The sequence below is a fragment of the Mytilus trossulus genome, chromosome 14 (genome assembly GCF_036588685.1).
Source record: "Mytilus trossulus isolate FHL-02 chromosome 14, PNRI_Mtr1.1.1.hap1, whole genome shotgun sequence".
NCBI lineage: Eukaryota > Metazoa > Mollusca > Bivalvia > Mytilida > Mytilidae > Mytilus > Mytilus trossulus.
Window position 1 is genome coordinate 39869811 of NC_086386.1, and position 260366 is coordinate 40130176.

A 260366-nucleotide genomic window follows, 5' to 3' on the forward strand; every position below is an offset into this window, starting at 1 on the left:
GGTCTATGTATGCAATATAAAAAAAGAAGATGTGGTATGAATGTCAATGAGACAACTGTCCACAACAGAACAAAATGGCACAGACATTAACAACTATAGGTCATAGTACAGCCTTCAACAATGTACACAGCCCATACCACATAGTCAGCTATAAAAGGGCCAGATAAAACAATTAAACTAGAGGCTCCAAAGAGCCTGTGTCGTTCACCTTGGTCTATGTGAATATTAAACAAAGGACACAGATGGATTTATGACAAAATTGTGTTTAGGTGATGGGGGATGTGTTTGTAGATCTTACTTTCTAAACATTCTTGCTGCTTACAATTATCTCTATCTATAATGAACTTGGCCCCATAGATTCAGTGGAAAATGATAGTGAGACTATTTTGGTATTGTTGACTTATTTGTAGATCTTACTTTGCTGAACATTTTTGTTGTATACAGTTTATCTCTATCTATAATAATATTCAAGATAATAACCAAAAACAGCAAAATTTCCTCAAAATTACCAATTCAGGAGCAGCAACCTAACAACGGGTTGTCCGATTCATCTGAAAATTTCAGGGCAGATAGATCTTGACCTGATATACACTTTTATCCCACGTCAGAGTTGCTCTAAATGCTTTGGTTTTTGAGTTATAAACCAAAAACTGCATTTTACCTCTATTTTCTATTTTTAGCCGTGGCGGCCATCTTGGTTGGTATGCCGGGTCACCGGACACAATTACAAACTAGATACCCTTTTGATAATAGTGGCTAAGTTTGGTTAAATTTTGCCCAGTAGTTTCAGAGGAGGAGATTTTTGTAAAAATTTTCAGACGACGGACGACGGACGCCAAGTGATGAGAAAAGCTCACTTGGACCTTTGGGCCAGGTGAGCTAAAAATGAACGAAAAACAAATACTTCATTTCTCTAGATGTCTTTTTTGATATGTTTGTCTTTGGTTTGTTGAATCAAATATTTCTTCAGTAAGTCTTTTAAATTCAAAGAAACAAAAATGCCAAAAATAGTACCGGCGTGACCCTGAAAGAAAATGAAAATCAAAGGATTCATTCTTGAATAATTTGATTTGTTTTTTGTTTGTGTTTAACAAGACTCCAATACTAACAAACTGACAATCCGAGTCCTTTAAGATTTGAGTCGAACGCATCATCCTTAGTGTTGATTATAGATACAGTAGCTTAACCTCATAGACCGTTCGGCCACAAAAGCACAGAAGGACACACGAAGAAACATAATGTTAAAAAAACCTACACAGTCTTGGGGATTATTTTGAGGTAATAATCGACTCCTCAGGGTCAGAATATAGTGTCCTGGCATGTCTTGCTGTGTAGTGTTAACTTGAGAGATTGATTCAATGTATAGGTTGTCTACAACATGTTAATATTCTGTATATGCAAGTAATGTTGCAAGTTGAGACGTTTTAAATCAACAAATCAATCAATCAATCAATCAATCTAAACTGTCTTTTACACTAACCAGTGACCATGGGAGAATTATGAATGACTACAAAGATAACTTATGATGGGAAGGTCAGGAAGGAAAAGCATTATAAGTTACGTACATAACATGCGTCATCTACTTATCAAAGCCAATATTTAAGGAATAAATAAAATTTCAATTGCCCATTTTACAAAAAAGAAGAAACTTTAAGATGTCATAAGAATAAATTTGAAAAAAAGATTCTGTTATTTACAAAAAAAATATGTACAGAAAGAAACACAATTAAATATGACTATTATGACTATGAAAAATGTAAAAATAAATGACTAGTTAGAGTAGGAATGATCACACCAAAATTCTGCAACTAAATGTATGTACTAAGCAATGTTCTAACACGGCGAGTTTTACAGCAATAATGGGTTAGTTTGATTCCTTATTTACAATAGGTGCAGTGTCATCTTCAATTTTGGAAGACTCGTATATGAAGTTATCATTTTCACCAACTAAAATTGTCTCATCTTTTTCAAATTTCGCTTTTTTTATTTTTTCACCTGCTACGTTAGGTATCTTTCCATTTTGTTTTGCATCATCTTTGATTACTTTCTCTTTATCTTTGTCAAAGTTCGAATTTAGAATCGGTTCAGTGTCATTTTCTATTTTTGTAGACTCGTCATTGAAGTGGTGTTCATCTTCAGCCATTAAAGTTGTCCCGTCTTTTTCAAGTTTCATTTCATTTATATGTTCTTTGGGGTGGTCATCTCCATTAGGAATGGTCCCATTTTGTTTTGAATGATCTTTAGTTACCTCCCCTTTATCCGGATTAAAACTGCCGTCTTGTGGCATAGTATCAGGTTCATCTTCATTTGTAGTGTTTCCCAGTTGGTCAAATATATCACGAATTCTTGTTGGTTCCGGTGTGTTCATACCATTTTCGCTGTACATTGGCAAACTTATGTTGTCTGGATCCCCTTGATTAACAGGCCGTGTATGACCAGATGTTTCCGTTTCTGATTCTAAATCCATTTCATATTGGAATCTTTGCCGAATAGCATGTGCAATATCTTCTTCCGGTAATCCAGGAGCAATAGTACCACCAAGAGTCGTCCCTCCGTCGCAATCGGGTATCGGCGAAGGACCAAATCGAAAGACGGCGATTTCGCTTAACGTAGGATATGGCGAATACGGCGAAACGGCTCCGCAACGACTCATTGAAGAACCCACTCTATCGAAATGGTCTATAGGTGGTGCTTTTACTGTCAGTGAATCTGGTCTGACCTTTTTCAACTGTTTCTTCTTTTTCCAACAATAAAACACAATGGAAAAAACTCCAATCATTAGTAAAATGACAACACAAATAGAAACTACTGTTGCAGCACTGAATATGTTTTCTGGAGTTATAACAGCTGAAATACAATAAGTTAAAACATTAAAGAGAGGCAAAAGATACCAAACGGATATTTAAACTTTTTAGTCCAGGTACTCCAACTAAGGAAATTACATAACATAACATAGTCTAGTATTTATATAAATAACAAATAGTATACAAGCAGAATTTAAAACAGGGACAGGTTGACGATTTCAAACTCTATACATAATCGTATGGCGCCTAGAACCTCAATTAAAATTAGGAAGCTACCATTTGATTTTTATGGGGTGCTAGGAAGAAAAATGTTGTTCTGACTCATTTTTGTTGTAGTCTCTGTCCTGCCTTTTTATTTTTCACTCCATTCGGTCCTGCTTTTTTTTTCATTAGTTTATATTTTCAGTCTTATATATAAAAGTATCCGAATGGTCACCTGGTGTGTAGTTTTACCAATTATATACTTAGGCCAAAAACAAGACATTTTATTTGCGCCAGGATTCAAGTTATTCATATGACACATTCGGTCTTGTTTCTTTCGGCTTTCCCTAGTTTAAGTACTAGTTATTAATATCTAATAAGCAAATAAGAGGTGTTAATTGTCAAAGTAATGAATAAGACAACAAATATTTGAATGATAAAATAAATAAATATTGGTATCATTTTACATCAAAACAAAATGAGCACACCTTGGTAACTTAACAAGTTATATTGATAAAACTTGATAATTTATAAATAAAATTTATGTTTGAACGTTCTATAATTGATTGTAACGATGTTGTCTTGTGTATAAAAAGCTTATCGATTCAAAAGGACAACATCTACCCTGATCATGCAGGTTCTAACTATTTCAAGAAATCTATGTTTTGTTTGTTTCTATAACTTTTTTGAATAGCAAGTTTAAAAATATTGAGACTAAGCTTCAATATCCACCCGGAAGACTGTAATAGCTATAAGCCTTATACGGGTTTTGTTGAAGTCTCAATACAATTATCATGCCTCCCACACTATTGGTTTTGAATTTGGCTTATTACGTCGGTGTATTTCGGAAACACATATGTCGCGACCATTGAAATTGGCTTACAATTATATTTCAGTACAGAAAACATTAAGTTTAATTACAATTCAATTAGCCTGATTTATTTCATAAACACGAAACTCTGAAATCAGTATTCAATTTGATTTTGATTGGATTTTTATAACATAATCCAAAATTTAGAGAAACATTGTGAATTTAAGTATACTTACGACACGTTGCTGAAAAAGATAAAAAAGAAATCCTGTTTATTTTATTGTCAATTGTAAGTAGTTACAAATACTTCCATGCACACACTGCAAACTGAAAACAAGATTTTGGTAACAAATGACCTTTAGTTGCGTATATTTTCTAATAATTTAATTTTGGATGAAACGCATTCCCTGATTGGCTGACGCTATTTTGTTATCAGCCCATAGACATATCTGCCAAATTTCAGTCTGCAGCACAAATCGAATGAAATAGAGAATGGAAATGAGTAATGAGTAAAAGAGACAACAACCCGACCAAAGATCAGAAAACAGCCAGAGACCACCAATGAGTCTTCCACACAGGGAAAAACAAAACCCGCATCCAGAGGCAGGCTTCATCTAACCTCTTATCAAAAATGAGTACTATTTCAGTGGAAATGGACGTCACACTAAACTTCAAAACATATAAATGAACAAAAATTAAAACAAACATACAAGATTAACATAGGCCACAGGCTACAATTCTAAAAAAAAAATAGGTATCTTCTCTTATTTCTCTTCTACTACTATGTACACATAGTATCTCAGTAACATTCAAAACTTTCAGAGGTTAAGGCATTACTGTATGTGGGGTTTGACTGCCGTTCTTACAATGTATTTGTAACACACAACTGATTCTTTTATTCTAATGCAGCAAATGAAGGTAGACCTTTCCAAACAACGTTAACATTGTTACAATTGATAGTCGTTAACATCTTTTTGTTAATATTATTTGTTCTACTACAGACCAGAACTGTTTCATTTTTAAAAAACATTAAAAAATCATGATATTATTTATATGTTATTACAATTGATACAATTGTTTTTAATTTTTATCACGTAGTCGAAGCTTAAATTAAATTTGCTCTTTTTTGTTATGATACTCGAATAAGCGCAATGCGCGATGAAGGTAGCGTCAAGTAAAACGTATCAATAATTATTTTCAAATTTATTTTTTAACACTTACATGTCTGAGTAAGAGTTAATAAGCCTCCATGAGTGGCGTAAGCAGTCGAGACTTGGTTCTTCATACACGCCTGTGGATACTGTGTCGCAGTGGCTGTTGCATTACTTATGGAAGATATCGACTGAAAAGGGATTTCGATATTCTTATCATGGCGTACATGAAATTTTTTATGTACATTGGAAACGACACCTTTCTACTAATATATTATTAATATATTTGATGACATTTGTGGTTTTCTTTGCATTGCATTCCAATGTCTATCATAATCATATGCATGTTCCATGTACAATATTTAATTATTTAACCATGAAAAGATATTAGTTTTTTTTTTCAAAATCTTTGAAAAGATTGACTCCAGTCTAGTATACAGTGTTTGATTATATGAAAGGGGTGTATTTAGGAACAGAAAACACAAACAATTCGAATTTACTTACGTAACATGAAAATCTGAATGTTGTTAACTCATCAGGTACGGAACTGTCTGAATTGTAAACAGTTACATACGTGCTGTTTTCAGTTGCGACGTAGTACACACAATTAAGAGTGCCCTCCGCTAAAAGAAAGATGGATACATCAGTTTCGAAAAACAAATTTGCAATATCGATGCAATATAGCAAAACATTCCATAATCAAAATTCAAACGAAACTTCATAAAAATAGAATATCAATCAGTCGGACAACGATGATATAGAGCTATCAATATATATATTTCCCCTGATGTTCTTTGATATTCTGTGAAGGAATGTGCCGGTCCTCACTACTAATTATATTGCAAAATACCAAAATTGTATCGGTCCTTTGAAAAATGTTGGTGGTCAGGATCGTTTACCAATGATTGTGGCAAAGTTTTGTTAATTTGAACCAGTTGTTTCAGAGGAGAAGATTTTTGTACAAGATTACAAAAATTTACGAAAAATTGGTAAAAAATGACTATAAAGGGCGATAACTCCTCAAGGGTTCAACTTACCCTTTTGGTCATGTTGATATATTTGTAGAACCTACTTTGCTGAATATTATTGCTGTGTACAGTTTATCTCTATCTATAATATTATTCAAGATAATAACCAAATAGGGCAAAATTTCTATAAAATTACTTATTCAGGGGCAGCAACCTACGATTCATCTTAAAATTTCAGAGCAGATTGATATTGACCTGATTACCAATTTTATCTCAGGTCAGGTTTGCTCTTAATGCTTTGGTTTCAGAGTTATAAGTAAAAATCTACATTTTACCCCTATGTACTATTTTTAGCCACGGCGGTCGTCTTGGTTGGTTGGCCGAGTCACCGGACACTTTTTTTATAAACTAGATATCAAAATGATGATTGTGAACACGTTTGGTTAAATTTGGCCAAGTAGTTTATAGAGGAGAAGAATTTTGAAAAAGTTAACGACGACAGACGACGACGTTCTCAGGCCGGTATGAGTGTCTTCCTCCATCTTAGATTGTAAAAAACAGAGAACCAAAGGTCTAATTTTTCTATCGAGTTAGCAAAATTTGATGCAGGAATGCAGATATTTAATGTGAATTTTCATAAGAACAAATTTATAAGAATATAACTTATCAATATTAATATTTTTGCAAATGTTGATTATTTTTGGTTGCTTTTTAAAAAATAAATAATTTGGCATTTTAAGGGGAGGTAACTCTAAAACTGCATTTTCTGAAGGATTCTACATGGAATTTTCCCATTTTGTATTTTAGCTGGAAAAAACGTACGGTGACCCTATCTTTTCTTTTGATATTCTCAAAGCAGTGTCTGAAAGCTATCTTTTCCTGAAGTATTTAACAATTATATCATTTTGTTTAGTTTCTAATCACAAAATGGTGTTTTTTCCTGTATAATCCATACAAAATGTGTCATTTTGTCACGCCCTGTAGCTTGAGAAAATGCGCGGTGACCTATCATTTTTAGTATATTTTTCAACATATATCAATGGATACTACATTTTGGCAAAGTATGAACAAATTCTATCATTTTTTTTTAGACTCCCATACCACCTTAATCAACATCATGAAACTAACTAATGCTTAGACGTTAATGATTTGCAGAGTTGTCTCTCTTTATAACGCCTTCCCCTCTGGTAAAGGTATTGAGAAAACCAAATCACAACGCTTTTACTGCTTGCTTACATGAATATGCTTGAACAGCTGAACATAATGTATAATTATAGACAATCTGGCTTTCTTCTGTACATGATTCCATATAACTGTTACCGGTGCACTGGGTCGCACTACCGGCATCAAACTCGTAAGTAAATTTGCCGAGGAAATCCGAAGGACATGATATTGATGCCGAAGACACACTTCCTGTAAAACATTAAGATTCGTTATTAAAAACTAGTTAGGGGTATACGACAAAAGCATAGCTATACCCCTTTTGAAAAACCAAAAGCAAACAAACTCAAACTTAAACTTGCATAAAACCACTTGCAAATTAAACCTCGAAGAGACCAATGGGCAAACTACAAAAAGTTTCTCTTTACGATTTTTCAAACTTAGTCTAAGAAATAGAACACTAAATTATATAGTAAGAAATGAGCGTAGGCTATATATAATTATTTATAATGCGAATTGTGCCCAAGAAGCCCTTGGTGACACGCAACGCTATACACATATATAATGCGTAAGGGATTGTATTTATCTTTTTCACTTCCAAAACTTCAACTTGTCCGGAATCATAATGAATCCCGAAAATGTTAATACTTTCAATATAAAAAAAATCCTATGAAAACGCATAATTCAATTACTGTCTCCAATGTAAATATTTAATCTTTAAATTCTATTTAAATGAAACATTCTATATGGGAGACAAGTCATTCATGTTTACAACATTTACAATTGGAAAATTCTGATTCCCTCCCTTAGCATAGGCTAACTATATTTATTCAGGTTTATATGAGAGACTGATTTCATGATAGTAAAAACAGTTGATAAAGGTTAGAAGAAACAATCCGTTGTTCTATACAAATAATACGGCGACCATTCAGTATAGTTTCGGTCCTTTTTTCATTGCATAATAAATATATAATAATATAAAATTTGCCCAAACTACTAGATCATATTTAAACGAGGAGTACTGAATGTGGATCAGGTTCTGCTTAACTTTCATGAGCTCCTGAGATCACGACTATTTTAGTGGGCTCCGTGTTTCTTAGTCATTTGGATATTTATGTAGCTTTTGGTGGATATAGCTGTATTTTATGTTTTCTTTTCGATTCTTCATACACTAATACAAATTGTAAAAGTCCCTTCGGTGTCTGCCTTTTTCCCAAACTCTGAATATCAGAGAATAGCACGCTTGAAGTTAGGAGTCATCCATAATTATCAACCATTTGCCTAAGTGTACAAAAAACTACACTTGGAGGGTGGGGTTAAACATTCAAAATTTTAACAATACGCTTTTTTTATTTGTCAAATAAAACAGTCATACATGTTTCAGTTTATTTTCAATTCAAATTTCTATATTAAACTAATTTAAAACTATAATAGACTTGATCTTCTTTTAATAAAGAACGATTGATTCTTGTCTTGAAATCTGAAAATGGTTAATGTAAACTTTTTGAGTGAGGGTTGTGGTCTGAAAAAGTGTATGTTTTGTATACTTTGGAAAATGGTTGACAATTATGGATGACCACTTAGTTCTACGCTTACCGTCTTTTACGAGGACTCGTATGGCAGAGGCATCATATGGACCGTTGAGTACACAGTCTGTTGCTATAGAAAAGGTTGCTGTGGCTGACTTGAGTTTAAATCTGGCATTTGTTGTGTTGAGCATCACAGCTGTTGTGAGATAAATATGGATTTTCCATTAGAGATGAATATTAAACAAATAAAAAAACATGTTTTTTCAGAAAAAAAACTACAGCAATCTGGATCCGTCTTCTAAAAACTTTTAGTCTGTTTCTTTTTATATGAAATTTCGAATAATGATAGTTTGCAAGAAAAGTATTTATATAATATTTCAAAAGAAACAAATACAACAAAAATGTTTCCTTACTTTGAAATTATTTCGTCAAATAAACTAAAAGAAAAGCGCAGAAAAAAACTTTAAAAAGTAGAAAATGAAGAAAAAGCGTTTAAAACTATGATTTCTCTTGTCACTTGAAGATAAAGTGGCATTGTATTGACTCGGGCCTTTGTCGTCTCCAGTGGAAATGCAGATGATAGGTCACCGTTCATTTTATGCAATATTCATAAGCGTGCAATACAACTTACATTGAGCGCTATTATACACAATTTTTGTTGATTCTGAAGACTCTATATTCCAACACATGGTGATACGGAATTGAGCAAAGTATTGGGTGAATTCATCTGATCTGAAATAGAAAGATTTTTTTTGACAGTATTAAAACTCATTCTTATAGATCTGAGCTCAAAATATGTTAATTGTATTTATTGTTTAAAGTTTTCAGTTGATTTTCACTCCTCTGTTAGAGGTGCAAGTAATCATGAAATCAATCACACTTTTGTTGTGGTATTCAGATAATGTAAATTAAAGTTTTGCTTACATGAATCTTGGTGAAGAAATGATTATACAAAACTATGTGATTCTAAAACTACCTTTTATATGTAATAAGATATTCGCTACATTTTGTATCTGATATGGCATTGTTTACCAAGAGAATCATTAAAAATGCATAAAAATATGCATAAAAAAATTGCACGATTTCTCATTGATTGCTTGCTTATTGTTTGATTAACATCCAATGGCAAATATTAGAAGTATATTCAGCTAGGCTATGCACAAATTAGGTAATTGGAAACCAGTGGACAATGATGGTCAACTGTATAGATAAAGTCATCTATCTTTGTGAGAGTTGTTGCCCTGTCTCTAACAAGAGGCAACAGATGTATAACGTCACCATTCTTGGAGTACATGGAGTCGTGGGTGCGATATATATATATATATATATCCAGGGCAGCCGAACTGATACCCAAAGTAAACATAGGTATAACAACCGTCCAGGGATGGCCCTGTGATGACCATATTTCTATACCACATGCTGAAATATTTAGGTATACTTAGCTTTAAACTGGAACTACTATCAAACCTTATCAAAACAAAATTATATGAACTTACTTGATATATAGTATGTTTCCTAGAGTATCTTCACAGTTGAAGATCACGGCATTAAATTGTGACATTATTTGAGTATTCGAGTCAATTTTCATAAGTTTATTGGACAGTGTGAACTGTGAACTGGTGAAAACTGCTTGACCAATATCACTTCCATGCCATATACCGGTCAGCTGGGAAGGAAATGTACATGCCGCCTCTGTAATAATCAGATGTTTAAATAAATAAAAACAAATCAATAGAATAATATATTTGAACGTAAAACATAGAACGACACCAGAAACTTTTAATTGTTTCATTTATTTCGCCTCCAATAATTTTATGTAGAAAATAATTTTCTCAAGCCATAATTTTTTTAAATTATTGATCATTTAGTCGAGATATACAAGTTTTACAATTTGTAGTTGTTCGATTGGATTTGACGGAATACTATTTAGTCCTCTATCACAACATAATCATCAAGACCCATGAACATAAAACAAATAATATGTGTGTTTATGTGTTTGTTAGTAATGTTAGTCCTATTCAGCGAAATTGGGGAAATCGGCCAGGTTTTATGGATCGAAGAAATCACAGTTCTTAGAGTACTAAACGATATTCCTAATCATTCCAGACTAAACATTACGTTCCCCCTAATAACCTCTCCCCAAAAAAATGTTTCTCGATTTCTAACCTTCTGCATCCTATGACATTTAGTTTCATAGGAACGCGAATGTTATGATAAGAAAATTGTTTTATTTTGTACGGTTCCTGTTTTTTCAGATTCCGGTCATTTATTCAAAGCCGAATAATGACTGAATCTACCTTTTATTCGTGGTTTTGAATGACAATTCAGCTGTACAGTCCTTCTTACCTGCACAATAGATCTTTAAAATGCAGAGGACAGCAACCCAAATCATCCACATCGCTAGAAAGCGCGCTTCTTCATCACATTCTATAAACAATCTTTCTTTTCTCCAGTGTTATTAGGAAGCCATTTTGTTTTGAATTTTCATTTTGAAACAGTTAAACGGATAACAACATTGATGCAATTTCTATTGTTTAAGCATGCTATGGTGATTTGGATTAAGGGGATTAAAATCTTTAAAACGATATATGCCTGTAACGTACTATTCAGGCCGGTAGCAAAAGGTCTTATATTTAAATATCTAAATATTTAAATGTTTGTTAAAATTAAATATCATATTCTTGCACAATTTAAAGTAGGTTTAATTGAAATAATTTTTAAAACTGAAAACTATAATGTTACATTCACAAAATAATGTTAATATTCAATTATTTCTGATTCACATTCTGTTCTTAGGTTTTTAAAATGTTCATATCAGATAGTTTTAGGTCATAAAGATATAATCCTGGGGCCGGTTTCACGAAGCTATTCTAAGACGTGTCATAATATATATCTTCGGACATGACTTAAATACTCTTATGACTATCCTAGGACATATCTCAGACTTTTCTCGAAGCTGTCTTAGGATGATCTTAGCTAAGACATTCTAAACCTGTCGCAAGTTCTTTAAATTTTCAAATATAAATATGATGTACGGAAAAAAATCATTTAAATGTGGTGTGTCATACCATAACTTTATGACCAACTTTAAGAGATGTCCTAATTTAGGAACACTTTGTGAAACCCATATAGGACTAAGATGTGTCGTAAGACGATCAAAAGACATGTCTTAGTCCTAAGACAGTTTCATGAAACTATATAGTTTCAGAAACTAGTCTGATATTAGTCACAGAAACTTTGAATTTAAGAATAAGTAAGGAGAATATGTGGGATGATTGCCAACGAGGCAATTAAGTTGTCAGAACATACATGTATGTTGAACTATCCACCAACGTTCAAATAAAGTGGATGCAAGAAATTATAAGCAACCTTATTGGATATTGTTCTGTATGGTTATTTCATTTTGTTATGTTGTGTCACATACTATAAATATGTAGTTTTATGGCAATAGAGATTTGAATTGGATTGAATCGATTTTTTTTTAATATAATGCAGTAATATGTACCGGTTATATGTGTAAGTAATTTTAAATATCAAGATAAAGAACTTGGTAAACCTAATATTTTTTATCAAACCACTAATCGTAAACACCTAAGCAAAAAATGAAAACAGATTAGAACACAGATCCTAATCATTTTATATAGATTATCTTCAAACAAATAACAAAATTATGAACGATAGTTAAAACTGCAGTTTTGACTGATTTTGCTAAATTTTAAGTATATTAAGACGATTATCATTAAACAAAACTAAATTGAAAATGATATGTAAACTGTCTTTCGTGAAACCAATTTTATTTATTTGGTTATGGCTGTCCATATGCATTTCAGTTATAAACCACTTGAATAAAAAAACTAAGGCCTTATTACATAAATAAGGATGTGAGTTTCTCGTCTTAATTGTTTTACACTCTCATCTCGTGGCTTTGTATAGCTGATTATGCTGCTTTGAGCTTTGATCATTGTTGAGGGCCATACGGTGATCAATAGTTGTTAATTTCTGTGTCATTTTTTGTCTCTTGTGGAGAGTTGTCTCATTGGCAATCATACCATGTCTTCTTTTTTATATGTAAAATTTTCAAATACAATTTCATCCTCAAGAATATAATGTAACCTGTTGTGCTGAATTAAACTAGAATTTAAGGAAATATATACTAGTAAATTGTTTTAAAACTGTTTTTTTATATGAACACTTCAAATTCCCATAAGATTTGACCCATTTTAGATTTTGCTCCTGTTGCTGAAAAAATACTAAGAAAATTCGTCGCTATCAGAAATGCTTTCGGAATGGTCAGATGACTATTTCGTGGAAAAAAAAAGTAAACTTGATCGATAGATATAATGGTTTACCTGTATGAATTGATATTTGACTGGAGAGTTCAACTTGTCTCATTGGCACTCATACCACATCTTTTTATATCTACAATAGGTAAAAAATAAAAATAAATGGGGTACAGCATTAACATATGCTATAATCTCGATCACCATAAAGAAAAAAAAAAAAAAATATGTACCAAAGAAGCACAAAAAGGCATGTATATACAAAACACATTAGTAACTATTATAGACAAGAATACAAAAAATTACCATAGCCCAAAAACACAATGACGGGATGTAGAAGTACAGAGGCACGTCACATGTATAAAGCAACACAAAAAGGCAATAATGTATAAGCAAAGCACAATTTAGCAAAAATGAAAAAAAAGAATAAAAAAATTATCGCAAAACAATAAGACAAAGACGGGATGTATAATTGCAGAGTCACGTCAAATGGATATCACCAAAAAACATGAGGTTTTCATTTAATTTTTTTGAGAATTGTTTTCATAAGTTTTTTCGTTGTTGTTGTCTCTCTCACTAACAACTATACGATATACCTTTCCTCTCTGACTCTCGCTCGCGCTCTCTCTCTCTCTCTCACACACACGTACAAACACATGCACGCACGTACAATATTATTGTAATGTAGGCCACTGGACATAATACAGCCGAGAATCAATTGAAGACCTTTACCAGAAATGAATCACTTTATAAATCAGTATAATTAAACCTATTTGAATACATTAAATTCAGAAAGAGAGACGTAATAAAATAGTTATAAATAAACAAACAATATCATGCATAAAAATGATGTTATAATAATTAAGTCAAATCGAGGTAAAACATTGAACTGAAGTTTGTAAAAGAATCGGCTTAAAACATTACTCAATTTTTTTCTGACAAAATTCCAAAATATTTACTAGCCCTTTTAACATATTGTACAAAGCAATGAACGATATACTAAATTTTATCAAATTGGTCATGCTTTAAAAATTATAATATTAAGATAATCCTAAAAAGATTAGTTCAATACACTAATCTCTTAGAAACCATTTGAATACAGATCGGGAAGTTTTTACCCTCGACTTGGACTGAAATGCTAAATTAATTGTTATTTTATAGTTGTGATTAATTTTTTGAAAATGTGAATTTGTCAGAAAAAAATGGGATTAATTTTCCGCACCATAACATTCTTCTAAAATGGAGATTAAAATAAGGTTTTCAATATAAAAAAAATAAAAATGGAATGTCAACATATCAAAAATGGAGGATTGTATTTTGTAATTATTCTTTTGGTAGCTGTTGTTTGTAGTGGTAAGTTTTTCATTATGAACTTTTCAATTAAAAAGGACACAATTCAAAGCTTCATGCATGTGCATTGGAAAATTGTGCCGTAACAATATTTTTTGAGACTCTTATGGAGCCTTATTTTGTTATATAGGCATTGTACTTTTTTTTTATACTAAAAAGGTATGTACCTTTTGCTTATCGACTTATTTTCTCGAAATTGAAATTGCCGATGAAATCGCGTGTATTAAATTTCGCAGTTGCGCAGAAAACATTCAAACATTAATAACGAATTTCCTGTATTCAGTGAACAAGATTTTCGATTTATATAATATATGCAATCGTAGTTTTTTTGCAGGCTAATTTCGAGCTATACTTGCTAGCTTTGTTCAATTGATACACGTAGTCTAACGCAAGACTGTGAACATTTCTTTTACTGCATACAAGATATTGCATGTCCCTCAATGCTCTAGGTAAGACCGTTAGCAGACGTACCAGCTACTTTATATCAAGCATGGAGGTAAGGATGGGAGGTCCTTCATTTATGTATTTCAGTTTTGTCCGCTTACTTTTCTTTATCTGTTTATAAATAATGGCTATACTGTATTTTGAACATTGTTCTTTCTTTATGTTAAATGCACTTGGTAAATACAGCTGTTTCTCAAACTACACCTGTTATGGAGATACATATTCATAGATAGTTTGATTTGTAAACATACTGTTTCCCAGATATGATCTTTATGTTCCATCTCATAGAGACATAATTTGGGACTGTTTACAATATAAAAACATACTATTGCGGTGAAAAAATTATTCTGAAGCAGGCAAACAGTAAAGTATGGGGTAGTACAAAATTTTAGTTTAAGTTTTAAGTTAACTAGTATTAGTAGAACAAGTTCGGGACATACAAGTGTTGAAAATATGCAGCACAGCCCTATATTTTGACCTTTGAATAAAATAGCAGTGCATATCAACTTTCTATTCTAAGATATGATTTTTCACGAAACCTCTTAGTGTCAACGTTTAAGCCGCAAAGGGAGTTCCTGTCAAAAATTGCATTGTCTATATTTACAGAAATGCAACCTATAAGCAGTATATTTTTAACCAATTCTTTAACTGTAGCATTTATTCTTTATATTTCAGAACTCAATTATTTTCTATGCTTTATTTTTTGTCCATTTTTCTCTATCCATTTGTTTTTGCTTTATCATAGAATCATATTCAAAACAGTGTGGTCCTGGCCATTGATAGACGACCTAAATTATCCCATTGACTGGGACAGATTAGGTGAACGTTTGGCGGTAACAATCACTGCTCACTAGGTACTTGTTAAAGACACTGAATCTGAGGGGTCACCAAAGATTCTCAACACCTAAATAAAGCAATTCGAAAAACTAATCCGGAATAATACGATGTGTTGATTTATATCAATAATATAAATCAAAACATAAAGGTTATTCCTGAATAATTTTTCGAATTATTTTATCATTAAAGGCGTTAAGAACCTTTGGTGACCCCACAGTTTAAATTCTATAATAAGTAAGGAGTGAGCAAGGGTCGTTACCGACAAACGTTCACCTAATCTGTCCCAGTCAATGGGATAATTTAGGTCGCCAATCAATGGCCAGGACCACACTGTTTTGAATATGATTCTATTTTACCCATGCTCATCATCTAGTACAGCACGGCTTATTTTGTTTAAGCTATAAGTGAAGTTTTTGTAGGGTTAATTTGTATTTGCCTTCCAAACGTTCAACATGAAAAATGGGTGGATGAATGCTTAATGCCAGTGATAAATAGTTTATAGGCAGATAAGATGATATAACATAAGAAAATATAGTTTGTACTTGCAAGCTGTAACGTATTTTAAAAGTGGTAGCTCACAAAGTACGCCATGCCGTCTTCGAGCTAAACAGGATTTTGCTCTAACGTCTACACCAAGTTCTTGATATCGTTTGCAGGATATAGAATGATGGGAAAACAACAACATAGAATGGAGAAAAGAGGTTAAAAGTAAAAAGAATAAAAGCTGCTTCAATATAAAAAATCGTGAAAAACAAAATCCAATTAAATTTGATAATGAAAATGTCAAAAGGAGTAGGTCCGGTAAGGGCCGATTTTGGTCTCAAAATTTAGGTTCATCTAACGTGAGTTTATTTCAATTGATTGGATTAGTTAATATGAAAGATTTTAACTTATTTACCAATTAAAAACGCTCTGATTCAAGCTTAGATATGAAAAATCTATCAAATATGCCAAAAAACGTCACTTTTCAGATGGTTTTTTGTCAAAATTGAAAGTGGTCGCATACGTATTCATCCTCAACCTTTATTTAGTTTTGTATTATCATCAAATACAACTTACATTTCAATATAAAGGATGAATACGAATGTGGCCACTTTCATTTTAGAATTTTAAAGATTCAGTAATTTAGCATGACTTAATGATGCTAAAACATGAGATTTGTGCAAAACCGCTCATATTTATGTAGCAGAAGCATTTTGCTCTCCAAAATATACCTTAAATCCAAAATATACCTTAAATCCAAAATATACCTTAAATCCAAAATATACCTTAAATCCAAAATATACCTTAAATCCAAAATATAAGATTAGACCGTTGGTTTTCCCGTTTGAATGGTTTTACAGTAGTAATTTTGGGGCCCTTTATAGCTTGTTGTTCGGTGTGAGCCAAGGCTCCGTGTTGAAGGCCGTACGTTAACCTATAACGGTTTACTTTTTAAATTGTTACTTGGATGGAGAGTTGTCTCATTGGCACTCACACCACATCTTCCTATATCTACTTAAAGATAACATTTTCACAATTTTCTAAAACTGCTATATTTTGGGGCCAATAAGTGGTCTAACTAAACCTACTCCTTCAACATAAAATAATGATAATTCTGAAACTGAGAACACCATGCAAATTCTTACCCTTGTTAAAGGGCTGTGCATATAGATAAAAGCGGATCGGAGACAAAGCAAATACATGTAATCCCTCTCCAGATCGAACGCAATCATACAGTGTAACCAACTGTATGAATGCGTTATGTTTTATTTTTTTATTTTTTAGATATCCAATGATTTTTTAAACCATTATAAATCCAATATTACGTCAATAAAGCGCAAATGTCCTAAACATTAAGCCCACAGGTCTATTTAAAAAGCGCAAATGTTCTATCAAAATGTACAAAACGTCACGTGCCGTTGAAGATATGTCAATGATAATCAATCTAATTTTAATTTGTTTCATTACGAAACTCATATTTGGAATGCCTCACTTGATTACAGATCCAGGTACGTTTACAGAATTTTCATTGAACAATTACGGACATCGGAAACTCGTTCGGGATAGCTTTAGAACTTCACAAAAAAACCCACAAAAAAACAACGTCAACAATTCCCATCCTATTGTTATTTTTGACTTTTAGCTCAGTTGCAAATACTTGAGGACAATTTTTATATTTCAGATGGCGCCTGTACATTTCCGTCCGCCCTGAATGGTGATTGGTATAGTAGTAATGGGGGAGAGTTGACATTCACATCAAATACATTTTCTAATTTCAAAGTTGCATCATTCGGTACTTTTACTTTTACTTGTGAAATGAGCAGTGGCACGCAATATGTAAGCAGGTAAGCATGCTTGACCAGATTACTGATGAATGTAACATAAGAGAGCATACAGCAACATTCAATTGCTCAAACCTAATATCGGTTTGTGTGGAACTTATTTGTCAATCACGCGTTATTATCGAGTCGATATTAAGAATTGAACGATGCACAGTAAGGCCGTGAATTCTTCTTGCTACCAGCTAATTGGAAGATATTACGAGCACTTTCCATTTTCATCAGCTAAGAAAGCCCTTTTTGAAAGGCTAACGCTTGTGTATATATGCATTGAAAAATATAGCTTTGAGGTTGTATCGATAAACTAGATATGAACGAGTGAAACCGTCAATAAACAACGAATGAATAATGGGATTTGACATGAAGGGGAATTCACTCTTTTGTCGACTTTTGATCCACATAATGAACTACAAAAGATATCGCAGAAATCACTTACATAAGTAACTAATATTGCAGTTAAGGACAACAAATACAAACCTATAAGTCAAAAAGTATATATAATAGTTGTGTTAACCGATCATATGTTTGAGTAGTTGAACTTATTGCTGTCAATACTATTGAAATACTATCGAAATCAATTGTACATGTAATATGTCATATGACTGAAGTAAGAAGTGCAAAGAAAACATTTTGAAAGAGAAAAGTTATTTTGTTGGTTATTCATTTTGAAATGGGTGACATGCATTGCATGTGAAATAAGTAGCCGAAAAGTAATATTAAAAACATACAGCTGTATCCTATCCGTAGTTTATTTTAGTGTGTATGTTGAGGTTATTTGTAGATATGACAACTAGCTTACTTTATGCTTTTTGTTTTTTGTTTTCAGTTCAGAAGTATTTTACGTGTTTGCCCTCCCATTTGTTGCCTACATTTGTATGGATTTAACCGCCCTTTCAGGATACAAGTATCGCTACTACCAGGCAACAAGTAAGTGGTATAACTATAAGTCACTGGATACGTTAATGATTTACTTACGGAAAAAAGGGACATGTAAAAATGACAAGCAAAGAAATATTTAGAGACCATCGTTTGAAATTATTATATACATATACCATTTTTTTTTTAAGACAGCCATTGTCTTGTCGTGTATGCTAATATAAGTTATATGGTTCGCTACTGACCCCCTACGGATCCATAGAGGGTTAGTAAAATCCATAGGGGGTGAGGCCGGAGGCCGAGTCCCCTATGAATTTTATTCACCCTCTATGGATCCGTAGGGGGTCAGTAGTTAACCGTATAACGAATTTATCGGACGCTGGACTTTTCTGCGGCGTTTTGTTGAAAAATAAACAACGAAACGCAACACCATTAATAGATGACGTCGCCATTAACGCGTCATAAACCCCCTATGAAACCTACTAACCCCCTACGGTCTCATAGGGGGTCACCACGTGACGGCGTTTAACCAATCACAACGTGATAATTCATCTATGGTCCGATAACGCCTTAAAGATGCCTTAATATACATTTTGCGATACGATGTCTTATTTAAAAATTTAAATGAAGACAGTGGTAAAAAAACCAGGAATTTTTTGATCAATTATTTCAATTTCGACATGTTCATCGATATTTTAATGTGTTTTTTTTTTTGCGCTAGCCTATAATTTTTTTAACATAAAATTTGCATTACCCATTTAGACTTTCTTAAGAACTATATTTGATTTTTCTCTGACGAGCTCACTTATTAGGTCATGGTTCATATCTCTTTTTATTTATACCATAGACAACTTCTCTTACATATTACTGCTAGTAAATCTTAATCTTTATTTATACAATTGCAGCACAACTGAAAGACGCGGAATACGCCAGATTAAAGATCTACCTAAATAACACAGTGACGGTCTCCGACATCAATACAATATGCGAGCTGACAGACTATTCAACTTTAAGTTATCACATGCTTCTAAAAAATAGTGAGTTCATCTTTCCATATTCCCACTATGTCAAAAATCCATTAGAAAAACGGTAAGCAGACAGAAAGTCACGTGACAAGTAGTTGAAGTACAGAAATTAAATTTAGAATAAGTAAACGCGAAAAAAGTTGCAGGACAGAAAGTTACACATGTGATATTACAAAAAGTCACACATGATCGTTTAATTATGATAATTGTTTGCATATTTTAGAGAAAATTCTTGGAATACTTACCTTTATTATATATACTCATTTTACAGTTAAGGAATTTGTTCATAAGACTTTAAACATGTCTTTATCAAATGTTGATCTCGCAAAGGATATTTCGAGGTACCATGAAACCATTAAGTACCGAGCAAATTTTACAAATTGTATTGAATTTCATGACAACATTTTAACGATTGTTGATTTCTTTAGAATATTTTCTGTCTATAAAGTTGCTTTATCGTTTGAATTGTTTTACATTGTCTTATCTGGGCCTTTTATAGCTGACTATGCGGTATGGACTTTGCTCAGTGTCGAAGGCCATACGGTGGCATATAGTTGTTAATTTCTGTGTCATTTTCATCTTTTGTGGATAGTTGTCTCATTGGCAATCATACCACATCTTCTTTTTTATATTATAGTTCAAGAAAAATACAAAATATATAATGTCGATATAAAAAAAAGTCAAGAACGTCGATTTTAGGGTGACACAGTATATTTGATGTCTGTTTGAATTATTTTAAAACTATTTTGTTTCAATTTTTCAGACACTATATCTAGTCAGAAAATTCAATGTCCAGATTCATTTCTGGGAACGTTTAATTATACCTACGATACCGGAAGCGGAAATCTGTGTGCTGCTAGCAGTGGATTAGACGTTTGTACAGACAAATCCACAATGACCTTTGATTACTCACTATGCTCCGAGACCCAAGCTTATTCTGGTGAGTTATTAACTCTCTTTTAAAAATAACAGGTTTGTGTTAGACCTTATATGTGTGAATTTTAGATTCATATATTTCTTTTCGCAAGGCAAAGGTATGTGTGTGCGTGTATGTGTGTGTGGATGGAGGAAAAAGGGGTGGTTCTTATCAATCTTTGAATAGAAACTGTAATATACCCTTTACATACACTTTAAATGTGTGTGTCGTTATATTGCTGTTTCATTGACGTATTTCACATATTTCCGTTTACCTTACTTTGTTAAATCATGTAGTGGTCGTATTACATTCACTGGTATTGATAAACGAATTTTATATATCGTATATTTACATTAAATATAAGAGCTATTGTACCTACACTAATGTAACAACTAACTTTTTTGTTCAGACTTTGCCGTTTTTATTAGTCTGTAAAAATGATGTTTACTACACTGAAAAATATTATTTCATCCAACAATTTAGAGAATAAAATGCGACTTTATGTTGGAACCATGATTAATACATTAGTCCCAACTACAAGTATTCTTTTCTCGTTTTAGCTGGCGGTATAGTAAATTGTTTGTACTCCTCTACGTCAGGATCTGCGACATTGCTTCACGTCTTTAACTTAGATTCTACAACAGATGAAACCACATATTATAGATTCACGTGTTATGTAAGTACAATACTTCACGTTTTTGACTACGAGAAATCACAATGCTTCACATTTTTGACTTAGCCTTCGGAGAAAGCACAAAGTTTCACGTTTTAACTTATACTGTACAGCAGATGGAAGCACATACTACACACGTTACAGATTCACGTGTTATGTAAGTACATTGACTTAGGTCTTAAGGCTATAGTAAGTACAATGCCTGACGTTTTTAACTTAGACTGCAGAGAAAGCACAAAAGTAAATAAATAAATTTGTTGTTTTAACTGTCTTCTGATTGATTGAATTATTAGTTTTATTTTCAATGTTATCAATTTTGATGGCGACACGCCCACTCTGACGTTGTGTATTCATACGCCAATATGTGTGTGTACGTTGTTATTGTTAATATAGATAATATAAAAAGGTCTTTGAGCCTTATTTTTGATAGAAATTTATTTATAATGAATGGCAATAATTAATTTTGATTTTATTGAACCATAAAACTAATTTTTGACTCTTCACATTTTACATAATCAGCTTCGCGGATTATTCAATGTGAAGAGTCAAAAATTAGTTTTATGGTTCAATAAAATCAAAATAAATAATAGCCATTCATTAAGTACAATGATTCACGTTTAATTTTGACCTGCTATAGATAAAGCACAAGTTATACACTCACGCGTTACATAAGTACGATACGTTATTTGTGTCTTATGAATTTTACGAGAGCTCTACGGAAGACTTCTTTTAGTGGTCTCCTACAAATGTGGTTATTAACGCATGCATATATATATATATATAATTTACCAACACTGTAACTTGAATTTGCAATTGTTTTCATAACTCTCCTATCATTGGGATTTGTTCATTAACAACCTTATTTATTTCAAAAATAATAATGAGGATGTCACGGCAGAGCATTTGGGCGCTTCCAACATTCGATATGTTTTGTTTAAAAAAAAAAGAAGAGTTTTATCAATTATACTTTCAATTATACTTTTTAAATTTTAACTTTCCTGAACACTTTGATATTCGCTCTCTTTTAAACGTTTTTCAATATACCTTTTCCGCCAAAACTTTAATTGAGTTAAAACTTAAATGTATCGTAGGTTTCACCATAGTTTTTGTTCTTCATAAAATATGCAAATATCAATAAGCCTTTATCCCCAGTACGAATTATTAAAATAGCATAGCATGTTGATTTTCTAACTTTTGAAAATAAAACAAAAAGCAAAATTTCCACTTTAAACAGTAATTAAATGCTTGGCATGTTTTAATGAATTTTACTAAACTGATAGTAAATATTGATAGTTATATCTCTTTCTATCAATTTAAATATAACTGGGTTCAAAGGTTTTGCATGTACTTGTTTTTTAGAGTTTAATTGCTGCTGAAATCGACTAACCAAATAATACTTACTATACAAATTATCAATAGGTTTCAGTTAGTCACTTGAACGTCAACTTGATACAAGTAGTGTAAAGATACCATTGAAAATTAATCAGATCAAATATCCGAAACACAACAGTAAAATGATTATTTCATGGAATGGATTATCAGTTGCATGTTCGTTCTATCGATCCATGGGATTTGCTTTAACGCACCTGGAATAACTACATGTATCAAACCACTTGAATTACTATCAAGCTACGGGAATCATTATCGACACACAGGAATCATTTTACGACACTCGTCATCGAGCCACGGAAATCATTATACGGCAATCATCATCGAGCCACAGGAATCATTATACGGCAATCATCATCGAGCCACGGGAATCATTATACGGCAATCATCATCGAACCACGAGAATCATTATACGGCAATTTCCATCGAGCCACAGAAATCATTATACGGCAATCACTATCGAGTCACGGGAATCCCATTGGTCCACTAAAGTCAAAACTGAGTCACGGGCAATCTACAGGAATTTCCATAGTACAGAACTAAAGTGTTTATTAAAAACTCATGCATGTATTTTGATTAATTCATTAATTTGTACCAAATGAGAATGTTTTCATTCGTTACATGTATATTTGATCAAACTTTTTTAATATAAATTTTCAATTGCATATGCATGCTATTTATGATTTCGTTCGATGTATTCTGCTTTTTTAGTCGTTATATTTTATACGAGTATGAATTTTCAATGGCATATTTATACTGTTTATATTTTCGTTCGATATATTAATTTCAGGTAATTGAAACAATTAATAGCGTTGTGTATGCTACACAATATCCACAGGATTGTCATTATGGACAGAATGCCACAAATGTTAATGCCACTGGTGGAAACTTGGTTCTAACAGCAGAATCTATTTGTGGTAGGATTTCCATCATATTTATTTACTCTGACTGGCAAAAGTATCATTTCTTCATATTTTTTAGGTTAAAATTTGTTTACGTTGTAAACCTATATGAAAAGATTTGCTGTGGTCAAAATGCAAAATCCTCTATTATTTTACATCTTATTTCAATGTAAATCATATGGCTTTGCGTGATTTCTTTCGTAAAGATCAAAACAGAAAAGGGCACAAGATGTTTATACCCTTATATCTCAAAGTAGACCGAGACTAAACAAAAGTTTTCTGTTTCGAGTCCATAAATTTAAGAATTCAACATAACAAAAAACAACCTCGTGGAATTTAAGATTTTGTTTGAAAATGAAATGAAAGTCTGCCGTGAAAACGAATCGCAGTAATATAATCAGTGCAAAAGAAACACAAAAGAAGCTACTTTATAAATGCTAAAATTTATGCTAATAGTATTTATTAGCTCAAACATTAAACCCTTGTCTATTTTTTCACAACTAGTGCCCGAGACAGTAGCTGCAGCTAGTATAGGAATCTACATTGCCATCGTTATTCTGCTTCTAATTATCATCATCGCCATTATATTTGCAATATATATGTGGAAGAAGAAAAAAGAAGAAGAAAAAAGAAAGAAAATGGAAGAAGAAGAGAGACGGCTTCGACAGAATACAATTAGGGAAAAGAGAGAAAACCCCGATTTGAGACCGGAAATGGATCTTGGACTTCCGGACGATTCTAAATATAACATCGATCGTCTAATATACAGCGATGACAAAATGGTTACACCTTCAAATATAGAAATTGAAAGATTGAGATCCCAAGGATTTGAGGTAAAATAAATTTCGTATGAGTTGGCTTAAGATTAACAGATATACACGAACTGTACCAAAGATCTGTGTTTGCATGCATTGACCAACTGACTGATTGATTGTTAGTTACATTGCGTCCAGTGGCAAATGTTTCAAGGATGCTCAAAATAAATTCATTCTGTGCATTTGTGCTTTTGCATGTTCCTAATCCAATTCATTTTATTTTGAATGAAATATAAACTTATTAAGAATATAAATGTATTCATAAGATTTGTTAATTTTTTCGTTCATTGATTTGTATCCCACATTTCCCCATATTAATGCTCGTTTGTCGAGTAAACATATGTTCTTTGGTAGTAGACGGATTATTGTTTCAATGGTAATCCTACCACGTCTCCTTATTGTTTTGAAATCCTGTTGTTTTGTCGCTGTCCCTTTGACCTCTAAATTGAATCTCCATTTATTGATTCACTAAAGAAATGGAAGAAAATAAGTTAGCTCATCTTTTGACACTTGTAAAATTCAATTTCCAAGACGTCCATATGCAGTCATATATCTTTCTATTGATACCAATAAAAGGAAGAAAATCAGTAATGGCATCTTTGGACAATTGTTCAAAAGTTGATTTCCATGACTTCCACATGCAGACGTATATAATTTTTTAATTGATATCAATAAATGGAAGAACATCAGTTATCCCATCTTTGGACACTAAATCTTGTTTAAATCTAGTTTCGAGGACGTCCACACGCAGCCAAATTATATCCTTTTATGATACCAATAAAAGGAAGAAAATCGGTAATTCCATCTCTGGACAATTGTTCAAAAGGGATTTCATGCACGTATTTCTTTTATTGATATCATTTATACATAGAAGAAAATCTGTAATGACATCGCTGGCCGATTGTTTGACATACACATTTATACGTTAACGAAAGGTGACGTTTAAAAGTCTTTGTTTACAAATGCGATAATAGACTTAACCATTATTTAAATAATTTATTTATTTACATTTAAATAATTTGTTTATTTACAGGGATTTGATGGATTCGATGATGATTACATGGACGATTTTACTCGACAAAATATGGTATGTACAAATGGTTTTTTTTTAGGAATTTTTGTCATTTTAATGTTTCAACAGGATTTGTAAATCGAAGTTTTATTGATACTTCTTTGATATAAGTCATAGCTTTTTAGAGTATTTAACTAGAAATTAAAAAAAATCTGGGGAAATTGTCCCTAAATGGCTGCATTCATTGTGTACTTGTGTACTTGTTGACTTGTAAACAAGGGCACAATCTAACCAATTGCTGAAATACAAAGGTTTGACCCTCCGGAATAATAGAATGAACTGCGTATGAAAAATAACGGAATTTTATTCCTAACGAAGTAAGCATTCAATGTTAGAACTTCCCTCATATTTCAAAGTATGACCAATTTATTTGGTTGATATCATGTGAGTCTGTAAAGGTTAACATGTCAGTGTCAAGATTTCAAGTACTTTTGAAATAAGAGAAAATTTGCATTCCACAAACGAAATATACATGTAGTGAGTAGTAATGTGGTTTATTATTTTTTTTATTATTTTTGTATTTGTATAAGAGACAAAATATTATATTTTATTTATTTTCAATCACCATCTAGTAGTGAGTATAGTTATCTAATCATCTATATCTAATATAATATATTCTTATGATTATTGTATAATTAATATTATATATATGTGTATGCTATAGGAAACGGGCCCTTTAATTGCATTCAATAATTTCTTCTTTTTCTTATGCATGAATCTATAAATCATATTCTTCTATGAAATATCGTTCACTGGACATTAATTAAAAAGAAAGGCTTGACTTTGGATTTACTTCATTATCCTTTTGATAGCATCTACGTTTGTAATAAGGTTTTAGGCTTTCAATTTAATTTGGCTCCCATAATTTCTGAATTATCAATTTTTTGTCGAAATGCGCATCTGAGGCAGTAAAATTGGTTTCGTGTATATTTTTCTTACTTTCCAACAAATAATTCTCGATCTGCATTTAATTTTGGATTTTTTCTTCTGTTTTAATATCTCTGCGACAGTTTAAAATGTCACTGACGTAAATGAGTAATCTTAATACATTTGTACTTAAATAAAATTCATAATCTTGATTTATATAACATCAGTACTGTCTGTTAGCCCTCAGTTTGTTTAGGGATGTATACAAACAGTAATAACCAAATAAAAGGGGTAATATAAGTGTCATGATTACTCTTAAAGTTATGGTAAAATGTTTATGAAGTATCGTTTATGTAAATACATGTACAAGTTATTACAAACTGACGAAGTACTTACTATAAATGTTTCTTTCATCGTAATGTCATGTACATTGCTATTAATCTTGAACTTTCATTTTTATCATATAACGAGTAGGATGTAAAAATAGCACCTTTTGTTTTACATTGAAAAGGAAACCATATAACCCAAAAGCTCAAATGTTATGTAGAAAAATCGCAATTGCCCATTTTGTTATTGAGCAAATGTTTTAAAAGCTAAGGCGCGAATGCCCTATTACACAATAAAATACTCTTCTAAACATCACACTCAGAATTAGAGATTGAGGTCTGAGGTCGTAACTAGACAATCACTGAAGAGGCATTGATGGCCAAAATGCGCATCTGGTGCAGTTAATGTGGTACCGTTAGTGTAACTAGAACACAATTAATATTGATATAAAAAAAGTATGTGAAGGTGTTTACTATCCTTGTTGAGTTGATGTTTTACTGACGGAGACATCATATGTTCATTTTTAATAAGTATTAAAAGAGACTTTAAAAAGTGATCAATCTTGAAATACACGTATTATATTTATGCAAAAAAAAAGATAAAAAGACTAACCTCAAACGACTTTTTAAAGATTTTTACACCAGAAGAAGATTACACAAGATAAAAAGCTTACATTTGTGTATTTAATTTACGTTACATAACAAGGCTAAGTTTTTAATCATTGAAATACAATTTATCCTTAGTCTGTTCGTTTTACGTACGAAAAATGTTGTTCATGAATTTTGTACATGTATTAGGTGTAATATAACAAAACATGTTTTATTTGCAGATTGATGCTTCCTTGTTCATGGACAAGCGTCAGCGCCTTGATCCTATCGATGAGATGGAAGGCAGTGAAAGAGGAAGCGCGTCTTTTATGAAAAGATTCAAGGAACTCGCACGAAGCAGAATAAAAAGAAAGAAAAGAAAAGGTGGAAAATCGAAAGGTAAAGGAAAGAAAAAGAGTAAAAAGGACGCTGATGGCAATGTTGTGAAAAAGAAGAAAAGGTTAGTCCTTGACCTTGGAACTATCGATGCCGAAGATTGGGAATCTGACGAAGATTTTGATGGAGACGAAAATGGGGATGACGATGTAAACCTACCAGGACAAGTTGAACATTTGGAAGGAGAAATGCCTTCTGCGAATGGAGGAATTGGACCAGTGTTGTCACAGAGGAATGTTTTAGCAAACAGAAAAGTTGACCAGGAACCACAAGGCAAAAAGAAAAAGAAGAAAAAGAAGAAAAAGGTAAGAATACATGTAATTCATCGACGATTAGGTCGTTCAAAGTTTGAAAACAAGTTAGAACTTTCACAAACATAATGATTTTGAATATTATATGTTTTTTTAAATTCAATAGAAATAATTCAAATTTAATAAAATTTAAGGTTCAAGAACATTTTGACAAACATTGTATTGACGTTATTTGCATTGGATATCTAACTTTCATGCTTAATATCTTTAGACTAATAGACAATCAATCAGTTTTATACACAAGCAAATGTTTCTTCTCTTCAAACAGATCACTATTAAAATAGATTCTTTTAATCATTTACGAAGAAGGAAAAGTAGTCGAGTTGAGGTAGCCAACTATGGTCTTATTTTACTGAAACAATATATCCTGATATTCATATTAGAACAAAAAAGTCCAATGGCATTAGATAATAGTCTATTTTCATTACCGATCGGTTTCCATTTCTTTAGACAAAGGGAGATAACAATCTTTTATGACAAATTGCGTCCTCTGAAGTGGAACATATTTAATACATATTGTCCAAAGTTTCAGTAAAAAAAGTTTTGACTTCGTAAGTGCATTACATATGCACATGAAATTGTGAAAAAGTGATTTTGCAATGAGATGCACACCTGTTTATGACAGCTAACGTGCACCTAAACATGCATTAGTCATTTTGAAAGACCCCAACAGTTATAAAATGGAAACATAGTCGAATAGATGAGAATGGTAATTGTCCTTGCCAAATTGAAACAAACGTGTTACTCGAATTCTTGGATATATTGTTTTATGATGTATTCTCAATATATAGATAACATTTCAAATCTAACTTTTATGTCTAACACCACATTAATTTTCACTTCGTTAAAGCTAATGTAAATATTTGTCAATACTCATTTCACTTCTACTACTGGACACTTTTAATACACAATGTCACAGAATTTGGATGTTAGTGTAATATTAATTTAAAACAAGATTTAAAAAAAAAATAAACAAAAAGGTGAGAAAAAAGTTTTTTGTAAGAGTCATTACGTGACACGGAAGCAGTTTATCACGTGACTTTGTTGTCCAATAGGAATGTGATACTGACGATGAAGATGTGGAAATGGATTTGGAAATAGCTACGCCAAGACTTATTCTTCCAAACTTACGCCCTGAAAATACAGAAACAGATCAGGATAATGTAAGTTTAGCTTCTATGTATAGATACATTAATTTTGTATATTTCATATCAAATAAATTCACAACAGACATTTCAGATTACACTGGCATCCAATATGTATTGGTTACCACTTGTTAATTCACATATTGTTATATTAAAGCACGCGATATCTAACAAATATATATTTATGTTTGCACGCGTCATCAACTTAACCTTACTCATCAAGGAGATTGAAAGAATATTCCTTTTTAGAAAAAGAAAAAGGGTCTATCTACATTGGCGCCACCTGTTACAAAGAGAAAGTCGTTATCGTCCCTCAGGAGTTTCCCCTCAATGAGAAGTGCAAAGGTGAATAATTGGACACAAGAGCAGGACTTGGATTTACCGCTTTTCTTTGAAGATCCGAAATTAAAAGACCTACCTCCGCTCCAAAGAGTAAATAGAAAGAAAAATCCGAAACTATGGTCCGACATCCTTGCCAAATTTGGTGGGGATTTAAAACTTGGCAATGACCCAAATAGGCTTAGATGGTCGGAAAGTAAATGGCGTAATTTATTGGAGGAGCTTTACACTGACAAAAAATACTTTGACTATATGACAAGTAAGTACTTTTATTATTTATTTCTACATGTTCACTTGCCATATATAAACAAGTGTAGTGAAGTGTATAACATGGTCAACAGACAATAACGTAACGACTATTTCAAATGCAAACAAAAAACACTAAAGGAAAAAAATATCAAGACAAATGGGCGAACATCAAAAAGGTTTATCCAAAGTTGAAAAGTTTTCAAACTAATAGGGCAATTACAATTCTAAGAAGCATGAAACCGTTTAAAAACAAGCGAGAATTAGCAAGAGAATTTTTGATCACGAAGGAAATTTTAGAAAGTGTATATAATTTTCTTATTTAAAAAAAGGGACACGAAGCATCCATCCAGGACATAAAATCAGTTCAAATAGATAAAAATCAAAAGCATAGCGCTTTTATAGCTGTTCTTCATCTCAAAGTCAATATTAGACCCACAAAACGGAATGAACAAACTCAGGGTCATTTGATTCATTAGTCAAATAGAAATACCGACCATTCCATAGCAACTGCATTTTAACTACGGATTTTAATGTGATGTGAACCGAGCAATTTGTATTTGAGTAAATATTAAGAGACGTTGTCTTCTCGTCTATTTTCTACAGACAATTGTTTTATATGTTTTTCTAATTTTAGTCTTTGATTGTCCGTTTTTTTTCTACAAATTAACAAATTAATGGTAACAATAGAAACTTTTGCATTGAATATAAATGATAAAGAGTTGTCAAAATGAACAATTTCTTTAATTAAAACAAAAAGAAGTCAGTTATACTTATAAATATTTATTATATTTTATAAAATTTCAAATAAATATTTTCAGAATCAGCGAAACACAACCCCGCAGAAAGAGACGTTGTTGGAGAAGCCAACGAAGGACTTGGTTATCTGTTGGATAGAGCTAATTTCTGGAAAGAGCAAGAACCCATATCAGTTCGCCCACCTTCATGGAGATCACATTCTTTTGCACATTCCGCAAGTTCTCCACGGGGGAAAACCCCAAAGAAATCGAAATCTTTCGTAAATTCTACATCTGTTAAAACTACAAATGACACAGTATCAGAAGAAAGCTCTGGAGGTGATTCGAAAGAAAATTCATCACTTCAAAAAGAGGAATTGTCACCGAATGATATTTCTACACTCCACAGGGAAAAATCAAGGCTTTCAAGAGAGAAATCAATGATTAAAAAAGAGAAGTCAAACATTTCTAAAGAGAAATCTTCTCTCCAAAGAGAAGTGTCGAATGTTTCTAAACCAACACATTCAGTAAGAAGAGAAAGATCGTTTATGGATTCGCCAAAGTCGTCGCCATCTAATAACAATTCTCCGTTCGACAACTCTAAAAGTAACACACCACGAGCGAAAAAAGTTCATTTGCCAAACATAGATGATGCAAATAAGGTGTACAAAATGGACTTAATGCCGAAAACTCCTTTGACACAAGTTAGAATAGATATTGACAGAGAAGAATCCATTCTATAGTGATGTTCATTGTGAATTGTTCTGGTTCAACTGTGATATTTACTGATATGTTTTGTAGCGTGAATTATCAATTCCTTGTGGCTGAAGTCGTCATCAGCATTTCCATATTTGTGACTCAAATTAATTGAAAAAACTGTTTTTGAATCAAATGATATTGTACAGTATATTAAACTTGAAAATATATCAATGAGGTAAAAAATCACGAAACAAATATATCACCACAATAAGATGGTTTACAAAAATCCTTGACCCCCACTTATATAAAATCTAGCAATGAAAGACGAAACATAATCGAAAGATACAAAAAATGCCTGATATATGGAGAAATATTCACTTAAACTTATCCCAATACATTCTTAATATGTATGCCTAGATTTTTGCCTATTGTTTGTAGATTTTAATGAGTGCTCTGATATATGTTTTCTTTTGTATATATATACATTTGACCTACAGATTAAAGGTACTTTCTGTTGTAAACGGATATCAAATAGGTCTAAATAATGATACTGGAATTACAGCTTATACTTTCAAAATTATTTATTGTTTGATCTATTGGTTTTGTTGTTTGACAAAAAGCGAGTCAAATTTTTCATGAATATTCAGGACGAGATCAAATTTAATTATAAAGCAAATTTGATGTATTCATCAAAAGCGACAGATAAAGAAAAAATATAACTCCTGAGTACTGATTAAAGATACGACACATTACAAAATGTCAGAAAAAGTTTCTTGCAACATGGCACTTAAAAGAACCCCTGAAAAAGAAGTTGCATTTGTTCTTTTATATGCCAATAAAGTAGGATTTTGCAAGCACAGGGTAACGAAATCAATGACCTAAGTTCGAATTCAGGCCCGTTAATATAAGCACAAAATGGCAAGATTCACTGCAATCAGCAGAAGTCCTGGTAGCTATATATTCCAAAGTAAACGTTTGGGCGTCACATTCGATATACCTATACTAAACGAGTTTGTGATGTTTTCAAAATATAAACAAAAGGTTTACTAACTAATGGTGATTTGTCAATATATTTCAAAACTATCAACCTTCTCATTCTCAATAAATGCAATACCAAAACACTACTACATTATGTAAAATATAATCCTATGTATAGTTTATCTACGTTTCATGAAGCCAAATAATAAAAATTAAAAAAAAATATATGGTTTGTGATACTGTGTGTTAGTTTCGGTAATTTCGAGCGTTCTTATTACATGCTGTTTTTATATTAATTGTGATAATTAATCGAAGACTATTTTACCTCGTCATGTGTGGCTTTGCCTTTTCAAACATTTGAATATCTCCATTAGTTACACATTTCTTTCGTACCTTCCTGATATATGCTCATCATGAAATTATGCCCTTATATTTTACCGTCAGTAGTATTTGTCAAATATATTAATAACTTGTTCTGTTTTCTAAGGGTTCATATTGGGTTTTTTTCACAATAGCTCGTTAGAAATATTATGTACAGTAGTTGTCGTTTGTTTATGTAATGACATGCGTTCAGATTGAAATGAAACATTCGATTCGTACATCAACATGTTTATAGGATTATGGAGTATCAATTAATTTGGTTTACATTTGTACGTGATCTACTTCAAAAATAAACGCGAACGATTTTGATTGATGTATACTACGCGCGGCTAGAATAACGATGTAGATAGTCTAAACATCATTGCTGTTAAAAGTGTAAGTTTTTCCTAATTACACATTTTCATTGAATTCTGTGGCATATGCTTGTAACACTGTCGAAATAAAATTACCCTTTTTGGGTGGAAATCAAGATTGGCACTAGTGTATTTTTGATTATTTTACAGTTAGTTTTGTAAGTTGCAGCACGTTCTAAACATTGTATTGTCTGTTTTCGTAATTCAAGTTATTTCTTAAAGGTATTTTTATTTTTTATTTTGCTTAAATGTCTAGAATTAAAAAAATAATCAAAATAGTTATTAATATCGGAAACAAACTTTTTAGATCTGGGCAATTTAAAATTAAGAAATTTTATTGCATTTTGTTTTAGCTATTGTACCCGGCACATTTGTTATGTTACAGTTTGTCTGATAAAAATATTCATGCACACACAAGATAAATATGATATAATGTGATAAAATGCAGTGCACCATTTTAAGAATTAAAACCTACCTGTAAATCATCCAGCAGTAAACGTGAGTATATTTATTATTATATGGCATTTGAGTTATTCGAAAATAAGGCTTTCTGTTTAGACTGTTCGAATATATTTGTGAAAGACATGAAAGAAAAAACTAAAATTGTTTCAATTTCAACTAAGAGTATTTTTCAATATCTGTAAATATATGACAAGTAGTTGGCTGATTTTGATAATATGACAGCCAGATATGAAATTTTAATAGATTTAATGACTCTATGTTACTCATGGATAATCTATTTTTGCATAATCTCTCTTAATAATTTGTACATTGTTATTACGTTTGATATATTAGGAGCAACCAATAGAACTTCACAAGCGTTAACTTTATAATACAATTGTTTAGGTACAGATGTGGAAAGACTCATGTCTAATCTCTTACAGTATACACATTATAAAGTTTTTTTTATGCATCTGCTTCTAGTAAAAAATCGACAATGAAGTCAAACGTTCAAATTTTTATGTCAGAAAAAAGTGTTTTTATTGATATCAATAAGTACTGAGAACCGTAAATGTTCTGGTGTAACCAATCCCTATGTTTCCCAAAATGCATTGTTCCTTATGTGATCCAGTTCAAATATTAACAAAAACTAAACAAAATGAATAATTAGATTTTTGGTAATAAATCTCAGTTCTTATTGACTGATTTATAACAATTAACAACAATGAACAAACAGAACATTTACGGTGATATTTTTGAATTATTAAATAGAGCACGTTTTGTACGTCTATTATTTCCTGACCTTTTGTGTATTGCCATTATCCTGTTATTAATACAATCATTGTGTACATATGTGCGCAATATGAATTTACTAATAAATAAAAAAAAAGAATGGATACGTCCCCTCGGTAGACTAACATCCCAAAAGCAAAACGTGCTCTGTTTACGTCTCGCTGTGTATATGCATATAAATGTATATGTAAAATTTTTCATAGAACGGTGCAAGGAAGAATCTCGACGTGATATCATATGCTACTCAATTTCTCGTATTGCATTCGAAGAAGAATTCCAAAAAACCTAAGGTAAATTTATTGTTCGGGCAAGAAACTTGAAAATTGACTTGTTCAAGGTATTTCCGTTCTTTTTGAAGGTATTTCTTGCAATTTCTAATGTATATCCGACCATGAGATCGAAATATATTTTCTATTCTGAGGCTATTTTTGTTTTATTGAAACTCTTTCTCAAACAATCTGTCATAAAGGTCTGATTGGAATTGGCTAAATACGCCGATTAAGTGTGAATAATCAAATTCAATGTTGTTTAAAAAAAATATACTTCTATTATACAGTATACGCTATGAAGCATAACGTTTTATTTCGAAAGTAATCGGCTTAAAATGTGGACAGTATTTGTCATTCACTTGTATTATACTTTGACTTGTTTTTTTATTCGTTTTGATATTAATTTGCTTTGATTTCGGACTCTCGATTCTAATTGATATAAAAATATATGCATCGCTCTCAGCAAATAATGTGTTTTTAAAATAGGACATGAGCAAGCCATCTGCACAAAAAATTGGTGGATGGTATATCATGTCGTCTGCTAAAAAACGACAAAAGACCCCAGAGAATTTAGATGAAGAAGCACCATCCTGGAAAGAAATACTAGACGCCAATCAGACAAATCACGATGTTTATTCTCAATTTGCCAGGTTTCCAAGAAATACAATATTGCCTAGTCTAAAGCACAGAAAGGCACATGAACTAGAGGTAATATTGATGAAATGAGATATGCATAAACATTGAGAATGCAATGGGGAATATGTCAAATAAACAACCCGACGAAAGAGAGCAGATAACAGCCAAAAACCACCAATGGGTCTTCAATGAAGCGAGAAAATCCCACACCCGGAGGCATGTTTAAGCTGGCCCCTAAACAAAAATGTATACTAGTTCAGTGATTATGGACGTCATACTAAACTCCGAAATATATAAAAAAACTAAAATTAAATATCATACAAGACTAACAAAGCCCAGAGGCTTCTTTCTTGTGACAGGCTAGGAAATGCGGAGGATTGAAACATGTTTTTTTAGATCTCAACCCTCCCCCTTTACCTCTATCCAATATAAAAATACAAACACACAACAATACGCACAGTAAAACTCAGTTTAAAAGAAGTCCAAGTCTGCTCTGTGTATTATTTTAACAAAAAAAATAGTAGAACAATTATTCTTTGATTGAACATGTATAACCCATTTTTGTTTCGCATATATCAATGAACGCAATAAACAAAAGCATAATGCAAATTATATGTAATAGGCATTCACATGGCCAAAATCAAAATAGAGGGAAATAATTATAATTACAGAACCATTCAGAGCTTTGATTGGATTTTGTTACCCGTAATGACCGTCAACGATTATCGAAAACTTTGCTTTTCAAATGAAGGTTGTTTGAATGTTTTTTTTAATGTAATTTGAATATCTGATTATTAATTAAAAATACAGAAAATAAAATTGAAAAGGAATAAGTTAGCATATTTCAACACAATAGAAATCGCACAACAAAACACACTAGATTCACTGTACAATTTTTCACAATTGATAGAGTTAAGAAGGGTTAGTTCATTCCTGCACAAACATTGTCTTTATGCGTAGTACATCATGTTTTGTTTTCTTCAAAAAGCTCAAACATAAATAATTTGAAACTACAGAAGTCAGAAACTGGAAACAAGCCGTGAAACCATCGACTCGTCGACTGAAGTTTACTTGATATCTACATTTTGACAAGAGAACAGAAAGAAGGACATTCAAAGTATCCATGTTCATCGAATAAACTTTTTTATTTCAGCTACAGCGAAATTCACCACGACCCGACTTATATCAACTGAACAATAACTGGGCTGTGTGATATGCGTAGAGCTTAGTACGTTTAACCATTTATACCAGATCACTTCAATTCGTATGGATATATATATACATGTATATATATTATATATGTTAACCCGTATTACTAATGTAACAGTGTATTTTGAAAGTGCTTGAATGGAACACATTCTTTGGGGAATGTTTTCCCTTTTGTTATTGTGTACAAGTTTTTAGCTTTTACCACTTAGGGACATTTAAGATATTGTAATTTGATATACCTGTTGTGGGTAAACCATACTGAGATGATCTCTTATCAGTTTTTAGAATGCACAAAACATATCAATTCTTATAACATGATCATTTTATTATTGTTTGCTACATGCGTTTTTTGTATTCCTAAAACGTTTTCGAGATGTTAATGTTTTTTTTATTATGTTTTATCATTAGAATAAAAATTATCATTTCTCATTAGCATTGCTCACTATTCCATAGAGAAAATTAAGAAAGATAATCCAAATGTTAATTTTAACCATTCGAAAAGTGAAAGCTGAAATTATATTAATATGGATACCAGGTTATTGGGGTAACCTATATGGCATTGATATAAGAGGCGGTGGTGGTAATGATATCAACGGTACCAATTGCACTGCATCAGAGGTGCATTTCTACAATTTTATTTCTCATCAGTGTTGCTCGATAACAGTTTATTTGACAATAAAAAACCGAATACAAATATAGAAGAAATTATGAAACCAAAAATAACTAGGCGTGTAGCCAAACCCATTAGTTTTATTCAAGAGGAAAGTTTAAGCTCTTAATGAATGAATACCATAAAGATCAATAACTGTTATTTAATCAATAAAAGAATTTCCTTTGCCAAAACAAAATGCAAAAATAAAGAAATCAGCACAACACAAAAACAAAACACCAAAATAAAAAGTAAATAGACCGAAAAACCCAAAGTTATTTTGTCGAACACTTGTCATTTTTGTTGAGATAATAGATTGCAATAGATGGTCTCGATCTATATATTAATAGAAAAGTTTTGTTTTGCTATTAATATGTATGATTTTAATGAATAAAAAGACAATGAAAATACCAGAATAAACTATGTTTTCCAAAAAACTGATATTTGATACCGAGGTTGATATGATGTATAAAAAATAATCATATTGAAAACAGTACAATAGTATTAAATATAGTAGATATATTTGCTTTCGTGTTCGGTTTTCATTTCTAGGCTTTTTATAATGGGCAACCAAATAATGTTATGTCGTCTGCAAAAACAAAAGTCTCCAACAAACACCTTAAATGAAGAAGCATCGTACTAAAATGATAAACTAGAAACCAATTAGACAAATCATGATAATTATCCACAACGTACAAGTTTCCATAGGAATACAATCTTAAAATCATCACATAGAACGCATCTATGATTATTCTGTCCATCTTCAAGATTTTTGAAGGTAAGTTATGTTGATCGGTTTTTTGATTGCTCTCCCCTCTTTTGGTATCTTAGAATTAACGATCAAAACCGATAGGACATAACTATATTATATATGATTAAGTAGAATTAATTTTGGTTACTCATTTTTGCCCCACCTACGATAGTAGATGGGCATTCTGTTTTCTGGTCTGTGGGTTCGTTTGTTTGTCCGGTTGTTCGTCCTTCCGTCCGTCCGTCTTTCACGCTTCAGGTAAAAGTTTTTTGTCAAGGTAGTTTTTGATGAAGTTAAATTCCAATCCAAATTAGAGTTTCTATCCCAATTTCATGATCCACTTAACAAAGAAAATGATAGTGCGAGTGGGCATTCATGTACTATGGACACATTCTTGTTCTTAGATATTTCAGCGGAAGATGCTTACACCTTTTCGCCCCACCTACGATAGTAGAGGGGCATTATGTTTTCTGGTCTGTGTTTCGTTCGTTTGTCCGGTTTTCCGTCCTTTCGTCCGTCTTTCACGCTTCAGGTTAAAGTTTCTTGTCAAGGTAGTTTTTGATGAAGTTAAATTTCAATCCAAATTAGAGTTTCTATCCCAATTTCACGGTCCACTTAACAAAGAAAATGATAGTGTGAGTGGGCATCCGTGTACTATGGACACATTCTTGTTCTAAGATATTTCAGCGGAAGATGCTTACACCTTGTTGATAAATTTTCCGTATCGATTTCATAAACATTGCATGATGGTCTTTATGTTTATATTCTAGGTAATGTCGTTGTTAATCACATAAATACATGTTAATGTGATATTTTTATTTGTCTTTGTACAATTGAAACCTTTTGAATTTTCCTCGTAGTTTTTTTTAGTTTTTTTTACTTTCTCTTATTTCTACTTGTTGATTATTTAAATGTTAGGCTATTTTTAATAGAACGAACACCGCATATTCTTTATCCTACTAATTTCTTTATTAATAGTATATATTTGAGGTGGGGTCAATGACCTGTTATTTGATTATCAGAAATATTGGATACCTAATCGTTTGATATAACAAAACAGGTACTTTATATCTATATATCTATGAAAATAGGCAATATGTACCATCATTTTCAGATTTCATTTGACAATGTTTTATTTAATTCGAAATCATTAAACAGAAGGTGTTCAACAAGGATCATCAGTCATGCACTTATCATTTTAAACCTGAAATAAACTTCTTCTATTAATAATCATCAGATTGCAAAGAATCTCGCTCAAACCGATACTAGTAAAACTTTTTAGAACTTTGTCATTAAAATTAGAAAGATTATATCATAAGAAGTATGTGTACTAAGTTTCAAGTTGATTGAACTTCAACTTCATCAAAAACTACCTCGACCAAAACTTTAACCTGAAGCGGGACAGATGGACGGACGAACAGACGAGCAGACGAGAAGAAGAACAGACGGACGGACTCACAGACCAGAAAACTTATGCATATGTATGGGACATAAAAAGAGGGGCAAAAGATACAAGAGGGACATTCAAACTCATAATTTAAAAACAAACTGAGAACGCCATGGAAAACAGACATATAATATAACACAAGACACAACATAGAAAACTCAGACTAAGCAGCAAGTACCCCACCTTCAAACCGGAGGATGACCTCAGGTGCTTCACTATAAAAAGCAGATCCTGTTCCACATGTGGCATCCGTTATTAATTTTACATGCGACAACAGAGTAAATATGCCCTTAGTTTCACATACGTATTATGCCAAACCAATTTTATCGGTTTCTAACAAATCCACTATCTTCAATACCAAAATACAAAATGCTTGGACTTAAGTTATTACAAGTTAACTGATACTTTGGACTGTATGCATCATGACTATTTATTTTAATATTTTATAAGCATCTTTGTAAAACAAAAATCAATTTTACTTCTTTTTTTTAATTTCTTGAAACAATTAAAGGGGAAACTTTTTATTTACACATTCCATGTTAAAGGGCTTTCGTATATATTTCCGGCCTTTACCAGATAGTATGTACTATATAAATACCTTTTTTAGTTAATTTTATTTCTTAAGTTTGAATTGAACTTCCTTATGATCCTCATTGTTCTTCAACTTCGTACTTTATCTGAACTTTTTAACTTTTTGTATTTAAGGTGGTACCTAACACTACAGGGAGATAACTCTGTAATATCAGCTAAACGTTTTAATTGCATTGCATTGTGAAGGCAATGTAAAGCTTCTCAATGATCAAAATTAGTGTTTGTCAAACTGCTATATAACCAGTGTAATTTTTCTGATGAAACGGTTGGTTCAAATTTTTTGAATTTTTTATATTTTTGTAAAAGGGTCAAAGTAAATACGTTGTTAAAATTTTATGAATATTAAACGAGCTAAATTAATTTTAGGGAAAGTGTTGGGTACCACCTTAAGCGTCACAGATGAGTCTTTAGTTTTTTAAATTTGCGTATAGTGCATTTTTTTTTCAATCCTGGTATCTATGATGAGTTTATTTGCACACACACATATATCATGTATATATTACAGTCATATCAACAAGATCAATTAAATGGACAGTAAACCTTATTTTATTTTAATATATTTATCATTTTGTCTCTTATAATTTGACAAACATAATTATTCAAATAAACGCATTGAAATCCTTCATCGTCTATATTTTTTTCTTCTGCTCCTAGTGGTTTTACTTCTTCTGTAACTGGTGGTTTTACGTCCCCTGTAACTAGCGGTTTTACTTCTATACGATGCTGTCGTCTTTTTTCGATATCCGGATTCCTCCGGTTTCGATTCGCGATACCTACTATACCCCTGGCTTGATCTTTTTCTGTCGTAGCCAGTTGTTTTGGAAGCTGTCTTATGTTTGGTTCTGTAACCGGATTGCTTCTTTGTTGATCTACGATAGCTGTTATACCCTTGCCGAGATGCTTTACTAACGTAGCCAGTTCCTACTTTTGTTTGTTTATTTTTGATGACATTATTTTCTTTAAATTGTTTCTTTACATCGTGTTTGTTAGTATCAGGTTGGTCCGATGTTTGTAGGTTAGGGTCGACTTTGTTTTCTTGTGGCTCATTTTTGTTGTCGTTTTCAGTTTCTTTTACGATGAAATCTTTAACAGCATTCTGTATTTGGTACCTTTCTGGGTAAAATAAGAAAAAGAATGTTTACAAAATGAAAAAAATTAAATCGTCATGAGTCATTTCAAACGGAAGAAACATCAGTAATTAAAGAGCGAATGGTTAATGAAAGTGAAAGCCAAAATTAGACATGTGATTTTACAATAAATGAAGTCCTTCCTCATTGTAATCCTCATAAAATATAATCAACAAGTGAAATTACGATTTAAACCTTTTAAATCTTTCCTTCAAACAAACAATTTATTTTCAAGGACAATGTTTTCCTTACTTTAACCATCTAAATCAAAGATGTAATAATTACTTACTTCATCGAGGTGTCCGAACTATGTTTGCACCGTTTAATGATAATCAGTTATATTTTGTTAGTGAAAGAAGTGTGAGAAGATTTAACCGCGATGGCAAAAACATATCCGCAACTGGAAAACTAAAGACTAAGCAACACAAACCCTACCACAAAATGGGGGTGATCTCAGATGCTCCAGAAGGACAAGCTACGCACTCGGTATGAGTTGCATATTTGATGAAATTACCGATATATAAGGATAATTCATTTGAAAATGATTGTTTAGAAGGAGGCAAATGCTCTTTTGATTACATTCCTGCTAGTTGGACTGGAATTTGCATGATCAGGAATATGCTTTAATGATAATTACACGATGACTACATTTTTTTGTATTGTGTCATACAAATGTTATCTGTTAGTTCATTTTACTTAATATTTACCAATTTTGCCAATTCTTAGTTTTCCTTTCTCTACATACAGATGGACCCGTATATCAAATTTCCCTGAAATTAAATGACAAAACTAGCATACATATGCACATAACACTACATTCTCCCTTTTACTGGTTCACATTTCTGAATATTTTATAACAGCTATTTTAAATGTTTTGTGAAATTTCAATTCTTTTTTACAAGAAAAGAACGTGTCATCGCCAGTAAACTTTGTATTACCTTGACAAAAAATCAATTACACCAATAACCAAACATCTAACATGTAGATTTTCTTCATCTCAAAACTTGTTTTTTAAATTTCAATACAAAATAAATCAGAGCACACATTTTTGAAGAATAGTTCTATAAACAGAAAAAAATAATGAAGCTGTTTTCAATCGTGTAACAATTGTAGAAAGTATTCTTATTTAACTGTGCATACTGTGTCCATGTTATACAATATTTAAAGAGATGTAACCGATCTCAATACATATTTTTTCTATTTCTTCCTTACTTACATGCTATGCTATATGATATTAATTTAAAAAGACGAAGGAACACATAAAGTTCCGTTTTCTTAATCCCATTTCCCCCAATATATTTGTTTTTGAAAATGCAAACAATCTTCTCAAATGTTTTTTCAACTTACCATCTTTTCCTATAAAACAAGACAAAAGTCATTAAATAAATTTGGTGCATATATGTTATAGTAAATACAGAAAAAAATGGTTTAATTTAAGAATTGAATAAACAATGATTAAATAGAAGTAAATTATGATCAGGTTTAGTGACATCACTGTTTAAAACACAAGTACGTTTGTAACAACCGTTTTCAAAAGAGGACTCTGAAACAAGAATTTAAAAACTTATTATTATAAAAGGTGACATAAAAAATCATCTCTATTAAACACCTATACCCTTTAAGTAGAAACCATGATGTTCAAATTCAAAGTCACTCTTCTTTGATTATTTGTAGTGAATAATTTCATTCAATAAGGGTCTCAAAAACAAAATGTACTGTAAGTTTTTGGAATAAAACCCTCGCTTTAATTATTCATTAAACAAGATATTGACAGGCTATTTACATGATATATTCAAACAATTATACCTGAAATGTGATGCAAATAACACTTAAAGTTGAAGGTTTTTTTGTGTTGTACGCTTCAGGCTTTGTATGATTGTAAAATACTTATTTTTATACAATCAATATATTAAAAATTTCGAGTGTTGCCGTTATTTTATCTTTACCCTAATTAAAATCAAATCTTTTCAAGATCTCAAAGCTGGACAGTTTGTCGTATTCATAGAATATTATTCGAATACATAATAGCAAAGCCACAAGCTTTATGAAAAACAATGCTAATTAATAGTATACCCATAACTATAAAATACGAAATCGATAAAGTGCATAGGATATTAACAAGTATTTGGTAAAATGCAAAATGTTACCAATTTATATGTAGGAACTGAGCTAAATGGTTGAAAACAATACCTGGGGTTCCTTGTAGTCCTTGTGGTCCGGTAATTCCTGCGAATGGAAAATGAACTACATGTGTTGAGCAGTTACAGAAATATAGATAACATACATTCATCATGATATCTTTGTCATTTTCTACATTTTTTTTGAAATTGTGATGATTTAATTGTAACATTACTTTCAACTTCTACCTTTACTTGACTTTTACCTTTATTGAAAACCATTCTACCCATGCTCTGAAAGGCAGACATTTTGTGTGTTGAAACATGTTTATATGATGTCAGTCGAACTTCCGTTTTAAAATGTCCGATTTTCAAAATAAGGTTTCTAATCATCAGCTCAGTTTATCAGGGTAACAATCTGTCTTATCATCTTTGCAGCTATGTGTTATTCATTTTACTATACTCAATACCCCGTTATTACAGTCTATTGAACATTAAATTCGAAGTAATACTATACATTACCATCCGTATTAAAGAAAGTGCATAACTGATATAATGATATAGTCTTCCCGCGAAGAATAATATGTTTTACATAGGATTACAGACTCAAAATCTGGCATTAAAGTATAATTTTATTTTTTGTCTGTAATGGGGTACATAACAGCATCTCATTTATGTCCTTTTTCTCCATTATTACCAATAGAATAATATTTTACTTTGAATGTATTGATGTTATATTTATATTACTTCATGTAAAAATGAAAGCAAATGTTAAAAAAATGAGCCATCTAAAAATAAATATTATATAGGATGACGAAAGTTGTCTGTATTTTGTTCAAATAGTGTATTATTATTATTTTTTTAGATACAGATAACTTTAAAGTCATGACTCATAAGCAGCGGGTTTCAAAATACAATGACAAATTAATTTAAAGTCAAACTAAAAACTGATTATGAAAAAAAAGTATTTTTTTCTTATCAATACATCTCTCCCAAATAACTGACAATTGAAAAACAATGTTAGAACAATTTGAATATGTAAAGGTAATTGAAGCAAAGCTATTACTACACTTGTTTTTGATATTTTAATACATAAAAAGACATAATGTATAAAACGTTAACAATCATATGTCAAAGTACGGCCCTTTACACGGAGAATTAAATAGAACTGTAAGCTCGACTTCACCGAACGACAAGCTCTAGTTAGGCCAAACATTACATAAATTATGTAAAATTATTCAAACGAGGGCTTTCTGTTTCGTCTGATTTTTTATGATAAAAAAGAACACTTTAACACGAAAATAGGGTCACGACAACAACACGAACACAGTCAGTACACAGAATATGACTTCAATACCATTATGTTTTGTTTGTGAGGTTGTTACGAAATACTTATGAACTTTCTTAAGAAAAACGACGAGACGTTTATTGACATAAACTTCGTTCGTAAACGTGTTTGTCAAACAATGCTGACGTTTGATAACGTCAGAGTAGCAGCTGTAAAATGAGACGTTCAAATTAATTTGAAAATGCATATCCTATATGATGTATGCAGGAGAAGTGGGTATATTGCTACTGAGGTGGGTGAAATTTATTTTTTAAAATCAAAATCGTATCGTTTGTCATATATTCTTGTTCTGAGATCAACGGTTTGTCGAGTTCGAGGTATAAGTCTAAAAATGAGATTATTGATACGATACCTAATGATATTTAGATATTAGCCAAACACACAGTGTAAAAAGTAAAATAATAAAATTACTGAACTCCATGAAAAATTCGGAAAGTCCCTTAAAAATGTCAAAATCAAAAGCTTGAACACATCAAACGAACGGAAAACTACTGCAAAACCAATCACCTGTCGTTTGGGTGTTCTGCCTTTTCCGGTTTCAGATTTTTGTTTATTAAATTAAACAATTTTCTCAAAACTTACCATCTTTTCCTAAAAAGCAAGACAATTACATTATTGCGTTCAAAATGCAATTCTCGATAGCAGTAGAACAAATTAAAAAGAAAAAGATAAATCCATTTCAAAAAGAATGTAGTTAAGAAAACAACATTGTTAGCTTTTTCAAATGTCTACATAAACGCAGAAATCTTTTCCAGTATCCTTTTTCCCCAAATCATTTTTCTCGAGTTTTTGCCATTAAATAAAGATAAAACATTAAATGATCTCCATCTTATTTACAGAAGAATAAAGCAAATTAAACAAGGAAACTGAATTGCAATTATTTAAAAATGAGGCTGGTTCTTTTCATTATACGTTTTTAAAAACAAACAGAATGAGTTCTACTCTTGGAAAAGATTTGTAATGAGCAAATGATTTTCAGTTTTAATGTTAGGTTTGAATTTTAAATAATATATTCATACATATACCAACTTATATTGCTGAGATTGTTTGATGTCATATATGATACAAAACAAAAGACTTAACACATATAAACCTCACCATTTTTGCCATCTATACCGTTCTTCCCATTCATTCCTGTAAGCATTTTTAAATATTGATCAATGATCAAACAACTTTGAGAAGACAATAATATCGTTATACAGTTTATTTGATGTATAAATATTTCCAAAATATACGTTTTTAACAAGTTTGAATATATTTAGATTTTTCAAGAAATAATACATTATAAGTAACATTTCTAGAGGTTCTTTTTGGAAATAAGTAGAACACAAACCAAATGATATTGAAAGTGTGAACCTTACAATAATATTCTTTATTGTGAATCATAATACAAAACAAGAAGCTATAATCTGAAGATCTAATAAAAAAGCAACATAAATTTATTAAGACGGACAGATGCAAAGTAGTAAATCAATGTCTCAACTAGCTGATAGATGGAAGAATAAACATTGGTTCTATACATGATATGTGCAAACATTATCTTAAAAATTAGATTCAATTTGATAATTTGAAGTTTTTCCACGAGACAAACGAAAATTTGCATTATTAAATAATATTTTGTCTATACTAGGGTACATACCAGCATCTCCTTTTTCTCCTTTCTCTCCTTTACCTACCCATGCAAGAATCAATATTAGGCATGGCATACAATAACATTTCTTTAATTTGATAAACAAACAAAACCCAAAATACACAGTTTGAAATCAAATAAAAATGTACATATTGTTGATACTTGATAGAAATATTGAAACCATCTTATGTTGGCGCTAGTTTTCGTTGAACTTCAGTGTTGTTTCGTTGTTTTCCTCTTATGGTTCCTTTGGGTTAATTTTGTATCCGGATTTATTTTTCTAAAACGATTTATAACTTTTGAACACCGTCATACTACTGTTGCCTTTATTCATGACAAATATACGAGGTAACATATTAAGCAAAGTGTATAAACGCATTACTATTTGTACAGGCTTTTTAGTAATTAGATTTAAGACACACATACAGTGTAAACAGTAAAATAAAAAAAATACCGAATATTCAATACTATAATAATGTCTAATACATTACAATTATCCGTATTCAATAAAGCGCACAATTAGAAAAAGGTCTCCGTGAAAGGTAATATAGTGTTTCCCAGGGAATGTTTTGACATGAAGTACAATAATATATTCTGTCTGTAATAGGGTACATACCTGTATCTCCTTTTTCTCCTCTGTCTCCTTTATCTCCTTTGTCTCCTTTTACTGCATTATGTTCTATAGCTTCTATATAATGTAATAAAATTTAGAATACATTTTGTGTAAAAACGAAAACTTTTGAGTAGATTTGTGAAATACGATGCAGCATCTGACCATAGGAACTGTGTTCACTTTCTACTTTTATGCGTTATTGCATTTTCTAATGTATATAATAATCTTAAAGAAATATCTTAATATTGTATAGAAATTCATAATTTTTTAATAACGTAAACTTACTCAAAGCAAGGCTTCTGATACAGGTACAATTATTTACGAAAAAGGGAGAAAGGAACACAAACAGGGTAACCGTTCATTGTTACGTTCCTCTTTTAAAGGTTTGGATTTTATTTCAAATAAATGAAAATAATCTTTTAAAATTATCTTACAACTCACCCTCAGTTTCTACAAACAAAGTGTTGATACATGATTTAGTTTTAAGCGATATAAGTGATAGATACAACACCCCAATGCCTTTATTTATTTTTTACAATATGAAGGATGTTGGCAGTATTTACCATTCTTGAGCACATGAGTTTATACCTTTGGCGCTCGGTTATGAAAGTTTATTCATTATTCGGAACAAAGATCGTGCTCGAAACACCTAACAAAGCATTTTGAATGGTTTAATGTGTGCTCAAAATTGTATGATCCCCATAATGGGTAATGATTGGATATGTTTATATAGAGATTAATAATGGCCTTTTCCATATCAGCCTGGGTATCATCCCGAGACCCCCATATCAGTCCAAGACGGAATCGAGGCGCTGATATGGGTCGAGGGATGATACCCAGGCTGATATGGAAAAGGTCAATTATTAATCGCTTTATCATATACTTCCGACAATAGTTTTATGTAAGGTAAATAAACAAATGCAACAACTAAAACAGTCAAAAACTTTAAAAAGAAGTTACTCATAAGTCATTGATCAAATAAACTATAATTGTCCAACAACAACATCACTACCTCCATATATATGTATGGTCACATTTCCTATAGAGGCATTTTGAAACATTGAAAATTTAGAAGAGTTTTATGATCATTATTTTAACAGCTTTGATGTAAGCAAGTACTTAACTATTCTTCCAAAAGTTCACGTAAATTTTGACGTCGTCATAAAAAATATCTGACGTCACAATGGAAAAGTAAACAACCGATACCGGAAACACCGGAAGTAACTTGCACGAGAAGCACTGTTATGGGTTTTTGCACGAGACGGCCCTGATATGGGTTATCAGACCGGGCTGATATGGGTTATCAGCCTAGGCGGGAAATTAAGGCTTGTGTACTTCTGCTCGTTACACATATGCAAAAGCTATCATACCAATGCTAAGTATATGATAAATAGAGAATAATACATGGCAAAATCCGTATCATATGTCGTATCATCCCGAGACAGCAATATCAGCCCGAGGACCTTTAGGCCCGAGGGATGATATTGGTCGAGGGTGATACGGCATGTGATACGGATTTTGCCATGTATTATACGCTTTATCATATATTTCAACAGAAGAGTATTATAGTATATGAACTGTTTTCTGATCCATAGCACTGGGTTACCTTCAGTTCTGCTTTTGTCTTGTTTCAAAGCTTTAAAATAACTGCTCAATTATTTACGAAGCACCTAGGTTACCTTACAATCTGTTGTTTTGAACATATTTTGTTTATTATTGTATATATTTAAGTGTTTTGTATTTTTTATAGTTGCATTGAGTGTGGCAAAAAATATGTTGTAAAAACTTGATGTTCGTGACGTCACATACAATATGAAAACTTGATGTACGTGACGTTACATACCAAACAATGACGTCATTCCAAAAAATATCCTATTTTTTGAAAAAAAATCTTAAGCAAAAAAAAACTAAATAGTGACTTCAGTTAAAAAAAAAAAAAAAAAATATGCGATACGGGTTTTACCATGCGATACGGGGTATGCAATACGGGTTTAGCCATGCGATACGGGGTATGCGATACAGGGTAGGTGATACAGACTGGAAAAAAGAACCTTTATTAGATATACAAAATAGCTGTATTTTGTACTAAATTTATGATAAATAATCTTATTTTTTATTGTAGTGTTTTGTGGACCCTTTTTTCGTCGGTTTTCCTTTTGCCATGAAGTTAGTAATTATGCTTAGGGATATCAATTCATAATATTCTCATAGACATCTTCGGCCCCTCATAAGTCCAAACCGTATACATGAAATTAGAAAGAAGTTTTTCGGTTATCATATTTGTTTTAAAGACAGTCATTATAAACTTTATAATAAGAAATAACACATAAATGAAACCGTCGTTTAAAAGTGTTCCGTAAAGTGACATTAAAAAGGCAGTTGAAAGAAAAATACAGCACTTTTAGAACAAAATGCTTACTTTGTATTATTTTGTCATTAGGATTTGAATTAAGAATGAATAAACAAAATGATAACAAAAAAAGGTAACATTATTTAAATTTGTTTTAAAGAGAACATGTAATTAGCATTGACAAAACAGACTAGTCTAGCAGAATAAACAATTGAGTGATCTAAAGAATCATCCCAATTTAACCACTATTCCTGTTAAGAGGAAAACTTTTAAATGACATTTTAAATAAAAAATGAATAATACTTGATTATTTCATTTGTAGTTAATGATTCTTATCAAATAAAGTTCCTGAAGGGGGCACATACCACTTCAGGGAAGTAACTCTAAAAATGGTTGAATACAAATTCACGACGTTCTGTTGCTAAAGAAAACATGCAATTTTTCGCAAACCTAAATAAGTGTATAATATGTCAAACTTGTTTATATCCAATAAAATTTTCCGTTAAAGTGTGTAGATCAATAGTGTAAGTCGAATACGACAGCTTTGTTACTAACACAATGTTCATATACATATTACCTGATGATATAAAATCTTACCATTCACATTGGCAATTTATATAAACAAAGTTATTTGATACAATACTAAATGGAGCACACATATATGTACGAAATAATCAAAATATATATTTAAATACCTGGTGGGAGTTGTATTTGTCGTGGTTCTTGTTGTCTAGCAGGTGCAATACCTGTCAACAAAAAATAAACCCTCCGTTTTAAACAGTAACGGAATTATATACATTCACCAGGCTGTTATTTACTTTTTTGTCATTTACTACTATTTATTCAACAGGTTATGATTTCCTTGCAATGTTGTAGTTGTCATCAAGATTTTTTTGAAATAAAAATATTTTAGCATTCGAGAAAGAAACGTAACACCGCCAATGCACTTTATAATACATCAACACTCATTCAATTTATCAAACATATATAATGCTGGATTGTGTTTATCTTTAATCTTTTGTTTAAAATTTTGATAAAAAATGAAATCAAAGCACATTTAACAAAAAGGAAAAATAGGACTATGAGTTTAAAGTCATTGATATGAACTGTTAACTGACAACATAGCTGTTTGTCTTCATACAACTTTTTCAGAATTTTCTAACTAAGTAAATTGTGTATAAAAAGGCAACTGTTGCTATGCAGAACTGTTTTGCGATGAAAGGCTGTATAGGATGCTTCATTTCGCGTCAATCAGTTGTTCCAATTTGAAAGTCTTAAACATAAAACTTGTTTATATTTTCTGAACATTTCATACCTTAAAGTTGTTTGGACAAAGTTAAAAATAGGAATACTAATCTTTGGCTCTGTTTCACAAAGCAAAATTACTAAAAATATTGATAACCATACTTGGTGGTCCTGGTGGTCCTGGTGGTCCCGGTGGGCCTTGTAGTCCTTGTGGACCTTCTGGTCCAGTAAGTCCAATACCTGCAAACAAACCAAAAATACTTCATGTGTTTATCGGTTACAGAATAATACACATTAGTTATGATATTATTCAAATCATTGCTTTTTTTCATTATTTATGCTGTGGTCCTGAAAGTGAGAAAAAAAATCATTATGATAATGCTTTTACAACAAATTTAATAGATAAAATCAAACATTGGTAAAAGTTAAAATTTTTACCATTTCCTTTGTTTCTTTTGATATAGTGGAGAGCTTCTACATGCGGCTTACAATTTGAACAGCTATCCTAAAATATCATCTCAAGAATTAAAAAGATGAGTCGTAAACAGTTCAATCACAACTATTCGTAATCAATAGGTCAAATGTTTTGCTCAGGTGCTACATGTGGTGCAGCATCTGCTACCCTTCCAAGGCAACTGAAATCAACAACAGTTTTGTCGTGGGTTGATGTTGCTCAGTTTTTTGATTTCTATATTGTTTCTTGTGTACTATTATTTGTCTTTTTAATTTTGAACAATGGCGCTGTCAGTTTATTTTTGATTTATGAGTTTGAATGTTCCTCTGGTATATTTCGCCCCTCTTGTGCAACGAATTGTAGAATATACTACCTTCAACTCCTTGAGGTCCTTGAGGTCCTTGTGGTCCTGAAAATTAAACGAAGATTAAATATCATAAGAACAGAGGTATAAAACATAGTAACGGTCAAATGATTTATTTACTATAAGCAGGTGTGTATATATATAGGAAGATGTGGTGTGAGTGCCAATGAGACAACTCTGTGTTTGTTTACATCAATCACGTGTGTGGTTCTTTAAATCAAGTACATGTTGCGTGTTTATGTTCAATTTGATAGGATTGTATATACACACAATGCCGATTTTACTGTTATATGCATTCATGATATTCGCAAAAAGCATGATTTATGTATTACTTAAGGGGTTAAGTGCAATTGCACAACACATATCTTTTTACTTGTTATTGTGCTTTGAAAGGTATCATATAGTTCTTTTCTCTCAACATTTCAAATAACTATCTTCTGTTGATTCACTTGTATTCGTAACGATGTTATGCTTGATTGCGTGGGAAAGCGTGGACAACGGATTTTATTGCTCAAAGAAATTTACATTTATTTATCAAGGCTTGTATACAAATGTTGCTAAACACAAGCAATTAAATATTCACTTAAATACAATAATACTTCAATTATCGAAAGAGTGTACCCTTGAAAATACGACGAATCCGCAGTGAGCAAATACGATAAATTGTAACTAAAACATGTAGAATACAGTTTATTTACACGTTGAAACATACCCGCGTCTCCTTTGTGTCCTTGAGGTCCTGGTGTTCCTGAAAGTCAGAGATGATATAAGTCCATCATTATGATACTTTCAAAAGATATTCTATTTTCAAGAACCTGACATTGGTATGAGCTAAAGGGTCTTATGTGTACCATGTTTGTCGTTTACCTATATTTCTTTAACACATTTATATGCGATATCCAAGAACGTAAACAGCTCTTCAAATATGTTATCTAAGGAACTAAACGGATGATTTGTAAGCAAAGTTTCAAAAGGTTTGTAATAATAAGAATGTTGACATATAATTGCAAGCAGTTTGTTCAATTAAATTAAACTTAAATGTGTATTTTGAAGCATAACAGATACTGTGCAAACAGAGTGCAATTAATCATATTGTTCTTTTCTCTCAATATTTTAAATAACTATCTTCTTTTTATTCCTTTGTATTCGTAGGAATGGTATTGCTGATTGCGTGGGAAGGTGTGGACAACGGATTTTTTCGGTCAAAGAAATTCACATTTTTCAACCTGGTATACAAAAGTTGGCAAACTCAAGAAATTAAAAATCCACAAAAATAAAATAAGACTTCAATTTACAAAAGTTTGTATGTGGCTTGAAAATTGAACAAAAAGTCCAAAACGTTATCAAAGAAATCAAAAAAATGATTTGTAAGCAACGTTAAAAAATGTTTGTAATAAAAACAATGTTAAAATATAATTGCAAGTGATTTGTTTAACCACATGAAAGTTATATGTGTATTTTTAAGAATGCATACCATTTGCTCCGTTTTGTCCGTCTGCGCCTGAAAGTAAGATAAGATATGCTAGTATAAGTACAATACATCAACGTTATCTGTTTTAAAAATACATGACTTTTAGTTGTTAGTGTGCTTTGACAGGTATTATATTTTTCTTTAATCTCAACATTTCAGATAAATATCTTCTGTTGATTCATTTGTATTTGTAAGGATGCATGGCTGATTTTGTGGGAAAACGTGAACAACGAATTTTATAGTTCAAAGGAATACTCATTGTTAAAGGTTGCATAAGAACGTTGGTAAAACCACGAAATTAAATATCCACTAACATACAATAAGACTTCTATTATCAAAAGAGTGTACCCTTTAAAATCAGACGAATACGCAGTGTGCGTTGTTTGCAAATTCAACAGACAAACTACAGTGCTATAAGGAGATTTGTTCAAACTATCACTTTTAATGGATAAATTCTTTTTTTTTTAAAAGTAAATGAATAGTTTGCTTAAAATTTTGATGAAACGTATTTCTTTTGATATTTATTATTTGTGTCTTGTGAGCAAATACGATAAATTGTAACCAGAATGCATTTTATTTACACGTTGATACATACCAGTTTCTCCTTTGGGTCCTTGAGGTCCTGGTGTTCCTGAAAGTCAGAGATAATTAAAGGTCATCATTATTGTACTTTTAAAAGAAATTTTATTTTCAAGAACCCGACATTGGTATGAGTTAAAGTGTTTTAATGTGTACCAAGTTCGTCGTTTACTTTATATTTCTATAAAAACATTTATATGCGATATGCAAATACGTAAACAGCTATCCAAATATGGAATTAAACGGATGATTTGTCAGCAATTATTCAAGGGTTTGTAATGATTAGAATGTTTACATATAATTGCAAGTATTTTGTTTAATCTCATTTAACTTAAATGTGTATTTGCAAGCATAACGGATACTGTGCAAACAGGGTGCAGTTGGCATAAACACGAAAGTTGATACATACCATCGGCTCCGTTTGATCCTAAAAGTTAGAGAAAATAGGATAGCATAAGTTCAATAATATAAAAAAAATATCTTTTTATTTGTTATTATGGTTAGACTGGTATCATATTGTTCTTTTCTCTCAAAATTTCAGATAACTATCTTCTTTTTATTCCTTTGTATTCGTAGGAATGGTATTGCTGATTGCGTGCGAAGGTGTTGACAACGGATTTTATTGGTCAAAGAAATTCACATTTTTCAACCTGGTATACAAAAGTTGGCAAACTCAAGAAATTAAAAATCCACAAAAATAAAATAAGACTTCAATTTACAAAAGTTTGTATGTGGCTTGAAAATTGAACAAAAAGTCCAAAACGTTATCAAAGAAATAAAAAAAAATGATTTGTAAGCAACGTTAAAAAATGTTTGTAATAAAAACAATGTTAAAATATAATTGCAAGTGATTTGTTTAACCACATGAAAGTTATATGTGTATTTTTAAGAATGCATACCATTGGCTCCGTTTTGTCCGTCTGCGCCTGAAAGTAAGATAAGATATGCTAGTATAAGTACAATACATCAACGTTATCTGTTTTAAAAATACATGACTTTTAGTTGTTAGTGTGCTTTGACAGGTATTATATTTTTCTTTAATCTCAACATTTCAGATAAATATCTTCTGTTGATTCATTTGTATTTGTAAGGATGCATGGCTGATTTTGTGGGAAAACGTGAACAACGAATTTTATAGTTCAAAGGAATACTCATTGTTAAAGGTTGCATAAGAACGTTGGTAAAACCACGAAATTAAATATCCACTAACATACAATAAGACTTCTATTATCAAAAGAGTGTACCCTTTAAAATCAGACGAATACGCAGTGTGCGTTGTTTGCAAATTCAACAGACAAACTACAGTGCTATTAGGGGATTTGTTCAAACTATCACTTTTAATGGATAAATTCTTTTTTTTTTTTTTTAAAGTAAATGAATAGTTTGATTACAATTTTGATGAAACGTATTTCTTTTGATATTTATTATTTGTGTCTTGTGAGCAAATACGATAAATTGTAACAAGAATGCATTTTATTTACACGTTGATACATACCAGTTTCTCCTTTGGGTCCTTGAGGTCCTGGTGTTCCTGAAAGTCAGAGATAATTAAAGGTCATCATTATTGTACTTTTAAAAGAAATTTTATTTTCAAGAACCCGACATTGGTATGAGTTAAAGTGTTTTAATGTGTACCAAGTTCGTCGTTTACTTTATATTTCTATAAAAACATTTATATGCGATATTCAAATACGTAAACAGCTATCCAAATATGGAATTAAACGGATGATTTGTCAGCAATTATTCAAGGGTTTGTAATGATTAGAATGTTTACATATAATTGCAAGTATTTTGTTTAATCTCATTAAACTTAAATGTGTATTTGCAAGCATAACGGATACTGTGCAAACAGGGTGCAGTTGGCATAAACACGAAAGTTGATACATACCATCGGCTCCGTTTGATCCTAAAAGTTAGAGAAAATAGGATAGCATGAGTTCAATAATATAAAAAAAATATCTTTTTATTTGTTATTATGGTTAGACTGGTATCATATTGTTCTTTTCTCTCAAAATTTCAGATAACTATCTTCTTTTTATTCCTTTGTATTCGTAGGAATGGTATTGCTGATTGCGTGGGAAGGTGTGGACAACGGATTTTATTGGTCAAAGAAATTCACATTTTTCAACCTGGTATACAAAAGTTGGCAAACTCAAGAAATTAAAAATCCACAAAAATAAAATAAGACTTCAATTTACAAAAGTTTGTATGTGGCTTGAAAATTGAACAAAAAGTCCAAAACGTTATCAAAGAAATAAAAAAAAATGATTTGTAAGCAACGTTAAAAAATGTTTGTAATAAAAACAATGTTAAAATATAATTGCAAGTGATTTGTTTAACCACATGAAAGTTATATGTGTATTTTTAAGAATGCATACCATTGGCTCCGTTTTGTCCGTCTGCGCCTGAAAGTAAGATAAGATATGCTAGTATAAGTACAATACATCAACGTTATCTGTTTTAAAAATACATGACTTTTAGTTGTTAGTGTGCTTTGACAGGTATTATATTTTTCTTTAATCTCAACATTTCAGATAAATATCTTCTGTTGATTCATTTGTATTTGTAAGGATGCATGGCTGATTTTGTGGGAAAACGTGAACAACGAATTTTATAGTTCAAAGGAATACTCATTGTTAAAGGTTGCATAAGAACGTTGGTAAAACCACGAAATTAAATATCCACTAACATACAATAAGACTTCTATTATCAAAAGAGTGTACCCTTTAAAATCAGACGAATACGCAGTGTGCGTTGTTTGCAAATTCAACAGACAAACTACAGTGCTATTAGGGGATTTGTTCAAACTATCACTTTTAATGGATAAATTCTTTTTTTTTTTTTTAAAGTAAATGAATAGTTTGATTACAATTTTGATGAAACGTATTTCTTTTGATATTTATTATTTGTGTCTTGTGAGCAAATACGATAAATTGTAACCAGAATGCATTTTATTTACACGTTGATACATACCAGTTTCTCCTTTGGGTCCTTGAGGTCCTGGTGTTCCTGAAAGTCAGAGATAATTAAAGGTCATCATTATTGTACTTTTAAAAGAAATTTTATTTTCAAGAACCCGACATTGGTATGAGTTAAAGTGTTTTAATGTGTACCAAGTTCGTCGTTTACTTTATATTTCTATAAAAACATTTATATGCGATATGCAAATACGTAAACAGCTATCCAAATATGGAATTAAACGGATGATTTGTCAGCAATTATTCAAGGGTTTGTAATGATTAGAATGTTTACATATAATTGCAAGTATTTTGTTTAATCTCATTAAACTTAAATGTGTATTTGCAAGCATAACGGATACTGTGCAAACAGGGTGCAGTTGGCATAAACACGAAAGTTGATACATACCATCGGCTCCGTTTGATCCTAAAAGTTAGAGAAAATAGGATAGCATAAGTTCAATAATATAAAAAAAATATCTTTTTATTTGTTATTATGGTTAGACTGGTATCATATTGTTCTTTTCTCTCAAAATTTCAGATAACTATCTTCTTTTTATTCCTTTGTATTCGTAGGAATGGTATTGCTGATTGCGTGGGAAGGTGTGGACAACAGATTTTATTGGTCAAAGAAATTCACATTTTTCAACCTGGTATACAAAAGTTGGCAAACTCAAGAAATTAAAAATCCACAAAAATAAAATAAGACTTCAATTTACAAAAGTTTGTATGTGGCTTGAAAATTGAACAAAAAGTCCAAAACGTTATCAAAGAAATAAAAAAAAATGATTTGTAAGGAACGTTAAAAAATGTTTGTAATAAAAACAATGTTAAAATATAATTGCAAGTGATTTGTTTAACCACATGAAAGTTATATGTGTATTTTTAAGAATGCATACCATTGGCTCCGTTTTGTCCGTCTGCGCCTGAAAGTAAGATAAGATATGCTAGTATAAGTACAATACATCAACGTTATCTGTTTTAAAAATACATGACTTTTAGTTGTTAGTGTGCTTTGACAGGTATTATATTTTTCTTTAATCTCAACATTTCAGATAAATATCTTCTGTTGATTCATTTGTATTTGTAAGGATGCATGGCTGATTTTGTGGGAAAACGTGAACAACGAATTTTATAGTTCAAAGGAATACTCATTGTTAAAGGTTGCATAAGAACGTTGGTAAAACCACGAAATTAAATATCCACTAACATACAATAAGACTTCTATTATCAAAAGAGTGTACCCTTTAAAATCAGACGAATACGCAGTGTGCGTTGTTTGCAAATTCAACAGACAAACTACAGTGCTATAAGGAGATTTGTTCAAACTATCACTTTTAATGGATAAATTCTTTTTTTTTTAAAAGTAAATGAATAGTTTGCTTAAAATTTTGATGAAACGTATTTCTTTTGATATTTATTATTTGTGTCTTGTGAGCAAATACGATAAATTGTAACCAGAATGCATTTTATTTACACGTTGATACATACCAGTTTCTCCTTTGGGTCCTTGAGGTCCTGGTGTTCCTGAAAGTCAGAGATAATTAAAGGTCATCATTATTGTACTTTTAAAAGAAATTTTATTTTCAAGAACCCGACATTGGTATGAGTTAAAGTGTTTTAATATGTACCAAGTTCGTCGTTTACTTTATATTTCTATAAAAACATTTATATGCGATATGCAAATACGTAAACAGCTATCCAAATATGGAATTAAACGGATGATTTGTCAGCAATTATTCAAGGGTTTGTAATGATTAGAATGTTTACATATAATTGCAAGTATTTTGTTTAATCTCATTTAACTTAAATGTGTATTTGCAAGCATAACGGATACTGTGCAAACAGGGTGCAGTTGGCATAAACACGAAAGTTGATACATACCATCGGCTCCGTTTGATCCTAAAAGTTAGAGAAAATAGGATAGCATAAGTTCAATAATATAAAAAAAATATCTTTTTATTTGTTATTATGGTTAGACTGGTATCATATTGTTCTTTTCTCTCAAAATTTCAGATAACTATCTTCTTTTTATTCCTTTGTATTCGTAGGAATGGTATTGCTGATTGCGTGCGAAGGTGTGGACAACGGATTTTATTGGTCAAAGAAATTCACATTTTTCAACCTGGTATACAAAAGTTGGCAAACTCAAGAAATTAAAAATCCACAAAAATAAAATAATGAACTCAATTTACAAAAGTTTGTATGTGGCTTGAAAATTGAAAAAAAGGCCAAAAAGTTATCAAAGAAATAAAAAAAATGATTTGTAAGCAACGTTAAAAAATGTTTGTAATAAAAACAATGTTAAAATATAATTGCAAGTGATTTGTTTAACCACATGAAAGTTATATGTGTATTTTTAAGAATGCATACCATTGGGTCCGTTTTGTCCGTCTGCGCCTGAAAGTAAGATAAGATATGCTAGTATAAGTACAATACATCAACGTTATCTGTTTTAAAAATACATGACTTTTAGTTGTTAGTGTGCTTTGACAGGTATTATATTTTTCTTTAATCTCAACATTTCAGATAAATATCTTCTGTTGATTCATTTGTATTTGTAAGGATGCATGGCTGATTTTGTGGGAAAACGTGAACAACGAATTTTATAGTTCAAAGGAATACTCATTGTTAAAGGTTGCATAAGAACGTTGGTAAAACCACGAAATTAAATATCCACTAACATACAATAAGACTTCTATTATCAAAAGAGTGTACCCTTTAAAATCAGACGAATACGCAGTGTGCGTTGTTTGCAAATTCAACAGACAAACTACAGTGCTATTAGGGGATTTGTTCAAACTATCACTTTTAATGGATAAATTCTTTTTTTTTTTTTTTTTAAAGTAAATGAATAGTTTGATTACAATTTTGATGAAACGTATTTCTTTTGATATTTATTATTTGTGTCTTGTGAGCAAATACGATAAATTGTAACCAGAATGCATTTTATTTACACGTTGATACATACCAGTTTCTCCTTTGGGTCCTTGAGGTCCTGGTGTTCCTGAAAGTCAGAGATAATTAAAGGTCATCATTATTGTACTTTTAAAAGAAATTTTATTTTCAAGAACCCGACATTGGTATGAGTTAAAGTGTTTTAATGTGTACCAAGTTCGTCGTTTACTTTATATTTCTATAAAAACATTTATATGCGATATTCAAATACGTAAACAGCTATCCAAATATGGAATTAAACGGATGATTTGTCAGCAATTATTCAAGGGTTTGTAATGATTAGAATGTTTACATATAATTGCAAGTATTTTGTTTAATCTCATTAAACTTAAATGTGTATTTGCAAGCATAACGGATACTGTGCAAACAGGGTGCAGTTGGCATAAAGACGAAAGTTGATACATACCATCGGCTCCGTTTGATCCTAAAAGTTAGAGAAAATAGGATAGCATAAGTTCAATAATATAAAAAAAATATCTTTTTATTTGTTATTATGGTTAGACTGGTATCATATTGTTCTTTTCTCTCAAAATTTCAGATAACTATCTTCTTTTTATTCCTTTGTATTCGTAGGAATGGTATTGCTGATTGCGTGGGAAGGTGTGGACAACGGATTTTATTGGTCAAAGAAATTCACATTTTTCAACCTGGTATACAAAAGTTGGCAAACTCAAGAAATTAAAAATCCACAAAAATAAAATAAGACTTCAGTTTACAAAAGTTTGTATGTGGCTTGAAAATTGAACAAAAAGTCCAAAACGTTATCAAAGAAATAAAAAAAAATGATTTGTAAGCAACGTTAAAAAATGTTTGTAATAAAAACAATGTTAAAATATAATTGCAAGTGATTTGTTTAACCACATGAAAGTTATATGTGTATTTTTAAGAATGCATACCATTGGCTCCGTTTTGTCCGTCTGCGCCTGAAAGTAAGATAAGATATGCTAGTATAAGTACAATACATCAACGTTATCTGTTTTAAAAATACATGACTTTTAGTTGTTAGTGTGCTTTGACAGGTATTATATTTTTCTTTAATCTCAACATTTCAGATAAATATCTTCTGTTGATTCATTTGTATTTGTAAGGATGCATGGCTGATTTTGTGGGAAAACGTGAACAACGAATTTTATAGTTCAAAGGAATACTCATTGTTAAAGGTTGCATAAGAACGTTGGTAAAACCACGAAATTAAATATCCACTAACATACAATAAGACTTCTATTATCAAAAGAGTGTACCCTTTAAAATCAGACGAATACGCAGTGTGCGTTGTTTGCAAATTCAACAGACAAACTACAGTGCTATTAGGGGATTTGTTCAAACTATCACTTTTAATGGATAAATTCTTTTTTTTTTTTTTTAAAGTAAATGAATAGTTTGATTACAATTTTGATGAAACGTATTTCTTTTGATATTTATTATTTGTGTCTTGTGAGCAAATACGATAAATTGTAACCAGAATGCATTTTATTTACACGTTGATACATACCAGTTTCTCCTTTGGGTCCTTGAGGTCCTGGTGTTCCTGAAAGTCAGAGATAATTAAAGGTCATCATTATTGTACTTTTAAAAGAAATTTTATTTTCAAGAACCCGACATTGGTATGAGTTAAAGTGTTTTAATGTGTACCAAGTTCGTCGTTTACTTTATATTTCTATAAAAACATTTATATGCGATATGCAAATACGTAAACAGCTATCCAAATATGGAATTAAACGGATGATTTGTCAGCAATTATTCAAGGGTTTGTAATGATTAGAATGTTTACATATAATTGCAAGTATTTTGTTTAATCTCATTAAACTTAAATGTGTATTTGAAAGCATAACGGATACTGTGCAAACAGGGTGCAGTTGGCAAAAACACGAAAGTTGATACATACCATCGGCTCCGTTTGATCCTAAAAGTTAGAGAAAATAGGATAGCATAAGTTCAATAATATAAAAAAAATATCTTTTTATTTGTTATTATGGTTAGACTGGTATCATATTGTTCTTTTCTCTCAAAATTTCAGATAACTATCTTCTTTTTATTCCTTTGTATTCGTAGGAATGGTATTGCTGATTGCGTGGGAAGGTGTGGACAACAGATTTTATTGGTCAAAGAAATTCACATTTTTCAACCTGGTATACAAAAGTTGGCAAACTCAAGAAATTAAAAATCCACAAAAATAAAATAAGACTTCAATTTACAAAAGTTTGTATGTGGCTTGAAAATTGAACAAAAAGTCCAAAACGTTATCAAAGAAATAAAAAAAAATGATTTGTAAGCAACGTTAAAAAATGTTTGTAATAAAAACAATGTTAAAATATAATTGCAAGTGATTTGTTTAACCACATGAAAGTTATATGTGTATTTTTAAGAATGCATACCATTGGCTCCGTTTTGTCCGTCTGCGCCTGAAAGTAAGATAAGATATGCTAGTATAAGTACAATACATCAACGTTATCTGTTTTAAAAATACATGACTTTTAGTTGTTAGTGTGCTTTGACAGGTATTATATTTTTCTTTAATCTCAACATTTCAGATAAATATCTTCTGTTGATTCATTTGTATTTGTAAGGATGCATGGCTGATTTTGTGGGAAAACGTGAACAACGAATTTTATAGTTCAAAGGAATACTCATTGTTAAAGGTTGCATAAGAACGTTGGTAAAACCACGAAATTAAATATCCACTAACATACAATAAGACTTCTATTATCAAAAGAGTGTACCCTTTAAAATCAGACGAATACGCAGTGTGCGTTGTTTGCAAATTCAACAGACAAACTACAGTGCTATTAGGGGATTTGTTCAAACTATCACTTTTAATGGATAAATTCTTTTTTTTTTTTTTAAAGTAAATGAATAGTTTGATTACAATTTTGATGAAACGTATTTCTTTTGATATTTATTATTTGTGTCTTGTGAGCAAATACGATAAATTGTAACCAGAATGCATTTTATTTACACGTTGATACATACCAGTTTCTCCTTTGGGTCCTTGAGGTCCTGGTGTTCCTGAAAGTCAGAGATAATTAAAGGTCATCATTATTGTACTTTTAAAAGAAATTTTATTTTCAAGAACCCGACATTGGTATGAGTTAAAGTGTTTTAATGTGTACCAAGTTCGTCGTTTACTTTATATTTCTATAAAAACATTTATATGCGATATGCAAATACGTAAACAGCTATCCAAATATGGAATTAAACGGATGATTTGTCAGCAATTATTCAAGGGTTTGTAATGATTAGAATGTTTACATATAATTGCAAGTATTTTGTTTAATCTCATTAAACTTAAATGTGTATTTGCAAGCATAACGGATACTGTGCAAACAGGGTGCAGTTGGCATAAACACGAAAGTTGATACATACCATCGGCTCCGTTTGATCCTAAAAGTTAGAGAAAATAGGATAGCATAAGTTCAATAATATAAAAAAAATATCTTTTTATTTGTTATTATGGTTAGACTGGTATCATATTGTTCTTTTCTCTCAAAATTTCAGATAACTATCTTCTTTTTATTCCTTTGTATTCGTAGGAATGGTATTGCTGATTGCGTGGGAAGGTGTGGACAACGGATTTTATTGGTCAAAGAAATTCACATTTGTCAACCTGGTATACAAAAGTTGGCAAACTCAAGAAATTAAAAATCCACAAAAATAAAATAAGACTTCAATTTACAAAAGTTTGTATGTGGCTTGAAAATTGAACAAAAAGTCCAAAACGTTATCAAAGAAATAAAAAAAAATGATTTGTAAGCAACGTTAAAAAATGTTTGTAATAAAAACAATGTTAAAATATAATTGCAAGTGATTTGTTTAACCACATGAAAGTTATATGTGTATTTTTAAGAATGCATACCATTGGCTCCGTTTTGTCCGTCTGCGCCTGAAAGTAAGATAAGATATGCTAGTATAAGTACAATACATCAACGTTATCTGTTTTAAAAATACATGACTTTTAGTTGTTAGTGTGCTTTGACAGGTATTATATTTTTCTTTAATCTCAACATTTCAGATAAATATCTTCTGTTGATTCATTTGTATTTGTAAGGATGCATGGCTGATTTTGTGGGAAAACGTGAACAACGAATTTTATAGTTCAAAGGAATACTCATTGTTAAAGGTTGCATAAGAACGTTGGTAAAACCACGAAATTAAATATCCACTAACATACAATAAGACTTCTATTATCAAAAGAGTGTACCCTTTAAAATCAGACGAATACGCAGTGTGCGTTGTTTGCAAATTCAACAGACAAACTACAGTGCTATTAGGGGATTTGTTCAAACTATCACTTTTAATGGATAAATTCTTTTTTTTTTTTTTAAAGTAAATGAATAGTTTGATTACAATTTTGATGAAACGTATTTCTTTTGATATTTATTATTTGTGTCTTGTGAGCAAATACGATAAATTGTAACCAGAATGCATTTTATTTACACGTTGATACATACCAGTTTCTCCTTTGGGTCCTTGAGGTCCTGGTGTTCCTGAAAGTCAGAGATAATTAAAGGTCATCATTATTGTACTTTTAAAAGAAATTTTATTTTCAAGAACCCGACATTGGTATGAGTTAAAGTGTTTTAATGTGTACCAAGTTCGTCGTTTACTTTATATTTCTATAAAAACATTTATATGCGATATTCAAATACGTAAACAGCTATCCAAATATGGAATTAAACGGATGATTTGTCAGCAATTATTCAAGGGTTTGTAATGATTAGAATGTTTACATATAATTGCAAGTATTTTGTTTAATCTCATTAAACTTAAATGTGTATTTGCAAGCATAACGGATACTGTGCAAACAGGGTGCAGTTGGCATAAACACGAAAGTTGATACATACCATCGGCTCCGTTTGATCCTAAAAGTTAGAGAAAATAGGATAGCATAAGTTCAATAATATAAAAAAAATATCTTTTTATTTGTTATTATGGTTAGACTGGTATCATATTGTTCTTTTCTCTCAAAATTTCAGATAACTATCTTCTTTTTATTCCTTTGTATTCGTAGGAATGGTATTGCTGATTGCGTGGGAAGGTGTGGACAACGGATTTTATTGGTCAAAGAAATTCACATTTTGCAACCTGGTATACAAAAGTTGGCAAACTCAAGAAATTAAAAATCCACAAAAATAAAATAAGACTTCAATTTACAAAAGTTTGTATGTGGCTTGAAAATTGAACAAAAAGTCCAAAACGTTATCAAAGAAATAAAAAAAAATGATTTGTAAGCAACGTTAAAAAATGTTTGTAATAAAAACAATGTTAAAATATAATTGCAAGTGATTTGTTTAACCACATGAAAGTTATATGTGTATTTTTAAGAATGCATACCATTGGCTCCGTTTTGTCCGTCTGCGCCTGAAAGTAAGATAAGATATGCTAGTATAAGTACAATACATCAACGTTATCTGTTTTAAAAATACATGACTTTTAGTTGTTAGTGTGCTTTGACAGGTATTATATTTTTCTTTAATCTCAACATTTCAGATAAATATCTTCTGTTGATTCATTTGTATTTGTAAGGATGCATGGCTGATTTTGTGGGAAAACGTGAACAACGAATTTTATAGTTCAAAGGAATACTCATTGTTAAAGGTTGCATAAGAACGTTGGTGAAACCACGAAATTAAATATCCACTAACATACAATAAGACTTCTATTATCAAAAGAGTGTACCCTTTAAAATCAGACGAATACGCCGTGTGCGTTGTTTGCAAATTCAACAGACAAACTACAGTGCTATTAGGGGATTTGTTCAAACTATCACTTTTAATGGATAAATTCTTTTTTTTTTTTTTAAAGTAAATGAATAGTTTGATTACAATTTTGATGAAACGTATTTCTTTTGATATTTATTATTTGTGTCTTGTGAGCAAATACGATAAATTGTAACCAGAATGCATTTTATTTACACGTTGATACATACCAGTTTCTCCTTTGGGTCCTTGAGGTCCTGGTGTTCCTGAAAGTCAGAGATAATTAAAGGTCATCATTATTGTACTTTTAAAAGAAATTTTATTTTCAAGAACCCGACATTGGTATGAGTTAAAGTGTTTTAATGTGTACCAAGTTCGTCGTTTACTTTATATTTCTATAAAAACATTTATATGCGATATTCAAATACGTAAACAGCTATCCAAATATGGAATTAAACGGATGATTTGTCAGCAATTATTCAAGGGTTTGTAATGATTAGAATGTTTACATATAATTGCAAGTATTTTGTTTAATCTCATTAAACTTAAATGTGTATTTGCAAGCATAACGGATACTGTGCAAACAGGGTGCAGTTGGCATAAACACGAAAGTTGATACATACCATCGGCTCCGTTTGATCCTAAAAGTTAGAGAAAATAGGATAGCATAAGTTCAATAATATAAAAAAAATATCTTTTTATTTGTTATTATGGTTAGACTGGTATCATATTGTTCTTTTCTCTCAAAATTTCAGATAACTATCTTCTTTTTATTCCTTTGTATTCGTAGGAATGGTATTGCTGATTGCGTGGGAAGGTGTGGACAACGGATTTTATTGGTCAAAGAAATTCACATTTTGCAACCTGGTATACAAAAGTTGGCAAACTCAAGAAATTAAAAATCCACAAAAATAAAATAAGACTTCAATTTACAAAAGTTTGTATGTGGCTTGAAAATTGAACAAAAAGTCCAAAACGTTATCAAAGAAATAAAAAAAAATGATTTGTAAGCAACGTTAAAAAATGTTTGTAATAAAAACAATGTTAAAATATAATTGCAAGTGATTTGTTTAACCACATGAAAGTTATATGTGTATTTTTAAGAATGCATACCATTGGCTCCGTTTTGTCCGTCTGCGCCTGAAAGTAAGATAAGATATGCTAGTATAAGTACAATACATCAACGTTATCTGTTTTAAAAATACATGACTTTTAGTTGTTAGTGTGCTTTGACAGGTATTATATTTTTCTTTAATCTCAACATTTCAGATAAATATCTTCTGTTGATTCATTTGTATTTGTAAGGATGCATGGCTGATTTTGTGGGAAAACGTGAACAACGAATTTTATAGTTCAAAGGAATACTCATTGTTAAAGGTTGCATAAGAACGTTGGTGAAACCACGAAATTAAATATCCACTAACATACAATAAGACTTCTATTATCAAAAGAGTGTACCCTTTAAAATCAGACGAATACGCCGTGTGCGTTGTTTGCAAATTCAACAGACAAACTACAGTGCTATTAGGGGATTTGTTCAAACTATCACTTTTAATGGATAAATTCTTTTTTTTTTTTTTAAAGTAAATGAATAGTTTGATTACAATTTTGATGAAACGTATTTCTTTTGATATTTATTATTTGTGTCTTGTGAGCAAATACGATAAATTGTAACCAGAATGCATTTTATTTACACGTTGATACATACCAGTTTCTCCTTTGGGTCCTTGAGGTCCTGGTGTTCCTGAAAGTCAGAGATAATTAAAGGTCATCATTATTGTACTTTTAAAAGAAATTTTATTTTCAAGAACCCGACATTGGTATGAGTTAAAGTGTTTTAATGTGTACCAAGTTCGTCGTTTACTTTATATTTCTATAAAAACATTTATATGCGATATTCAAATACGTAAACAGCTATCCAAATATGGAATTAAACGGATGATTTGTCAGCAATTATTCAAGGGTTTGTAATGATTAGAATGTTTACATATAATTGCAAGTATTTTGTTTAATCTCATTAAACTTAAATGTGTATTTGCAAGCATAACGGATACTGTGCAAACAGGGTGCAGTTGGCATAAACACGAAAGTTGATACATACCATCGGCTCCGTTTGATCCTAAAAGTTAGAGAAAATAGGATAGCATAAGTTCAATAATATAAAAAAAATATCTTTTTATTTGTTATTATGGTTAGACTGGTATCATATTGTTCTTTTCTCTCAAAATTTCAGATAACTATCTTCTTTTTATTCCTTTGTATTCGTAGGAATGGTATTGCTGATTGCGTGGGAAGGTGTGGACAACGGATTTTATTGGTCAAAGAAATTCACATTTTTCAACCTGGTATACAAAAGTTGGCAAACTCAAGAAATTAAAAATCCACAAAAATAAAATAAGACTTCAATTTACAAAAGTTTGTATGTGGCTTGAAAATTGAACAAAAAGTCCAAAACGTTATCAAAGACATAAAAAAAAATGATTTGTAAGCAACGTTAAAAAATGTTTGTAATAAAAACAATGTTAAAATATAATTGCAAGTGATTTGTTTAACCACATGAAAGTTATATGTGTATTTTTAAGAATGCATACCATTGGCTCCGTTTTGTCCGTCTGCGCCTGAAAGTAAGATAAGATATGCTAGTATAAGTACAATACATCAACGTTATCTGTTTTAAAAATACATGACTTTTAGTTGTTAGTGTGCTTTGACAGGTATTATATTTTTCTTTAATCTCAACATTTCAGATAAATATCTTCTGTTGATTCATTTGTATTTGTAAGGATGCATGGCTGATTTTGTGGGAAAACGTGAACAACGAATTTTATAGTTCAAAGGAATACTCATTGTTAAAGGTTGCATAAGAACGTTGGTAAAACCACGAAATTAAATATCCACTAACATACAATAAGACTTCTATTATCAAAAGAGTGTACCCTTTAAAATCAGACGAATACGCAGTGTGCGTTGTTTGCAAATTCAACAGACAAACTACAGTGCTATTAGGGGATTTGTTCAAACTATCACTTTTAATGGATAAATTCTTTTTTTTTTTTTTTTTTAAAGTAAATGAATAGTTTGATTACAATTTTGATGAAACGTATTTCTTTTGATATTTATTATTTGTGTCTTGTGAGCAAATACGATAAATTGTAACCAGAATGCATTTTATTTACACGTTGATACATACCAGTTTCTCCTTTGGGTCCTTGAGGTCCTGGTGTTCCTGAAAGTCAGAGATAATTAAAGGTCATCATTATTGTACTTTTAAAAGAAATTTTATTTTCAAGAACCCGACATTGGTATGAGTTAAAGTGTTTTAATGTGTACCAAGTTCGTCGTTTACTTTATATTTCTATAAAAACATTTATATGCGATATGCAAATACGTAAACAGCTATCCAAATATGGAATTAAACGGATGATGTGTCAGCAATTATTCAAGGGTTTGTAATGATTAGAATGTTTACATATAATTGCAAGTATTTTGTTTAATCTCATTAAACTTAAATGTGTATTTGCAAGCATAACGGATACTGTGCAAACAGGGTGCAGTTGGCATAAACACGAAAGTTGATACATACCATCGGCTCCGTTTGATCCTAAAAGTTAGAGAAAATAGGATAGCATAAGTTCAATAATATAAAAAAAATATCTTTTTATTTGTTATTATGGTTAGACTGGTATCATATTGTTCTTTTCTCTCAAAATTTCAGATAACTATCTTCTTTTTATTCCTTTGTATTCGTAGGAATGGTATTGCTGATTGCGTGGGAAGGTGTGGACAACGGATTTTATTGGTCAAAGAAATTCACATTTTTCAACCTGGTATACAAAAGTTGGCAAACTCAAGAAATTAAAAATCCACAAAAATAAAATAAGACTTCAATTTACAAAAGTTTGTATGTGGCTTGAAAATTGAACAAAAAGTCCAAAACGTTATCAAAGACATAAAAAAAAATGATTTGTAAGCAACGTTAAAAAATGTTTGTAATAAAAACAATGTTAAAATATAATTGCAAGTGATTTGTTTAACCACATGAAAGTTATATGTGTATTTTTAAGAATGCATACCATTGGCTCCGTTTTGTCCGTCTGCGCCTGAAAGTAAGATAAGATATGCTAGTATAAGTACAATACATCAACGTTATCTGTTTTAAAAATACATGACTTTTAGTTGTTAGTGTGCTTTGACAGGTATTATATTTTTCTTTAATCTCAACATTTCAGATAAATATCTTCTGTTGATTCATTTGTATTTGTAAGGATGCATGGCTGATTTTGTGGGAAAACGTGAACAACGAATTTTATAGTTCAAAGGAATACTCATTGTTAAAGGTTGCATAAGAACGTTGGTAAAACCACGAAATTAAATATCCACTAACATACAATAAGACTTCTATTATCAAAAGAGTGTACCCTTTAAAATCAGACGAATACGCAGTGTGCGTTGTTTGCAAATTCAACAGACAAACTACAGTGCTATTAGGGGATTTGTTCAAACTATCACTTTTAATGGATAAATTCTTTTTTTTTTTTTTTTTAAAGTAAATGAATAGTTTGATTACAATTTTGATGAAACGTATTTCTTTTGATATTTATTATTTGTGTCTTGTGAGCAAATACGATAAATTGTAACCAGAATGCATTTTATTTACACGTTGATACATACCAGTTTCTCCTTTGGGTCCTTGAGGTCCTGGTGTTCCTGAAAGTCAGAGATAATTAAAGGTCATCATTATTGTACTTTTAAAAGAAATTTTATTTTCAAGAACCCGACATTGGTATGAGTTAAAGTGTTTTAATGTGTACCAAGTTCGTCGTTTACTTTATATTTCTATAAAAACATTTATATGCGATATGCAAATACGTAAACAGCTATCCAAATATGGAATTAAACGGATGATGTGTCAGCAATTATTCAAGGGTTTGTAATGATTAGAATGTTTACATATAATTGCAAGTATTTTGTTTAATCTCATTAAACTTAAATGTGTATTTGCAAGCATAACGGATACTGTGCAAACAGGGTGCAGTTGGCATAAACACGAAAGTTGATACATACCATCGGCTCCGTTTGATCCTAAAAGTTAGAGAAAATAGGATAGCATAAGTTCAATAATATAAAAAAAATATCTTTTTATTTGTTATTATGGTTAGACTGGTATCATATTGTTCTTTTCTCTCAAAATTTCAGATAACTATCTTCTTTTTATTCCTTTGTATTCGTAGGAATGGTATTGCTGATTGCGTGGGAAGGTGTGGACAACGGATTTTATTGGTCAAAGAAATTCACATTTTTCAACCTGGTATACAAAAGTTGGCAAACTCAAGAAATTAAAAATCCACAAAAATAAAATAAGACTTCAATTTACAAAAGTTTGTATGTGGCTTGAAAATTGAACAAAAAGTCCAAAACGTTATCAAAGAAATAAAAAAAAATGATTTGTAAGCAACGTTAAAAAATGTTTGTAATAAAAACAATGTTAAAATATAATTGCAAGTGATTTGTTTAACCACATGAAAGTTATATGTGTATTTTTAAGAATGCATACCATTGGCTCCGTTTTGTCCGTCTGCGCCTGAAAGTAAGATAAGATATGCTAGTATAAGTACAATACATCAACGTTATCTGTTTTAAAAATACATGACTTTTAGTTGTTAGTGTGCTTTGACAGGTATTATATTTTTCTTTAATCTCAACATTTCAGATAAATATCTTCTGTTGATTCATTTGTATTTGTAAGGATGCATGGCTGATTTTGTGGGAAAACGTGAACAACGAATTTTATAGTTCAAAGGAATACTCATTGTTAAAGGTTGCATAAGAACGTTGGTAAAACCACGAAATTAAATATCCACTAACATACAATAAGACTTCTATTATCAAAAGAGTGTACCCTTTAAAATCAGACGAATACGCAGTGTGCGTTGTTTGCAAATTCAACAGACAAACTACAGTGCTATTAGGGGATTTGTTCAAACTATCACTTTTAATGGATAATTTTTTTTTTTTTTTTTTTTTAAAGTAAATGAATAGTTTGATTACAATTTTGATGAAACGTATTTCTTTTGATATTTATTATTTGTGTCTTGTGAGCAAATACGATAAATTGTAACCAGAATGCATTTTATTTACACGTTGATACATACCAGTTTCTCCTTTGGGTCCTTGAGGTCCTGGTGTTCCTGAAAGTCAGAGATAATTAAAGGTCATCATTATTGTACTTTTAAAAGAAATTTTATTTTCAAGAACCCGACATTGGTATGAGTTAAAGTGTTTTAATGTGTACCAAGTTCGTCGTTTACTTTATATTTCTATAAAAACATTTATATGCGATATGCAAATACGTAAACAGCTATCCAAATATGGAATTAAACGGATGATTTGTCAGCAATTATTCAAGGGTTTGTAATGATTAGAATGTTTACATATAATTGCAAGTATTTTGTTTAATCTCATTAAACTTAAATGTGTATTTGCAAGCATAACGGATACTGTGCAAACAGGGTGCAGTTGGCATAAACACGAAAGTTGATACATACCATCGGCTCCGTTTGATCCTAAAAGTTAGAGAAAATAGGATAGCATAAGTTCAATAATATAAAAAAAATATCTTTTTATTTGTTATTATGGTTAGACTGGTATCATATTGTTCTTTTCTCTCAAAATTTCAGATAACTATCTTCTTTTTATTCCTTTGTATTCGTAGGAATGGTATTGCTGATTGCGTGGGAAGGTGTGGACAACGGATTTTATTGGTCAAAGAAATTCACATTTTTCAACCTGGTATACAAAAGTTGGCAAACTCAAGAAATTAAAAATCCACAAAAATAAAATAATGAACTCAATTTACAAAAGTTTGTATGTGGCTTGAAAATTGAACAAAAAGTCCAAAACGTTATCAAAGAAATAAAAAAAATGATTTGTAAGCAACGTTAAAAAATGTTTGTAATAAAAACAATGTTAAAATATAATTGCAAGTGATTTGTTTAACCACATGAAAGTTATATGTGTATTTTTAAGAATGCATACCATTGGCTCCGTTTTGTCCGTCTGCGCCTGAAAGTAAGATAAGATATGCTAGTATAAGTACAATACATCAACGTTATCTGTTTTAAAAATACATGACTTTTAGTTGTTAGTGTGCTTTGACAGGTATTATATTTTTCTTTAATCTCAACATTTCAGATAAATATCTTCTGTTGATTCATTTGTATTTGTAAGGATGCATGGCTGATTTTGTGGGAAAACGTGAACAACGAATTTTATAGTTCAAAGGAATACTCATTGTTAAAGGTTGCATAAGAACGTTGGTAAAACCACGAAATTAAATATCCACTAACATACAATAAGACTTCTATTATCAAAAGAGTGTACCCTTTAAAATCAGACGAATACGCAGTGTGCGTTGTTTGCAAATTCAACAGACAAACTACAGTGCTATTAGGGGATTTGTTCAAACTATCACTTTTAATGGATAATTTTTTTTTTTTTTTTTTAAAGTAAATGAATAGTTTGATTACAATTTTGATGAAACGTATTTCTTTTGATATTTATTATTTGTGTCTTGTGAGCAAATACGATAAATTGTAACCAGAATGCATTTTATTTACACGTGGATACATACCAGTTTCTCCTTTGGGTCCTTGAGGTCCAGGTGTTCCTGAAAGTCAGAGATAATTAAAGGTCATCATTATTGTACTTTTAAAAGAAATTTTATTTTCAAGAACCCGACATTGGTATGAGTTAAAGTGTTTTAATGTGTACCAAGTTCGTCGTTTACTTTATATTTCTATAAAAACATTTATATGCGATATGCAAATACGTAAACAGCTATCCAAATATGGAATTAAACGGATGATTTGTCAGCAATTATTCAAGGGTTTGTAATGATTAGAATGTTTACATATAATTGCAAGTATTTTGTTTAATCTCATTAAACTTAAATGTGTATTTGCAAGCATAACGGATACTGTGCAAACAGGGTGCAGTTGGCATAAACACGAAAGTTGATACATACCATCGGCTCCGTTTGATCCTAAAAGTTAGAGAAAATAGGATAGCATAAGTTCAATAATATAAAAAAAATATCTTTTTATTTGTTATTATGGTTAGACTGGTATCATATTGTTCTTTTCTCTCAAAATTTCAGATAACTATCTTCTTTTTATTCCTTTGTATTCGTAGGAATGGTATTGCTGATTGCGTGGGAAGGTGTGGACAACGGATTTTATTGGTCAAAGAAATTCACATTTTTCAACCTGGTATACAAAAGTTGGCAAACTCAAGAAATTAAAAATCCACAAAAATAAAATAATGAACTCAATTTACAAAAGTTTGTATGTGGCTTGAAAATTGAACAAAAAGTCCAAAACGTTATCAAAGAAATAAAAAAAATGATTTGTAAGCAACGTTAAAAAATGTTTGTAATAAAAACAATGTTAAAATATAATTGCAAGTGATTTGTTTAACCACATGAAAGTTATATGTGTATTTTTAAGAATGCATACCATTGGCTCCGTTTTGTCCGTCTGCGCCTGAAAGTAAGATAAGATATGCTAGTATAAGTACAATACATCAACGTTATCTGTTTTAAAAATACATGACTTTTAGTTGTTAGTGTGCTTTGACAGGTATTATATTTTTCTTTAATCTCAACATTTCAGATAAATATCTTCTGTTGATTCATTTGTATTTGTAAGGATGCATGGCTGATTTTGTGGGAAAACGTGAACAACGAATTTTATAGTTCAAAGGAATACTCATTGTTAAAGGTTGCATAAGAACGTTGGTAAAACCACGAAATTAAATATCCACTAACATACAATAAGACTTCTATTATCAAAAGAGTGTACCCTTTAAAATCAGACGAATACGCAGTGTGCGTTGTTTGCAAATTCAACAGACAAACTACAGTGCTATTAGGGGATTTGTTCAAACTATCACTTTTAATGGATAATTTTTTTTTTTTTTTTTTAAAGTAAATGAATAGTTTGATTACAATTTTGATGAAACGTATTTCTTTTGATATTTATTATTTGTGTCTTGTGAGCAAATACGATAAATTGTAACCAGAATGCATTTTATTTACACGTGGATACATACCAGTTTCTCCTTTGGGTCCTTGAGGTCCAGGTGTTCCTGAAAGTCAGAGATAATTAAAGGTCATCATTATTGTACTTTTAAAAGAAATTTTATTTTCAAGAACCCGACATTGGTATGAGTTAAAGTGTTTTAATGTGTACCAAGTTCGTCGTTTACTTTATATTTCTATAAAAACATTTATATGCGATATGCAAATACGTAAACAGCTATCCAAATATGGAATTAAACGGATGATTTGTCAGCAATTATTCAAGGGTTTGTAATGATTAGAATGTTTACATATAATTGCAAGTATTTTGTTTAATCTCATTAAACTTAAATGTGTATTTGCAAGCATAACGGATACTGTGCAAACAGGGTGCAGTTGGCATAAACACGAAAGTTGATACATACCATCGGCTCCGTTTGATCCTAAAAGTTAGAGAAAATAGGATAGCATAAGTTCAATAATATAAAAAAAATATCTTTTTATTTGTTATTATGGTTAGACTGGTATCATATTGTTCTTTTCTCTCAAAATTTCAGATAACTATCTTCTTTTTATTCCTTTGTATTCGTAGGAATGGTATTGCTGATTGCGTGGGAAGGTGTGGACAACGGATTTTATTGGTCAAAGAAATTCACATTTTTCAACCTGGTATACAAAAGTTGGCAAACTCAAGAAATTAAAAATCCACAAAAATAAAATAATGAACTCAATTTACAAAGGTTTGTATGTGGCTTGAAAATTGAACAAAAAGTCCAAAACGTTATCAAAGAAATAAAAAAAATGATTTGTAAGCAACGTTAAAAAATGTTTGTAATAAAAACAATGTTAAAATATAATTGCAAGTGATTTGTTTAACCACATGAAAGTTATATGTGTATTTTTAAGAATGCATACCATTGGCTCCGTTTTGTCCGTCTGCGCCTGAAAGTAAGATAAGATATGCTAGTATAAGTACAATACATCAACGTTATCTGTTTTAAAAATACATGACTTTTAGTTGTTAGTGTGCTTTGACAGGTATTATATTTTTCTTTAATCTCAACATTTCAGATAAATATCTTCTGTTGATTCATTTGTATTTGTAAGGATGCATGGCTGATTTTGTGGGAAAACGTGAACAACGAATTTTATAGTTCAAAGGAATACTCATTGTTAAAGGTTGCATAAGAACGTTGGTAAAACCACGAAATTAAATATCCACTAACATACAATAAGACTTCTATTATCAAAAGAGTGTACCCTTTAAAATCAGACGAATACGCAGTGTGCGTTGTTTGCAAATTCAACAGACAAACTACAGTGCTATTAGGGGATTTGTTCAAACTATCACTTTTAATGGATAATTTTTTTTTTTTTTTTTTTAAAGTAAATGAATAGTTTGATTACAATTTTGATGAAACGTATTTCTTTTGATATTTATTATTTGTGTCTTGTGAGCAAATACGATAAATTGTAACCAGAATGCATTTTATTTACACGTGGATACATACCAGTTTCTCCTTTGGGTCCTTGAGGTCCAGGTGTTCCTGAAAGTCAGAGATAATTAAAGGTCATCATTATTGTACTTTTAAAAGAAATTTTATTTTCAAGAACCCGACATTGGTATGAGTTAAAGTGTTTTAATGTGTACCAAGTTCGTCGTTTACTTTATATTTCTATAAAAACATTTATATGCGATATGCAAATACGTAAACAGCTATCCAAATATGGAATTAAACGGATGATTTGTCAGCAATTATTCAAGGGTTTGTAATGATTAGAATGTTTACATATAATTGCAAGTATTTTGTTTAATCTCATTAAACTTAAATGTGTATTTGCAAGCATAACGGATACTGTGCAAACAGGGTGCAGTTGGCATAAAGACGAAAGTTGATACATACCATCGGCTCCGTTTGATCCTAAAAGTTAGAGAAAATAGGAAAGCATAAGTTCAATAATATAAAAAAAATATCTTTTTATTTGTTATTATGGTTAGACTGGTATCATATTGTTCTTTTCTCTCAAAATTTCAGATAACTATCTTCTTTTTATTCCTTTGTATTCGTAGGAATGGTATTGCTGATTGCGTGGGAAGGTGTGGACAACGGATTTTATTGGTCAAAGAAATTCACATTTGTCAACCTGGTATACAAAAGTTGGCAAACTCAAGAAATTAAAAATCCACAAAAATAAAATAAGACTTCAATTTACAAAAGTTTGTATGTGGCTTGAAAATTGAACAAAAAGGCCAAAACGTTATCAAAGAAATCAAAAAAATGATTTGTAAGCAACGTTAAAAAATGTTTGTAATAAAAACAATGTTAAAATATAATTGCAAGTGATTTGTTTAACCACATGAAAGTTATATGTGTATTTTTAGGAATGCATACCATTGGCTCCGTTTTGTCCGTCTGCGCCTGAAAGTAAGATAAGATATGCTAGTATAAGTACAATACATCAACATTATCTGTTTTTAAAATACATGACTTTTAGTTGTTAGTGTGCTTTGACAGGTATTATATTTTTCTTTAATCTCAACATTTCAGATAACTATCTTCTGTTGATTCATTTGTATTTGTAAGGATGCATGGCTGATTTTGTGGGAAAACGTGAACAACGAATTTTATAGTTCAAAGGAATACTCATTGTTAAAGGTTGCATAAGAACGTTGGTAAAACCACGAAATTAAATATCCACTAACATACAATAAGACTTCTATTATCAAAAGAGTGTACCCTTTAAAATCAGACGAATACGCAGTGTGCGTTGTTTGCAAATTCAACAGACAAACTACAGTGCTATTAGGGGATTTGTTCAAACTATCACTTTTAATGGATAAATTCTTTTTTTTTTTTTTTAAAGTAAATGAATAGTTTGATTTCAATTTTGATGAAACGTATTTCTTTTGATATTTATTATTTGTGTCTTGTGAGCAAATACGATAAATTGTAACCAGAATGCATTTTATTTACACGTTGATACATACCAGTTTCTCCTTTGGGTCCTTGAGGTCCTGGTGTTCCTGAAAGTCAGAGATAATTAAAGGTCATTATTATTGTACTTTTAAAAGAAATTTTATTTTCAAGAACCCGACATTGGTATGAGTTAAAGTGTTTTAATGTGTACCAAGTTCGTCGTTTACTTTATATTTCTATAAAAACATTTATATGCGATATGCAAATACGTAAACAGCTACCCAAATATGGAATTAAACGGATGATTTGTCAGCAATTATTCAAAGGGTTTGTAATGATTAGAATGTTTACATATAATTGCAAGTATTTTGTTTAATCTCATTAAACTTAAATGTGTATTTGCAAGCATAACGGATACTGTGCAAACAGGGTGCAGTTGGCATAAAGACGAAAGTTGATACATACCATCGGCTCCGTTTGATCCTAAAAGTTAGAGAAAATAGGATAGCATAAGTTCAATAATATAAAAAAAATATCTTTTTATTTGTTATTATGGTTAGACTGGTATCATATTGTTCTTTTCTCTCAAAATTTCAGATAACTATCTTCTTTTTTTTCCTTTGTATTCGTAGGAATGGTATTGCTGATTGCGTGGGAAGGTGTGGACAACGGATTTTATTGGTCAAAGAAATTCACATTTGTCAACCTGGTATACAAAAGTTGGCAAACTCAAGAAATTAAAAATCCACAAAAATAAAATAAGACTTCAATTTACAAAAGTTTGTATGTGGCTTGAAAATTGAACAAAAAGGCCAAAACGTTATCAAAGAAATCAAAAAAATGATTTGTAAGCAACGTTAAAAAATGTTTGTAATAAAAACAATGTTAAAATATAATTGCAAGTGATTTGTTTAACCACATGAAAGTTATATGTGTATTTTTAAGAATGCATACCATTGGCTCCGTTTTGTCCGTCTGCGCCTGAAAGTAAGATAAGATATGCTAGTATAAGTACAATACATCAACATTATCTGTTTTAAAAATACATGACTTTTAGTTGTTAGTGTGCTTTGACAGGTATTATATTTTTCTTTAATCTCAACATTTCAGATAACTATCTTCTGTTGATTCATTTGTATTTGTAAGGATGCATGGCTGATTTTGTGGGAAAACGTGAACAACGAATTTTATAGTTCAAAGGAATACTCATTGTTAAAGGTTGCATAAGAACGTTGGTAAAACCACGAAATTAAATATCCACTAACATACAATAAGACTTCTATTATCAAAAGAGTGTACCCTTTAAAATCAGACGAATACGCAGTGTGCGTTGTTTGCAAATTCAACAGACAAACTACAGTGCTATTAGGGGATTTGTTCAAACTATCACTTTTAATGGATAAATTCTTTTTTTTTTTTTTTTAAAGTAAATGAATAGTTTGATTACAATTTTGATGAAACGTATTTCTTTTGATATTTATTATTTGTGTCTTGTGAGCAAATACGATAAATTGTAACCAGAATGCATTTTATTTACACGTTGATACATACCAGTTTCTCCTTTGGGTCCTTGAGGTCCTGGTGTTCCTGAAAGTCAGAGATAATTAAAGGTCATTATTATTGTACTTTTAAAAGAAATTTTATTTTCAAGAACCCGACATTGGTATGAGTTAAAGTGTTTTAATGTGTACCAAGTTCGTCGTTTACTTTATATTTCTATAAAAACATTTATATGCGATATGCAAATACGTAAACAGCTATCCAAATATGGAATTAAACGGATGATTTGTCAGCAATTATTCAAAGGGTTTGTAATGATTAGAATGTTTACATATAATTGCAAGTATTTTGTTTAATCTCATTAAACTTAAATGTGTATTTGCAAGCATAACGGATACTGTGCAAACAGGGTGCAGTTGGCATAAAGACGAAAGTTGATACATACCATCGGCTCCGTTTGATCCTAAAAGTTAGAGAAAATAGGATAGCATAAGTTCAATAATATAAAAAAAATATCTTTTTATTTGTTATTATGGTTAGACTGGTATCATATTGTTCTTTTCTCTCAAAATTTCAGATAACTATCTTCTTTTTATTCCTTTGTATTTGTAGGAATGGTATTGCTGATTGCGTGGGAAGGTGTGGACAACGGATTTTATTGGTCAAAGAAATTCACATTTGTCAACCTGGTATACAAAAGTTGGCAAACTCAAGAAATTAAAAATCCACAAAAATAAAATAAGACTTCAATTTACAAAAGTTTGTATGTGGCTTGAAAATTGAACAAAAAGGCCAAAACGTTATCAAAGAAATAAAAAAAATGATTTGTTAGCAACGTTAAAAAATGTTTGTAATAAAAACAATGTTAAAATATAATTGCAAGTGATTTGTTTAACCACATGAAAGTTATATGTGTATTTTTAAGAATGCATACCATTGGCTCCGTTTTGTCCGTCTGCGCCTGAAAGTAAGATAAGATATGCTAGTATAAGTACAATACATCAACATTATCTGTTTTAAAAATACATGACTTTTAGTTGTTAGTGTGCTTTGACAGGTATTATATTTTTCTTTAATCTCAACATTTCAGATAACTATCTTCTGTTGATTCATTTGTATTTGTAAGGATGCATGGCTGATTTTGTGGGAAAACGTGAACAACGAATTTTATAGTTCAAAGGAATACTCATTGTTAAAGGTTGCATAAGAACGTTGGTAAAACCACGAAATTAAATATCCACTAACATACAATAAGACTTCTATTATCAAAAGAGTGTACCCTTTAAAATCAGACGAATACGCAGTGTGCGTTGTTTGCAAATTCAACAGACAAACTACAGTGCTATTAGGGGATTTGTTCAAACTATCACTTTTAATGGATAAATTCTTTTTTTTTTTTTTTTAAAGTAAATGAATAGTTTGATTACAATTTTGATGAAACGTATTTCTTTTGATATTTATTATTTGTGTCTTGTGAGCAAATACGATAAATTGTAACCAGAATGCATTTTATTTACACGTTGATACATACCAGTTTCTCCTTTGGGTCCTTGAGGTCCTGGTGTTCCTGAAAGTCAGAGATAATTAAAGGTCATTATTATTGTACTTTTAAAAGAAATTTTATTTTCAAGAACCCGACATTGGTATGAGTTAAAGTGTTTTAATGTGTACCAAGTTCGTCGTTTACTTTATATTTCTATAAAAACATTTATATGCGATATGCAAATACGTAAACAGCTATCCAAATATGGAATTAAACGGATGATTTGTCAGCAATTATTCAAAGGGTTTGTAATGATTAGAATGTTTACATATAATTGCAAGTATTTTGTTTAATCTCATTAAACTTAAATGTGTATTTGCAAGCATAACGGATACTGTGCAAACAGGGTGCAGTTGGCATAAAGACGAAAGTTGATACATACCATCGGCTCCGTTTGATCCTAAAAGTTAGAGAAAATAGGATAGCATAAGTTCAATAATATAAAAAAAATATCTTTTTATTTGTTTTTATGGTTAGACTGGTATCATATTGTTCTTTTCTCTCAAAATTTCAGATAACTATCTTCTTTTTATTCCTTTGTATTCGTAGGAATGGTATTGCTGATTGCGTGGGAAGGTGTGGACAACGGATTTTATTGGTCAAAGAAATTCACATTTGTCAACCTGGTATACAAAAGTTGGCAAACTCAAGAAATTAAAAATCCACAAAAATAAAATAAGACTTCAATTTACAAAAGTTTGTATGTGGCTTGAAAATTGAACAAAAAGGCCAAAACGTTATCAAAGAAATCAAAAAAATGATTTGTAAGCAACGTTAAAAAATGTTTGTAATAAAAACAATGTTAAAATATAATTGCAAGTGATTTGTTTAACCACATGAAAGTTATATGTGTATTTTTAAGAATGCATACCATTGGCTCCGTTTTGTCCGTCTGCGCCTGAAAGTAAGATAAGATATGCTAGTATAAGTACAATACATCAACATTATCTGTTTTAAAAATACATGACTTTTAGTTGTTAGTGTGCTTTGACAGGTATTATATTTTTCTTTAATCTCAACATTTCAGATAACTATCTTCTGTTGATTCATTTGTATTTGTAAGGATGCATGGCTGATTTTGTGGGAAAACGTGAACAACGAATTTTATAGTTCAAAGGAATACTCATTGTTAAAGGTTGCATAAGAACGTTGGTAAAACCACGAAATTAAATATCCACTAACATACAATAAGACTTCTATTATCAAAAGAGTGTACCCTTTAAAATCAGACGAATACGCAGTGTGCGTTGTTTGCAAATTCAACAGACAAACTACAGTGCTATTAGGGGATTTGTTCAAACTATCACTTTTAAGGGATAAATTCTTTTTTTTTTAAAAGTAAATGAATAGTTTGATTAAAATTTTGATGAAACGTATTTCATTTGATATTTATTATTTGTGTCTTGTGAGCAAATACGATAAATTGTAACCAGAATGCATTTTATTTACACGTTGATACATACCAGTTTCTCCTTTGGGTCCTTGAGGTCCTGGTGTTCCTGAAAGTCAGAGATAATTAAAGGTCATCATTATTGTACTTTTAAAAGAAATTTTATTTTCAAGAACCCGACATTGGTATGAGTTAAAGTGTTTTAATGTGTACCAAGTTCGTCGTTTACTTTATATTTCTATAAAAACATTTATATGCGATATGCAAATACGTAAACAGCTATCCAAATATGGAATTAAACGGATGATTTGTCAGCAATTATTCAAAGGGTTTGTAATGATTAGAATGTTTACATATAATTGCAAGTATTTTGTTTAATCTCATTAAACTTAAATGTGTATTTGCAAGCATAACGGATACTGTGCAAACAGGGTGCAGTTGGCATAAACACGAAAGTTGATACATACCATCGGCTCCGTTTGATCCTAAAAGTTAGAGAAAATAGGATAGCATAAGTTCAATAATATAAAAAAATATCTTTTTTTTTTGTTATTATGGTTAGACTGGTATCATATTGTTCTTTTCTCTCAAAATTTCAGATAACTATCTTCTTTTTATTCCTTTGTATTCGTAGGAATGGTATTGCTGATTGCGTGGGAAGGTGTGGACAACGGATTTTATTGGTCAAAGAAATTCACATTTGTCAACCTGGTATACAAAAGTTGGCAAACTCAAGAAATTAAAAATCCACAAAAATAAAATAAGACTTCAATTTACAAAAGTTTGTATGTGGCTTGAAAATTGAACAAAAAGTCCAAAACGTTATCAAAGAAATCAAAAAAATGATTTGTAAGCAACGTTAAAAAATGTTTGTAATAAAAACAATGTTAAAATATAATTGCAAGTGATTTGTTTAACCACATAAAAGTTATATGTGTATTTTTAAGAATGCATACCATTGGCTCCGTTTTGTCCGTCTGCGCCTGAAAGTAAGATAAGATATGCTAGTATAAGTACAATACATCAACATTAGCTGTTTTAAAAATACATGACTTTTAGTTGTTAGTGTGCTTTGACAGGTATTATATTTTTCTTTAATCTCAACATTTCAGATAACTATCTTCTGTTGATTCATTTGTATTTGTAAGGATGCATGGCTGATTTTGTGGGAAAACGTGAACAACGAATTTTATAGTTCAAAGGAATACTCATTGTTAAAGGTTGCATAAGAACGTTGGTAAAACCACGAAATTAAATATCCACTAACATACAATAAGACTTCTATTATCAAAAGAGTGTACCCTTTAAAATCAGACGAATACGCAGTGTGCGTTGTTTGCAAATTCAACAGACAAACTACAGTGCTATTAGGGGATTTGTTCAAACTATCACTTTTAATGGATAAATTCCTTTTTTTTTTTAAAGTAAATGAATAGTTTGATTAAAATTTTGATGAAACGTATTTCTTTTGATATTTATTATTTGTGTCTTGTGAGCAAATACGATAAATTGTAACCAGAATGCATTTTATTTACACGTTGATACATACCAGTTTCTCCTTTGGGTCCTTGAGGTCCTGGTGTTCCTGAAAGTCAGAGATAATTAAAGGTCATCATTATTGTACTTTTAAAAGAAATTTTATTTTCAAGAACCCGACATTGGTATGAGTTAAAGTGTTTTAATGTGTACCAAGTTCGTCGTTTACTTTATATTTCTATAAAAACATTTATATGCGATATGCAAATACGTAAACAGCTATCCAAATATGGAATTAAACGGATGATTTGTCAGCAATTATTCAAGGGTTTGTAATGATTAGAATGTTTACATATAATTGCAAGTATTTTGTTTAATCTCATTAAACTTAAATGTGTATTTGCAAGCATAACGGATACTGTGCAAACAGGGTGCAGTTGGCATAAACACGAAAGTTGATACATATCATCGGCTCCGTTTGATCCTAAAAGTTAGAGAAAATAGGATAGCATAAGTTCAATAATATAAAAAAAATATCTTTTTATTTGTTATTATGGTTAGACTGGTATCATATTGTTCTTTTCTCTCAAAATTTCAGATAACTATCTTCTTTTTATTCCTTTGTATTCGTAGGAATGGTATTGCTGATTGCGTGGGAAGGTGTGGACAACGGATTTTATTGGTCAAAGAAATTCACATTTTTCAACCTGGTATACAAAAGTTGGCAAACTCAAGAAATTAAAAATCCACAAAAATAAAATAAGACTTCAATTTACAAAAGTTTGTATGTGGCTTGAAAATTGAACAAAAAGTCCAAAACGTTATCAAAGAAATCAAAAAAATGATTTGTAAGCAACGTTAAAAAATGTTTGTAATAAAAACAATGTTAAAATATAATTGCAAGTGATTTGTTTAACCACATGAAAGTTATATGTGTATTTTTAAGAATGCATACCATTGGCTCCGTTTTGTCCGTCTGCGCCTGAAAGTAAGATAAGATATGCTAGTATAAGTACAATACATCAACGTTATCTGTTTTAAAAATACATGACTTTTAGTTGTTAGTGTGCTTTGACAGGTATTATATTTTTCTTTAATCTCAACATTTCAGATAAATATCTTCTGTTGATTCATTTGTATTTGTAAGGATGCATGGCTGATTTTGTGGGAAAACGTGAACAACGAATTTTATAGTTCAAAGGAATACTCATTGTTAAAGGTTGCATAAGAACGTTGGTAAAACCACGAAATTAAATATCCACTAACATACAATAAGACTTCTATTATCAAAAGAGTGTACCCTTTAAATCAGACGAATACGCAGTGTGCGTTGTTTGCAAATTCAACAGACAAACTACAGTGCTATTAGGGGATTTGTTCAAACTATCACTTTTAATGGATACATTTTTTTTTTTTTTTTTTAAAGTAAATGAATAGTTTGATTACAATTTTGATGAAACGTATTTCTTTTGATATTTATTATTTGTGTCTTGTGAGCAAATACGATAAATTGTAACCAGAATGCATTTTATTTACACGTTGATACATACCAGTTTCTCCTTTGGGTCCTTGAGGTCCTGGTGTTCCTGAAAGTCAGAGACAATTAAAGGTCATCATTATTGTACTTTTAAAAGAAATTTTATTTTCAAGAACCCGACATTGGTATGAGTTAAAGTGTTTTAATGTGTACCAAGTTCGTCGTTTACTTTATATTTCTATAAAAACATTTATATGCGATATGCAAATACGTAAACAGCTATCCAAATATGGAATTAAACGGATGATTTGTCAGCAATTATTCAAAGGGTTTGTAATGATTAGAATGTTTACATATAATTGCAAGTATTTTGTTTAATCTCATTAAACTTAAATGTGTATTTGCAAGCATAACGGATACTGTGCAAACAGGGTGCAGTTGGCATAAACACGAAAGTTGATACATACCATCGGCTCCGTTTGATCCTAAAAGTTAGAGAAAATAGGATAGCATAAGTTCAATAATATAAAAAAAATATCTTTTTATTTGTTATTATGGTTAGACTGGTATCATATTGTTCTTTTCTCTCAAAATTTCAGATAACTATCTTCTTTTTATTCCTTTGTATTCGTAGGAATGGTATTGCTGATTGCGTGGGAAGGTGTGGACAACGGATTTTATTGGTCAAAGAAATTCACATTTGTCAACCTGGTATACAAAAGTTGGCAAACTCAAGAAATTAAAAATCCACAAAAATAAAATAAGACTTCAATTTACAAAAGTTTGTATGTGGCTTGAAAATTGAACAAAAAGGCCAAAACGTTATCAAAGAAATCAAAAAAATGATTTGTAAGCAACGTTAAAAAATGTTTGTAATAAAAACAATGTTAAAATATAATTGCAAGTGATTTGTTTAACCACATGAAAGTTATATGTGTATTTTTAAGAATGCATACCATTGGCTCCGTTTTGTCCGTCTGCGCCTGAAAGTAAGATAAGATATGCTAGTATAAGTACAATACATCAACATTATCTGTTTTAAAAATACATGACTTTTAGTTGTTAGTGTGCTTTGACAGGTATTATATTTTTCTTTAATCTCAACATTTCAGATAACTATCTTCTGTTGATTCATTTGTATTTGTAAGGATGCATGGCTGATTTTGTGGGAAAACGTGAACAACGAATTTTATAGTTCAAAGGAATACTCATTGTTAAAGGTTGCATAAGAACGTTGGTAAAACCACGAAATTAAATATCCACTAACATACAATAAGACTTCTATTATCAAAAGAGTGTACCCTTTAAAATCAGACGAATACGCAGTGTGCGTTGTTTGCAAATTCAACAGACAAACTACAGTGCTATTAGGGGATTTGTTCAAACTATCACTTTTAAGGGATAAATTCTTTTTTTTTTAAAAGTAAATGAATAGTTTGATTAAAATTTTGATGAAACGTATTTCATTTGATATTTATTATTTGTGTCTTGTGAGCAAATACGATAAATTGTAACCAGAATGCATTTTATTTACACGTTGATACATACCAGTTTCTCCTTTGGGTCCTTGAGGTCCTGGTGTTCCTGAAAGTCAGAGATAATTAAAGGTCATCATTATTGTACTTTTAAAAGAAATTTTATTTTCAAGAACCCGACATTGGTATGAGTTAAAGTGTTTTAATGTGTACCAAGTTCGTCGTTTACTTTATATTTCTATAAAAACATTTATATGCGATATGCAAATACGTAAACAGCTATCCAAATATGGAATTAAACGGATGATTTGTCAGCAATTATTCAAGGGTTTGTAATGATTAGAATGTTTACATATAATTGCAAGTATTTTGTTTAATCTCATTAAACTTAAATGTGTATTTGCAAGCATAACGGATACTGTGCAAACAGGGTGCAGTTGGCATAAACACGAAAGTTGATACATATCATCGGCTCCGTTTGATCCTAAAAGTTAGAGAAAATAGGATAGCATAAGTTCAATAATATAAAAAAAATATCTTTTTATTTGTTATTATGGTTAGACTGGTATCATATTGTTCTTTTCTCTCAAAATTTCAGATAACTATCTTCTTTTTATTCCTTTGTATTCGTAGGAATGGTATTGCTGATTGCGTGGGAAGGTGTGGACAACGGATTTTATTGGTCAAAGAAATTCACATTTTTCAACCTGGTATACAAAAGTTGGCAAACTCAAGAAATTAAAAATCCACAAAAATAAAATAAGACTTCAATTTACAAAAGTTTGTATGTGGCTTGAAAATTGAACAAAAAGTCCAAAACGTTATCAAAGAAATCAAAAAAATGATTTGTAAGCAACGTTAAAAAATGTTTGTAATAAAAACAATGTTAAAATATAATTGCAAGTGATTTGTTTAACCACATGAAAGTTATATGTGTATTTTTAAGAATGCATACCATTGGCTCCGTTTTGTCCGTCTGCGCCTGAAAGTAAGATAAGATATGCTAGTATAAGTACAATACATCAACGTTATCTGTTTTAAAAATACATGACTTTTAGTTGTTAGTGTGCTTTGACAGGTATTATATTTTTCTTTAATCTCAACATTTCAGATAAATATCTTCTGTTGATTCATTTGTATTTGTAAGGATGCATGGCTGATTTTGTGGGAAAACGTGAACAACGAATTTTATAGTTCAAAGGAATACTCATTGTTAAAGGTTGCATAAGAACGTTGGTAAAACCACGAAATTAAATATCCACTAACATACAATAAGACTTCTATTATCAAAAGAGTGTACCCTTTAAATCAGACGAATACGCAGTGTGCGTTGTTTGCAAATTCAACAGACAAACTACAGTGCTATTAGGGGATTTGTTCAAACTATCACTTTTAATGGATACATTTTTTTTTTTTTTTTTTAAAGTAAATGAATAGTTTGATTACAATTTTGATGAAACGTATTTCTTTTGATATTTATTATTTGTGTCTTGTGAGCAAATACGATAAATTGTAACCAGAATGCATTTTATTTACACGTTGATACATACCAGTTTCTCCTTTGGGTCCTTGAGGTCCTGGTGTTCCTGAAAGTCAGAGACAATTAAAGGTCATCATTATTGTACTTTTAAAAGAAATTTTATTTTCAAGAACCCGACATTGGTATGAGTTAAAGTGTTTTAATGTGTACCAAGTTCGTCGTTTACTTTATATTTCTATAAAAACATTTATATGCGATATGCAAATACGTAAACAGCTATCCAAATATGGAATTAAACGGATGATTTGTCAGCAATTATTCAAAGGGTTTGTAATGATTAGAATGTTTACATATAATTGCAAGTATTTTGTTTAATCTCATTAAACTTAAATGTGTATTTGCAAGCATAACGGATACTGTGCAAACAGGGTGCAGTTGGCATAAACACGAAAGTTGATACATACCATCGGCTCCGTTTGATCCTAAAAGTTAGAGAAAATAGGATAGCATAAGTTCAATAATATAAAAAAAATATCTTTTTATTTGTTATTATGGTTAGACTGGTATCATATTGTTCTTTTCTCTCAAAATTTCAGATAACTATCTTCTTTTTATTCCTTTGTATTCGTAGGAATGGTATTGCTGATTGCGTGGGAAGGTGTGGACAACGGATTTTATTGGTCAAAGAAATTCACATTTGTCAACCTGGTATACAAAAGTTGGCAAACTCAAGAAATTAAAAATCCACAAAAATAAAATAAGACTTCAATTTACAAAAGTTTGTATGTGGCTTGAAAATTGAACAAAAAGGCCAAAACGTTATCAAAGAAATCAAAAAAATGATTTGTAAGCAACGTTAAAAAATGTTTGTAATAAAAACAATGTTAAAATATAATTGCAAGTGATTTGTTTAACCACATGAAAGTTATATGTGTATTTTTAAGAATGCATACCATTGGCTCCGTTTTGTCCGTCTGCGCCTGAAAGTAAGATAAGATATGCTAGTATAAGTACAATACATCAACATTATCTGTTTTAAAAATACATGACTTTTAGTTGTTAGTGTGCTTTGACAGGTATTATATTTTTCTTTAATCTCAACATTTCAGATAACTATCTTCTGTTGATTCATTTGTATTTGTAAGGATGCATGGCTGATTTTGTGGGAAAACGTGAACAACGAATTTTATAGTTCAAAGGAATACTCATTGTTAAAGGTTGCATAAGAACGTTGGTAAAACCACGAAATTAAATATCCACTAACATACAATAAGACTTCTATTATCAAAAGAGTGTACCCTTTAAAATCAGACGAATACGCAGTGTGCGTTGTTTGCAAATTCAACAGACAAACTACAGTGCTATTAGGGGATTTGTTCAAACTATCACTTTTAAGGGATAAATTCTTTTTTTTTTAAAAGTAAATGAATAGTTTGATTAAAATTTTGATGAAACGTATTTCATTTGATATTTATTATTTGTGTCTTGTGAGCAAATACGATAAATTGTAACCAGAATGCATTTTATTTACACGTTGATACATACCAGTTTCTCCTTTGGGTCCTTGAGGTCCTGGTGTTCCTGAAAGTCAGAGATAATTAAAGGTCATCATTATTGTACTTTTAAAAGAAATTTTATTTTCAAGAACCCGACATTGGTATGAGTTAAAGTGTTTTAATGTGTACCAAGTTCGTCGTTTACTTTATATTTCTATAAAAACATTTATATGCGATATGCAAATACGTAAACAGCTATCCAAATATGGAATTAAACGGATGATTTGTCAGCAATTATTCAAAGGGTTTGTAATGATTAGAATGTTTACATATAATTGCAAGTATTTTGTTTAATCTCATTAAACTTAAATGTGTATTTGCAAGCATAACGGATACTGTGCAAACAGGGTGCAGTTGGCATAAACACGAAAGTTGATACATACCATCGGCTCCGTTTGATCCTAAAAGTTAGAGAAAATAGGATAGCATAAGTTCAATAATATAAAAAAATATCTTTTTTTTTTGTTATTATGGTTAGACTGGTATCATATTGTTCTTTTCTCTCAAAATTTCAGATAACTATCTTCTTTTTATTCCTTTGTATTCGTAGGAATGGTATTGCTGATTGCGTGGGAAGGTGTGGACAACGGATTTTATTGGTCAAAGAAATTCACATTTGTCAACCTGGTATACAAAAGTTGGCAAACTCAAGAAATTAAAAATCCACAAAAATAAAATAAGACTTCAATTTACAAAAGTTTGTATGTGGCTTGAAAATTGAACAAAAAGTCCAAAACGTTATCAAAGAAATCAAAAAAATGATTTGTAAGCAACGTTAAAAAATGTTTGTAATAAAAACAATGTTAAAATATAATTGCAAGTGATTTGTTTAACCACATAAAAGTTATATGTGTATTTTTAAGAATGCATACCATTGGCTCCGTTTTGTCCGTCTGCGCCTGAAAGTAAGATAAGATATGCTAGTATAAGTACAATACATCAACATTATCTGTTTTAAAAATACATGACTTTTAGTTGTTAGTGTGCTTTGACAGGTATTATATTTTTCTTTAATCTCAACATTTCAGATAACTATCTTCTGTTGATTCATTTGTATTTGTAAGGATGCATGGCTGATTTTGTGGGAAAACGTGAACAACGAATTTTATAGTTCAAAGGAATACTCATTGTTAAAGGTTGCATAAGAACGTTGGTAAAACCACGAAATTAAATATCCACTAACATACAATAAGACTTCTATTATCAAAAGAGTGTACCCTTTAAAATCAGACGAATACGCAGTGTGCGTTGTTTGCAAATTCAACAGACAAACTACAGTGCTATTAGGGGATTTGTTCAAACTATCACTTTTAATGGATAAATTCCTTTTTTTTTTTAAAGTAAATGAATAGTTTGATTAAAATTTTGATGAAACGTATTTCTTTTGATATTTATTATTTGTGTCTTGTGAGCAAATACGATAAATTGTAACCAGAATGCATTTTATTTACACGTTGATACATACCAGTTTCTCCTTTGGGTCCTTGAGGTCCTGGTGTTCCTGAAAGTCAGAGATAATTAAAGGTCATCATTATTGTACTTTTAAAAGAAATTTTATTTTCAAGAACCCGACATTGGTATGAGTTAAAGTGTTTTAATGTGTACCAAGTTCGTCGTTTACTTTATATTTCTATAAAAACATTTATATGCGATATGCAAATACGTAAACAGCTATCCAAATATGGAATTAAACGGATGATTTGTCAGCAATTATTCAAGGGTTTGTAATGATTAGAATGTTTACATATAATTGCAAGTATTTTGTTTAATCTCATTAAACTTAAATGTGTATTTGCAAGCATAACGGATACTGTGCAAACAGGGTGCAGTTGGCATAAACACGAAAGTTGATACATATCATCGGCTCCGTTTGATCCTAAAAGTTAGAGAAAATAGGATAGCATAAGTTCAATAATATAAAAAAAATATCTTTTTATTTGTTATTATGGTTAGACTGGTATCATATTGTTCTTTTCTCTCAAAATTTCAGATAACTATCTTCTTTTTATTCCTTTGTATTCGTAGGAATGGTATTGCTGATTGCGTGGGAAGGTGTGGACAACGGATTTTATTGGTCAAAGAAATTCACATTTTTCAACCTGGTATACAAAAGTTGGCAAACTCAAGAAATTAAAAATCCACAAAAATAAAATAAGACTTCAATTTACAAAAGTTTGTATGTGGCTTGAAAATTGAACAAAAAGTCCAAAACGTTATCAAAGAAATCAAAAAAATGATTTGTAAGCAACGTTAAAAAATGTTTGTAATAAAAACAATGTTAAAATATAATTGCAAGTGATTTGTTTAACCACATGAAAGTTATATGTGTATTTTTAAGAATGCATACCATTGGCTCCGTTTTGTCCGTCTGCGCCTGAAAGTAAGATAAGATATGCTAGTATAAGTACAATACATCAACGTTATCTGTTTTAAAAATACATGACTTTTAGTTGTTAGTGTGCTTTGACAGGTATTATATTTTTCTTTAATCTCAACATTTCAGATAAATATCTTCTGTTGATTCATTTGTATTTGTAAGGATGCATGGCTGATTTTGTGGGAAAACGTGAACAACGAATTTTATAGTTCAAAGGAATACTCATTGTTAAAGGTTGCATAAGAACGTTGGTAAAACCACGAAATTAAATATCCACTAACATACAATAAGACTTCTATTATCAAAAGAGTGTACCCTTTAAATCAGACGAATACGCAGTGTGCGTTGTTTGCAAATTCAACAGACAAACTACAGTGCTATTAGGGGATTTGTTCAAACTATCACTTTTAATGGATACATTTTTTTTTTTTTTTTTTAAAGTAAATGAATAGTTTGATTACAATTTTGATGAAACGTATTTCTTTTGATATTTATTATTTGTGTCTTGTGAGCAAATACGATAAATTGTAACCAGAATGCATTTTATTTACACGTTGATACATACCAGTTTCTCCTTTGGGTCCTTGAGGTCCTGGTGTTCCTGAAAGTCAGAGACAATTAAAGGTCATCATTATTGTACTTTTAAAAGAAATTTTATTTTCAAGAACCCGACATTGGTATGAGTTAAAGTGTTTTAATGTGTACCAAGTTCGTCGTTTACTTTATATTTCTATAAAAACATTTATATGCGATATGCAAATACGTAAACAGCTATCCAAATATGGAATTAAACGGATGATTTGTCAGCAATTATTCAAAGGGTTTGTAATGATTAGAATGTTTACATATAATTGCAAGTATTTTGTTTAATCTCATTAAACTTAAATGTGTATTTGCAAGCATAACGGATACTGTGCAAACAGGGTGCAGTTGGCATAAACACGAAAGTTGATACATACCATCGGCTCCGTTTGATCCTAAAAGTTAGAGAAAATAGGATAGCATAAGTTCAATAATATAAAAAAAATATCTTTTTATTTGTTATTATGGTTAGACTGGTATCATATTGTTCTTTTCTCTCAAAATTTCAGATAACTATCTTCTTTTTATTCCTTTGTATTCGTAGGAATGGTATTGCTGATTGCGTGGGAAGGTGTGGACAACGGATTTTATTGGTCAAAGAAATTCACATTTGTCAACCTGGTATACAAAAGTTGGCAAACTCAAGAAATTAAAAATCCACAAAAATAAAATAAGACTTCAATTTACAAAAGTTTGTATGTGGCTTGAAAATTGAACAAAAAGGCCAAAACGTTATCAAAGAAATCAAAAAAATGATTTGTAAGCAACGTTAAAAAATGTTTGTAATAAAAACAATGTTAAAATATAATTGCAAGTGATTTGTTTAACCACATGAAAGTTATATGTGTATTTTTAAGAATGCATACCATTGGCTCCGTTTTGTCCGTCTGCGCCTGAAAGTAAGATAAGATATGCTAGTATAAGTACAATACATCAACATTATCTGTTTTAAAAATACATGACTTTTAGTTGTTAGTGTGCTTTGACAGGTATTATATTTTTCTTTAATCTCAACATTTCAGATAACTATCTTCTGTTGATTCATTTGTATTTGTAAGGATGCATGGCTGATTTTGTGGGAAAACGTGAACAACGAATTTTATAGTTCAAAGGAATACTCATTGTTAAAGGTTGCATAAGAACGTTGGTAAAACCACGAAATTAAATATCCACTAACATACAATAAGACTTCTATTATCAAAAGAGTGTACCCTTTAAAATCAGACGAATACGCAGTGTGCGTTGTTTGCAAATTCAACAGACAAACTACAGTGCTATTAGGGGATTTGTTCAAACTATCACTTTTAAGGGATAAATTCTTTTTTTTTTAAAAGTAAATGAATAGTTTGATTAAAATTTTGATGAAACGTATTTCATTTGATATTTATTATTTGTGTCTTGTGAGCAAATACGATAAATTGTAACCAGAATGCATTTTATTTACACGTTGATACATACCAGTTTCTCCTTTGGGTCCTTGAGGTCCTGGTGTTCCTGAAAGTCAGAGATAATTAAAGGTCATCATTATTGTACTTTTAAAAGAAATTTTATTTTCAAGAACCCGACATTGGTATGAGTTAAAGTGTTTTAATGTGTACCAAGTTCGTCGTTTACTTTATATTTCTATAAAAACATTTATATGCGATATGCAAATACGTAAACAGCTATCCAAATATGGAATTAAACGGATGATTTGTCAGCAATTATTCAAAGGGTTTGTAATGATTAGAATGTTTACATATAATTGCAAGTATTTTGTTTAATCTCATTAAACTTAAATGTGTATTTGCAAGCATAACGGATACTGTGCAAACAGGGTGCAGTTGGCATAAACACGAAAGTTGATACATACCATCGGCTCCGTTTGATCCTAAAAGTTAGAGAAAATAGGATAGCATAAGTTCAATAATATAAAAAAATATCTTTTTTTTTTGTTATTATGGTTAGACTGGTATCATATTGTTCTTTTCTCTCAAAATTTCAGATAACTATCTTCTTTTTATTCCTTTGTATTCGTAGGAATGGTATTGCTGATTGCGTGGGAAGGTGTGGACAACGGATTTTATTGGTCAAAGAAATTCACATTTGTCAACCTGGTATACAAAAGTTGGCAAACTCAAGAAATTAAAAATCCACAAAAATAAAATAAGACTTCAATTTACAAAAGTTTGTATGTGGCTTGAAAATTGAACAAAAAGTCCAAAACGTTATCAAAGAAATCAAAAAAATGATTTGTAAGCAACGTTAAAAAATGTTTGTAATAAAAACAATGTTAAAATATAATTGCAAGTGATTTGTTTAACCACATAAAAGTTATATGTGTATTTTTAAGAATGCATACCATTGGCTCCGTTTTGTCCGTCTGCGCCTGAAAGTAAGATAAGATATGCTAGTATAAGTACAATACATCAACATTATCTGTTTTAAAAATACATGACTTTTAGTTGTTAGTGTGCTTTGACAGGTATTATATTTTTCTTTAATCTCAACATTTCAGATAACTATCTTCTGTTGATTCATTTGTATTTGTAAGGATGCATGGCTGATTTTGTGGGAAAACGTGAACAACGAATTTTATAGTTCAAAGGAATACTCATTGTTAAAGGTTGCATAAGAACGTTGGTAAAACCACGAAATTAAATATCCACTAACATACAATAAGACTTCTATTATCAAAAGAGTGTACCCTTTAAAATCAGACGAATACGCAGTGTGCGTTGTTTGCAAATTCAACAGACAAACTACAGTGCTATTAGGGGATTTGTTCAAACTATCACTTTTAATGGATAAATTCCTTTTTTTTTTTAAAGTAAATGAATAGTTTGATTAAAATTTTGATGAAACGTATTTCTTTTGATATTTATTATTTGTGTCTTGTGAGCAAATACGATAAATTGTAACCAGAATGCATTTTATTTACACGTTGATACATACCAGTTTCTCCTTTGGGTCCTTGAGGTCCTGGTGTTCCTGAAAGTCAGAGATAATTAAAGGTCATCATTATTGTACTTTTAAAAGAAATTTTATTTTCAAGAACCCGACATTGGTATGAGTTAAAGTGTTTTAATGTGTACCAAGTTCGTCGTTTACTTTATATTTCTATAAAAACATTTATATGCGATATGCAAATACGTAAACAGCTATCCAAATATGGAATTAAACGGATGATTTGTCAGCAATTATTCAAGGGTTTGTAATGATTAGAATGTTTACATATAATTGCAAGTATTTTGTTTAATCTCATTAAACTTAAATGTGTATTTGCAAGCATAACGGATACTGTGCAAACAGGGTGCAGTTGGCATAAACACGAAAGTTGATACATATCATCGGCTCCGTTTGATCCTAAAAGTTAGAGAAAATAGGATAGCATAAGTTCAATAATATAAAAAAAATATCTTTTTATTTGTTATTATGGTTAGACTGGTATCATATTGTTCTTTTCTCTCAAAATTTCAGATAACTATCTTCTTTTTATTCCTTTGTATTCGTAGGAATGGTATTGCTGATTGCGTGGGAAGGTGTGGACAACGGATTTTATTGGTCAAAGAAATTCACATTTTTCAACCTGGTATACAAAAGTTGGCAAACTCAAGAAATTAAAAATCCACAAAAATAAAATAAGACTTCAATTTACAAAAGTTTGTATGTGGCTTGAAAATTGAACAAAAAGTCCAAAACGTTATCAAAGAAATCAAAAAAATGATTTGTAAGCAACGTTAAAAAATGTTTGTAATAAAAACAATGTTAAAATATAATTGCAAGTGATTTGTTTAACCACATGAAAGTTATATGTGTATTTTTAAGAATGCATACCATTGGCTCCGTTTTGTCCGTCTGCGCCTGAAAGTAAGATAAGATATGCTAGTATAAGTACAATACATCAACGTTATCTGTTTTAAAAATACATGACTTTTAGTTGTTAGTGTGCTTTGACAGGTATTATATTTTTCTTTAATCTCAACATTTCAGATAAATATCTTCTGTTGATTCATTTGTATTTGTAAGGATGCATGGCTGATTTTGTGGGAAAACGTGAACAACGAATTTTATAGTTCAAAGGAATACTCATTGTTAAAGGTTGCATAAGAACGTTGGTAAAACCACGAAATTAAATATCCACTAACATACAATAAGACTTCTATTATCAAAAGAGTGTACCCTTTAAAATCAGACGAATACGCAGTGTGCGTTGTTTGCAAATTCAACAGACAAACTACAGTGCTATTAGGGGATTTGTTCAAACTATCACTTTTAATGGATACATTTTTTTTTTTTTTTTTAAAGTAAATGAATAGTTTGATTACAATTTTGATGAAACGTATTTCTTTTGATATTTATTATTTGTGTCTTGTGAGCAAATACGATAAATTGTAACCAGAATGCATTTTATTTACACGTTGATACATACCAGTTTCTCCTTTGGGTCCTTGAGGTCCTGGTGTTCCTGAAAGTCAGAGATAATTAAAGGTCATCATTATTGTACTTTTAAAAGAAATTTTATTTTCAAGAACCCGACATTGGTATGAGTTAAAGTGTTTTAATGTGTACCAAGTTCGTCGTTTACTTTATATTTCTATAAAAACATTTATATGCGATATGCAAATACGTAAACAGCTATCCAAATATGGAATTAAACGGATGATTTGTCAGCAATTATTCAAAGGGTTTGTAATGATTAGAATGTTTACATATAATTGCAAGTATTTTGTTTAATCTCATTAAACTTAAATGTGTATTTGCAAGCATAACGGATACTGTGCAAACAGGGTGCAGTTGGCATAAACACGAAAGTTGATACATACCATCGGCTCCGTTTGATCCTAAAAGTTAGAGAAAATAGGATAGCATAAGTTCAATAATATAAAAAAAAATATCTTTTTATTTGTTATTATGGTTAGACTGGTATCATATTGTTCTTTTCTCTCAAAATTTCAGATAACTATCTTCTTTTTATTCCTTTGTATTCGTAGGAATGGTATTGCTGATTGCGTGGGAAGGTGTGGACAACGGATTTTATTGGTCAAAGAAATTCACATTTGTCAACCTGGTATACAAAAGTTGGCAAACTCAAGAAATTAAAAATCCACAAAAATAAAATAAGACTTCAATTTACAAAAGTTTGTATGTGGCTTGAAAATTGAACAAAAAGGCCAAAACGTTATCAAAGAAATCAAAAAAATGATTTGTAAGCAACGTTAAAAAATGTTTGTAATAAAAACAATGTTAAAATATAATTGCAAGTGATTTGTTTAACCACATGAAAGTTATATGTGTATTTTTAAGAATGCATACCATTGGCTCCGTTTTGTCCGTCTGCGCCTGAAAGTAAGATAAGATATGCTAGTATAAGTACAATACATCAACATTATCTGTTTTAAAAATACATGACTTTTAGTTGTTAGTGTGCTTTGACAGGTATTATATTTTTCTTTAATCTCAACATTTCAGATAACTATCTTCTGTTGATTCATTTGTATTTGTAAGGATGCATGGCTGATTTTGTGGGAAAACGTGAACAACGAATTTTATAGTTCAAAGGAATACTCATTGTTAAAGGTTGCATAAGAACGTTGGTAAAACCACGAAATTAAATATCCACTAACATACAATAAGACTTCTATTATCAAAAGAGTGTACCCTTTAAAATCAGACGAATACGCAGTGTGCGTTGTTTGCAAATTCAACAGACAAACTACAGTGCTATTAGGGGATTTGTTCAAACTATCACTTTTAAGGGATAAATTCTTTTTTTTTTAAAAGTAAATGAATAGTTTGATTAAAATTTTGATGAAACGTATTTCATTTGATATTTATTATTTGTGTCTTGTGAGCAAATACGATAAATTGTAACCAGAATGCATTTTATTTACACGTTGATACATACCAGTTTCTCCTTTGGGTCCTTGAGGTCCTGGTGTTCCTGAAAGTCAGAGATAATTAAAGGTCATCATTATTGTACTTTTAAAAGAAATTTTATTTTCAAGAACCCGACATTGGTATGAGTTAAAGTGTTTTAATGTGTACCAAGTTCGTCGTTTACTTTATATTTCTATAAAAACATTTATATGCGATATGCAAATACGTAAACAGCTATCCAAATATGGAATTAAACGGATGATTTGTCAGCAATTATTCAAAGGGTTTGTAATGATTAGAATGTTTACATATAATTGCAAGTATTTTGTTTAATCTCATTAAACTTAAATGTGTATTTGCAAGCATAACGGATACTGTGCAAACAGGGTGCAGTTGGCATAAACACGAAAGTTGATACATACCATCGGCTCCGTTTGATCCTAAAAGTTAGAGAAAATAGGATAGCATAAGTTCAATAATATAAAAAAATATCTTTTTTGTTTGTTATTATGGTTAGACTGGTATCATATTGTTCTTTTCTCTCAAAATTTCAGATAACTATCTTCTTTTTATTCCTTTGTATTCGTAGGAATGGTATTGCTGATTGCGTGGGAAGGTGTGGACAACGGATTTTATTGGTCAAAGAAATTCACATTTGTCAACCTGGTATACAAAAGTTGGCAAACTCAAGAAATTAAAAATCCACAAAAATAAAATAAGACTTCAATTTACAAAAGTTTGTATGTGGCTTGAAAATTGAACAAAAAGTCCAAAACGTTATCAAAGAAATCAAAAAAATGATTTGTAAGCAACGTTAAAAAATGTTTGTAATAAAAACAATGTTAAAATATAATTGCAAGTGATTTGTTTAACCACATAAAAGTTATATGTGTATTTTTAAGAATGCATACCATTGGCTCCGTTTTGTCCGTCTGCGCCTGAAAGTAAGATAAGATATGCTAGTATAAGTACAATACATCAACATTATCTGTTTTAAAAATACATGACTTTTAGTTGTTAGTGTGCTTTGACAGGTATTATATTTTTCTTTAATCTCAACATTTCAGATAACTATCTTCTGTTGATTCATTTGTATTTGTAAGGATGCATGGCTGATTTTGTGGGAAAACGTGAACAACGAATTTTATAGTTCAAAGAAATACTCATTGTTAAAGGTTGCATAAGAACGTTGGTAAAACCACGAAATTAAATATCCACTAACATACAATAAGACTTCTATTATCAAAAGAGTGTACCCTTTAAAATCAGACGAATACGCAGTGTGCGTTGTTTGCAAATTCAACAGACAAACTACAGTGCTATTAGGGGATTTGTTCAAACTATCACTTTTAATGGATAAATTCCTTTTTTTTTTTTAAAGTAAATGAATAGTTTGATTAAAATTTTGATGAAACGTATTTCTTTTGATATTTATTATTTGTGTCTTGTGAGCAAATACGATAAATTGTAACCAGAATGCATTTTATTTACACGTTGATACATACCAGTTTCTCCTTTGGGTCCTTGAGGTCCTGGTGTTCCTGAAAGTCAGAGATAATTAAAGGTCATCATTATTGTACTTTTAAAAGAAATTTTATTTTCAAGAACCCGACATTGGTATGAGTTAAAGTGTTTTAATGTGTACCAAGTTCGTCGTTTACTTTATATTTCTATAAAAACATTTATATGCGATATGCAAATACGTAAACAGCTATCCAAATATGGAATTAAACGGATGATTTGTCAGCAATTATTCAAGGGTTTGTAATGATTAGAATGTTTACATATAATTGCAAGTATTTTGTTTAATCTCATTAAACTTAAATGTGTATTTGCAAGCATAACGGATACTGTGCAAACAGGGTGCAGTTGGCATAAACACGAAAGTTGATACATATCATCGGCTCCGTTTGATCCTAAAAGTTAGAGAAAATAGGATAGCATAAGTTCAATAATATAAAAAAAATATCTTTTTATTTGTTATTATGGTTAGACTGGTATCATATTGTTCTTTTCTCTCAAAATTTCAGATAACTATCTTCTTTTTATTCCTTTGTATTCGTAGGAATGGTATTGCTGATTGCGTGGGAAGGTGTGGACAACGGATTTTATTGGTCAAAGAAATTCACATTTTTCAACCTGGTATACAAAAGTTGGCAAACTCAAGAAATTAAAAATCCACAAAAATAAAATAAGACTTCAATTTACAAAAGTTTGTATGTGGCTTGAAAATTGAACAAAAAGTCCAAAACGTTATCAAAGAAATCAAAAAAATGATTTGTAAGCAACGTTAAAAAATGTTTGTAATAAAAACAATGTTAAAATATAATTGCAAGTGATTTGTTTAACCACATGAAAGTTATATGTGTATTTTTAAGAATGCATACCATTGGCTCCGTTTTGTCCGTCTGCGCCTGAAAGTAAGATAAGATATGCTAGTATAAGTACAATACATCAACGTTATCTGTTTTAAAAATACATGACTTTTAGTTGTTAGTGTGCTTTGACAGGTATTATATTTTTCTTTAATCTCAACATTTCAGATAAATATCTTCTGTTGATTCATTTGTATTTGTAAGGATGCATGGCTGATTTTGTGGGAAAACGTGAACAACGAATTTTATAGTTCAAAGGAATACTCATTGTTAAAGGTTGCATAAGAACGTTGGTAAAACCACGAAATTAAATATCCACTAACATACAATAAGACTTCTATTATCAAAAGAGTGTACCCTTTAAAATCAGACGAATACGCAGTGTGCGTTGTTTGCAAATTCAACAGACAAACTACAGTGCTATTAGGGGATTTGTTCAAACTATCACTTTTAATGGATACATTTTTTTTTTTTTTTTTAAAGTAAATGAATAGTTTGATTACAATTTTGATGAAACGTATTTCTTTTGATATTTATTATTTGTGTCTTGTGAGCAAATACGATAAATTGTAACCAGAATGCATTTTATTTACACGTTGATACATACCAGTTTCTCCTTTGGGTCCTTGAGGTCCTGGTGTTCCTGAAAGTCAGAGATAATTAAAGGTCATCATTATTGTACTTTTAAAAGAAATTTTATTTTCAAGAACCCGACATTGGTATGAGTTAAAGTGTTTTAATGTGTACCAAGTTCGTCGTTTACTTTATATTTCTATAAAAACATTTATATGCGATATGCAAATACGTAAACAGCTATCCAAATATGGAATTAAACGGATGATTTGTCAGCAATTATTCAAGGGTTTGTAATGATTAGAATGTTTACATATAATTGCAAGTATTTTGTTTAATCTCATTAAACTTAAATGTGTATTTGCAAGCATAACGGATACTGTGCAAACAGGGTGCAGTTGGCATAAACACGAAAGTTGATACATACCATCGGCTCCGTTTGATCCTAAAAGTTAGAGAAAATAGGATAGCATAAGTTCAATAATATAAAAAAAATATCTTTTTATTTGTTATTATGGTTAGACTGGTATCATATTGTTCTTTTCTCTCAAAATTTCAGATAACTATCTTCTTTTTATTCCTTTGTATTCGTAGGAATGGTATTGCTGATTGCGTGGGAAGGTGTGGACAACGGATTTTATTGGTCAAAGAAATTCACATTTTTCAACCTGGTATACAAAAGTTGGCAAACTCAAGAAATTAAAAATCCACAAAAATAAAATAAGACTTCAATTTACAAAAGTTTGTATGTGGCTTGAAAATTGAACAAAAAGTCCAAAACGTTATCAAAGAAATAAAAAAAAATGATTTGTAAGCAACGTTAAAAAATGTTTGTAATAAAAACAATGTTAAAATATAATTGCAAGTGATTTGTTTAACCACATGAAAGTTATATGTGTATTTTTAAGAATGCATACCATTGGCTCCGTTTTGTCCGTCTGCGCCTGAAAGTAAGATAAGATATGCTAGTATAAGTACAATACATCAACGTTATCTGTTTTAAAAATACATGACTTTTAGTTGTTAGTGTGCTTTGACAGGTATTATATTTTTCTTTAATCTCAACATTTCAGATAAATATCTTCTGTTGATTCATTTGTATTTGTAAGGATGCATGGCTGATTTTGTGGGAAAACGTGAACAACGAATTTTATAGTTCAAAGGAATACTCATTGTTAAAGGTTGCATAAGAACGTTGGTAAAACCACGAAATTAAATATCCACTAACATACAATAAGACTTCTATTATCAAAAGAGTGTACCCTTTAAAATCAGACGAATACGCAGTGTGCGTTGTTTGCAAATTCAACAGACAAACTACAGTGCTATTAGGGGATTTGTTCAAACTATCACTTTTAATGGATAAATTTTTTTTTTTTTTTTGAAAGTAAATGAATAGTTTGATTACAATTTTGATGAAACGTATTTCTTTTGATATTTATTATTTGTGTCTTGTGAGCAAATACGATAAATTGTAACCAGAATGCATTTTATTTACACGTTGATACATACCAGTTTCTCCTTTGGGTCCTTGAGGTCCTGGTGTTCCTGAAAGTCAGAGATAATTAAAGGTCATCATTATTGTACTTTTAAAAGAAATTTTATTTTCAAGAACCCGACATTGGTATGAGTTAAAGTGTTTTAATGTGTACCAAGTTCGTCGTTTACTTTATATTTCTATAAAAACATTTATATGCGATATGCAAATACGTAAACAGCTATCCAAATATGGAATTAAACGGATGATTTGTCAGCAATTATTCAAGGGTTTGTAATGATTAGAATGTTTACATATAATTGCAAGTATTTTGTTTAATCTCATTAAACTTAAATGTGTATTTGCAAGCATAACGGATACTGTGCAAACAGGGTGCAGTTGGCATAAACACGAAAGTTGATACATACCATCGGCTCCGTTTGATCCTAAAAGTTAGAGAAAATAGGATAGCATAAGTTCAATAATATAAAAAAAATATCTTTTTATTTGTTATTATGGTTAGACTGGTATCATATTGTTCTTTTCTCTCAAAATTTCAGATAACTATCTTCTTTTTATTCCTTTGTATTCGTAGGAATGGTATTGCTGATTGCGTGGGAAGGTGTGGACAACGGATTTTATTGGTCAAAGAAATTCACATTTTTCAACCTGGTATACAAAAGTTGGCAAACTCAAGAAATTAAAAATCCACAAAAATAAAATAAGACTTCAATTTACAAAAGTTTGTATGTGGCTTGAAAATTGAACAAAAAGTCCAAAACGTTATCAAAGAAATAAAAAAAAATGATTTGTAAGCAACGTTAAAAAATGTTTGTAATAAAAACAATGTTAAAATATAATTGCAAGTGATTTGTTTAACCACATGAAAGTTATATGTGTATTTTTAAGAATGCATACCATTGGCTCCGTTTTGTCCGTCTGCGCCTGAAAGTAAGATAAGATATGCTAGTATAAGTACAATACATCAACGTTATCTGTTTTAAAAATACATGACTTTTAGTTGTTAGTGTGCTTTGACAGGTATTATATTTTTCTTTAATCTCAACATTTCAGATAAATATCTTCTGTTGATTCATTTGTATTTGTAAGGATGCATGGCTGATTTTGTGGGAAAACGTGAACAACGAATTTTATAGTTCAAAGGAATACTCATTGTTAAAGGTTGCATAAGAACGTTGGTAAAACCACGAAATTAAATATCCACTAACATACAATAAGACTTCTATTATCAAAAGAGTGTACCCTTTAAAATCAGACGAATACGCAGTGTGCGTTGTTTGCAAATTCAACAGACAAACTACAGTGCTATTAGGGGATTTGTTCAAACTATCACTTTTAATGGATAATTTTTTTTTTATTTTTTTTTTAAAGTAAATGAATAGTTTGATTACAATTTTGATGAAACGTATTTCTTTTGATATTTATTATTTGTGTCTTGTGAGCAAATACGATAAATTGTAACCAGAATGCATTTTATTTACACGTTGATACATACCAGTTTCTCCTTTGGGTCCTTGAGGTCCTGGTGTTCCTGAAAGTCAGAGATAATTAAAGGTCATCATTATTGTACTTTTAAAAGAAATTTTATTTTCAAGAACCCGACATTGGTATGAGTTAAAGTGTTTTAATGTGTACCAAGTTCGTCGTTTACTTTATATTTCTATAAAAACATTTATATGCGATATGCAAATACGTAAACAGCTATCCAAATATGGAATTAAACGGATGATGTGTCAGCAATTATTCAAGGGTTTGTAATGATTAGAATGTTTACATATAATTGCAAGTATTTTGTTTAATCTCATTAAACTTAAATGTGTATTTGCAAGCATAACGGATACTGTGCAAACAGGGTGCAGTTGGCATAAACACGAAAGTTGATACATACCATCGGCTCCGTTTGATCCTAAAAGTTAGAGAAAATAGGATAGCATAAGTTCAATAATATAAAAAAAATATCTTTTTATTTGTTATTATGGTTAGACTGGTATCATATTGTTCTTTTCTCTCAAAATTTCAGATAACTATCTTCTTTTTATTCCTTTGTATTCGTAGGAATGGTATTGCTGATTGCGTGGGAAGGTGTGGACAACGGATTTTATTGGTCAAAGAAATTCACATTTTTCAACCTGGTATACAAAAGTTGGCAAACTCAAGAAATTAAAAATCCACAAAAATAAAATAAGACTTCAATTTACAAAAGTTTGTATGTGGCTTGAAAATTGAACAAAAAGTCCAAAACGTTATCAAAGAAATAAAAAAAAATGATTTGTAAGCAACGTTAAAAAATGTTTGTAATAAAAACAATGTTAAAATATAATTGCAAGTGATTTGTTTAACCACATGAAAGTTATATGTGTATTTTTAAGAATGCATACCATTGGCTCCGTTTTGTCCGTCTGCGCCTGAAAGTAAGATAAGATATGCTAGTATAAGTACAATACATCAACGTTATCTGTTTTAAAAATACATGACTTTTAGTTGTTAGTGTGCTTTGACAGGTATTATATTTTTCTTTAATCTCAACATTTCAGATAAATATCTTCTGTTGATTCATTTGTATTTGTAAGGATGCATGGCTGATTTTGTGGGAAAACGTGAACAACGAATTTTATAGTTCAAAGGAATACTCATTGTTAAAGGTTGCATAAGAACGTTGGTAAAACCACGAAATTAAATATCCACTAACATACAATAAGACTTCTATTATCAAAAGAGTGTACCCTTTAAAATCAGACGAATACGCAGTGTGCGTTGTTTGCAAATTCAACAGACAAACTACAGTGCTATTAGGGGATTTGTTCAAACTATCACTTTTAATGGATAATTTTTTTTTTTTTTTTTTTTAAAGTAAATGAATAGTTTGATTACAATTTTGATGAAACGTATTTCTTTTGATATTTATTATTTGTGTCTTGTGAGCAAATACGATAAATTGTAACCAGAATGCATTTTATTTACACGTTGATACATACCAGTTTCTCCTTTGGGTCCTTGAGGTCCTGGTGTTCCTGAAAGTCAGAGATAATTAAAGGTCATCATTATTGTACTTTTAAAAGAAATTTTATTTTCAAGAACCCGACATTGGTATGAGTTAAAGTGTTTTAATGTGTACCAAGTTCGTCGTTTACTTTATATTTCTATAAAAACATTTATATGCGATATGCAAATACGTAAACAGCTATCAAAATATGGAATTAAACGGATGATTTGTCAGCAATTATTCAAAGGGTTTGTAATGATTAGAATGTTTACATATAATTGCAAGTATTTTGTTTAATCTCATTAAACTTAAATGTGTATTTGCAAGCATAACGGATACTGTGCAAACAGGGTGCAGTTGGCATAAAGACGAAAGTTGATACATACCATCGGCTCCGTTTGATCCTAAAAGTTAGAGAAAATAGGATAGCATAAGTTCAATAATATAAAAAAAATATCTTTTTATTTGTTATTATGGTTAGACTGGTATCATATTGTTCTTTTCTCTCAAAATTTCAGATAACTATCTTCTTTTTATTCCTTTGTATTCGTAGGAATGGTATTGCTGATTGCGTGGGAAGGTGTGGACAACGGATTTTATTGGTCAAAGAAATTCACATTTGTCAACCTGGTATACAAAAGTTGGCAAACTCAAGAAATTAAAAATCCACAAAAATAAAATAAGACTTCAATTTACAAAAGTTTGTATGTGGCTTGAAAATTGAACAAAAAGTCCAAAACGTTATCAAAGAAATCAAAAAAATGATTTGTAAGCAACGTTAAAAAATGTTTGTAATAAAAACAATGTTAAATATAATTGCAAGTGATTTGTTTAACCACATGAAAGTTATATGTGTATTTTTAAGAATGCATACCATTGGCTCCGTTTTGTCCGTCTGCGCCTGAAAGTAAGATAAGATATGCTAGTATAAGTACAATACATCAACATTATCTGTTTTAAAAATACATGACTTTTAGTTGTTAGTGTGCTTTGACAGGTATTATATTTTTCTTTAATCTCAACATTTCAGATAACTATCTTCTGTTGATTCATTTGTATTTGTAAGGATGCATGGCTGATTTTGTGGGAAAACGTGAACAACGAATTTTATAGTTCAAAGGAATACTCATTGTTAAAGGTTGCATAAGAACGTTGGTAAAACCACGAAATTAAATATCCACTAACATACAATAAGACTTCTATTATCAAAAGAGTGTACCCTTTAAAATCAGACGAATACGCAGTGTGCGTTGTTTGCAAATTCAACAGACAAACTACAGTGCTATTAGGGGATTTGTTCAAACTATCACTTTTAATGGATAAATTCTTTTTTTTTAAAAAGTAAATGAATAGTTTGATTAAAATTTTGATGAAACGTATTTCTTTTGATATTTATTATTTGTGTCTTGTGAGCAAATACGATAAATTGTAACCAGAATGCATTTTATTTACACGTTGATACATACCAGTTTCTCCTTTGGGTCCTTGAGGTCCTGGTGTTCCTGAAAGTCAGAGATAATTAAAGGTCATCATTATTGTACTTTTAAAAGAAATTTTATTTTCAAGAACCCGACATTGGTATGAGTTAAAGTGTTTTAATGTGTACCAAGTTCGTCGTCTACTTTATATTTCTATAAAAACATTTATATGCGATATGCAAATACGTAAACAGCTATCAAAATATGGAATTAAACGGATGATTTGTCAGCAATTATTCAAAGGGTTTGTAATGATTAGAATGTTTACATATAATTGCAAGTATTTTGTTTAATCTCATTAAACTTAAATGTGTATTTGCAAGCATAACGGATACTGTGCAAACAGGGTGCAGTTGGCATAAAGACGAAAGTTGATACATACCATCGGCTCCGTTTGATCCTAAAAGTTAGAGAAAATAGGATAGCATAAGTTCAATAATATAAAAAAAATATCTTTTTATTTGTTATTATGGTTAGACTGGTATCATATTGTTCTTTTCTCTCAAAATTTCAGATAACTATCTTCTTTTTATTCCTTTGTATTCGTAGGAATGGTATTGCTGATTGCGTGGGAAGGTGTGGACAACGGATTTTATTGGTCAAAGAAATTCACATTTGTCAACCTGGTATACAAAAGTTGGCAAACTCAAGAAATTAAAAATCCACAAAAATAAAACAAGACTTCAATTTACAAAAGTTTGTATGTGGCTTGAAAATTGAACAAAAAGTCCAAAACGTTATCAAAGAAATCAAAAAAATGATTTGTAAGCAACGTTAAAAAATGTTTGTAATAAAAACAATGTTAAAATATAATTGCAAGTGATTTGTTTAACCACATGAAAGTTATATGTGTATTTTTAAGAATGCATACCATTGGCTCCGTTTTGTCCGTCTGCGCCTGAAAGTAAGATAAGATATGCTAGTATAAGTACAATACATCAACATTATCTGTTTTAAAAATACATGACTTTTAGTTGTTAGTGTGCTTTGACAGGTATTATATTTTTCTTTAATCTCAACATTTCAGATAACTATCTTCTGTTGATTCATTTGTATTTGTAAGGATGCATGGCTGATTTTGTGGGAAAACGTGAACAACGAATTTTATAGTTCAAAGGAATACTCATTGTTAAAGGTTGCATAAGAACGTTGGTAAAACCACGAAATTAAATATCCACTAACATACAATAAGACTTCTATTATCAAAAGAGTGTACCCTTTAAAATCAGACGAATACGCAGTGTGCGTTGTTTGCAAATTCAACAGACAAACTACAGTGCTATTAGGGGATTTGTTCAAACTATCACTTTTAATGGATAAATTCTTTTTTTTTTAAAAGTAAATGAATAGTTTGATTAAAATTTTGATGAAACGTATTTCTTTTGATATTTATTATTTGTGTCTTGTGAGCAAATACGATAAATTGTAACCAGAATGCATTTTATTTACACGATGATACATACCAGTTTCTCCTTTGGGTCCTTGAGGTCCTGGTGTTCCTGAAAGTCAGAGATAATTAAAGGTCATCATTATTGTACTTTTAAAAGAAATTTTATTTTCAAGAACCCGACATTGGTATGAGTTAAAGTGTTTTAATGTGTACCAAGTTCGTCGTTTACTTTATATTTCTATAAAAACATTTATATGCGATATGCAAATACGTAAACAGCTATCCAAATATGGAATTAAACGGATGATTTGTCAGCAATTATTCAAAGGGTTTGTAATGATTAGAATGTTTACATATAATTGCAAGTATTTTGTTCAATCTCATTAAACTTAAATGTGTATTTGCAAGCATAACGGATACTGTGCAAACAGGGTGCAGTTGGCATAAACACGAAAGTTGATACATACCATCGGCTCCGTTTGATCCTAAAAGTTAGAGAAAATAGGATAGCATAAGTTCAATAATATAAAAAAAATATCTTTTTATTTGTTATTATGGTTAGACTGGTATCATATTGTTCTTTTCTCTCAAAATTTCAGATAACTATCTTCTTTTTATTCCTTTGTATTCGTAGGAATGGTATTGCTGATTGCGTGGGAAGGTGTGGACAACGGATTGTATTGGTCAAAGAAATTCACATTTGTCAACCTGGTATACAAAAGTTGGCAAACTCAAGAAATTAAATCCACAAAAATAAAATAAGACTTCAATTTACAAAAGTTTGTATGTGGCTTGAAAATTGAACAAAAAGTCCAAAACGTTATCAAAGAAATCAAAAAAATGATTTGTGAGCAACGTTAAAAAATGTTTGTAATAAAAACAATGTTAAAATATAATTGCAAGTGATTTGTTTAACCACATGAAAGTTATATGTGTATTTTTAAGAATGCATACCATTGGCTCCGTTTTGTCCGTCTGCGCCTGAAAGTAAGATAAGATATGCTAGTATAAGTACAATACATCAACGTTATCTGTTTTAAAAATACATGACTTTTAGTTGTTAGTGTGCTTTGACAGGTATTATATTTTTCTTTGATCTCAACATTTCAGATAAATATCTTCTGTTGATTCATTTGTATTTGTAAGGATGCATGGCTGATTTTGTGGGAAAACGTGAACAACGAATTTTATAGTTCAAAGGAATACTCATTGTTAAAGGTTGCACAAGAACGTTGGTAAAACCACGAAATTAAATATCCACTAACATACAATAAGACTTCTATTATCAAAAGAGTGTACCCTTTAAAATCAGACGAATACGCAGTGTGCGTTGTTTGCAAATTCAACAGACAAACTACAGTGCTATTAGGGGATTTGTTCAAACTATCACTTTTAATGGATAAATTCTTTTTTTTTTAAAAGTAAATGAATAGTTTGATTAAAATTTTGATGAAACGTATTTCTTTTGATATTTATTATTTGTGTCTTGTGAGCAAATACGATAAATTGTAACCAGAATGCATTTTATTTACACGTTGATACATACCAGTTTCTCCTTTGGGTCCTTGAGGTCCTGGTGTTCCTGAAAGTCAGAGATAATTAAAGGTCATCATTATTGTACTTTTAAAAGAAATTTTATTTTTAAGAACCCGACATTGGTATGAGTTAAAGTGTTTTAATGTGTACCAAGTTCGTCGTTTACTTTATATTTCTATAAAAACATTTATATGCGATATGCAAATACGTAAACAGCTATCCAAATATGGAATTAAACGGATGATTTGTCAGCAATTATTCAAAGGGTTTGTAATGATTAGAATGTTTACATATAATTGCAAGTATTTTGTTTAATCTCATTAAACTTAAATGTGTAATTGCAAGCATAACGGATACTGTGCAAACAGGGTGCAGTTGGCATAAACACGAAAGTTGATACATACCATCGGCTCCGTTTGATCCTAAAAGTTAGAGAAAATAGGATAGCATAAGTTCAATAATATAAAAAAAATATCTTTTTATTTGTTATTATGGTTAGACTGGTATCATATTGTTCTTTTCTCTCAAAATTTCAGATAACTATCTTCTTTTTATTCCTTTGTATTCGTAGGAATGGTATTGCTGATTGCGTGGGAAGGTGTGGACAACGGATTGTATTGGTCAAAGAAATTCACATTTGTCAACCTGGTATACAAAAGTTGGCAAACTCAAGAAATTAAATCCACAAAAATAAAATAAGACTTCAATTTACAAAAGTTTGTATGTGGCTTGAAAATTGAACAAAAAGTCCAAAACGTTATCAAAGAAATCAAAAAAATGATTTGTAAGCAACGTTAAAAAATGTTTGTAATAAAAACAATGTTAAAATATAATTGCAAGTGATTTGTTTAACCACATGAAAGTTATATGTGTATTTTTAAGAATGCATACCATTGGCTCCGTTTTGTCCGTCTGCGCCTGAAAGTAAGATAAGATATGCTAGTATAAGTACAATACATCAACGTTATCTGTTTTAAAAATACATGACTTTTAGTTGTTAGTGTGCTTTGACAGGTATTATATTTTTCTTTGATCTCAACATTTCAGATAACTATCTTCTGTTGATTCATTTGTATTTGTAAGGATGCATGGCTGATTTTGTGGGAAAACGTGTACAACGAATTTTATAGTTCAAAGGAATACTCATTGTTAAAGGTTGCATAAGAACGTTGGTAAAACCACGAAATTAAATATCCACTAACATACAATAAGACTTCTATTATCAAAAGAGTGTACCCTTTAAAATCAGACGAATACGCAGTGTGCGTTGTTTGCAAATTCAACAGACAAACTACAGTGCTATTAGGGGATTTGTTCAAACTATCACTTTTAATGGATAAATTCTTTTTTTTTTAAAAGTAAATGAATAGTTTGATTAAAATTTTGATGAAACGTATTTCTTTTGATATTTATTATTTGTGTCTTGTGAGCAAATACGATAAATTGTAACCAGAATGCATTTTATTTACACGATGATACATACCAGTTTCTCCTTTGGGTCCTTGAGGTCCTGGTGTTCCTGAAAGTCAGAGATAATTAAAGGTCATCATTATTGTACTTTTAAAAGAAATTTTATTTTCAAGAACCCGACATTGGTATGAGTTAAAGTGTTTTAATGTGTACCAAGTTCGTCGTTTACTTTATATTTCTATAAAAACATTTATATGCGATATGCAAATACGTAAACAGCTATCCAAATATGGAATTAAACGGATGATTTGTCAGCAATTATTCAAAGGGTTTGTAATGATTAGAATGTTTACATATAATTGCAAGTATTTTGTTCAATCTCATTAAACTTAAATGTGTATTTGCAAGCATAACGGATACTGTGCAAACAGGGTGCAGTTGGCATAAACACGAAAGTTGATACATACCATCGGCTCCGTTTGATCCTAAAAGTTAGAGAAAATAGGATAGCATAAGTTCAATAATATAAAAAAAATATCTTTTTATTTGTTATTATGGTTAGACTGGTATCATATTGTTCTTTTCTCTCAAAATTTCAGATAACTATCTTCTTTTTATTCCTTTGTATTCGTAGGAATGGTATTGCTGATTGCGTGGGAAGGTGTGGACAACGGATTGTATTGGTCAAAGAAATTCACATTTGTCAACCTGGTATACAAAAGTTGGCAAACTCAAGAAATTAAATCCACAAAAATAAAATAAGACTTCAATTTACAAAAGTTTGTATGTGGCTTGAAAATTGAACAAAAAGTCCAAAACGTTATCAAAGAAATCAAAAAAATGATTTGTGAGCAACGTTAAAAAATGTTTGTAATAAAAACAATGTTAAAATATAATTGCAAGTGATTTGTTTAACCACATGAAAGTTATATGTGTATTTTTAAGAATGCATACCATTGGCTCCGTTTTGTCCGTCTGCGCCTGAAAGTAAGATAAGATATGCTAGTATAAGTACAATACATCAACGTTATCTGTTTTAAAAATACATGACTTTTAGTTGTTAGTGTGCTTTGACAGGTATTATATTTTTCTTTGATCTCAACATTTCAGATAAATATCTTCTGTTGATTCATTTGTATTTGTAAGGATGCATGGCTGATTTTGTGGGAAAACGTGAACAACGAATTTTATAGTTCAAAGGAATACTCATTGTTAAAGGTTGCACAAGAACGTTGGTAAAACCACGAAATTAAATATCCACTAACATACAATAAGACTTCTATTATCAAAAGAGTGTACCCTTTAAAATCAGACGAATACGCAGTGTGCGTTGTTTGCAAATTCAACAGACAAACTACAGTGCTATTAGGGGATTTGTTCAAACTATCACTTTTAATGGATAAATTCTTTTTTTTTTAAAAGTAAATGAATAGTTTGATTAAAATTTTGATGAAACGTATTTCTTTTGATATTTATTATTTGTGTCTTGTGAGCAAATACGATAAATTGTAACCAGAATGCATTTTATTTACACGTTGATACATACCAGTTTCTCCTTTGGGTCCTTGAGGTCCTGGTGTTCCTGAAAGTCAGAGATAATTAAAGGTCATCATTATTGTACTTTTAAAAGAAATTTTATTTTTAAGAACCCGACATTGGTATGAGTTAAAGTGTTTTAATGTGTACCAAGTTCGTCGTTTACTTTATATTTCTATAAAAACATTTATATGCGATATGCAAATACGTAAACAGCTATCCAAATATGGAATTAAACGGATGATTTGTCAGCAATTATTCAAAGGGTTTGTAATGATTAGAATGTTTACATATAATTGCAAGTATTTTGTTTAATCTCATTAAACTTAAATGTGTAATTGCAAGCATAACGGATACTGTGCAAACAGGGTGCAGTTGGCATAAACACGAAAGTTGATACATACCATCGGCTCCGTTTGATCCTAAAAGTTAGAGAAAATAGGATAGCATAAGTTCAATAATATAAAAAAAATATCTTTTTATTTGTTATTATGGTTAGACTGGTATCATATTGTTCTTTTCTCTCAAAATTTCAGATAACTATCTTCTTTTTATTCCTTTGTATTCGTAGGAATGGTATTGCTGATTGCGTGGGAAGGTGTGGACAACGGATTGTATTGGTCAAAGAAATTCACATTTGTCAACCTGGTATACAAAAGTTGGCAAACTCAAGAAATTAAATCCACAAAAATAAAATAAGACTTCAATTTACAAAAGTTTGTATGTGGCTTGAAAATTGAACAAAAAGTCCAAAACGTTATCAAAGAAATCAAAAAAATGATTTGTAAGCAACGTTAAAAAATGTTTGTAATAAAAACAATGTTAAAATATAATTGCAAGTGATTTGTTTAACCACATGAAAGTTATATGTGTATTTTTAAGAATGCATACCATTGGCTCCGTTTTGTCCGTCTGCGCCTGAAAGTAAGATAAGATATGCTAGTATAAGTACAATACATCAACGTTATCTGTTTTAAAAATACATGACTTTTAGTTGTTAGTGTGCTTTGACAGGTATTATATTTTTCTTTGATCTCAACATTTCAGATAACTATCTTCTGTTGATTCATTTGTATTTGTAAGGATGCATGGCTGATTTTGTGGGAAAACGTGTACAACGAATTTTATAGTTCAAAGGAATACTCATTGTTAAAGGTTGCATAAGAACGTTGGTAAAACCACGAAATTAAATATCCACTAACATACAATAAGACTTCTATTATCAAAAGAGTGTACCCTTTAAAATCAGACGAATACGCAGTGTGCGTTGTTTGCAAATTCAACAGACAAACTACAGTGCTATTAGGGGATTTGTTCAAACTATCACTTTTAATGGATAAATTCTTTTTTTTTTAAAAGTAAATGAATAGTTTGATTAAAATTTTGATGAAACGTATTTCTTTTGATATTTATTATTTGTGTCTTGTGAGCAAATACGATAAATTGTAACCAGAATGCATTTTATTTACACGTTGATACATACCAGTTTCTCCTTTGGGTCCTTGAGGTCCTGGTGTTCCTGAAAGTCAGAGATAATTAAAGGTCATCATTATTGTACTTTTAAAAGAAATTTTATTTTCAAGAACCCGACATTGGTATGAGTTAAAGTGTTTTAATGTGTACCAAGTTCGTCGTTTACTTTATATTTCTATAAAAACATTTATATGCGATATGCAAATACGTAAACAGCTATCCAAATATGGAATTAAACGGATGATTTGTCAGCAATTATTCAAAGGGTTTGTAATGATTAGAATGTTTACATATAATTGCAAGTATTTTGTTTAATCTCATTAAACTTAAATGTGTATTTGCAAGCATAACGGATACTGTGCAAACAGGGTGCAGTTGGCATAAACACGAAAGTTGATACATACCATCGGCTCCGTTTGATCCTAAAAGTTAGAGAAAATAGGATAGCATAAGTTCAATAATATAAAAAAAATATCTTTTTATTTGTTATTATGGTTAGACTGGTATCATATTGTTCTTTTCTCTCAAAATTTCAGATAACTATCTTCTTTTTATTCCTTTGTATTCGTAGGAATGGTATTGCTGATTGCGTGGGAAGGTGTGGACAACGGATTGTATTGGTCAAAGAAATTCACATTTGTCAACCTGGTATACAAAAGTTGGCAAACTCAAGAAATTAAATCCACAAAAATAAAATAAGACTTCAATTTACAAAAGTTTGTATGTGGCTTGAAAATTGAACAAAAAGTCCAAAACGTTATCAAAGAAATCAAAAAAATGATTTGTAAGCAACGTTAAAAAATGTTTGTAATAAAAACAATGTTAAAATATAATTGCAAGTGATTTGTTTAACCACATGAAAGTTATATGTGTATTTTTAAGAATGCATACCATTGGCTCCGTTTTGTCCGTCTGCGCCTGGAAGTAAGATAAGATATGCTAGTATAAGTACAATACATCAACGTTATCTGTTTTAAAAATACATGACTTTTAGTTGTTAGTGTGCTTTGACAGGTATTATATTTTTCTTTGATCTCAACATTTCAGATAACTATCTTCTGTTGATTCATTTGTATTTGTAAGGATGCATGGCTGATTTTGTGGGAAAACGTGAACAACGAATTTTATAGTTCAAAGGAATACTCATTGTTAAAGGTTGCATAAGAACGTTGGTAAAACCACGAAATTAAATATCCACTAACATACAATAAGACTTCTATTATCAAAAGAGTGTACCCTTTAAAATCAGACGAATACGCAGTGTGCGTTGTTTGCAAATTCAACAGACAAACTACAGTGCTATTAGGGGATTTGTTCAAACTATCACTTTTAATGGATAAATTCTTTTTTTTTTTTTTTTTTTAAAGTAAATGAATAGTTTGATTAAAATTTTGATGAAACGTATTTCTTTTGATATTTATTATTTGTGTCTTGTGAGCAAATACGATAAATTGTAACCAGAATGCATTTTATTTACACGTTGATACATACCAGTTTCTCCTTTGGGTCCTTGAGGTCCTGGTGTTCCTGAAAGTCAGAGATAATTAAAGGTCATCATTATTGTACTTTTAAAAGAAATTTTATTTTCAAGAACCCGACATTGGTATGAGTTAAAGTGTTTTAATGTGTACCAAGTTCGTCGTCTACTTTATATTTCTATAAAAACATTTATATGCGATATGCAAATACGTAAACAGCTATCAAAATATGGAATTAAACGGATGATTTGTCAGCAATTATTCAAAGGGTTTGTAATGATTAGAATGTTTACATATAATTGCAAGTATTTTGTTTAATCTCATTAAACTTAAATGTGTATTTGCAAGCATAACGGATACTGTGCAAACAGGGTGCAGTTGGCATAAACACGAAAGTTGATACATACCATCGGCTCCGTTTGATCCTAAAAGTTAGAGAAAATAGGATAGCATAAGTTCAATAATATAAAAAAAATATCTTTTTATTTGTTATTATGGTTAGACTGGTATCATATTGTTCTTTTCTCTCAAAATTTCAGATAACTATCTTCTTTTTATTCCTTTGTATTCGTAGGAATGGTATTGCTGATTGCATGGGAAGGTGTGGACAACGGATTGTATTGGTCAAAGAAATTCACATTTGTCAACCTGGTATACAAAAGTTGGCAAACTCAAGAAATTAAATCCACAAAAATAAAATAAGACTTCAATTTACAAAAGTTTGTATGTGGCTTGAAAATTGAACAAAAAGTCAAAAACGTTATCAAAGAAATCAAAAAAATGATTTGTAAGCAACGTTAAAAAATGTTTGTAATAAAAACAATGTTAAAATATAATTGCAAGTGATTTGTTTAACCACATGAAAGTTATATGTGTATTTTTAAGAATGCATACCACTGGCTCCGTTTTGTCCGTCTGCGCCTGAAAGTAAGATAAGATATGCTAGTATAAGTACAATACATCAACATTATCTGTTTTAAAAATACATGACTTTTAGTTGTTAGTGTGCTTTGACAGGTATTATATTTTTCTTTAATCTCAACATTTCAGATAACTATCTTCTGTTGATTCATTTGTATTTGTAAGGATGCATGGCTGATTTTGTGGGAAAACGTGAACAACGAATTTTATAGTTCAAAGGAATACTCATTGTTAAAGGTTGCATAAGAACGTTGGTAAAACCACGAAATTAAATATCCACTAACATACAATAAGACTTCTATTATCAAAAGAGTGTACCCTTTAAAATCAGACGAATACGCAGTGTGCGTTGTTTGCAAATTCAACAAACTACAGTGCTATTAGGGGATTTGTTCAAACTATCACTTTTAATGGATAAATTCTTTTTTTTTTTTAAAGTAAATGAATAGTTTGATTATAATTTTGATGAAACGTATTTCTTTTGATATTTATTATTTGTGTCTTGTGAGCAAATACGATAAATTGTAACCAGAATGCATTTTATTTACACGTTGATACATACCAGTTTCTCCTTTGGGTCCTTGAGGTCCTGGTGTTCCTGAAGAAAGTCAGAGATAATTAAAGGTCATCATTATTGTACTTTTAAAAGAAATTTTATTTTCAAGAACCCGACATTGGTATGAGTTAAAGTGTTTTAATGTGTACCAAGTTCGTCGTCTACTTTATATTTCTATAAAAACATTTATATGCGATATGCAAATACGTAAACAGCTATCAAAATATGGAATTAAACGGATGATTTGTCAGCAATTATTCAAAGGGTTTGTAATGATTAGAATGTTTACATATAATTGCAAGTATTTTGTTTAATCTCATTAAACTTAAATGTGTATTTGCAAGCATAACGGATACTGTGCAAACAGGGTGCAGTTGGCATAAACACGAAAGTTGATACATACCATCGGCTCCGTTTGATCCTAAAAGTTAGAGAAAATAGGATAGCATAAGTTCAATAATATTAAAAAAATATCTTTTTATTTGTTATTATGGTTAGACTGGTATCATATTGTTCTTTTCTCTCAAAATTTCAGATAACTATCTTCTTTTTATTCCTTTGTATTCGTAGGAATGGTATTGCTGATTGCGTGGGAAGGTGTGGACAACGGATTTTATTGGTCAAAGAAATTCACATTTGTCAACCTGGTATACAAAAGTTGGCAAACTCAAGAAATTAAAAATCCACAAAAATAAAATAAGACTTCAATTTACAAAAGTTTGTATGTGGCTTGAAAATTGAACAAAAAGTCCAAAACGTTATCAAAGAAATCAAAAAAATGATTTGTAAGCAACGTTAAAAAATGTTTGTAATAAAAACAATGTTAAAATATAATTGCAAGTGATTTGTTTAACCACATGAAAGTTATATGTGTATTTTTAAGAATGCATACCATTGGCTCCGTTTTGTCCGTCTGCGCCTGAAAGTAAGATAAGATATGCTAGTATAAGTACAATACATCAACATTATCTGTTTTAAAAATACATGACTTTTAGTTGTTAGTGTGCTTTGACAGGTATTATATTTTTCTTTAATCTCAACATTTCAGATAACTATCTTCTGTTGATTCATTTGTATTTGTAAGGATGCATGGCTGATTTTGTGGGAAAACGTGAACAACGAATTTTATAGTTCAAAGGAATACTCATTGTTAAAGGTTGCATAAGAACGTTGGTAAAACCACGAAATTAAATATCCACTAACATACAATAAGACTTCTATTATCAAAAGAGTGTACCCTTTAAAATCAGACGAATACGCAGTGTGCGTTGTTTGCAAATTCAACAAACTACAGTGCTATTAGAGGATTTGTTCAAACTATCACTTTTAATGGATAAATTCTTTTTTTTTTTAAAAGTAAATGAATAGTTTGATTATAATTTTGATGAAACGTATTTCTTTTGATATTTATTATTTGTGTCTTGTGAGCAAATACGATAAATTGTAACCAGAATGCATTTTATTTACACGTTGATACATACCAGTTTCTCCTTTGGGTCCTTGAGGTCCTGGTGTTCCTGAAAGTCAGAGATAATTAAAGGTCATAATTATTGTACTTTTAAAAGAAATTTTATTTTCAAGAACCCGACATTGGTATGAGTTAAAGTGTTTTAATGTGTACCAAGTTCGTCGTCTACTTTATATTTCTATAAAAACATTTATATGCGATATGCAAATACGTAAACAGCTATCAAAATATGGAATTAAACGGATGATTTGTCAGCAATTATTCAAAGGGTGTGTAATGATTAGAATGTTTACATATAATTGCAAGTATTTTGTTTAATCTCATTAAACTTAAATGTGTATTTGCAAGCATAACGGATACTGTGCAAACAGGGTGCAGTTGGCATAAACACGAAAGTTGATACATACCATCGGCTCCGTTTGATCCTAAAAGTTAGAGAAAATAGGATAGCATAAGTTCAATAATATAAAAAAATATCTTTTTTTTTGTTATTATGGTTAGACTGGTATCATATTGTTCTTTTCTCTCAAAATTTCAGATAACTGTCTTCTTTTTATTCCTTTGTATTCGTAGGAATGGTATTGCTGATTGCGTGGGAAGGTGTGGACAACGGATTTTATTGGTCAAAGAAATTCACATTTGTCAACCTGGTATACAAAAGTTGGCAAACTCAAGAAATTAAAAATCCACAAAAATAAAATAAGACTTCAATTTACAAAAGTTTGTATGTGGCTTGAAAATTGAACAAAAAGTCCAAAACGTTATCAAAGAAATCAAAAAAATGATTTGTAAGCAACGTTAAAAAATGTTTGTAATAAAAACAATGTTAAAATATAATTGCAAGTGATTTGTTTAACCACATGAAAGTTATATGTGTATTTTTAAGAATGCATACCATTGGCTCCGTTTTGTCCGTCTGCGCCTGAAAGTAAGATAAGATATGCTAGTATAAGTACAATACATCAACATTATCTGTTTTAAAAATACATGACTTTTAGTTGTTAGTGTGCTTTGACAGGTATTATATTTTTCTTTAATCTCAGCATTTCAGATAACTATCTTCTGTTGATTCATTTGTATTTGTAAGGATGCATGGCTGATTTTGTGGGAAAACGTGAACAACGAATTTTATAGTTCAAAGGAATACTCATTGTTAAAGGTTGCATAAGAACGTTGGTAAAACCACGAAATTAAATATCCACTAACATACAATAAGACTTCTATTATCAAAAGAGTGTACCCTTTAAAATCAGACGAATACGCAGTGTGCGTTGTTTGCAAATTCAACAAACTACAGTGCTATTAGGGGATTTGTTCAAACTATCACTTTTAATGGATAAATTCTTTTTTTTTTAAAAGTAAATGAATAGTTTGATTATAATTTTGATGAAACGTATTTCTTTTGATATTTATTATTTGTGTCTTGTGAGCAAATACGATAAATTGTAACCAGAATGCATTTTATTTACACGTTGATACATACCAGTTTCTCCTTTGGGTCCTTGAGGTCCTGGTGTTCCTGAAGAAAGTCAGAGATAATTAAAGGTCATCATTATTGTACTTTTAAAAGAAATTTTATTTTCAAGAACCCGACATTGGTATGAGTTAAAGTGTTTTAATGTGTACCAAGTTCGTCGTCTACTTTATATTTCTATAAAAACATTTATATGCGATATGCAAATACGTAAACAGCTATCAAAATATGGAATTAAACGGATGATTTGTCAGCAATTATTCAAAGGGTTTGTAATGATTAGAATGTTTACATATAATTGCAAGTATTTTGTTTAATCTCATTAAACTTAAATGTGTATTTGCAAGCATAACGGATACTGTGCAAACAGGGTGCAGTTGGCATAAACACGAAAGTTGATACATACCATCGGCTCCGTTTGATCCTAAAAGTTAGAGAAAATAGGATAGCATAAGTTCAATAATATTAAAAAAATATCTTTTTATTTGTTATTATGGTTAGACTGGTATCATATTGTTCTTTTCTCTCAAAATTTCAGATAACTATCTTCTTTTTATTCCTTTGTATTCGTAGGAATGGTATTGCTGATTGCGTGGGAAGGTGTGGACAACGGATTTTATTGGTCAAAGAAATTCACATTTGTCAACCTGGTATACAAAAGTTGGCAAACTCAAGAAATTAAAATCCACAAAAATAAAATAAGACTTCAATTTACAAAAGTTTGTATGTGGCTTGAAAATTGAACAAAAAGTCCAAAACGTTATCAAAGAAATCAAAAAAATGATTTGTAAGCAACGTTAAAAAATGTTTGTAATAAAAACAATGTTAAAATATAATTGCAAGTGATTTGTTTAACCACATGAAAGTTATATGTGTATTTTTAAGAATGCATACCATTGGCTCCGTTTTGTCCGTCTGCGCCTGAAAGTAAGATAAGATATGCTAGTATAAGTACAATACATCAACATTATCTGTTTTAAAAATACATGACTTTTAGTTGTTAGTGTGCTTTGACAGGTATTATATTTTTCTTTAATCTCAACATTTCAGATAACTATCTTCTGTTGATTCATTTGTATTTGTAAGGATGCATGGCTGATTTTGTGGGAAAACGTGAACAACGAATTTTATAGTTCAAAGGAATACTCATTGTTAAAGGTTGCATAAGAACGTTGGTAAAACCACGAAATTAAATATCCACTAACATACAATAAGACTTCTATTATCAAAAGAGTGTACCCTTTAAAATCAGACGAATACGCAGTGTGCGTTGTTTGCAAATTCAACAAACTACAGTGCTATTAGGGGATTTGTTCAAACTATCACTTTTAATGGATAAATTCTTTTTTTTTTAAAAAGTAAATGAATAGTTTGATTATAATTTTGATGAAACGTATTTCTTTTGATATTTATTATTTGTGTCTTGTGAGCAAATACGATAAATTGTAACCAGAATGCATTTTATTTACACGTTGATACATACCAGTTTCTCCTTTGGGTCCTTGAGGTCCTGGTGTTCCTGAAAGTCAGAGATAATTAAAGGTCATCATTATTGTACTTTTAAAAGAAATTTTATTTTCAAGAACCCGACATTGGTATGAGTTAAAGTGTTTTAATGTGTACCAAGTTCGTCGTCTACTTTATATTTCTATAAAAACATTTATATGCGATATGCAAATACGTAAACAGCTATCAAAATATGGAATTAAACGGATGATTTGTCAGCAATTATTCAAAGGGTGTGTAATGATTAGAATGTTTACATATAATTGCAAGTATTTTGTTTAATCTCATTAAACTTAAATGTGTATTTGCAAGCATAACGGATACTGTGCAAACAGGGTGCAGTTGGCATAAACACGAAAGTTGATACATACCATCGGCTCCGTTTGATCCTAAAAGTTAGAGAAAATAGGATAGCATAAGTTCAATAATATAAAAAAATATCTTTTTTTTTGTTATTATGGTTAGACTGGTATCATATTGTTCTTTTCTCTCAAAATTTCAGATAACTGTCTTCTTTTTATTCCTTTGTATTCGTAGGAATGGTATTGCTGATTGCGTGGGAAGGTGTGGACAACGGATTTTATTGGTCAAAGAAATTCACATTTGTCAACCTGGTATACAAAAGTTGGCAAACTCAAGAAATTAAAAATCCACAAAAATAAAATAAGACTTCAATTTACAAAAGTTTGTATGTGGCTTGAAAATTGAACAAAAAGTCCAAAACGTTATCAAAGAAATCAAAAAAATGATTTGTAAGCAACGTTAAAAAATGTTTGTAATAAAAACAATGTTAAAATATAATTGCAAGTGATTTGTTTAACCACATGAAATTTATATGTGTATTTTTAAGAATGCATACCATTGGCTCCGTTTTGTCCGTCTGCGCCTGAAAGTAAGATAAGATATGCTAGTATAAGTACAATACATCAACATTATCTGTTTTAAAAATACATGACTTTTAGTTGTTAGTGTGCTTTGACAGGTATTATATTTTTCTTTAATCTCAACATTTCAGATAACTATCTTCTGTTGATTCATTTGTATTTGTAAGGATGCATGGCTGATTTTGTGGGAAAACGTGAACAACGAATTTTATAGTTCAAAGGAATACTCATTGTTAAAGGTTGCATAAGAACGTTGGTAAAACCACGAAATTAAATATCCACTAACATACAATAAGACTTCTATTATCAAAAGAGTGTACCCTTTAAAATCAGACGAATACGCAGTGTGCGTTGTTTGCAAATTCAACAGACAAACTACAGTGCTATTAGGGGATTTGTTCAAACTATCACTTTTAATGGATAAATTCTTTTTTTTTTAAAAAGTAAATGAATAGTTTGATTAAAATTTTGATGAAACGTATTTCTTTTGATATTTATTATTTGTGTCTTGTGAGCAAATACGATAAATTGTAACCAGAATGCATTTTATTTACACGTTGATACATACCAGTTTCTCCTTTGGGTCCTTGAGGTCCTGGTGTTCCTGAAAGTCAGAGATAATTAAAGGTCATCATTATTGTACTTTTAAAAGAAATTTTATTTTCAAGAACCCGACATTGGTATGAGTTAAAGTGTTTTAATGTGTACCAAGTTCGTCGTCTACTTTATATTTCTATAAAAACATTTATATGCGATATGCAAATACGTAAACAGCTATCAAAATATGGAATTAAACGGATGATTTGTCAGCAATTATTCAAAGGGTTTGTAATGATTAGAATGTTTACATATAATTGCAAGTATTTTGTTTAATCTCATTAAACTTAAATGTGTATTTGCAAGCATAACGGATACTGTGCAAACAGGGTGCAGTTGGCATAAACACGAAAGTTGATACATACCATCGGCTCCGTTTGATCCTAAAAGTTAGAGAAAATAGGATAGCATAAGTTCAATAATATAAAAAAAATATCTTTTTATTTGTTATTATGGTTAGACTGGTATCATATTGTTCTTTTCTCTCAAAATTTCAGATAACTATCTTCTTTTTATTCCTTTGTATTCGTAGGAATGGTATTGCTGATTGCGTGGGAAGGTGTGGACAACGGATTTTATTGGTCAAAGAAATTCACATTTGTCAACCTGGTATACAAAAGTTGGCAAACTCAAGAAATTAAAAATCCACAAAAATAAAATAAGACTTCAATTTACAAAAGTTTGTATGTGGCTTGAAAATTGAACAAAAAGTCCAAAACGTTATCAAAGAAATCAAAAAAATGATTTGTAAGCAACGTTAAAAAATGTTTGTAATAAAAACAATGTTAAAATATAATTGCAAGTGATTTGTTTAACCACATGAAAGTTATATGTGTATTTTTAAGAATGTATACCATTGGCTCCGTTTTGTCCGTCTGCACCTGAAAGAAAATAAGATAAGATATGCTAGTATAAGTACAATACATCAACATTATCTGTTTTAAAAATACATGACTTTTAGTTGTTAGTGTGCTTTGACAGGTATTATATTTTTCTTTAATCTCAACATTTCAGATAACTATCTTCTGTTGATTCATTTGTATTTGTAAGGATGCATGGCTGATTTTGTGGGAAAACGTGAACAACGAATTTTATAGTTCAAAGGAATACTCATTGTTAAAGGTTGCATAAGAACGTTGGTAAAACCACGAAATTAAATATCCACTAACATACAATAAGACTTCTATTATCAAAAGAGTGTACCCTTTAAAATCAGACGAATACGCAGTGTGCGTTGTTTGCAAATTCAACAAACTACAGTGCTATTAGGGGATTTGTTCAAACTATCACTTTTAATGGATAAATTCTTTTTTTTTTTAAAAGTAAATGAATAGTTTGATTATAATTTTGATGAAACGTATTTCTTTTGATATTTATTATTTGTGTCTTGTGAGCAAATACGATAAATTGTAACCAGAATGCATTTTATTTACACGTTGATACATACCAGTTTCTCCTTTGGGTCCTTGAGGTCCTGGTGTTCCTGAAAGTCAGAGATAATTAAAGGTCATCATTATTGTACTTTTAAAAGAAATTTTATTTTCAAGAACCCGACATTGGTATGAGTTAAAGTGTTTTAATGTGTACCAAGTTCGTCGTCTACTTTATATTTCTATAAAAACATTTATATGCGATATGCAAATACGTAAACAGCTATCAAAATATGGAATTAAACGGATGATTTGTCAGCAATTATTCAAAGGGTTTGTAATGATTAGAATGTTTACATATAATTGCAAGTATTTTGTTTAATCTCATTAAACTTAAATGTGTATTTGCAAGCATAACGGATACTGTGCAAACAGGGTGCAGTTGGCATAAACACGAAAGTTAATACATACCATCGGCTCCGTTTGATCCTAAAAGTTAGAGAAAATAGGATAGCATAAGTTCAATAATATAAAAAAATATCTTTTTTTTTGTTATTATGGTTAGACTGGTATCATATTGTTCTTTTCTCTCAAAATTTCAGATAACTGTCTTCTTTTTATTCCTTTGTATTCGTAGGAATGGTATTGCTGATTGCGTGGGAAGGTGTGGACAACGGATTTTATTGGTCAAAGAAATTCACATTTGTCAACCTGGTATACAAAAGTTGGCAAACTCAAGAAATTAAAAATCCACAAAAATAAAATAAGACTTCAATTTACAAAAGTTTGTATGTGGCTTGAAAATTGAACAAAAAGTCCAAAACGTTATCAAAGAAATCAAAAAAATGATTTGTAAGCAACGTTAAAAAATGTTTGTAATAAAAACAATGTTAAAATATAATTGCAAGTGATTTGTTTAACCACATGAAAGTTATATGTGTATTTTTAAGAATGCATACCATTGGCTCCGTTTTGTCCGTCTGCGCCTGAAAGTAAGATAAGATATGCTAGTATAAGTACAATACATCAACATTATCTGTTTTAAAAATACATGACTTTTAGTTGTTAGTGTGCTTTGACAGGTATTATATTTTTCTTTAATCTCAGCATTTCAGATAACTATCTTCTGTTGATTCATTTGTATTTGTAAGGATGCATGGCTGATTTTGTGGGAAAACGTGAACAACGAATTTTATAGTTCAAAGGAATACTCATTGTTAAAGGTTGCATAAGAACGTTGGTAAAACCACGAAATTAAATATCCACTAACATACAATAAGACTTCTATTATCAAAAGAGTGTACCCTTTAAAATCAGACGAATACGCAGTGTGCGTTGTTTGCAAATTCAACAAACTACAGTGCTATTAGGGGATTTGTTCAAACTATCACTTTTAATGGATAAATTCTTTTTTTTTTAAAAAGTAAATGAATAGTTTGATTATAATTTTGATGAAACGTATTTCTTTTGATATTTATTATTTGTGTCTTGTGAGCAAATACGATAAATTGTAACCAGAATGCATTTTATTTACACGTTGATACATACCAGTTTCTCCTTTGGGTCCTTGAGGTCCTGGTGTTCCTGAAGAAAGTCAGAGATAATTAAAGGTCATCATTATTGTACTTTTAAAAGAAATTTTATTTTCAAGAACCCGACATTGGTATGAGTTAAAGTGTTTTAATGTGTACCAAGTTCGTCGTCTACTTTATATTTCTATAAAAACATTTATATGCGATATGCAAATACGTAAACAGCTATCAAAATATGGAATTAAACGGATGATTTGTCAGCAATTATTCAAAGGGTTTGTAATGATTAGAATGTTTACATATAATTGCAAGTATTTTGTTTAATCTCATTAAACTTAAATGTGTATTTGCAAGCATAACGGATACTGTGCAAACAGGGTGCAGTTGGCATAAACACGAAAGTTAATACATACCATCGGCTCCGTTTGATCCTAAAAGTTAGAGAAAATAGGATAGCATAAGTTCAATAATATAAAAAAAATATCTTTTTATTTGTTATTATGGTTAGACTGGTATCATATTGTTCTTTTCTCTCAAAATTTCAGATAACTATCTTCTTTTTATTCCTTTGTATTCGTAGGAATGGTATTGCTGATTGCGTGGGAAGGTGTGGACAACGGATTTTATTGGTCAAAGAAATTCACATTTGTCAACCTGGTATACAAAAGTTGGCAAACTCAAGAAATTAAAAATCCACAAAAATAAAATAAGACTTCAATTTACAAAAGTTTGTATGTGGCTTGAAAATTGAACAAAAAGTCCAAAACGTTATCAAAGAAATCAAAAAAAGGATTTGTAAGCAACGTTAAAAAATGTTTGTAATAAAAACAATGTTAAAATATAATTGCAAGTGATTTGTTTAACCACATGAAAGTTATATGTGTATTTTTAAGAATGCATACCATTGGCTCCGTTTTGTCCGTCTGCGCCTGAAAGTAAGATAAGATATGCTAGTATAAGTACAATACATCAACATTATCTGTTTTAAAAATACATGACTTTTAGTTGTTAGTGTGCTTTGACAGGTATTATATTTTTCTTTAATCTCAACATTTCAGATAACTATCTTCTGTTGATTCATTTGTATTTGTAAGGATGCATGGCTGATTTTGTGGGAAAACGTGAACAACGAATTTTATAGTTCAAAGGAATACTCATTGTTAAAGGTTGCATAAGAACGTTGGTAAAACCACGAAATTAAATATCCACTAACATACAATAAGACTTCTATTATCAAAAGAGTGTACCCTTTAAAATCAGACGAATACGCAGTGTGCGTTGTTTGCAAATTCAACAAACTACAGTGCTATTAGGGGATTTGTTCAAACTATCACTTTTAATGGATAAATTCGTTTTTTTTTAAAAAGTAAATGAATAGTTTGATTAAAATTTTGATGAAACGTATTTCTTTTGATATTTATTATTTGTGTCTTGTGAGCAAATACGATAAATTGTAACCAGAATGCATTTTATTTACACGTTGATACATACCAGTTTCTCCTTTGGGTCCTTGAGGTCCTGGTGTTCCTGAAAGTCAGAGATAATTAAAGGTCATCATTATTGTACTTTTAAAAGAAATTTTATTTTCAAGAACCCGACATTGGTATGAGTTAAAGTGTTTTAATGTGTACCAAGTTCGTCGTTTACTTTATATTTCTATAAAAACATTTATATGCGATATGCAAATACGTAAACAGCTATCCAAATATGGAATTAAACGGATGATTTGTCAGCAATTATTCAAAGGGTTTGTAATGATTAGAATGTTTACATATAATTGCAAGTATTTTGTTTAATCTCATTAAACTTAAATGTGTATTTGCAAGCATAACGGATACTGTGCAAACAGGGTGCAGTTGGCATAAACACGAAAGTTGATACATACCATCGGCTCCGTTTGATCCTAAAAGTTAGAGAAAATAGGATAGCATAAGTTCAATAATATAAAAAAATATCTTTTTTTTTTGTTATTATGGTTAGACTGGTATCATATTGTTCTTTTCTCTCAAAATTTCAGATAACTGTCTTCTTTTTATTCCTTTGTATTCGTAGGAATGGTATTGCTGATTGCGTGGGAAGGTGTGGACAACGGATTTTATTGGTCAAAGAAATTCACATTTGTCAACCTGGTATACAAAAGTTGGCAAACTCAAGAAATTAAAAATCCACAAAAATAAAATAAGACTTCAATTTACAAAAGTTTGTATGTGGCTTGAAAATTGAACAAAAAGTCCAAAACGTTATCAAAGAAATCAAAAAAATGATTTGTAAGCAACGTTAAAAAATGTTTGTAATAAAAACAATGTTAAAATATAATTGCAAGTGATTTGTTTAACCACATGAAAGTTATATGTGTATTTTTAAGAATGCATACCATTGGCTCCGTTTTGTCCGTCTGCGCCTGAAAGTAAGATAAGATATGCTAGTATAAGTACAATAAATCAACATTATCTGTTTTAAAAATACATGACTTTTAGTTGTTAGTGTGCTTTGACAGGTATTATATTTTTCTTTAATCTCAACATTTCAGATAACTATCTTCTGTTGATTCATTTGTATTTGTAAGGATGCATGGCTGATTTTGTGGGAAAACGTGAACAACGAATTTTATAGTTCAAAGGAATACTCATTGTTAAAGGTTGCATAAGAACGTTGGTAAAACCACGAAATTAAATATCCACTAACATACAATAAGACTTCTATTATCAAAAGAGTGTACCCTTTAAAATCAGACGAATACGCAGTGTGCGTTGTTTGCAAATTCAACAAACTACAGTGCTATTAGGGGATTTGTTTAAACTATCACTTTTAATGGATAAATTCTTTTTTTTTTAAAAAGTAAATGAATAGTTTGATTATAATTTTGATGAAACGTATTTCTTTTGATATTTATTATTTGTGTCTTGTGAGCAAATACGATAAATTGTAACCAGAATGCATTTTATTTACACGTTGATACATACCAGTTTCTCCTTTGGGTCCTTGAGGTCCTGGTGTTCCTGAAAGTCAGAGATAATTAAAGGTCATCATTATTGTACTTTTAAAAGAAATTTTATTTTCAAGAACCCGACATTGGTATGAGTTAAAGTGTTTTAATGTGTACCAAGTTCGTCGTCTACTTTATATTTCTATAAAAACATTTATATGCGATATGCAAATACGTAAACAGCTATCAAAATATGGAATTAAACGGATGATTTGTCAGCAATTATTCAAAGGGTTTGTAATGATTAGAATGTTTACATATAATTGCAAGTATTTTGTTTAATCTCATTAAACTTAAATGTGTATTTGCAAGCATAACGGATACTGTGCAAACAGGGTGCAGTTGGCATAAACACGAAAGTTGATACATACCATCGGCTCCGTTTGATCCTAAAAGTTAGAGAAAATAGGATAGCATAAGTTCAATAATATAAAAAAATATCTTTTTTTTTTGTTATTATGGTTAGACTGGTATCATATTGTTCTTTTCTCTCAAAATTTCAGATAACTGTCTTCTTTTTATTCCTTTGTATTCGTAGGAATGGTATTGCTGATTGCGTGGGAAGGTGTGGACAACGGATTTTATTGGTCAAAGAAATTCACATTTGTCAACCTGGTATACAAAAGTTGGCAAACTCAAGAAATTAAAAATCCACAAAAATAAAATAAGACTTCAATTTACAAAAGTTTGTATGTGGCTTGAAAATTGAACAAAAAGTCCAAAACGTTATCAAAGAAATCAAAAAAATGATTTGTAAGCAACGTTAAAAAATGTTTGTAATAAAAACAATGTTAAAATATAATTGCAAGTGATTTGTTTAACCACATGAAAGTTATATGTGTATTTTTAAGAATGCATACCATTGGCTCCGTTTTGTCCGTCTGCGCCTGAAAGTAAGATAAGATATGCTAGTATAAGTACAATACATCAACATTATCTGTTTTAAAAATACATGACTTTTAGTTGTTAGTGTGCTTTGACAGGTATTATATTTTTCTTTAATCTCAACATTTCAGATAACTATCTTCTGTTGATTCATTTGTATTTGTAAGGATGCATGGCTGATTTTGTGGGAAAACGTGAACAACGAATTTTATAGTTCAAAGGAATACTCATTGTTAAAGGTTGCATAAGAACGTTGGTAAAACCACGAAATTAAATATCCACTAACATACAATAAGACTTCTATTATCAAAAGAGTGTACCCTTTAAAATCAGACGAATACGCAGTGTGCGTTGTTTGCAAATTCAACAAACTACAGTGCTATTAGGGGATTTGTTCAAACTATCACTTTTAATGGATAAATTCTTTTTTTTTTAAAAAGTAAATGAATAGTTTGATTATAATTTTGATGAAACGTATTTCTTTTGATATTTATTATTTGTGTCTTGTGAGCAAATACGATAAATTGTAACCAGAATGCATTTTATTTACACGTTGATACATACCAGTTTCTCCTTTGGGTCCTTGAGGTCCTGGTGTTCCTGAAAGTCAGAGATAATTAAAGGTCATCATTATTGTACTTTTAAAAGAAATTTTATTTTCAAGAACCCGACATTGGTATGAGTTAAAGTGTTTTAATGTGTACCAAGTTCGTCGTCTACTTTATATTTCTATAAAAACATTTATATGCGATATGCAAATACGTAAACAGCTATCAAAATATGGAATTAAACGGATGATTTGTCAGCAATTATTCAAAGGGTTTGTAATGATTAGAATGTTTACATATAATTGCAAGTATTTTGTTTAATCTCATTAAACTTAAATGTGTATTTGCAAGCATAACGGATACTGTGCAAACAGGGTGCAGTTGGCATAAACACGAAAGTTGATACATACCATCGGCTCCGTTTGATCCTAAAAGTTAGAGAAAATAGGATAGCATAAGTTCAATAATATAAAAAAAATATCTTTTTATTTGTTATTATGGTTAGACTGGTATCATATTGTTCTTTTCTCTCAAAATTTCAGATAACTATCTTCTTTTTATTCCTTTGTATTCGTAGGAATGGTATTGCTGATTGCGTGGGAAGGTGTGGACAACGGATTTTATTGGTCAAAGAAATTCACATTTGTCAACCTGGTATACAAAAGTTGGCAAACTCAAGAAATTAAAAATCCACAAAAATAAAATAAGACTTCAATTTACAAAAGTTTGTATGTGGCTTGAAAATTGAACAAAAAGTCCAAAACGTTATAAAAGAAATCAAAAAAAATGATTTGTAAGCAACGTTAAAAAATGTTTATAATAAAAACAATGTTAAAATATAATTGCAAGTGATTTGTTTAACCACATGAAAGTTATATGTGTATTTTTAAGAATGTATACCATTGGCTCCGTTTTGTCCGTCTGCACCTGAAAGTAAGATAAGATATGCTAGTATAAGTACAATACATCAACATTATCTGTTTTAAAAATACATGACTTTTAGTTGTTAGTGTGCTTTGACATGTATTATATTTTTCTTTAATCTCAACATTTCAGATAACTATCTTCTGTTGATTCATTTGTATTTGTAAGGATGCATGGCTGATTTTGTGGGAAAACGTGAACAACGAATTTTATAGTTCAAAGGAATACTCATTGTTAAAGGTTGCATAAGAACGTTGGTAAAACCACGAAATTAAATATCCACTAACATACAATAAGACTTCTATTATCAAAAGAGTGTACCCTTTAAAATCAGACGAATACGCAGTGTGCGTTGTTTGCAAATTCAACAAACTACAGTGCTATTAGGGGATTTGTTCAAACTATCACTTTTAATGGATAAATTCTTTTTTTTTTAAAAAGTAAATGAATAGTTTGATTATAATTTTGATGAAACGTATTTCTTTTGATATTTATTATTTGTGTCTTGTGAGCAAATACGATAAATTGTAACCAGAATGCATTTTATTTACACGTTGATACATACCAGTTTCTCCTTTGGGTCCTTGAGGTCCTGGTGTTCCTGAAAGTCAGAGATAATTAAAGGTCATCATTATTGTACTTTTAAAAGAAATTTTATTTTCAAGAACCCGACATTGGTATGAGTTAAAGTGTTTTAATGTGTACCAAGTTCGTCGTCTACTTTATATTTCTATAAAAACATTTATATGCGATATGCAAATACGTAAACAGCTATCAAAATATGGAATTAAACGGATGATTTGTCAGCAATTATTCAAAGGGTTTGTAATGATTAGAATGTTTACATATAATTGCAAGTATTTTGTTTAATCTCATTAAACTTAAATGTGTATTTGCAAGCATAACGGATACTGTGCAAACAGGGTGCAGTTGGCATAAACACGAAAGTTGATACATACCATCGGCTCCGTTTGATCCTAAAAGTTAGAGAAAATAGGATAGCATAAGTTCAATAATATAAAAAAAATATCTTTTTATTTGTTATTATGGTTAGACTGGTATCATATTGTTCTTTTCTCTCAAAATTTCAGATAACTATCTTCTTTTTATTCCTTTGTATTCGTAGGAATGGTATTGCTGATTGCGTGGGAAGGTGTGGACAACGGATTTTATTGGTCAAAGAAATTCACATTTGTCAACCTGGTATACAAAAGTTGGCAAACTCAAGAAATTAAAAATCCACAAAAATAAAATAAGACTTCAATTTACAAAAGTTTGTATGTGGCTTGAAAATTGAACAAAAAGTCCAAAACGTTATAAAAGAAATCAAAAAAATGATTTGTAAGCAACGTTAAAAAATGTTTATAATAAAAACAATGTTAAAATATAATTGCAAGTGATTTGTTTAACCACATGAAAGTTATATGTGTATTTTTAAGAATGTATACCATTGGCTCCGTTTTGTCCGTCTGCACCTGAAAGTAAGATAAGATATGCTAGTATAAGTACAATACATCAACATTATCTGTTTTAAAAATACATGACTTTTAGTTGTTAGTGTGCTTTGACATGTATTATATTTTTCTTTAATCTCAACATTTCAGATAACTATCTTCTGTTGATTCATTTGTATTTGTAAGGATGCATGGCTGATTTTGTGGGAAAACGTGAACAACGAATTTTATAGTTCAAAGGAATACTCATTGTTAAAGGTTGCATAAGAACGTTGGTAAAACCACGAAATTAAATATCCACTAACATACAATAAGACTTCTATTATCAAAAGAGTGTACCCTTTAAAATCAGACGAATACGCAGTGTGCGTTGTTTGCAAATTCAACAAACTACAGTGCTATTAGGGGATTTGTTCAAACTATCACTTTTAATGGATAAATTCTTTTTTTTTTAAAAAGTAAATGAATAGTTTGATTATAATTTTGATGAAACGTATTTCTTTTGATATTTATTATTTGTGTCTTGTGAGCAAATACGATAAATTGTAACCAGAATGCATTTTATTTACACGTTGATACATACCAGTTTCTCCTTTGGGTCCTTGAGGTCCTGGTGTTCCTGAAAGTCAGAGATAATTAAAGGTCATCATTATTGTACTTTTAAAAGAAATTTTATTTTCAAGAACCCGACATTGGTATGAGTTAAAGTGTTTTAATGTGTACCAAGTTCGTCGTCTACTTTATATTTCTATAAAAACATTTATATGCGATATGCAAATACGTAAACAGCTATCAAAATATGGAATTAAACGGATGATTTGTCAGCAATTATTCAAAGGGTTTGTAATGATTAGAATGTTTACATATAATTGCAAGTATTTTGTTTAATCTCATTAAACTTAAATGTGTATTTGCAAGCATAACGGATACTGTGCAAACAGGGTGCAGTTGGCATAAACACGAAAGTTGATACATACCATCGGCTCCGTTTGATCCTAAAAGTTAGAGAAAATAGGATAGCATAAGTTCAATAATATAAAAAAATATCTTTTTTTTTTGTTATTATGGTTAGACTGGTATCATATTGTTCTTTTCTCTCAAAATTTCAGATAACTGTCTTCTTTTTATTCCTTTGTATTCGTAGGAATGGTATTGCTGATTGCGTGGGAAGGTGTGGACAACGGATTTTATTGGTCAAAGAAATTCACATTTGTCAACCTGGTATACAAAAGTTGGCAAACTCAAGAAATTAAAAATCCACAAAAATAAAATAAGACTTCAATTTACAAAAGTTTGTATGTGGCTTGAAAATTGAACAAAAAGTCCAAAACGTTATCAAAGAAATCAAAAAAATGATTTGTAAGCAACGTTAAAAAATGTTTGTAATAAAAACAATGTTAAAATATAATTGCAAGTGATTTGTTTAACCACATGAAAGTTATATGTGTATTTTTAAGAATGCATACCATTGGCTCCGTTTTGTCCGTCTGCGCCTGAAAGTAAGATAAGATATGCTAGTATAAGTACAATACATCAACATTATCTGTTTTAAAAATACATGACTTTTAGTTGTTAGTGTGCTTTGACAGGTATTATATTTTTCTTTAATCTCAACATTTCAGATAACTATCTTCTGTTGATTCATTTGTATTTGTAAGGATGCATGGCTGATTTTGTGGGAAAACGTGAACAACGAATTTTATAGTTCAAAGGAATACTCATTGTTAAAGGTTGCATAAGAACGTTGGTAAAACCACGAAATTAAATATCCACTAACATACAATAAGACTTCTATTATCAAAAGAGTGTACCCTTTAAAATCAGACGAATACGCAGTGTGCGTTGTTTGCAAATTCAACAAACTACAGTGCTATTAGGGGATTTGTTCAAACTATCACTTTTAATGGATAAATTCTTTTTTTTTTAAAAAGTAAATGAATAGTTTGATTATAATTTTGATGAAACGTATTTCTTTTGATATTTATTATTTGTGTCTTGTGAGCAAATACGATAAATTGTAACCAGAATGCATTTTATTTACACGTTGATACATACCAGTTTCTCCTTTGGGTCCTTGAGGTCCTGGTGTTCCTGAAAGTCAGAGATAATTAAAGGTCATCATTATTGTACTTTTAAAAGAAATTTTATTTTCAAGAACCCGACATTGGTATGAGTTAAAGTGTTTTAATGTGTACCAAGTTCGTCGTCTACTTTATATTTCTATAAAAACATTTATATGCGATATGCAAATACGTAAACAGCTATCAAAATATGGAATTAAACGGATGATTTGTCAGCAATTATTCAAAGGGTTTGTAATGATTAGAATGTTTACATATAATTGCAAGTATTTTGTTTAATCTCATTAAACTTAAATGTGTATTTGCAAGCATAACGGATACTGTGCAAACAGGGTGCAGTTGGCATAAACACGAAAGTTAATACATACCATCGGCTCCGTTTGATCCTAAAAGTTAGAGAAAATAGGATAGCATAAGTTCAATAATATAAAAAAATATCTTTTTATTTGTTATTATGGTTAGACTGGTATCATATTGTTCTTTTCTCTCAAAATTTCAGATAACTATCTTCTTTTTATTCCTTTGTATTCGTAGGAATGGTATTGCTGATTGCGTGGGAAGGTGTGGACAACGGATTTTATTGGTCAAAGAAATTCACATTTGTCAACCTGGTATACAAAAGTTGGCAAACTCAAGAAATTAAAAATCCACAAAAATAAAATAAGACTTCAATTTACAAAAGTTTGTATGTGGCTTGAAAATTGAACAAAAAGTCCAAAACGTTATCAAAGAAATCAAAAAAATGATTTGTAAGCAACGTTAAAAAATGTTTGTAATAAAAACAATGTTAAAATATAATTGCAAGTGATTTGTTTAACCACATGAAAGTTATATGTGTATTTTTAAGAATGCATACCATTGGCTCCGTTTTGTCCGTCTGCGCCTGAAAGTAAGATAAGATATGCTAGTATAAGTACAATACATCAACATTATCTGTTTTAAAAATACATGACTTTTAGTTGTTAGTGTGCTTTGACAGGTATTATATTTTTCTTTAATCTCAACATTTCAGATAACTATCTTCTGTTGATTCATTTGTATTTGTAAGGATGCATGGCTGATTTTGTGGGAAAACGTGAACAACGAATTTTATAGTTCAAAGGAATACTCATTGTTAAAGGTTGCATAAGAACGTTGGTAAAACCACGAAATTAAATATCCACTAACATACAATAAGACTTCTATTATCAAAAGAGTGTACCCTTTAAAATCAGACGAATACGCAGTGTGCGTTGTTTGCAAATTCAACAGACAAACTACAGTGCTATTAGGGGATTTGTTCAAACTATCACTTTTAATGGATAAATTCTTTTTTTTTTAAAAGTAAATGAATAGTTTGATTAAAATTTTGATGAAACGTATTTCTTTTGATATTTATTATTTGTGTCTTGTGAGCAAATACGATAAATTGTAACCAGAATGCATTTTATTTACACGTTGATACATACCAGTTTCTCCTTTGGGTCCTTGAGGTCCTGGTGTTCCTGAAAGTCAGAGATAATTAAAGGTCATCATTATTGTACTTTTAAAAGAAATTTTATTTTCAAGAACCCGACATTGGTATGAGTTAAAGTGTTTTAATGTGTACCAAGTTCGTCGTCTACTTTATATTTCTATAAAAACATTTATATGCGATATGCAAATACGTAAACAGCTATCAAAATATGGAATTAAACGGATGATTTGTCAGCAATTATTCAAAGGGTTTGTAATGATTAGAATGTTTACATATAATTGCAAGTATTTTGTTTAATCTCATTAAACTTAAATGTGTATTTGCAAGCATAACGGATACTGTGCAAACAGGGTGCAGTTGGCATAAACACGAAAGTTGATACATACCATCGGCTCCGTTTGATCCTAAAAGTTAGAGAAAATAGGATAGCATAAGTTCCATTATATAAAAAAAATATCTTTTTATTTGTTATTATGGTTAGACTGGTATCATATTGTTCTTTTCTCTCAAAATTTCAGATAACTATCTTCTTTTTATTCCTTTGTATTCGTAGGAATGGTATTGCTGATTGCGTGGGAAGGTGTGGACAACGGATTTTATTGGTCAAAGAAATTCACATTTGTCAACCTGGTATACAAAAGTTGGCAAACTCAAGAAATTAAAAATCCACAAAAATAAAATAAGACTTCAATTTACAAAAGTTTGTATGTGGCTTGAAAATTGAACAAAAAGTCCAAAACGTTATCAAAGAAATCAAAAAAATGATTTGTAAGCAACGTTAAAAAATGTTTGTAATAAAAACAATGTTAAAATATAATTGCAAGTGATTTGTTTAACCACATGAAAGTTATATGTGTATTTTTAAGAATGTATACCATTGGCTCCGTTTTGTCCGTCTGCGCCTGAAAGTAAGATAAGATATGCTAGTATAAGTACAATACATCAACATTATCTGTTTTAAAAATACATGACTTTTAGTTGTTAGTGTGCTTTGACAGGTATTATATTTTTCTTTAATCTCCACATTTCAGATAACTATCTTCTGTTGATTCATTTGTATTTGTAAGGATGCATGGCTGATTTTGTGGGAAAACGTGAACAACGAATTTTATAGTTCAAAGGAATACTCATTGTTAAAGGTTGCATAAGAACGTTGGTAAAACCACGAAATTAAATATCCACTAACATACAATAAGACTTCTATTATCAAAAGAGTGTACCCTTTAAAATCAGACGAATACGCAGTGTGCGTTGTTTGCAAATTCAACAGACAAACTACAGTGCTATTAGGGGATTTGTTCAAACTATCACTTTTAATGGATAAATTCTTTTTTTTTTAAAAAGTAAATGAATAGTTTGATTAAAATTTTGATGAAACGTATTTCTTTTGATATTTATTATTTGTGTCTTGTGAGCAAATACGATAAATTGTAACCAGAATGCATTTTATTTACACGTTGATACATACCAGTTTCTCCTTTGGGTCCTTGAGGTCCTGGTGTTCCTGAAAGTCAGAGATAATTAAAGGTCATCATTATTGTACTTTTAAAAGAAATTTTATTTTCAAGAACCCGACATTGGTATGAGTTAAAGTGTTTTAATGTGTACCAAGTTCGTCGTTTACTTTATATTTCTATAAAAACATTTATATGCGATATGCAAATACGTAAACAGCTATCCAAATATGGAATTAAACGGATGATTTGTCAGCAATTATTCAAAGGGTTTGTAATGATTAGAATGTTTACATATAATTGCAAGTATTTTGTTTAATCTCATTAAACTTAAATGTGTATTTGCAAGCATAACGGATACTGTGCAAACAGGGTGCAGTTGGCATAAACACGAAAGTTGATACATACCATCGGCTCCGTTTGATCCTAAAAGTTAGAGAAAATAGGATAGCATAAGTTCAATAATATAAAAAAATATCTTTTTTTTTTGTTATTATGGTTAGACTGGTATCATATTGTTCTTTTCTCTCAAAATTTCAGATAACTGTCTTCTTTTTATTCCTTTGTATTCGTAGGAATGGTATTGCTGATTGCGTGGGAAGGTGTGGACAACGGATTTTATTGGTCAAAGAAATTCACATTTGTCAACCTGGTATACAAAAGTTGGCAAACTCAAGAAATTAAAAATCCACAAAAATAAAATAAGACTTCAATTTACAAAAGTTTGTATGTGGCTTGAAAATTGAACAAAAAGTCCAAAACGTTATCAAAGAAATCAAAAAAATGATTTGTAAGCAACGTTAAAAAATGTTTGTAATAAAAACAATGTTAAAATATAATTGCAAGTGATTTGTTTAACAACATGAAAGTTATATGTGTATTTTTAAGAATGCATACCATTGGCTCCGTTTTGTCCGTCTGCGCCTGAAAGTAAGATAAGATATGCTAGTATAAGTACAATACATCAACATTATCTGTTTTAAAAATACATGACTTTTAGTTGTTAGTGTGCTTTGACAGGTATTATATTTTTCTTTAATCTCAACATTTCAGATAACTATCTTCTGTTGATTCATTTGTATTTGTAAGGATGCATGGCTGATTTTGTGGGAAAACGTGAACAACGAATTTTATAGTTCAAAGGAATACTCATTGTTAAAGGTTGCATAAGAACGTTGGTAAAACCACGAAATTAAATATCCACTAACATACAATAAGACTTCTATTATCAAAAGAGTGTACCCTTTAAAATCAGACGAATACGCAGTGTGCGTTGTTTGCAAATTCAACAGACAAACTACAGTGCTATTAGGGGATTTGTTCAAACTATCACTTTTAATGGATAAATTCTTTTTTTTTTAAAAAGTAAATGAATAGTTTGATTAAAATTTTGATGAAACGTATTTCTTTTTATATTTATTATTTGTGTCTTGTGAGCAAATACGATAAATTGTAACCAGAATGCATTTTATTTACACGTTGATACATACCAGTTTCTCCTTTGGGTCCTTGAGGTCCTGGTGTTCCTGAAAGTCAGAGATAATTAAAGGTCATCATTATTGTACTTTTAAAAGAAATTTTATTTTCAAGAACCCGACATTGGTATGAGTTAAAGTGTTTTAATGTGTACCAAGTTCGTCGTTTACTTTATATTTCTATAAAAACATTTATATGCGATATGCAAATACGTAAACAGCTATCCAAATATGGAATTAAACGGATGATTTGTCAGCAATTATTCAAAGGGTTTGTAATGATTAGAATGTTTACATATAATTGCAAGTATTTTGTTTAATCTCATTAAACTTAAATGTGTATTTGCAAGCATAACGGATACTGTGCAAACAGGGTGCAGTTGGCATAAACACGAAAGTTGATACATACCATCGGCTCCGTTTGATCCTAAAAGTTAGAGAAAATAGGATAGCATAAGTTCAATAATATAAAAAAATATCTTTTTTTTTTGTTATTATGGTTAGACTGCTATCATATTGTTCTTTTCTCTCAAAATTTCAGATAACTGTCTTCTTTTTATTCCTTTGTATTCGTAGGAATGGTATTGCTGATTGCGTGGGAAGGTGTGGACAACGGATTTTATTGGTCAAAGAAATTCACATTTGTCAACCTGGTATACAAAAGTTGGCAAACTCAAGAAATTAAAAATCCACAAAAATAAAATAAGACTTCAATTTACAAAAGTTTGTATGTGGCTTGAAAATTGAACAAAAAGTCCAAAACGTTATCAAAGAAATCAAAAAAATGATTTGTAAGCAACGTTAAAAAATGTTTGTAATAAAAACAATGTTAAAATATAATTGCAAGTGATTTGTTTAACCACATGAAAGTTATATGTGTATTTTTAAGAATGCATACCATTGGCTCCGTTTTGTCCGTCTGCGCCTGAAAGTAAGATAAGATATGCTAGTATAAGTACAATACATCAACATTATCTGTTTTAAAAATACATGACTTTTAGTTGTTAGTGTGCTTTGACAGGTATTATATTTTTCTTTAATCTCAACATTTCAGATAACTATCTTCTGTTGATTCATTTGTATTTGTAAGGATGCATGGCTGATTTTGTGGGAAAACGTGAACAACGAATTTTATAGTTCAAAGGAATACTCATTGTTAAAGGTTGCATAAGAACGTTGGTAAAACCACGAAATTAAATATCCACTAACATACAATAAGACTTCTATTATCAAAAGAGTGTACCCTTTAAAATCAGACGAATACGCAGTGTGCGTTGTTTGCAAATTCAACAAACTACAGTGCTATTAGGGGATTTGTTCAAACTATCACTTTTAATGGATAAATTCTTTTTTTTTTTAAAAGTAAATGAATAGTTTGATTATAATTTTGATGAAACGTATTTCTTTTGATATTTATTATTTGTGTCTTGTGAGCAAATACGATAAATTGTAACCAGAATGCATTTTATTTACACGTTGATACATACCAGTTTCTCCTTTGGGTCCTTGAGGTCCTGGTGTTCCTGAAAGTCAGAGATAATTAAAGGTCATCATTATTGTACTTTTAAAAGAAATTTTATTTTCAAGAACCCGACATTGGTATGAGTTAAAGTGTTTTAATGTGTACCAAGTTCGTCGTCTACTTTATATTTCTATAAAAACATTTATATGCGATATGCAAATACGTAAACAGCTATCAAAATATGGAATTAAACGGATGATTTGTCAGCAATTATTCAAAGGGTTTGTAATGATTAGAATGTTTACATAAAATTGCAAGTATTTTGTTTAATCTCATTAAACTTAAATGTGTATTTGCAAGCATAACGGATACTGTGCAAACAGGGTGCAGTTGGCATAAACACGAAAGTTGATACATACCATCGGCTCCGTTTGATCCTAAAAGTTAGAGAAAATAGGATAGCATAAGTTCAATAATATAAAAAAAATATCTTTTTATTTGTTATTATGGTTAGACTGGTATCATATTGTTCTTTTCTCTCAAAATTTCAGATAACTATCTTCTTTTTATTCCTTTGTATTCGTAGGAATGGTATTGCTGATTGCGTGGGAAGGTGTGGACAACGGATTTTATTGGTCAAAGAAATTCACATTTGTCAACCTGGTATACAAAAGTTGGCAAACTCAAGAAATTAAAAATCCACAAAAATAAAATAAGACTTCAATTTACAAAAGTTTGTATGTGGCTTGAAAATTGAACAAAAAGTCCAAAACGTTATCAAAGAAATCAAAAAAATGATTTGTAAGCAACGTTAAAAAATGTTTGTAATAAAAACAATGTTAAAATATAATTGCAAGTGATTTGTTTAACCACATGAAAGTTATGTGTGTATTTTTAAGAATGTATACCATTGGCTCCGTTTTGTCCGTCTGCGCCTGAAAGTAAGATAAGATATGCTAGTATAAGTACAATACATCAACATTATCTGTTTTAAAAATACATGACTTTTAGTTGTTAGTGTGCTTTGACAGGTATTATATTTTTCTTTAATCTCAACATTTCAGATAACTATCTTCTGTTGATTCATTTGTATTTGTAAGGATGCATGGCTGATTTTGTGGGAAAACGTGAACAACGAATTTTATAGTTCAAAGGAATACTCATTGTTAAAGGTTGCATAAGAACGTTGGTAAAACCACGAAATTAAATATCCACTAACATACAATAAGACTTCTATTATCAAAAGAGTGTACCCTTTAAAATCAGACGAATACGCAGTGTGCGTTGTTTGCAAATTCAACAGACAAACTACAGTGCTATTAGGGGATTTGTTCAAACTATCACTTTTAATGGATAAATTCTTTTTTTTTTTTAAAGTAAATGAATAGTTTGATTAAAATTTTGATGAAACGTATTTCTTTTGATATTTATTATTTGTGTCTTGTGAGCAAATACGATAAATTGTAACCAGAATGCATTTTATTTACACGTTGATACATACCAGTTTCTCCTTTGGGTCCTTGAGGTCCTGGTGTTCCTGAAAGTCAGAGATAATTAAAGGTCATCATTATTGTACTTTTAAAAGAAATTTTATTTTCAAGAACCCGACATTGGTATGAGTTAAAGTGTTTTAATGTGTACCAAGTTCGTCGTTTACTTTATATTTCTATAAAAACATTTATATGCGATATGCAAATACGTAAACAGCTATCCAAATATGGAATTAAACGGATGATTTGTCAGCAATTATTCAAAGGGTTTGTAATGATTAGAATGTTTACATATAATTGCAAGTATTTTGTTTAATCTCATTAAACTTAAATGTGTATTTGCAAGCATAACGGATACTGTGCAAACAGGGTGCAGTTGGCATAAACACGAAAGTTGATACATACCATCGGCTCCGTTTGATCCTAAAAGTTAGAGAAAATAGGATAGCATAAGTTCAATAATATAAAAAAATATCTTTTTTTTTTGTTATTATGGTTAGACTGCTATCATATTGTTCTTTTCTCTCAAAATTTCAGATAACTGTCTTCTTTTTATTCCTTTGTATTCGTAGGAATGGTATTGCTGATTGCGTGGGAAGGTGTGGACAACGGATTTTATTGGTCAAAGAAATTCACATTTGTCAACCTGGTATACAAAAGTTGGCAAACTCAAGAAATTAAAAATCCACAAAAATAAAATAAGACTTCAATTTACAAAAGTTTGTATGTGGCTTGAAAATTGAACAAAAAGTCCAAAACGTTATCAAAGAAATCAAAAAAATGATTTGTAAGCAACGTTAAAAAATGTTTGTAATAAAAACAATGTTAAAATATAATTGCAAGTGATTTGTTTAACCACATGAAAGTTATATGTGTATTTTTAAGAATGCATACCATTGGCTCCGTTTTGTCCGTCTGCGCCTGAAAGTAAGATAAGATATGCTAGTATAAGTACAATACATCAACATTATCTGTTTTAAAAATACATGACTTTTAGTTGTTAGTGTGCTTTGACAGGTATTATATTTTTCTTTAATCTCAACATTTCAGATAACTATCTTCTGTTGATTCATTTGTATTTGTAAGGATGCATGGCTGATTTTGTGGGAAAACGTGAACAACGAATTTTATAGTTCAAAGGAATACTCATTGTTAAAGGTTGCATAAGAACGTTGGTAAAACCACGAAATTAAATATCCACTAACATACAATAAGACTTCTATTATCAAAAGAGTGTACCCTTTAAAATCAGACGAATACGCAGTGTGCGTTGTTTGCAAATTCAACAGACAAACTACAGTGCTATTAGGGGATTTGTTCAAACTATCACTTTTAATGGATAAATTCTTTTTTTTTTAAAAAGTAAATGAATAGTTTGATTAAAATTTTGATGAAACGTATTTCTTTTGATATTTATTATTTGTGTCTTGTGAGCAAATACGATAAATTGTAACCAGAATGCATTTTATTTACACGTTGATACATACCAGTTTCTCCTTTGGGTCCTTGAGGTCCTGGTGTTCCTGAAAGTCAGAGATAATTAAAGGTCATCATTATTGTACTTTTAAAAGAAATTTTATTTTCAAGAACCCGACATTGGTATGAGTTAAAGTGTTTTAATGTGTACCAAGTTCGTCGTTTACTTTATATTTCTATAAAAACATTTATATGCGATATGCAAATACGTAAACAGCTATCCAAATATGGAATTAAACGGATGATTTGTCAGCAATTATTCAAAGGGTTTGTAATGATTAGAATGTTTACATATAATTGCAAGTATTTTGTTTAATCTCATTAAACTTAAATGTGTATTTGCAAGCATAACGGATACTGTGCAAACAGGGTGCAGTTGGCATAAACACGAAAGTTGATACATACCATCGGCTCCGTTTGATCCTAAAAGTTAGAGAAAATAGGATAGCATAAGTTCAATAATATAAAAAAATATCTTTTTTTTTTGTTATTATGGTTAGACTGCTATCATATTGTTCTTTTCTCTCAAAATTTCAGATAACTGTCTTCTTTTTATTCCTTTGTATTCGTAGGAATGGTATTGCTGATTGCGTGGGAAGGTGTGGACAACGGATTTTATTGGTCAAAGAAATTCACATTTGTCAACCTGGTATACAAAAGTTGGCAAACTCAAGAAATTAAAAATCCACAAAAATAAAATAAGACTTCAATTTACAAAAGTTTGTATGTGGCTTGAAAATTGAACAAAAAGTCCAAAACGTTATCAAAGAAATCAAAAAAATGATTTGTAAGCAACGTTAAAAAATGTTTGTAATAAAAACAATGTTAAAATATAATTGCAAGTGATTTGTTTAACCACATGAAAGTTATATGTGTATTTTTAAGAATGCATACCATTGGCTCCGTTTTGTCCGTCTGCGCCTGAAAGTAAGATAAGATATGCTAGTATAAGTACAATACATCAACATTATCTGTTTTAAAAATACATGACTTTTAGTTGTTAGTGTGCTTTGACAGGTATTATATTTTTCTTTAATCTCAACATTTCAGATAACTATCTTCTGTTGATTCATTTGTATTTGTAAGGATGCATGGCTGATTTTGTGGGAAAACGTGAACAACGAATTTTATAGTTCAAAGGAATACTCATTGTTAAAGGTTGCATAAGAACGTTGGTAAAACCACGAAATTAAATATCCACTAACATACAATAAGACTTCTATTATCAAAAGAGTGTACCCTTTAAAATCAGACGAATACGCAGTGTGCGTTGTTTGCAAATTCAACAGACAAACTACAGTGCTATTAGGGGATTTGTTCAAACTATCACTTTTAATGGATAAATTCTTTTTTTTTTAAAAAGTAAATGAATAGTTTGATTAAAATTTTGATGAAACGTATTTCTTTTGATATTTATTATTTGTGTCTTGTGAGCAAATACGATAAATTGTAACCAGAATGCATTTTATTTACACGTTGATACATACCAGTTTCTCCTTTGGGTCCTTGAGGTCCTGGTGTTCCTGAAAGTCAGAGATAATTAAAGGTCATCATTATTGTACTTTTAAAAGAAATTTTATTTTCAAGAACCCGACATTGGTATGAGTTAAAGTGTTTTAATGTGTACCAAGTTCGTCGTTTACTTTATATTTCTATAAAAACATTTATATGCGATATGCAAATACGTAAACAGCTATCCAAATATGGAATTAAACGGATGATTTGTCAGCAATTATTCAAAGGGTTTGTAATGATTAGAATGTTTACATATAATTGCAAGTATTTTGTTTAATCTCATTAAACTTAAATGTGTATTTGCAAGCATAACGGATACTGTGCAAACAGGGTGCAGTTGGCATAAACACGAAAGTTGATACATACCATCGGCTCCGTTTGATCCTAAAAGTTAGAGAAAATAGGATAGCATAAGTTCAATAATATAAAAAAATATCTTTTTTTTTTGTTATTATGGTTAGACTGGTATCATATTGTTCTTTTCTCTCAAAATTTCAGATAACTGTCTTCTTTTTATTCCTTTGTATTCGTAGGAATGGTATTGCTGATTGCGTGGGAAGGTGTGGACAACGGATTTTATTGGTCAAAGAAATCCACATTTGTCAACATGGTATACAAAAGTTGGCAAACTCAAGAAATTAAAAATCCACAAAAATAAAATAAGACTTCAATTTACAAAAGTTTGTATGTGGCTTGAAAATGGAACAAAAAGTCCAAAACGTTATCAAAGAAATCAAAAAAATGATTTGTAAGCAACGTTAAAAAATGTTTGTAATAAAAACAATGTTAAAATATAATTGCAAGTGATTTGTTTAACCACATGAAAGTTATATGTGTATTTTTAAGAATGCATACCATTGGCTCCGTTTTGTCCGTCTGCGCCTGAAAGTAAGATAAGATATGCTAGTATAAGTACAATACATCAACATTATCTGTTTTAAAAATACATGACTTTTAGTTGTTAGTGTGCTTTGACAGGTATTATATTTTTCTTTAATCTCAACATTTCAGATAACTATCTTCTGTTGATTCATTTGTATTTGTAAGGATGCATGGCTGATTTTGTGGGAAAACGTGAACAACGAATTTTATAGTTCAAAGGAATACTCATTGTTAAAGGTTGCATAAGAACGTTGGTAAAACCACGAAATTAAATATCCACTAACATACAATAAGACTTCTATTATCAAAAGAGTGTACCCTTTAAAATCAGACGAATACGCAGTGTGCGTTGTTTGCAAATTCAACAAACTACAGTGCTATTAGGGGATTTGTTCAAACTATCACTTTTAATGGATAAATTCTTTTTTTTTAAAAAGTAAATGAATAGTTTGATTATAATTTTGATGAAACGTATTTCTTTTGATATTTATTATTTGTGTCTTGTGAGCAAATACGATAAATTGTAACCAGAATGCATTTTATTTACACGTTGATACATACCAGTTTCTCCTTTGGGTCCTTGAGGTCCTGGTGTTCCTGAAAGTCAGAGATAATTAAAGGTCATCATTATTGTACTTTTAAAAGAAATTTTATTTTCAAGAACCCGACATTGGTATGAGTTAAAGTGTTTTAATGTGTACCAAGTTCGTCGTCTACTTTATATTTCTATAAAAACATTTATATGCGATATGCAAATACGTAAACAGCTATCAAAATATGGAATTAAACGGATGATTTGTCAGCAATTATTCAAAGGGTTTGTAATGATTAGAATGTTTACATATAATTGCAAGTATTTTGTTTAATCTCATTAAACTTAAATGTGTATTTGCAAGCATAACGGATACTGTGCAAACAGGGTGCAGTTGGCATAAACACGAAAGTTGATACATACCATCGGCTCCGTTTGATCCTAAAAGTTAGAGAAAATAGGATAGCATAAGTTCAATAATATAAAAAAAAATATCTTTTTATTTGTTATTATGGTTAGACTGGTATCATATTGTTCTTTTCTCTCAAAATTTCAGATAACTATCTTCTTTTTATTCCTTTGTATTCGTAGGAATGGTATTGCTGATTGCGTGGGAAGGTGTGGACAACGGATTTTATTGGTCAAAGAAATTCACATTTGTCAACCTGGTATACAAAAGTTGGCAAACTCAAGAAATTAAAAATCCACAAAAATAAAATAAGACTTCAATTTACAAAAGTTTGTATGTGGCTTGAAAATTTAACAAAAAGTCCAAAACGTTATCAAAGAAATCAAAAAAATGATTTGTAAGCAACGTTAAAAAATGTTTGTAATAAAAACAATGTTAAAATATAATTGCAAGTGATTTGTTTAACCACATGAAAGTTATATGTGTATTTTTAAGAATGTATACCATTGGCTCCGTTTTGTCCGTCTGCGCCTGAAAGTAAGATAAGATATGCTAGTATAAGTACAATACATCAACATTATCTGTTTTAAAAATACATGACTTTTAGTTGTTAGTGTGCTTTGACAGGTATTATATTTTTCTTTAATCTCAACATTTCAGATAACTATCTTCTGTTGATTCATTTGTATTTGTAAGGATGCATGGCTGATTTTGTGGGAAAACGTGAACAACGAATTTTATAGTTCAAAGGAATACTCATTGTTAAAGGTTGCATAAGAACGTTGGTAAAACCACGAAATTAAATATCCACTAACATACAATAAGACTTCTATTATCAAAAGAGTGTACCCTTTAAAATCAGACGAATACGCAGTGTGCGTTGTTTGCAAATTCAACAGACAAACTACAGTGCTATTAGGGGATTTGTTCAAACTATCACTTTTAATGGATAAATTCTTTTTTTTTTAAAAAGTAAATGAATAGTTTGATTAAAATTTTGATGAAACGTATTTCTTTTGATATTTATTATTTGTGTCTTGTGAGCAAATACGATAAATTGTAACCAGAATGCATTTTATTTACACGTTGATACATACCAGTTTCTCCTTTGGGTCCTTGAGGTCCTGGTGTTCCTGAAAGTCAGAGATAATTAAAGGTCATCATTATTGTACTTTTAAAAGAAATTTTATTTTCAAGAACCCGACATTGGTATGAGTTAAAGTGTTTTAATGTGTACCAAGTTCGTCGTTTACTTTATATTTCTATAAAAACATTTATATGCGATATGCAAATACGTAAACAGCTATCCAAATATGGAATTAAACGGATGATTTGTCAGCAATTATTCAAAGGGTTTGTAATGATTAGAATGTTTACATATAATTGCAAGTATTTTGTTTAATCTCATTAAACTTAAATGTGTATTTGCAAGCATAACGGATACTGTGCAAACAGGGTGCAGTTGGCATAAACACGAAAGTTGATACATACCATCGGCTCCGTTTGATCCTAAAAGTTAGAGAAAATAGGATAGCATAAGTTCAATAATATAAAAAAATATCTTTTTTTTTGGTTATTATGGTTAGACTGCTATCATATTGTTCTTTTCTCTCAAAATTTCAGATAACTGTCTTCTTTTTATTCCTTTGTATTCGTAGGAATGGTATTGCTGATTGCGTGGGAAGGTGTGGACAACGGATTTTATTGGTCAAAGAAATTCACATTTGTCAACCTGGTATACAAAAGTTGGCAAACTCAAGAAATTAAAAATCCACAAAAATAAAATAAGACTTCAATTTACAAAAGTTTGTATGTGGCTTGAAAATTGAACAAAAAGTCCAAAACGTTATCAAAGAAATCAAAAAAATGATTTGTAAGCAACGTTAAAAAATGTTTGTAATAAAAACAATGTTAAAATATAATTGCAAGTGATTTGTTTAACCACATGAAAGTTATATGTGTATTTTTAAGAATGCATACCATTGGCTCCGTTTTGTCCGTCTGCGCCTGAAAGTAAGATAAGATATGCTAGTATAAGTACAATACATCAACATTATCTGTTTTAAAAATACATGACTTTTAGTTGTTAGTGTGCTTTGACAGGTATTATATTTTTCTTTAATCTCAACATTTCAGATAACTATCTTCTGTTGATTCATTTGTATTTGTAAGGATGCATGGCTGATTTTGTGGGAAAACGTGAACAACGAATTTTATAGTTCAAAGGAATACTCATTGTTAAAGGTTGCATAAGAACGTTGGTAAAACCACGAAATTAAATATCCACTAACATACAATAAGACTTCTATTATCAAAAGAGTGTACCCTTTAAAATCAGACGAATACGCAGTGTGCGTTGTTTGCAAATTCAACAGACAAACTACAGTGCTATTAGGGGATTTGTTCAAACTATCACTTTTAATGGATAAATTCTTTTTTTTTTAAAAAGTAAATGAATAGTTTGATTAAAATTTTGATGAAACGTATTTCTTTTGATATTTATTATTTGTGTCTTGTGAGCAAATACGATAAATTGTAACCAGAATGCATTTTATTTACACGTTGATACATACCAGTTTCTCCTTTGGGTCCTTGAGGTCCTGGTGTTCCTGAAAGTCAGAGATAATTAAAGGTCATCATTATTGTACTTTTAAAAGAAATTTTATTTTCAAGAACCCGACATTGGTATGAGTTAAAGTGTTTTAATGTGTACCAAGTTCGTCGTTTACTTTATATTTCTATAAAAACATTTATATGCGATATGCAAATACGTAAACAGCTATCCAAATATGGAATTAAACGGATGATTTGTCAGCAATTATTCAAAGGGTTTGTAATGATTAGAATGTTTACATATAATTGCAAGTATTTTGTTTAATCTCATTAAACTTAAATGTGTATTTGCAAGCATAACGGATACTGTGCAAACAGGGTGCAGTTGGCATAAACACGAAAGTTGATACATACCATCGGCTCCGTTTGATCCTAAAAGTTAGAGAAAATAGGATAGCATAAGTTCAATAATATAAAAAAATATCTTTTTTTTTTGTTATTATGGTTAGACTGGTATCATATTGTTCTTTTCTCTCAAAATTTCAGATAACTGTCTTCTTTTTATTCCTTTGTATTCGTAGGAATGGTATTGCTGATTGCGTGGGAAGGTGTGGACAACGGATTTTATTGGTCAAAGAAATTCACATTTGTCAACCTGGTATACAAAAGTTGGCAAACTCAAGAAATTAAAAATCCACAAAAATAAAATAAGACTTCAATTTACAAAAGTTTGTATGTGGCTTGAAAATTGAACAAAAAGTCCAAAACGTTATCAAAGAAATCAAAAAAATGATTTGTAAGCAACGTTAAAAAATGTTTGTAATAAAAACAATGTTAAAATATAATTGCAAGTGATTTGTTTAACCACATGAAAGTTATATGTGTATTTTTAAGAATGCATACCATTGGCTCCGTTTTGTCCGTCTGCGCCTGAAAGTAAGATAAGATATGCTAGTATAAGTACAATACATCAACATTATCTGTTTTAAAAATACATGACTTTTAGTTGTTAGTGTGCTTTGACAGGTATTATATTTTTCTTTAATCTCAACATTTCAGATAACTATCTTCTGTTGATTCATTTGTATTTGTAAGGATGCATGGCTGATTTTGTGGGAAAACGTGAACAACGAATTTTATAGTTCAAAGGAATACTCATTGTTAAAGGTTGCATAAGAACGTTGGTAAAACCACGAAATTAAATATCCACTAACATACAATAAGACTTCTATTATCAAAAGAGTGTACCCTTTAAAATCAGACGAATACGCAGTGTGCGTTGTTTGCAAATTCAACAGACAAACTACAGTGCTATTAGGGGATTTGTTCAAACTATCACTTTTAATGGATAAATTCTTTTTTTTTTAAAAAGTAAATGAATAGTTTGATTAAAATTTTGATGAAACGTATTTCTTTTGATATTTATTATTTGTGTCTTGTGAGCAAATACGATAAATTGTAACCAGAATGCATTTTATTTACACGTTGATACATACCAGTTTCTCCTTTGGGTCCTTGAGGTCCTGGTGTTCCTGAAAGTCAGAGATAATTAAAGGTCATCATTATTGTACTTTTAAAAGAAATTTTATTTTCAAGAACCCGACATTGGTATGAGTTAAAGTGTTTTAATGTGTACCAAGTTCGTCGTTTACTTTATATTTCTATAAAAACATTTATATGCGATATGCAAATACGTAAACAGCTATCCAAATATGGAATTAAACGGATGATTTGTCAGCAATTATTCAAAGGGTTTGTAATGATTAGAATGTTTACATATAATTGCAAGTATTTTGTTTAATCTCATTAAACTTAAATGTGTATTTGCAAGCATAACGGATACTGTGCAAACAGGGTGCAGTTGGCATAAACACGAAAGTTGATACATACCATCGGCTCCGTTTGATCCTAAAAGTTAGAGAAAATAGGATAGCATAAGTTCAATAATATAAAAAAATATCTTTTTTTTTTGTTATTATGGTTAGACTGGTATCATATTGTTCTTTTCTCTCAAAATTTCAGATAACTGTCTTCTTTTTATTCCTTTGTATTCGTAGGAATGGTATTGCTGATTGCGTGGGAAGGTGTGGACAACGGATTTTATTGGTCAAAGAAATTCACATTTGTCAACCTGGTATACAAAAGTTGGCAAACTCAAGAAATTAAAAATCCACAAAAATAAAATAAGACTTCAATTTACAAAAGTTTGTATGTGGCTTGAAAATTGAACAAAAAGTCCAAAACGTTATCAAAGAAATCAAAAAAATGATTTGTAAGCAACGTTAAAAAATGTTTGTAATAAAAACAATGTTAAAATATAATTGCAAGTGATTTGTTTAACCACATGAAAGTTATATGTGTATTTTTAAGAATGCATACCATTGGCTCCGTTTTGTCCGTCTGCGCCTGAAAGTAAGATAAGATATGCTAGTATAAGTACAATACATCAACATTATCTGTTTTAAAAATACATGACTTTTAGTTGTTAGTGTGCTTTGACAGGTATTATATTTTTCTTTAATCTCAACATTTCAGATAACTATCTTCTGTTGATTCATTTGTATTTGTAAGGATGCATGGCTGATTTTGTGGGAAAACGTGAACAACGAATTTTATAGTTCAAAGGAATACTCATTGTTAAAGGTTGCATAAGAACGTTGGTAAAACCACGAAATTAAATATCCACTAACATACAATAAGACTTCTATTATCAAAAGAGTGTACCCTTTAAAATCAGACGAATACGCAGTGTGCGTTGTTTGCAAATTCAACAGACAAACTACAGTGCTATTAGGGGATTTGTTCAAACTATCACTTTTAATGGATAAATTCTTTTTTTTTTCAAAAGTAAATGAATAGTTTGATTAAAATTTTGATGAAACGTATTTCTTTTGATATTTATTATTTGTGTCTTGTGAGCAAATACGATAAATTGTAACCAGAATGCATTTTATTTACACGTTGATACATACCAGTTTCTCCTTTGGGTCCTTGAGGTCCTGGTGTTCCTGAAAGTCAGAGATAATTAAAGGTCATCATTATTGTACTTTTAAAAGAAATTTTATTTTCAAGAACCCGACATTGGTATGAGTTAAAGTGTTTTAATGTGTACCAAGTTCGTCGTTTACTTTATATTTCTATAAAAACATTTATATGCGATATGCAAATACGTAAACAGCTATCCAAATATGGAATTAAACGGATGATTTGTCAGCAATTATTCAAAGGGTTTGTAATGATTAGAATGTTTACATATAATTGCAAGTATTTTGTTTAATCTCATTAAACTTAAATGTGTATTTGCAAGCATAACGGATACTGTGCAAACAGGGTGCAGTTGGCATAAACACGAAAGTTGATACATACCATCGGCTCCGTTTGATCCTAAAAGTTAGAGAAAATAGGATAGCATAAGTTCAATAATATAAAAAAATATCTTTTTTTTTTGTTATTATGGTTAGACTGGTATCATATTGTTCTTTTCTCTCAAAATTTCAGATAACTGTCTTCTTTTTATTCCTTTGTATTCGTAGGAATGGTATTGCTGATTGCGTGGGAAGGTGTGGACAACGGATTTTATTGGTCAAAGAAATCCACATTTGTCAACATGGTATACAAAAGTTGGCAAACTCAAGAAATTAAAAATCCACAAAAATAAAATAAGACTTCAATTTACAAAAGTTTGTATGTGGCTTGAAAATGGAACAAAAAGTCCAAAACGTTATCAAAGAAATCAAAAAAATGATTTGTAAGCAACGTTAAAAAATGTTTGTAATAAAAACAATGTTAAAATATAATTGCAAGTGATTTGTTTAACCACATGAAAGTTATATGTGTATTTTTAAGAATGCATACCATTGGCTCCGTTTTGTCCGTCTGCGCCTGAAAGTAAGATAAGATATGCTAGTATAAGTACAATACATCAACATTATCTGTTTTAAAAATACATGACTTTTAGTTGTTAGTGTGCTTTGACAGGTATTATATTTTTCTTTAATCTCAACATTTCAGATAACTATCTTCTGTTGATTCATTTGTATTTGTAAGGATGCATGGCTGATTTTGTGGGAAAACGTGAACAACGAATTTTATAGTTCAAAGGAATACTCATTGTTAAAGGTTGCATAAGAACGTTGGTAAAACCACGAAATTAAATATCCACTAACATACAATAAGACTTCTATTATCAAAAGAGTGTACCCTTTAAAATCAGACGAATACGCAGTGTGCGTTGTTTGCAAATTCAACAAACTACAGTGCTATTAGGGGATTTGTTCAAACTATCACTTTTAATGGATAAATTCTTTTTTTTTAAAAAGTAAATGAATAGTTTGATTATAATTTTGATGAAACGTATTTCTTTTGATATTTATTATTTGTGTCTTGTGAGCAAATACGATAAATTGTAACCAGAATGCATTTTATTTACACGTTGATACATACCAGTTTCTCCTTTGGGTCCTTGAGGTCCTGGTGTTCCTGAAAGTCAGAGATAATTAAAGGTCATCATTATTGTACTTTTAAAAGAAATTTTATTTTCAAGAACCCGACATTGGTATGAGTTAAAGTGTTTTAATGTGTACCAAGTTCGTCGTCTACTTTATATTTCTATAAAAACATTTATATGCGATATGCAAATACGTAAACAGCTATCAAAATATGGAATTAAACGGATGATTTGTCAGCAATTATTCAAAGGGTTTGTAATGATTAGAATGTTTACATATAATTGCAAGTATTTTGTTTAATCTCATTAAACTTAAATGTGTATTTGCAAGCATAACGGATACTGTGCAAACAGGGTGCAGTTGGCATAAACACGAAAGTTGATACATACCATCGGCTCCGTTTGATCCTAAAAGTTAGAGAAAATAGGATAGCATAAGTTCAATAATATAAAAAAAAAAATCTTTTTATTTGTTATTATGGTTAGACTGGTATCATATTGTTCTTTTCTCTCAAAATTTCAGATAACTATCTTCTTTTTATTCCTTTGTATTCGTAGGAATGGTATTGCTGATTGCGTGGGAAGGTGTGGACAACGGATTTTATTGGTCAAAGAAATTCACATTTGTCAACCTGGTATACAAAAGTTGGCAAACTCAAGAAATTAAAAATCCACAAAAATAAAATAAGACTTCAATTTACAAAAGTTTGTATGTGGCTTGAAAATTGAACAAAAAGTCCAAAACGTTATCAAAGAAATCAAAAAAATGATTTGTAAGCAACGTTAAAAAATGTTTGTAATAAAAACAATGTTAAAATATAATTGCAAGTGATTTGTTTAACCACATGAAAGTTATATGTGTATTTTTAAGAATGTATACCATTGGCTCCGTTTTGTCCGTCTGCGCCTGAAAGTAAGATAAGATATGCTAGTATAAGTACAATACATCAACATTATCTGTTTTAAAAATACATGACTTTTAGTTGTTAGTGTGCTTTGACAGGTATTATATTTTTCTTTAATCTCAACATTTCAGATAACTATCTTCTGTTGATTCATTTGTATTTGTAAGGATGCATGGCTGATTTTGTGGGAAAACGTGAACAACGAATTTTATAGTTCAAAGGAATACTCATTGTTAAAGGTTGCATAAGAACGTTGGTAAAACCACGAAATTAAATATCCACTAACATACAATAAGACTTCTATTATCAAAAGAGTGTACCCTTTAAAATCAGACGAATACGCAGTGTGCGTTGTTTGCAAATTCAACAGACAAACTACAGTGCTATTAGGGGATTTGTTCAAACTATCACTTTTAATGGATAAATTCTTTTTTTTTTAAAAAGTAAATGAATAGTTTGATTAAAATTTTGATGAAACGTATTTCTTTTGATATTTATTATTTGTGTCTTGTGAGCAAATACGATAAATTGTAACCAGAATGCATTTTATTTACACGTTGATACATACCAGTTTCTCCTTTGGGTCCTTGAGGTCCTGGTGTTCCTGAAAGTCAGAGATAATTAAAGGTCATCATTATTGTACTTTTAAAAGAAATTTTATTTTCAAGAACCCGACATTGGTATGAGTTAAAGTGTTTTAATGTGTACCAAGTTCGTCGTTTACTTTATATTTCTATAAAAACATTTATATGCGATATGCAAATACGTAAACAGCTATCCAAATATGGAATTAAACGGATGATTTGTCAGCAATTATTCAAAGGGTTTGTAATGATTAGAATGTTTACATATAATTGCAAGTATTTTGTTTAATCTCATTAAACTTAAATGTGTATTTGCAAGCATAACGGATACTGTGCAAACAGGGTGCAGTTGGCATAAACACGAAAGTTGATACATACCATCGGCTCCGTTTGATCCTAAAAGTTAGAGAAAATAGGATAGCATAAGTTCAATAATATAAAAAAATATCTTTTTTTTTTGTTATTATGGTTAGACTGGTATCATATTGTTCTTTTCTCTCAAAATTTCAGATAACTGTCTTCTTTTTATTCCTTTGTATTCGTAGGAATGGTATTGCTGATTGCGTGGGAAGGTGTGGACAACGGATTTTATTGGTCAAAGAAATTCACATTTGTCAACCTGGTATACAAAAGTTGGCAAACTCAAGAAATTAAAAATCCACAAAAATAAAATAAGACTTCAATTTACAAAAGTTTGTATGTGGCTTGAAAATTGAACAAAAAGTCCAAAACGTTATCAAAGAAATCAAAAAAATGATTTGTAAGCAACGTTAAAAAATGTTTGTAATAAAAACAATGTTAAAATATAATTGCAAGTGATTTGTTTAACCACATGAAAGTTATATGTGTATTTTTAAGAATGCATACCATTGGCTCCGTTTTGTCCGTCTGCGCCTGAAAGTAAGATAAGATATGCTAGTATAAGTACAATACATCAACATTATCTGTTTTAAAAATACATGACTTTTAGTTGTTAGTGTGCTTTGACAGGTATTATATTTTTCTTTAATCTCAACATTTCAGATAACTATCTTCTGTTGATTCATTTGTATTTGTAAGGATGCATGGCTGATTTTGTGGGAAAACGTGAACAACGAATTTTATAGTTCAAAGGAATACTCATTGTTAAAGGTTGCATAAGAACGTTGGTAAAACCACGAAATTAAATATCCACTAACATACAATAAGACTTCTATTATCAAAAGAGTGTACCCTTTAAAATCAGACGAATACGCAGTGTGCGTTGTTTGCAAATTCAACAGACAAACTACAGTGCTATTAGGGGATTTGTTCAAACTATCACTTTTAATGGATAAATTCTTTTTTTTTTAAAAAGTAAATGAATAGTTTGATTAAAATTTTGATGAAACGTATTTCTTTTGATATTTATTATTTGTGTCTTGTGAGCAAATACGATAAATTGTAACCAGAATGCATTTTATTTACACGTTGATACATACCAGTTTCTCCTTTGGGTCCTTGAGGTCCTGGTGTTCCTGAAAGTCAGAGATAATTAAAGGTCATCATTATTGTACTTTTAAAAGAAATTTTATTTTCAAGAACCCGACATTGGTATGAGTTAAAGTGTTTTAATGTGTACCAAGTTCGTCGTTTACTTTATATTTCTATAAAAACATTTATATGCGATATGCAAATACGTAAACAGCTATCCAAATATGGAATTAAACGGATGATTTGTCAGCAATTATTCAAAGGGTTTGTAATGATTAGAATGTTTACATATAATTGCAAGTATTTTGTTTAATCTCATTAAACTTAAATGTGTATTTGCAAGCATAACGGATACTGTGCAAACAGGGTGCAGTTGGCATAAACACGAAAGTTGATACATACCATCGGCTCCGTTTGATCCTAAAAGTTAGAGAAAATAGGATAGCATAAGTTCAATAATATAAAAAAATATCTTTTTTTTTGTTATTATGGTTAGACTAGTATCATATTGTTCTTTTCTCTCAAAATTTCAGATAACTGTCTTCTTTTTATTCCTTTGTATTCGTAGGAATGGTATTGCTGATTGCGTGGGAAGGTGTGGACAACGGATTTTATTGGTCAAAGAAATTCACATTTGTCAACCTGGTATACAAAAGTTGGCAAACTCAAGAAATTAAAAATCCACAAAAATAAAATAAGACTTCAATTTACAAAAGTTTGTATGTGGCTTGAAAATTGAACAAAAAGTCCAAAACGTTATCAAAGAAATCAAAAAAATGATTTGTAAGCAACGTTAAAAAATGTTTGTAATAAAAACAATGTTAAAATATAATTGCAAGTGATTTGTTTAACCACATGAAAGTTATATGTGTATTTTTAAGAATGCATACCATTGGCTCCGTTTTGTCCGTCTGCGCCTGAAAGTAAGATAAGATATGCTAGTATAAGTACAATACATCAACATTATCTGTTTTAAAAATACATGACTTTTAGTTGTTAGTGTGCTTTGACAGGTATTATATTTTTCTTTAATCTCAACATTTCAGATAACTATCTTCTGTTGATTCATTTGTATTTGTAAGGATGCATGGCTGATTTTGTGGGAAAACGTGAACAACGAATTTTATAGTTCAAAGGAATACTCATTGTTAAAGGTTGCATAAGAACGTTGGTAAAACCACGAAATTAAATATCCACTAACATACAATAAGACTTCTATTATCAAAAGAGTGTACCCTTTAAAATCAGACGAATACGCAGTGTGCGTTGTTTGCAAATTCAACAAACTACAGTGCTATTAGGGGATTTGTTCAAACTATCACTTTTAATGGATAAATTCTTTTTTTTTTAAAAAGTAAATGAATAGTTTGATTAAAATTTTGATGAAACGTATTTCTTTTGATATTTATTATTTGTGTCTTGTGAGCAAATACGATAAATTGTAACCAGAATGCATTTTATTTACACGTTGAAACATACCAGTTTCTCCTTTGGGTCCTTGAGGTCCTGGTGTTCCTGAAAGTCAGAGATAATTAAAGGTCATCATTATTGTACTTTTAAAAGAAATTTTATTTTCAAGAACCCGACATTGGTATGAGTTAAAGTGTTTTAATGTGTACCAAGTTCGTCGTTTACTTTATATTTCTATAAAAACATTTATATGCGATATGCAAATACGTAAACAGCTATCCAAATATGGAATTAAACGGATGATTTGTCAGCAATTATTCAAAGGGTTTGTAATGATTAGAATGTTTACATATAATTGCAAGTATTTTGTTTAATCTCATTAAACTTAAATGTGTATTTGCAAGCATAACGGATACTGTGCAAACAGGGTGCAGTTGGCATAAACACGAAAGTTGATACATACCATCGGCTCCGTTTGATCCTAAAAGTTAGAGAAAATAGGATAGCATAAGTTCAATAATATAAAAAAATATCTTTTTTTTTTGTTATTATGGTTAGACTGGTATCATATTGTTCTTTTCTCTCAAAATTTCAGATAACTGTCTTCTTTTTATTCCTTTGTATTCGTAGGAATGGTATTGCTGATTGCGTGGGAAGGTGTGGACAACGGATTTTATTGGTCAAAGAAATTCACATTTGTCAACCTGGTATACAAAAGTTGGCAAACTCAAGAAATTAAAAATCCACAAAAATAAAATAAGACTTCAATTTACAAAAGTTTGTATGTGGCTTGAAAATTGAACAAAAAGTCCAAAACGTTATCAAAGAAATCAAAAAGATGATTTGTAAGCAACGTTTAAAAACGTTTGTAATAATAACAATGTTAAAATAAAATTGAAAGTGATTTGTTCAACCACCTAAAAGTTATATGTGTATCATATTTTTCTTTAATCTCAAAATTACAGATTTTATTGCTCAAAGAAATTAACTTTTTTTATTTTGTATATGAACGTTGGCAAACACAAAACATTAGATATTCACTTTTATCCTGCAATTGGGTGCTCTACTATACAGATACAGTTCTTCATATATCGCTATGCTGTATCTTTATACTATACAGATATCGCTTTATAGCTCCGCCCACTGCCGGACTGAGTTTTGCCTAAAACTGCGTGACCTCAGAATGTGTATTGCAACTCGCATTTTAATAACGTATAAGTTGCGAATTAACGATTACTTTTATACGTTCTGTTTGTTTGAAAAATTTCTTTTTGACAATAATAATCACACACATTTTCTGATAACATACACACATTAACAGCAGTCTTCTCTACGATGACAACTATCATTTCAAACCTTGAATGCGTATGATTGTGTAACAAAAATTAACCATGTCAATTTTAGCATGCATGTTTAGGAGAATGTCGATTATGAAGCGTAGGACAACTCGCACACTCCTGTTTCAAATTGGACAATGTTTTGTTATTTGTTTTTACTGTTGAAATTAGTTGTTACGTTAAAATAGATTATTATTCACCTTGAGCGATGTAATATTGTTGACCATTCGATATTCTTATTTTGCGAACCGTCCTCAGCTGAATGTGTGATTACTGTATCGTATTACTACATGGGCCTCAAGGGATTTCAAATTGAAAATAAATGCAAAACATGCGTTTTGTGTCTTTCAAAACAAATAATATACAGAAATAATTGCAGGATAAAGACAATAACTGTTTGGTGTCTTTAAATATCAGCTGTATTTGTACTCGGCTCGAAATAGGTGTAATAGCTCGCTAAAAGCTCGCATACACCTTGTTTCCTCGTACAAAATACAGCTGATATTTAAAGACACTAAACAGTTATTGTCTGTAAATACTAAAACACTTCAATTATCGAAAGAGTGTACCCTTGAAAAAACGACGAATCCGCAGTGGACAAATACGATAAATTGTAACTAGAATACATTTTTTATACGTTGAAACATACCCGCGTCTCCTTTGGGTCCTTGAGGTCCTGGTGTTCCTGCAAGTCAGAGATGATATAAGCATAGCATTATTATACTTCTAAAAGAAATTTTATTTCCAAGAACCTGACATTGGTATGTGTTAAACATGTTAAAGGGTCTAATGTGTACAATGTTCGTCGTTTTCTTTATATTTAAATCATTATTTTAAATATCCACGAAAATATATTATGACTTCAATTAACAAATGTTTGTATGTGGTTTTTAAATTGAACAATTATCCTAAAATGTTATCTAAGGAATTAAAGAGATGATTTTTACACCATGTTTGAAAAGGTTTGTTATAATATCAAAGATGTAGAAATATAATTGCAAGTAGTTTCTTTAACCACAGAAAAGTTAAATGTTTATTTGCAAGCATAACCGATACAGTGGAAACTGGAAGAAATTGGAATGGACGGATGATGATACATACCAGCGGCTCCGTCTGCTCCTGAAAGTAAGATAGCATATAATTGTATAAGTGTACTACTATAAAACAATCTTTGAATTAATCTTCGACTTTTACTAGTTATAGTTGTTTTACATGTACAAACATGTATCATATTTTTTTTTTAGATAACTTGCTTCTATTGATTCATCAGTATTCAAGTAGAGGATCGGTATTGTTGATTTCGTAGGAAAACGTGAACAACGAATTTTACCGTTCAAAGAAATATACACACATTTGTAAGGGTTGTGTATCAATGTTGGTAAAACCTTTAAATCAAACATCCACGAAAACACAATGTGATATCAATTAAAGAAAGTATGTATCCTTCAAAAGTTAATGGAGGAATTGAAAAACATTACACGGATGCCCTACTCGTACTATCATGTTCTATGTTCAGTGGACCGTGCAATTTGGATCAAAACTCTTGGTATTATAAATGGAAAGATCATATCATAGAGAACATTTGTTCTGCTTTTCAAGTTGATTGAACTTCAACTTCAGAAAAAAATTACCTCGACCAAAATCTTTAACCTGAATCGGGACAGACGGACAAACGAACAGACGGACGCACTGATCAGAAAACATAATGTCCCTCTACTATCGAAGGTGGGCATGCAAAATCAGTTTAAAATGATTTGTGTGTGTTTTGAAGGCAAAAAAATGCAATACATACCATCCGCTCCTCGAAGTCCTTGAGGTCCTTGTGATCCTGAAAAGTAGAGATGATTGAAAAAACCAAATGTGATATTTGATATCATAACAATTGTATGATTCGCGGTGGTTCATGTGAACCATGATCTTCGTTTACCTTCAACATCTTTGTAAGCATTTATATGTGGCTTGAATAATAAGATGAATTGTCACTAGACTGCAATTTATCTACACGAATGTTGATACATACCATTCGCTCCTTGAGGTCCTTGAGGTCCTGGTGCTCCTGAAAGTCAGAGATGGTAAAATTTCATCATAATAATACTTAAAAAAAATGTTTCTAAGAATATAGCACGTATATAATTTAAATTGGTTTGACCATGGTTAATCGTGTGGAAATACGTGAAATATGACATGTATTGTTTTTTATGTTTAAGCTTGCATATTAACTTTGGTTAAACCATTAAATAAATTCCAAGAAATTATTTTTTTCTTCAATCTACGAAAAGTAGTACTCAATGAAAATAGGCAGATCCGCAGTATGAGTTGTTTCTAAATACAACAAACAGACAAGCAGACATGTTGTTGATTAAATTGTATAAAAAACATTTTACTAATAATGGTTTTAATATTCTCAAGTGACAGTTTTATTGGACTGATTTATTATTTGTGCTTTGTAGGCAAGATGAATAAGTAGTAGAATGAAACTACACGCATTTTAATACATACCATCCGCTCCTTGTGGTCCTTCAGGTCCTGGTGGTCCTGAAAGTAAGAGAAGATAGATTGTCATTTTGAAAAAAAACTTTAACATATTTGATTTTAAGAACCAAGCATTGATGTTAGCTAAAGTGGTTTGATCTTTACAATGTTCGTCATTTTGTTAATATATCTGAAATATCTACAGTGGATTTTAAATTCAAAGCTATCTTGAAATTTTGTTTAGAAGAACTTTTACTAGATTTTCTAATCAATTTATTCATATACTATTGTTAGCATTTTTTGCGCTTGTCACAAGTCAGGCGCCTCTGGCTATTGTTAGTCTTGTGTTATTATAATTTTAGTTTCTTGTGTAAAATTTAAAAATGAGTATGGCGTTCATTATCACTGAACTAGTATATATTTGTTTGGGGTCAAGCTGAAGGACGCCTCCGGGTGTGGGAATTTCTCGCTATTTGAAGACCTGTTGATTCCCTTCTGCTGTTTTTTTTTCTATGGTCGGGTTGTTGTCTCTTAGACACATTCTTCATTTCCATTCTCAATTTAAAGATGTATTGGAACTAGAATGCAATTGTTACAAACGAATACTTACCATCCGCTCCTGTAGGTCCTAGTTGTTCTGGAAGAAAATGTAGATATATCATATAAACATTGAATCCAAAAAATTGATTAACAAATATACAGAACTCCAAGAAAAAATCAAAGCGAAGTCTTTTACAAAATGGCACAATAAAACTTCCTAATTCATCAATCGAAACGAAAATAGCTGTCAAGTTCCTGTCAACATGTTTTTTTTTACCTAGATAAACCTCTCATTTGTATGACAGTCGCATGCAATTCAATTATTTTGACACAGATTTGTGATTAAGATGATCGATTATGTCGAACTTGAAGTAAAAGTCTAAATATGAGGAGGAGAAAGTCGCTGTTTCTTCAATATCTTGTTCTGGAAGGTATGTTATTGTTAAACAATGTTGATTTTTTTTTAGAAAAGCTATAAGTCAATGTGGTTTGACGTTTTCTCTATTCTTCTTACGTTTATGTTAACAACTGACTTAGCAGGGAAATTACATCAATTCTAATGAAACTGCAATTGATATACAGGAATATTGATACATACCATTTTTCCCCTGAGGTTCTGTTGGTTCTGGAAGGTTGAGAGGATTGAACATCAAATGTATTAGACTTAAAAACAATCTGATATAAGAAACTATGATTTAATTTTGTTATAGCGATTCGCAAGGTATCATATTAATTTTCTACCCCCCCCCCCCCCTTTTCATTTAAGTAAAATATCTTCAAAAGATTCCTTACATCCTGTACATAAAGTTGCTTTAAAATAAAAATATACAAATAAACTGTGTGGATAAATATCTTTACTTTTACATACGAACAGAAAATTAAAAGTGGAATTATAACTTCAAACAACATGACATAAAACCATATGATAAAGTTGCAAATTTCAAAGCGAAAAATCCTTTATCAATGGCAAAATTAAAAGCTTTTTGTATCTTTTGATGAACTATTTCAAGGTAAGGAAGAAATGTTCTTTGATATAAAACTCTTGGTTAAACATTTTGCACTAACACTGGTGACGTCTTATAAAGTCTGATTAGCAGCTCCATGCTCTTGAATTCCGTTTGATATGTATATTTTATGTGCAGGTTAAGCTAACACTGCTGCTAAGGAGACGGAAATTAAAATATCAAAACTGATATTGTCTCTTTTCAGAGATTCTAGTACTAGTATGACAGCTTATGTCAAACTCGATCGTATGTTTTCACCGTACTTAGCAAGGAAATGAGATACATTGTAATACAACTGCAATTGATATACACGAGTATTGATACAAACCATTCTTTCCTTGAGGTTCTGGTGGTACTGAAAGTTAGAGAAGATTATACATCAAAAGTACAAAATTATAAAACAATATGTTTTAAGAATATCGTATTTATTTGTATGGATTTATTATTGTCGGTTGAAATTAATGGGGGATCTTGCAGGTATACATGAAGCAGGAATGTTAATGTTCAACGAAGTATACAGTATTTTATGCATGTGTTCAGACTAAGTAACTTCAAGGAAACTATAAAATGTTTACAAATGTATTCACAAAATACAAGAATTCTTCAATTTTGTACACACTAACATTAAATAAATCCACATTATAAATGTTTGCAAACTGATTTTGAAGGAACTATCCACTAAAAGCTTTGCTGCTGTCCTGGATGAAAGAGCAGATTAAAAGCCATTATCAGACTCTAGCACATCTATTTTAAAAGTTTATAGACATTTACAGTCTTTATATATGAGAAAGCATGTATCTTCAAAGATTCGGAAATAGAACATACATATTTGGATGGAGATTTGTCTCATTGGCGCTCACACCACATCTTCCTATATCTATTTAATGATACTTTATTTGCAAGCATTTGAGAAAAAATGGTAATGAGAGCTCAAATGTTTTAAGTTGAGTGGAACGTCTGATTGAATATAATTTCAAATTTTAATTTTACACGATTAAAATGTAACTAAGCAAGAAAATAAAAACAAATGTAATTAGAATACTATTGTTATACATGATTATTGATACGTACTGTTCTGTACTATAGGTTCTGATGGTCCTGAAAGTTCAAGAAGATGAAATACCACAAATATTACTTGAAACAATTTAGTTTAAAATATTAGTATCAGTAGAAGTATAATGTTTACCTTCCGAAGCTTTTTTTATTTTTTAGTAGCAATAAACAAAAGAACTATGTCAATTGGACATGCTTTGATACTATTTATGCGCTTGAATTTTTACTTGATAACATGTTTGTTCGCTTTGGAGATTCCGTATATCGTCAAGTTATTGGAATTCTAATGGGGACTTACTGTGCACCACTTATTGCGATCCTGTTTTTGTATTGTTATGAGTTACAATTTATGACTAAAATTAGCAAAGACCCATCACAACAACATTTGATACACAAATTTAACAATACTTTTAGATATTTGGATGATATATTGGCTCTCAATAATGACGACTTCAGTATGTATACTAAAGAAATTTACCTGTAGCACTTACATTAAATAAAGCTAATGATAACAATGACCACTGCCCTTTCCTCGATCTTGATATCTATATCATAAACGGGAAGCTTAATACAAAAATTTATGATAAAAGAGATGAATTTTCATTTCCTATTGTTAATTATCCATTTTTAGATGGTGACGTTCCCTTGTCACCATCTTATGGTGTTTATATATCTCAACTTGTACGATTCGCTCGTGTATGTAACCACGTATTAGATTTTAGCGAGAGAAATTTATGTATTACTGAAAAATTATTACACCAGGGTTTTCGATATCACAAACTGGTCAAAACATTTACCAAATTTTATCACCGGTATAAGGAAATAATTCGTAAATATAACTCAACATGCAGACATCTTATACGTTCAGGTATATCACATCCAATTTTTTATGGAAATATTCTTTATAAAGCACAAAGATGTCAGTATTCTCCTCAGAAACTAACAAAACCTTCAAATAGACTCATTAAAAAGGGATATAGTTACGATACTGTTGTCAGGTCATTAAAATTTGCATATTTTGGCTTTAATATTGATTCATTGATAGGGTCTTTGCATCGGAACTAAACACATTTATTTCTAAAAAAACAGTTGTTGGCATGACACGGGTTATGTTCTTCTCATATATGTTATGATAGTATGATACTAAACCCCTAACGGGAGGGATTGTGCCTGATATTCATATGATGAAGACATAATCTTTCAATCAGTTTAATTGAAGTCTGGAGCTGGCATGTCAGTTAACTGCTAGTAGTCTGTTGTTATTTATGTATTATTGTCATTTTATTTATTTTCTTTTGTTACATCTTTTGACATCGGACTCGGACTTCTCTTACACTGAATTTTAATGTGCGTATTGTTATGCTTTTACTTTTCTACATTGGCTAGAGGTATAGGGGGGGGGGGGGGGGTTAATATCTCATAAACATGTTTAACCCCGCCGCAATTTTGCGCCTGTCCCAAGTCAGGAGCCTCTGGCCTTTGTTAGTCTTGTATGATTTTAAATTTTAGTTTCGTGTGTATTATTCGGAGTTTAGTATGACGTTCATTGTCACTGTACTATTACGCATATTTTTAGGGGCCAGCTGAAGGACACCTACGGGTGCGGGAATTATCGATACATTGAAGACCCATTGGTTGCCTTCGGCTGTTGTCTGCTCTATGGTCGGGTAGTTGTCGCTTTGACATATTCACCATTTCCTTTCTCAATTTTATGGTTTGAGTGTTCAACCGATATACTAAAATATTATTTAAAAGATAAAAAAAAGTGTGGTTTTGAGCAGTGTTTTAAATGTTTGTAGAATTCGATTGTTAAGATATTATCTTATAAAACTTGTTCATACACATGTTATTTTAAATTTGCATTTCAAAGCACTTAAGATACAATTTTTTGCATTATTAGCAAATCATGAAAATTTACGATTCAATGACATAAGTAATACAGTGCTACACAATATGTTTGAATAATCTATTATGTATTGTTGTTACAGTGGTACGACAGGTATCATATTCTTTTTTTCTTTCAACATTTCAGGATTTTTTGTCTATGGATTCATTACTATTCGTGAGTCTGTTATTTCTGTCGATTGCTTGGGTATACGCAAGCGACGATTTAATTGATGAAAACAATACACATTTTCTGTTTGCATGTATACAGACGTCGGCATAAATCAATTATCCTCGAAACCCCAAATAATTTCTTAATCAATCCACATTATTACCAACAAACAAACATGAATAAGAAGTATAAGTTTCCTGTTGGAAATTCGGCAAGATACATTATATTCAGAATGCAATTCATATACACGAATGATGATACATACCAACGTTTTCATCAAGTCTTTGTGGTGCTTAAAGTTAGAGAAGATAGTATTGCATCATTATATTACTTTGGAATGATTCGAGTGTTAAAAGTTACTTAAGGTATTTTGAACAATCAACAATGATTTAAAATGTGCATAGCAAAAATGTTTGTTTTTTCTTCAGGATTGTTGTTTATCTGAAATAGTGTAGCATTTCACAGTGGTATACTACTTTTACTTTAAATATGCATCCCTTATTCTATTGATTTTGTATTCAAATGGTATCATAAATCAAATGTATTCGTTCAGTGTATGTTCACTTGTGTTACTATTTTATTGAGTCTTTTTATTGAGTTAAGCCATTTCAAATAATACTTTATAGTGTGTCTTGTGATGTCTGATATTGTTTCAGATATAGCCGAAGTTTTGGTACAATTAAAACGTTAAAAGCCGCTGCAATTGTTTGCACCTGTCCCAAGTTCAGTAGTTGTCGTTTTTTAATGTGGTTCATGAGTGTTTCTCGTTTCTAGTTTTTAAAATAAATTAGACTGTTGGTTTTCCCTTTTGAATGGTTTCACAGTACTGTAATATTTTTGTGGGCCCATTATAGCTTGCTGTGCGCTGTAAGCCATTGCCTACTGTGGAAGGCCGTACTTTGACCTACATGTATAAAGGTTTACACGATAATGACTGCTATAGCCATATTTTGACTATTTTATTTATTATGTGTGTTTAGTTCACGCATTATTGTAAATATAACGGAATTTGACCAGACTTTCATCAAAGTGAAAGGGTTAACGCTATACAACCAGGATTAATCCACCATTTTCTACATTTGAAAATGCCTGTACCAAGTCAGGAATATGACAGTTCTTGTCCATTCGTTGATAAAGTGTTTTGTCATTTTATTTTACCATGTGATTATAGATTTTCCGATTGTATTTTCCTCTGAGTTCAGTATTTCTATTTTATTTTTATTTTATTTTTTACTTGGTTAAATTTTGACTTGAATGGAAAGTTGACACATTGGCACTCTTATCACATCTTATTTATATATATTACAAGCGCTTATTATTATACTGTGCAAACAAGGTGCGATTAACATACAAGCAAGTTATACATACTAGCAGCTTCTGGTGATTCTGAATAGAAGAGAAGATCGAGTATAATTATATAGAGGCGATTCGGAATTTTCAACGAAATACCAACTTTCTGTATTCTTGTGGGCAGACGTTGACATAAATTAATTACAAGCAAAATATATTCAAACAATTCCTTAATTGATACAATTTTTAACCACAATCTTACATCAATACGAAGTTAAAGTTGTTTGTTCATACAACAGACGAGGTATGCTAATGTTAAAAGAATTCGAAAATTATGTTTGCTCTTAATTGTTCACATGCATTTAAGTATGTGAAATATTTGATCATGTTGTCCTGAAAATAAGGGAAGATAAAAGGTCAACATCATATTTTTTAAAATAATGATTCAAATGTTAAAAGTAATGAAAGTAATTTCTTCAATCAACGATGATTTAAAATCTGCATTTCAAGCTCATGATTCATTGTGCAAACAAAGTGAAATTGACAGACAGGAATAGTTTTACATACCAGGAGCTTCCGATGGTCCTGAAAGTGAGAGAAGACCGTATAACATAATACAGTGATTAGTTTAAATGTTCAACAAAGTGTACGATTTCTGTTTTCTTGTAGGCAGACGTTGACATAAATTTATTATCCAAGAAAAATTACCCAAATAATTCATCTAATGTCTTTACCAATGTAAATTGTTACCCTCAAACATTAATGAACACGAAGTATACTTTTTTTTTTATTCTGCAGACAAGAAATTATAATATTGACGGAATTCGAAACATATGTTTTGCTTATAGTTGATGAAATGTGTAAACATATGTGAAAAATTTGATAATATTGAATAGAACTTTAACAATCATTTCTTTTCCAATGTTTTATGTATTCATTACAAATGAGTTGTTTGTAGACGAAACGTGCATCATGCGTAAGTTACAAAATTTAATCCTAATATCTATGTTGAGTTTATTAACGAATATAAATACATACCACCAAGTTGGTTGTGTTCTTATTGTCCCGGAAGAACGAGAAGATGAAACACAACAATTTTATTGCTATCAAAGACATTTAATTTTTCGCCTTGAAAAAATCTGATTAAATCTAAATTTTCGACATTTGAAGCTTTTATGTTTTCGCTCTAAATTTTCGACATTTGGAGCTTTTATGTCTTCGCTCTGTGTTTAATAACACCATACATATATATGTAGGAACAGTTATACATACCAGCAGTGTGTGCTGGTCCTGAAAGTTAGAGAAAACCGAATATCATAATACAGTGATCGATTTAAATGTTCAACGAGGTACACATTTCTTTTTTCTAGTAGACAGACATTGGCATTAATTAATTATCCAAGAAAAAATACTCTTATCATTCCGTAATAAATGCAAATTTGTACACACAAACAAAAATCAATACAAAGTATACGTTTTTTTTTTAAAATTCTGCAGACAAGTAATGATAATATTGATTGAATTCATGTTTTAAACTGTGTTAAAGTAAGTTAAACATTAAATAATGTTGATAGTAACTTTAACTAACATTTCTTTTTCAAATGACTACGTGTGTCCCTTATAAACATAAACGATGAATTTTAACAAGAACGTATCAGATATCACGAATTGTTGTCCTGTAAGAAATTGAAGATGGAATGCAACAGCATATTGCTATCAACAAATGCATGTCATTTGAGATTTAAACAAATCTATTCAAATCTCAATGTTTCTACAATTGAAGCTTTCCTTATTTGTACCTATATTTTATTCGACGCTTGAAAAATTGAAAATATATAAACTTAATTGTTACCGCCTTTGCAAGGATGTAAACAAAAGAAATTTACATCATAGTTGAAATGTTTAATTGAGATTTGAACTTTTGATTGTAATTGTGATCGAAATTTCTTTTTCATATGATAAACATTTGACTAAGCAAGTATGTAAGATATATATAACCAGAATGTAATTGATATTCAATTATGTCAATTCATACCATCATCTTCTTTAGGTCCTTGTTGTCCTGAAAATATGGGAGGAAATTGAATCAATATTTTTGTTTAATAACTATTCGAATATTAAAAAGTAATTCAGGTAAATTGTTCAATCAACAAACGATTTGATATGTACATCTCAAGCATATAATGAACTGTGTCAAAATAGGGAAATTGACGAACAGGAATAGTTGTACATACCAGCAGGTTCTGATGGTCCTGAAAGTCAGAGAAACCCAAATATCATAATACACTGACTAATTTTAATGGTCAACAAAGTACGCAAGTTCTGTATTCTTGTTGGCAGACTTTGGCATGAAATAATTATTCAAGAAAAAAACCCGAATAATTTCTTTAATCATTGCAAATTTTACCCATGATCATTCATCAATACGGATACAAAGTAGCTTTGTTTGTAAAAAGAACAGACCAGCTATGATAATGTTCAAGGAACTCGAAACATATGTTTCGCCAATCATTGTTCAAATGTATTTCATTTGATCATGTTATTTGGAACTTCAACTAACATTTCTTTTTCCAATGGTTTATGTTCCATTTTAAACGTAAGCATAAACAATGTCTTATCTGATATACACGAACATGGGTACATACCATCCATTTGTGTAGGTTCGTGTTGTCCTGGAAGAAATAGAAGATGGAACACAATAGCGTTATTGCTATCAATAAAGACATGTCGCTTTAAACAAATCTTCTTAAATCCAAATGTGCCGTCATTTTGTGCTTTCCTTTTTCATCTTTATATTAAATAAGAACATATTTTCTATACACATCGGAAATTGTAAATATATATATACTTAAATATTACCGCCTTTGGAAGGATGTACACAAAAAGGAATATACATCATAGCTAAAATGTTTGATGACGATTAAAACGTTTGCTTGTAATTTCATCGGATTAACATGTTACTTAGCAAGTATCTTAGATAAGAAGAACCATTATGCAATTGATATTCACGAATTTAAAAGCATACAATCATCTTTTTGAGGACCTTGTTGTCCTGAAAGTAAGGGAAGAAATTAAATCAACATTTTTTAATAACGATTCCATTGTTAAAAAGTAATTAAAGTAATTTGATCAATCAACGAATGATTTGATATGTGCATAGCGAGCATTTGGAATACTGTGTAAACATAGTGATATTGACAGACAGGAATAGTTCTACATACCAGCAGGATCTGACGGTCCTGAAAGATAGAAAATACCGAATATTACAATACAGTGACTTATTCAAATGTTTGATTCAAATGTATGCATGTTCTGTATTCTTGTTGACAGACTTTGGCATAAATTAATCATCTAAGAAAATATATCCCAATTATTCCTTTAAAAAATTGCAATATGTACCCACGACCATACATCAATACGAAGTTAAAGCTATTTTTTAATTCAACAGACCAGCTATGGTAATGTTGGAGAAATTCGAAACATATGTTTAGTTAATAATTGTTTAAATGTATTTAAGTACTAGTATATGAAACATTTGATCATGCCATTTGGAACTTCAACTAACATTTCTTTTTCAAATGATGTATGTGTCCATTGTAGGCATACACAATGAATTTTTACATGATTTTATCTGATATACAAGAATAATATTGAAACATACCATCTAGTTGGTTAGGTACCTGTAGTTCTGAAAGAAAGAGAAGATATAATATCATGATTGATACAATCAAAGACATTCTGTTTATCTTATAGACTTGATGAACTCTACAATTTAAGTGTTTCGACATGTGGCGTTTTCATTTTTCTCTCAATATTTTATAAGAAAGTATTTCTTTGGTACATTCCTGCTTGCCAAAAAAATATAAATTATTGAAATCTTCTTAAACAATTACCAAAACTGGATATTTCATCTGTTACTTTGAATGAGTGATCAACGCAAAGAATATTACCTCTGATTTCTTAAATTATTGATATCAACCGAGATACTATTCTTAATTTTCACCTATCAATGACATCATCTTGAAAAACTACCTTTGATTTCTTAAACTATTGGTGTAAGAAAAAGAGATACATATTGCTTTCTATCATTCAAGAAAATTGCCCTTGCTGTCTTGCATCATTCATCGCCACAATAACAAATACTTCTGTTTCCTTGTATCATTTTTTAACTTTACGGAAATTGTCTCCCCTTCCTTGTTTCATTAATCAACCGTAAGAAGATAATATCCCCTTCCTTGTATTATCATCTATAAATCACATTTATTGGGTAATTGACCGCCACAAAGACAACTTTGTCTAACTTCTTGAATCATGATCATATCTCTTATCATAAGCTAGTTTACCTATACCTCTTACATGTCTTAGCTCACACGAGAAATGTGCCTTAGTTTTCATGTATTATTGATTTACCTCATTTAGAAAATGACCATGATTGCTCTTTAATAATGAATCGCCGAATGAATTTTTTTTCGTTAAAACAATAATTTCATCTCGGAAAATAACTTTATATTCATGTATAATGATTTCATCTCGGGAGATAACCTTTTTTCGTGAATCATTGGTCTCAGATAAGAAAATAACCTTTGCTTCATAGTATCATAGTATATTCACGGTATATTACCTTTGCCTCATTGTATCATTGATTTCACAGAAACCAACCTTTACTTTTTTTTCAATCATTGATCTAAGCAAAGAAAGTTACCAATAATTCGATATATTGTATAGTCTAGGACAAAAAGTCCTCCTCTATTTGGTATCAATGATTTCATTTCGGAAAAAGACATCTGCTTTCTCTAATCAATAATTTACTTTCGAAAAAATACTGTTCGTCTTTTAATCATTGAACTTTGCATAGAATAATAGCATTTGCTTTCTCTCATTAAAGCAAAACAACCTTTGCTTTTGTGTATACATGTAATGAATCTCATTAAATATTTTGGATCATGGATTTGTTTAAGAACATTTTTCATGTAATAGTGTGTTTTTCTAAAATTTACACACCCATTCAAGGACGAAAAAAGATATGACGTCAGCAAGGAGTAATTTATACAACTATCTAGGAAATTTTTAGAGAACAGTTTCGAAATTCTTTGTTTACTTGGTGATAAATAAGATTTTAATTTATATAACATTATCAAAGTAAGTCCTAATTTCAGACCACAATGTTTTTTTCAAGTAACGTTGATGTGCACATATACGATAGCAGACATATCTAGAACTATTTCTTTCAACATAATTTACATGTAACATTTTTAATGATCAAACCATTCGTGTTTTGCCTTAGTTGTCCAAAATCTAACCTGAATAAGTAATTCAACCTTAGTTACAATGTTTATCTTTATTAAAAAAATACTATGTATTTGAAACTTAACAAATAATTTGTGACACTATGTGTGTATCTGACATAAATAGATATACTAGCAAATAACTATATTATACCAATTCAAATAGTTAATTCAAGACATTCTAAACAATGATAATGAAAAAGTAAAATGGTTTAACACATACAAATGACGCCAAAAATTATGATGTCGTTATTAAGGTTTGAACTATAAAGTGAGGCAAATGCTGCTTTTACAAACAAGCAATTTACTTACGATTTTTGGTATCACTGAAACTTTGTTTTTCAGTATCTGGAATCGTCTGTTTTGTTTCCGGTTCCTTTGGTCTGTTTTTCACTGGAGCTGAATATGTCTGTTTTATTTCTGGTTTCTTTGAAATATAACTTGTTTGTTTTACAGGAGTTCGATATTGTTGTTTTCTTTCCGGTTTATTTGATCTATAACTTGTTCTCGTCGAGAAATATCGATACTTCTTTTTTGTTACCAGTTTCTTTCGTCTGTAGCTTGTGTTTATCACTGAAGCTGGAAACGTCCGTTTTATTTCTGGCTTCTTTGATCCATATCTCGAGCTGCGACTCGTTCGTTTCGAAGAATATCGATTTCTATGCCTTATTATTGATTTATTTGATCTATACTGTGTTTGTTTCGAAGAATGTCCATATGTTCGAGTTAAACCTTGTTTCTTTAGTCTATAACTTGTTGCTTTTGATTTAGTCCGATAAGAACGATGTGCTGAAATAAGAAACATTATAGATAGCACGTAGATATTTTTAGCTATTTAAAGAATAAGTAATCAAGAATTCAAAAAGAGAAAACTCTTCAACGAGTGACTGAACAACACAATTATTCACGAAAACGAGTTGCACATGAGTGAATTAGCGATGTTGTGTGATCAAGAACAATTCGATATAAGAATTTATTGATTAGTTATTCTGTTTACTACATTGACAATGGGATTTTTTAGCAAAATTAAAGATGTAAGGAACAGTAGCATTGATGCGACGTCATCAACCACGTCTTCACAACACCTATTGTTGTATACATCTGCTGAGTATTTCAAATGAGTTTATTTCCATGTGAAATTATAGGCCTCTTTTTTGGGGGGGATTAAGTGCAAGCAATCTGATAATGTAAGTCAATATACAAAAATGATTCTTATATGATTTGCCTGTTTGGGAATACCTGTATATGACTGGTCGAGAGGATTTCCGGTAGAGGATGTTAACGTTGTTTATTTTTCGATAGATAACGTTTACCAAACAATTTTTTGTACCACTGTAGACAATATGGCGGCGATAACACATTCCGGTTAGATGTTGAAAGTATTTATGTTCACCCCACATATAAGCCCAACATATTTATTTCAATGAGAATAAGAACTTTTTTCTAGTTTATTCTTATCATATAGGCCATATTTTTGCTTTGACCAACAAATACATCCATGTGCAAGGCCAATTTGACGTCACACATATACAATTTACGTGTGATAGTGGTTAAAAGTGTGGAAAAACAAATTCCTTTTCGCCAATGTCAATGATTTATAATGATTAAACTGGACTCAAGTTGGACTTAAATTTGTTTGTGATTGAATTGTACTCCAACACGTTCCTTTAAAAAGGCGTTTAATCCTATAGAAGATGTGGTACGATTACCAATGAGACAATTCCCCATAAGATGACACATACATTAACAAATATTGGTCAACGTACAGCCTTCGACAATGACCAAAACCCACACCTTTAAAAGGTCTCGAAATGACAAATGTAAAACAATTCAAACGAGAAAACTAACGGCCTTATATTATATATTAAAACATTAATGAAACACAAATATGAAACACACATATACAAACAGAACTACTACAACTTATATAGCTATTAGCTGTTAGTGTATTGGACGCTTGTATGTTTTCGTTTTACGTATTGTATGGTATATTTTCGGTTAATAGATAAGACAGTCCCATTTTCACTGAAGGAAATACAAACCTTTGACTGAGAAGGTATCTGAATAAATGGTACTAGCGATCTCTTGTTTTCTAAATTACATTTCTATATCAATAAGTAATGTTGTAAAGTGAAAAACATGATACAATTTTGCTTAGTATATGAATAACATGATCATGATAATAAAAAAAAACAGATCTATGGTTTAAGACCAAACATGACAGTCAGGAATTTTTTATTTTTATTCAGATTTCTTTTCACAAATTTGTCATGTGTAATTAATAAATTATTGAAATCAATACGCTGCTATTATGGGAATGTACAGATATAGTATGATCGGCATTAAAAACAATAAGTTCGACTTATTATAAGGTGAAAATGGTAAATAAAGTCATCTTAAATTTATTGTGAGGTTTGAATTCCGTTTTTGAATGCCTGCGGTATAAATTGATTCGGTGTTTCTTATCTTGTCTAAAGAATGAATTTACCATTAACTTAAATTGTGAATAGAAATAAGGAATGTTTCAAAGAGAGAATAACCCGACAAAAAAAAACAACAACCAAGCACGTGTTTGAAGGGAACAATTATTACTTAATCATCCAGAGATTATCCTTATAAAAACCGAACTTTCAACAATACGTTTAAACCTTTATATGTTTGAAAGTCCAGCAAAGTTTGTTTAACAACCTACCAATTTTTAACCTAATAATGAAATAAATGTTATACTCAATTTGACACTCCAAGAAATCGCAGAAACAAATTGTATAAAAACTCCGCTAAATCCATGATAAGAATTAAAAAAAAAATGGTTAACTAACAAAATCGGAAGATGCAAAATTTCACCACTAACAAAAATTTTAATTTTTAATTGGTTTCAATTTAAAAAACCATTATCACAACAAAGCTTTGAAAACTTATTATATCATATTAAACTGGCTAGTTTTCTTTTGCAAGAAATTCCATAGAAACTGCAATGTAGACTTATTTTGCATAACATTAATAAATAAGAAATAAATAATATGAAATTCCTTACCAATTACAAATGCAAGACAAGCTATACATATCAAAATCGTTATAAACATAAATCGTCTTGCCATTATATTAAAACAAGCTGGTATGATCTTCTAATGGTTCGTAAGAATTCTACAGAATGCCGTTCTGTGTTATGCTGACAAATTGTAATTGTATGGTATTCTATCAAACAATGTATATTAGTTTACAATGTAACATGTGTGTACCAGATAAACGCCATTTTATCAATAGTTAAGTTAGTTGAACCCTAAAACGAACTATTACTTGTTTTAATTTTTAAAGATATGAATTGTTTAACGTTTTTTTTCTTGTCAAAAGTTCAAGTGTTTGTAACGAACAGTAAATACAAAAGAAAAAAGAAAAAAAAAGACAATTCAACATGGGATTACAAATGGCAAAGTTCGTACATTTGAACCGAGGGTAATGGTACAGGCAATTTTATTTGCGGGAAATTGTGGATTAATCCTGGTGTATAGCAAGCCAAGTCTGTACATTGTTTGAAAATAGCGCAAGGCTCCTTTACATCAACAACAATGTGAGAGCCAAATAAAGAGACATGTCACGGTTTGGTGTACGACGGTTGGATCGTAAAATTATATTTATCGCTTAACAAACAACTGTGTCAACTGAGAAGAAAAAAATAGCCGGTAGACCCTCTATAGACAAGGGACACAAGCAAAAATTAAAGACAATAATACGACAAATGACCTGTACACGAAAACACAATATAGAGATGTGATAATACCGAGTAACGCCATAAGAAAGGACATAATTTGGGATATATATACATATGTTACAGTAAATAGGTGAAATTAGGAATTACATGTAATTACTAAAAATTAGGAATTACATGTAATCCTCGATGTACTTAGTAAATACAAGTAATTCCCGAAACGGCCCAGTTATTACCAGTAATTGCTAATTTTAAAATGAATTTTTACACCTATTTACTAACTTTTAAAACAATGTTGTAATATGGTAAGCTGATCAAAAGTTATGGTAATTCTAGCTATAGAAGATCAGTGAGTACTCTTAAAAGTTTATCAGCCTAAAATGTACCTTTTTTGTTATAAGAGAATTAGCTACGAGATATAAAATAAATTAAATACGATTTTTATGTTTGTTTAATCATTAATGGAAATTATATAGTGAAATTATTATTCACTTTTAGCAGTCAATCTGGTTCTGTTTTACTAAAATAAGCAGAGAAACATGGTTGATGATTTTTGCACTTGCAAGTGAATAATTGGATATCATTAAACACGTATTCATGTGACCTTCAATTCAACCCCTAGTTGGATTGTAAGGTTTTCGCAGAACCCAGTATCTCGCCTACTTTAGCTGTTAGTCGTTAGGTAAAACAAAAATTGGGGAAAACATATCAAATCTTTTGACTAGTGCTGTAGCTTCTTTCAAAATTTGGTTAAAATCTAGGATGGTTTATGAAATATAATAAATGTTTAAAACAAATTTTCTGCAGTGTATGTTATGTTAACTGAGGAAAAAAAACAAGTCAATTTATTAGGAATATATGAAAAGGGAATTCATCTTATGATCATAAACAAGCTTCTGGCCAAGTTTGGTAGAAATCCAGGATATTCTTAGAAAGTTATCAAAATTTTAAAAACTTTAATCACAATTTGAATGTAATGTTAACTGGTATATAAGTCCATTTATAAGTAAAATACGGGAAAACTTGATTTTATTTTCACAAAATTTACTTCTTGAAAATAATCTCATAATTATAGTCAAGCTTCTGTTCACGTTTTACTATTTTGTAAAAGGAATTTGACTTATGTCATTGGGTAAGTTTATATGCAACAACAACAACAAACATTTTATTTGCCAATCAAGGCGCCAAAAATGAGCAAAGCAATTACAGTATAATTTTCAAACATAATGTAAAGTAAATTAAACATAGGTTAAAAAGGACATAATATGATCGATTTTGATTTAATTGATTAATATAAAATATTAAAGCAAATGAAGTAAGTAGAGTATGCCTGATGGAGATTGCAATATAAAGAATTTATGAGATTTTAAGAATTATTCAAACAAATTTGGCATTGTCAAATGTTTATCATCAAAAAGAGCTGACAAAGTTGCCTATAAATTTCTCACAAATGTATATCTCACATGTGATGCCCCTACATGTGCATAGTGTTATGTTAGAATACATATTGCTGAGTATGGGGGCCTATAGATCTATGGTTCACTGTAAAAGATAATTTTGTCGCTATTAACTTCTGATGCGAGTATGAACTTTCAAATGTCAAAGTACAACTACCTCTTAAAAAGACAAAATTAATTAAAATCAAAACCCTGACCGCACCATCAATATACGTACAAACAGCCAGCAAAGTGAAAACTTCCTAGTATTCAAAATATAGGAGATATATCCTGAACCGCTATGAACATATAGTGCAATTATATATCCCACACATCCAAAAGAGAGAAAATTAATACTAAAAAAATTGTAAAAATTGTTAGACGTCATAACATACATTCGACAAATCAGACAATGCAATTTCTTAAATGACTTTCTAAAGGATCCTTTCCTTTGTTCTCCACGTAATTATTATGATCAAATCCGATAGTGATGACAGTTGTATAAGTCACTTCTATGTATGCATGTTTTGTTTATTCCGCCTTAAATAAGAGTGCTACCTATAAACCAGGTGAAAATGAGGACAATTAACACACTGTTTCGGTACAGATTTAATGTGAGCTTTGATTACCCAGTGTGTCAGCCTTGCCGTTATCATTGTGACGGTTTTTTGACTTCTAAAAAGTTAACCTTACCAAAACCCTATTATTAAAATGCAATAAAACATACGTATACACACTAATCGGGTTCGATCGTCCAAATAATTAGCAGGGTACCCTGGGTACCGCACAAATGCCACAGCGACGAACAGCAAACCAGTAAGGAAATACTGATAATGTATTGTCATTATTAAAGAGAGGGACGAAAGATACCGAAGGGACAGTCAAACTCATAAATCTAAAACAAACTACAAAGCCATGGCTAAAAACGAAAAAAGACAAACAATAGTACAAATGACACAACATGGAAAACCAAAGAATAAATAACACGAACCCCACCAAAAAACTAGGGGTGATCGCAGGTGCTCCGGTAGGGTAAACATGAACAAACGACAACCACTGAATTACAGGCTCCTGACTTAGGACAGTAACATATGTACAGAATGTGGTGGGTTTAAAAATGTTTGTAGGCTCCCAACCCTCCCCCTTACCTGGGACAGTGGTATAATTTTTCAACGTAAGAACGAACTATAAAAATCAGATAAAAGACTAAACTCATCAAATGGACACAAATACACTTCAAGTGGACGTGACCGGGTACTTGTACATCCCAACAACAAAAAGACACTAAGTAGTACTCGCAGTTACCTGACAGTTAGTTCAAAGCAACTAATAACTAACAAAATATCATGCACCTAAGAAGTAAACAGTGATGATGTTATACTAATCTAGACGGTAACGCAATATGTTAGAGCATACGCTATGTTGCAGCATACTGCAGTGAATGCATATTTGAGATAATTTATAAGTGGGGATGCACTAATATATCCATTCATCAGGTCATGCTGTAATTGTTAATTGTTGAAAACATGGTGAATAATATGATAGCTGCTAATTCATTTTACATTCTATGGTCTATTTCGTCTGGTCCTCATACTTTTTATGTATTGAATCCATATTCTAATTTTTTTTTCGCCCATACTTAAGTTGTAAAGTCTTTCCATTTTGGATGAAATGTTTATTTAGTGGTACATATTTAGTTGATGTCTTCTTAGTTGATATAAGTATAGTGAAATATTCAATCAATGTTTTTGCTCTGTCATGGTCGTTTTCTGCAAGTACTTAGACCTGCTTTAGTCTTTAGTGGTATACTTTGAGAGTTCTTTTTTTTATCTGACCTTATACTGCTAAGTGAGCTTTTCTCATTACTTGGCGTTCGTCGTCCGATTTCGTCTATGTTAACTTTACAAAATGTCTGTCTTTGAAACAACTGGGCCAAGTGTTATTGAACATATGTCTTTTAGGGGTTGCCTGATTGTTTTGGTTAAAGTTTGCAACAATTATCATCGGTGTATCTAATTTAAACACTGTGTGAAATTCATGTCTAATTTGTCATCGAACTCGGACTTCTTTTAAAATTTGGTTTACTTTGTATTGCTTTGTATGTGTTTAATGGGGAGGGTTGGGATCCCGCTAACATGTTTAACCCCACCACTTATTAATGTATGTGCCTGTCCCAAATCAGGAGCCTGTAATTCAGTGGTTGGTGTTTGTTTATGTGTAACATATTTGATTTTGTTCATTTTTTACATAAATAAGGCCGTTAGTTTTCTCGTTTGAATTGTTTTACTTTGTCTTATCGGGGCCCTTTATAGCTGACTATGCGGTATGGGCTTTGCTCATTGTTGAAGGCCGTACGGTTACTTATAGTTGTTAATGTTTGTTTCATTTTGGTCTTTCGTGGATAGTTGTCTCATTGGCAATCATACCACATCTTCTTTTTTTTTATAATTCTTTATTCTACATTGGCTAGAGGTATAGAGGGAGAATTGGGATTTCACAAAACATGTTTAACCCCTCCGCATGTTTTCGCCTGTCTCAATCTCTAACCTTTCAACGGTTAGTCTTGTATATATTTTTAAAATTTAATCTCATTTATATGATTTGGAGTTTAGTGTATCGTCCATTTTCACTGAACTAGTACACAATTTTATTTAGTGGCCAGCTGATACCACCTACGGCTGCGATATTTTCTCGCTGCGTTGAAGACCCATTGTTGGCCTTTGGATGTTGTCTGGTCTTTCATGTGGTTGTTGTATCTTTGACATTTTTCATTCTCAATTTTATTAGAATGTTGAGCTCTACATTCACGTTAAAACAGTTAAAAGACTTGAGTTATCGACCTTATATGACGAATTTTCTCACTTGCATGTTCACCTGTTATATTGAAATAAATAATAAATAGATAGAAACTTTCGATAGAAAAAATTACCAGCAAGAGTAGACAAGATCTTTTGATTTATTCCCTCCCCTTAAATTCCGTCTGTACAATAAAAACTTTCCGTTTCCGCCGTTTAGCAACACCCGTAATATACAAGTCAACATAGATATTTAATCTTTATCACCAAATAAAACACAATCAAATATTTAACATAAAAGCACAAAATAGTAAGAAAACTCAAGCATATAAGCAAAAAATACACAAATGTGCCATAGTACAGTAACACAAAGACGGGATGTATAAGTACAGAGCCACGTGATATATGTAAGAAAGAAACAACATACGACTGATGCCTTTCAATTAATCAACCTATTATATGTTTTTTTATATATTTCATAGCTTATGTCCCTTATACATTTATTATCATTACATAATGATTTGTTTTCCGTCTAAGGTTGTATTGTATGAACTGTAATAGGGTATGTGGTCTCCTGTGGACAGTTGTCTCATTGGCAATCATACCACATCTTCTTTTTATATGAATGTCAAAGAGACAACTCTCCCTCCGAGTCACAATTTTCAAAAGTAAACCATTATATGTCAAAGTACAAAACCATTATATGTCAAAGTACAAAACCATTATATGTCAAAGTACAATCTTCAACACGGAGTCTGAGCCGACCGAACAGCAAGTTACAAATGCCTCTCAAAAAGTGACTAGTGTAAAACCATTCCAAAGGCAAAATCATCATCTAATCTATTCAAAACTAAGACTGAAGAGAAACACTTATGAACCACATCAAAATACGACAACAAGTTCATTTATATTTTGTAAATTATTATATATGTAGATACAAACAAGAACTTGTTTCCAGTACAAGGATTCCCTATCTGCAATTTCATTTTCTATGATCAGTGCCGTGAACATGGATGAAAATCTCTAATTTGGCATTAAAATAAGAAAGATCATGTCATAGAGAACATGCGCATTAAGTTTCGAGTTGATTGGACTTAACTTCATAAAAAATATCCATGACCAAAAACTTTAACCTGAAGCGGGAAAGTCGGACGCACAGACCAGAAAACACAATGTCTATTAACATCTAGCCTAAGCCGACATTGTTATGGATTACAATGATTCTAATCATTTGAACCGTTTGTAATGCTTTACAAGTGCACACGTATAATAGCTATGCTGAAAATTTCCCAGAGGTAAAAAAACATTTTTAGACTATAGGGAGCAGTCACTTTAATAATATAATCTTTTATTTGTCATATAAGTAACATTATACTTGTGACATAAACAAAATTAACAACAACAATAAAATAACTGAATTGAACACACACATATCTATATAGATACAAGTAAAACTAACTAAGAGTCCCCTGTCCTCAGCTCTAAAGACTGTTTTAAAAAGGAACATGTTTTTTTCACTTGGTTTATATTAGTTTAATATCTCAAAAGGGGAAATACACGAATACTTAAATACAATGCAAGGATGTAGATAAAAGTTACCATAAAATATTCTTTGCAAAATAGTACATAACTTTTTGTTATTTATTTGTGAAATTAACTCCTATACATGTAGAAAATATAAAATGTTCATACCTAGTGCTTATAATAACATCCGAATGTCAGTAGGTTCGTGTAACACTTATCAATTCAAAGTTTTAAAGAGTTTTGAAATTTTAGATTTTTGGAATTTTGATCAAAGTTTTAAAATATCAAAATTTCAAATTGTGTTAAAGTTTTGAAATTTTGAAATTTTAACCAAATTATTAAAATATCAAAATTCTAAATATCGTTTATAAATTTGATATTTTATAAACTTGATCAAACTTTTAAGATACTAAACCTAACGTGCAATTTTGATTATTTCACTTTTTGAAAGTTTAATTTTTTAAATGTTTGCTTAAAATATCAAAAATATAAAGGGGCGACAAGAGGGGTACCTGTAGTCACTGGTGTAAACACGGCTCTGATAAGAACTATTCTTAGATATAAATAAATAGCATGAAATATATCAAATCATTCTTAATAACAAAATAAATAATGAAAAGAAGAAGTCGGTTTTGTTTTATGAAACATTAGACATCACATGGGATAACAGTATCCTGAATTTTTAAGGTTGTGCATCTATCAAAAAGAATATAATTAAACCTATTTAAACCTGAATCAACTACGTTGATTTAAATCTCTTATATAAGGTTTAGCGTTTGAGATAAATAATTCAAAGCTATTTTGTGTTCCCAGTGCCCAACATTTAGAAGTATCAGTGAAAAATGACCAACTCGCAGTAAACCATATAGTATTATTCGCCTTTTTGACGTTCCTGATGAAGGTAGATCCAGAAAAATCGCTTCGGTCGCATACAACTTAAAACGTTTTCCTTTCTTGTTTATCGATTGCATGATGATAATGTATTGCCTTTTATGATTTATTTCAGTTCCAAGAAATGATACGGAAGGAATACTTAATATATAGCGTCGCAATGAAAGTTGTGCTAGGCGTGTTTCAGCTGGCCCCTACACAAAAAAGTGTACTGGTTCAGTGATTATAGACGTAATACTAAACTCCGAAATATAACAATGAACCAAAATCAAAATCATACAAGACTTAGAAGGACAGAGGCTCCTGGATTGGGACAGGCGCACAAATGCTGCGGGGTTTAACATGTTTCGTGGGATCACAACCCTCCCCCTATACCTCTAGCCAATAAAGAATGAAAAACACACAGTTATACGAACAGTAAAACGCACTTTAATAGGAAATACAAGTCCAATGTCAAAATAGGAAACAAACTATTAAAGAAACTAATCAACATGACAATGATAATAAAATAACAAAGGACTACTATATATATAAGGCTAGCATTTACTATCATACGCCAGCTTCAGACCTCAACTAAGCTAATTGAAAGGTTTTATATGTCTACTTTATGCACATTCTCTCCCTGTTGCATTTATTGCTTATTTGTTCCGGAACATTCATGAAATATTTCTCACTGGCAACAAAAAAAAATCGATAATTTAAAATAGGTTGTTTACATACAAATGACGAAGAAACGTAAGATTCAACTTTCGAGGACAAAGTTTCCCTTATATATGGATTTAAATATGTTTTAACTTCACATTGGTCAAACACCTCTTTAATTGTTTCGTTCTTATTTTTCTTGAATTTCAAATTTCAGTTTCAGCGTTCCGTAGGTGAATTCTTTACTTAAAATTCAGCATTTTACATTGTACTGGTTTTTCGAGAGCAACATTGGTGTACGGCCAAAAATGGAAAAAAATCCATCATGCAGCTGACAGTGTGGCTTCTCTTTGCACGCCCCATTCTGACTGGATGTACATGTGTACTTTTAGTTTGCTCAAAGTCGATTGTCGTACGATAACTTAAAAATACCCAAATGACAAAATGCAAATACGGGACAATAATATCCTTTAATACAAAAAAACTATTCCTTTTGTTTACTATTATAAAACAGTGGTTGATTTAGAACCTATAATGGAGCTACGTGTATGATAACCAGTCCAAACGTTGTCTTTAAGGTAGCAACCATTTAACTTTAAAAGTGGGTGAGGTTGTTTTGTCGAAGCACTAACAATTTTATTAAGTTTTTCATCGCTATTAATCAACTTGTCTGGTTCAAAATTTAACATGGATAATTTTTCTTTTGTTCTCTGCTGGCACAGAATATTATATCATCAAATTAGGGATCAGAATATTTTAATGTACCATTATCGAAGCCCCTAGTGGTAGTATCAAGTAAAAAAACAGGGACTATTTAAATATTGGTTCCCCAGAAGATTACCATTTATCGCTGATAGAAACTTTTGAAAAAAGTTTTCAACTTTCAAAATGCCGGCACCTACAAATGGATAGATGGGTGCTTAATGTAGTACAGCGCCAACTATTACATAAACATGAATGCAAGTTGGGTGCTTAATGCAGTACAGCGGTGACTATTACATAAATATGAATGCTCGTGAAAATAATGTTTATGGTATACGTTTATATATGATATGAAAGGTTTCAACTTTTACAAAACCAGAGCTATACGTTGGATTTAAAAGTTTACTTTATTTGGCCTTTTCAATTTTATTTGACTTTATTTGCCTTTTTAACTTCATTTGGTTCGAGTGTCAATGATAAGTCTTTTGTAGACGAAACGCGCGTCTGGCGCAAAAACCGGCAAAATTTATATTCTGGTATCCATCTATGATGAGTTTTTGTAGATACCTTGTAACAGTATCTTGGTTCAAATTTGCTGATATTGGATCTTAGAACCGTCTTAATTTCAGCGTAAATAAGATTCTATTAAAAACCTCCCACACTGTGGCCTAGCACACCCTTAATTAGGACACCATGCATTCAGTATCATAAAACCAGCCGGTAATGGTCAATATCAAAGCCGTACGTCTGGTTTTTAAAAAGATTTTAAGAAATATTAATTTTGTCATCCAATTTTTCACCGCTTACAAATGTCCGTTTTATTTCATACATAAACTTTGTAAGTATCAGTATGTTTTTAATTCATATTGTTTCGTTTCGATCCGCTTTTATTTCGTTTTGCTTTTTACAGGTATCCCTCTTATTGCCCCTTTTCTATTTTGATATTTTAAGCAAACATTTAAAAAATAAAACTTTCAAAAAGTGAAATAATCAAAATTGCGCGTTAGGTTTGATCAAATTTCTAAACTTTCAAATTTATAAACGATATTTAGAATTTTGATATTTTAATAATTTGGTTAAAATTTCAAAATTTCAAAACTTTCACACAATTTGAAATTTTGATATTTTAAAACTTTGATCAAAATTCCAAAAATCTAAAATTTCAAAACTTTTTTAAACTTTGAATTGATAAGTGTTACACGGACCCTCCTTAAAATTGTATGCCATTAAGAATTCCCTTCATCCATTGGAAATTTATAAAGATTCATGCATAAAATTACGTAAGTTTTAATTTAAATAAGAAATACTTAAATCCAAACTATTCTCTTATAATCGTATAACTCGTTTTGTTTAATTATCCATGCAAGACATCGCTTTGGTCATTTACGGTTCATGTGGACCCTATGGCTAAAATGGCCGTATTATCACCTCAAAATTTACTCTGAGTACAGACAAATCAGCGCATCTGTAAAAAAATTCAGGCATAGCATGCCCTAGATAAATGAATTTTAAGTATGTTTTATGTTGTAGAAAAATAAAAACTTACCAGGATTTTGCCGTGCACTTTTTTTCATTCCTACAGAAGGTGCCAAAATAAACTAAGTTGGGAAACTGGTTTGAGAACTTCCCCACAGGTAAAAATTAAAGTGAGCATTTTTAATTGACATGGTCATTAGATGGACAATAGATACCTGACAATAATTGGTTATTTAAACTGTGTACCTGAGTGGACCATATCAAGGTAAACTCAACTGTTTGTTAATTTTATCATCTTCTGCAGAGACGAAAAAAAGTGTACGGCAAAATCCAGTTAAGTTATGAATTTTCTAAATCATACAATGCATTTGAATTCTATTTATCTAGGGTATGATATGCCTTGAAACTTTTCCATGTGCACAGGTTTGCCGGTACTCAGGAGAAAAAATTGAGGTGAAAATACGGCCATTTTAGCCATAGGGTCCACATGAACCTAAAGGGGGCTAGCGGGTCGAAATCATTTTTTTAAATTTAATATCAGATTTCGCTATATTTTTCTACAAAGGAACTTTATCTTATACAACATAGAAAAATTAAATAATGGGGTAACCGTTCATTTACGCTCATAATCTGCCTTCGAAAGAAGCATACATTTTTGTTGATGTCCTTTTTTCTGTTGAACTAATAGGAGAATAAATGTATGTGAAGTTAGCAGCCGGTTCGTTATTCGATATTCGATATTCAATATCCAACCGGCTGCTAGCAGTCGGTTGGATATTCACAATTTTGTTGAAAATCTTAAAAAGAATAATACTTGATAACATTAAAAACATGATTTTCATAGTTAAGATAACTGATAAGAAACGTAGGAAATCGTACAATGACCTCTTCAAGCTGTTGTAAGTTCTCGTTGTCCTCGAATATAAACCCTTTTCTATGTTGCATATTTGTCTTTATATAAATAGATTGTTGTCAATAAAACAGCTTCAGAGGTTTACTTTTATACATGATATTTCTGTAAACAAAAAGAAAAACCACTACATATGTAACTCTAGAAAACATTATGAAATATATATAGAAATATTTATGGAATGTCCAAAAAAGAAATATATAGTGAAAACCTACCTGGGACCGCTTAAATGAGTGTGAGACCCCCTTGGTCTTTCAATGTCCGTAAAATTTAATTAAATCATATACTCTGTATATGTAAAGGTTGTATTAGAAGGATTTCCCAGAATATTGTCATATTCGATATCTATGGAGGGCTTATATTGTCACTTTTCACTTAAAAATTATCAAAATTTTAGGACAAAAAACACAGGTTAATGGTGGTAGCTCCCTGATCTTTCAATCTGTCTAATATTAAGCAGACATTTAGTCAATAGGTAGATACAAACGTGACTATAAGGAATTTGGGTACACTTCCTGTCTTTCATGTTTACGGAGCGCCCAAAGTGCCAGTTGGATATTCAAAATATACATTGAAAACCTACCTGAGACCGTTTAAATGAGTGTGAGACCCCCCTGGTCTTTCAATGTCCGTAAAATTTAATTAAATCATAGACTCTGTATATGTAATAAAAGGTTGTATTCGAAGGATTTCCCAAAATATTGTCATATTCGATATCTATGAAGGGCTTATATTGTCACTTTTCACTTAAAAATTATCAAAATTTTAGGACAAAGGGCACAGGGCAATAGTGATAGCTCCCTGGTCTTTCAATCTGTCTAATATTAAGCAGACATTTAGTCAATAGGCGGATACAAACGTGACTAAAAGGAATTTGGGTACACTTCCTGTCTTTTATGTTTACGGAGCGCCTAAAGTGCCAGTTGGATATGCAAAATATACAGTGAAAACCTACCTGAGACCGCTTAAATGAGTGTGAGACCCCCCTGGTCTTTCAATGTGCGTAAAATTTAATTAAATCATAGACTCTGTATATGTCAAGGTTGTATTAGAAGGATTTCCCAGAATATTGTCATATTCGATATCTATGGAGGGCTTATATAGTCACTTTTCACTTAAAAATTATCAAAATTTTAGGACAAAGGGCACAGGGCAATGGTAGTAGCTCCCTGATAATTCAATCTGTTTAATATTAAGCAGACATTTAGTCAATAGGTAGATACAAACGGGACTAAAAGGAATTTGGGTACACTTCCTGTCTTTTATGTTTACGGAGCGCCATAGGTGTCAGTTGGATATTCAAAATATACATTGAAAACCTACATGAGACCGCTTAAATGAGTGTGAGACCCCCCCTGGTCTTTCAATGTCCGTAAAATTTAATTAAATCATAGACTCTGTATATGTAATGGTTGTATTAGAAGGATTTCCCAGAATATTGTCATATTCGATATCTATGGAGGGCTTATATTGTCACTTTTCACTTAAAAATTATCAAAATTTTAGGACAAAGGGCACAGGGCAATGGTGATAGCTCCCTGATCTCACAATCTGTCTAATATTAAGCAGACATTTAGTCAATAGGTAGATACAAACGTGACTAAAAGGAATTTGGGTACACTTCCTGTCTTTCATGTTTACGGAGTGCCCAAAGTGGCAGTTGGATATTCAAAATATACATTGAAAACCTACCTGAGACCGCTTAAATGAGTGTGAGATCCCCCTGGTCTTTCAATGTCCGTTAAATTTAATTAAATCATAGACTCTGTATATGTAAAGGTTGTATTAGAAGGATTTCCCAGAATATTGTCATATTCGATATCTATGGAAGGCTTATATTGTCACTTTTCACTTAAAAATTATCAAAATTTTAGGACAAAGGGCACAGGGCAATGGTGATAGCTCCCTGATCTTTCAATCTGTCTAATATTAAGCAGACATTTAGTCAATAGGTAGATACAAACGTGACTAAAAGGAATTTGGGTACACTTCCTTTCTTTCATGTTTACGGAGCGCCTAAAGTGCCAGTTTGATATTCAAAATATACAGTGAAAACCTACCCGAGACCGCTTAAATGAGTGTGAGACCCCCCTGGTCTTTCAATGTCCGTAAAATTAAATTAAATCATAGACCCTGTATATGTAAAGGTTGTATTAGAAGAATTTCCCAGAATATTGTCATATTTGATATCTATGGAGGGCTTATATTGTCACTTTTCACTTAAAAATTATCAAAATTTTAGGACAAAAGACACAGGGCAATGGTCATAGCTCCCTGATCTCACAATCTGTCTAATATTAAGCAGACATTTAGTCAATAGGTAGATACAAACGTGACTAAAAGGAATTTGGGTACACTTCCTGTCTTTCATGTTTACGGAGTGCCCAAAGTGGCAGGTGGATATTCAAAATATACAGTGAAAACCTACCTGAGACCGCTTAAATGAGTGTGAGACCCCCCTGGTCTTTCAATGTCCGTAAAATTTAATTAAATCATAGACTCTGTATATGTAAAGGTTGTATTAGAAGGATTTCCCAGAATATTGTCATATTCGATATCTATGGAGGGCTTATATTGTCACTTTTCACTTAAAAATTATCAAAATTTTAGGACAAAAGACACAGTGCAATGGTCATAGCTCCCTGCTCTCTCAATCTGTCTAATATTAAGCAGACATTTATTCAATAGGTAGATACAAACGTGACTTAAAGGAATTTGGGTACACTTCCTTTCTTTCATGTTTACGGAGCGCCTAAAGTGCCAGTTTGATATTCAAAATATACAGTGAAAACCTACCTGAGACCGCTTAAATGAGTGTGAGACCCCCCTGGTCTTTCAATGTCCGTAAAATTTAATTAAATCATAGACCCTGTATATGTAAAGGTTGTATTAGAAGAATTTCCCAGAATATTGTCATATTCGATATCTATGGAGGGCTTATATTGTCACTTTTCACTTAAAAATTATCAAAATTTTAGGACAAAAGCCACAGGGCAATGGTCATAGCTCCCTAATCTCACAATCTGTCTAATATTAGGCAGACATTTAGTCAATAGGTAGATACAAACGGGACTAAAAGGAATTTGGGTACACTTCCTGTCTTTCATGTTTACGGAGCGCCCAAAGTGCCCATTGGATATTCAAAATATACATTGAAAACCTACCTGAGACCGTTTAAATGAGTGTGAGACCCCCCTGGTCTTTCAATGTCCGTAAAATTTAAATAAATCATAGACTCTGTATATGTAAAGGTTGTTTTAGAAGGATTTCTGAGAATATTGTCATATTCGATATCTTTGGAGGGCTTATATTGTCACTTTTCACTAAAAAAATTATCAAAATTTTAGGACAAAGGGCACAGGGCAATGGTGATAACTCCCTGGTCTTTCAATCTGTCTAATATTAAGCAGAAATTTAGTCAATAGGTAGATACAAACGTGACTAAAAGGAATTTGGGTACACTTCCTGTCTTTCATGTTTACGGAGCGCCCAAAGTGCCAGTTGGATATTCAAAATATACAGTGAAAACCTACCTGAGACCGCTTAAATGAGTGTGAGACCCCCCTGGTCTTTCAATGTCCGTAAAATTTAATTAAATCATAGACTCTGTATATATAAAGGTTGTATGATAAGGATTTCCCAGAATATTGTCATATTCGATATCTATGGAGGGCTTATATTGTCACTTTTCACTTAAAAATTATCAAAATTTTAGGACAAAGGGCACAGGGCAATGGTGATGGCCCGCTGATCTTTCAATCTGCCTAATATTAATCAAAGGTTTAGTTAATAGGTAGACAAACATTATAACCTTATGTTGGAAGGGGCAACTTCCCCCACTTGAGGTTGTGAGATCGAGATTAAGCAAGCAAGTGACCACAGTCTTGGCAAAGAGAGAGACCCAATTGAGCTCTGCAAATTATGAGCTATTGGATGAAAAAACCAAGCGCACCGGGTATGATTACCACGAATTTTATAGTTTTTTTATATGGACGATAGGATAGAAAGATCAAAAACCGGGTCTAAAAACCATTGAATTGGGGATAGTGGTTTTGGGTGACCTAAATTGATTTTAATTTGGATTGTTAGGATAAAGACATGGATCCAACAGCTAAAATTAGCTCGAATTAGTTGTTGAAAACGTCAAAGCCCTGAGAGGTATTATCAAAATGAAGCACCTCCGATAGTACTCCCAGATAAGGAAAGATCAGTTGATTAAGTTGATCGGAACGAAGACCAACATTATTTGAGCGTTGTCCCAACCCTATACGAGGAAGGATATTATCCCCCAGGTCAAACAGCATGGGTTGCGAGGGGTTAACAGTATGTCGAAAGATCGACTACTGTAGATATTACCGGAAAAGATCAGAGAAGATAGGAAAGCCATTGGGGATAAAATTGAGGTACATCCACTGAAGAAAGTCTTTAAAGATGTATTTACTAACTGAAAGATGACTCCAATTATTGACATAGAGGTGCAGACCTTCCTTGAGGTCTCTTGAATCTCAAGGATGGAAATTATAGACGATTGGGCATTGAAAGGATAGAAAGTCAATATGATGCTGCACTGTGAAGATTAACCAAACAGGTAAGATGGATGATGAGAACGTGGGATTCTTATACTAGGGAAACTCGATTTTCACTTCTACCACGTGCACGGACTTGCTTAAAACACTTGAGGAGATGGATGAAAAGATCGGAGAAAAGACAGTGGACCTCTGAAAAAAGTGGCTGGACATCGAAGGCAATTGTTAAATTTCAAGTCAATTTTAACAAAAACCGACCTATTGGCCGGCGTGGATCAAAGCCAAGAAGGCTGTAATCAATGTGAAAAATAACGACGAGAAGTGTTTCAATACTTTTGACCTTGCACCATAACGAGGTAGACCCAAAACAAACAGACAGGGTTACACAGAGCTCAATCTGGTTAGCCTTAAGGATATTAATAAATTTGAGAAAGCCAATTCCATCCTGGCGGTTAATGTATTTAGAAAGATGATAGTGAATTATACCCGCTGCGCATTTCAAACGTTGGTGAACAACGGGAAAGATAACTCAACTTACTGCTGATCGAAGGCTACAGGTGCTTGACCCACTTTTATAGCAAGGAAGTCCTGGACACCAACAAAGAGTTTTGCGTCATCCACAAGACAGTCAAGATCGAGCTGCCCAAAAAAGGGACATACCAGATGACCTTTGTCAACAACACCCACTCGATGAGAGTCCCTTTGGTGGTGTAAGCGGACTTTGAGTGCTTTGATTTACAGACAAGGTTGACACCAAAAAATATAAGGTAAAAATACACAGTTAGAAGTTTAGTTTCGCATTATGGTCATGGTGAATTTTTTAAATATGAAAGTTTTTGTACAATAAAATAGATTTTTAGATAATTAAAGAATAATATAGCCTTCTTAATGGGATTATATGAACATTTAGATTGTTTTTAGCATGTTTTATATGGCATTTATCTGTTTGACAGTCCGTATTTCACTATCCGTAACACCCATAGGTCCATAAATTATTGTATTGTTTATCAACAAAGATTTATTGATCGATCTTTCCAATTCAATTTTATGAAAAAACGAGCAGAAATGCATGTGTTTGCTTAACGTCCAGTGGCAAATATTTCATGCATATTCAGGACGAGAACAAGTTCACAATAAATACAATAGGTAGGTTGATGCAATAGAGGCCATCTGGGATGATGGTCGGGGAAATTTGGACTGCCACTGGAAAATGAGTGTATTGGATAGGGACAGAAGTTTTGCCTTGCAACAGGCAACCTACGGACTCCGCAAAGAGTTGTTGCAAGGGTTCTTAACGTGCAAAGAGTGTGGCACTCTCTTTAAACGAGGCATCGGATATAACGTCCCCGTCTGACCGGACGTGACTTCGAAATTGATACACCCCGCACAGCCAAACGGACGCCCCAATTCGGCAAGCGTTTTACTGTCGGTCGGGAGAAGACCAAGTTACAATATTTCTATACCCCAGTCACCCTTGGGGTGTATATAAACAAGAAGATGGGATTTGATTACCAATGAGACAATTATCCACAAAAGACCAAAATGACACGAACATTAGCAACTATAGGTCAATGTACGGCATTCAACAAAGTCCATAGCGCATAGTCAGCTATATAAAAAGCCACGATAAGACAATGTAAAACTATTCAAACGAGAAAACTAACGCATAAACAAACGACAACCACTGAATTACAGGCTCCTGACTTGGGACAGGCACATACATAAATAATGTGGCGGGGTTACACATGTTAGCGGGATCCCAACCCTCCCCTAACCTGGGACAGTGGTATAACAGTACAATATAAGAACGAACTATCATCATCATTGAAAGTGGCTTAACTCATCAGATGGACAAGTGGACGTGGGCGGGTAATGTCTATGGTTTCAGGAAAGGTACCCTGTTCAAACCAACGCCTAGGGGCGTCCAAAAAAACGCTTAGGGGAGTTCACGACAACGCTATAAATAATGACGTTTATAAAGATTACAGACCCTAAACAGTGTGAGGCGCTCGCAAGGGAGTTGCAAGAGATCAAGCGGAAGATTCGACCCAGTAACATGCAGCATTGCCTCCCGAAGATTGTACTCATCCGGGACCTTTCCAATGTATTAAGCCTGTGGTTGAGGCTCAGCAAGAGGCAGCTTCACCGATCACCAAAACGATCTAATACCTTCCTGCAGCAGTGACAGCCCTCCCTCCTCCACCGTTTGACTACCCATTTCCCATTGCAGCACCTACAGACACCATCCTCGGACCTTGAGCACAGCAGTGTTTGCAGCTAAGTAACAATCCTTCCGCATACCACACCTTTGGATCGCGAACTGAAAACGATGGTATCTTCATCGGAAGCTAACCAGTTACTTCTGACGGCGATAATATTTTTGTGGAAGGTGTGAGGTACAAAGTAACCCTTGACCTCTGGGAACTCATGGTGAAAAAGAAACCAGAATCGTTCGAGCCCTACGTTTTTAAGAACTAGTTGACTATGCAGAGATCCTGAGCAGTTCCGGTGCCATGTGCCAGGTATCAAGGTAATTAACCCATCTCGAGAACCCGAAGGCGATAAAGAGTTACAAGTGGACGAATATTGTGTCGCACATCTAAAGCAAGATAAGCATTGTAGCGGACTTCAAACCGTATCTCTACGCTCCGACTTTGACCAGCTCCTCTATCGCTGCAACGCTGCCTACTGTGCTGGAAACAATGGTGTGCGCAACGAGACTGTGGCGATCCTCGATACCATGACGAAAGGTGAACACATCAGCATCAAAGAATATAAGCAACCCCATCGTAATATTCTGTAAATAAATGTTAAGAATTAAGAAAGGTTTTGCTTTGACACTATCGTCGTTATCGCTGGTCACATATTCATCACCTCTACTGCCAAGACCTTGGAAAGTAAGGCTATGATCGCTGCCACCTATGCAGCCATGATAGGATTTGAAAAGGTGGTAGCCAAAGTCGTCGACCATGACGTTGACAAAGTGAACCGCCCTCGAAAACCCAGTGTCCAACGCAGCAAGCCCAATCAACAGCTCAGTGTTAAATGCAGTAAGCCCCACAACCAAACCCAGTTAAACAATCTCATCTCTGGTCGAGGAATCGCTACCATTCACGACTTCCTCCAAAGCTATAAATAAATACATAATGTCTGACATCCTTACAATCACAGAAGGGTTGACCTTCGATGAAAGTCTTCAAAAATATTAATACCAGGTTCACAAATTCGAACCTTAACCCGGCGCCCAACTTACCTACTCTGGAGCGGAGATCCGAATCAACATTGCAGGACCTGTTCCTCCACTCAACCGAGCGTTATCTCTGGGTAGAAGGGCGACTTCAAACGCACAACGGTACTGCATATGCAGACGTTAATCTCATTCACAATGGTATCATGTATCTCTTCAAAACTATCTGTTATCGACTTTCCGGCCAGCAGATTGAACACATTAACGACCCCGGCATCGCCACTACTATGCTGGGAATGTTAACCTACCCCGACGACTTCTCTAACTCGTAGGGTCTCAACCAACTGAGGCATAAGGATTTTTCCACCAATGCCGAGGCTGAGAACACTAGATTTGCAGCCTGCCATGGATATATTATCACCAAGCCCACTAACAAAGGATTGTACTCGTTTGTCATCCCCCTGAAACGTATTTTGAGATGATTACAACAAAATAGTGTAAGGGTTCAGGCACGAACTGCCACTAGTTCGCAATTCAGATGCAAATACCATTCTTAGGGCAGCCGCCGTCAATAACGTGGCAAACATAACCATGATTTAGATCTCTTGGTTCCTCCCTCACGTCACTCTTGCAGACGAAAACAAGATGCAACTGTACAAAACCATCCAGAATAAATCCAAGATCCACTGTGGATTTCGCATGAGACAGTGCGATTTCATAGCCATTCCCCAAGCCTCACAGTTTAACTGCCGCCTAGCTGCCAATAGTGGTCACGAAAAGCCTAGATATAGCATCGTTGCCTTCCAAATTAAACCGACAGAGATAATGATAAAACCCACAATACTACCGTGTTCAATCACTGTCGATTGCAAAATATCCATGTCACCCTCAAAGCTGAACGCTACTCAGCCGTCCACTTGAATGCCGTTTTTTCACAAAACAAGGTCGCCAGAGTGTTCAAGGAGGCGGTAGACTTCAGAAAGAAATTCGAAAGTATTGATACCCTCCTCAGTAACGGAGGTGTCAATTCCTCTGATTTCATTTACCTATAGCCGCAGTTCGTCATCGATGTAAGTCATCAGTCCGAGTGGACATCCAGATTCGAGCGGAATTCAAGCGTAATGTTCCCTCCAACACCGAAGCATTCCACTTGCAATCTCCGTAGGAGTCCTCCAGTTCGAATCGGACGGAACGTCGTGTTTTAATAAATAAATGGACACCATACTGTTGCAGAAAATCATCGACAACACAGACCCAAAAAGATGGGTTTCATCCTTGTCTCTGGAAACGATAGTCGAATTCTTACCCGGTGGTTCACCCCCTCCCCCAACTACAATTTATGGAATAGAACACTATATTGAGATTTAAGCGACAGCTCAACACATTTGATCGGTCAACAAACGGTTACAAAGAGGGTTAATGCATTGTTAGCATCAACAAAGCATCAACAGCATCCTAGTAAACAGTGGCATCACCAATGGAAGCTACGTAAACGGCACCCAACATTCCACTATCTACAGATTTTCCCTCGCAATCGATCCCGGGGTAAAGATAATTCAAACACAACAAAAACATGGCGTACTTACCCGTGACCTTGACAGCCATCATTCGCATGCAGACATACCTCACCGATCAAGACGGCGATCATATCAATCTCCGCAGTGAACATCTCATCATCCGCTTTCATCTTCGTGAGGTATGAATGAATAGTCTATCAAAATACGGTTTGAACTTGATAAAAGGGCAAGCTAATAAATCACAGAGAGCAGCCTTGTCACCATTCGTTTATCCCACACAAACCTGCAAGGTAAACACGCGACAGATTGAAAAGATCACCAAGCTCCTACAAAAAGGTTCTAGTGGTATGTCTGTGATAATGAGCACTACCCAATTGAAGAAAACATTCAAAAAGAAAGTGGATTCCTTTCCATGTTAGCTGGAAGGGCAATGCGAGCCCTTCCTATGTTGGCGAACACAATTCTGCCAGAATGAGGTGTTGGAGCCCTAAGTTTCCTGTGTGAAATAGCCGCCAACAATGCATCTGGACCTGGATTTTACATCAAAAGGGGTGGTTGTGTGAGCTGTGTGAAGGTGCGTGGTAAAGGTCTGTTTATCTTTCCCCGCCAAGCTAACTTCAACCTATGGTGACAGTTTGTACCTGAAACAAGGTCCTCGATTCTACTAGGCTTCTGGTCTAATCTGATCTGGAGCAAACAGTCCGTTCAATAACATTTCTCTTTTAATACAATCTATATATATATATATATATATATACAACTCGTCTAAACATCAACCCAACAATGTTAGATCTGTAAATTTGCTTTCGCAAATTTTTGGTTCTTCCCTCGCCGGGATTCGAACCCATGCTACTGTGATATCGTGACACCAAATCGCCTGCACTGCAGCCGTCCCGCTAGACCACACGACCACCTGGGCTCTCAAAAAAAGAGCTTTCGGTGGCCATATGTTACCTTTCCACGTCAGTTTTAATCTAGCGGCGTACTACAGTACATGATATATTAGGCATGAAGATGTAGATATAACTCGTCTAAACATCAACCCAACAATGTTAGATCTGTAAATTTGCTTTCGCAAATTTTTGGTTCTTCCCTCGCCGGGATTCGAACCCATGCTACTGTGATATCGTGACACCAAATCGCCTGCACTGCAGCCGTCCCGCTAGACCACACGACCACCTGGGCTCTCAAAAAAGAGCTTTCGGTGGCCATATGTTACCTTTCCACGTCAGTTTTAATCTAGCGGCGTACTACAGTACATGATATATAAGGCATGAAGAATAAATTGTTACAGATCAGCTAAATTATCTATAGTAAAGGATCCTACAAATTAATGTCACAGAAAATAATTAAATTCATAAGTACGTCTTAGTCAGTGACAACCCTATATGGTTTGGTTGAATTTTATGGACATTGAAAGACCCGGGGGGTCTCAGCCTCATTTAAGCGGTCTCGGGTAGGTTTTCGCTATATATTTTGAATATCCAACTGGCACTTTGGGCGCTCCGTAAACATAGAAGACAGGAAGTGTACCCAAATTCCTTTTAGTCACGTTTGTATCTACCTATTGACTAAATGTCTGTCAAATATTAGAAAGATTGAGAGATCAGGGGCTCTCACCATTACCCTGTGCCCTTTGTCCTAAGATTTTGACATTTTTCGACTGAAAAGTGACAATCTTAGCCCTCCGTAGATATAGAAGATGACGTTATTCTGGTAAATCCATCTAATACAACCTTTATATATACAGAGTCAATGATTTGGTTGAATTTTATGGACATTGAAAGACCCGGGGGGTCTCAGCCTCATTTAAGCGGTCTCGGGTAGGTTTTCGCTATATATTTTGAATATCCAACTGGCACTTTGGGCGCTCCGTAAACATAGAAGACAGGAAGTGTACCCAAATTCCTTTAAGTCACGTTTGTATCTACCTATTGACTAAATGTCTGTCAAATATTAGAAAGATTGAGAGATCAGGGGGCTCTCACCATTACCCTGTGCCCTTTGTCCTAAGATTTTGACATTTTTCGACTGAAAAGTGACAATCTTAGCCCTCCGTAGATATAGAAGATGACGTTATTCTGGTAAATCCATCTAATACAACCTTTATATATACAGAGTCAATGATTTGGTTGAATTTTATGGACATTGAAAGACCCGGGGGGTCTCAGCCTCATTTAAGCGGTCTCGGGTAGGTTTTCGCTATATATTTTGAATATCCAACTGGCACTTTGGGCGCTCCGTAAACATAGAAGACAGGAAGTGTACCCAAATTCCTTTTAGTCACGTTTGTATCTACCTATTGACTAAATGTCTGTCAAATATTAGAAAGATTGAGAGATCAGGGGGCTCTCACCATTACCCTGTGCCCTTTGTCCTAAGATTTTGACATTTTTCGACTGAAAAGTGACAATCTTAGCCCTCCGTAGATATAGAAGATGACGTTATTCTGGTAAATCCATCTAATACAACCTTTATATATACAGAGTCAATGATTTGGTTGAATTTTATGGACATTGAAAGACCCGGGGGGTCTCAGCCTCATTTAAGCGGTCTCGGGTAGGTTTTCGCTATATATTTTGAATATCCAACTGGCACTTTGGGCGCTCCGTAAACATAGAAGACAGGAAGTGTACCCAAATTCCTTTTAGTCACGTTTGTATCTACCTATTGACTAAATGTCTGTCAAATATTAGAAAGATTGAGAGATCAGGGGGCTCTCACCATTACCCTGTGCCCTTTGTCCTAAGATTTTGACATTTTTCGACTGAAAAGTGACAATCTTAGCCCTCCGTAGATATAGAAGATGACGTTATTCTGGTAAATCCATCTAATACAACCTTTATATATACAGAGTCAATGATTTGGTTGAATTTTATGGACATTGAAAGACCCGGGGGGTCTCAGCCTCATTTAAGCGGTCTCGGGTAGGTTTTCGCTATATATTTTGAATATCCAACTGGCACTTTGGGCGCTCCGTAAACATAGAAGACAGGAAGTGTACCCAAATTCCTTTTAGTCACGTTTGTATCTACCTATTGACTAAATGTCTGTCAAATATTAGAAAGATTGAGAGATCAGGGGGCTCTCACCATTACCCTGTGCCCTTTGTCCTAAGATTTTGACATTTTTCGACTGAAAAGTGACAATCTTAGCCCTCCGTAGATATAGAAGATGACGTTATTCTGGTAAATCCATCTAATACAACCTTTATATATACAGAGTCAATGATTTGGTTGAATTTTATGGACATTGAAAGACCCGGGGGGTCTCAGCCTCATTTAAGCGGTCTCGGGTAGGTTTTCGCTATATATTTTGAATATCCAACTGGCACTTTGGGCGCTCCGTAAACATAGAAGACAGGAAGTGTACCCAAATTCCTTTTAGTCACGTTTGTATCTACCTATTGACTAAATGTCTGTCAAATATTAGGAAGATTGAGAGATCAGGGGGCTCTCACCATTACCCTGTGCCCTTTGTCCTAAGATTTTGACATTTTTCGACTGAAAAGTGACAATCTTAGCCCTCCGTAGATATAGAAGATGACGTTATTCTGGTAAATCCATCTAATACAACCTTTATATATACAGAGTCAATGATTTGGTTGAATTTTATGGACATTGAAAGACCCGGGGGGTCTCAGCCTCATTTAAGCGGTCTCGGGTAGGTTTTCGCTATATATTTTGAATATCCAACTGGCACTTTGGGCGCTCCGTAAACATAGAAGACAGGAAGTGTACCCAAATTCCTTTTAGTCACGTTTGTATCTACCTATTGACTAAATGTCTGTCAAATATTAGGAAGATTGAGAGATCAGGGGGCTCTCACCATTACCCTGTGCCCTTTGTCCTAAGATTTTGACATTTTTCGACTGAAAAGTGACAATCTTAGCCCTCCGTAGATATAGAAGATGACGTTATTCTGGTAAATCCATCTAATACAACCTTTATATATACAGAGTCAATGATTTGGTTGAATTTTATGGACATTGAAAGACCCGGGGGGTCTCAGCCTCATTTAAGCGGTCTCGGGTAGGTTTTCGCTATATATTTTGAATATCCAACTGGCACTTTGGGCGCTCCGTAAACATAGAAGACAGGAAGTGTACCCAAATTCCTTTTAGTCACGTTTGTATCTACCTATTGACTAAATGTCTGTCAAATATTAGAAAGATTGAGAGATCAGGGGGCTCTCACCATTACCCTGTGCCCTTTGTCCTAAGATTTTGACATTTTTCGACTGAAAAGTGACAATCTTAGCCCTCCGTAGATATAGAAGATGACGTTATTCTGGTAAATCCATCTAATACAACCTTTATATATACAGAGTCAATGATTTGGTTGAATTTTATGGACATTGAAAGACCCGGGGGGTCTCAGCCTCATTTAAGCGGTCTCGGGTAGGTTTTCGCTATATATTTTGAATATCCAACTGGCACTTTGGGCGCTCCGTAAACATAGAAGACAGGAAGTGTACCCAAATTCCTTTTAGTCACGTTTGTATCTACCTATTGACTAAATGTCTGTCAAATATTAGAAAGATTGAGAGATCAGGGGGCTCTCACCATTACCCTGTGCCCTTTGTCCTAAGATTTTGACATTTTTCGACTGAAAAGTGACAATCTTAGCCCTCCGTAGATATAGAAGATGACGTTATTCTGGTAAATCCATCTAATACAACCTTTATATATACAGAGTCAATGATTTGGTTGAATTTTATGGACATTGAAAGACCCGGGGGGTCTCAGCCTCATTTAAGCGGTCTCGGGTAGGTTTTCGCTATATATTTTGAATATCCAACTGGCACTTTGGGCGCTCCGTAAACATAGAAGACAGGAAGTGTACCCAAATTCCTTTTAGTCACGTTTGTATCTACCTATTGACTAAATGTCTGTCAAATATTAGAAAGATTGAGAGATCAGGGGGCTCTCACCATTACCCTGTGCCCTTTGTCCTAAGATTTTGACATTTTTCGACTGAAAAGTGACAATCTTAGCCCTCCGTAGATATAGAAGATGACGTTATTCTGGTAAATCCATCTAATACAACCTTTATATATACAGAGTCAATGATTTGGTTGAATTTTATGGACATTGAAAGACCCGGGGGGTCTCAGCCTCATTTAAGCGGTCTCGGGTAGGTTTTCGCTATATATTTTGAATATCCAACTGGCACTTTGGGCGCTCCGTAAACATAGAAGACAGGAAGTGTACCCAAATTCCTTTAAGTCACGTTTGTATCTACCTATTGACTAAATGTCTGTCAAATATTAGAAAGATTGAGAGATCAGGGGGCTCTCACCATTACCCTGTGCCCTTTGTCCTAAGATTTTGACATTTTTCGACTGAAAAGTGACAATCTTAGCCCTCCGTAGATATAGAAGATGACGTTATTCTGGTAAATCCATCTAATACAACCTTTATATATACAGAGTCAATGATTTGGTTGAATTTTATGGACATTGAAAGACCCGGGGGGTCTCAGCCTCATTTAAGCGGTCTCGGGTAGGTTTTCGCTATATATTTTGAATATCCAACTGGCACTTTGGGCGCTCCGTAAACATAGAAGACAGGAAGTGTACCCAAATTCCTTTTAGTCACGTTTGTATCTACCTATTGACTAAATGTCTGTCAAATATTAGAAAGATTGAGAGATCAGGGGGCTCTCACCATTACCCTGTGCCCTTTGTCCTAAGATTTTGACATTTTTCGACTGAAAAGTGACAATCTTAGCCCTCCGTAGATATAGAAGATGACGTTATTCTGGTAAATCCATCTAATACAACCTTTATATATACAGAGTCAATGATTTGGTTGAATTTTATGGACATTGAAAGACCCGGGGGGTCTCAGCCTCATTTAAGCGGTCTCGGGTAGGTTTTCGCTATATATTTTGAATATCCAACTGGCACTTTGGGCGCTCCGTAAACATAGAAGACAGGAAGTGTACCCAAATTCCTTTTAGTCACGTTTGTATCTACCTATTGACTAAATGTCTGTCAAATATTAGAAAGATTGAGAGATCAGGGGGCTCTCACCATTACCCTGTGCCCTTTGTCCTAAGATTTTGACATTTTTCGACTGAAAAGTGACAATCTTAGCCCTCCGTAGATATAGAAGATGACGTTATTCTGGTAAATCCATCTAATACAACCTTTATATATACAGAGTCAATGATTTGGTTATATTTTATGGACATTGAAAGACCCGGGGGGTCTCAGCCTCATTTAAGCGGTCTCGGGTAGGTTTTCGCTATATATTTTGAATATCCAACTGGCACTTTGGGCGCTCCGTAAACATAGAAGACAGGAAGTGTACCCAAATTCCTTTTAGTCACGTTTGTATCTACCTATTGACTAAATGTCTGTCAAATATTAGAAAGATTGAGAGATCAGGGGGCTCTCACCATTACCCTGTGCCCTTTGTCCTAAGATTTTGACATTTTTCGACTGAAAAGTGACAATCTTAGCCCTCCGTAGATATAGAAGATGACGTTATTCTGGTAAATCCATCTAATACAACCTTTATATATACAGAGTCAATGATTTGGTTGAATTTTATGGACATTGAAAGACCCGGGGGGTCTCAGCCTCATTTAAGCGGTCTCGGGTAGGTTTTCGCTATATATTTTGAATATCCAACTGGCACTTTGGGCGCTCCGTAAACATAGAAGACAGGAAGTGTACCCAAATTCCTTTTAGTCACGTTTGTATCTACCTATTGACTAAATGTCTGTCAAATATTAGAAAGATTGAGAGATCAGGGGGCTCTCACCATTACCCTGTGCCCTTTGTCCTAAGATTTTGACATTTTTCGACTGAAAAGTGACAATCTTAGCCCTCCGTAGATATAGAAGATGCCGTTATTCTGGTAAATCCATCTAATACAACCTTTATATATACAGAGTCAATGATTTGGTTGAATTTTATGGACATTGAAAGACCCGGGGGGTCTCAGCCTCATTTAAGCGGTCTCGGGTAGGTTTTCGCTATATATTTTGAATATCCAACTGGCACTTTGGGCGCTCCGTAAACATAGAAGACAGGAAGTGTACCCAAATTCCTTTTAGTCACGTTTGTATCTACCTATTGACTAAATGTCTGTCAAATATTAGAAAGATTGAGAGATCAGGGGGCTCTCACCATTACCCTGTGCCCTTTGTCCTAAGATTTTGACATTTTTCGACTGAAAAGTGACAATCTTAGCCCTCCGTAGATATAGAAGATGACGTTATTCTGGTAAATCCATCTAATACAACCTTTATATATACAGAGTCAATGATTTGGTTGAATTTTATGGACATTGAAAGACCCGGGGGGTCTCAGCCTCATTTAAGCGGTCTCGGGTAGGTTTTCGCTATATATTTTGAATATCCAACTGGCACTTTGGGCGCTCCGTAAACATAGAAGACAGGAAGTGTACCCAAATTCCTTTAAGTCACGTTTGTATCTACCTATTGACTAAATGTCTGTCAAATATTAGAAAGATTGAGAGATCAGGGGGCTCTCACCATTACCCTGTGCCCTTTGTCCTAAGATTTTGACATTTTTCGACTGAAAAGTGACAATCTTAGCCCTCCGTAGATATAGAAGATGACGTTATTCTGGTAAATCCATCTAATACAACCTTTATATATACAGAGTCAATGATTTGGTTGAATTTTATGGACATTGAAAGACCCGGGGGGTCTCAGCCTCATTTAAGCGGTCTCGGGTAGGTTTTCGCTATATATTTTGAATATCCAACTGGCACTTTGGGCGCTCCGTAAACATAGAAGACAGGAAGTGTACCCAAATTCCTTTAAGTCACGTTTGTATCTACCTATTGACTAAATGTCTGTCAAATATTAGAAAGATTGAGAGATCAGGGGGCTCTCACCATTACCCTGTGCCCTTTGTCCTAAGATTTTGACATTTTTCGACTGAAAAGTGACAATCTTAGCCCTCCGTAGATATAGAAGATGACGTTATTCTGGTAAATCCATCTAATACAACCTTTATATATACAGAGTCAATGATTTGGTTGAATTTTATGGACATTGAAAGACCCGGGGGGTCTCAGCCTCATTTAAGCGGTCTCGGGTAGGTTTTCGCTATATATTTTGAATATCCAACTGGCACTTTGGGCGCTCCGTAAACATAGAAGACAGGAAGTGTACCCAAATTCCTTTTAGTCACGTTTGTATCTACCTATTGACTAAATGTCTGTCAAATATTAGAAAGATTGAGAGATCAGGGGGCTCTCACCATTACCCTGTGCCCTTTGTCCTAAGATTTTGACATTTTTCGACTGAAAAGTGACAATCTTAGCCCTCCGTAGATATAGAAGATGACGTTATTCTGGTAAATCCATCTAATACAACCTTTATATATACAGAGTCAATGATTTGGTTGAATTTTATGGACATTGAAAGACCCGGGGGGTCTCAGCCTCATTTAAGCGGTCTCGGGTAGGTTTTCGCTATATATTTTGAATATCCAACTGGCACTTTGGGCGCTCCGTAAACATAGAAGACAGGAAGTGTACCCAAATTCCTTTTAGTCACGTTTGTATCTACCTATTGACTAAATGTCTGTCAAATATTAGAAAGATTGAGAGATCAGGGGGCTCTCACCATTACCCTGTGCCCTTTGTCCTAAGATTTTGACATTTTTCGACTGAAAAGTGACAATCTTAGCCCTCCGTAGATATAGAAGATGACGTTATTCTGGTAAATCCATCTAATACAACCTTTATATATACAGAGTCAATGATTTGGTTGAATTTTATGGACATTGAAAGACCCGGGGGGTCTCAGCCTCATTTAAGCGGTCTCGGGTAGGTTTTCGCTATATATTTTGAATATCCAACTGGCACTTTGGGCGCTCCGTAAACATATATAGAAGACAGGAAGTGTACCCAAATTCCTTTTAGTCACGTTTGTATCTACCTATTGACTAAATGTCTGTCAAATATTAGAAAGATTGAGAGATCAGGGGGCTCTCACCATTACCCTGTGCCCTTTGTCCTAAGATTTTGACATTTTTCGACTGAAAAGTGACAATCTTAGCCCTCCGTAGATATAGAAGATGACGTTATTCTGGTAAATCCATCTAATACAACCTTTATATATACAGAGTCAATGATTTGGTTGAATTTTATGGACATTGAAAGACCCGGGGGGTCTCAGCCTCATTTAAGCGGTCTCGGGTAGGTTTTCGCTATATATTTTGAATATCCAACTGGCACTTTGGGCGCTCCGTAAACATAGAAGACAGGAAGTGTACCCAAATTCCTTTTAGTCACGTTTGTATCTACCTATTGACTAAATGTCTGTCAAATATTAGAAAGATTGAGAGATCAGGGGGCTCTCACCATTACCCTGTGCCCTTTGTCCTAAGATTTTGACATTTTTCGACTGAAAAGTGACAATCTTAGCCCTCCGTAGATATAGAAGATGACGTTATTCTGGTAAATCCATCTAATACAACCTTTATATATACAGAGTCAATGATTTGGTTGAATTTTATGGACATTGAAAGACCCGGGGGGTCTCAGCCTCATTTAAGCGGTCTCGGGTAGGTTTTCGCTATATATTTTGAATATCCAACTGGCACTTTGGGCGCTCCGTAAACATAGAAGACAGGAAGTGTACCCAAATTCCTTTTAGTCACGTTTGTATCTACCTATTGACTAAATGTCTGTCAAATATTAGAAAGATTGAGAGATCAGGGGGCTCTCACCATTACCCTGTGCCCTTTGTCCTAAGATTTTGACATTTTTCGACTGAAAAGTGACAATCTTAGCCCTCCGTAGATATAGAAGATGACGTTATTCTGGTAAATCCATCTAATACAACCTTTATATATACAGAGTCAATGATTTGGTTGAATTTTATGGACATTGAAAGACCCGGGGGGTCTCAGCCTCATTTAAGCGGTCTCGGGTAGGTTTTCGCTATATATTTTGAATATCCAACTGGCACTTTGGGCGCTCCGTAAACATAGAAGACAGGAAGTGTACCCAAATTCCTTTTAGTCACGTTTGTATCTACCTATTGACTAAATGTCTGTCAAATATTAGAAAGATTGAGAGATCAGGGGGCTCTCACCATTACCCTGTGCCCTTTGTCCTAAGATTTTGACATTTTTCGACTGAAAAGTGACAATCTTAGCCCTCCGTAGATATAGAAGATGACGTTATTCTGGTAAATCCATCTAATACAACCTTTATATATACAGAGTCAATGATTTGGTTGAATTTTATGGACATTGAAAGACCCGGGGGGTCTCAGCCTCATTTAAGCGGTCTCGGGTAGGTTTTCGCTATATATTTTGAATATCCAACTGGCACTTTGGGCGCTCCGTAAACATAGAAGACAGGAAGTGTACCCAAATTCCTTTTAGTCACGTTTGTATCTACCTATTGACTAAATGTCTGTCAAATATTAGAAAGATTGAGAGATCAGGGGGCTCTCACCATTACCCTGTGCCCTTTGTCCTAAGATTTTGACATTTTTCGACTGAAAAGTGACAATCTTAGCCCTCCGTAGATATAGAAGATGACGTTATTCTGGTAAATCCATCTAATACAACCTTTATATATACAGAGTCAATGATTTGGTTGAATTTTATGGACATTGAAAGACCCGGGGGGTCTCAGCCTCATTTAAGCGGTCTCGGGTAGGTTTTCGCTATATATTTTGAATATCCAACTGGCACTTTGGGCGCTCCGTAAACATAGAAGACAGGAAGTGTACCCAAATTCCTTTTAGTCACGTTTGTATCTACCTATTGACTAAATGTCTGTCAAATATTAGAAAGATTGAGAGATCAGGGGGCTCTCACCATTACCCTGTGCCCTTTGTCCTAAGATTTTGACATTTTTCGACTGAAAAGTGACAATCTTAGCCCTCCGTAGATATAGAAGATGACGTTATTCTGGTAAATCCATCTAATACAACCTTTATATATACAGAGTCAATGATTTGGTTGAATTTTATGGACATTGAAAGACCCGGGGGGTCTCAGCCTCATTTAAGCGGTCTCGGGTAGGTTTTCGCTATATATTTTGAATATCCAACTGGCACTTTGGGCGCTCCGTAAACATAGAAGACAGGAAGTGTACCCAAATTCCTTTTAGTCACGTTTGTATCTACCTATTGACTAAATGTCTGTCAAATATTAGAAAGATTGAGAGATCAGGGGGCTCTCACCATTACCCTGTGCCCTTTGTCCTAAGATTTTGACATTTTTCGACTGAAAAGTGACAATCTTAGCCCTCCGTAGATATAGAAGATGACGTTATTCTGGTAAATCCATCTAATACAACCTTTATATATACAGAGTCAATGATTTGGTTGAATTTTATGGACATTGAAAGACCCGGGGGGTCTCAGCCTCATTTAAGCGGTCTCGGGTAGGTTTTCGCTATATATTTTGAATATCCAACTGGCACTTTGGGCGCTCCGTAAACATAGAAGACAGGAAGTGTACCCAAATTCCTTTTAGTCACGTTTGTATCTACCTATTGACTAAATGTCTGTCAAATATTAGAAAGATTGAGAGATCAGGGGGCTCTCACCATTACCCTGTGCCCTTTGTCCTAAGATTTTGACATTTTTCGACTGAAAAGTGACAATCTTAGCCCTCCGTAGATATAGAAGATGACGTTATTCTGGTAAATCCATCTAATACAACCTTTATATATACAGAGTCAATGATTTGGTTGAATTTTATGGACATTGAAAGACCCGGGGGGTCTCAGCCTCATTTAAGCGGTCTCGGGTAGGTTTTCGCTATATATTTTGAATATCCAACTGGCACTTTGGGCGCTCCGTAAACATAGAAGACAGGAAGTGTACCCAAATTCCTTTTAGTCACGTTTGTATCTACCTATTGACTAAATGTCTGTCAAATATTAGAAAGATTGAGAGATCAGGGGGCTCTCACCATTACCCTGTGCCCTTTGTCCTAAGATTTTGACATTTTTCGACTGAAAAGTGACAATCTTAGCCCTCCGTAGATATAGAAGATGACGTTATTCTGGTAAATCCATCTAATACAACCTTTATATATACAGAGTCAATGATTTGGTTGAATTTTATGGACATTGAAAGACCCGGGGGGTCTCAGCCTCATTTAAGCGGTCTCGGGTAGGTTTTCGCTATATATTTTGAATATCCAACTGGCACTTTGGGCGCTCCGTAAACATAGAAGACAGGAAGTGTACCCAAATTCCTTTTAGTCACGTTTGTATCTACCTATTGACTAAATGTCTGTCAAATATTAGAAAGATTGAGAGATCAGGGGGCTCTCACCATTACCCTGTGCCCTTTGTCCTAAGATTTTGACATTTTTCGACTGAAAAGTGACAATCTTAGCCCTCCGTAGATATAGAAGATGACGTTATTCTGGTAAATCCATCTAATACAACCTTTATATATACAGAGTCAATGATTTGGTTGAATTTTATGGACATTGAAAGACCCGGGGGGTCTCAGCCTCATTTAAGCGGTCTCGGGTAGGTTTTCGCTATATATTTTGAATATCCAACTGGCACTTTGGGCGCTCCGTAAACATAGAAGACAGGAAGTGTACCCAAATTCCTTTTAGTCACGTTTGTATCTACCTATTGACTAAATGTCTGTCAAATATTAGAAAGATTGAGAGATCAGGGGGCTCTCACCATTACCCTGTGCCCTTTGTCCTAAGATTTTGACATTTTTCGACTGAAAAGTGACAATCTTAGCCCTCCGTAGATATAGAAGATGACGTTATTCTGGTAAATCCATCTAATACAACCTTTATATATACAGAGTCAATGATTTGGTTGAATTTTATGGACATTGAAAGACCCGGGGGGTCTCAGCCTCATTTAAGCGGTCTCGGGTAGGTTTTCGCTATATATTTTGAATATCCAACTGGCACTTTGGGCGCTCCGTAAACATAGAAGACAGGAAGTGTACCCAAATTCCTTTTAGTCACGTTTGTATCTACCTATTGACTAAATGTCTGTCAAATATTAGAAAGATTGAGAGATCAGGGGGCTCTCACCATTACCCTGTGCCCTTTGTCCTAAGATTTTGACATTTTTCGACTGAAAAGTGACAATCTTAGCCCTCCGTAGATATAGAAGATGACGTTATTCTGGTAAATCCATCTAATACAACCTTTATATATACAGAGTCAATGATTTGGTTGAATTTTATGGACATTGAAAGACCCGGGGGGTCTCAGCCTCATTTAAGCGGTCTCGGGTAGGTTTTCGCTATATATTTTGAATATCCAACTGGCACTTTGGGCGCTCCGTAAACATAGAAGACAGGAAGTGTACCCAAATTCCTTTTAGTCACGTTTGTATCTACCTATTGACTAAATGTCTGTCAAATATTAGAAAGATTGAGAGATCAGGGGGCTCTCACCATTACCCTGTGCCCTTTGTCCTAAGATTTTGACATTTTTCGACTGAAAAGTGACAATCTTAGCCCTCCGTAGATATAGAAGATGACGTTATTCTGGTAAATCCATCTAATACAACCTTTATATATACAGAGTCAATGATTTGGTTGAATTTTATGGACATTGAAAGACCCGGGGGGTCTCAGCCTCATTTAAGCGGTCTCGGGTAGGTTTTCGCTATATATTTTGAATATCCAACTGGCACTTTGGGCGCTCCGTAAACATAGAAGACAGGAAGTGTACCCAAATTCCTTTTAGTCACGTTTGTATCTACCTATTGACTAAATGTCTGTCAAATATTAGAAAGATTGAGAGATCAGGGGGCTCTCACCATTACCCTGTGCCCTTTGTCCTAAGATTTTGACATTTTTCGACTGAAAAGTGACAATCTTAGCCCTCCGTAGATATAGAAGATGACGTTATTCTGGTAAATCCATCTAATACAACCTTTATATATACAGAGTCAATGATTTGGTTGAATTTTATGGACATTGAAAGACCCGGGGGGTCTCAGCCTCATTTAAGCGGTCTCGGGTAGGTTTTCGCTATATATTTTGAATATCCAACTGGCACTTTGGGCGCTCCGTAAACATAGAAGACAGGAAGTGTACCCAAATTCCTTTTAGTCACGTTTGTATCTACCTATTGACTAAATGTCTGTCAAATATTAGAAAGATTGAGAGATCAGGGGGCTCTCACCATTACCCTGTGCCCTTTGTCCTAAGATTTTGACATTTTTCGACTGAAAAGTGACAATCTTAGCCCTCCGTAGATATAGAAGATGACGTTATTCTGGTAAATCCATCTAATACAACCTTTATATATACAGAGTCAATGATTTGGTTGAATTTTATGGACATTGAAAGACCCGGGGGGTCTCAGCCTCATTTAAGCGGTCTCGGGTAGGTTTTCGCTATATATTTTGAATATCCAACTGGCACTTTGGGCGCTCCGTAAACATAGAAGACAGGAAGTGTACCCAAATTCCTTTTAGTCACGTTTGTATCTACCTATTGACTAAATGTCTGTCAAATATTAGAAAGATTGAGAGATCAGGGGGCTCTCACCATTACCCTGTGCCCTTTGTCCTAAGATTTTGACATTTTTCGAATGATTTGTTTTGTTTTTTTGGCTTTCCATATATATTTCTATTTATAGTTATAAATATTTCTAGAGTTATGGTTTATTCTTTTTGTCTTAAGAAATATTATACACAAAAGTACATCTTTGAAGTCGTTTATTGACAAAACTCTATATTACATAAAGACAAATATGCAACATGGAAAAGGGTTTATATTCGACAGCTTGAAAAGGTCATTTAACGATTTCCCACGTATCTTATCAGTCTTTTTAAATATGAAAATCATGCATATTATGTTATCAAGTATTTAATTATCTTGTAATTTTTTCACTAAATTTTGAATATCAAACTGGCTGCTAGCAGCCGATTGGATATTGAATATCGAATAACGAATAACGAACCGGCTGCTAACTTCACATACATGGAGAATAAGCGGTAATATCGGAAAAAAATTAACTAAATTACAGAAATCGCTAATGTTTTACAATTATTTAGTTTATGTACAGCTTATTCGTAACTACAATCCCCTTCCCTTTCATGAATTTGACCTACCGAATTATACTATTTACCGGATTTGTAATCACATTAGCAACACGACGGGTGCCGCATGTGAAGCAGGATCTGCTCACCCTTCCGGAGCACCTGAGGTCACCCCTAGTTTTTGGTGGGGTTCGTGTTGTTTTTTCTTTAGTTTTCTATGTTGTGTCATGTGTACTATTGTTTTTCTGTTCGTCTTTTTCATTTTTAGCCATGGCGTTGTCAGTTTGTTTTAGATTTATGAGTTTAACTGTCCCTTTGGTATCTTTCGTCTCTCTTTTATTCGAAAACAATAATAAAAAATATAGGTCACCGATGAGTTTTAAAAGATATTTCAATTTGAATGCCAAAAAATGGTATTTGTGCACCAAAGGGAGACAATTTGGAGCTTTTTCAATGAAATCCACATTTTAAAAGTCACCTGGAGCCAACACGTATTGAATTTTTGGTATGATTTTTATACATATGATAAAGTAATAACTTCTTAAGGTAATTAATACGATTTGAAATGAAAAATAAATGTTTGATTTTTTTTCTGAAAATTTTATACCCGCGAACCTCCTTAAATATATCATATGGATAAAACATATTTTTATTAAAACCCGGGATACATTGATGTTAGTATAATACATAATTGAAAATACCAACTGAAAAGGTCTAATAAAATAGATCATGCATATTCAGGACGAGGAAACATTTAATAATAACAAATAAAACTAAAGAACGATTATTTTGTAAAGGCTTTAACGAGTGAGGGTCGGCGACATTTAGACTGCAACTGATAATGAAGATAATTGTTGCCTAAAATGGAACCCCTCAATTGTTGTTGCAAAGGTTCTAATCGCGCTGAAAGCCTGGGACTATCCTTGTGCTAGGAATTGTAAAAACAGTTATTCTTACAAGACGAGGCTGCGTACTTATACATCCTGCACAGCCAAGCATGCTTGGCATTTGGCGTAGTCCTTATGTGTATTGGACAGTCAGGGTATCGAATAAAATAACAAAATATCTATTTTTAGATAAAAAGATATTAGTAAAGGAGAAAGGAAATTAACACCAAAGGGACATTTAAACTCTTAAATCGAAAATACACTGACAAGCCATGGCTAAATAAAAAAAACCCAATAACAATAGACAACTAAGTCATAGTACTCAAATCACAACATAGAAAAGTACAAAATTCAATTAAGCAACACAAAACAAACTTCACTTTGCATGTATATTGTTAAAGCAAATACAATTCCTGTGTTATTGGATTTACTTGCATAAACTATCTCTTAGATTATTGGATTTACTTGCATAAATTATCTCTTAGAAACACCTTAGTAAGTAAAACCTGTAGAGTATGGAACTCCAGGAAAAATTCCTAATTAAAAATTCCTCATCAGATGGCAAGATCAAAAGCTCAAACACTCACAACGAATGGCTAATAAGTGGCATATTCCTGATTAAAATAAATGGTGGTTTAAAACTGATTTAAAACATGTATCAAGCTAATATACAATAACTGAATATAGTAAAAATTCATTTGACGTTTCTCGGTACTTGTACATCCCGTCATTGTGTTTTTTTGCTATGTTAAATTATTGTATATCAGCTTGCTATATGTGTACATAACGGGGTGTATAAGTACCGAGCCACGTCAAATTGATATCACAAAGATAACAGTGAACAGTAAAAGTAATTTTTAAAAAGACAAATAAAAGAAAAGTATTACACGTTATTAACATGGTGAACAACGTCAGTATTATTTATAATTAGACCAAGGTCTCTCCAAACGAACTCATTTGGAAAAGGACGAGACGTTATTAAATGTACTCCTAATCTGTCAATGTTTAGGCTCGTACATTGGTGACGTTTTAAAAAAAGTTTAAGAAGAAACGGCAAGCTTTTGAATACCGAATAAGTTGGGAAATGTATAGCCAGTTGTAGTAGGTAAATTGCTTTTAAGGTGGGAGATCTTTATAATTTCAAAATTAAAACATTCTCCTTTATCATAGATTTAGTAAGGTGACATACATAAGAACAGCAGATATATTTTGAGAATATGTAAAAGGTTCAGGGCGATTACAAGATTCATTTATCTCTGATGGCCGAAATTTGAATTATGTTGAAGGCTTACTATTATGCAATATTTTCGTAGACGGCAATATGAATATCACAGAAATTATTAAAACTATTTGCGTATGGTTCAAGTATCCAGGGTACATGTATGCTATATAGAATTGAATAAAAAAAAATCCAGATTATTAATCAATTAAACAGAATTTATATTTATCTATAGCCTTCAAAAACACAAACTTAAGGTCCCCCCCCCCGCCACTGTAGATTGATTGTATCTGTTTTTGAAAATCGAGATTTAGGTTTAGAGGTATTTTGCATATCACTGAAATGTTTTGGGGTTAACTTGAAGCAATTGGGAAAGTACTTAGTATCCGAGTATTAATGCATACGACTTATTTAAAAAGTGTAGCGAGTATCCGAGTTGTAACGCATACGACTTATTTAAAAAGTGTAGCGAGTATCCGAGTTGTAATGCATACGACTTATTTAAAAAGTGTAGCGTAACTTTCACTGCAGTGTTTACTTGTAAAAATGTTCTGCATTATCTGTGTTTCCTAGAACAAATTTTTTTTTTCTCGACAACTTAAAAAAACTCAAATATGAATGTCCGTGTTATATTCGCTTGCGGGTTTTGTAGTTTATTTTACATTTTTGTGTAATTTAATTGGTAATTAGTTATCAAAAGTACCAGGATTATAATTTTATACGCCAGACGCGCGTTTCGTCTACATAAGACTCATCAGTGACGCTCAGATCGAAATAGTTAAAAAGCCAATTAAATACAAAGTTGAAGAGCATTGAGGATCCAAAATTCCAAAAAGTTGTGCCAAATACGGCTAAGGTAATCTACTCCTGGGGTAAGAAAATCCTTAGTTTTTCGAAAAATTCAAAGTTTTGTAAACAGAAAATTTATAAAAATGACCATATAATTGATATTCATGTCAACACCGAAGTGCTGACTACTGGGCTGGTGATACCCTCGGGGACGAAACGTCCACCAACAGTGGCATCGACCCAGTGGTGTAAATAGTTATCAAAAGTACCAGGATTATAATTTTATACGCCAGACGCGCGTTTCGTCTACATAAGACTCATCAGTGACGCTCAGATCGAAATAGTTAAAAAGCCAAATAAATACAAAGTTGAAGAGCATTGAGGATCCAAAATTCCAAAAAGTTGTGCCAAATACGGCTAAGGTAATCTACTCCTGGGGTAAGAAAATCCTTAGTTTTTCGAAAAATTCAAAGTTTTGTAAACAGAAAATTTATAAAAATGACCATATAATTGATATTCATGTCAACACCGAAGTGCTGACTACTGGGCTGGTGAAACCCTCGTGGACGAAACGTCCACCAGCAGTGGCATCGACCCAGTGGTGTAAATAGTTATCAAAAGTACCAGGATTATAATTTTATACGCCAGACGCGCGTTTCGTCTACATAAGACTCATCAGTGACGCTCAGATCGAAATAGTTAAAAAGCCAAATAAATACAAAGTTGAAGAGCATTGAGGATCCAAAATTCCAAAAAGTTGTGCCAAATACGGCTAAGGTAATCTACTCCTGGGGTAAGAAAATCCTTAGTTTTTCGAAAAATTCAAAGTTTTGTAAACAGAAAATTTATAAAAATGACCATATAATTGATATTCATGTCAACACCGAAGTGCTGACTACTGGGCTGGTGAAACCCTCGGGGACGAAACGTCCACCAGCAGTGGCATCGACCCAGTGGTGTAAATAGTTATCAAAAGTACCAGGATTATAATTTTATACGCCAGACGCGCGTTTCGTCTACATAAGACTCATCAGTGACGCTCAGATCGAAATAGTTAAAAAGCCAAATAAATACAAAGTTGAAGAGCATTGAGGATCCAAAATTCCAAAAAGTTGTGCCAAATACGGCTAAGGTAATCTACTCCTGGGGTAAGAAAATCCTTAGTTTTTCGAAAAATTCAAAGATTGTAAACAGAAAATTTATAAAAATGACCATATAATTGATATTCATGTCAACACCGAAGTGCTGACTACTGGGCTGGTGATACCTCGGGGACGAAACGTCCACCAACAGTGGCATCGACCCAGTGGTGTAAATAGTTATCAAAAGTACCAGGATTATAATTTTATACGCCAGACGCGCGTTTCGTCTACATAAGACTCATCAGTGACGCTCAGATCGAAATAGTTAAAAAGCCAAATAAATACAAAGTTGAAGAGCATTGAGGATCCAAAATTCCAAAAAGTTGTGCCAAATACGGCTAAGGTAATCTACTCCTGGGGTAAGAAAATCCTTAGGTAAGACTGTTTAATGATAACAACATTCTTGTATCAAACCTCGTCGCTTTACCACAAATTATTGCACAAAATCATGATTTAAAAGAGATATGTGTTGGGGCTCCTCAACGGTTTCCGTACTTATACATAGAATCATATTCAAAACAGTGTGGTCCTGGCCATTGATTGACGACCTAAATAATCCCATTGACTGGGACAGATTAGGTGAACGTTTGTCGGTAACAACCACTGCTCACTACTAGTATGTACTTGTTAAAGACACTGAATCTGTGGGGTTACCAAAGGTTCTCAACACCTAAATAAAGCAATTCGAAAAACGAATCCGGAATAATACAATGTGTTGATTTATATCAATAATATAAATCAAAACATAAAGGTTATTCCTGAATAATTTTTCGAATTCTTTTATCATTAGAGGCGTTAAGAACCTTTGGTGACCCCACAGTTTAAATTATGTAATAAGTAAGAAGTGAGCAATGGTCGTTACAGACAAACGCTCACCTAATCTGTCCCAGTCAATAGGATAATTTAGATCGTCAATCAATGGCCAGGACCACACTGTTTTGAATATGATTCTATTTGGATTTCAAATGCTTTCCTTCGAGCGTTCCTGAAAATCCAGCGCTTTGGACGCAAACAAATACTAAACTGTCTACAAAACTTGGAAATTAGAAATTTTAGGATTTTTTTTTTTTATCTGCGGAATAGATTACCATAGCTGTATTTGGCAACACTGACGTATTTTGGTCCTAAATGCTCTCAACTTCGTACTTTATTTGGCCTTTTTAACTGTTATGGATTCGAGCGTCTGATGAGTCTTTTGTAGACGAAATGTGCGTCTGGCGTAAATACAAAACGTATTGCTGGTATCTATGAAGTGTTTATATAGTGTCTGGGTAGTCTTTGTCGCATAGTAGATACCGATCCGCTGTAGATGATTATTATCATGGTCGAGTTCTATATCATGTTGTTCACTATCTGTAACAGTTATATTGTTCATTCTTGCAGACTGTAATTCTTGACTTCATAGTTTTACGGTCAATGCTTCCCTGAATAAGTTTATCTCAATATTATTACATATTTCTTCATAGCAATGCTGCAAAAGTCCGCTAACATGAAAAGGTCTATGATTAATCTTTTCATTATACGAGGTGAAATTCATAACTGATACTTCCGAATGCCTACACGTGTTAGCATATGTTCTTACGACACATGGTACTTTGCCTACCTCTAAATGTGGTCTTGTCAAATCATTATACCCCCGCTTTAAAAAAAGAGGGGTGGGGTATACTGTTTTACCTGTCTGTCCTTCCGTCAGTCCAATCAATATTTTTCGTCGCATTTTTTTTTAAAAACTACAACACAAGGATTTCTGAAATTTGGTTTCAGGGTTTATCTAAGTCAGCTATACCGTGTGATGCGTTTTCAGATTGATCACTTGACAACTTCCTGTTTACCGAACACTTGTATGATTTTACACATGATAGCCAAGTTGAAAATTTTGGTCACATTTTTCCTAGGAACTACAATACAAGGATTTCTGAAATTTGGTTTCAGGATTTATATAAGTCAGCTATACTGTGTAATGCGTTTTCAAATTCATCACTCGACAAATTCCTGTTTACCGAACACTTGCATGTTTTACACTATTAATATTATCCACTTGCGGCGGGGGTATCATCAGCGAGCAGAAGTTGAAGAGCATTGAAGATCCGAAATTCAAAAAAGTTGTGCCAAATACGGCTAAGGTTATCTATTCCTGGGATAAGAAAATCCTTAGTGTTTCGAAAATTCAAAGTTTTATATTCAGGAAATTTATAAAAATGATATTGATGTCAACACCGAAGTGCTGACTACTGGGCTGGTGATACCCTCGGGGACGAAACGTCCACCAGCAGTGGCATCGACCCAGTGGTGTAAATGGTTATCAAATATCAGCTATTATATCACTTGGGTTCTCTGTGTCTAATTTAAAATGCTCCTTTATAAGACTTCCAGTTTCTTAAGCATATAGTTAAAGCAGATTAATTTTCGACCTAATTTGAATGTCGATTTTTTTTTTAGAATAGTACATTCCAGATCGTGTTTCATGATTGTCGTCTTTGCATGGTATGGCTTTTAGTGAGTTGAACTCTCCTAAAAACGAAACATTGTACGACAAGAATGAAGTAATTTTCTCTTTGATTATCTTAGACTCTGCTCTTTTCTTCGTAGGTCGTGATTTATAAGAATGTCCATATATTTTTTTTATTTCTCTTTCCATCATCCCCCATAAAAGGCTATCAAATAACATGAAACGCTGTGGTAGATTCCATTGACCAAGGTACGAACACAGATTCTTTAACACGATATCCAAAAGTTTCAATTGATGTACCCATTTGGCAAAGGATCTGAGGAACATAGTATTCATGTACATGTATATTGTAATACACTGAACTCAATCATACTGGTGATCAAACCTGGATAGATTTTGTTTGGTAAACTATCTGACAACGCAATTAAGTTTTGTTTAATACAAAGTACAGCAAAATTCAACTAACCATTCTCTGGTTTTAGATGACCTATCGCGTCAATATTACATGTATCTCTCACTAGTGTTTGATTGCCTAATACTTTCATAGAGGTTTTATAGGCAATAGATTTACTTTCAGCAGGTGAAAAATCATTACAATGAAGGGTCGTGCTTTAATTGTCTACATTTCTAAGCAAAACCTCTGCAAAGGATAATCCAACGTAAAATTCGAATTTCTTCATTTGAGATTGCACTCCCTGTATTAAAACTCTTATGTCTGTGCATTTTACTGTCTGCAGGGACCAATCCCATAAGTCATTAAGGGTGTCGTAGTTATCAATGGTACTCAGCATGTTGGCAGACTTATGGACTCGAACACTGTATACCCCTAACTTCGGCTGAAGAAGTCGTTGTTGGCCTTGGTACTCCATTAAAGTACCCAGGGTACTTTTATAATAATATTTCGGGCCCTGGGTACCATGTTATATTATGATGGTACCCTGGGTATCATATGAAATAATGAAACACCATGACAATAAAAGCGTTCATTTCTGATTACCAATTTTGACGAAAGAATCTGATAGCTTACAAAATGACTCTAAATAAATATGGTGCTATCAAGTGCAAATTATCACAAAATTTGGCTGCATATACATGTACATAGTTTTTTTTTAAGGATTACACACTTCAGACCTAACCACATGAACTCTAATAGAGCAGAAACTTCCGACTTTCTGGCAACCAGCTCTTGGTGGCCCCAAACAAAACAAAACAAAACAAAAACAATAAGTCCCAAGGGCACAGCAACATGACGAAATAAATGGTGTTCTCCGTCATTGTGAATTATTGTTATGTTATGTTTAATAAAAAAAATCTATGAGATATTGTTTCCTTTAAGAGTTTCCACTAAGTTGGATTCTAGCTCTAGCAGATTTTAATATGTAAGGCAAACTCATTTCAATTCAACTTTAGAAATGAGACAAACTGAAAAAAAATCATTAAAAGTAGGTTGCACTCGTAGATCTAAACAAAACAAAAATGTAATGTTACCTCTGGTTCTTTCAGTGTTTTTTTGTGGGGGGCTTCCCATACAACTGTGGCAGGTACATGTGTACCTTTAAATTCGACTTTCCAAACCCCAATGTTATCAGCATACATATGGATTTCTACTCTAAATAGACATCTGAGCCCTGATTTTGCCCTTTTCTTCTCTTCTTTTTTATCACAATCTGCAACATAGAAGAATTCACAGATTTTATTTGTTTAAGGTACATTTGTATATTGTAAACTCGTGTATAATATTGTATTTTGAGATGACTGCATTTTGTTTTAGTCAGAACTGAAAGCTGTTCAAATTTTTTGTTCATCTACACCAGAAATTAAATCAAGTAATTGTTTAAATTAAGTTAAAAGTAATTATTAGGAAGATTACTTTAATATATAGTCATAAGTAAGTTAGATAGTTTAATAAAATTGAGAATGGAAATGAGGAATGTGTCAAAGAGACAACAACCCAACCAAATAAAAAAAAAACAACAGCAGAAGGTCGCCAACAGGTCTTCAATGTAGCGAGAAATTCCCGCACCCGGAGGCGTCCTTCAGCTGGCCCCTATACAAATATATACTAGTTGAGTGATAATGAACGCCATACTAATTTCCAAATAGTACACAAGAAACTAAAATTAAAATAATACAAGACTAACAAAGGTCAGAGGCTCCTGACTTGGGACAGGCGCAAAAATGCGGCGGGGTTAAACATGTTTGTGAGATCTCAACCCTCCCGCTATACCTCTAACCAATGTAGAAAAGTAAACGCATAACAATACGCACATTAAAATTCAGTTCAAGAGAAATCCGAGTCTGATGTCAGAAGATGTAACCAAAGAAAATAAACAAAATGACAATAATACATAAATAACAACAGACTAAACTGACATGCCAGCTACATGTCTGAAATATACATTTCATGAGTCAATACAAAAGATTACTCAAGTCTGATTTTTTTTTTTTTATCTTGTAGCACTTTATTTATGAAAATTAAAAAAAGGGGAGTCAGTTTTCAGACAATAAATTTTGGTGTTTTGTGTGAAGGACAATGGTCCCTAGCTTCTTACATTCATGGTCACATTCAGATGAGTTATTTTGAACGTATTGGGAAGGATGGCTTATTTTCATTTTTGGGCAATAACTCTTCAATTTTTTTTCATTTATGTTAATTTTGGCGCATTATTTTTTCCCTCTCCAAATTCAGAATCTTTAATAAATCCCTTAAAAAAAATCTAAAATTGTGTACCATCCTTGAAATGCTTTCCCCCTGCTGACATTAATTATACTGAATGTGAAACAAAATATTCCAAACAACAGACAATCTTTTGAAATGTAATAACTGGAGTTCTCCAACAGACGGAGGAACAACCTGTTACATTAGTAGCCAGTTCTTTATCTGACCTCCGTCATAGGTGAAAGTCCTACCGCAGAAACGAACATCATGGGGTTCGTGTTGTTTATTCTTTTGTTTTCTATGTTGTGTCATGTGTACTATTGTTTGTCTTATTAATTTTAAGCCATGGCGTTGTCAGTTTGTTTTAGATTAATGAGTTTGACTTTCCCTTTGGTATCTTTCGTCCCTCTTTTTTTATTCGACAAACAATAATAATTGACTGATTTAAAGATTACCCTGCCTGAAATATTGAAACTGGTATACTATATAAATCAAATTCAACGAAAATACGTTGGGGAATATAATTCAATATACTTAATAAAATAAACTTGCCTTCCAAACACTCGCCAAATCCGCCACAGGCTCTCTTGCAATTCCCCTTTCCATTACAAAGAATGGTATCTCTAGCCACCCAGGTTTTGGCTCTAGGTAGGTTGACCTCTTGTCTAGTTCGGACACTAAGATACCCGTTTTCTCCCTTTTCTACCGTGACATTTTTTGACTTGGGGGTTGAAATGTTTGGATCGACTCTAGATATGTTTTTAATAGAACACTTTCGAGTGCATCAGTCACCGGAAAAAAACTCTTCAATTATGCGCGCCATTTTGACGCCATTTACCAGATAGAGGGGTCGCCTGTATCCCTGCACTATCAACGTTCATCAATCGTCTAAGTGATCGTCATCGTGCAGGATAAACCAGAAATAATATTTGTTTTGTAAGTACTGATGATTGTCAATTATGAGAATTTAATTTGCCGAATAATTAGTGCAATATAACATTTTTCCAACCACTCGCTCGACATTTGAATAGAAGTTACGATGCCTCTAAACGCACGAATGACGTTCACTAAAACCAGATTTTTTGAAGGAAATACATCGAACTCGAAAGTTGTCTATTCACTTTGGTTAATAATCATGGCCATTTTTTAAGATTGAAGGTGCAAAGATGTCAAAGTCAGCATCATCAACCTCACGTGACCCAAATATCGAGGTTTCAACATCTGGGTACGCTTATTAGTGTGAATGGAAACCTGGGTACCTTTATTAGTTTTGGGCATATCAAATTATTATTTCAATTCTTAAACGTACCATGGGTACCTTGATGGAGTACCTAGGCCGCCAACGACCCTTTCAGCCTTACTTCGGTAGGAGGGGTATGTAAATGACAATTCAAAACATATATATTCCTGATTGTATTTATTAAGAGTAACCGAATAATCGCTGAACTAGAATGTAAACTTTATAAACGGAAGGGAACAACTAAACCCTGCCTTCAGGCGTGGGGGCCATGCCGGGCCTGTTGTTAAAATAATATATCATGATTTCACATCCTGATCAGCGTTGGTAGTTATATAAAAAAAAAAAAAAAGATGTGGTATGATTACCAACAAGACAACTGTCCACAAAAGACCAACACGATACAGACATTAACAACTATAGATCACCGTTCTGCCTCCCAGCAATGAGCAAAGCCCATACCTCATAGTCAGCTGTAAAAGGCCCCGATAAGACAATGTGAAACAATTCAAACTAGAAAACTAACGGCCTTATTTATATAAAAAAAAATGAACGAAAAACAAATATGTAACACATAAACAAACGACAACTACTAAATTACAGGCTCCTGACTTGGGACAGGAACATACATGAGTAATGTGTCAGTGATAAACATTTCAGCGGGATACCAACCCTTCCCTAATCTGGGACAGTACAACATGAGAACAAACTATAAAATCAGTCGAAAATGGCTCAACTCATCATCAGATGGACAAAAAAAAACAAGTAAACGTGGCCGGGTACTTATAAATCCCAACACAAAGAACATATCTGAGAGTACTCGCAGTTATCTGACAGCTAGATCAAAGCCACTAACAACTACATTCATTGTAATATAAAATGCATGAATCTAAGACTAATCTTTCAATCTGTACATATCCAACATCCGATGGATTTAGTGTATTGACGTCTAAAGCATGACCTTGTACAAAGCTAAGTTACAGGTATCGACATATTGTAGATCCATGTATTTAACATGCTAGTAATATTTAGTTAGGTTTAATTAACTGATAACAAAATCAATATTTATCCGAATAAAAATAATAATGACAGTGTTGAATTGGTAACCTTTTAGAATAAGTTTATTTAAAGGAACGACAATTTTACTGGTTGTCCTAAATAATTAGGATTTTCTTATCCCAAGCATGGCCGAATTTGACACGGCTTTTTTCGACTTTTGATCGTAAGTAATGTACAACTTTGTACTTTTTTTTACTTTCGATTTTTTGTGTCTGGGCGTCACTGGTGAGTCTTGTGTGAACGAGGCACGTTTTTGGCGTATTGAATTTAAACCTGATGCCTTTTGATATCTATTAATCATGTGTTTCTTTGTCTAATTCGTTCTCCTATTTATTTCTTTTGTAGTCCTGTAGTATTATGTTGTCATTTCAATGTTATTTTTAACATTGCCATTAAAGTGCGAGGTTTGGCATGCCTATAAACCAGGTTCTACCCACCATTTTTATCTTTATAAATGTCCTGTACCAAGTCGGGAAAATGGCTATTGTTGTATCATAGTTCGCTTCTGTGTGTGTAATATTTAAACATTGTGTCGTTTGTTTTCTCTTATATTTGAGTGTGAATTCACATTACTTTAAGACGGGTCACGGTACTTTTCTATCCAAAATTCATGTATTTGTTTTTGAGGTTATATTTGTTTTTCTCATCAGAGTTTGTCTAATGTTTAGTCCGTTTCTGTGTGTGTTATACTTTAATGTTGTGTCGTTGTTTTCTTATATTTAATGCGTTTCCCACAGTTTTAACTCGGTTTTAGTTTGTTACCCCAATTTTGCATTTTGTCAATAGATTTACGAGTTATGAACAGCGGTATATAACTGTTGCCTTTATTTACCTGGATCATTTCTAAATATCCGGGCACGGTTAACAACATTTCCGTATAAATGAGGATGTGCTAACCCGTTTGAAATAAGTTTTCTACAGGAACAACCAAACTATGGACAATTTTAGTAAAGGTTTTATGTAATGATTTGTAACGATATCCCTGGTTTAATAATTAATGACTTGTGGATAAATATATATACTATAAAGATACATGTACTTTTTGAACTTTTTGCAACTGGACGTTTATAAAATAACCTCAATTAATCAACTTAAACATGACTGCTGTTGGTTTTAATTAAAAAGAACGAGTGAAATCTGGACATAAATTAATAACCTGCTTAACCTAAAGATATGGCATTGTATAAACAAATACCATTTCCAGTTGTTTGAATCGGTCTGAGGCGTGTAACGTCAACAACTAGAATCAAAACCTGCGACAATTCATCAAAAGAAAACTGCTGACTTCTAGATCGACCGTAGAAACAAGCAACATCTGTGGCGATTGTTGCTGACTATAGCAGTCTTCAGATTATCGATCATGGCATTTCAGTTTTTTTTCATTCTGTGTCAGATAAGAGCATGAACCATTGACAACACCAAACATTATTCGCAATATCATCTTAAACATAAGCACGAGTCCGATTAATTTATAATTTAAATATGTATTGCCATATAAACTATCTCAACATTAAGTTTGTGACAAATAAAAAATAAGTAGATACTATAACTAATTTTATCTGTTAATCAATAAACCGATCACGGTACTGCGGTTACGTACGTTGACGTGGCTCTGTATTTTCAACGTTGAGATACGTTTTTTTTAAACAGGCAGAGGAAAATATAAACATTTATTGCATTGAAGTTTAAAATTGAGAATGGAACTGGGGAATGTGTCAAAGCATATTATTCCAACATATTTTTTTATATTTTGATTTGTTGGTACGGTTTTCCGTACCTGCAGTTAAAATTGGTACGATCGGAAGAGTACCATATGCTTCGTCAGTGTGTTTATATGAATACGATGTTGCAAGCTTGCAAATGAGACGACTCTTCACAAGAGGCAAAATGACACAGGTACTAAAAACAATAGGTCATTGTACGGCCTTCAATAAATAACCCTAACCGCAACTTCCAATCACCCTTTAAACCACGGACAGTTTTAAACAGTTCAACATAAGAACGAAATTTAAAACAATGATATTAAAGGCTGATATCATTATATGGATACAAAAAGGAATACATCTAACAAAAGCAGAGTGGACGTGATTGGGTACTTGTACATCCTAACACCAAAAGCCACAAAGTTCAGATAAGAGAGTACTCGCAGTTCCTAAGAGCTAGATCAAAGCCAAAAAAAAAAAAACAACATCATGCATCCTAGACTAAATTATCCCTCATTGCATGCACATCGCACACAGTCATGCATTTTCCATTAAAATGTCTTTCAGATTGTTCGTGTTCTTAATATATTCATGGACGAGTTTTTCTAAGAAGAATGACTCACATTAATACATGGATAAACATTCTTGTTAATAAATGTTGATTGTTATAGATCATATTACCATTGGTTTAAAACATATTGACTACAAAATAAAATCAAATTATGAGTCCCACACATATATTGATTGTTTTATAACCGAGTAGATGAAGGGAAAGACTCCGATGAAACTTACTCAACAACCCCATTACCCATTTAAAAACATGTGGACGTCGCACATTTTCAAAATAATCCACGTCGTCACACGCAAGATGTGGACAGGCAGGCAACCGACAAACCGTGAAACAAGTTCCGAATGGGATTTGTGTGTTATTGACAGCGAGATAGATAAATCTGATTACAATTCAAGTGAAAAAGACAGAATGCGTGAGTGTTGCGTCAGACTTGTTACCTAAAGTATAACTTACTGATGGTGATATAGCAAGGATAGCTGAAACACTTACTAGAAGACAATATCGAGAAGACAGTCGAAAAGGTTAAGGATGAAAATCAAAAACTGTAAGTGTTGTACCTTTGTCAAGAGGAAAGAATTTAAAAATTACTACAAAAAAAATGAACAGCTAGGAGGAAATAGAAACGTCGATGACATTAACGTACTTAGCCAAAGTACAGTGAAATATAAGGCAAATGAACCATGTCGAATTATTGCAAAGTTCCAAAAGCACAATGATTTTGTAGAAATTCATTAATCGGTTAAAACAAGTGAAACAAACATCAGGTCCCTAAACAAGTGTATTAACCACGACGCGAAACGAGGTCGGCGGCTACTGTCTTGATGTTGTTAAAAACCATTTAGTCGACCCCTACTGACAGGGAGGTTTCCAGATGAGCGTATTACGTTTCCGCGATTTTAGCAAAAATCCAGTTTTACAGATATTACATTTCACCTGTTAAAAATGGTAGTAATGATATACAAGACTTCATTTTATTATAGTATTTTTTCTTGATTTGTATTTTATTATGACAATATAATTCCTTCAACATGTACATTGTAACCATGTGGAAAGCTGTCATCCCATTTGCACTTCCTCCGAAATCAATACATATTGAATTTGAACAGGCCAGGCACTATGCTGTAAGAGTAAGTTTTACTAATGCATAATGCAGATTCCATCTCGGTCAAAGTTGGTTGCGTAGAATACAAAATAGTGTACTAAGAACCGAATATATATAAACCAAGGTCAAGTGAAGTAGGGAAATGACTCAACCAGGTTTTTGGACTCGCCTTGTTCATGTTATTATCACCTGAAAAGATTAAGTATTGTTTTGTAAACATTATTATGTCAGTTACATTGTACACCTCTAAAAGAAAAATGTTTGAAATTCGCTGACTACATTGCCGCTGATTCTAAGTTTGCATCGCAAATATGGGCACCTCCTGGCACAGAAGCCAACTGCATTGGCGGATTCAGAGGGGGGCGAAGAGGGCATATTTTGATCGGACTTTTTTTTTGTAAAATGATTATTCAGACTAGACTTTGCCATTTCCCGAGTATTTATTTTTGATACGACAATTCTTTACTTATAAAATGACAAAGATATGTTTCGCTGGTTTTTATTGATTGTCTATGTCATGTGATTTGCTATGGTGGAGTTGACCAGTGCGTTGAAAAAGCGGCACTCGGTCATTTTGAAATTCAAATTACAGTATTACACATTGCTTAGGCTGAGGATGCCATGACAATCAGAGAACCTTCAAAGCGACACAGGATTGACCAAGAACGTATTGACCTCTATTTCACTATTCCACCAAACAGAAAGTAATAGCAAATACTCTATAATAGACGATTACACTCTCATGGAAAAAAAAGTTCCACAATATTATTTACCTACGAAAACATGTTTAACCCCAAATGCCCCAGCCTATTTTATAAATAACAAAGTTGAGTAATGATCCCCAGTCAGTATAGGCTCTAGAAAGATTTCACGTCTCATGTACGAACCATTTGATTTAAGAAGGCAGTCTGAGATATTTGAGAGAAAAAAAAATAACTCTGATTATTGCCTTAAACAAGAATTCTGGCCGTATCTGGATTGAAAACAATAGTCTTGTCCACTTTTATGCTATAAAAAACGAAAATTTCCAACAAAATAATTTAGCATGAAATGAACATGATGAATAAAAACGGGCGTATTTTTGTGTGGCCGTAGTTTGCATGTCTGACTGGAATGTCTGTTTCGCCGGACTTATATATATTGAATACTTTTTTCAAGACCAGACTGTAACCTGCCTGTTGAGTGTGACCTTTATGTCTCCATTTGTCGACCGTCATTCATAACTTCGTTGTCATTTCAGACGCTTTCGTAGTCATTGTTGGATTTGGAACCCCTTCCTTCGGTTCCCTAAGTTATGTTGGGTGAAACATATCAATCAAACATTTTGATAAAAACTGCTTGTTTGTCTTTTTTAACTCGTGTCGGTCGTATTGTAAATTTAATTGATTTTCCATGTCTATTTTTTACTGACAAGTCCTACATCAAATATATCAGTACGTAGCTTTGGATCAATACTATAATTTTTGATAGACAATTAATAGGGAGAATACAGCATAAAAAATGTCCAACCCTTACACTTTACAGCAACTATAAAATATACATGCCCCAAGCCAGGAACCGTTTAAGGTGGTATGGGTGTCTTCCTCCATCTTGGATTGTAAAAAACAGAGAACAAAAGGTACAGATGTTCTATCGAGTTAGCAAAATTTGATGCAGACATGCAGATATTTAATGTGAATTTTCATGCAAAAGAACCAATTTATTGGAATCTAACTTATCAATAATAAAAAAAAAAAATTTGGTTGTTTTAAAAAAAATAATAAATTGGCATTTTAATGGGAGGTAACTCTAAAACAGTGCATTTTCTGAAGGATTCTCCATGGAATTTTCCTATTTTGTATTTTAGCCGGAAAAACGAACGGTGACCCTATTTCTTCTTTTGATATTCTAAAAGCATTGTCTAAAGGCTATCTTTTCCTCAAGTTTTTAACAACTCTATCATTTTGTTTAGTTTCTAATCACACAATGGTGTTTTTTCCTGTATAATCCAAACAAAATGTGTCATTTTGTCACGCCCTGTTGCTTGAGGAAATGCGCGGTGACCTATCATTTTTATTATATTTTTCAACTTATCAATAGGTACTTCATTTTTGGCAAAGTATGAACAAATTCTATCATTTTTATTTTAGACTCCAATACCACCTTAAATAGTGCATATTACACATATTTTATGTTTTTTAGCTATAGAAAGTCACAAATTTTGTTCGCCCGGCTCCGCTCGGCGACATTTTAAATCTCCGTCCCCCCTTTCCAAAATCTTGGATCCGCCCCTGAACTGAACTACAAATCGTTTCATTCTCATATTAACTCCTGAGTTTTATGAATGTCACCCAATTATGTTTATTTTTATGGACATTAAAAATAAAAATGCGGAAAAGTTAATAACCTTTCACAAAATCATTGTAAAAATAATGCGGAAACGTAGGGATTTTAATACGGACCCGTACATGTAGTGCCAAATTACGGAAACGTAAAACGCCGTTCCAGATATGATGAAGCTAGCAAATATCAAAACTGTTTATAAGAACAAAGAAGGTCCAATATGTTTAAACTCATTGACAAGTTGATTTTGGTGGAGATACATTCAACACTGAGCAAGTACTAGATAGTGGACATCAAGGGGCTGTCTTGTTCCCTATTATATATATTTTTTTTAAAGAATTTAATGCTTCTTTTTGTAAATTTATTGGGGTGTAAAAGTGTTGACCGAACTACATTTTGTATGAAGCGCGGAAGCGCTTCATACTAAAAATGTGCGCACGGTCAACGCTTTTACAACCCTATAAAGTTACAAAAAGAAGCATTCAATACTATAATTACATTTGTTTAGCTATGATCATGGAAACACGAATTTTATATTTTTTGTATTTTTATTCACCTGTGCACTTTATTGTAGGACCACGTGTTATCATAAATGAAAAGTTTTATTGATTGATACAATTTCTTACGGAATAACACGTGATGTGCAGTTAGCCAATCACAATAACGTATTATAATTAAAGAGAAATTAAATAAGTGTAAGAAAAAAAAATTGTAATTGTAATTTCATGAAACTCTGTTGAGTATACGTAGTTTCAGATGAGTTGAGATGACAAACTGTTGCAGTAGTACATTAAAGTAAATAAGTTCAAAGTGGCGTAACTCCTAGAAAAAAAATTGAATAGCAATTTCCCGTCGATATGCTCAACTATATAGTATGTCCTTATTATCTGAAAAGGTTTCGTGAAATTATGTTGTGTGGTTTGAGAGGAGTTGAGATGACAAACTGTTGCAGTAGTACATTAAAGTAAATAAGTTCAAAGGGGTGTAACTCCTAGAAAAAAAATTGAATAGCAATTTCCCGTCGATATGCACAACTACATAGTATGTCCTTTTTATCTGAAAAGGTTTCGTTAAATTCTGTTGTGTGGTTTGAGAGTAGTTGCGATGACAATCTGTTGCAGTAGTACATTAAAGTAAATAAGTTCAAAGGAGCGTAACTCCTAGAAAAAAAATTGAATCGCAATTTCCCGTCGATATGCACAACTAAACAGTATGTCCTTATTATCTGAAAAGGTTTCGTGAAATTCTGTCGTGTGGTTTGAGAGGAGTTGCGATGACAAGAAACAGGACTGACGGACGGACGGACCGACAGACGGACGGGTCAAAAACATTATACCCTCCGCAACTCGTTGCGTTGGGTATAATGAAACATACATCTAATGTAATTATATATAAATGACATGGTCAGTAATAATATAGAATGGGATAATAAACCGTTTGCTGACGACACTTCAATTTTTATAGTGTTTGGTAACGAATATGAAGCGGCTGAAAAGCTATAAAACGCTATAGAGCAAATATATATTATTGGTCTAATCAATGGCTTGTCAATTTCAACCTTTAAGAAAACCAGAAACAATGATCATTTTAGGAAATAGCACCGTAAACCTCATCACCCACCTGTTTTATGAATATCAATGTCTTAAAAAGAAGTTGGGTCGCCCAAGTATGTATGTGTTAACATGAAAGAAGAAAGAAGAGAAGCTATACTTAAGGATTAATGATTAAGCTATTTCTCGATTATGTGAAAGTGTCTTTTAGTCGCCCAGTTTTAGAATAAAGTGATACACACAGGCACTTGTCTCAAAAAAATAAATTCCTATATCCCTTAATTACGGTATATAGGGACACAAAATTTGAGACAAGTGCCTGTGGTGATACATTATTATTAGCTGCGGAACCGTAGCTCGGTCCTCATGGTTTTATTTACTATTTGCGGACCATAGAGATACGGATTTTTCCTATTTCAAAACGTTCGGAATTGCGACCAAGGTTCAAATCGCACTTATTTTCTAACTATTTATTGTTTTTAATCCATGCAAAGCTTTTCAATATATATAGTTAGATATTTTTCTAGGATATGACCTACATGTACCTATTTATGTTTGAATATTCATTTCCTCAAAACTTTTATCTAATTATAACCATTTGTATACATTCAGCCGTTAGACGTCAGAGTAATCACCAGTATCATCAGTACACCGGATATAGGTACTATCCAAGCGGGCATGATCGATTTTGACCTTACACGGTAAGGAAAATCTTAGTTTTGCTTTAACAATATTCAATGTACATTTCTCAACATTTGAAATTCCTGCTCTGAAATAATTAATTTCGCATCGATTTTTTTTTCTATTCTAAAACAACTTTGATATTCTTATAACAACAATTAACTTGTACATGCGCAAATAGTTGTGAATGTAAACACCAACTTTCGATTTTGATACAGTTGTTGAGAGTGGTAATCTCGGACTAAGGCTAGATCTACAGGGCCCCAGGATTAGAGGGTCCTCAAATTTACAAACTATCCTACGCAGAACAAGTTATTACCTGATGATAGTTCACGATTCGTTATTAACCTTAAGTTTGTAATTGTATTCAAGACGACATTCGTTTAAAATTTTAAATAGATCGAATTAAGGTTCAAATTCCTGTACCATGTGAGGAATATGACAGTTGTTATCTTTTCGTTTGATGTGTTTGAGCTTTTGGTTTTGCCATTTGGTTAGGAATTTTCCGTTTTGAATTTTCCTTTGAGTTCAGTATATTAGTTGTAATTTTACTTTTATAACGTTTCTTTTTCACAAAACCTTTTTGTATTTTCCTACTCAGGTTATACAAAAGAAGAGTACAGATAATTATGTTTAGACAAACTCGGACTCCAGAGTATAGTTCTAATGGATCATCTATATATATGGGATAAGTAGTTTTAAAAAACACATTGGGTTCATGTGGTCACGTAGACACTCTCTCTCATTTCTTCTTTAAATGTACATGTGGTGATAAGTGGTAAAAAGAAAAAAAATCATTTTGTGTTGTAGCTTATTGAAATCAAAAATGTTTTGTAGTCAATAAATAATAGTTAAAACTCTTCCCCAAGTTGAGGGTGTCGATTTGAATATACGGGAGATACAAGTACGCAGGATCGTGTATAATAGGGGACATTAAATCATTACCTTTTGGTATAGAGTGTCTCATGATCTCTGTACGTTACGATCCCTTGCGACAACTCTACAATTAGTCAAGAAGTGGCCTTTAGTTATGCAATATTTCTGCTGTTTCCCAGCCTAATATTTAAGCGTAAGTACCATTTTCGGCGAAAAAGCCACACGAAAAGTTTCGTAGTTGACATGTCCAACTTTGTTGATACAAATATATGGAAAATAACATTAAACCTTCAACCCAGACGGCTTCTATTACACGATCTACCAATTAAATATATATACATGATATATATATACAAATATATATAGGGCTTGTGGTAAAAACAAATGGGAATATGTCCTCTACATATCAGTCAACTACGAAACAAGTTTGGGAGAAAAACGTTTCGAAGTAGACATTACCACTACCATGCAGTCGTTTTTTTTTTAAACTGTTTTCTAATTGTATTCGCGATAAACAAATAACAAGTGTTATTTTCATGTTATTTTCAATATGTTTGTATCAACAAAGTTAAAGGGTTGATGTCAACAACGAAACTTCTATTCCACTTCGAAACAGTTTTGGTCAACTACGAAACTCGTCAAAATGTCGACTACATAACATGAGTTGAACCTTCATTTGTGAAGTACTTGTCTAATTTTTATCGTTAAAAAAAGTTCTCCAATTCAGAAAATGAGATCTTTCCAGTATATAAAATAAAACAAACTAGAATGTCAATTATAAAGGAGACATTTAAATGTCATAAGATGTGTGGTTAGAAGCAGTTTCGTCAACTTCACAAAGAATCATACGATTTACGTTTACGATTAAACTTACGTTAAGGGCATACGATACAGTTTTGATCCTGTACTTACAATGCTCTTCAACTTTGTATTTATTTGGTTTTTTAATAACTATTTTGATCTGAGCGTCACTGATGAGTCTTATGTAGACGAAACGCGCGTCTGGCGTATACAATTATAATCCTGGTACTTTTGATAACTATTTACAAGTTCGTGAAAATTTGTATATAGGCAATTTTTTACTTGATTAAATCAAATATTTAATAAAAAATATACCTTCATGTGCTACTTTTCGAGTAAAATGAGGTACACATTTTGTATATTTGCTCAAAATTCAGATTTGTGGCCGTAATTTCATTTTCAAAAGAAAGGCATAACTTTTTTGTCTTAAAAGATAAACACAAATGGTTTTTTGTTGAATAATCGGTAATTTCTGTATTTAATAAGTATCGTTAAAAATTATGCATTTTTTATTCAGAAATAACTCAACTTTGTATTTGTTTGGTTTATTACTATTTTGATATGAGCGTCACTGATGAGTCTTATGTAGACGAAACGCGCGTCTGGCGTACTAAATTATAATCCTGGTACCTTTGATAACAATTATAAAATTTGGGTCACATAATCTCCCTGCAAAATGAAACAAATTGCTGTTTTGAAAAATAGGGGTCCATGAACTAGTTTTCAAATTAAATCAGTTTGAATGATAAAAATCAGTCGAAAATGCATCTTTTCCCGATATGTCACAGTTTGACAAAGATTTTACCTGCGAGTGTCTCACAAAAGTGATCGCAAACGTAAGGTAAATGTAACGTAAACTTCACAGGTATTTGGGGCATGGACCCCCCTTTTTTGGACCTCACTAAAAAAAAAATGTTTGGTGTTTTTTTATTTATTTACAAATTTCTAGAGTGTATAAACATTTAATTTAGTAAGTCTCAACAATCCATTGCTAGTCGATTACAATAACTTTTTTTACTATCCATAAGAGCCCCAAGTGAAAAAGAAGAAGGTAATTAACTTCGAGGAACGACCTACTTTCACTTTGGAGGATCAGGTCAGGAAATCGATAATGATGAAGTCATACAAAAAAAAAACCCAGTTAAATTCATTTGGATTTTTTTTTACGTGAACTTATAAGTATCTTTGAATGTTATTCATTAACAGGTATAAAATGTGTTAAGCATTGTGTTAGTTTCTGATGCGTGTCTAGACTTTTTTGTCAAGGAGGAACCCACTGACAAGACTGACAACAATCAATTATTGAAATGTACAAAGAATATGCATATTTTTTTTCTTCATATTTTAGAACGCTATGAGGTGCATGTGTTACTGTATCATCCAACAATTATAATAGTCATCAGGAGATTTAAAAAGCATAACATATTAAAAAAATGTGGTATGATTGCCAATGAGACAACTCTCTTAAAGAGATCAACATAACACACACAGAAATTAACAATTACTAGTATAGGTCACCGTAAGGCCTTCAAAACTAGCAACGCCCATACCGCATAGTCAGCTATAAAAGGCCCCGAAATGATAATGTAAAACAATTCAAACGAAAACACTCACGGCCTTATTAATGTAATATTGAACAAAAAACAAATATGCAACACTTAAAAATTGTAAAACAAACGACAACCACTGAATTACAGGCTCCTGGCTTGGGACAGGCACATACATGTAAATACAGAATGTGACTGGTTAAACATGTAAGCGAGATCCTAACCCTCCTGCTAACATGGGACAGTGGTATAACAGCACGACATAAGAACTAACTCTACGTACAAATCAGTTGAAAAAGGCTTAACTCATCAGATGGACAAAAATACAAGTAGACGTGGATGGGTACTTCTACATCCCAACATAAAAAAGACACTAGGTACATATCTGAGAATAATCGCAGTAAAGTGGCAGCTAGTTCAAAGTCTCCAACAACTAATAAAAAATCATGAATCTAAGACTAAATAATCAATCCGTACACATCCAACGTCCAATTTCGTTCAAAGACGTCATAATAATCAGAGAAAACCATGAGCTTGTGCAAAAGCATACATGTCTACGTTTTTTTTTAATTTTAGTTTGTATCTCGGGCTTGTAATTTTCCGGCCCAATTGACTTATTAATTTGGATCATGACTAATATTTTTATTTGTGTTTAAATAAAGGGAGAATCTTGAATCCCGCTGATGCACACCGCTTTGTCTCAATTTCTTAACGATTGCGCTATGCTTGTAAATTCATTGTTACTCTAAAATGAGATATCAAGAACATAACAGGGTTGTGGTTTTCTTGTAATCTGTATTATTGACTTTTTTTAAATATTTTCTCTATGATCTTTATAAATTTTGCTCATTAATCTCTATTCTGCACATAATTCGATATCCTTATTATTTTGGCCTCTTTTTTGACAAATAGACTAAGTATGGAAATCTGGAAACAACTACAAGTGGCGTTAAGGGTCCTTTTTTTAGGCCCGAAGACGTTTTCATGATGTAACTGTGTGAAAATCGTGGCACCTTTGTATTTATTTTATATACTATTAAGAATGGAAATGTTATTCTGTTCGTAGCAACATGTATAATGGGGATGATAAAAGTGAATAGAACATGTTTGCATCACTTAATATGGTCCGGGAACAATAACATAGTCTCAAGTGTGGACAGTGTGTTAGTTGCAAATTTTTGTATAACCCTTTTTAAATTTATTTCTTAATAATTAATGCCTCTAATAGAAACTATGACAATGTTATACAAATTGGGTCCGGAATTTTAAAGTAAAGAAGACCCATTGGTGGCCTTTGGCTGTTGTCTGCTCTATGGTTTTCGCTTTGACACATTCCTCATTTCCTTCCTCAATGTTATTAGTCCAGCTGAAAAAGCTAAAATAAGCATTTCGGAAGCTGTCAAAAGATTTCAAGACCCTCTTAACACAAAATTGTCCATATGTTGGGTAAAAGCCGACGAAGTTTTCTATAGTTTTGATATCATTTATCCCAAACATAATAAAACACACTGTAAAATATTACTGAGAAATTGCAGGTGCATTTTTTTTCCTTTTTTTTTTTTCTTTTTCTAAAAGAAATGCACTACGGAATAACTGTGTTCTCGGACAAGTATAACACACACTTAAGCTAGTGCAAACTTTTTGCCAATTGTTTTTATTCTTATTGTGAGCCTTTTCGAGTTGTACGGATGCTAGCAGATACATGTAGTAAATATACTAAACTGGAAGAAAACATTTGTGGAATACATTTTTGTACGAGATATATCTTTGGGATTTATTGAGAACTATTTCATCATTATTTTTGTCTAAAAATCTCATACATCTTCGCCATATATTAATTCTTTTAACAAAATGATAAACCACATTTTTCTCGTGCTAAAGATCAAGGATTGTTATAGTAAGTAAATCCTTATAAAGGTGGAGTCCGTCAAAAGTTTTGTTCATACACGAAGAGTGTACTTTTACACTTATGTCGTAACATGTGTCGAATGTGAACAACTATAGATTCTAATAAATAATTAATTTTCCAATAGGCAACAATGATAGCCTTTATCGAGACACAGACTAGAAAGTAGGTCATTTTAACGAAAACGTGCTAGAATAACAGATCTATATAATATTCGGACAGTATTTTTTTAGTCCAAAAAAATATAGGTTCCAATTGCTTTTCTTAACGTAATGTGTGCTTATGTTCGATGCATGGGGGATGAATGGCTATAGAACACCGGTATAAAAAAAAAACACAAACCCACACACGTCCTACGTCGATGTGGTTACGCATCGTCTTTCACGATCATGATAATCCGTTGCCCAATCTTTCACGATCAATTTTTATGAAAAATCAAAAAAAAATCAGTGTTTTTAAAAACAAAATGAACGGTTTCAAGGAAAAAAAACTTGATTTTATTGTTTAATTGGTCACGCCAAAGATTCGGTTTCAAATATATAACTATATACTGGAATGTAGTCGTTATAGGTTCAAGATGTCTTCTTTTTTTTTAATAAATCCCATAGACTAGGGTTGCGCCTTTTGTGTTTTCTCCTAAAGTACTGCTTATCTTATTTATCTAATTGCACAGTGCCATTGAGAAAGTTGAATAAATTTGACAGAAATGATTTTGTTTCTCTGGTTTACCCCGCGTTTAGAAAAAATAAACCAATGTTGTTGTTTTTTTTACAGATTTTAAGTAAAATTTCAATTAATTACATTCAAGATCCAATCGCAATTCTTGACCACCATTACATGTAGATATTCTTTAACGATAATTTTATGCTTACAATATTCTTAATTTAAAAATGGAAGTATATTAATAAGCATAAACAATCCCACAATTGCAAAGTGAATTATTATCATAGTTTCCAGTTAACCTTGCATTTTAGAAAGATCCAAGCAGGTATTGAGTACGGGGTTGAAGCATACATTTTATACCTAACAATAACGCAAACCTGATAGAGCGCATGGCAACTGGTGTAGTTAGTGAATTACATTGAAAATTACACTCATGTACTTATATAAATTATTATTTTCTCAATTTTGACTGTTATTTGTTATAATAAAATAATCTTAATGTATATACACAAATGTATATTAATGATGAGCATCGTCCTCCGCTGTAGTGTATGTATAACCGCAGAACATGCATTTGATGGAAATGAAGGGAGTGGTCTTAGGATTGTAATACACCTTATCGCTATTTGTCAGCCATTACCGGATATCACAGAGGTTCCCAAAATTTTGACGTCATAAAACAAAACATCTGACGCAACAATGGAAAAGTGATTGTTGTGTGCGTCAAAAGGTCAAGCGATCGGGTCGGCCGGCCGAGTAGGGTAATAGCGATAAGGTGTATTTAAAAGCTTGACATATATGTACTATGCATTGTTATCTTCATAAAGTCCGTTTGAAACATGAGTGATTAATGCTGTAGAACTATTAAATAAACTTTTTATAACTTTTTTTTGGGTGAGTATTTAGTATACAGTTAGGTGCATGCATTCGTTGCACGACGTACCGACCCCTCGCTATATATACAGTGCTGTGCTAGTCAATCACTTGTTTTTATGGTCAAATATTTGTAATTTAGTAAGTAAGATGCTGCTTTTAGTTAAAGGAAAAAAAAGCGAAATGTACTGAGAATACGATTATTTTCGGAATTTAAGGTTCAGTTACTTATGATTGGGACACAATAACATAAATACATGTATTCTAACCATCCGATGAATGTTTTTTTTCTTTAATTTAATGTAATGTTGTTGATTTTAACAAATTGTCGACAGGTTTAATCACTACGATTTGACTAAGACTGCCTGTTAACAATCGTAAGATTACGATCAAATTCGACTTACGATTGTTTATGAAACGGTCAAAAACTTACGATTTGACGTACGACGTACGTGAAACGATGGCCAGTACTAGTATACTATATAAATTATGAAAACAATCATTTGTTTACAAACAAGTCTATAATAGACTCTTGAAAAAAAAGACTTTTTGAAAAACGCTCATATAATATGTGTGACAACTAATGACCTGGTTTATGTAAAAAAACAAATATGTAAACATTAACAAACGAAAACCATTGATTAACACACACCTTCATTGGCACTAACTCATACAGAATGTGTCGGGGCTTAAGTAGTGTTATAACTGTTTTGATAACCATCACATACAAAAGAAATCCAATGGATTTTCAACCACTTGAGTACATTACCTTTCCTGTTTTTGGCAAACACTTGAATGGAATTGTCTTTCCTCAATGCATTCTGAATCCATGCTTTTTTGGACTTTCAATTTAAAATAAAAAGATGTGCAAGATTAGAAACTAACGACACTAGAATTTAAAATAATAGGTGTTCGTACGACCTTCAACAACGAGCAAAGCCCGTACCGTACAGTCGGCTATGACACGCCTAGAAATGACAAATGTAATTAACTTCCATCGAAACAACTGACGAGCAAAATAATAAAACAAATGCAAACGTAACAAACGACAACGACTGAATTACCGGCTCCTTACTTTGGACAGACACATACGGAATAAGGCAGGTTTAAACATGTTAACGGTCTCTCAACAATTCCCTAACTTTGGACAGTGTTGTAACAGTACAACATATAAGAACAAATTTTCTCGTTTTGTTTATATAGATTAGACCGTTGGTTTTCCCGTTTGAATGGTTTTACACTAGTAATTTTGGGGCCCTTTAAAGCTTGTTGTTCGGTGTGAGCCAAGGCTCCGTGTTGAAGGCCGTACTTTAACCTATAATGGTTTACTTTTTAGATTGTTATTTGGATGGAGAGTTGTCTCATTTGCACTCACACCACATCTTCATATATCAATCTATAAAATTCGGTTGATAAAGGCTTACACATGTTACTCATTATGATCAGATGAATACAAAAAGAAATAAATCTCACAAAACAAAGAGTACAGTTTAAACGTAATTGTACATCCTAATCTCCCAAAAAATCTGTGTCTTTAGAAGAATTTACCAGTTATGCATAGATTACATGCATTAAAATCCAAAACGTCACAACAGACACGGGCAAAGCGAAGAAGATATCACATGTATAAACACCTCAGATGGTGCCAATAGGAACATCATTATTCAAAAAATGAAAGCGAATGGACCTAAACCAGCTTTTTAGTCGTAAATCATAGTAGTTTCCGTATAAAACCGAATTGTCTAAACCTAGAAAGGGACAGTGATTACCGTTTATATTTAAAGTAAGCGCCTTTGGGTAAATGTCTGGACTATATATACTTGTGAATAGTATAGAAACTTGGTTTAAATCGGCGGTAATTAAGCGACAGCGCGTATTAAAATCGTGTCAGGCGTACACAATGTTCATTTCTGTATCTGTGTATGCTGTATCCATATTTTGACTATTCTATTTTTTCTATCTGTTAAGTTCACGCATCATTAATGTAAAAATAACGGAATTGTATGTGAGTGTCATCAAAGTGGGAGGTTTAGCGCTTAAAAACCAGGTTTGATCCACAATTTTTTATATTTGAAAATGCTTGTACCAAGTCAGGAATATGACAGTTCTAGTCCATTCGTTTTTAATATGTTTTGTCATTTGATTTTGCCATGTACATGTGATCATGGACTTTCCGATTAGATTTTGCTCTGATTTAAGTATTTTTGTGATATCATTTTCTCTATGAATGTATGATGAGTCACCATAGGTAATAAGCTATGTCCAGCTCGACCGACCTGGCGAACATATAATTTGTTTGAAGCCATTCGATTATTAGTTTTTTCGACAAAATTAATTATCTCTTTGGTATCCTTCGCCTCTCCTTTCCGACCTTAATCACGTTTAACCAGGCAGAAACATCTCCCTTTCCATGGACCTTGGTCACTGGTTCTTCTTTAAGATTCCATTTAAATAATAATCAAACAATACAATTTCAGATGATTTATTAAGTTAAAGAAACTTGTAATGGACACAACTGTAACATGTTGAATGTATGAGAAACAATGATAATTATTTCATGACATAACTGATAGTATATTAAATTAAAAATGTCAGTCTTTGTAGAAGATCCTTCACATTTTCTGCATAGGGAGTTGAATCCTCAAGTATGATTGATTAAATTACAGAAAAAGATCAGAACTTTAACAGGATGAATGGTTTGTGACATAAATGAAAGTATATTGAAACAAAAAATGTCAAGTCCTTGTCAAGGGAACTTTTTAAAATCATGTATTTGAAGTTATGGTGTCTTTCTTCGCTGAATGTGATTATCCTCGTTGATAATAAGACCGTTTTCTATGTGCAGCACCGTGAATCTTTATTGAGCGCCTGATTTTTCATAATAAGACCGTTTTCTATGTCCCACACCGTGAACATTTTTTTGGGAGCCGGACTCTTTATGCACCCATTTCTTTAAATAAGCAGCACCATTCTTATCTGCATGTTGTCTTTTAGTATTCTTATTGTAACGGGAATTGTTATCATCAGTTTCACTCTTTTTTGTTTTGGTCTGTTGTAAGCTGTGATATCCTCCATTATTTTTGTCATTGTAGTAAGCTTTGTTGTATCGAGGTACATGATGACTAACGTAATCTTTAACAGCGCTCTGTATTTTGGCTCGTTCTGCAGAAAAAAGAAAAAAAACATAATTTGTACTAACCTAATTGGAATAAGATTATATGTTTAGGACTTGATCTATTTATTATTTTAGGAACACTTATACAAAACATATGTTTAAGTTTGATTTGAAATTGATACGAATATAAGATAAAAACAATATGTATGTTTTTGTTTCTGTAACTGCTCTGTTTTGTTTTGTATAATACAAATTTAAGTGATGATTCATATACTAAAAATATTATAAAAAAGCGCAACAAAGGTGACGTGTGACCCAATGTGGCCTCAGTTTAATATTTTCCCATGTTTTAAATTTCTAAACGCCAAAAACGGATTACAACAGTATATAAAATTGAGAATGGAAATGGGGAATGTGTCAAAGAGACAACAACCCGACCAAATAAAAAACAACAGCAGAAGGTCACCAACAGGTCTTCAATGTAGCGAGAAATTCCCGCACCCGGAGGCGTCCTTCAGCTGGCCCCTAAACAAATATAAGTCTTTGCTTAATTTTGTCATAAATTGTAACTCATAACAATACAAAAAGAGGTCCGCAAGAAGTGGTGCACAGTTAGTCCCCATTGGAATTCCGATAATCTGACGATATACGGAACCCCCAAAGTCAACAAAAATGTTATCTAGTAAAAATTCAAGGGCATATATAGTATCAAAGCATGTCCAATTAACATAGTTTTTTTGTTTATTGCTACTAAAAAATTACCTAAAAGAGTTTGAACATATATATTCACATTCTGATTTTTTGAATGCCCATTTAATTAGGTGTGTGATTTTTTTCTTAATGAGAATGTGAGGCAATGTGGTATACAGGGTAGAAAAATCAAAACTTTGAACAGATTCAAAATCACCAATATAAGCATGCAATTTATCAAGTACTTCCAACGAGTTCTTGACACTCCAAAAGTAATTTATTCCACTATTTTCGAAGGCCTTATTTGAACAATTTATTATAAGGTTTTTAATTGTACCAAGTGTGCTGGTAAGAAGAATAGACAATTTAGTAGTTTAACAATGGCTTGAAGACGAAATAAATCTTTATTTGTAAGGGGTTTTGTGTAGCTTCGGAAGCCAATACATAGTTGGGACTTTCATTGTATTTGGCTCTGCCTGTAAAGCGATGGCTAAAAGTTTGTTTGTTACAGATTTCGTTTTCTGAAAATGGAGTCAGTTGGAATGTTGGTGAATTGGTGATTTCCTTTTTCAGAACCTCAATATAAAATTTACGTCAAACAATAATAATATTATTAGCAGCTTTATCGGCCGGGACGAAAACAAATTCCTTGGCTAGTTCTTTTAGTTTATGTTTGATACGAGAAATAGGTTTATTGTGGTTATTGTTAATAGTAAAATGTTCTTTAAAATGTTGAATACGTATATCAACTATCTTCATTACTGAATTAAAAAAAGAGTCCAAAGATTTTTTGTCAGCTTTTTCCCGTTTTATCCATTTCATACAGTAAGTATGGAGTGAGTCGTGGATGATATTACGACACTCATTCCAATTAATAATAGACGGGGGACGGTATTTGGGTCCTTTAATGAGGAATGATTTTAACTCTCGGTCTTGAACGATGTTAAGATCTCCTGTTATAACATGGGAAATGGGTCCATAACTATATAATCTAGATTTGTCTTATGTTGTCTTACGGTATTAGATAAGGCTATATGAAATATTTGTAGATCAGAAACATACAAAACAATATTGAATAGGTTAACACATGGACACGTCGATGGTCATTGTGATTGTATAACGTATTACCGTATTTATATACCTATTCTTCCAATTCTTATTTTTCCCTTTTTCACAAACAAGTGCACATTCAGATTGAGGTTTTTCTGTACTACCAATTTTCCTGTAATATAAAATTATCAAATGCATTACATAGTGATATTTAAAATATCCACCTATAGGCTGCACTTTGTAAGTACAACAGTTTCTCAAGCCACGCCCTTTTGAGGAGATTTAGAATATTTATAGGAAATTTATTTTGTTTACATACCGGTTCTCAGTTAAGATCTCTGTGTTCCTTCTCATAGAGATATATCTTGGGAATGTTATCAGTAAATATACATGTGCATATTTTTTATATTGAAGTATGTGGTAACCTTTTATTCGAGGTTGGGGTAGTTACGAAAAGTAGTGTTAGTTTAAGAAGTTCAGGGCATATTTACGTTTAAAATATGCCGCACAGTCCTATATTTTGACCTTTGAATAAATTTAAAGTGCATATGAACTATCAATTCTAAGATAATATTTTCATCAAAGCTTCATTGTTAAAGTAGTACAGTTTAAGCTTTGAAAGGAGTTCATATGGGAAACTGCGTTGCCAATATTTACAGAAATGCAACTTATAACGTAACAATTATAACTGATATTAACGTATTCAACAAGTTTATACCAGCTCTATATTACAACTTGAAACCGTCCTAGAAACTAATGCGATACATAGTGCGTTTTATTTCCGTTCTACATATACGTTGAAAGTAATTTAACTGTGTATAACTCATAACTGGTTCTTTTGATAACTATCATATCATGTTGATTTAGATTTTATGTTCAATGTAAGTCTATTCAACTTTCATAACATATCATTATTGGGTTAAATTATAAGTGTTAACCGTAGATGGGAACTGTTGAATGGTAAAATTAACCCAAAATATACTTTGTTTATTAAGATTTGTCAAATTATTTTAATTCTTGTTACTGAAATATTAATTTATTTGACAAATTCAGTGTTTTTCACATGTTGGAGTGAAACCAAAATAACATTAATTACATAAAACTGTCAACCCATTAACAAATACATGCAAGTAAGAGGCAAACAATGATGTGAACGGAAGTAAAATGTATGTTTGTTTGACATGTTTTTTTAATGCCATGAAATGATGTAGTTTTCCTCAATTTTTGTGTTTGCTAAAGAGGAACGAAAGATGCCAAAGGGACAGTCAAACTCATAAATCTAAAACAAATTGACAACGCCATGGTTAAAAATGAAAAATACAAACAGACAAACAATATTACACATGACACAACATAGAAAACCAAAGAATAAAAAACACGAACCCCACCAAAAACTCGGGGTGATCTCAGGGACTCCGGAAGGGTAAGCAGATCCTGCTCCACATGTAGCAACCGTTGTGTTGCTTATGTGATATCAAATCCGGTAAAAATTCTTATTCAGTAGGTCATATTCATGATAGGGGAGGGGATTATAGTACTGACGTAAGGAACATATCCGATATCATTTGTAAAACGGTTATTCCATAACGTTCAACCAACTCGTGATGGCGTCTGTAAAATTTATCTGCCTTCTTTGTAAACAGTCAGTTTTATTGTAATACTAGTACTGTTAATTTGATTAATGGTTTGATCCTTCAATGCGGGTGGGTCAATCGTTCGGCTGTTTTCGGTTGTGATTACATGCGTGCAGGTATATTTTTCTTTAATTTAGTATTATGAATTTTGGCAAATATTTAATAAGTTGAAATTTCATCGATTATTAAGATCAGATTAGTTGTCTTTATTATCACAATAAAACATACATATCTCCAACTTACCGTCTTTCCCATCTTTTCCTGTGAAAATAAATAAATAGCTGTTGTTTAGGTAGTTCGCTTCTCAGTTTCATAATATTAGGAGTTTCATTACACTAGTATATATTGATAGGGGTGAAATGAATGAACCAAAACAAAAACAAAAAAAAAACAAAAAAAAAAACAAACAAAGATATATCATATAAATGTTAATGTGCTTGTTTTTTAAATGTTAGCCATTGAAATTTTGTTTTCTCTTTTGTTTTTTAACGGCTGTATTATTGACAAGTTAAAGTTCTCAAAAACTTGAAAAAATAACAAAGATTTACAAGACTTTAATAGATGGCTGAAAATTCATATAAAAGATTTATGAAAAAAATGGGGTCAATTGGCAATTTGCTATTACGGCATTCAAATGAGTAAAACCATGGGATTTCAAAAATCTGACAAAAGTCCCAAAACATATGAAAAGCAAACATTTTAAACAATGTTTATAGAAGAAAACAATAAGGTCATGGGTATTTCGAAAGAGATTATGCAAATCAATTGTTTTTGTTACAGTTATTTTACTTACTTTTAGATAAGCCAATGTAGCTATTCATTTACTATTGAGATGACTATACATAATCGCCGGAAAATGAAAATAACAGATTATAAGTACGACGATTTATTGAAAAAAAAACATAGTGCCATCTAATGTTCTGAACTGGATTTTCATCAGAAATACTACATGTACTGATTATAATACGTTGAATAGTATCAATTTCAACTACAACTTACCGTCTATTCCATCTTTTCCGTTATTTCCTTTTAAGAGAAATTGAACAAACATTAACAAATAAAATAACTTATAAATAGGAAAACATTGAAAGGGCGTATTTAAAACGACCTAACGTAAACCAAATTTATTACATGAACAGAACTGAATGTAACTGTGTAAAATGCTCTATTTAGATATCAAAAGTTCACTTTTTGTTAAATATTTGCTAAAAGATACTATACTTATCTTACTTAATTATCTCAGTTTTAATATTGCTCAAAGATCCTAGTTTAAATATAAAATGATCCTAGTTTTCATATTGCTAAAAGATACTAATTTCTATATTTATTAAAATATCATGGTTTTGATATTGATAAGGTATTCTAGTTTTGATATTGCTTAAACATTCCTGATTCTCTAGAGTTAATTGTATAATAAAATGCAATTTAATAATGGACACAATTTGTTTTTAAAACTGTTGATTTCATACCATTGTTTCCTGGTTCTCCTAGAAAATGTAAAAAATTGAAGTCCATGAAAATACAAATCATTAAAATAATCCGATCATATGTTTGTTTCCTAGTAAAATATCCTTGTTTAGGCATTACTAAACTATCCTAGTTTTGATATTACTATAAGCTACTAGTTTTGCTATTGCTAAAATATCATTGTTTTGATATTGCTAAAGTTTACTAGTTTTGATATTGAGAAAGTATTCTAGTTTTGGTATTGCTTAAATATACCTGATTCTCTAATGTCATCAGTATAGTTAAATGCGACTCAAAGTAATTTGTCTATTAATCTTGCAACTTTTAAAACGCGTATTTGCATTTACAAAATAAACTGTACAAAAGGACACAACTTGATAACATAACTGTTAATACATACCAGTGTTTCCCTTGTCACCCTTTTCTCCTTTTCCACCTAGAAAAAATAGAAATTACAAGGACATGACAATAGCAATCATAAAACCAACAAATGTTCAGTTTTTTTATTAGTGAATAACATAATTTTGATATAACTTAAATATTTTCATTTTGATATTGCTTACAGATTTTAATCTTGTCTTACTAAATTATCCTATTTTTGAAATGGCTCAAAGATCTTAGTTTTAATATTATAAAAAGATCCTAGTTTTGATATTGCTAAAAGATACTGATTTTTATATTATTCAAAGATGATGGTTTTGATATTGCTAAGGTATTCTAGTTTTGATATTGCTTAAAAATGTCTGATTCTCTAAATTTATTTGAATAATGAAATGCAAGTTAATAATAGACACAGTTTGCTTTTAAAACTGTTGATTTTATACCATTGTTTCCATTGTTTCCTGGTTCTCCTTTTCCTCCTGGAAAATATAATAAAATATAAAGCCATGAAAATACCAATCATAATAACAATTCAATCATGTGTTTGTTTTGAAGTAAATATTCTTGTTTAGGCATTACTAAACTATCCTAGTTTTGATATAACTATAATATATTTGTTTTGATATTGCTATTAGATCATGGTTTTGATATTGCTAAAAGATCATTGTTTTGATATTGCTAAAGTTTACTAGTTTTGATATTACTGAAGAATCTTAGTTTTGATATTGAGAAAGTATTCTAGTTTTGGTATTGCTTAAAGATACCTGATTCTCTAATGTCAACAGTATAGTGAAATGCAACTCAAAGTAGTTTGTCCTTTAATCTTGCAACTTTTAAAACGCGTATTTGCATTTACAAAATGAACTGTACAAAAGGACACAACTTGATTACAAAACTATTAATACATACCAGTGTTTCCCTTGTCACCTTTTTCTCCTTTTCCACCTAGAAAAAATAGAAATTACAAGGACATGACAATAGCAATCATAAAACAAACAAATGTTTAGTTTTTTTATTAGTGAATAACATAATTTTGATATAACTAAAAATTTTCATTTTGATATTGCTTACAGATTTTATTCTTGTCTTACTAAATTATCCTATTTTTGATATTGCTCAAAGATCTAAGTGTTAATATTATAAAAAGACCCTAGTGTTCATATTGCTAAAAGATACTAATTTTTATTTTATTCAAAGATCATGGTTTTGATATTGCTAAGGTATTTTAGTTTTGATATTGCTTAAAAATGTCTGATTCTCTAAATTTATTTGAATAATGAAATGCAAGTCAATAATAGACACAGTTTGCTTTTAAAACTGTTGATTTTTTACCATTGTTTCCATTGTTTCCTGGTTCTCCTTTTCCTCCTGGAAAATATAAAAAAATATAGGGCCTTGAAAATACCAATCATAAGAACAATTCAATCATGTGTTTGTTTTGAAGTAAATATCCTTGTTTAGGCATTACTAAACTATCCTAGTTTTGATATTACTATAATATATTTGTTTTGATATTGCTATAAGATCATGGTTTTGATATTGCTAAAAGATCATTGTTTTGATATTGCTAAAGTTTACTAGTTTTGATATTACTGAAGAATCTTAGTTATGATATTGAGAAAGTATTCTAGTTTTGGTATTGCTTAAAGATACCTGATTCTCTAATGTCATCAGTATAGTTAAATGCAACTCAAAGTAGTTTGTCCTTTAATCTTGCAACTTTTAAAACGCGTATTTGCATTTACAAAATAAACTGTTCAAAAGGACACAACTTGATTACAAAACTGTTAATACATACCAGTGTTTCCCTTGTCACCCTTTTCTCCTTTTCCACCTAGAAAAAATATAAATTACAAGGACATGACAATAGCAATCATAAGACAAACAAATGTTTAGTTTTTTTATTAGTGAATAACATAATTTTGATATAACTAAAAATTTTCATTTTGATATTGCTTACAGATTTTATTCTTGTCTTACTAAATTATCCTATTTTTGATATTGCTCAAAGATCTTAGTTTTACAAAATGTTATATTATAAAAAGACCCTAGTTTTCATATTGCTAAAAGATACTAATTTTTTTTTATTCAAAGATCATGGTTTTGATATTGCTAAGGTATTCTAGTTTTGATATTGCTTAAAAATGTCTGATTCTCTAAATTTATTTGAATAATGAAATGCAAGTTAATAATAGACACAGTTTGCTTTTAAAACTGTTGATTGTATACCATTGTTTCCATTGTTTCCTGGTTCTCCTTTTCCCCCTGGAAAATATAAAAAAATATAAGGCCATGAAAATACCAATCATAAGAACAATTCAATCATGTGTTTGTTTTGAAGTAAATATCCTTGTTTAGGCATTACTAAACTATCCTAGTTTTGATATTACTATAATATATTTGTTTTGATATTGCTATAAGATCATGGTTTTGATATTGCTAAAAGATCATTGTTTTGATATTGCTAAAGTTTACTAGTTTTGATATTACTGAAGAATCTTAGTTATGATATTGAGAAAGTATTCTAGTTTTGGTATTGCTTAAAGATACCTGATTCTCTAATGTCATCAGTATAGTTAAATGCAACTCAAAGTAGTTTGTCCTTTAACCTTGCAACTTTTAAAACGCGTATTTGCATTTACAAAATAAACTGTTCAAAAGGACACAACTTGATTACAAAACTGTTAATACATACCAGTGTTTCCCTTGTCACCCTTTTCTCCTTTTCCACCTAGAAAAAATATAAATTACAAGGACATGACAATAGCAATCATAAGACAAACAAATGTTTAGTTTTTTTATTAGTGAATAACATAATTTTGATATAACTAAAAATTTTCATTTTGATATTGTTTACAGATTTTATTCTTGTCTTACTAAATTATCCTATTTTTGATATTGCTCAAAGATCTTAGTTTTACAAAATGTAATATTATAAAAAGACCCTAGTTTTCATATTGCTAAAAGATACTAATTTTTTTTTATTCAAAGATCATGGTTTTGATATTGCTAAGGTATTCTAGTTTTGATATTGCTTAAAAATGTCTGATTCTCTAAATTTATTTGAATAATGAAATGCAAGTTAATAATAGACACAGTTTGCTTTTAAAACTGTTGATTGTATACCATTGTTTCCATTGTTTCCTGGTTCTCCTTTTCCCCCTGGAAAATATAAAAAAATATAAGGCCATGAAAATACCAATCATAAGAACAATTCAATCATGTGTTTGTTTTGAAGTAAATATCCTTGTTTAGGCATTACTTAACTATCCTAGTTTTGATATTACTATAATATATTTGTTTTGATATTGCTATAAGATCATGGTTTTGATATTGCTAAAAGATCATTGTTTTGATATTGCTAAAGTTTACTAGTTTTGATATTACTGAAGAATCTTAGTTTTGATATTGAGAAAGTATTCTAGTTTTGGTATTGCTTAAAGATACCTGATTCTCTAATGTCATCAGTATAGTTAAATGCAACTCAAAGTAGTTTGTCCTTTAATCTTGCAACTTTTAAAACGCGAATTTGCATTTACAAAATAAACTGTACAAAAGGACACAACTTGATTACAAAACTGTTAATACATACCAGAGTTTCCCTTGTCACCCTTTTCTCCTTTTCCACCTAGAAAAAATAGAAATTACAAGGACATGACAATAGCAATAATAAAACAAACAAATGTTTAGTTTTTTTATTAGTGAATAACATAATTTTGATATAACTAAAAATTTTCATTTTGATATTGCTTACAGATTTTATTCTTGTCTTACTAAATTATCCTATTTTTGATATTGCTCAAAGATCTTAGTTTTAATATTATAAAAAGACCCTAGTTTTCATATTGCTAAAAGATACTAATTTTTATTTTATTCAAAGATGATGGTTTTGATATTGCTAAGGTATTCTAGTTTTGATATTGCTTAAAAATGTCTGATTCTCTAAATTTATTTGAATAATGAAATGCAAGTAAATAATAGACACAGTTTGCTTTTAAAACTGTTGATTTTATACCATTGTTTCCATTGTTTCCTGGTTCTTATTTTCCTCCTGGAAAATATAAAAAAATATAAGGCCATGAAAATACCAATCATAAGAACAATTCAATCATGTGTTTGTTTTGAAGTAAATATCCTTGTTTAGGCATTACTAAACTATCCTAGTTTTGATATTACTATAATATATTTGGTTTGATATTGCTATAAGATCATGGTTTTGATATTGCTAAAAGATCATTGTTTTGATATTGCTAAAGTTTACTAGTTTTGATATTACTGAAGAATCTTAGTTTTGATATTGAGAAAGTATTCTAGTTTTGGTATTGCTTAAAGATACCTGATTCTCTAATGTCAACAGTATAGTTAAATGCAACTCAAAGTAGTTTGTCCATTAATCTTGCAACTTTTAAAACGCGTATTTGCATTTACAAAATAAACTGTACAAAAGGACACAACTTGATTACAAAACTGTTAATACATACCAGTGTTTCCCTTGTCACCCTTTTCTCCTTTTCCACCTAGAAAAATAGAAATTACAAGGACATGACAATAGCAATCATAAAACCAACAAATGTTTAGTTTTTTTTTATTAGTGAATAACATAATTTTGATAGAACTAAAATATTTTCATTTTGATATTGCTTACAGATTTTATTCTTGTCTTACTAAATTATCCTATTTTTGATATTGCTCAAAGATCTTAGTTTTAATATTAAAAAAGACCCTAGTTTTCATATTGCTAAAAGATACTGATTTTTATTTTATTCAAAGATCATGGTGTTGATATTGCTAAGGTATTCTAGTTTTGATATTGCTTAAATATGTCTGATTCTCTAAAGTTATTTGAATAATGAAATGCAACTTAATAATAGACACAATTTGCTTTTAAAACTGTTGATTTCATACCTTTGTTTCCATTGTTTCCTGGTTCTCCCTTTTCTCCTGGAAAATATTAAAAAATATAAGGCCATGAAAATACCAATCATAAGAACATTCCAATCATATGTTTGTTTACTAGTAATTATCCTTGTTTAGGCATTACTTAACTATCCTAGTTCTGATATTACTAAAAGATTCTAGTTATTATATTGCTAAAAGATCATTGTTGTGATATTGCTATTTTGTTCTAGTGTTGATATTTTTTAAAGTTCCTGATTCTCTAAAGTTATTTGTATAATGAAATGCAACTTAAAAATGGACACAGTTTGCTATTAAAACTGTAAATTTCATACCTTTGTTTCCATTGTTTCCTGGTTCTCCTTTTCCTCCTGGAAAATATAAAAAATATAACGCTATGAAAATACCAATCTTAAGAACAATTCAATCATGTGTTTGTTTTGAGGTAAATATCCTTGTTTAGGCATTACTAAAATATCCTAGTTTTGACTTTACTAAAAAAATCTTCTTTTGATATTGCTAAAAGATCATGGTGTTGATATTGCTAAGGCATTTTAGTTTTGATATTGCTTAAAAATGTCTGATTCTCTAAATTTATTTGAATAATGAAATGCAAGTTAATAATAGACACAGTTTGCTTTTAAAACTGTTGATTGTATACCATTGTTTCCATTGTTTCCTGGTTCTCCTTTTCCTCCTGGAAAATATAAAAAAATATAAGGCCATGAAAATACCAATCATCAGAACAATTCAATCATGTGTTTGTTTACTAGTATATATCCTTGATTAGGCATTTCTAAACTATCCTAGTTTTGATATTACTATATTATATTTGTTTTGATATTGCTATAAGATCCTGGTTTTGACATTGCTAAAAGATCATTGTTTTGATATTGCTAAAGTTTACTAGCCGTATTTGGCACAACTTTTTGGAATTTTGGGTTCCTCAATGCTCTTCAACTTGTATTTGTTTGGCTTTTTAACTATTTTGATCTGAGCGTCACTGATGAGTCTTATGTAGACGAAACGCGCGTCTGGCGTATAAAATTATAATCCTGGTACTTTTGATAACTATTTACTAGTTTTGATATTACTGAAGAATCTTGGTTTTTATATTGAGAAAGTATTCTAGTTTTGGTATTGCTTAAAGATACCTGATTCTCTAATGTCATCAGTATAATTAAATGCAACTCAAAGTAATTTGTCCATTAATCTTGCAATTTTTAAAAGGCGTATTTTCATTTACAAAATAAACTGTACAAAAGGACACAACTTGATTACAAAACTGTTAATACATACCAGTGTTCCCCTTGTCACCCTTTTCTCCTTTTCCACCTAGAAAAAATAAAAATTACAAGAACATGACAAAAGCAATCATAAAACCAACAAATGTTTAGTTTTTTTATTAGTGAATAACATAATTTTGATATAACTAAAAATTTTCATTTTGATATTGCTTACAGATTTTATTCTTGTCTTACTAACTTATCCTATTTTTGATATTGCTCAAAGATCTAAGTGTTAATATTATAAAAAGACCCTAGTGTTCATATTGCTAAAAGATACTAATTTTTATTTTATTCAAAGATCATGGTTTTGATATTGCTAAGGTATTTTAGTTTTGATATTGCTTAAAAATGTCTGATTCTCTAAATTTATTTGAATAATGAAATGCAAGTTAATAATAGACACAGTTTGCTTTTAAAACTGTTGATTTTTTACCATTGTTTCCATTGTTTCCTGGTTCTCCTTTTCCTCCTGGAAAATATAAAAAAATATAGGGTCTTGAAAATACCAATCATAAGAACAATTCAATCATGTGTTTGTTTTGAAGTAAATATCCTTGTTTAGGCATTACTAAACTATCCTAGTTTTGATATTACTATAATATATTTGTTTTGATATTGCTATAAGATCATGGTTTTGATATTGCTAAAAGATCATTGTTTTGATATTGCTAAAGTTTACTAGTTTTGATATTACTGAAGAATCTTAGTTATGATATTGAGAAAGTATTCTAGTTTTGGTATTGCTTAAAGATACCTGATTCTCTAATGTCATCAGTATAGTTAAATGCAACTCAAAGTAGTTTGTCCTTTAATCTTGCAACTTTTAAAACGCGTATTTGCATTTACAAAATAAACTGTTCAAAAGGACACAACTTGATTACAAAACTGTTAATACATACCAGTGTTTCCCTTGTCACCCTTTTCTCCTTTTCCACCTAGAAAAAATATAAATTACAAGGACATGACAATAGCAATCATAAAACAAACAAATGTTTAGTTTTTTTATTAGTGAATAACATAATTTTGATATAACTAAAAATTTTCATTTTGATATTGCTTATAGATTTTATTCTTGTCTTACTAAATTATCCTATTTTTGATATTGCTCAAAGATCTTAGTTTTACAAAATGTAATATTATAAAAAGACCCTAGTTTTCATATTGCTAAAAGATACTAATTTTTTTTTTATTCAAAGATCATGGTTTTGATATTGCTAAGGTATTCTAGTTTTGATATTGCTTAAAAATGTCTGATTCTCTAAATTTATTTGAATAATGAAATGCAAGTCAATAATAGACACAGTTTGCTTTTAAAACTGTTGATTTTATACCATTGTTTCCATTGTTTCCTGGTTCTCCTTTTCCTCCTGGAAAATATAAAAAAATATCAGGCCATGAAAATACCAATCATAAGAACAATTCAATCATGTGTTTGTTTTGAAGTAAATATCCTTGTTTAGGCATTACTAAACTATCCTTGTTTTGATATTACTATAATATATTTGTTTTGATATTGCTATAAGATCATGGTTTTGATATTGCTAAAAGATCATTGTTTTGATATTGCTAAAGTTTACTAGTTTTGATATTACTGAAGAATCTTAGTTTTGATATTGAGAAAGTATTCTAGTTTTGGTATTGCTTAAAGATACCTGATTCTCTAATGTCAACAGTATAGTTAAATGCAACTCAAAGTAGTTTGTCCATTAATCTTGCAACTTTTAAAACGCGTATTTGCATTTACAAAATAAACTGTACAAAAGGACACAACTTGATTACAAAACTGTTAATACATACCAGTGTTTCCCTTGTCACCCTTTTCTCCTTTTCCACCTAGAAAAATAGAAATTACAAGGACATGACAATAGCAATCATAAAACCAACAAATGTTTAGTTTTTTTTATTAGTGAATAACATAATTTTGATAGAACTAAAATATTTTCATTTTGATATTGCTTACAGATTTTATTCTTGTCTTACTAAATTATCCTATTTTTGATATTGCTCAAAGATCTTAGTTTTATTATTAAAAAAGACCCTAGTTTTCATATTGCTAAAAGATACTGATTTTTATTTTATTCAAAGATCATGGTGTTGATATTGCTAAGGTATTCTAGTTTTGATATTTCTTAAATATGTCTGATTCTCTAAAGTTATTTGAATAATGAAATGCAACTTAATAATAGACACAATTTGCTTTTAAAACTGTTGATTTCATACCTTTGTTTCCATTGTTTCCTGGTTCTCCCTTTTCTCCTGGAAAATATTAAAAAATATAAGGCCATGAAAATACCAATCATGAGAACATTCCAATCATATGTTTGTTTACTAGTAATTATCCTTGTTTAGGCATTACTTAACTATCCTAGTTCTGATATTACTAAAAGATACTAGTTATTATATTGCTAAAAGATCATTGTTGTGATATTGCTATGTTGTTCTAGTGTTGATATTTTTTAAAGTTCCTGATTCTCTAAAGTTATTTGTATAATGAAATGCAACTTAAAAATGGACACAGTTTGCTATTAAAACTGTAAATTCATACCTTTGTTTCCATTGTTTCCTGGTTCTCCTTTTCCTCCTGGAAAATATAAAAAATATAACGCTATGAAAATACCAATCATAAGAACAATTCAATCATGTGTTTGTTTTGAGGTAAATATCCTTGTTTAGGCATTACTAAAATATCCCAGTTTTGACTTTACTAAAAAATTCTTGTTTTGATATTGCTAAAAGATCATGGTTTTGATATTGCTTAGGTATTCTAGTTTTGATATTGCTTAAAAATGTCTGATTCTCTAAATTTATTTGAATAATGAAATGCAAGTCAATAATAGACACAGTTTGCTTTTAAAACTGTTGATTTTATACCATTGTTTCCATTGTTTCCTGGTTCTCCTTTTCCTCCTGGAAAATATAAAAAAATATCAGGCCATGAAAATACCAATCATAAGAACAATTCAATCATGTGTTTGTTTTGAAGTAAATATCCTTGTTTAGGCATTACTAAACTATCCTTGTTTTGATATTACTATAATATATTTGTTTTGATATTGCTATAAGATCATGGTTTTGATATTGCTAAAAGATCATTGTTTTGATATTGCTAAAGTTTACTAGTTTTGATATTACTGAAGAATCTTAGTTTTGATATTGAGAAAGTATTCTAGTTTTGGTATTGCTTAAAGATACCTGATTCTCTAATGTCAACAGTATAGTTAAATGCAACTCAAAGTAGTTTGTCCATTAATCTTGCAACTTTTAAAACGCGTATTTGCATTTACAAAATAAACTGTACAAAAGGACACAACTTGATTACAAAACTGTTAATACATACCAGTGTTTCCCTTGTCACCCTTTTCTCCTTTTCCACCTAGAAAAATAGAAATTACAAGGACATGACAATAGCAATCATAAAACCAACAAATGTTTAGTTTTTTTTATTAGTGAATAACATAATTTTGATAGAACTAAAATATTTTCATTTTGATATTGCTTACAGATTTTATTCTTGTCTTACTAAATTATCCTATTTTTGATATTGCTCAAAGATCTTAGTTTTATTATTAAAAAAGACCCTAGTTTTCATATTGCTAAAAGATACTGATTTTTATTTTATTCAAAGATCATGGTGTTGATATTGCTAAGGTATTCTAGTTTTGATATTTCTTAAATATGTCTGATTCTCTAAAGTTATTTGAATAATGAAATGCAACTTAATAATAGACACAATTTGCTTTTAAAACTGTTGATTTCATACCTTTGTTTCCATTGTTTCCTGGTTCTCCCTTTTCTCCTGGAAAATATTAAAAAATATAAGGCCATGAAAATACCAATCATGAGAACATTCCAATCATATGTTTGTTTACTAGTAATTATCCTTGTTTAGGCATTACTTAAGGTAGCTCCCGACACTAAGGGAGATAACAACGTTTTACTGATGTAAACCTGGTTCCCGTTAAAAAAAATTAGGATATATCGCCTGTATATCTAGGTCACGGTAACAGTTCCAATGTCGTCTGTTGACAACGTGTGTAAACAACTTCTAAGTTACAGCCCATCGCTCAGAAGAAAGGAAGGTTTATCAGAAAGGATAAATGCATGCGTTCTTTTAAAATAAAGAATATGAATAGCTTCAACTTGAAAGTTCACACAGTCTTAAATGATTCTCAACTTATAAGATCATATGATATAAGTTTTTGGAAGTTGGAGAAATTCGGCGTCCGATCACAGACAGTGACTCTCCGTTTGACGAAACCTGGAAAGAAGGTCGAAGGATAGCTCCAGTTGATCACCTAGTGCAGAATAAGTTCGTTAAGATATAAAACTGTCCCCTGCGGATACTGTCTGTGAACGGAAATACGACCGTCAAGGCTTGGACCAGGAGCCGAGGCGGAGGCCGTGGAGCTTTTTGTCCATACCATATCGTTGTAGCTGCAGTGAATGTAACCTGCTTATCATACATGTGTAACAGTGTTGAAACGAGGAAAGAAATGGAACTGGTGAATTGTTATCAATTCAAAAGCTGTACATGGTAAGAGTTCATTTTTCTCTTTAAACGTTTTAATTTTACTGGGTGGAGAAGGTGTATGGTTTCATGTCTTGAATAAATGAACCTGCCCCACACCTCTCTTTTTCTTTCTTCAATTCCCCTCTATTATGGTCTGGGGTTTATGTGGTTTGAGGGTAAAAAGCTTTATTTTGAGGGGAAGTGCTGCTCAAATTTTTTATGAAGCTGGACTTGGTAATTTTTCTGGAATTTTGCCCCTGGAAGTTATTTATCATTTTTGCAATGAACAGAAAGACATCTATAGATACATAAGGGACTTTTTAGTTTTGCATCCAAAAGGGGAGGATTCTTTTGTAAATACTTATTTGGTAGCAATTATATAACCATAAATAAAATTAGAATTGAAAAAGTATGATTCATTCACAAAAATAATGTTTTACAAACTTAAAATATTAGTTTTCTTTATTTTATAATCAGAATTTTCATATTTAATAAGTCTTCTTTTGCAAGTGATCAGAGACCAAGTGGTCTGATACCTTACATATTTAGTCATTTAAAACACCTAGAATAATGTGTAGAATGCAGAATAATGCATGAAGGCAAAAAAGAAAATCAAGAAGGAGGGGGGGCACCCACCCTCATTCCACATTATTAGAAATAAATATGAGTCTGTGATCTATAAGAAAATAGATAAACATGAATTCACAATCATATTATATAAATATAAATTGAAGAAATCAATTGTAATAAAATTATGAACTAAGTCTAAATAGTTTATAGTTTATCTAATTAACCAATACATGTGCCATGATGTGCAGAATGACATTTCATATCATATTTTTCAGGAATGATACATGCAGGAATTTGTGCCACACATTTCAACAATTTCCTTAATGGATTGAATGTACTTTATGTGAATTCATCAGCCATACTTAAAAAGAAAAAGGAGAATGAAACTGGAAAGAAAATATTTGCAGTTGCAAAAGAATGCTGTAAATAAATTCAAAAGAAGAAACAGTTTTAAACATGGTTAATTTAATGAATAATTGGAAGGTAATTAAATCTTTAGTCATATAATTTCAAAGTTGTTTTTTTATAATTTTCCTAAGTGGATATAAAGTATAATGAGGACCATAATTATATTCATATTTGCACTTAAGCAGTCATAAAAATGATTTAAAAGATCTTGGAAATAATTTTAAGTTTAGGGTAATTTTTTTTAAATCAATTTTGTGGTAAAGCATTGTTATATATATACTTAAAGACTTTTATGTATAAAACATGTCAGAATTTGTTTCAACAAAAAATATTGAACTAGAATTAGTAACATTTGTATTTATTAAATTAAATCTATATTAATGTATAATTTCAACAAATTTAATGAAACCTATTTGGTTTTGAAAGCCTTTATACATATTATTATTACAAATTTCATTGTTAACCGTCTGAGTTTCCAGTTAATTTTAAATGTAATATGTTTCAGCTATAGTATTTGAACACTGCATGCACTTTCATTTAGATATATTTGTTAATTTTGTTACTACTTTTTTTCATTAGGTTGAAGCTACTTTTGTTGCAGAATGGCAAATGTTTGGTACTGGTTGAAACTATGAAAGTGATACAGGTAAATTTAAAGAATTTAGGCTTAAACTTTATTAATAGAAAAGATATTCCCAAATGTCAAGGTGAAAGTGGACATTGTAGATTCTAAACAACCATGTGAAAGCAACAGTCTTCTATGGTGAGAGGATGCCAATACTTAGCAATGATCTTGTTATTATATGGAATATGATTTTTTTTCTAAGTTTCGATGTGAGTGGATTTATAGTTTTTTTATTAAAAGAAATGGCTTTTTTTATCATTATTTTCATTATTTTGATATTGAACAACCAACATTGATAACAAGTAATTTAAAACTCTCACTTAATATAAATCTATATAATATAAATTTACTTATTTAAGTTTTTTTTATATTTGTTATCAATTGTAGGTCCCATGGTAATCATTTAACAGCTGGTTTTTAACAGCAGTTATGCAGAAAAATGAAGGATGACTGTCAATGGTAAATACATACATTTTAGGATGATTACATGTAGTTACCTTTGAGAAAAAACTTGAGGTTTCATTTGACACTTTTTAATCTAATAATGGTGTTTTGCAGGCATTTATAACATTTCATTTTGGACAATATATTTAGTAGACTCAACTATAAAATGAAGGATCATGTAAACTTGTACACATATGTCACTGACCTACATTTTCCACTTCATTGACTTTGGTAACATTAAACATCCAATTTCATATACAACAAAGGTATATCTCAGCAACTAAAAGGTGTCAGATCATGCAAACTTATATATACACTCTCAGAGTCTCAGTTAGTAACTCAGCTTACAGGCAAAAGAAGGTCACAGTGATTCACATTTTACACTATTGATTTGTACTGTATTTTATAATTCAAATACAAAGTATATTATCAAGACTGCCAATGGTTCTTATGTGCCAAAATTATGAAAATGAAGATAACTATGTGATGTAGATTACTTATGTTTATCACAAACTTGGTCACATGCTGTATATGTAAATTTATACCAAAAAGAACAGTTCAACTGTATTGATTTAAGGTAGACAGTAAAGGTCACACCTATTAAATATACATGTAGACCTTGAATTTGCATTGGAAACTATAATGCTGCCTATAGCATATATATTGTCAAGTGTCCAAAGTGTCATTGTACACATAACAAAAACCACTCAAAAGGATGTCCATCATATGCAGAAGCAATATAAAATGCATACCCATCAGCTGACCTAATTATTGCAATCACTTCAAAAACCTGGCCATATATCATATTACAAAATGTATAAAACACTTAAGGAGTACCTTTGTTAGTCAGGTATAATATAATCTTTTTAAATTGATTATGTAATGCATGATTGGATTAATTTTGCACTCACTGAAATAATATATAGATTAAGTAGTTTATTTGTATATATTACACCTTTTCATTACAAATAAATAAATTAACCTTTCAGGTAAATACAGCATCAGAATATTCCCCAGGAAAGTTTACTCAGAGAGTTTGGGAAAGTATGAATAAGAAAATAGAGAGGGAAACACTTACAGATAACCAGAAAACAAAGATTTTAAAAGAAAACAATTGCCACTAATAGTAATATGATCTATCTGACTGGGAGCAACATGTACTATTCAATATAGAAGGATTGACAATTTTGACTGAGAACAAAGTGAACTTTAATAATGCTATGACTATCAATCAATACTTGACTGAATCAGAGGAGTAAACTATTTACATATTTGTAAATATAACAACAATTATATGTTTGCTGATTATTGAGGCATTCAAAATAAAGAAAGTTGAAAAACCTTTGAAAAAGTTATAATTTCATAATTTTTTGGTTATGTTACTATGACAACTGAAATATATAATGTATTATCATTATGCTTCATCAACTTAAATGATTTATTGTGGAAAAGGTGACAAAGTCTTTTTATCCATTTACTTGCATGACTGTTATCTCAATAAATTAAAAAAAAAATATTTGGTGATTTTTGCCAACTTCTGACTAATTTATTTTGCTCATTTAATACCACAGTAATGCTAATGTAAGCTGCATTGTAATGTATCATAGTATTTGTTCACATTTACATAGAAGCCATGTGTTGTTGCTTTAAAATCATGGGATTTGATCTTCTATTGTCTGTTTGGTTGTAACTCTTGCACATCAGAACAATGCACAAACTTGAATTTTCCAACTTCGTGTCCTGTTGCCATGGTAACCGTTGTTCAAAGAAACAAAATAAATGTTCTCATTTCATTGCCTTGTGAAACTATTATTCTGTGAAAGTTTAACAAAGGATATGACAACATAAGTCACACTTTGGTGAAGTTTGGTCACCGATGATGAATGATATACAAAAAACTGCTGTTGATCACTGTTTCGTTAGGGGTCACAAAAACGTTTTTGGGGCAAAAAATAGTCTGGTGACCCATATTTTTTTTTATTTCTTTTCAAAGCTCATTGTTATGACCATCTTATGTCAAATTTAAAAAAATATTCATTGGACCATTTTTTTGAAAATTTAAGAAAAATAGAAATTTTCACAAAATCTGTGTTTTTTTGGTGGTGCAATGTTGATGAAATTGGAGCTGAAATCAATTAAAATGAATAAAACTGCCATTATTTGTGTTTTATTTTCATTTTAAATAATAATTT

The 260366-nt window shown here is 31.6% G+C and overlaps 2 protein-coding genes and 1 long non-coding RNA gene across 8 annotated transcripts; 2 read left to right on the forward strand and 1 right to left on the reverse strand.

Moving 5' to 3' along the window:
* The first annotated feature begins 13991 nt into the window (after nucleotides 1-13991).
* On the forward strand, nucleotides 13992-36665 carry LOC134695799 (uncharacterized). Of its 6 annotated transcripts, none has more exons than XM_063557214.1 (14): nucleotides 13992-14258; nucleotides 17701-17863; nucleotides 18684-18784; nucleotides 19639-19770; nucleotides 20522-20698; nucleotides 21235-21350; nucleotides 23527-23653; nucleotides 24143-24471; nucleotides 25487-25540; nucleotides 27549-28007; nucleotides 28282-28341; nucleotides 34328-34414; nucleotides 34880-35101; nucleotides 36018-36665. In XM_063557214.1, the coding sequence occupies exons 1-14, from the start codon at nucleotides 14186-14188 to the stop codon at nucleotides 36030-36032; spliced, it is 2115 nt and encodes a 704-aa protein (XP_063413284.1). In that variant the 5' UTR covers nucleotides 13992-14185; the 3' UTR covers nucleotides 36033-36665. The 6 variants fall into 6 exon arrangements, with proteins under 6 accessions (XP_063413284.1, XP_063413283.1, XP_063413286.1 ...); XM_063557213.1 differs by having other exon boundaries at nucleotides 36183-36665; XM_063557216.1 differs by lacking the exon at nucleotides 34328-34414 and having other exon boundaries at nucleotides 36183-36665.
* A 4834-nt stretch (nucleotides 36666-41499) lies between these two features.
* Nucleotides 41500-196231, reverse strand: LOC134697750 (collagen alpha-1(I) chain-like). Its single transcript, XM_063560036.1, has 97 exons — nucleotides 196169-196231; nucleotides 194853-195005; nucleotides 173062-173176; nucleotides 171126-171152; nucleotides 170686-170703; nucleotides 170110-170136; nucleotides 169500-169526; nucleotides 163394-163420; nucleotides 162132-162158; nucleotides 161549-161584; nucleotides 161070-161105; nucleotides 160842-160877; nucleotides 160151-160168; nucleotides 159699-159734; nucleotides 158176-158193; nucleotides 157782-157817; nucleotides 156705-156722; nucleotides 155229-155246; nucleotides 153752-153769; nucleotides 152281-152298; nucleotides 150805-150822; nucleotides 149329-149346; nucleotides 147853-147870; nucleotides 146376-146393; nucleotides 144905-144922; nucleotides 143429-143446; nucleotides 141953-141970; nucleotides 140477-140494; nucleotides 139005-139022; nucleotides 137529-137546; nucleotides 136053-136070; nucleotides 134579-134596; nucleotides 133107-133124; nucleotides 132124-132150; nucleotides 131635-131652; nucleotides 130652-130678; nucleotides 130162-130179; nucleotides 128690-128707; nucleotides 127218-127235; nucleotides 125746-125763; nucleotides 125349-125384; nucleotides 124272-124289; nucleotides 122796-122813; nucleotides 121321-121338; nucleotides 119850-119867; nucleotides 119453-119488; nucleotides 118377-118394; nucleotides 117983-118018; nucleotides 116905-116922; nucleotides 116508-116543; nucleotides 115432-115449; nucleotides 113951-113968; nucleotides 112478-112495; nucleotides 111005-111022; nucleotides 109532-109549; nucleotides 108059-108076; nucleotides 106584-106601; nucleotides 105110-105127; nucleotides 103629-103646; nucleotides 102148-102165; nucleotides 100670-100687; nucleotides 81480-81497; nucleotides 80005-80022; nucleotides 79611-79646; nucleotides 78525-78542; nucleotides 78131-78166; nucleotides 77045-77062; nucleotides 76651-76686; nucleotides 75566-75583; nucleotides 75173-75208; nucleotides 74087-74104; nucleotides 73694-73729; nucleotides 72609-72626; nucleotides 72216-72251; nucleotides 71131-71148; nucleotides 69650-69667; nucleotides 68169-68186; nucleotides 66687-66704; nucleotides 65209-65226; nucleotides 63731-63748; nucleotides 62253-62270; nucleotides 60775-60792; nucleotides 59296-59313; nucleotides 57816-57833; nucleotides 56341-56358; nucleotides 54863-54880; nucleotides 53384-53401; nucleotides 51637-51672; nucleotides 50934-50969; nucleotides 50269-50346; nucleotides 49557-49607; nucleotides 46515-46586; nucleotides 45908-45940; nucleotides 45367-45402; nucleotides 44851-44859; nucleotides 42151-42159; nucleotides 41500-41573 (listed from the first exon to the last, which is right to left on the reverse strand). Exons 1-97 carry the CDS (start codon nucleotides 196229-196231, stop codon nucleotides 41500-41502), a joined length of 2610 nt encoding a protein of 869 aa, XP_063416106.1.
* A 59349-nt stretch (nucleotides 196232-255580) lies between these two features.
* On the forward strand, nucleotides 255581-259430 carry LOC134696924 (uncharacterized). The gene is made up of 5 exons (XR_010103037.1): nucleotides 255581-256151; nucleotides 256973-257180; nucleotides 257685-257751; nucleotides 258118-258189; nucleotides 259164-259430. It is a non-coding gene; the product is annotated as an uncharacterized LOC134696924 (long non-coding RNA).
* The last annotated feature ends 936 nt before the right edge of the window (nucleotides 259431-260366 follow it).

Bases quoted from the DNA above. Each gene is read 5' to 3' on its own strand.
- LOC134695799 (XM_063557211.1), top strand. From the start codon at position 14,186: ATGGAATGTCAACATATCAAAAATGGAGGATTGTATTTTGTAATTATT. The intron at 21,351-23,526 runs GTAAGTACAATA...TATTAATTTCAG, and splicing joins ATTATAGATTCACGTGTTAT to GTAATTGAAACAATTAATAG. The intron at 29,177-29,407 runs GTAAGTTTAGCT...ATTCCTTTTTAG, and splicing joins CAGAAACAGATCAGGATAAT to AAAAAGAAAAAGGGTCTATC.
- LOC134697750 (XM_063560036.1), bottom strand. From the start codon at position 196,231: ATGAAAGCGGATGATGAGATGTTCACTGCGGAGATTGATATGATCGCC. The intron at 163,421-169,499 runs GTATGAATTGAC...TCTAACTTTCAG, and splicing joins AGGACCTAAAGAAGATGATG to TACCACCAGAACCTCAAGGA. The intron at 160,878-161,069 runs GTATGTATCAAC...TCTACTTTTCAG, and splicing joins AGGACCTCAAGGAGCGAATG to GATCACAAGGACCTCAAGGA.